The sequence below is a fragment of the Pan troglodytes genome, chromosome 19, assembly GCF_028858775.2.
Source record: "Pan troglodytes isolate AG18354 chromosome 19, NHGRI_mPanTro3-v2.0_pri, whole genome shotgun sequence".
NCBI classification, from domain to species: Eukaryota; Metazoa; Chordata; class Mammalia; order Primates; family Hominidae; genus Pan; species Pan troglodytes.
In genome coordinates, this window is record NC_072417.2 from 30,124,054 (window position 1) to 30,367,846 (window position 243,793).

The 243,793-nt window shown below is 43.0% G+C and overlaps 3 protein-coding genes, 2 long non-coding RNA genes and 1 other non-coding gene across 67 annotated transcripts; 4 read left to right on the top strand and 2 right to left on the bottom strand.

Annotated features, from left to right (window-relative positions):
* Window positions 1-15,634: 15,634 nt before the first annotated feature.
* HNF1B (HNF1 homeobox B) lies at window positions 15,635-74,756 on the top strand. Of its 6 annotated transcripts, none has more exons than XM_003315505.6 (9): window positions 15,635-16,602; window positions 21,510-21,709; window positions 27,390-27,576; window positions 29,296-29,531; window positions 50,486-50,646; window positions 56,115-56,247; window positions 59,980-60,174; window positions 61,965-62,083; window positions 73,795-74,756. In XM_003315505.6, exons 1-9 carry the CDS (start codon window positions 16,259-16,261, stop codon window positions 73,813-73,815), a joined length of 1,596 nt encoding a protein of 531 aa, XP_003315553.1. In that variant the 5' UTR covers window positions 15,635-16,258; the 3' UTR covers window positions 73,816-74,756. The 6 variants fall into 6 exon arrangements, with proteins under 6 accessions (XP_003315553.1, XP_009430611.1, XP_523618.2 ...); XM_523618.8 differs by having other exon boundaries at window positions 15,839-16,602; window positions 27,312-27,576; XM_009432336.4 differs by lacking the exon at window positions 61,965-62,083.
* Window positions 50,574-51,724, bottom strand: LOC112206040 (uncharacterized). The gene is made up of 3 exons (XR_002940182.3): window positions 51,615-51,724; window positions 51,075-51,137; window positions 50,574-50,678 (listed from the first exon to the last, which is right to left on the bottom strand). It is a non-coding gene; the product is annotated as an uncharacterized LOC112206040 (long non-coding RNA).
* Window positions 71,687-150,155, bottom strand: LOC129137519 (uncharacterized). 2 transcript variants are annotated; one of them, XR_008540137.2, is made up of 6 exons: window positions 149,874-150,155; window positions 141,924-142,007; window positions 93,913-94,074; window positions 76,768-77,020; window positions 73,941-74,065; window positions 71,687-71,859 (listed from the first exon to the last, which is right to left on the bottom strand). It is a non-coding gene; the product is annotated as an uncharacterized LOC129137519 (long non-coding RNA). The 2 variants fall into 2 exon arrangements; XR_008540138.2 differs by lacking the exon at window positions 93,913-94,074 and having other exon boundaries at window positions 149,874-150,066.
* Window positions 115,932-145,868, top strand: DDX52 (DExD-box helicase 52). 7 transcript variants are annotated; one of them, XM_063798666.1, is made up of 16 exons: window positions 115,981-116,093; window positions 117,119-117,317; window positions 123,823-123,875; window positions 126,011-126,141; window positions 127,149-127,334; window positions 129,280-129,423; window positions 130,771-130,882; window positions 132,594-132,666; window positions 133,484-133,687; window positions 135,146-135,236; window positions 138,060-138,182; window positions 138,303-138,453; window positions 138,634-138,709; window positions 139,747-139,818; window positions 141,205-141,297; window positions 145,269-145,868. In XM_063798666.1, the coding sequence occupies exons 4-16, from the start codon at window positions 126,049-126,051 to the stop codon at window positions 145,324-145,326; spliced, it is 1,476 nt and encodes a 491-aa protein (XP_063654736.1). In that variant the 5' UTR covers window positions 115,981-116,093; window positions 117,119-117,317; window positions 123,823-123,875; window positions 126,011-126,048; the 3' UTR covers window positions 145,327-145,868. The 7 variants fall into 7 exon arrangements, 5 of the variants coding, with proteins under 5 accessions (XP_001173155.2, XP_009430608.1, XP_063654735.1 ...); XM_001173155.8 differs by lacking the exon at window positions 123,823-123,875 and having other exon boundaries at window positions 115,932-116,093; XM_009432333.5 differs by lacking the exon at window positions 123,823-123,875 and having other exon boundaries at window positions 115,955-116,093; window positions 141,205-141,308.
* MIR378J (microRNA mir-378j) lies at window positions 144,582-144,690 on the top strand. Its single transcript, NR_106660.1, has one exon. It is a non-coding gene; the product is annotated as a microRNA mir-378j (primary transcript).
* On the top strand, window positions 150,137-243,306 carry SYNRG (synergin gamma). Of its 50 annotated transcripts, none has more exons than XM_054669961.2 (24): window positions 150,137-150,348; window positions 159,249-159,289; window positions 163,292-163,410; window positions 173,028-173,158; window positions 174,145-174,250; window positions 174,816-174,927; window positions 180,112-180,414; window positions 181,932-182,165; window positions 183,126-183,203; window positions 187,551-187,747; window positions 188,649-188,897; window positions 190,605-190,738; window positions 196,635-196,753; window positions 196,967-197,029; window positions 204,167-205,111; window positions 215,649-216,242; window positions 217,677-217,840; window positions 218,980-219,033; window positions 219,805-219,901; window positions 222,091-222,239; window positions 228,367-228,435; window positions 237,584-237,694; window positions 238,018-238,053; window positions 239,141-239,752. In XM_054669961.2, the coding sequence occupies exons 1-24, from the start codon at window positions 150,272-150,274 to the stop codon at window positions 239,270-239,272; spliced, it is 4,314 nt and encodes a 1,437-aa protein (XP_054525936.1). In that variant the 5' UTR covers window positions 150,137-150,271; the 3' UTR covers window positions 239,273-239,752. The 50 variants fall into 50 exon arrangements, 48 of the variants coding, with proteins under 48 accessions (XP_054525936.1, XP_063654718.1, XP_063654719.1 ...); XM_063798648.1 differs by having other exon boundaries at window positions 215,784-216,242; XM_063798649.1 differs by having other exon boundaries at window positions 215,787-216,242.
* The last annotated feature ends 487 nt before the right edge of the window (window positions 243,307-243,793 follow it).

The window sequence follows — 243,793 nt, forward strand, 5'->3', positions numbered from 1 at the left end:
TTCTGAGATGGAGGCGTAAGCCACCATGCCTGGCCAGAATTTCCTTCCTACTTAAGGCTTAATAATTTTCCATTGTATGTATACGTATATACATGTATATATAAAATGTATATATGTATGTATATATGTTGTATACATGCTATATATGTATACATATAATGGAAAATTATTGTGTCTATTGAGAGATGAACGAATAAACAAATACCTGTATATATATATATAAAATCTCTTAATAGACAGTTGAAGCTGGGCGCAGTGGCTCATGCCTGTAATCCCAGCACTTTGGGAGGCGGAGGTGAGCAGATCACTTGAGGTCAGGAGTTCAAGACCGCCTGCACAACATGGTGAAACCTTGTCTCTACTAAAAATACAAAAATTAGCCGGGTGTGGTGGTGGGCGCCTGTAATCCCAGCTACTCAGGAGGCTCAGGCAGGAGAATAGCTTGAACCTGGGACGCGGAGGCTGCAGTGAGCCAAGATTGCGCCATTGCACCCCAGCCTGGGTGACAAGAGTGAAACTCCGTCTCAAAAAAAAAAAAAAAAGAAAAGACATTTGAGTTTCTTCCACCTTTTGGCTAGTGTGAATAATTCTGCTATGAACATGGGTGTATAAATATCTCTTCAAGACCCTGCTTTCAATTCTTTGGGGCATATACCCAGAAATAGAATTGCTAGATTATATGGTGATATTTATCAGTTTTGTAATTCAAAAACTAAAAGCCTTTTTAAAAGGTGAATGCTCACATAGATTACAATAATATTCAATAACAAGACAGGGAAGACAGTAATGAAAATGACAGGCATAAGGGTCACTGCAGTTGTCATGGGCTGTGAGCTTCCTGGGGGCAGGGGCCAGCTTCGCGGCTTTATACCCTACCCCACCACCCCATGCCTGACACATGCCTGTCTTCTTTAGGTGCTCAATATGTTTAAACTCAGTCCCATTGCCCTAAAGCAATGACTTCACCAGAGTAGCTAGGCAAGTGATAAATCTTCCCAAAGGAAACCAAAGGCCTGCATGGAGGCAGTGCCCTGGTGACAATGGAGGACAGGTCTTGATCACCTGTTCCCTGACTGTATGACCTTGGGCCCTTAAGTTCTGGGGCCTCAGTCTCCTTGGTTCCATGAAGATCCTGTCCACCTTGCATTGTCACAGAATTATCGTGAAAATTCACCATTTATTCCTTCAACAAATTGCATGCCTCCTGGTGCAGGGCTAGATCAAATTTGAAAGTAAAAAATTTCATTCAAAAAACATTGCTTGTGTTTTTATGTTTGTATTATTTGCATAGCATTTTTTCATTATTTTATTTGTATTCCTTGACTCATTCTACACTGAAGTGCCTTGTCTCATTCCTTTGTTTTTAATGCAAGAGTCTGAAAAGAAAAAGAGCTCAGGGTTCTTTAAGAGCTTGGAACATGACTTTCTTCTGATGGCCCCATAAACCAGATTATCTCCCATGCTCTACAGGCGAGAACTCCTGGATCAGGAACTTCTGGGAAACTGTGCATTCCTCTGCTCTCTGAAAAACCTGTCAGCTCTTCTACTCCATAATGGTCATCTCCAGCTGCAAGGAGAAGTTAATGAGGTGTGCAGGACAGTGATGGGAAAAGGTCAGCCTCCACATCACTCCTGACACCACTGCCAAGTGAGGGCCACGAAGGGGAACTGGCCATCGGGTAAGAGAGCTGGACCAGAAAGCAATCTCCATTGCATTAGCTGGTGGTTCTGAATGTGTGGAAAGAGGCCAAGGTCCAGCCTATGGACTGTGACGGAACATTCTTACAACACTGAGAGGTCTGAGCAAAGGCCGGGCAGACAGCACAGGCACTGCCTCTGTCCAGTGGCATCTTGGGGGTATTTTTTCCTTACTTTTTGCCTTTCTCTCTCCCTCTCCCTCCCTCTCTCCTGCTCTCTCTCTCTCCCTCCCTTTCTTCCTTTCTCTCTCCCTTTCTCTCTCTCTCCCTTTCTTACCTTCCTTCTTTTCTTTTCTTTCTTCATTTCTTTCTTTTTCTTTCTCTCCTTCCCTTTTATCTTGCTTTCTTTTTTAAAAAAAGAAAGCTTATTTCTTTTATTTCTTTTCTTCATTATCCCCCTTTTCTTTTCTTCCTTTCTGCCTTTCTCTCTCCTCCTGTACCTCCAATCAATCTCCCTTATTCTTTTCCAAATCGTAAAAAAGTCCTGAGAGGTGTCTGTCTAGTGACCTCTAGGCAAGTTTCTTCTTATCCAAAAATAAAATAGTATTTAGTACTTTTCTACCTTAGAACAGGGGTCCCCAAGAGGGGGAAGCACAAACTGATATATTGAGGGTACAGGATGAAAATCATGGGTCTTATTTTTTTTTATTTTTGAGTCGGAGTTTCCTTCCTTGTTGCCCAGGCTGGAGTGCAATGGTGCGGTCTCAGCTCACTGAAACCTCCGCCTCCTGGGTTCAAGCAATTCTCCTGCCTCAGCCACCCAAGTAGCTGGGACTACAGGTGCCTGCCACCACACCCAGCTATTATTTATTCATTTTTTGGTATTGTTAGCAGAGATGTGGTTTCACCATTTTGGCCAGGCTGGTCTCAAACTCCTGACCTCAGGTGATCCGCCCGCCTCAGCCTCCCAAGTACTGGGATTACAGGCGTGAACCACCATGCCCAGCCTTATTTTTATATTTATGTTAACTCCATACTTTTTATTCTTGTGTTAGTCTTATAATGAGCATAAAATATTAGTATGGTAGCACATGTAGTAAGTTAATTAATTAATTCATACAAATAGTGGAAATGAGGTGTTCAAACTTTTTTTAATTGAGAGGAGTAACTTGGGAAAAATATTTTCACACAAATGCTTTAAAGAAAAGCCCTTTAAAAACTTAGCAACACTTCATTCAACTCATTCCTACTTATAGTCAGTGTCTTTGCAGCTCAGAAGGGATTTCTGGGCATGCATAGGGCCTGTATGGTAGGGTGGGTGGAGCACACCAACATCCCAAGAAGTCCGAGTTGATTTCCAGCCACACGTCACTTTTGAACCTCCTTCCCCAGGAAGATCCCTCACTTACAACAGAGAACCGCACACTGCCTTTTCACTGTCCCCTGCCCTTTCATTGTTCTCAATCATACATCCTCTTGTCATACACCACGGATTGACTTGCTGCCTGTGCCTGGCTCTTGCTGGCAGGCGAGCTCTGGGAGGACAGGGGCTTTGTCTGTTTCATTCACGGCTGCATCACCAGTACCCAGAATAGGGCCTGACGCAGACACATACTTGTTGAACAAACAAACCAACTGCTGCAAAGGTCTGAGTTACAAACCCAAACGAGGCTTGAGAACTCTCTGTTACAAACATAATTTTCTAATTCTGGTGGAATTAAAATTCTACTGAATTTTCTCTCTTCTCTTCTTGATCATTAGTTTTCTGAAGGCTAATTTCACAGCAATTATGATGCTTAATTACATGGAGTTACAACACTTTCTGGCCAGGCACAGTGGCTCACGCCTGTAATCCCAACACTTTGGGAGGCCAAGGCGGGCGGATCACGAGGTCAGGAGTTCGAGACCAGCCTGGCCAACATGGTGAAACCCTGTCTCTACTAAAAATGCAAATATTAGCTAGGCGTGGTGGCACTCACGTGTAGTCCCAGCTACTTGGGAGGCTGAGGCAGAAGAATCACTTGAACCTGGGAGGCGGAGGTTTCAGTGAGCCAAGATCATGCCACTGCACTCCAGCCTGGGCAACAGAGGGAGACTCTATCTAAAACAAAACAAAACAAAACAAAACAAAAAAACTTTCTAACTCCCTGGCCACACTGAACTTCCTTGAGAATAGAAATTGTATCTTTAGGCTGGGAGCAGTGGCTCACGCCTGTAATCCCAACACTTTGGGAGGCCGAGGCAGGTGGATCACCTGAGGTCGGGAGTTTGAGACCAGCCTGACTAACATGGAGAAACCCCGTCTCTACTAAAAATACAAAATTAGCCAGGCGTGATGGCACATGCCTGTAATCCCAGCTACTCAGGAGGCTGAGGCAGGAGAATCGCTTGAACCCGGGAGGCAGAGGTTGCGGTGAGCCAAGACCACGCCATTGCACTCCAGTGTGGGCAACAAGAGCAAAACTCCGTCTCAAAAGAAAAGAAAAGAAAAGAAAAGAAAAGAAATTGTATAGTAAATTCTGAATGGGTGTTTGTTGAATGAATAAATGAATGTAATCTGGGCCTTGGACATGCAGAAAGGTAGACACAGAACAGAGCAAAAGACGTTGTTGCTTACAGAGCACCTGCTGCATACAGTGCACTGTTCTAAGCACAACTGAGCAACACAGAAGACTTAGACAGTTTATTTCCTGGTGAGGCATGGTGGCTCACGCCTGTAATTCCAGCGCTTTGGGAGGCTGAGGCAGGTGGATCACTTGAGGTCAGGAGTGCAAGACCAGCCTGGCCAATATGGTGAAACCCTGTCTCTACTAAAAACACAAAAATTAGCCAGGTATGGTAGCACATGCCTGTAATCTCAGCTACTCAGGAGGCTGAAGCAGAAGAATTACTTGAACCCAGGAGGTGGAGGTTGCTGTGAGCCAAGATCGTGCCACTGCACTCCTGCCTGGGCAACAAGAGCAAGACTCCCTCTCAGAAAAAAAAAAAAGTGTATTTCCTGTGCTTTAGGGATTTACAATCCACTTAGGAAAGATACAACAATCATGTAACGCCTCAAGAACGGCTGTAAATGGTTTTAGACTTCCAACAAACACACACACACACAAAACAATAGGTTAAAATATGATAAAGTAAGTTCATCAGCTTGTCTGCCAGTACAGTTAGTGAATTACTATGCCCCATCACCACCTTAGGTCCTGGTGCTAAGGATCTGAGATTGACAAAAATTCAACCCTGTCTTTGAGGAGCTTCTGGTCTAGACATGTAATGAGGTCATTTCCACAACCTGAGCAAAGAGCCAGGACAGAAATCAGCACAGAGGGCGTGGGAACAGAAAGGAAGTATACAAAATCCCATGTTTCTCAACCTCAGCCCCGTGGACATTTTTTTTTTTAATTTTTAAAAATAGAGATGGGGTCTCACTATGTTGCTCAGGCTGGTCTCGACCTCCTGGACTCACGAGATCCTCCCGCCTCAGCCTCCCGAAGTGCTAGGATTATAGGCATGAGCCACCTCGCCCAGCCCCATGGACATTTTAGACCAGATAATTCTTTGTTGTGGGAGGCTGTCCCGTGCACTGTGGTATGTTTAGCGACATCCCTGGCCTCTACCTACTAGATGCCAGTAGCATCCCCCTCAGCCATGACAACTAAAAACGTCTCTAGACATTAGGACCAACTACATAATTTGCGAGGCCCAGTGCAAAAAGAAAGTGTGGGACCCTTCGTTCATAAAGCAGAGGGAAAGTGCCATTGAAGATACTCAGATACAAAGTGTTTTCATTCCCTAGGGATAGGCACACTAGCAGGGTGAGTGCAAACCCTTGTAGGTGTCTGGTGACCCCACCCCATGACTCAGCATATACACACATGCAACCCACCAGCTTCCACGTCCCCGCTCTGACCAGCCACTGGGCCATGCATTTGCCCTTCCGAGGGCATGGAAGTCAAACCAGGTCTCCCTTCCCACAACTCGCTGCCCCAGCCTATGGCAGATGGACATCCCCCAAGGGCATTACAACCATGGCACAAGGACACCCTTGGTCCAGAGGTGGGTAAAAAGCATGCTCCCCATGTAGCCTATTGCCTAATGCTCCATGGCACTGCCAGCCTGGGTCAGGGTTGGCCACTGCCATGCTCCACCCTGAGATGTCGTGCCGCAAAAACACACTATCTCAACCTCTCCATGCCCACATGAAGACCCCCTAAGGACAGAGAGGGCAGCGGTGGTTGCTGAGTGGGAGTAGGAAGAGAGAGGCCTGGCCAGGCCAGGGGCATCAGTGGATGGAGAGCTGGGGCCTGAAACCCATGCCAGAAAGGCAAGGAGGCAGCAGAAGGGGGGACCACATGAACTGAGACTCTAAGCCCCTGGCATACGCTCTATTGTCCCATCAGCTTCATCTACAAAACACAAAGTCAAAGATAAAACTATTAAGAATTTCAAGATGGCAACTACAGTGCATTAAACCCCAAGCACACTCATGAAGCTGGCCCTACCAGACATTACCAAAGCCCCCTAGGAGTTAAAACCATGCCCAAGTGAGAACCACTGAGTAATAACTCAACCTAGGGTCAGGTGGGGCTTCTCAAAGGACTCGAGCTCTCAGCTGATCCCAGAAGGTTAAGGGGTGGGGTAGGGGGGATGATTAGAAGGAACAGCACTAGTCGGGAAAGCTTCCAGTGGCTCATGAATTTTAAACCACATTCTCAGGGAAGTTGCAAAGTCTGGTTTGCCTGGAAGGAGCTCTTCCAGGTGGAGGAAGCGGCAGGTGAACAGGTATAGGAATGGAAATTAGCAAGGAGCTATAGGGGCTAATAGGGAGAATGGTTTGGCATGGGAAGTGTGGGGAGAGGGTGAGTAAGATAGGGGTCTTTTAACCTTACATAGATTATATCTGAACTTTCCTATTGCCCCACTGTGGCTTCTGGTGAGTTGCTGAACTTCTAGGCCTCCTCCTGCATGTGGTGTGGGGCTGTGACTCACTCTTCCTAAGGCCCTGGTGCGTGAAAGCCGAGGGGCACCCATCAGCAACCTTGGAGAGGCTCCTTCCACGGAGGCCCTCATCTCCACCCTGGTTTCTTCCCCTCTGTGCTGCCCCACAACACCTTCACTCACCTCCTGTGGACAAAGGCTCACTGGAGGGTCTCCATCAATGAACCCACTGGGACCGCTTCTCTCTAAGTGTGTCACCTTGGGCAGTCATCATCAAATAAGAGCTATTGGGAGCTTATTGACAGCCTCTCTTCTAATTACTTTATATATGCATTGACCATTTACTCTTTACAACCTCCCTGTTAGGTAAATGCTATCTCCATCCCCATTTTAAAGGTGGGAATGGTGAGCCCCACAGAGGTTTAGTAAATTGCCCATGTACAGTTAGTGAGCTGTGAGTCCAAAATCTGAATCCTGGCAATTTGGCTACAGAGTCTTCATATTGAACCATTTCACTCAGTTTTGTAAAATGGAGATAATAAGAGTAACCTCAGGCCAGGCACGGTGGCTCATGTCTGAAATCCCAGCAGTTTGAGAGGTGGAGGCAGGAAGATCACTGAGGTCAGGAGTTCGAGACCAGCCTGGCCAACATGGTGAAACCTTGTCTCTACTAAAAATACAAAAATTAGCCGGGTATGGTGGCACATGCTTGCAATCCCAGCTACTCGGGAGGCTGAGGCACAAGAATCGCTTGAACCCGGAAGGTGGAGTTCGCAGTGCACCGAGATCATGCTACTACACTCCAGCCTGGGTGACAGAATGAGGTTCCATCTCAAAAACAAAACAAAACAAAACAAACAAACAAACAAACAAAAAACCAGTAACCTCAGATAATTTTAAGGATCAGATGACATTACACTGTAAATCTTCGCACAGTGATATAGGTACACAGTAAGTAGTCACTACTATTGTTATTGTTGTTACAAGCATTCTTTTAAAAAAAAGCAAATGAAATAATGGCTCATATGCCATTGAAAACTTTGAGATGCCTCATTGGCTAAGGAGAGAGGATGAGACCCCCAGGCCTGGCATTCAGTGTTTGCCCATGACCAGCCCTGTCCTTACTTTCCAGTGTCATCGTTAGCAAGATTCCTCCGTGGTCCAGGCAGCCCAGCTTGCCCTCCTCCCCCGTCGCCTCATTACCTGCTTTCATGCTTGGCTCGGCTCTTCTTTCTGCCTGAAATGTTCTCTGGCTTCTCCTTGATGTCAAAATTCTATGTACTCTTCAAGGGCCCTGAGCCCCGACGGAATTTTGTTGGTTCCCCCATTATTATTGACATTTGCTTCTATTCATTAATTGTGCCGGGGGGTTTACATATACTATCTGGCCTGCAAATTTCTACACTGTCCTCCTTTTTACAGATAAAGAAACTGAAGTTCAGAGTGTCAGCTTACCCAAGGTCACATCTGAAAAGCAGCAGAGACAGGTTTCAACCCAGATTGGGCTGACTCCAAGCCCCATGCTGATTCCCTGTGGCACCTGCCTCTCGGCTGGTACAGAAAACCAGGGAAAGCTGTATTTGAATCTCAACCCAATCTGAGCAAGAACAAGCTCTGTGCAACTCCAACAGTTTAAGCATCAGTTAGGAACACTAAAAATAATAATAATAATACCGTCTCATGGGCAGTTACGGGGAGCAAATGAGATGCTTTGTGTAAAGCAATCAGCACAGTGCTATGATGAAGCCTGCTCCACTCTGTCTAGCAATAGAGGTGTGTGTCCGTGTCTGTCCCTCCCTCTGGATAACCAACTCCTTTAGAGCAGGAAGTGAATCTGGTTGCTCCAGCAGTGCCAGACACTGACTGCATGCCCAGCACATAGCGGATGCTCCATAAATGTTTGCTGCATTGACTCAGCAGCCCTGCATGGCTCTTCACCCCCAGGCCTGGAAACAGGGCATAGTCATCAGAGCACAAAAGGATACCTCGGTCATCCCTTAGTGTGAGGCTGAGTGGTAACTCTCATGCCCAAGGCACAGGTCATGGACAGCACTCCCGACCAGACACAGTAGGGTGAGTGGAGGCAGAGTCCACCTCGCTCCTGCTCTGCAACCAGGACCTCTAGAATCAGAGAAGACTCATCGGTGGGGAGAAACAGGATAACATCAAGTGGGCAGGGGCTGTTGACTCACAGATCGAACTCTTTCCTGGAACCTTTACCAGAGAGGAAGGAAAAAGCCTTTGCCTCACTCAAGCATGGCATCAGGAGCAGAAACTGAGGTGTCTTATTGTATATTCCTCTTAGGCCTGGTCCCTCTTCCTGGGCTGTGCTTTGTGCTGATCTTGTCATTATACAAACCCAATGTCGTGGAGAAAACACTGGGTTCTAGATGCGGAAGTCTCAGGTGGTGATTCTGGCACCTTTTGGGGGTCGTTTTTCCTCTGGGCCTCAGTTTCCTCATCTGTGAAATGTGGGTAGTAGTGCCTGCCTTGCCTTCTTTGCAGGACTCTTTTGAAGATCAAATGAAAGAGGAAAGCTCTTTGCACACCATAAAATACTGTATAAATAGCGTAGTTCTTTATGTGCCAGGTATCTCCTTTGACAGGGAAGACTATGATCTCTCTCACCCTGTCCCCTGTCTCCTTTCTCCCTCTCTCTCTCCCTCTCTAAAGCAATCACAAGATTTCTCCGTGTGCTGAGACTTTCCAGGGTGCTTCTGTGTGTGCCCCCACCTGTTTCGGGGCTCGGAAGGTGGCAAAGTGTCACAAACGAGGCACTTAACATGGGATCTGGGGGTCCTCCGTGCGAGTCCGGGGTTCTGCTCCTTAACCGTTTGTGGGTCCTTGGGCCAATCCTTACCCTCTTGGAGCCTCCATTTCCTCATCATTAAAGCAGGGATGGAGGATATTGCCTACTTCATAGGTCTGTGAGGGAGGAAAAAGGAGAGAGTGTAGCTAGGGCACCTCAATAACACTTATTTATTTAAATATTAATCTGAAAACAGGTTCCAGAAAATTCTAGTAAAGATTATTGCTTTTTTTCCCGAAACACCGCAGCCTAGCCATGATCACTTATTCAGTAAACATTTATGGAACACCTGCTGTGTGCCAGGCCCACCATTTACTCCATAAACACTCATGGGGCACCTTCTGTGTGCTGGGCCAACCGCCAATCTCATTTTTCACGGATGTTGTGGTAAAGAAAGAGAAGTAGGTGGCTGCTCTGGAGCGAAGGCTCTCTATGGTAGGTGTAGTATTTATTAGTTTAATATCATACTAGGTTGCCGGTTTTTAATTTAATCTTTTACAAGCTACTGGGAATACCCTATTTCTAAAAAATGACCCAGCAGAAGGATGTGGGTTGTTGAATCAAAATGAGAGAGAAATCTTCTTTACCTTTAGGAGTTTCCCTGGCAATGATCACCTAATAGCAGCATGTCTGGGAAATAAAAGCTCAGAGCCGAAAGGGATTTCTGGAAAGGAAGCTGATAGTGGGGATTGGTGGGATCTGGAATCTTCCTGTATCCATTTGTTATTTCCTCACAGTGCTCCCCAGAGTGCTCCACGCAGAGTAGACACTCGGTAGTGTTTGTTAGTGAACTCAGGCCAGAAACTCTGCATTTCGAAGGAAGGGAGGGAGGACATGAGGGAGCCTCTGAGCCGTGTGCTGTGATCAAGCAAGTACTCCATGTGTTCCCAGCTCGCGCCAACCCCACACAAGGTGTTTTTCTGTGTTCCTTTAATTCTTCCAACAACCTTATAAGGTATGAATTCCATTATTATCACTGTTTACCTTTGGTGATAATATAAGTCTGAAAGAAATTTAGTAACTTGCCCAAAGTTATGGCTACACACTCCCAGAAAGCAGGTGGCCCATCTGACTCCAGAACTGATTCTCCCAGGGTCCTGTGCTCTTGGGAAAGTCATTTATCCTCCCTGAATTTGCCTCCTTATCCCAAAGAGGAAGACGTGAAAGGGGATGATTTTAAGGTCCCTTTTGGATCTGTGGACTTCTAGTGGCCTAAGTGCTTTATCCACGGGTTGACAAACTGACACATGGGCCAAATGCAGCCAGCTACTTGTTTTTGTAAATAAGTTTCATTGGAACACAGCCGCACATATTCATTTATGTATTGTCGATAAGGGCAGAGTTGAGTAGTTGTAACAGAGACCATCTGGCCCACAAAACCTAAAATACTTACTATTTTGCCCTTTATAGAAAAAGTTTGCTGACTCCTGGAATATACTAAGCTATAGACCTTAATGATGATTAACTACAATGATGAATAGGAAAAAATCTGGAGGACCGAACATCAACTGTAAACTGTTGACGGGGGTAAGAATATTATTTACACTGTTTTGGTTTTTTGTTTGTTTTTTTTTTTTTCAGATGGAGTCTTGCTCTGTCGCCCAGGCTGGAGTGCAGTGGCACAATCTCGGCTCACTGCAACCTCTGCCTCCGGGGTTCACACCAGTCTCCTGTCTCAGCCTCCCGAGTTGCTGGGACTACAGGCGCCCGCCACCACACCCGGCTAATTTTGTATTTTTAGTAGAGATGGGGTTTCACTGTGTTAGCCAGGATGGTCTCGATCTCCTGACTTTGTGATCTACCTGCCTCGGCCTCCCAAAGTGCTGGGATTACAGGCATGAGCCACCGCGCCCGGCCCCACACTGTTTACATTTTATACTTGGAGTAATTTATTTAATTTACTTTATACTAATTTATAACTTACATATGGCAACATGCACAGATCCCACATGTATAGCCTGGTGATGGATCCACCATCCCAATCAAAATATAGAACCATTTCTAGCACCCCAGAAACCTCCAGCACCACGGATTTGTTTTTCCACTTTTTAACTTTATATAAATGGAATCACACAGTATATACTCTTTCGTGTCTGGTGAAAGTAGTTATTTATTTATTTAGAGAATGGGGTCTCATTCTGTCACCCAGGCTAAAGTGCAGTGACACGATCATAGTTCAATGGAACCTCAGACTCCTGGGTTCAAGCGATCCTCCCACCTCAGCCTCCTGAGTAGCCAGGACTATAAGCACGCACTACCATGCCTGGCTAATTTTTTTATTTTTTATTTTTGTAGAGACAGGGTCTCACTATTTTGCTTGAACTCCTGGGCTCAAGCTATCCTCCCACCTCGGCCTCCCAAAGCCCTGGGATCACAGGTGTGAGCCACCACACCTGGCAAGTATTTAGTTTTAACAGTATTGTCCAGAGGCAATCACATGTTCATTTACTCAGTAAGCATTTTCTTGAGCATCTACCATGCACCAGCACTTCTCCAGGCACTGAGGAGTAAGACATGAGAAGATGCCTGCCCCTCATAGGGTTTGCTCTCTGTGGTATATTTTTTCATGGCTAGTCAAGGCTTCATGTCCACTACTACATAGAGGTCTGGCCTGAGCTCTTGGCCCATCTGCCCGAAGGCCTGCAAGTAGACACCCTAATAATTTAAGACCTTTTAGGAATTTCAAATTATAAAAAAAAGTTGGAGGACCTAAATGGTTATCCAAACCAATGGCCATTTTTCAAAGGTAGAATCAGAGACCCAGAGAAGGTGCTCACCAAAACTTTTGGGGAGATGAATCACCCAGAAAGAGGTTTTGTAGCCAGAAGAAGAACCTCAGGCTCTTTCCAGACCCTGATGTCTAGAATGTTCTCCAGGTTGCAACACTGCTCTCTAACAAGAAGGCCCCTGACCTCCTGCAGAACAGGTTAGGATGGTATTTATGTTTTACTCTAGAGATGATTTTATTTTGAGGCCTTCTAGATACTCTGTGAACCAATGAGAGAGCCTGGGAGAGTGGAGTGGCAGGGGTGGAAATGACCAGAATCTCTTCTGTAAACAAAGAAGTGCAACCGTGAAAAGTAGGGGAAAGACTGCATGCACAAATCAGAAAAGAAATATCACTTGTGCTGCTAAGTTCCAGGGGAGATGAGTTCACAGAAGCCACATTTGCCAATCTGTGGAATGACCAGCATGGTGCTCAGAACACCTTCATAGAATGATGAGTCAACTGGATTTCAACTTATTTTATACCAGGGATTGCACCTCCTATAAAAAAAAAACAACAACAAACCTTGGGATATGAACTGCAAATTCATCTAATTTGAGCAGATGAAACTGATATGGTCTCTTCAAATTCAGTAGCTCTTAAAAACATGATGGGACTATAAGAGCCTAAAGACATCAGTTGCCTCAGTTTTCAGCATGTTTTCAAGATGTGCCTCTTCTTTCTAAATACGTGAGAGCCCACCATATTCTAGGAACCTGTGGTTACTAACTCACCTAATCTTCACACCGGCACAGTAGAGTGTCATTATCATTTTGCACTGAGGAAACTAAGGATCAGAAAGATTATGTTACATGCCAAAAGTCACACAGCAGGTGAAGCAGATCTTGGGTTCAAGTTTAGTTCTGTTTGACTACTCCAAACCCTGCCCTCTATTCTCTGCTGGGTATCCTCCACCTCTCCCCCACAGAATCCCTCTTTCAACTTCTCATCCCTCAAAACAATGACAGCTAGAGACCCTCCTCTTTCCTCCTAAAACCCTGCTCAAAAGTTCTGAGCCCCAACCTCAACCCTTCCATTAATTTGCTGAGGTGGCTACAAGCAACCTGAGACTCTCCCATATCTTATTTTTCCATCTTTAAAATGGAGTTATGATATCAGTCCATCACGACTTTATTCTGTGTGAAGCATAAACAGATGTTATTTCAATCCTACTCCATCTTCCTCTATTTGGGGGAAGTTTAACTGAAGAGTTTTACAAGATAGCTCACTTAACATTATGACCTGCATTCTGAAAGACTATCTGCTGGTCTACTTTACACATCTCTTTTTAAACTTCCATATGAAGGGATTGGTGAATCTGTTTGAAGATCTATAGTACAGAACAATTACTTGATAAGTGCTTATATTGCACAAAGTGGCATATTACAAGGTAGGACTAGGAAGGAGCATTACAGGAAGTTGCTAGATATGAATAGCCAGATTACCTGGAAAACATACCTGGACACTCATAGGAAGTTTGTCCTATCCTCTGTGTGAAATTGCCTGCACATTCACATAGTTAGCTGGGGTGTGGGGAAGAATGGGTTTGCTGACACCTGAATTTTGAGAGAGAATGAGGCTTGGGAATCAGATGGGGCACACAGCAGCTGGAACTGCCAATCAAAGTTTTGTTGTTACAACAGAAGTGATTGCTGTTTTGTAAATGGGTTTTCCCAGCTTAACGCAGGAACTGATCTTCATTACACTTGATGCTTCTATCCTGATAGCGAGTGAGAGACAGAAAAAGAGATTGTTCTTCAGGGACATTTACTCTGAACACTTCATTATCCTTCTTGAGGCAAGCTGGGTAGGCAGAGAATGTTCTTCCATTGGGCAGAATTATAAGAAGCAAAGATTTGCACCTATTACAACAAACTAGAGGGAAAGAAGGTGAAATGAAAAGCCAACATTTTCATGAAGTTATAACTCCCTGTGGCACCCTGAGGAGTAATGGGTGTCTGGAGGCTGAAGGATGGAGAGGTTCCTGAATTTGGGATTTGCTTGTCTCCGGGAAAGAGGGACTGAGATCAGTGTAAACTTTCCTCAGGCTACACGCACACAACCATCCCGCTTCCTTCTGGCTCTCAGCACAAGTGGCCCAGGCACCTGTAGCAGACCCTGTATTTAAGAGGCATCCTAGCTCCTTAACAGCCTGACTTGATAAATTACACCATCAGCCCTTGCACACCTAGGAGATTAGATCCTGCCCCTAGGCAGATGACAGCTGCTAGACTCTTCCTCCTCCTGCTGAAATTCCTCTCTATCCCTAACCTAACCTTACTTCCTCCTAGATATCTTTCAAGGGTGGGAGAGGAAGGAAAATGTGCTTAGAAACTCCTTTGCAATTTTTCTGCTCATTCTGAAACCCTAGTCCCCCAATCCCTCCAACCCCAGCACTGTATCACCAATTCTGAATACCCTAAGTTTCCAGAGTAACTCAGTTTTACTACTGGGAACTGGCTTCCCGTCTTCTCAGACCAGAAAGTGTTGAACTTTATTATTAGACCAAGAGGTTGCACAAGTGGCCTCAGTCAATATACACAACCCCCAAAAAAAGGTTATCAGTGGTATCCTCTTTTTGCAGATGAGGAAACTGAGGCTCCCAGAAGGGAAGCGTTATGCTCCTCCCCAGAAGCTTTAGGTCTGTGTGTGGTGGAAGCAAAGAAGCCCCTTTCCCTGTTCTTCTACAGGTCAGGTCCTAGCTTGCAGGTTTGGGCGCGCTTCCGCCGCCCTCCCTTCCTGCCCGTCACCAGGGGAGAAGCAGATGAAACTCCAATAGTGCTGCAAGGCCTATGGCTTCCTACCTGGCCCAGGCCAGAGTGGGAAAAAAAACTTCTTTCCCTCAGTAGCTCTGTCGACACCTTCTGTACTAGGAGTGCAAGACTTCTGCCACTGCTGCAGTGACCTCGTCTACAGAGCTCGTCCCCGGCCCAGGGAACCACAGATGTTCTGGAACTACGAATAAACCAGAAATGAGTGGGCCAGGGGGACCCTCGGCTGCAAGTGTCCACCCAGCTGCAGGTCAAGCTTTGCTTTCACTGCCTCACCATCCTAGTGCCTCACCATTCTGCCTCACCATCCTCCCCCAAGGCGGAGGCGCCTTGACATCGGGGTTTAAACAGGAGAGTGAGGAGCCCCAGGGGTCCAGCTCCCCAGTGGCGTGGCCAGGCTGGGCGCCGGTGCAGCCCAGCTGCTGGGGGAGCTTCACTTTGGCTACTCCCTCTACCCATAAAGTAGTCTCTTTCCAAGAGTTCTCCCGGACTCCTTCACCCTCGCCTACGCTCTCTGGCGGGCAGTTCTGCAAACCCAAACCGCCAGACCAGGCCAGGGAGGTTCTGGAGCCTGGAGGTAGTAACCGAGGTAGAAATAAATGGAGTCCCTCCAGGGCGCGCTCACCTCACCTAACGCTGCCTCACCTCCCCCGTGGCCTCGGCGCCCCTTCCTAAGTGGTCAGTTTCTCTTCCGCCCTGCGGGCTCTCCTGGCCCACCACCTGCGTCGGCCGGGACGCATCCAGGGTCTCTACTCTTCGCTTCCTCCTGCGTCCCCTTCTTCCACGAGCACCCCAGCTTCCTCTGGCTCTCACCTGAACCCCGAAGCGTAGTGTCTTCTCTCTGGACTAAAGCGGAACTGAGAACCGGTGGAAAAGCCCCGCGCCTAGGCTGCAAGGCACTGGCTTAACAAGTCCAAAGGTTAGGTGAAGTTTGGCTGCTAAGCAGAACCAGTAAAAGAAGGTCTCTAGCCCCCCAGCGTGAGTACAATGGACCCTGGCAAAGCCCCGCTCCCGGCCCAGGTCTTCTGCTCTCCAGGTCTGCCCCTCCGGCTCTCCCTCTCTCCGGGTTTCCCCCTCCCCACCATCATTTGCATCCAGCCGAAAGCTGGGCCCTTCCCACTAATTTGCATATCTTATATGGCCTAATGGTGGCGATCATGGCAAGTTAGAAGTTTTCTGACTCCTTTCGGAGGAGCCTCCGGGACCCCGGGGAGTAACAGGTGTCTGGAGGCTGAAGGGTGGAGGGGTTCCTGGATTTGGGGTTTGCTTGTGAAACTCCCCTCCACCCTCCTCTCTCGCACCCACCCACCCCCTCACCCCCTTCTTTTTCCGTCCTTGGAAAATGGTGTCCAAGCTCACGTCGCTCCAGCAAGAACTCCTGAGCGCCCTGCTGAGCTCCGGGGTCACCAAGGAGGTGCTGGTTCAGGCCTTGGAGGAGTTGCTGCCATCCCCGAACTTCGGGGTGAAGCTGGAGACGCTGCCCCTGTCCCCTGGCAGCGGGGCCGAGCCCGACACCAAGCCGGTCTTCCATACTCTCACCAACGGCCACGCCAAGGGCCGCTTGTCCGGCGACGAGGGCTCCGAGGACGGCGACGACTATGACACACCTCCCATCCTCAAGGAGCTGCAGGCGCTCAACACCGAGGAGGCGGCGGAGCAGCGGGCGGAGGTGGACCGGATGCTCAGGTAGGCGCAGAGCGAGGTGGAGAGGACCCACCCGAACCCCTGGAGCCCCGGCCCCGGGCCTGAGTGACACTGCGCCCGACCACACTCGCCAAGCCCGTTTCCCACCAGAGAAGTCCCCCGGGGGGCGCTCTGCTTCTCTCCCAACACCCGGACCCTTCCCAATCCCTTAGCGGGACGACCCTGCGGCCCACCGGGCTTCTTCTCCCCAGGCCCAGGCCAGCGTCCGAGACCCAAGGGCTTTTCCCCGCGGGGCTGGGGCTGGGGCTGGGCCGGGGAGAACTGGAGCTGTGGAGCCCTTTGCCGGGAGGTTTGCCCACGCGACTGAAGGTGCGAGTGGGTGCAGTGAAACCGCTGCGACTTCCCGGGAGCAGAGCCTCGCGCCGCTGCAAGCCCCAGGCCGCGCATTTTTCCTGCGCGCTGCCTCGGGTCTGGAAAGCCGCATGTCGGCCTCGGACACATTGACCTGCATGATGACCTGCAGTTCTTTGCCGAAGGACAGGCGGCATCCGGGGCCGGGATCTGGGAGGCGAGTTCCCTGGTGGGCACTCTTGTTAGCCGCGCCCATGCAAGGCCCGGAATTATCCGGGATCCCCAACGCGGGTTTAGATTTGCAAAGGGCATGTTCCATGTAGGGTCCGGGTGGACCCGCGCGGGGCCAAAGAAACCAAGCGCGGTGGTGTGGGGGCGAACGCGTCTCAGACCTCAGTTCGCAGAGGATCTGGTCTCAGTCTGAGAAAGGAGGGCGTTTCCAGACCTCGCTGCCCACCCCCGGCCTCTCCCCGGGAGGTCAGGCCGGCTGGCAGTGTATCCCCAGGGCCGGGATCGTTTGTGGGTCCTCCCCGACCGCCCTAGACTTTGACAGCTGGTTACTAATTATCTAAGGAGCCGAGCGGTTCCCTGAGACAGCACGTCGCTCCCGGGCCACTCCGCTTTAGGACAGAGCCCATCGCGTGGCTTCGGACACTGAAGCGCCGCGATTTCGGGGCTGAGCCTTGGCCGCACGTCCGCAGCGGCGGTTTGGGGTGGGATATGACCTTGCATTTGAATTTGTGCTCCGAGGGCCTGGCGGTTTGCCCTCTAGCCAAAACAATCAGGGGAACTTGTAGATTTTTTTTTTCCCCAAACACACTTTGGTATAATTCATAGGTTTGAGGTTCTTCCCTCGTCGCTCTCCCGCCCGGAGGTGATTTCTCCCCTACCGGGAGAGAACTCCTGCAAGAGAGTTCCGCGAGGCGGAAGGTGTGAGTCGCGGAGGCTAAGAGGGGTCGAGAGAGTGGCCCCTAGGAGCGGCTGGGGCGCCAGGGCTGCCGGGGAGGTCGCTCGGGACCTGGCGGATGAACCAGGCTCCCACCGCCGGCCACCGGGGGCCACAGGGCCTAGGCCCTCCCGCCTGGCCGCAGGCGCCCGCTTCCTAGCGCGGCGCTGGAAGGACCTGGGGCGCCCCTCCGCACCCAGCCCCGCGCCGGGCTGGCCGCAGCTGAGACGTAACATAAACTGCAGCACGTGGAGTTGGGGTGTTATTAATTTATTTCTATAAATCATCAACAGAAAGATACACAAAGAGCCGTGATTAGGTTGAAAAGAGAGGCGGGTTATTCATTGGCGAAGTTGTAAACGCGGCTTAGACGGGGGAAGGAGATCAAAACGCGGGCGCGGGGCTGCTCGCCGCTCCCAGCCAGGAGCCCCGTGCGGCCCCGCGGCCTCACCGCTCCGGCGCGGGACGCGGGCTCTCTGAGCGCCCGAGCCGCCCGCGGAGCCCCCGGGTCGCCGACACCTGCAGGCCCGGTCGGCGGAGAGCCAGGCCCGGCCCAGGGTCCTTAGACCCCAGCCCCCCTCTTCCCTCCCCAAAGCTCCAGGCCCCAGCAGGGCAGGGAGAGGGACTGGGGGAGCCGGAGACCCTCGCCGAGTTGGAGACGCGGGACAGACCTGGAGGCTTTTTTCTCCCGTCCCGAGCGGGGGCTGCCTTTCCTCCCCAGCTCCCGGGAGCGCCGGACTTGATTAAAGTAATTTTTCAAGAAATCGCTAGCGGTTCCTAGGTCACTGCACAGGGGGCTCCCAAGCCTCGGGCACACGCACTCCTTTCTTTTGCCCGCCGTGTTCCCTTAAGACGAAAAGCAAAGAGAAAGAGAAGTCGCGTTTTGGAGTTCCTGGAGTTCTAGTAAACCTCCTGGAAGAGAAGGGCAGGGGAGGAAGGTCGGGACTGCGCGCTTCCCGGTCCCCGGCTCCCGGCTCCCGGCCGGAGCTGGCCTTTCTCGCGGCCTCGAGGCAGGTGCGGCCGGGGGCGTCTAGAAAGTGGGCTGCATTCTAAGAAGCCGAAGTTGGGCTCCTTAACGAAGGCGCTGCGGACTGCGCTGGAGTCCAGGCTTCTCTGCTCGTGGGCAGCAAAGTCATTGTTTGAGAAGGAGCGTGCGGGACGGACCCTGCGGGCGCCGCGGCCGGCGTTTGACACCTGCGCTTGGGACACAATGGCCGCAGGCCCTCTTCGGGACCGGTGCCTTTCTCCGTGTTAGGGAACCCCTGAACCTGAGCTGTGTTTTCAAACAAACAAACAAACAAAAACCAGCTCTCCTGGCTCTTCCCGGTGAACACACGTGAATTTTGGGGTCAAAGAGCTGTGAAGGTATAACTGCGCCATCTTACTCCTCACTCTTTTAAGTCGGACTTAAAAGGTTTTGCCATTATTTATAAGGTTCTTGGGGGCTTTTTTTAAACGCTCCCCAATTGTTGGGCTAATTCACTGTTTCCACAGAATCATTCTCACTTAGAACAGTACCCTATTTTTCTAGGTTTCTTAGGCATACAAAATGAACACAGGTAAAGGCATTTAAACAAAAGAAAAATAGCCGAAGAATTTGCTAAAGCAATATTCACTTTTAAAATGCAATTTTTCCCCTAAGGTTCGAGGCGTCTTGTTCGTAGCCGTTGAAAGTATTTTTCCATCCTAAAAATATCTGTGGAAATATTGACCAGAAATAAACTTTTAAATGATCTGTGATGTTTACAAGGATATGTCTAAAACGTTTATTACATTATTTTCCTCTTAATGTGAATTCTCCACGTTTGAAACTGTAACTCGTTTTCTCATTTTTTGTTCTTGTTGTTACTTCCTCATATTGTGTACTTGGAAAGTACCTTTGTAAATACTCGAGAAATTCGTTCTTATATATAATTAATATAAAAAGTTTGCATTTCTCAAAAACATCTCTATCAAAGCCTGTGTTCTCACGAGTTTAATATCAAAGTCTTGATAAAATAATCACAACTACCCAAATGCTTATAAAATATGTTCGATTACTGGATTTTTATTCATTAAACAAAATTAATTTTATTTGACATATTAAAGGCGCCATTTAGAAATAAAATTGCTTATTATGTTGCAATGCTGTATCTATTTCAGCCTCTACACCGTTTTCTTTTTTGTTTCACCTGAAACTAGTTTTCCCTTCCGTTTTTTTTCTTGTTCTATCAAGCTAATATATATATCAACATACAGTAATGGGGTGCTGGTTTTTGTAAGTTACATATGTACCTGCATTAAATAAATAGTAAACATGTATATATTGCTTCTTTAGTACTTTTGTTCTGTGCTGCACACTATTTTAATTTCTAGTTTTAAATTATATCTCTCTTTTCAAAGCATCTGTTCAATAAGCAAGAAAAGATATTGGCAAAGTTGAAACCATTCTAGACAAATAAAATTCAAAGGTGCTAAAACTAGCAGTTTACACACCTGTGTTTATGAGAAATGAAAAGTATAACCATGTTCTTATCCAGCATTTAAAATTTATGAGAAACATAATACAGGAAAACAAGCATCTAAAATTGTTAATGTCCGAAATTGAAGTTATTTGTCCCCATTAGCCCAGTAGATTTTGTCTGGAAGGTGGGGCTGTGGATTTTTTTTTTTTTAAACTACTTGCCTCACCTCAGTGGTGTGATCCTCCCGTCTCAAGGAGATATAACATTGTATTTTGGAAAACTTTTCTAAAACTCTGAAAATTATTTACTATTTGGCTAAGACATCCTCCTTGCTTCTTAGAAGGTGAACACATACATTTCACCCCTGTTTTATAAGAAATGGAGATACCCATTCAAAAGGAAAATAATGTAGGAGAGGTTGAAGCTAAAATTGGGCAAATTCAGAAACTGATGCTATCCCTACTTCATTGTAGGATCAGTGAGTCCAGCCCCAAGCTAAAGGCATCCCCACTTTCCAGTGGGCCTCCTGCCTTTTAAATCTCCCACATTGCAGGAAAATGAAGGAAAGCAAAATAAAATGGCCAGGCGCGGTGGCTCACGTCTGTAATCCCAGCACTTTGGGAGGCCGAGGCAGATGGATCACCTAAGGTCAGGAGTGTGAGACCAGCCTGGCCAACATGGTGAAACCCCATCTCTACTAAAAATAAAAAATTTAGCTGGGTGTGGTGCTGGGCATCTATAATCCCAGTTACTCTGGAGGCTGAGGCAGGAGAATCGCTTGAACCCAGGAGGTGGAGGTTGCAGTGAGCCAAGATGCCGTTGCACTCCAGCCTGGGTGACAAGAGCAAAACTCCACATCAAAAAATAAAAAAATTAATTAATTAATTAATTACTTACTTAAATAAAACAAGAGCTTTTATTTTTGCTTAATAAGAGAGAGTGGTGGTGGTGCTTTTTTATTCCTGAAGATGGGAAGTCCTCTTTTGCCCACTAACCTCGGAAGAAAGGGATGAGGTGTACCGTACAGGGGCAGTCACCTTCTCCTCTGTTTAGCTTCCATTTTGGCCTCATGTCTATCCCAAAGTTGTAGCTTAGATGGGGGGAAAATTCAGAATTTTGCATAGACCATAGGTAGCACTCCCTAGAAAAAGAATGTTGCTCCCCAGATGTCTCCCACTAGTACCCTAACCATCTGCTCGTCTGTCTAGTGAGGACCCTTGGAGGGCTGCTAAAATGATCAAGGGCTACATGCAGCAACACAACATCCCCCAGAGGGAGGTGGTCGATGTCACCGGCCTGAACCAATCGCATCTCTCCCAGCATCTCAACAAGGGCACCCCTATGAAGACCCAGAAGCGTGCCGCCCTGTACACTTGGTACGTCAGAAAGCAACGAGAGATCCTCCGACGTAAGTGTTTTCATCCTGCCTCTGCCTCAACCTGAAGTGACCTTTGCCCTCTCACCCCATGGGCTGCCTCAGTTTCCCTTTCATCGACAAGGCCTTGTGAGCACTTGGCAGATATGAGGAAGGTGGCAAGTAGATTTGGCCTTGGTGGTTGCTGTACAATGGATTGGCTTCTGTCATGTTCTTCAGTCACAGCCCCCTTGCTACCCAGCCAGTTGCTCTGAGGAGCCTGTCAGTGTATGCAGCATACCTTAAACTTTTTGGCCCCTCCTTCCACCTCCTTCTCTTTGAAACCAAGTAGGTGACAGAGTGAAATATCTTCCCTGAGAGAAAACCCAGCATCTCCCCTTGATACGTGACCATCAGTCAATTTCCAAAGAAGACATTTCGTTGCAGTCAATAATATTGATTACTATTACCGTTAATTTCCTCCTCTCTGGAAAAAGTATCAACAATAGAATGCATTTGTATAGAGAGATATATTCAGAACTTCACCCTGTTCTTGGAGGATAGTGGGAGGGATTGAATCCTGAGGCAATTTAAGGTGTTTACCCACATTTACCAACATTGGTAGAGTGTGGGGACCTCAGCTGGTGGCCCTGCTCATGAAGAAGCTATTTCTGGCTAAGGCAGGGCACAGGAAAAGCATCTGCATTTGGAACTCTGACCCGTCAATTCTTGTCATTCCCATTCCCATCCCGAAGTTTTTTTTCTGTCCCAAGATTTCTCCCACCCAATAATTCTAAAAGGTTTTTGTTTTGAAGTACGTCTAGAGAAGTTTGAACTGCCTATGAATAACAAGAGTAGGAATGACATACTGTCTGTATTTTAGGAAAGTATTCTTTGACATTACACTTTCATTACTTTGATCCAATCCTTTTCCTGGAAAATTTGTATCGGTTTTCACTCTCCCCACACACTATCTTCTGGCTTTATCTAGGCTTCTCTGTCTTTATCAAGATGTTAATTTCCACCACTATCTGGGTTGGGTTTTTTCCCTGTTGCTTTTTAAAATGACTCTTGTCTTCTGTTACACACTGCTCTGAAGTGATTGTTTCAGTATTTATTGTCTCAATGTCCCTGGGCTGGTGAAAGGAATGGTTTTAGGTGTTCATTTCATATTGTGGTGTTTGTGCTTTTGTTGGGAGCGTTACATGAATAGATTGGAAGAAGCAACATGAGAGCTGTTTGCTGCTTAGAGCGAGAGACCTTTCCAAGAAAGGGTTGGCCCCCCATACTTGGTGACTAGCTCTTTAAGAATTTGTGTTCCTGACATGAAGCAACTCTCTGTAGTTCCTGGAAAGCCTAAAAAAATTCTCAGGAGCCATTGTCTCCAAAGACCCAACAACCCTTGGGCCCTGCCCAATTTAAGCTTTATGCAGCATCTCCAGTCTGTGCTGCCTCTCTGTATTCAATGAGAATTTCTTCAGAAAGGAGAAGGAGGCAGGAAAGGCAGACTGGAAACTTCTCAAAAGACAGAGGTCCAGAAAGTTTCTCAAGATACTGAGGATGGGACGTTTTACAAATACAACAGCCTCTTCAAGAGATTGTTGTTATTGTTATTTTTGTTTTATTTATTTATTTATTTAACTTTTTGAGACGGGGTCTCGCTCTGCCACCCAGACTGGAGTGCAGTGGCGTGATCTCGGCTCACTGCAAGCTCCGCCTCCCGGGTTCACGCCATTCTCCTGCTTCAGCCTCCCAAGTAGCTGGGACTGCAGATGCCCGCCACCACACCTGGCTAATTTTTTTTTTGGGGGGTATTTTTAGTAGAGACGGGGTTTCACTATATTGGCCAGGCTGGTCTTGATCTCCTGACCTCGTGATTCGCCCGCCTCAGCCTCCCAAAGTGCTGGGATTACAGGCGTGAGCCACCGCACCCAGTTGTTATTTTTGTTTTAAAGTCACACGAGACATAAAAGCTTAAGAAACATTCCTTCCTTCTGTAACTATTATACAGGCACCTACTATGTGCCAAACACTATGCTAAGCTATGGAATACATAGGTTCTTTTTTCCAGGGACTTACCTGCCATCCAGTGAAGAAGTAGAGATGTTTGAGTAAATAATGACATTCACTTTCTAAGAGCTGTTATAAAGATATACACAAGGGGCAGCAGAGGAATTGCTAAATTGCCCGGAGACATCATGGGAGGCTTCCTAGAAGAGGTGACATTCAAATCATGTCTTGAAGGATGAATGTAAGACATGCAAGCATGATATAAGAATTAGGAAGTAAGAGAAATAAAAGAGGGACACAAGTGAATGGTGGGGTGGGGAGAAGGAGGAAGAGAGGGGAGAGAATAAAAAATGATGCATGATTACAAATTTCCTGGAAAAACTAAAAATAACAAATGGTAATATTCATGGGCCCCTCTACACACACACAACCTCCTTGTCCAAGCAGCCCCCAAGCCTATAAAGAGGCTACTGAAGCCAACTTCTCCAAGATAATTTTCATGGGCAATGAACATTTTCTTCCCCAACCCCAATTAATCTGAAGGGAAGTAGAGAAGAGTTGTTGGTGGCTAGAGGGAGCAAATGTGGGAGTCTAGTTCTTCAAAAATTGGGAGAGGCTAGAGCCAAGCCCCTGATGTCAGTGGAACCCGAATGGTTCTGAGCACCTACAGGCAAACCCACCTGGCTGATTTGAGGACACACTGAGTTCTGAACACTGATCAGCCTGCTACCTCCTCAGAGGGCAGGTGAGAGACTGAGGCAGCCCCCACACTGGGGAGCAGCTGCGAGAGTGTCTCACACCCACCAGACACAAAGCTTCAGGAATCGGTTTTGTCACCTCCACACAAGTCAGATATGAAGCGTTTGCGGGGTACGTGGCTTGGGTTTTGTTTTTAGTGAGAAGTGATGCCCAGGCTGGTAGTTAGGAGCCTGCAAGCCTGCAGGCTGGGCTCATGTCCAGGCTCCTGCCCCAAGTCCACATGACTTTGGGCAAGTCACTTCACCAGTCTGAACCTCAGTTTCTTCATCTGTAAAATGGAGGTGGCCATACTTCTCACATGGAGCGGTCGTAAGAATTAGATGAAGGAATATATTTAGAGGACTTGGCACAATACCTCACCATAGAAAAGGTTCAATAAATGTGAACCGTTATTGTGTCTGTTCACATTAAATGAAAAAATCTCACATTGCTCCCAGGCCCTTGGGATGATCCACACTGGCTTTCGCCATTGGTGACTCCACTGGTGCCACACAGGGCCCACAGGGAGGAGGGAAGACACTGTGACAGACCTCAGTGAGCAGGGGACATCTCCTTCTCCCCCTTGGATTTCCCCTCAAGTAACTGCATTTAGAGAGCTGCTGTGAAGCCAAATACCATAGAGGGGCTAAAGCACTTTGAAAAGTATAATCAGGTGGGGCATGGTGGCTCACGCCTGTAACCCCAATGCTTTGGGAGGCTGAGGTGGCGGGAAGACTGCTTGAGGCCAGGAGTCTGAGACCAGCTTGGGCAACATAGCGAGACCCCGTCTCTACAAAAATAATTTTTTTTAATTAGTCAGATGTGGTGGCCTGCACATCCATAGTCCCAGCTACTTGGTAGGCTAAGGCGAGAGGATGGCTTGAGCCCAGGAGGTCAAGGCTGCAGTGAGCTATGATCGTACTACTGCATTCCAGCCTGGGTCACAGAGCAAGACCTTGTTTGAAAAAAAGAAAAAGTATAACCCCCAAAGGAATTTGGGCCAACATCACTGTCATCCTGACTAGGGGTAGATATTCTAAAAGACTAGTTAGTGTTCCTAAGCTTTCAGTCAGTCTCATTCCACAGCTGGGGAGACTAAATGATGAGGGAATTAAGCTGGGGCCCCACATGATCCCACTAGCAGTGACTTCCTGCTAGTACATTTGACAGGGACTCTCTCAGGTCTATAGTGGCATTGTTGGGCACCACTGAAAACAGAGCCCTAAGGTGGCCTAAGAATCCTCCAAGGTGAATGGGCCGAAATCAAAGGCCCCAGTGACACCATCAGTTCACAGTTAAACAAAGCCCAACACCACCTGCAGTTGGGATCGCAAGTCCTGGCTGGCTAGGGGCCCTAACCATTCCTCCTGATGGAGCAAAATGGAAATGAGCCTAAGATAGGTGGTAAGTTCCCTGCTGCTGGAGGCATATAGCCTGGAGGGCCACTTGGTGTGGGGTTGTAGAGGGGATTCAAACGTTAAGTAGTAGCCTGACTTGAACCTTGAGGATTTTGGATCCAGTTGTCCAAAGGAACAAGAAGGATAGCATGTAAATGATGGCACATCATTTACATCACAAAGGGAGGTGGTAGCCTTCCACTTTCTGTGACCTGTGGGAGTAATTACAGGAACTGAGAAAGAAAGTCATCAAGGTCGGGCACGGTGGCTCACACCTGTAATCCCTGCACTTTGGGAGGCCGAGGCAGGTGGATCACCTGAGGTCGGGAGTTTGAGGCCAGCCTGCCCAACATGATGAAACCCCATCTCTACTAAAAATACAAAAAATTAGCTGGGCATGGTGCCGCACACCTATAATCCCAGCTACTCAGGAGGCTGAGGCAGGAGAATTGTTTGAACCCGAGAGGTGGAGATTGTAGTGAGCCGAGATCACACCACTGTACTCCAGCCTGGGCAACAAGAGGCAAACTCTGTCTCAAAAAAAAAAAAGATATTAAGATCCAGAACATAGGAACCCAGAGCTAGGAGATGAATGTGTTATGTGTCTTTGCTCAGCAGAGTGCTTAGCCTCCATGTTTATTCATCTTTAAAATGGAATTAATCACTCCTGATGAGCCCTGCTTCATGCAGATGTGAAGACGAGGACAGCAAAGCTTTCTTCTTCGGTAATGTAGACATCAAATCTCATTAAACCATGTGGGCTAAGGCATCACCTCTGGGCCGAGCTGCTGGTTCTCATTCATTCCACAAAAATCTCCTGAGGGTCACAGTATGCCTGGACTCAAGGAATTGGACAGACAGGGAGCATCATTTCCAGCTAATTAAACACTACTCCCAGACAGGTCCTGTGTTTGTAGTCTTTGAAATTATTTGAGATCTAAAGCACATTTTCTTTTTCCAATACCAAGCTCCAGTTATATTTATTTCAAAGCATGTTTCAAAAGGTTTGGGGTTTTTCTAAAAACCTGACTTTATAATGTAGATGCCTAGGATATAGGAAGAGGGAGGAGAGGTGGGGAGTGCTATCTACAGCCTCTGAGTATTTTGTGCAAGTGTAAATTGTACCTTTGAGCAGTTCTCCCCTGGATGTGAGACTTGATTGAGCTTACCCACTTGACATCAAATACAAGAGTTCAGGATGCAGAGTGTTGCTTCATGTCTGAAGGCCAGTGAGCCAAAGGGGGAAAAAAATAATTTTCTTAAAACTACGGCTGGCTATGTTTGAGCTCCTTCAAAGAAAGGAAAAGGGTGGCTTTGCTGGAGCAACTGAGGTGGGCAGTAAGGGCCTGTGCTGAGGGCTCCCCATCTCCAGCTCCACATGCAGTGAGAGAAGGTTGCAAAGCTTAGTTAGACGAGGGGAATAAAGGTGTCTTCGTCCGTTGTCTGTCTGTCTGTCTGTCTGCTGAGTGACGGCTACAGACCCTATCAAATCTACTCCTTTCTCTTTTCAGAATTCAACCAGACAGTCCAGAGTTCTGGAAATATGACAGACAAAAGCAGTCAGGATCAGCTGCTGTTTCTCTTTCCAGAGTTCAGTCAACAGAGCCAGGGGCCTGGGCAGTCCGATGATGCCTGCTCTGAGCCCACCAACAAGAAGATGCGCCGCAACCGGTTCAAATGGGGGCCCGCGTCCCAGCAAATCTTGTACCAGGCCTACGATCGGCAAAAGAACCCCAGCAAGGAAGAGAGAGAGGCCTTAGTGGAGGAATGCAACAGGTAACACCACCAGAAGCTCACCTGGGCAGGTGGGCAAGTACACAGACCCAGGAACCCTCCCCTCGGTCCTGGGATATTGAGACACTAGTTATACAGATAAGTGTGGCTAAATCAGAGCTTCTCAAAGTATGTTCCACAGAACCCCAATATCAATTCATTAATCAGTAAGTCTGAGAATCAGCATATGGATACTTCCCCTTAGAGAGTCACAACATATATTAAAGGTTCCGAGAAGCCCTGCAGTCAAGAAACCCACTTAGCTTTGTTGAATTGGTTGTTAACTATGGAATCTTCGGTAGAGTACAAACAACCCCATGAATTATTCTTCCAGGGAAGATACTCTGGAGAATGCTAATTTAAAATATGATACTTGGGAAGCGAAATTGTGTGTTTGACCTCCCTGCAGGCCAGGGTAAAACTTTCCCTTAGCCACAGACTCTAGATCTGGCCTCTACCAATTGTCAGACATGCAGTGGTCCAAAAGGAAACTTGGCAGGAGAGTAAGAATTGGTCAGATCTGTTCAGTCCACTCTGCCCCCGCTGACTCAACAGAGTTCTTTTTACTTGTTAACTACCAGCCAGGCACGGTGGCTCACACTTATAATCCCAGCACTTTGGGAGGCCGAGGCGGGAGGATTGCTTGAGCCCAGGAGTTTGAGACCAGCCTGGGCAACATGGCGAAACCCTATCTCTATTTAAAAAAAAAACAAAAAAACAACTCTGTGTTATTTTATGTATTTATTTTTAAGATGTGGTCTTGCTATGTTGCCCAGCAGATCTTGAACTGGGCTTAAGCGATCCTCCTGCCTTGGCCTCCTAAATAGCTGAGATTACAGGCTCTAGCCACAGGGCCCAGCTATTTTTTTTTTTAAATGACTGGAAAGCCTTGGGAAATCTTTTTACTTCATTCCTGCCCTGTTCTCCCTGACTCCAGTATTGACTTTCTAAAACTTCAGCTCTTTGGTCTGGCCAAGGCCTGTGTGCGCTTTCTCTGTCTCTGGGCTGGGCTGGCCTTGGCTGTGGGAAGAATGCAGCCAGGGAGGTCAGGCTGGGAAGCAGGGAGGCCTGTATTGCCACTGAGTCCTCAGGCTGTGCTCCGTACCCCGACTAATGAGATGCCTTGCAGCACCCAGTAGTGTCTAAGAATCTCTCGCACCTGGTTTTGAGGTTTCACCAGCCCTGATAAAGCTAGAGACTGGCCATCTCAGCGCACCCTGCTTTGTACCCCACCCAGCCTGCCTTTTGGAGGGGATAAAGCATCTTGCTTCCTGGCACTCTTTCAGGGAGTTCAAGCCCCAAAAGACCAGAAATCCTCTCGAAGTGCTTTGAAGCCACTCAAGACAGAGCCAGCGAAGGGCTTTGCCTTTTGTGTGGTGGGAAGAATGGCTAAATAAGGAAGCCCCATCTGGACCTTCCCCTGGACTGCCTGTCCCCGGCTTGCTCTCTTCTCCTCGAGAGCCACACCAGAGCCTACGCCCCTGACTCCCAGGGCGGCATAGCCTGCTCTGTCCCTGCATTCAGGCCCACTTCAGCCATCTTCATCAGATCACTCCATGGATTGGCCTTTTCTCTGCATAGGCCTCTCCTCCCCAGCCTTCCATTCTGCCCACGGCCCCTTCATACTCCCAACCAAGACTGCTGTGATTGTGTGTTTTTGGCCAAGCACCAACAAGTCCCCCCGCCCCCCTCACTCACCATCTCCCCTCCATCCATTCCCAGGGCAGAATGTTTGCAGCGAGGGGTGTCCCCCTCCAAAGCCCACGGCCTGGGCTCCAACTTGGTCACTGAGGTCCGTGTCTACAACTGGTTTGCAAACCGCAGGAAGGAGGAGGCATTCCGGCAAAAGCTGGCCATGGATGCCTATAGCTCCAACCAGACTCACAGCCTGAACCCTCTGCTCTCCCACGGCTCCCCCCACCACCAGCCCAGCTCCTCTCCTCCAAACAAGCTGTCAGGTAAGCAAAGGTTGGGCCTCACTGCCTCGGCAACCCAACCATCCTGGTTCTTCCCACGGATCTTATCTGGTTTAAGGGTTTTCAGAGGAGCAAACGCTTTTGAGATGATCCTAGGGCCGCTCTCTCATTGCCAGAATATACTCCCCTGGAAATAATGTGTGGCTCTGATCAGTTTCCTCCAACTCCTGGTTCAGCCATTGCCCTGTGAGGGCTCACTCGGCTTCCAGGGAGCCCTTTACCCTATTTGTCTCCTTCCCTCTTCTTCTCCCTGTGTGGCTGCTGACTCAGCGGTCATTCTACACTGAGGAGGCTGCCTTATGGGTGGGCCAGATCCAAACCGCAGGCAAACGGGTCGTGATGGCGCGGCAACTCTCACTGTGTTGCAGGATGGCACTCCGGCCACCTCCTCCATCCCTGGCCATATCCTGCCCCTCGCTCGGTCCGGCTGCCTCAGGAGAAGCTCAGTGGCCTTTGGGGACGGCCACTCTGTTGGTGGCCTCTGCTTGTTGGCTTCCGTGTGTCATCAGGGTTGGTGGGGGTCAGTCACTTGAAATCTTTGCAGCAATGAGTTGGGCAAAACTGACCGAGTACCTGCTCCATCATGCTTGATTGAGTGCTCCTGTGTGCTGGGCCCTGGCCTGGATTAGAATGCCTCTGCTGTGGGCTTTGGGTTTGTCAGGATGGAATCCTACAGCCTCCTTGGGGGAAAGCACACCTACATGCTGAGCGCTGTGTTAGGCACAGGCTGGGATGGAGCACTTCTTCTGGTCCTTCATTCTTCTGGCAAAGCTGGCTTCCTAGAATGGATGTGCTCACTGGGGTCTGTGTGGTGCCCATGAGGACAAAGTGTAGCAGCCTCCTGCCTGCTCCAAGAAAAGGGCTTGCGAAAGGAAAGCCAAACACTGTTTCTAACTCAGGGGTGATTCTGAAACCTGTTGATCCCCTCACCTGTCGGTTGCCCTTCTGATGAGAAAGGCCTGAGGGCTGGGGGCTGACCCAAGTGTTGAGGGGACCAAAGCCACCAAGACAGGCTCAGAGCCATCAGCTGGGTGGTGTACAAGCATTTGTTCCATGCCTGCTGTGCCCTCCCATAGCACTGCCTCTTCTAGGGCCTCTGGGAGCCTGACAGTGCCCAGCATGAAGCTGGGGCCAGTGCTGGGGGTTTCTGTAGGTCCCACTCCCACAGAGGAGAGAGGCTCAGCCACACAGGAAGAAAGTCTTGGTTACTTAAGAGGCAGAGAAGCCCCTAGGCAAAGACTGGCCTGATTTCAGAGTAACTTCGCCCCTTTAAGGAAATTCAAAGCAGGGTTCTGAGGGTTGTGGCAAATGGCACATGGCTGGCACTGAGCAGGACCAGAGCGCTTGCCCACCACAGTTATCCACGGAGCTGAAGCTGGGAGCTACAGGGGGCGTGGTTGGGGCAAGGGGCATTACTGGGAAGACAATGGCCATTGTGTTGGGACCTGTGATCTCCACACCAAAGTCAGGGAGCCTGGAAGCCAAACAAAGGCCCAGCAGCCTTCTGACAAGCAAGGGCTGTGCTGAGGTCACCACGGGGTCGTTGGTTTAGGCATCCTGTGTGCTGACAGGAGACCCAGAGAGCTAGGGCTGGAGGGACAGGGAGCAGGTGCTGGAAACCCAGCAGGGAGCTAGGGCTGGAGGGACAGGGAGCAGGGCAGAAAACACAGCCTGTGTACTCCTCTGACTGGAGTCTAGGAAGGGCGTGTCCCATGGGAAGTGGATACTCTGGGGTGCCCCTGAAGTCTGGATCTTTCTAAAAATCTTGTAATGTTAGAATTTGGAGGGAATTTGAAGAAAGGAACTGAGGCCCAGAAAGAGGCAGTGATTTGCCAAAGTGACACAGAGCAATGGTAGCAAAACAAGAACTAGAGCTCAGGCCTGCTGGTTCCCACTCCATACTTTCCCACAGCACTACGATGTGTTGAATGCTTACCAAGTCCTGGGAATATTCTAGTGATGTACGAGCTGCACGTCCTGCCCTCTGGGAGGTTACTGTCTGGTAGGAAGGATATCGGGTCACTGTCGAGTCCCCAGAACCAGCTGCAGATGGAGGTTTTGTTTGGGGGCTTTGTGGATCTTTCTGCGGTGTAATAGATCCTATTACTGTTTCTGGAGCAACAGTTATGGGACACTGAATATTATCAGTGGCTGCCTTTCTTCTGTCTTTTTTTTTTTTTTTTTTTTTTGAGAGACAGGGTCTACCTCTGTCACCCGAGCTAGAGTGCAGTGGTGCAGTCTTGGCTCACTACAGCCTCGAACTCCTGGTCTCAAGCAGTCCTCCTGTCTTAGCCTCCCAAAGTGCTGGGATTACAGTTGTGAGATTGTGCCCAGCCCTTCTGCTTTAATTTTCACTCTGGGCTCCTCAACATGGTCCTTGTCCCAAGCCCAGGGACTGGCTTCTCTTTCTCTGAGTGTAGTTATGTATCTGGGTTCTAACCAGTAAGGTTATAACTGTGGCTAATTCACATAAATTCTCTGAGTCTGAATTTCCTGCCTACAAAATGGAGAAATAGGACCTTCCACACAGGGTGCATGTGAGGATGAAAGGAGTGAATGTATAAAGACACCTTTCCCGATAACCCATACTACCCTCATTATGACTCTTAACATTAGAGAGGGCTAAACAAGGGCAGTGAGAAGACTGGCAGGCAGCAGAAATCATTTTCTTTTTGATCTCACACACCAGGGCATTCCCCCTAAGAGGCAGTGAGATGTGGCCTGGCCCTGGAACTAGAAACAGAGGTGGCTGCTGTGCTAGTGCCTGAGATGCACGATGCTGGGGTCAAAGACTTGTGTCCCCATCTCAGGCTGCCAGGATGGCGTGTGTGCCGTGACAGGGCTCCCGAGTCATGCACTCAGGCAGACAGCAGGCTGGAGCCCAGCATTCAGGGGTGGCTTCTGTCTGTAGAGCCGCATGGCACTCTTCCCACCTCAGTGCCCACAGCCAAGGTAGGGTCACTAACCAAGCCAGAAACGTAACTGTGTGCAGAATACCGAAAAAAAAAAAAAAGGCTGGGTGCGGTGGCTCACGCCTGTAATCCCAGCACTTTGGGAGGCCGAGGCGGGCGGATCACGAGGTCAGGAGATCGAGGCCGTCCTGGCTAACACAGTGAAACCCCGTCTGTACTAAAAATACAAAAAATTAGCCGGGCGCGGTGGCGGGTGCCTGTAGTCCCAGCTACTTGGGAGGCTGAGGCAGGAGAATGGCGTGAACCCAGGAGGCGGAGCTTGCAGGGAGCAGAGATCACGCCACTGCACTCTAGCCTGGGCGACAGAGCAAGACTCCGTCTCAAAAAAAAAAAAAAAAAAACGCTCTGTGGGCTAGGTGTGGTGGCTCACACCTGAAATCCCAGAACTTTGGAAGGCCAAGGCGGGCAGATCACTTGAGGTCAGGAGTTTGAGACCAGCCTGACCAACATGGTGAAACCCCATCTCTACTAAAAACACAAAAATCAGCTGGGCGTGGTGGCAGGCGCCTGTAATCCCAGCGACTCCGGAGGCTGAGGCAGGAGAATCGCTTGAACCCGGGAGGCGGGAGGCGGAGGTTGCAGTGAGCTGAGATGGGCCACTCCACTCCACTCCAAACTCAGCAACAGAGCAAGACTCTGTCTAAAAAAAAAAAAAAAAAAAAAAAATCTCCATGTTGCTGAGGAGAGCCCAAAATCCACCGTCAGCACTAGCAACCCCAAAGACTGAGCTGGGGGGAACAAGGCCCGAATCCCTCCACACCCACTCTCCACGCTCTCCCCTCTCCAAACACCGGCACCTGAGCCAGGAGGGCTGGCAGCACGTTGGAGACGAAGCTTCCCCAGAACCCTCTTCCTAGAGAGGAAGAGCAGCCTTTCTCTAACAGCACCTTCCCTCCCAGCCATGCTTACCAAGCTGTGGCCCACTTGCCCACGATGACCACGGTGTGACCCTAGTCCTGGAATGTCCGGCACAATAGGGGTGGCAGGAGGAGCACTCTGCCTCTGTCAGCGGCTGATTGGTTACAAGATGCCCTACAAACACACTGTCAGCAGAGTCAGCTGTTTCCAGCGTTGCCCCTCCTTGGCTTTACAATCACACACCAGCATGCAGCCAAGGGTTGTCATGGCTTTGTCTCCCTTATGCATGCTTAATTGACAATTAAGTTGGGGCTTTGAACCAGCCTGGCTGCCGCTGCTGGGCCTTCATCTTTCCAGGGAGTGTCACAGGGGCACCCTTTGTTTGCTCTTCTTGGGGGCCTGAAGTTACTGTAGCAGGCTGCAGGCAGCCATTTATCTTCAGCCTGGAAGGCCTTTATCCGCCCCCACCCCCTATTCCAGCTCTTGGCCAGCAGGAGCTGTCCCTGGTTATAGGCCCCATGACAGCCCATTCTGAAGCCATTGAGCAGGTCCGGAGTGATGGCCTCTACCTCCCTTCTGGAGATGAATCAAGAGAAAGGCCCCTAAAAGGTCAGAGGGCAGGGCGGCAGCAAGGAGAAGGACTGGTTGGAGCCTGGTGCTTGTATTGATTGGCTCGAGGAGGAGGAGGAGGAAGTTGGCGCGGGATGGAAACTTGGCTAGCCTTGGCCCAAGCCGTGGTATCTGCTGTGTGATCTGTGGCGACCTTGCTCCCTGCACCCTTTGCTCTAGTCGGCAGCAAGCTCACCTGGCCACTACCTTGAGGAGGAGAGGAGGGGTAAAAGGTCTTCATCAGCCTCCGCTCTCCCACGCATGATGTCCTCACTCTTGTGTCACCTTTGAGAGGGAAGTGGGGACTTATTCTCCTGGAAAGAAAGGGAGGCACAAAGAAAAAGAGAAGAGGCCCTGCCAGGAGGACTTTCAGGGGTCCCGAACCATAGCCCCTTCACCAAAGAGGAGACATTTATTTCTGTGGCTGCTGCTCCTCCCTTTCGCTGAACTCTATTCCTCCCTCTCCAAGCCCAGTGGACTTGACTTCCCTGATGTGGCTTAGAGCTTGAAAAACAGAGAATCCTGCCTCCTGCCTCTCGCTCATCCCCCTTCCCAGCCCCTCCCAGGTTACCTGAGGGAATCTAACCCTGGGTCTCAGACCAGCCAAACTCTGGGCCAGGGTACCTATGTGAATGCTGTTGTTTTCCCTGGCACTGAATTCTGCAGGACACGAGGAAATCTCCAAAGTGTCCAGTGGCAAGGTAGTGACTCAACGAGAGGAATTCTAATGGCCAGTGTTGATGGAGCACTTCCTTGGTCCCAGGCCCAGGGCCAAGTTCCTCCATGCATCATCTTATGTGACCCACACAACAACCCTGCAGAGTAGGAGCCATCTCTAGTGTCATCTTCATTTTACAATCAAGAGAAGTGAACTATTTAGAATGGAAGGCATGTGCCCAAGTTCATATTCTTAGTAAGTGGTGGGGAGAGGTTTTGAGCTGTTGCACACTGTCCATCTCTTTTTGCTTTATGCAGATGCTAAGAACTTTTCAGGCACTAAACCCAACACAGAGAGAGAGAGAGAGAGAGAGAGAGACACACACACACACACACACACAGCCCCCAGCAGTTCCTTTTCCCACATTCCTACTGTTCCCCTCTAAATGACACTGAGGCTTTGGGAGATCATGGCCAAAGAGGTGGGGTAAGGGTGAGAGTCTCCCATTCTGGGTAGTTTACTGCTTCCTCCCCAACCACTGCCCCTGACCAAGGTGGATTCTGTGCCCTGCCCAGGCAAGAAATCAAAGCTCCCTCTTTCATGACCCCATCCCCATCTGTGTGGGGATTTGAACTGCCCTTGCAGTCGGCACTGTCTGGGCTACTAAATGCCTTAACAACTTAATGGGGCTTCTGAGACAGCGCAAGCACCTCAGCTCACCTCTGGGAGCTCCGCCCCCTCCCTGGGCAGCAGACAGCGGGAGGGGTTTATGAGGGTAGTTGTAAAAATATTCATCTCAGCAGCAAAGTTCCTCATGGTAAATAAGGCCCATTGTCCTTAAGTAGCAGATTATTTCAGTTCAGAAGAGAGACAAATCCTGCCTTGAAATGTCTGCTATTCTAGGAAACACATTCATACTGACTTGAGGTTTAGTGGTGGACATGGGTGGCTCCAGCATTCTCCTTCTTAGGGACTTTATCTGAGTGCCATTTTATCTCTTGAATTTGAAGGTCATTTTATCTTGTGGGTACCACCCCATCGGCTGCCACTAGATTGGGGAAGACAATCAGGATATTAATGAGATTAAGAGGCCTAGCCTTCAGGGTGTTCTGCTGTCAGCCTCCCCCTGATAGGGGACCAGCCCTGGTCTGCATACAAAGAAACCAGGCTGCTGTGCTCGTGGGGCTCCAAGCCTCTGCACAAAGGGGCCAGGAGATACTGGAGTCCTATCACCAAAGGGTCATGCCTAATCCGCCTGAAGGATCCTTAGACGATTCAAGGACTCCTTGCCGCCTCCAGTGAGCTCTGAGGAGGAAGGAAGCTGCCTGCAAGCACACAGCCCTGGCCTGCAGCTTATGGGAGAAGTGCTCTTGGAAACTGTTGAAGGTTTGATGAGAAGCGACAGGAACTTGGAGAGAATTAGGTATCACAGGTGCAGAGAGAGGCAGAGATCTGTGCAAGGGCCTTTGAAGCTACCTGCTTAATGGAATGGAACAAGATCTGGCTTTATGCCTCTACCTATTTTTTAGGGGGAAGTATAAACACAAATGAAGAGGAGAGAGAGAAATATACATACATATATATGTATTATATATATATACACACACACACACGCATACATATAGAAGTTATATATATAAAAGGAATGCAGCCCACAAATAAAGTCAGATCAATTAGTCAGTCATGGTTGTTATCCTAGCTATTCACAAATTCTCTAGAACAGGGATTGACAAACTTTTTCTGTAAAGAGCCAGACAGTAAATATTAAGTACTTTAAACTATTCAGTTGTAATTACTCAACTGTGCCTTTGTAGCACCAAAGCAGCCATAGACCATAGACATGGAAGTGAATGAACATCACTGTCTTCCAGTCAAACTTTATTTTATGGGGACTGAAATTTAAATTTCATATAATTTTCACATATCACCCTATAGTCTTTAATTGATTTTTTCTCAACTGTTTAAAAATGTAAAACCCATTCTTAGCTTGTGGGTCATACAAAAACAGGCTGCTTTGGCCAACAGACCAGTTTGCTGACCCTGCTGTAGGACAATAGTTCTCAAATGTGGCCACACTTTAGAATCACCCGAGGGAGTATCTAAAAATCCCAGTATCCAAGCTGCACCCTGGACCTGTCAGAACGGCTGGGGAGTGGGACTACACATCAGTAGTTAAAACTTTCTAAGTGATACCAATGTGTAGCTAAATTTGAGAACCAGTTCTAAGGTTCTCAAATTTAGCTTCTCAAATGTTAAAGTGCATGCCAATTCCCTGGGGTGGGGGGTGTTAGGATACAGATTCTCATTCTGTAGGCCTGGGGTGAGGCCTGGGTTTCTGCATTTTCAACAAGTTCCCAGGTGCTGTTGAAGAGGATGGTCTGGGACACACTTTTGAGTACTGGAGTTGGATTAGCAACTAACTCCCCTTTGCCTCCCAACCTGTGTAATTTGCCTCACCATCACCAGCCTTGACATCTAATATGGGGAAATGCTCTTTTAAATCCAGCCGGCACAGTGACAAAATTACAGGCTATGGAGGCAGACCCAAATTCCAACCTTCACTTTGGCACTTACTGCTGTGTGACCTTGGGCAAGTCTCTGGAATCTCTGTGCTTGCCTCTTGAGGTGTGGAGACATCCACTCATGCAGATGCTGGAAGAATTAAATAAGATAATATATATGTAAAACACTCCAGACATAACAGATTCTCATAAATAGTAGCTGTTACCATTCCTTGCAGAGGCTTGGGGGTTGTTTCTTTGTTTTTTTGTTTTTTTTAGTTTTTTCCCTCTTTCCTTGTCCTTCTTAGAGGTTTCATTCAACCTTGATTTTTAAAGAATTTGAGTATCTCCAACTAGATATTCATCTTGGTGTTTGCAGCAAACTTAGGCTGGCTTGTTGCAGCACATTGGGTATGAGGCAATCTCCTGCTCTTCCTAGGACTTCTCTGTGACATCCACAAGGCAAATTGAGTGCCGTAAGGCATTTAGTACAAATTCAGGAAACAGTGAGGGGAAGCTGGGAAGACCATGGATTGGTGGGGGCAGAGGGGAGGGTCATGACCATGTAGCAGGAGGTCAGGTTCTTGATGTTCATAAAGTCGAGATGACCATGAATTTCCTGTAACTAACAGGGCATTTTTCTTTTTTCTTTTTCTTTTAATTTTTTTTTTTTTTTTTTTGAGACGGAGTCTCGCTATCTCCCAGGCTGGAGTGCAGTGGCGCGATCTCGGCTCACTGCAAGCTCCGCCTCCCGGGTTCATGCCATTCTCCGGCCTCAGCCTACCGAGTAGCTGGGACTACAGGCGTCCACCACCACGCCCGGCTAAGTTTTTGTATTTTTTTTTTTTTAGTAGAGACGGGGTTTCACCGTGTTAGCCAGGATGGTCTCCATCTCCTGACCTCGTGATCTGCCCGCCTCGGCCTCCCAAAGTGCTGGGATTACAGCCGTGAGCCACCGCGCCCGGCCATTTTTCTTTTTGAATTAAAGGAGGTGTGAGTACTCCTCTCATGTGTGTTGCTTGTTAGTAATTAGCCCTGGGAACCTGCCAGGTAGAGGGGTGTGGGATGTTCCTGGTGGAGGCTGCATCTGGGAAGCTTAATGGCCCCCAAACTTCAGGCGAAGGAGCATTTAAGAAGGAGAAGGTGCACACAGCCCCACGGTGAGCAAAGGGAAACCTCAGAGCTCCTAAGGGCTGAATTTCTGGAAACCACTTCCCTCAACCTGTGAGCATGCGTCTGCTTCAGGTACCTTCCTGTTACCCTATGCTCCAACTTCAGCAACCTCCGCAATAGCACACTTGTGTGAGTTCAGCCACTGAGGAATCAACTGGCAAGGGGGGAACTCGATGTTTCCAATGCTTTTGGGAAGTCAAGAGTCAGTTTTCTCAGGACTTGTACTCTGCATGTTCTTCCTAAGTTGGAGAAACACCTTGCAGATGGTCTTTAGCATGTAGACTTTCCCAAGGGAAGCCTACCTGAGCCAAGGTGAGCTGGTTATGGCCAGTCCCTTCTCAGGACCGGATTCAGATGTGTGTGTCTGGGTAACCAAGTATAGCACCCAAATCAGGCTTGGCTTGGGTTGTGGTTCTGTCACTATCCGGCAGTGTGACCTTAAGTTATTAGCTTCTCTGTCCCAATACCTATCCCCTTAGGGGTGCGATGAGGCTTCAATATGATCAGACACACCCAGTGCCAAGCACAGTGCCTGGCAAGGAAGGTTAGCTGCCATTACAGTATTATTGAATTGACTCAGAAACTTCAGGGTGTTGGGAGAACGGAAGAGCTTGGGTTCTCCCTGGGTTCTTGACAAGGGTCTTACCTTGTAGTTTCAATCGGGAAGGATTTCCCTTTCCATGAACCCTGCTTGTCATTTGAAACATCAGAAACAATGAACTAAGTATTGGCAAGATCTGTGGTTCTCAAATCTCTCTCCAGACCACATAAAAATCATCCAGGGAGCTCATTAAAAATAGACATGGCTCCCTCCACCCACGCACACCTTTGGAGTCAGAATTGAGAGATGAGGGGTTCACAGGCATAAGAACTTTCGACAAAAGCCCTAAGAGATTCACCTAGAGTGCCAGCTACTTGTGAGGCTAAGGTAGCAGGGTCACTTGAACCCAGGAGTTTGAGGCTGAAGTGAGCTATGGCAGTTGGGTTGTAGACAACAAGGAACACAGGCTGCTTATTTTTGTCTCCTTCTATAAAACACCTTGAGATAAATTAAGCACTTTGTGCCCATTGGCGCCACTGCAGTACAGGCCGGGTGACAGAGTGAGACCCTGTCTCTAAAAAAAAAAAAGAGAGAGAGAGATTTGGATGCATAGTCAGGGTTGACATTACTAGGCCAGATGGAGCAGGAGAGTTCTGAAGGGGTTGAAGGTAATCCTCATGGCCCCTTGCTGAAATGGGAAAAGAGAAGCAGCCGGGGTGAGGGGCCTTGGACTAGGATTCAGGAGATCAGAGCCACCAATGAGCAAGGGTGACCTTGGGTGAATCATTTAACTTCCTGGGAATTCTGGCAAATGAGGGTGTGGGATGAGGGCCTTTCCACTCTGACAGGCTATTATTTGAAGACTGTGTGTGGCATCCAGTCTTGGGGCCCAGGACTCCGCAGCTTGAAGTGCAGAGGGAGGCTTGCCATTGTGGTATTTTATTGTGAAACTCATCATCGTCTCTCTCTCCTTCTCTCCCTCACTCCCTCGCTCCTTCCCCATTTCAGGAACTGTGTGCTGTTAGAAGCCTTCCACCTTTATTAGGGATCATTAGAGCTTTACAACACCAGCAGATTAGGTGGGGCCAGTCACAATAAACAGATTTATAATGGGTATAAACGAGACACCTATAACTGCTAGAGGTTAACACTTTGAGGGCTTCTGAATAGCAGCTGGCATGCCCATGCCTTCTGGCCCTGTCCACTGCAGGGTGCCTCTTCCTGCTTGGCACCCATTGGACTGGATTGGCAGTGAAGTCTATGTGAGTTCTTGTTCAGCAAGAGTGGAAAACCCTTAAACAACATCTCCTATTTGTGTAACATCAGTTTGCACGATGGGCACAAAAGTGCTTAATTTATCTCAAGGTGTTTTATGGATGGAGACAGAAATGAGCGGCCGTTCTTCTTCATTGTCTGCAACCCTACAGCCAGGGGAACTAGAGGGTTTGCATCCCTACCTGTAAACTTTAATCTCACCGTGAAGAAGAAGGTCCCTGAAGTCTCTGACCACCTTGCTCTGTATGTATGTATTCTGAGTGGCAGAATTGTGGGCTGTACCAACATCTGAGCCTGAGGTAGCTTTCTTCACCATTGTGTCTCCAGCCCATAGCCCTGTGCCTGGCACACGGTAGACACTCCATATATTTGTGAAATAAAGATATCTATTATAGAAGGCTTCCTGTCAAAGCATATGCAGAAACCCCCTGTTTTATAAATTTGGTATTCAGTTTAAGAATTAAACTGAGCTTAGGATTAGTTTTGTTTTATATAGCATATATGTGCTATATAATTATATATATATGTATATATAAAGGCATATTTTCTCTTCTCTAGAAACAATGTCACCCAGCTTCAACCCTATTAACACTGCTTAAGTATACAGTTCACAAATTAATGTCGACATTTAATGTTACCAGAAAGTTTTCAAAGAACGTATCATGAGTTTCTCCCTAATGTTCTACTAGTAAACTAGTCTACTCATTTAATTTAGTTTTACTAGTTACTTTAATGTTCTACTACTTTCATTCGTTTTAAAATCTCTTACCAGGATCCCTAGGGCAAGAAAAGAGCAAGAACGTCTCCTCTTGTGTTTCCATTGAGCAAAATGAGGTCTGGAAAAGGGACTGGACTACTGCAAATCAATTATCTGGACAGACAGAAACAAAACTGCCCTGCTCTGGGCAGCCATCAGGTCTCTGGTGGTGCTCCCTGAGCACTTGACTGGTGCTCCTATCTCAGTGCCCAACACCTGGTGTTGCTTGGGACGAGCCTCCTTGGGCCTGCCGGTGATCGGCAGCTATCTGTCATGATGATGGTGATGATGATGGTGATAATGATACTGATGGAGATGCCCTCTGTGACAGTGATGAAGAGGCTGGGATCTGGCCAGGCAAATCCCTATCACAAGGCAGCTCTGACACTTGCCAGAAATCAAAGGATCTTCTCCCTGGGTATCATCTCCCAGTATGGTCTTTGTTATGAATAGGCTGTGGTGGAAAACCTCTCTTTTCTAAGGCAATTTTATTAGCCCTTCAGTCACAATACAGATGTCTGTTTATAGGACCTTACTTTTGTGTGGACACCCAGTGGCTCAGTCTGCTGATGGCTTTATAGCCTTTCTCCCTTTGCCCAGACCCACTGGGAGCATCACCATTCTCCTTGTCTGCTAGGCCTAGAGGCCTTTGTTGCAGCCATATTATCTCTGCCTGCAAAGGCAGCTGCTCAGAAAATACCAGACCCCAGGAGCCAGACTGCAGAAGGGCACTCTGTGTCCCCACAGCCTTTAGGCCTAACGATGTCCACCATTAACCCTTCTTAGTTTTACTCTAGTTTCTTTGGAGAAAGGGGCATTTAAGTTATTCATGTTGCCACAGTAAATTCCCATTAATTGACTCTTCTCCTTATCCCCATATCAACCCAGTGGCCCCCAAACTCGGTTCTTCAAATGTGAAACTGCCCAAGTCTATCAATACTGTTTCTTCAATTTTGATTATATTTTAATCTCTCTCTCCTCTTCTCTTACTCCTCTTTCTTCCTCCTTAAAAAGAATGCTTGCCTCTCCTTGCCCACGGAAAAACAGGGAGGGGAGGCCAAAGCAGAAGGACTACTTGAGCCCCGGAGTTTGAGACTACCCTGGGCAACATAGACCCCCCCCATCTCTTCAAAATAATAATAACAATAATAATAATAATATTAATAAGTTAGCCAGGCATGGTGGCATGTGCCTGTAGTCTCAACTATTTTTGGGGGCTGAGGTGCGATGATTCCTTGAGCCCAAGAGTTCAAGGCTGCAGTGAGCTGTGATTGTGCCACCACAGTCCAGCCTGGGTGACAGAGCTAGAGCTTGCCTCAAAAAAGAAAAGAAAAACTGGGAGATTTAGAGGATAAATGGACATACTCCAGTCACTTCACCACCACTCAACTCAACAGTCTAAAGGTGAAAGTGATGTGGAGTCATCAGTCAGAGTTTAAGCATAGGTTATTCATTCATCATTTACTCCTTCAATAAATGTTTACTGAATGCTTAGCATGACTCTGCCAAGAAGAAAATGGAGAATACAGACAAGGTCCTGCCCTCATGGGGCTTACATTACAGTGAGGGATGCAGCCAAGGAACAAGTAAACAAACCTGCAAAATCATTTCAAGCTATTAGTGGGTTGTGATGGGGAGGCTCTATATATCTGGAGCCCATTTGGGGCTTAGGAGGAAGAGGGAGAAGGGTCAGCTTTGGAATACCACGGACTTGCTGGGAGACCCCCTAGCAAGGAGCGGTGCAAACAACCTTGTCCTCTCCGAACCTCAGTTTTCCACTCTGTCAAATGGGTGCTTGTGACACATTGAGAAGCAGATGGGTGTAACATACTCTCAGATGTGAGGACTGCCCAAGTTATCAAGTGCCAGGCTGGTTCCTTTTACCTACAGCAGCAATCTTCAGGCTGAAGTATTCGTTGCAAACTGCCTGATGTTTGCCTGCAGAAACTGCCACTCTAGTAAGGATGAGGCATGGTGGCCCAGGTAGACCTTGTGGGGGAGGACACACAGAGTTTCTGTTGGTCTTCTACCTCCCCACATGTGCAATTTTTTCAAGTGCACCATGCATGTTAGCTTCTGTTCTCAGCCAAGGTGCTTTTGATGAAAGATTTTTTTTTCTTTTCTTGGTTACATTTGCTTTGATTTTTTTTTTTTAAAATAAGAAAACCAGTTTGTGGGCTTCCCTTAAGTATCACTCAACTTTTACTCCTTGAGTCAAGAATGTTTACTGTCCCTGCAGGCCTGTCTGTATTTCTCCTCTTATGAATTGAGCTCCTAACTAAGCCATGTTAGGTAGAAAGGGATCCGGAATTGAAACCAGCCCAGCATTGAAATTGCTTTCATCTTGCATCAACTTTTTCTTCCACATTTGCAGATTTTTAATCTTCTAAACTCTTTGCAAACATGAATCTTTATCCTCTCAGAGGAGGAAATATTAATAAGAACTAACAAAAGTCTTGTGCTACAAACAAGGAAACTGAGGCAGCAATGCTAACTCATTCGAAGGCTTTCATTTCTGGAGTTCTCAATTTCAAGCCAGGGAATTGTTCACATTCTTTTCTTCCAAATGGGCCTCTCAGAAGTTCACCAGACGGAATCATTTGTCTCTCTGCCTCTGTCCTTAAGAAAAGTAAAGTGTTTAGAGAGAAGGTAGAGTTATCAGGACACAGTACTGGGTCTATCAAGCCTGGCCCAGTCTCTCCCTGTCATCTCCCCAACATAATGATTTGGCTTCATAGAAAAGATGGCTGTGTCTACTCATAATTTATGAACAATGAACATAGTTATTACCTTTTGGAAGAGCTTTCTCCTTCGCATGCTCTCTCCTGCCTGAGTTTAAATTCCCAGTTTCTAGACCCAACAGGGCTGGGCTGCACTCTGCATGAGGTTAGAAACACAGGGGAAGAATGTGTGTGACAGAGCCCCAGCCAGTTGAGTAATGTTTACTCTGTTGGTGGCTGGGACGCTCACTTACGCTGGCAGAGGTCCACCAGCCGGAGGAACATTCCTGCATTATCAGGGATGGGAGGTTGGCTCTGAAATGTCAAGGGTGAAAGGCATCCCACCAGATTCTGGGTGCAGCTCACAGACTTCAGTGAAAGGAACCCCCAGGCTTCAGTGCCAAAAGCCACATCGTGGGCAAGCTGAGCCCCACATTGCCCAGGAATCCCCACTTTCCTCATTTCTTCTTACTAAAAGAACAATTCTGGTCCTGTTTTCTTGGTTGACATTGCTCTTCTGTTTACCCAGCAGAACGAGTGCATCTCTGACATTATTTTATTCATTCATTATTCTGGCTTCTGAAGAAGGAATATCTGTGTGCCCCTTTCACAGACAAAAATGCCAAGGCTCAAAACTTAACTGACCCAGAATCATCAGAGAGTTATGGCAGAGAGAGAGAGAGAGAGAGAGATTGTTAAAGTTTCTAGAGTCTGGTGCCCAGTTGATCTCTGGAATCATGGAATTGGGGTCTCAGCTGTTCTTTGAAGCTCTTAGAGCTGAATTAAATCGCCAGGGGCTCTATGAGCTGTAGCTCTAAGGCCCTGAAGCACAGGTTTCTGCAAAGTCTCTGGTGAATGGCACCCTGAGCAGCTCCTCTCTGGGGTCCTCCTGTAAGGCAGTCATGTTTGTCTTTGAACACACAGGCACAGTAGGGTCTATATAACCTGACATATGCAGCCTAAAAATCACCAGAGTTTGCTAAGCCATGTGATAAGAGCCACAGGGCTTATGGGAAAAACAGGATTAAAAACACAACACTTGAGGCCGGGCGCAGTGGCTCATGCCTTCAATCCCAGCACTTTGGGAGGCTGAGGCGGGCGGATCACTTGAGGTCAGGAGTTTGAGACCAGCCTGGCCAACACGGTGAAACTCTGTCTCTACCAAAAATACAAAAATTTAGCTGAGCGTGGTGGTGGGCGCCTGTAGTTCCAGCTACTCAGGAGGCTGAGGCAGGAGAATCACTTGAGCCCGGGAGGCGAAGGTTGCCGTGAGCCGAGATTACGCCGCTATACTCCAGACTAGGTGACAGAATGAGACTCTGTCTCTGAAATAAACTTTTTAAAAAAGCACAACACTTGAAAACTTCCTCAGCGACACATTTTTTTTGTTTTGAGATGGAGTCTTGTTCTGGTCACCCAGGCTGGAGTGCAGTGGCACGATCTCAGCTCACCGCAACCTCTGCCTCCCAGGTTCAAGCAATTCTCCTGCCTTAGCTTCCTGAGTAGTGGGGATTACACCACTATGCCTAGCTAATGTGCGTACCACCATACCCAACTAATTTTTGTATTTTTAGTAGAGACAGAGTTTCACCATGTTGGTCAGGCTAGTCTCGAACTCCTGACCTCAAGTGATCCACCTGCCTCGGCCTCCCAAAGTGCTGGGATTACAGGCGTGAGCCACCGTGCCCGGCCAACACATTTTTAAAAGATAAGAATCCAATAAAAAGATTACCAGAGTTTTATACCCGTTAAATAGTTAAGAAATATATCAATGCTATACAATAGTAAATATGGCAAGTTTGCCTAGGGAAGTGGGCATCAGAAGGGCTGCGGGTTGTGAGTTACTGTGAAGCAGTGGAGAAAGGGTTATCTGACATGGGAAGGAAAAGATGTGACTCCATATTGCATGGATGTGTCTTACCAGTGGACCGAGGCGGCTGGTGGATGTTTGAGGTGCGCATATGTACACACAGGGGCATTGTTAGGATTCTCCTATGTGGTTCCATTCAGCTGGATGCAGGCTTCTGAATTCACTAAGTGTTTTCCAAATGTGAAATTGACATTACAGTCAAATTATCCCCAATATGTCAATATAATTGGAACAGATTTACACTTTCACTACAATAAATACACAACTGACTGTATTTTCTACTTCTGCTAGACGTGATGCTCCTTGTCTGGGGCATGGGTGCTCAAAGCTGCTGGGGTTTCATTCCTTCAGTCAATAAATATGCACAGTACCAGGCAGTCTGCTAGGCTATAAGGATGCAACAAGTAAAGACTCATCTCTTTCTTTAAGAGGCAGAGAAAAGTAAACATATCATCAGCGTGCATGCAGGGTGACTGACTCCTGCCATAAGTCTCTGTCTAGTGCATGTAAAATACCAAGGAAGGAGCAGCCATCTCCCAGGATGAATCAAGAAGAGCTTCACAGGGGGGCGACATGTGACACGAGATGCTTTCCAGGCAGAGGAAACAGCAAAGGTGCAGAGGCAGGAGATGGTCAGGCCATTTGAGAAATGCATTAAGATTGTGGTGAGAGATAATGCAAATAAAACAGACGAATCACAAAGGCCCAGTTCTGCCAGTCTCAGGTGTTGGGGCTTTTCTGGAAAGCAGTGAGGAGCCATGAGATGTTTCCAAGCAGAGCAGAGGCATGGTGTGACTTTGTTTTAGAAAGATATCCCAGGCTGCAGCAGTGTGAAAGGACCCTAGAGACGGTGCTGGCACAGGAAGGCAGAGCAAGGATGCTGGCTTCTTGGAACCATGCACCTGTGCCATGCCTTTGGCACTTCTGACCAGTCATATTGGATAGAAACCAAATGATCTGCGTCTGTATCCAGGAATAGCCCAACACCCATGATGCTGATGCCTAGGAACAGAGGAAAGTAGATGATCTACTCACCAGGGCCTCAGGGATGTCTCAACTCCACCTTGGATGGCTTTTGCTGCTGGACACACTTGCTGTGGTTCATAGAGCCAACAATGGGGATGGGGCCAGTGAGTGGCTTGAGCTAGGAAGTAAGTGGAAGGTGAATGGCTACCATCTGCCCCTGTCATTTCTCCTATGGGTCCTCTGTGGCTATTAACCTGGCATCTTTTGTTAATCAATATTAAACCAGAGCCCTTGTCATATGTTCACTTTAAGAACTTGCATTGGTGAAGGAAGAAGGGAAGATGCTGTTCCATTTCTTAATGCTTCCTACCACAGTGCCTGGCACATGGTAGGTGCTCAATAAAGTGGCATGACCTCAGCCTTCCTAAAAATGTCTTTTAAACAAAGACAGTGCCAAAGTAGGAGGAATTGACGTGTTTTCAGCAACTGTTATGTGCCCAGCATGCTCTGGGTATTTGGACATCCATTAACTCATTCCGTTCTCTTCCCAATGACCTGACAGATGGATATTGTTAACAGTAAGGAACTGAAGCTCAGAGAGGTTAAGTAACTTCCCAAGATCACACAGATCTTACAGGGTAGAGCCAAGATTTAAACCCAGGTCACCTGGCTCCAGAGCCTACACACTTTGCACTTATTTTTGTTCTCACTTCAAGTGCTCTTCTGAGTTTTTGAAATATAGGAGGACTGGCCTCTCCTTCCTCTAACAAGAGCACCTATTTTTGGTGTACACCTTGTGATGCGCCCCCACCCCGCCCCCTCATAAGATGGCTGGCTGATTACAGCCACCCTCTCAGGGGCCAGTGATTGCCACATGCTTGGTGAGAGGAGCATCGTGGGAACAGCTGCAGGTGGATCTGGGGCTGATGAGCAGCCTTGTGCCTGGCTCCCATCACACTGCTGTGACAATGGCCCCCTCCCCACAGTGGGCCGTCCTCTGGCTTATAGATGAGGAAGCTAGTGCTCACCCAAGAAATTGATAGCAGAGCTGAGATTAAAACAGGGATCCCCCAGTTTCCAGCCAGGCCTCTATCACTTAACCAGGGGCTTTTAAAGGAACGTTCAAAGGTCTAGGCTCCTCTGTCTTTTGACAGAGCAGCTCCACCGTTATATTTCTTATATAATAAAGTTTTGTTGGGGAGAAAACAAAGTGTAAAAACCACAACAGCCTTGGAATATGCTGCCTGGATTCTAACAAATGGCTCTTGAGTCTCTCCTGACATGCTCCCTTGTAAAGAAGCCTTTTGTTTCCTGCGGAAATCCTTGGTTAATTATTTTTAAATAAATAATTGCGTAGCCTTTGGTAGGGGAGAAGCCTCCTTGTGACCCATATTTGATCATCAGAGGGCTGGCCCTTTTCCGTCAGCCAAATTAAATAGGCTAAATCCAGAGACTGTTTGACTTGAGACTGAATCGATGATGGGGACAGGCTGGGAGGTGAAAACACACCTGACTCCCAGCGTTATCACCACTCTCTCAGGAGCAGAGCCTCTCGGGGAGGTAAATAGCTGGTTAGGGAGTCAGAGAAAGCAGGAGAAAAACAGGGTGAAGTCCAGTTCCTCCAAAAGAACAGAGCAAGAGGGCAGCGGCTAGACCTCTCTCCCAAGTTGCTTCCAGGGCAAAGCATCAGTGGTTCTGCCAGGGTAGGATTCTTTGGAAACTGTTCTCTACGGAAAGATAATTCCATTCAGTGTTTAGAATCTGTCCTAAGCCATCGAGAATTCTAGGATCTTAGGGCAAATATCTTGGGGTCCATTCCTATACCAGCTTCCTCCCCACAGCATCCCCACCCATAGTTGCCATTTATATGGCATTTTGCAAGAAACTGTATAGATGTTACCTCTAATCCAAAAAGAGTCCTGTTGAGGAGGCATTCTCTCCATTTTTCTAGAGGAAACAAAGGCACAGAGAGGGAAAGTAATTTTCCCATGATCACAGATCTATTAAGAGCAGCATCAGAATTTGAACCTGAGTTGGTTTAGCTGCAGAGTCCATAGTCTTCCCACTGCCCCTCCTTGATAGAAAATTCTTCCTGTTATTCATTTGAAATCTGCCTCCCTGTTTTCCATTGAACCTGGCTCTGCCTTCAGAGCTCATAAGGTTCAAATCTCTTTCTTCTTTCATGTAACAACACTTTGAACTGTTGGAAGCATCCTGCTGGGAACTGGGTGGCAGATGTGAAGAAAGAAGGCCCCATTTAATCCAATGGGATGGCATCGATGGCAAACAGGAGACGTGGGGGCTGCAAATAGGTGCACAGGAGAACAGGGGCCTGGGCACCGGCTGTTGACTTGGGGAGCTGAACGCTGTTCCTCCTTTTAACTTCATGATTTCTGTCCTTCCCAAAAAATGTAGTGCCTTAAACCAATACACCAGTGCCAGCGCCATCCCACTGTCACCACCACCCCCACTAGCAGCTCCTTGATTCAAAGAATGGGGAAAACGGCCAATAGAAAGGCTCATAGAGCAAGCGTCAAGCCACTACATACTCAGACAAGTTGCTCTTGAAGGTTAGAACCCAGCTTTAGCATTTGTTTTGTTTATTTCCCCAGCCCTCTTAAGCTCTAGGTCATATCGGCCTTGGGTAAAGTCCTTAGGAAGATCCAAGGAAAACTGGCTTAGGGCTCATCTAGTCTCATCTTGGTAAGCTTCATCTTAGTGAATTAGAGGCAGATTATGACACTGATTATGGCAGTGTGCCTGGCCCCTGGGGGATCTTTGTAGCCTCCTCTGGAAGGTGGGGCTCTAGCTAGGGCAGGGGGTCGGTGGATGAAAGAGCAACAACAGAATCAGTGTACAGGGATGGTTCATCTTGGGAAACTGGGCAAAGGAAGACGTGCAGCTAAAGAGTTGGTCCACTTATCCAGATAATTCCATGCCTAGAGCATTTGGTCTCTGCAGGACAGGGTTCTCCAAACCTTTTTGTCAAATCCAAAGCAAAAACAAGAACACTGTCTTTCTAAGCACTGAGCTTAGGGGTGAGATGCCCCATGTACCCCCAACCTTGTCCTTGACTGTTTCATGGGCACATCAAGCAGAATTTCCATCTGCAAACTGGACCCAGGCGTTCTTTTAGCTTCCTTCAGTTGCCTGATCTCTGTCCAGAACTTTTCTTTCCTGAGAGCAGACCTCCATTTTGGTTCCCGAGCAAGAGGGAGGGTCAGAGCAGCGAGGTTGTAAACATGTTTGGTTCTACCCTTCCCCTGCAGAGCAAACTCCAGTGGTTTACTAAACATCCACATCTGCCTGTGTGTGGTGCTGCCTGCCCCACCTCCCAGCAGACACACCTTTCCCTGTGCCCTGGAAGGCAGCCAAATGGGACCCCCAGCAAAGGAATGTGAGTTCTACAGCCTAGCTCCTAGACGCAGCCTCATCCCTGTCCTGCTCTGCCTGTGTCCGTGCCCCTGACCTCTTGGGCCTGGCCACAAAGGTGGTACACAGAGAGACTGATGCCTAAGCTACGGCTCTTTCAAGGGTCACTGGACAAGGGCTTCTTCTTCGTCACATGGGTCTACTTATACTTTGCAGCACCACGAGAGATGCCAGGGAAACATTTCTAAAAGGCATTTTAAAGAATAAAAAATACTCCAGCCAGTAACAGAAGGCTAGTCTCAACCCCCAAATCCTCAAAGAACTGTGCGGAAGCAATAACAAACAGAATCCATCCAGTCATTCATTTATTCATCAGAAGTTTACCGAGTGGCTATTCAGTGCTAAGGCACTGGGGATACATCAGTGAACAAAACAAACGAGATAAAAATTTCCTGCCCTCATGGCGCTTACATTCTAGAATTAAATAGAGAACATGCCATATTTACCCTGGAGAAAATCAGCCGATATTTCTTGTGGGTGGACAGGGGAGGAGAAAGCAACTTTATTTTCTTATTACCCACCCTTGAAAACAAGAGGTGCCGAGTCATTGTTCCAGGGCCCTGGTGGCACTAATGTTCCCTATTGGGTTTGTGTTGTTTTGCAGGAGTGCGCTACAGCCAGCAGGGAAACAATGAGGTCACTTCCTCCTCAACAATCAGTCACCATGGCAACAGCGCCATGGTGACCAGCCAGTCGGTTTTACAGCAGGTCTCCCCAGCCAGCCTGGACCCAGGCCACAATCTCCTCTCACCTGATGGTAAAATGGTGAGTACACCTGGGCCATTGTCGCTCTGGAGCTGATAAGATAAGAGGCAAAACAAACACAACTTCTCACAAGGCCTGCCTCAAACAATGAACCATTGTAGCCCCATAGGGGAAAATGAGGGCTGTCCAGAGTTGGAAAGGAGAGGTAGTGCTGGTGACCCAGCCTTTGGCGGGTAGAAGAGGTGTTCGGTTTGAACCCAGCCAATAAATCTGACAGAGTTCTGCTCTCTTTTTATTGATTGAATGCCTCATAAAGGAGCAAGCCCGGTGGGACACTGTTTGTTTTGGGGCTTGCCAATGACATTTGTGTTGATAAAATGTTCATTCATCCCTCCCCCCAAGGCCTCCAAAGCCAATTTTTTAACTTAGAGAGCACCTCACTTTGACACAAGCCCCCTCTTCCTCCTTACCATCCCCTTGGTACTCACAAGAAGAGTCATTAGCAAGTCAGGATGTAGTGGATAGGAGGCGATGGGGAGAAGCTTCTTGAACTGGAACAGTGAAAGACATGGGACACATGACAGCGAAGATCACAGCACAAATGGTAGATGGGGTGGGGCGATGCTTAGGGAGGGAGAAACACCAACTTTGAAGTTACAATGGCCCAGGTTCAAATCCCAGCTCCAGCTCTTAATAGCTGTGTAGCCTGAGCAGGTTACTCGACTACTTATGATCTCTTCCTCATCTATAAAATGGGGGCGGTAACAATAGACTTGGTGGGGGCATGAGCGTGATAACATTTGAGAAATACTCTGCAGTGTTTGCCATAGGAAATAGTCAATAAATTGCAGTATTGTTGTTGTTGTCGTGTTAATGTCAATATCATTCTCATTAAATGAAGTTTTCTATATCCGTAACCACAGCCCCACACCCAGATGCAAGTTTAGCACACTTGGTGAAGAATGCACAATTTGAATTTGAATTTTCTACATCAAACTAGATTCTAGGCCAGGTGCAGTGGCTCATACCTGTAATTCCAGCACTTGGGGAGACTGAGGCAGGTGGATCACTTGAGGCCAGAAAGTTTGAGACCAGCCTGGACAACAGGGCGAAACACCATCTCTATCAAAAAAAAAAATACAAAAATTAGCCAGGAATTGTGGCATGCACCTGTAATCCCAGCTACTCGGGAGGCTGAGGCGGGGAGCTCACTTGAGCCTGGGAGGCGGAGGTTGCAGTGAGCTGAGTTCACACCACTGCACTCCAGCCTGGGCAACAGAGTGAGACTCGGGTGTCTCAAAAAATAATAATTAATAATAATAATAAAATAAATAAAACTAGGTTCTAATTAGGATTAGGTTCTGATCCTGTAGCAACACAAGTGCAGGAGAGAGTGGCTTATGGGAGAACAGGAGCATTACGACACTGGCAAGGGTAGAGAATGGAAAGCTCTATTCTTTGGGTCATGCTCTGTTTTTCAGGGGAGGGAGGAGCCGCAGGTTCCTGACTTTCATGCTGAAGGTGGAGCTGCACACATTCCCAGAGTGGGGGCCAGGATGGGTGAGGGCAACAGGGTGCAGAGGCCATTTTAGATCTTGACGTGTGTGCTGTGTAGGCAACACAGAAACGGTGAGTCACAGGTGATCGAGTCCCTGGCTCCCTGGAGGAAAAACAAAGTGTGGTTTCTGAGGGGAGCGCTGACCCGGCCAATTCTGGTTTCAGAGGACCTGAGCTGCTCGCCCTGGTCGTGGTCTCTGCAAACAAAAATGAAAGGGCATCCCTGGGGGAGGCATTTTGCAGCCCCCTTCTCCTACTCCCACCTATCCCTTAAGAAAGATTCTTCTCCATATGAAGAACCACTTGTGTCAGTTACCTGTGAGAGGCACAGACAAGTCTTTCTGACTTCTCAAGAGTGTCCCAAACAAGTCAGGGTTAAGGATTACCCAGGCTTCCATGGAGAAGGGTGCCTTATGGAAGAGGTCTTGACTTCTCAGTGTGGAAGAACCTTCCAGGTCTCAGCTCTTACTGCTTGAAGGTCCTTGGGGTTTCCTACTGAGCTCTGCCACTCCTCCTTCTAAGACGCAAGCTGCCTCACCCAGGCCAGGGCCGCTCTAAATGCAGCCTGTGGACACGCTTTTTGCTTCCTGTTCTGCTCAGCAGTGCTTTAACTGGGCAGTGTGTTACTGGATTGATGATTGACCAAGACTGCACACCTCAATGTTAGCAAACACCTGGAAGCTTGTTTGCAGGGCCTGGCTTTTCTCTTGTCTCCAACACCCTAGTGCATGTGCTGTGTCACTATCATCAGAGGCCCAAATTCAAGAGTCTGTTTTCTTGTTAATATAATAACATGTCCATCACGGATCTTGGTCCCCCAAGGCAAGAGTGGAGTATGGTTAAAAAGGAATGCAGGGAAGGGAACCAGTATGTGCAAGTCTTGGCTCGGTCATTCACCAGCAGTAGTGTGGACAAATTGCTTAACCTCAGTTTCTTCATCTGTAAAATGGGGGATAATGATGCCTACGTCATAGGGTTGGTGTGAAGATTGCTTGTAGCACTGTTGTTCTTTGGGTCAGCCCTGTTCTAGGAATGACAGTCTCTGCATGCTGACTTTCAGTAGGACGTGCCTTGAAATCTTTCCCCAAGGACTGGTTTTGGAAATAAAGCCAATCCATTTGAACTCTCTGTTGTACTGTCTGCCCCTACCCACCCCCATGCCCAAATGTCACGCATTGACAAAAAACTGGCCAGGTTTAGGGTTGTAGTCTGTGCATGTCGAACCTTAAAAAAAAAAAAAGAAAGAAAGAAAGAACAAAGCAAAGCACATACTGGATACTTTCACAGTATCAAGCAGTATGTACTAACGGTGAAAAGCTCAGGCTGTGGCGGTAGATAGCCTGCTTTCAACCCCAATTCTACCACTTGGGCACACTTCTTAACTTCTCTAAATTTCAGTATCCTTCTCTATGAAATAGGGATAATAATACCAACCTTATAGATTATAGGTATATAAAGAACCTAGCATAGTGAAGAGACCATAAATGACAGCATTAATATAATTCAGGCTCTCCAAATTATCATGTAAGGATCACCACTGATATCCTTAGCAGTGCCCTAGCTTCCATCAGTCCAGGAGCCAAATAGAAAGTAATGGTTGTAGCCGGGCACAGTGGCTCACACGTGTAATTCCACTATTTTGGGAGGTGAGGAAAGATAATTGCTTGAGCCCAGGAGTTCAAGACCAGCTTGGGTAACACAGCAAGACCCTGTCTCTACAAAAAATAAAAAAATTAGCTGGGCACGGTGGTGCATGCCTGTTGTCCCAGCTACTCCAGAGGTTGAGGTGACAAGATCGCTTAATTCCGGGAGTTCGAAGCTGCAGTGAGCTGTGATCATGCCACTGCACTCCAGCCTTGGCGATAGAGTAAGACCCTGTGTCAAAAAAAAAAAAAAAAAAAAATTAAAAATAATAGTTGCATTTTAGAATGGGAAGTAACTTGATCAAGGTTGCCCAAACTTAGTAAGTGGATAAGATTTAAGCTCCAGCAAAACTGGATTTTAACTCTGGCTTTTTCTCTTGAGTCAAGTGACATAGAAATAGTCTCAACTCTTCTGAAGATCAGTTTCTTAATCTGTAATACAGGGACTGATAGTAATAATGCCTGCCCTACTTGTGTCATTATCTATTAAGGACAATCAGTGAAAGCACTTTACAAATCCTAAAGTCACACACATTTAAATTATTTTTATCATTGGCCTCCACACTTCTCTTATACCATTAACCAAATGCTGAAATGTCAGAGAAATTACTGTCACTTGGTTGACTTTCTCCAAAGGAACTACATTACCCAGGAGATTCAGTCTGAGGGCAGGCTACGGATTTTTTTTTTTTTTTTTAATGACTGGTATTTTGAAAAACAAGTCCAGCAAACAGGCTGGTTCTCTCTTGTTTGATGTGGTCAGAATTCCTTCTTGGTCATGTGACCCCCTAACTCATTTCTTGATGCTTATTTTAAAAACACAAACAAACCTGTTTGGTTTTTGCTTTCTTTCTTTTTCAAATTAACCTTGGACACTATGGAGTTGACCGGAAGGGCAGGGTGGGAGATAGCATCTTACCTGGGTGCTGGTGGGAGAGCTATCGTCTGAAAAGCTCTGGGAAGTGAAAGATGGAAGAAGGAAAGTTGAGTTACTCAGACATCTGGTGCATCCTAACCCTAAAGCACCTCTCGGGGTTCCTGATGCTCTCAAGCACGCCTGGGTTCAGAATAAGAGGGGCCAGTCCTTTCTTCATAATAACTTTAAAAATTATTTTGAGGCTGGGCACAGTGGCTCACACCTGTAATCCCAGCACTTTGGGAGGCTGAGGTGGGCACATAACCTGAGGTCAGGAGTTCAAGACCAGCCTGGCCAACATAGTGAAATCCCGTCTCTACTAAAAATACAAAAATCAGCCAGGCGTGGTGGTAGGTGCCTGTGGTTCCATCCACTCGGGAGGCTGAGGCAGGAGAATTGCTTGAACCCACAAGGCGGAGGTTGCAGTGAGCAGAGATCACGCCACTGCACTCCAGCCTGGGCAACAGAGCTGGACTCCACCTCAAAAAAAGAAAAAAATTATTTTGAAACTATAAGTAGTAAACTAATGTATCATGGAAAAAGTGTAGATGTGTTTTAAAACTGATCGCACCCTTATAATTACAATTAGAGTTAATGGGAAAACATTGAAACATTTCTGATAACATCAGAAGCAAAATAAGCACATCTATTACAGCTGTTATTGTTTAATACTGTAAGTTCTAAGCAATACAATAGGACATGTAGACATATCAGTACTAGCAAGGAAAAGACCCTGTTACCGTCAGATGCTTGTATTACAATTACATACTTGGAAAAAAATCAATGAGGAAAAGACACTAGTAGGATTCAGTGAAGTGGTCATGTACAAAGTAAATACACCAAAATCAGTAGCTTTCTCATACTAATCTGTCATTAAAATATAATGGTGATTACAATATAGGATCCTTGACCAAAAAAGAAAAAAAATTTTGTAATGTGTACTGGAGATGTGGAAAAAGTAGAGAAACCTTATAATGGCTAATCTCCCCCAACCCTTAGTAATTTCTGAAGCTGGCTAGTAACTCAGACAGTCAACAATAGATGCACCATGAGGGCAGGGATCACTGTCTGTTTTACTTACTGCTCTATCCCCAGCACCTAGAATAGTGTCTGTCCCACAGTAGACACTTAATAATTGTGTTTTTTTCTTTTTTTGTAGAGATGGGATTTCACCATGTTGCCCAGGCTGGTCTTGAACTCCTGAGCTCAGGCAGTCCTCCTGTCTTGGCCTCCCAAAGTGCTGGGATTACAGGGGTGAAGCACCATGCCCAGCCAATAATTGTTATTGAGTGAATGAAGGAATGAATTTGAGAACTAGTCATGCCAAGGAATCGCTAAGTCACATCATGTTGGAAACTGCTCTCTGTGGTCCAAGTCCACCCATGTTTCTCATGTTTTTTTCTCTCCATCAGATCTCAGTCTCAGGAGGAGGTTTGCCCCCAGTCAGCACCTTGACGAATATCCACAGCCTCTCCCACCATAATCCCCAGCAATCTCAAAACCTCATCATGACACCCCTCTCTGGAGTCATGGCAATTGCACAAAGTAAGTTCTATTCTTGGTTGGAAAACTTGGGGGCAGGGAGAAGAAGAATGGGAAGCAAATTAATGTGGTGAAAAATAACTGTAGGTCTCCTTCAAACTCACCCACGACTAGTAGATTTGGTTTAACTTCTTTAGTTTCTCATCTGTCTCCTTAAATCCAATATTTGGATTGTTTAGCCTGAAACAAGAGAAAATTGTGGAATGGATTTGGATCCTGGTCACAGTTTAGCAGCTGTGCATCCTGGGTCAAATCATTGAACCTTCAGGAGATTCAATGTCCTCATCTATAAAATAGGTTGTTAAAGTGATCAACTGACAGTGAATATGAACATGCTTGTAAATCTCTAAAGCATGAATATGTATAACATCGTAGCTTACACTTTGTCTTGAGTTCATTCCTATCACTAAGTAGGTGGTAGATTTTTCAGGAGGTTCTTTCTGTTTGGTGATGATGAAGTAAGAATGACAGATTTCCTTCTAAATGGGGAGTTTTGTGTGGTATATGAAATCTCCTTGGCCAGCAGTGAAAATACACCAAGGGAGTATCCAGAGGGAAACTGCCATTGTATCTGAGAGCTTTGAAAACTTTAAGGAGAAATAGCTTGCTTTGGCACATCACACGCCTGAAGACACGGAGATGGATCAGGTCCCTCCAGCTCCAGGAGGCTCATATTCAATAGCAAGCCTGTGCCCTCCCATACATGGGCCATCTTGAGGCATGAGAAGGCTGAAGGGAACTGTGGTTGTGGATATCTCTTTGAGAGTTTTAATGTTGATGAGTATTCAGCATATTTCCAGCTTCACCATGACAGCTCAGGTGTCGTTGTTTCTCAAAACCATCTTTGTGACCCTTGGATGTATTGCTGGATGTCTTGGGAGAGATCTAAGGGTAACACATTGGTCATCTTTCTTTCAACCTTGTATTGCTCCATTGTCCTCTTACCTTCCTTGTGTCTAGGGCTCATGTTGGCCACCTCTTTGTTTTGTTTCTGCCTTTTTCTTTCTTCCCTCTTCTCTCCCTACATCAGCTTTAGCTAGGGTCGGAACTTGGATTCTCACTTCTGAAGAGAATGACTTACACATCCTTTGAGGTCAGAACAGGGCTAAGCCCATTGGAGGCACACAAATTTATTGAATATGTGTGGCTCTCACTCTATCCTTAGCTGCTTGGAAATTGACACACAGTGCATTGATTTTGGCAGAAGGAAAATGGGAATGGGGAAGCATTTAGAGAACTCACAATATAAATGATCATTTTAAATGTACTGCCTTTTGACTGGGCCCTCTGGTATATGGAATATGGTAATTATACTAATACCAGAGTTTGTAATGAGATAAGATACCTAAAACCAGCTTGTTTGCCATTTAGAAGATTTGATTAAAAGGCCCGTGGGGAAGATATTCCACTTATTTCTGTAACCAAAATAATAAACAAACTGTCCCACTTAACTTCTTTCTTTCCATTCTAAGCTTTCACTGCCATACAGTTATATATATATATACTATCTGAATTAAAATTTTCCCTGGGGCTAGTCTGTATCTTTCCATTTTGTTCTTTCTAATTTCCTCTACTCATATTTCTCTATCATTTCACGATGCTCCTTAATCTCCTATTCAGATGGGCTGCACCAGAGTGCACACTGACCTCAGAAGGATGGCTGTGTGTGTACATATCTGTGTACACTTGGGGTAAACAGAGCATGAGAAATGGTGAGAATCACCAGAAAACTGCTGAGACACAGAGGTACCTACACTATGGAGTGTTAGGATGAGAAATTGGTTGCAGGCATCCTCATTTAACTGACTGATGTGTTGAGTACCATGGGCCCTGCCTCGGAATTGCGGAAGCCCGTGGAGAAGGTGGTAACAAATTATTTGGCAGGGCCAATTCCTTATTCTGTACTCATTCTCACCTCTTCATCCTATTCTCTTTCTCATCTCTTCCCTGGACTGGATAGCATACTTCCCAAGCAAGAACCAGTGCCCAGAAACAGAAACAGATGAAAAGGTCAAGACTTACCCACTGAGGGAGCTGGAATGACATCAGAGGCTCTCAATCCTGGAATTGAGGCACATCAGGATCACAGACTGCATTGAAAATAAGATTCCTGGGCCCCACCTCTGAAGGTTCTGACTCATTAGGTCTTGGGTGGGGCCCAGGAATGTATGTTTGTTAAAGAGCTCCCCCAGATGATTTCTGAAGCACATGCAGGTTTCAGAACTATGCCTTCAAATGTCATCCACTCTAGATAGGATCATTTGCTTTTTTGGGCAGCAGTTTCCCAAAAAGAGCAGCAGCAGTGCTCTCAGAGATTTCTCAAAAACGGCACATTCATGGAGCTTTCTGGGAGACTGAGACCATAAGCAGGAGGTAGGAAAGGGAAACACGGTCATCAGGGTATCTGGTGAGATGCTGGCTTGAGGAGACGCTGAGCCCCCTGGGGAACTGGAGACAGTGCTGTTCTGAGGGTGATCAGAGGGTGGCACCCCCAGCCCCCACCCAGGAGAGCCAGAAGCAGGATTCATCCCCTGTCCTTTCTGCTCAGGGGTGTCTCGCCTTTTAGGTTTCTGATAACAGTATCAGCTAAAGTTCTGAGTAGGCAATTGTTGAGGACTCTGTGTTATCTCCATTGATGACTTCCCACAAACCTGCTTATGAAACCGTCTCCATTTCAGGAAAGCCTCTCTAGGTGTCCCTTCCACATCCACCTAAAACAGACCTTTTTCTGGATTCCTTCTTCATCCCATTCTTCCCCCAACTTCCCAGAAAGCAAGAACACAGGAACACAATCGACCCCAGGAAGCAGGTCCAGGTGTCTTCTCTCCTGATCGTCCTGTCCCCACTCCGATCCTACCTTAGCTGTCTTCCTCCGTGTCGCTCTCAGGCAGGAGACAGAGCATGGGTACCAGGGGATCCAATCCTCAGAGTGCTGGCCCAGGTTCTAAAGAGGCCTCAGGATACACAGTTCCAAGTTACAGAGGCCCTGACATCCCCAGAACAGAAAGATGGGAAGACCCACTATAAATGCCAAGAGTCACCTTTAATGTACTACTTCCTCTTTCTAAAACCTGGTCCTTTTAGTGCCACAAGCCCTATGCTGCCACATAAGATATGCCCGCCTCGCAGACTGGCTGAGTTCCAGTGTTTTCTCCCCTCTCTGTTACAGTCAAGGGAGTTGGCACCTGACCTCTCTGGGGGTCTTTGTACAGTCTACTAAATAAGGGTCTCCCAACTTCATACTCCCGGGACTATGGAAGTTGTTTTTAGTCAAAATTTGGGTCCCTGCACACTCCTGCCCTCTACTGGACAGACCGATCTGGGCAATAACCTGTGCCTCAGTGTGGACATCTTTAACTCTGCCCTGCGGGCACCAGGGCAAGCCTCTCTCACAGCCTGGCATGGATGGAGTGGGCAAGTAGAGCCAGCTTTTCCAAAGCCCTGGTAACCTCAAGAGAGCTAAGTTTGGGAGGTCACAGGATGACTTTGGGAGACTCTCAGGCTTTAATCAGATCTGTTTAATGCCCATCTCCAACCCACAATTCATTGTGGAACTTGAGCAAGTAAATTAACATCTCCAAGTCTCCGTTTCTTTACACTTGCCTCCCATGCAATCTCCTATGTAACAGGCTCAGCCCAGTGACTGGGACATTGAGCAGGGGCTCAAATGATGGCATCCATCCACCTCTCCTTATCCCAGGAGCTGTCTCTGATCTTTTCCTCTTGCTCCCACAGGCCTCAACACCTCCCAAGCACAGAGTGTCCCTGTCATCAACAGTGTGGCCGGCAGCCTGGCAGCCCTGCAGCCCGTCCAGTTCCCCCAGCAGCTGCACAGCCCTCACCAGCAGCCCCTCATGCAGCAGAGCCCAGGCAGCCACATGGCCCAGCAGCCCTTCATGGCAGCTGTGACTCAGCTGCAGAACTCACACAGTAAGGACACGGGCATGTGGAGGGAGGGAGCACTGAGGACCCTCAGTGGCCAACCACTTTCCCTCTCTGGGTCTGAACTTTCTCGGAAGTTTATTGGCTTGGTCACTTTTCCCTGCCTATGATCAACCGACTAAGACAATTTCTCAAGCATAACTCTTGAGTGTTGCTGTACCTTTTCTAGTCCTCTTCTCTACCCCTGAGATTCCCAGGGAAGGGTTTGAAGAGGACAGTGTAGGCCTACAGATGAAGGGGAATTGGAGCCAGACAGCATGTGGAACACACACCGCCAATTTCCCATTCCAACACCTCTGGAAAAGATCGCGTCCATAAACCACCAGCACCTTTTCCCAGTGAACTTCAACTTAGCCTTTGCAATCTAAACTTCCAAGCAGCCATTATCAAATGATCACAATTGGCATCTAATTTGCATCCTGTTTGCCTTCCCTAAAAGAGAAGAATCTTCTAGAGTCCCGTGTCCTCCAATTTATACACCCCAAACATCTCTAATCAAGAACCATGAACACAAGTGAAAAATACCAGTGGCACGCCATCCTGGGCATTAGAGTTTCTTCCTCCCTGCTACCCCTGCATCCCTGCACACAGACTGTTTCTCATATCCAATTTCTATACCTACCCCAAGCCTACCTTTCGACCACTTATTTCCCATCCAATCCCATCCTCTGTTTCTCTGCCTTTCATCCTGAGTCCCAGGCTTCCAATCCTCTGGCCAGGTCTGGCTATAGCCCCTGACACAGGAGTTTGGGGAGGAATCATGGCTTCTCTGCTTCAGAAACCCCAAGGAAGTGTTCAGTATAAAGCACTAGTCTTAGATCAGACAGACCTGGATTTAAATCCTGGCTGTGATACTTACCAGCTATGTAGCCTAATGCAAGTTACTTAGCCACTCTAAGCCCAATCTCTACATCCATAAAATGGAAATCGTATGCATTTAGAGTCATTATGAATATGAAATAAACATAGGGGTAAACTGCGTTTGGTAAGCATAAAAAATTATAAAGATTATTTATAAAGGGACTCTTAGAAGGCAATGATGGTGAAAGAGGTTTGTGTTTCTTCCCTAGCTGCATCGGATAAGCTGTGGGTTTGGGGGAGAACAGCCAAGTCCAGCCTTCTATCTTCAGGGCTCAATCCCCGCTCAGGCCTGTGGAGCTGGTTTCTGAGCACCATCTCACATTCCAATCACATTTTAGTGGCTTCTGAAAATCTGCCACAGCCTGTAGCAGAGTCTGAGACCACATGTGCCCCACTTCCCTTCCTCCCAGAGCCTGGTGATGTGCTCCCCACTTACCCTATCCCTTCACCTGGCCAGGCTTCCTCAGTGGCGAGGCCTGGGTGGGACAGTCAGAGAGTGGTCACCAGCGACCTGTGGACTGCTGAGGCCCAGCAGGCCTGGCCGCCCATGAAGAGAGGGCCCATGGTGCCCTGGACCAGGAAATAACCTGCCTCCCTGCATGAGAAGGGCAAGCTGAGGCAACGGCCAGTGACCTTTGCTCCCGTTCCGTACCGGAGGCCTCCCTGGTAGGCCCTGTGTTCTGAGAGCAGGCTGGTCTCTCCCTCACAGCCAAGCATCCACATGCTTTCGGGAGTTGGTCATGTGACTTGGAATTTACATGAATCTTATGGATAACTAATATGAGAAATCCCCACTATAACCACCAGCCCTTTTATCTACCTGAGGAGATGGGAGCTATGGTGTGGGATGGGGGCTCTGTACCTGTGTCTGTGCCTGGTGTATGCACCTTGATTCTGTCTTCACTCTGTCTCTCCAGTGTACGCACACAAGCAGGAACCCCCCCAGTATTCCCACACCTCCCGGTTTCCATCTGCAATGGTGGTCACAGATACCAGCAGCATCAGTACACTCACCAACATGTCTTCAAGTAAACAGGTAATGCCAGCAGGATTTGTGGGGGTTGGGGTGTGGGCAGGGTGTGACTAAGGCCATGGATGTGCAGAGGTTGTGGCAAGCATGGACTCGGCCAGAAATTAGGTCCTTCTGAGACTCCCTGTTGTTTGCAAAGGGAATCCTTAAGGTCCCAGGGCGAAAAAAAAGGGCCACAGGCTGAAAGGGCTTATTGCTCCCCCAGATTCCCCAGGAAGAGCACTAAACAAGGACAGAAGTTTGATAGGTTGCTGGAGACTGGATGACATAGAGCGCTTAGGCATTTAGATTGAGTGTTCCCTAATAGAATGATCAATGGTCCATGGAAAAGGTATTTCCAAGGAGGGCTCAGGAGGACAGATCCCCTGCTGAGGTTCATGCTTTGCAAGAGGGATCCCTGAGGATCCACAAAGTAGTCAGCGGAGAAAGCGAGTAGGAAGTCAGAGGTCCTGAGGCTGATTCCCCTGGACCCAGAATGCCATAAGCTCTGGGAATGACCCAGTTATGTCAACCCATGGGGACTCCCCAGTAGACAGCCTGGCTTTTCCAGGGGTAAGCATCCACTTGGGGTTTTATCAAGAAATTTAGAATCAACTCCCTGCTGCACTGAAAGTGGGGAATCCAGAGGCTTAGTCACTGTTTCAGTTGATGACTAAGTCCCACCTCTGAATAGAGGTGACGGAATAGTAGACAGGCAGCTGATGGCGAGGCTCATTGCTGCAGCTTGGACAGCTGGACTGCAAGAAGACACCGAGAGTTAGAAAACAGGACAAGATGTCTGAACACAGGTGATGATTCCAGAGTAACACAATGAGACCTTTTAGTAGCTGGGGTCTGTGCAGTGTGGGAACTGTTTGGCCTCTATCGATTACTAGATAAGTAGGTGACAACCTTGAACTTCATGTCAGAAGCTCTCAGAATTTGGTCTTGTTGATGGTCTTTTTTTCATCTGAGCCCTGCAAATCACACTTCATCCACTGCCATGGGCTTCCCAGGAGGTTCCTTCATGGGATCAGGGTTCTCTATCCTTTCCTTTGCCCTGATCTCCTTCCAGCCCTAGAGTGCAGTGGAGCAGGTGGGTTCTATTCCTGGTTCTGCCATTTGCTTGGTGACCTTGACCTCCCTGAGCCTTCATTTCTTCATCTTTAAAGTGAGAGTTGTAACATCTGCTTTTTCTGAGGATTCAGCAAGCTTGCGTAGATTAAGTAACTGGTGTCTTGGGCACTGAAACACACACACGACCAGGGCAGCTGGGCTCTGGAGCTGGGGGTAGAGGGAGAGGTGTGTGGGACCTGCTTTGCCACTCTTCTCTCACCCAGTAGAAGATGAAAGGACAACCCCTCACTACCCTGCCCTTCGACTCCCGTGCGAGTTCCCACTCTTTGTAGTGAGCAGGGAAAACATTTATCTGTGCTCACAAATCTCAATCAGGGGGGCAGCCAGGCGCAGCGGCCCTCCTTGGGAATACCTTCCCCTTTGAAAGGTTTATCAATCCATCTGCTGCTTGGTCAGCCCCAGACAAGACCATGATTAATTATTCCTGTCTTTCCCAAGTTGACTTTGATGGTTGCTTGTTGAAACAAGTCCTCTGAATTCAGGAAATGGTCTCTTAATCAAAATACTTTAAGATGCTCCCTGAGACGCTGCACCAGCCCCCCACTGGCTTCTCCTCTCCATTGGACAGAGTGGCCAGCCAACCTTGAAGCTGCATGAGTGGCCTCCCAGAACTGCTGTGACATTGTCTCCATGTCCCCAGACATTTCAGGAGTCTGGCAATAGACTCATTTCTGCGATGATGAGGATGATTATTACACTCAGTAAGGATGAAAAATACTCACGTGGCACGTTACAGTTTATACTTCTCATGAACATTGTCTCATTGTTTTCTTTTTACTGCAACCTCCTAAGTACAAAGAAATAAACTAAAACCCAGAGATGAAGAGTGACCTGCCCAAGGTCACACAGATGATAAATTCTAGTGCTGGACCTTCAGGCTTTGGTCTTTGACTCCACATACTTGCCTTCCACTACCCATCTTTAAAATTCTACGGTAACTGCTGCCACTCTTGTTGTCTTTGTGGTCAGGAGCAAGAGTTAAAAAATAAGTTCACTTGCCATATTCCACTCAGGAAACGTTCTTCCAACAAGTTGAAAGAGAAGGAGGAATGGGAAAGGCACAGTGAAGTAAAATGAGGGTAAAGGTGCTGCCTCCTGACAGCAGAAGGTACCCAAGGTGAAGACAGTTTGTATAAACTCTGTTCCTAAGGCAGAGGGTCAGAAGTGAGTTCTGAAAGAGACCTGATGGCAATCCTGCTTTTTTGGTTTTGTTTTAAGGTCTTATATTCCAACAGGAATATCAAATTCATTTCTGGCGTGTTCAGATTTATTGCTTATAGCGATGTCTGTTTGCTTTGCTATAAAGAAATATCTGAGGCTGGGTAAAAGAGGTTCAAAGGCTCATGGTTCTGCAGGCTGCACAGGAAGCATGATGCCAGCATCTGCCTCTGCTGAAGGCCTCAGAAGGTTTACAATCATGGCGGAAGGTGCAGACAGGGCAGGTGCATCACGTGGTGAGAGTGTGAGCAGGAGGGAGAAGGGGGAGGCCCTGCCCTGGGCTCTTATTTATTTATTTATTTATTTATTTATTTATTTATATTTTTATGTTTTGAGACAGGGTCCCGTTCTGTCACCCAGGCTGGAGTGCAGTGGCACAATCACAGCTCACTGCAGCTTTAACCTCCTGGGCTCAATCAATCCTCCCGCCTCAGCCTCCAGAGTAGCTGAGACTACAGGCGCACACCACAATGACAGGCTAAATTTTTGCATTTTTTTTGTTTTGCCATGTTGCCCAGGCTGGTCTCAAACTCCTGCGCTCAAGTGAACTGCCTGCCTTGGCCTCCCAAAGTGCTGGGATTACAGGTGTGAGCCACCATGCCTAGCCCTAGACTCTTTTAAACAGCCAGATCTCATGTGAACCAACTCAAGCATGAATTCCTCACCCATCACCAAGGGGATGATGCTAAGCCATTTATGAGCGATCTGTCCCCATGATCCATTACCTCCCACTGAGCCCCACCTCCAACATTGGGAATCACATTTCAACATGAGATTTGGAGGGGACACACATCCAAACCGTATCATTCCACCCCTGGCCTCCCAAATCTCATGTCCTTCTCACATTGAGAAATACAGTCATCCCTTCCCACTAGTCCCTGAAAGTCTTAATTCATTACAGCATTAACTCAAAGTCCAGAGTCTCATCTGAGACTCAAGAGCAAGTCCTTCCACCTATGAGCTTGTAAAATAAAAAAACTATATACTTACTTCCAAAATACAATGGTGGTACAGGCATTGGGTAGACGTTCCCATCCCAAAAGAAATAAATTGGCCAAAAGAAAGGGGTAACACCCCATGCAAGTCTGAAACCCAACAGGGCAGGCATTAAATCTTAAAGCTCCAAAATAATCCTTGATTCCATGTCCCACATCCTGGGCACATTGGTGTGCCAGGTGGGCTCCCAAGGCCTTGGGCAGCTCTGTTCCTGTGGCTTTTCAATGCTGAGGTTGCAAGCTGCTAGTGGCTTTACCATTCTGAGGTCTAGAGGGTGGCAGGCCCATTCCCACAGCTCCATTAGGCAGTATCCTGGTAGGGACTCTGTGTGTGGGGTGGGCGGGGCTCCAATCCCACATTTCCCCTCAGCACTGCCCTAGTGGAGGTTCTCTGTGGGGGCTCTGCCCCTACAGCAAGCTTCTGCCTGGGCACCCAGGCTTTCTGATACAGCCTTTGAAATCTAGGTGGAAGCTGCCAAACCTCCTTCACTCTTGCATTCTGTGCATCTGCAGGCTTAACACCACATGAAACCCACCAAAGCTTACAGACTGCACCCTCTAGAGTGGTGGTCTGAGCTGTAGCTGGGGCCCTTTGAGCCAGGGCTGAAGCTAGAGCAGCAGGTATGCAGGGAGCAGTGTCCCAAGGCTGTGCAGGGCAGCAGGGCCTTTGGTCTGGCCCCCAAAACCATATTTTCTTCCTAGGCCTCTGGGCCTCTAATGGGAGGGGCTGCCTAGAAGATTTCTGAAATACTTCAATGCCTTTTTTCCATTGTCTTGGCTATTAGCATGCAGCCCTCTTTAGTCAAGCTAATCTCTCTAGCAAGTTGTTGCTCTATAGGCCACTTGAATTCCTTCTCTACCACAGGGTTAGGCTGCAAATTTTCCAAACTTTTATGCTCTGCTTCCCTTTTTAAATGTAAATTCCAACATTCCAAATGTAAGTCATTCCTTTGCTTCCATAGCTACTGTGGGTTGTTAGAAGCAGCCAGGCCACATCATGAATGTTTTACTGCTTAGAAATGTCTTCTGTTAGATACCCTAGGCTATCATTCTGAAGTTCAAACTTCCACAGATCCCTAGAATATGGACACAATGCAGCCAAGTTCTCTGCCTGGGCGTAAGGAGGGTGGCCTTTGCTCTAGTTCCCAATCAGTTCCTCATTTCCATCTGAGATCTCATCAGCCTGGCCTTCACTCTCCATATTTCTATCAGGATTTTGGTCACAACCACTTAACAGGTCTCTAAGAAATTCTAAACTTTCCTTCATCTTCCTGTCTTCTTCTGTTCCTCCAAACTCCCAATCTCTGCCTGTTACCCATTGCCAAAGCTGCTTCCACATCTTCAAGTATCTTTTTTTTTTTGCGGGGGGGGAGGGGGACAGAGTTTTGCTCTTGTTGCCCAAGCTGGAGTACAATGGTGTGATCTCAGCTCACTGCAGCCTCCACCTCCCAGGTTCAAGCGATTCTGCCTCAGAGTCCTGAGTAGGTAGGATTACAGGCACAGGCCACCACGCCTGGCTAATTTTTTGTATTTTTAGTAGAAACAGGGATTCACCATGTTGGCCAGGCTGGTCTCGAACTCCTGACCTCAGGTGATCCACCTGCCTCAGCCTCCCAAAGTGCTGGGATTACAGGCGTGAGCCACTGCACCTGGCCATCTTCAAGTATCTTTATAGTAATGCCCCACTCCCAGGACCAGTTTTTTGTGTTAGTCCATTTGCATCACTATAAAGGAATACCTGAGGCTGGGTAACTTAAAAAGAAAATATGTTTAATTGGCTCATGGCTCTGCAGGTTGTGGTGCCAGCATCTGCTTCTGGTGAGGGCCTTAGGAAGCTTACAGTCAGGGCAGAAGGTAAAGGGGGAATAGGCATGTCATATGGTGAGATAAAGAGCAAGAGAGAGAAAGGGGAGACCCCAGACTCTTAAACAACCAGATCTTGTGTGAATTAACTTGAGCGAGAGCTCACTTATCACCAAGGGGATGGCGCTGAGCCATTCATAAGGGATCTGCCCCTATGATCCAATATCTCCCACTAGGCCTTACCTCCAACACTGGGTATCGTATTTCAACATGAGATTTGGAAGGGACACACATCTAAACCATATCACTAGGTATCAAGGACATACGAGTGAGGGGAGAGAAGGATTTCTTGGTCAAATATGTTGGGGGAACTGCTGGATTACACAAAGTTAAATGCGACTGGGCAGGGCTTCTCAGAGCATTTCACTTGCTGATGTGTGCACTGAACCGGGCAATTAGCGTGCACCCTGCTCGGGTCAAAGGGACACATCCTGAGCAGTGCTATTTTAGAGGTATTGTACAGTGGTAGGAAACGCCAGCAGACCTGAGCTACTTTCAGCTTCATCACCCCCTGGTATGTGACCTTGGGCAGTTAATTCCCTGTTGGGAGACTCAGTTTCTTCATCTATAAATGGGGAAAATCCCACCCCCATCTCACAAAATATTCAATGTGCCTAACAGAATGCCTAGTACATAGTCAAGTATTCAAAGTGGTAGCCCCCTCCCTGTTTTCTCTCCCGTCTGTGATCCTTTAGGAGATAGTTGTCTCCCCTTCCAGTGACTCTTTTTTTTTTTTTTTTTTGAGATGGAATCTCACTCTGTCACCCAGGCTGGAGTGCAATGGTGTGGTCTCAGCTCACTGCAACCTCCGCCTACTGGGTACAAGCAATTCTCCCGCCTCAGCCTCCCAAGTAACTGGAACTACAGGCACCTGCCACCACACCTGGCTAATTTTTTGTATTTTTAGTAGAGATGGGGTTTCACTATGTTGGCCAGGCTGCTCTCAAATTCCTGACCTCGTGATCTGCCCGCCTCTGCCTCCCAAAGTGCTGGAATTACAGGTGTGAGCCACTGGACCCGGCCTAGTGACTCTTTCAATATCCAATTCAGTGCTTGGTCTACATGCAGTCAAAGGAAGCTGGGAGAAGAAAATGTCTCAGGATTACTACCATCTCTCAAGCACATCCTACCTCTTGGGCCTGGGCTCCGGATCCCTGTTTCCCATTCTCCTGCTGATACACAGACTCCCTGCTCACCTATTTCCCAGGAAAAAAGCAAATAGTTCAGGGCCTGTCAAAGCACCCATACCCTTTGGGCTTAGCCAAATGCCTGGGCTATATTAGATGTTCAGTAAATAACAAAGAATGAATGAATGAACGAATGAATGAATGAATGCAGAACCCGTGTTTTTTGATGCCTCCATTTTCCAAGCAGCACCCCAGATGCTTTTCTAGCTTACATTTCCTGGAGAACCCTCTTACCCATTCTGCAAGGTCGTTATTTTTATACCTGATTTACAAAGCAGAAAACTGAGGTTCAAAGATGGGTATGGATCTGGTCAAGTTCAAACAGATCATAAATTCCAGAGCTGGACTTCCAGACTGGTTTTCTCACTCCAAACTCATTAAACAACGTTCATCTTCCAATATCCACTTTTAAGCACCCATAAAAACAACCCAAGGTTACGCAGGTATAAGGCTAAAGCCAGGATTTGTACTTGTATCTGTCTGATCCCAGTACTTCCTGTTGTCAAGGCAGACATGCCCCAAGGGCCTTGGGGATTACAGGTCAGGAACCCCAGGCTGGGACTTCTCGCTGCCAAGAATCCTTCTGCATCTACTGCCATCTGTCCCTTCCAGAGCACATACGTCTCCCTCCTTCTCAACTCTTGGGTGCTGGCAAGTTATCTCTGAGTGGGTTTGTGCCTGAGTTCAACAATGCCCCGCTAGTCTGGAAACAAGACCACAGCAACCACTGACCTCAGTTAGAACAAGTGTAGGCAGGTTGTGAGCCAACTCCTGTTTCCACAGTGTTCTCTCCCCGCTGCTTGACTTCCTAGTTTATGGGAGGGTGAAGAGAGGGCCCCCAGAGCAGTAACTAGTCAGGGCACTGACAAGGGGGGAGGTGGGTGGCCTCATCATCTATCCCCTTCGGCTAGTCCTCTCCCAGCTTCTTCACTGGGTGAGGAAGCAGAGTGTTCTGATGGTTGGGAGCATCGACCTGGGAGTTAGGCAGATCTGGGCTCAACATTCTACCACTTTCTACCTGTGTGACCTCAGAGAAATGTCTTAGCCTCTTTGAGCCTCTGTTTGCTCACCTGTAAAATGAAGATAATGATACCTCTTTCATGGGATCACTGAAAGGACTAACTGCACGAAGACTTGTAAAATACTTCACTCAGCGCATGTCCCAAAGGAAACACCCAGCCCATGGAAGCTGGGTCACTCTTGGCTTCCCCTGCTAGCACCCCTGAGCGGCTCTGAGTTTGGGAAAAGGGTTTTACGTGGCAAAGGGCATTTATTTCCCCATGTTGAGGGGGTTGAAAGAAGTGCTCTTACATAGGGGTGAAGAGCACAAGCCTTGCTGTTGTGAGACCCCGGCCAACTTACTTACCACCTCTCCAGGCCACGCTTCCCTCATCTGTAAAACTGGAATTATAATCATGACTTTTAATTAATGGAGCTACAATGAATCTCACATAAGTTCATGGTCATAGAAGTGACTTATCTGTCCTCAGTGTCCCCACTTCCTCACCCTCAATTCTCTCTTGAGATCACTGCAGACTGGCCTTTATCCTCACACCTCACTGTGTCCAGCTCACGATCCCCTCCATGCTGCTGAAACCAATGGTTACTTTTCAACCTCTGTCTTTGACACAGCTGATCTCTCCCTCCTTTTTTCCATGGGAGTTTGGGATACTACCATTCCTGGTTCTTCTACGGCACTGGCCACTTCTCATCTCCTCAGCTGGCAACTCATCTTCCCAATATTTATGTGTTGGAGGGCCCCGGGCCTCATTCTTTGGCCTCTTCTCATCTGTGCTCACTCCTGGGTGATCTCCTCCAGTCCCATGGCTTTAGGTCAAGTGTACACGCCAATGGTTCCTATAATTCTGTCTACAGTCCAGTCTTCCCTACTGAGTGCTCACTCACAAATCCAGTGCTGCTTCGGCAGGGACAGACGCATGTCTAAAATATCTAATAAGCCTCTTGAATTCAACGTGCCTAAAATAGGAACTCTTCATTTTGCCCTATTTCATCCTATCAAAATTGCTTCCCCCATGGGCTTCTCCATTTCCAAAACTGGTACCAGTTGTTCAAGTGAGAGAGCTGAGAGTATCCCTGATTCTTCTCTCCACATCACATCAGTCCATCAATAAGTTCTACTAGGGGACCCTCAGAATACATCCTAAATCTGACCTCTTCTCACACTCCCATCAGGACTGTCCTAGTCCCAGCCCAGGCCCCCTTGTCTCTCCCTGATCTCCTTAGGTGGCCCTTGCCTGTCTCCCACTTCCACCCTTGCCCCACTGGGGTCTGTTCGCCAGAGTGATCTCTTACAAAGAGACATCAAGCATGTCAATCCCCTGTCAAAACTCTCCAATAGCTTTCCATCACAACCAAACTAAAACAGAGACATACAGGACCCTATGTGATTATGCCCCTGCCAGTGTCGCCATTCTCACCTCCTTCCTCCCTCCATCACCCGCTCAGCTTTAGCTGTGCCAGGGCTGAAGAGATCCCATTCCAGGACTCCTGCATTTGTGGTGTCTGCCTGGAGCTCTTTTTTTCTGTGCATTTTTACATGCTTGCCCCTTCACTTCATTCAGCTCAAATGTTACCATTTCAAAGAGGCCTCGCCTGATTCCCATATCTAAGTTAATCTCTTTTTCCTCAAGCTGCCCTAACCTCTATGCTTATTTTTCTATGGAGTGCTCATCTCCACCTAAAGTTGTAGTGTGTGTGTGTGTGTGTGTGTGTGTGTGTGCACACATTTGTTTACTTGTTTATTATTCAAAGCCTTCACTAGGAGGTAAAGTCTGTGAAGAAGTGGGCAGGGTCTTGTTTACAGCTGCATCTCCAGTGTCTAAAAAAGTGCCAAGTACACAGTAGGCACTCAAACGTGTTAAATGAATTCACGATAATCACCTACTTCAAAGGGTCGATGTAAGAATTTGAGGCAGTGATGCTTGTGAAGCCCTTAGTATGGTGCCTGGCACACAGTAGGATGTCGATAAATGTTAGCTCTTACCATTATGTAACAAACCCTCTTAGAATAAAGATGTCCTTCACATTTGCCACAGCTACCACACTTTTCAGACGGAGGGCCCCGCGGTCTCTCAGAGATCTTCTGGGCCAGGCCCCCGTGGGGCTGCGTGTGCTGGGCCTCCAGTTCTAAGGGACCACAGTGCACCCCTTATCAGATGTTTGTGTTTAGACTCTGAAGGAGGCAAATAACTCTAGTTCTTTTGACAACATTTTGGGCTCTGCCACCATTTTATTATGTGAGCAAACATTTGATAGCTGGGAAGCCCATCCCTAATGACAGGCCATAGAATCTCACTGGCGTCTCCTTATCTGCCCTTCTTGTTTGCTCTTCTTTTGAAACCTGCAAGGTCACAAGCCGTTTTCTCTCTCCTCCACCTGAAATCTGAAAATTGGAAAAAGGCTGATAGTGGGAAGTAAAGAGACTTGAGAGTGGGGGTGGGCCAGGGGAGGAAGAGGAGGCAAAGGGTATCAGAGGACCCTGACCAATGTCTCAAGAATGTGGAAGGGTCAGAAGCCTGTCTCCTCACATGCACGCACTGCTCAGCACCCCCCTTTTTTTTTTTTTTTTTTTTTGTGAGACCAAGTCTTGCTCTGTTGCCCAGGCTGGAGTGCAGTAGCATAATATCGGCTCACCACAACCTCCGCCTCCTGGGTTCAAGCGATTCTCTTGCCTCAGCCTCCCAAGTAGCTGGGACTACAGGTGTGCACCACCATTCCCGGCTAATTTTTGTATTTTTAGTAGGGATGGGGTTTCACTATGTTGGCCAGGCTGGTCTCGATCTCCTGACCTTGTGATCCACCTGCCTCGGCCTCTCAAAGTGCTGGGATTACAGGCGTGAGGCACCGCGCCCGGCCTTCAGCCCCACTCTTAAGAGCACTGAGGAGCAGCAGGGGCTTGGGCTGAAGAACCCCACGTTAATAATAACAATTGTGCCAAGGACCACGCTCAAGACTCCACAGGTGTTGACTCATCTAATCACACAACAACTCCCATGTTATAGGTGAAGAAACTGAGGCACAGAGAGAGTAACTTGTCCAAGAGCACAAAGCTTAGTAGAAGGCTCCTCACCTCCAAGCATGATTGAAAGAGCACATGCTGAGTGGCCACCTAGACAGCTAGTTTGAAGCTGTGGCTCCACACTCTCCTAGTTCTTAAACCATGGACAATTCACTGACTCTCTTTTAGCCTTGTTTTCCTAATCTGTCAAATAGACATAATGGTATCCTCATATAGGGTTATGGTTGGAGCACTGATCAATGCGATAACAGTGGCCTTTAGTGGTATTGGTAGGTGTAAGTGTGTGTGTGTGTGTGTGTGTGTGTGTGTGTTTGGGGGTATCTTGAGAGAATAAGCCACTAAGTCAAAGGCAGAACCTTAGATGCCAACAAAAGCAAAAGGGAAGGAGGAGACACAGGGAGACAAAAAGAGACTCCCCAGAAGTGAAAAGGAAAGCAGTGACACTCCATGACAGTTCAAATGAATAAGGCCCAGGCACTGGAGGGTGAGGCTGCCCTGAGTTGGGTGAGGTGGCGTCTCTCGAGGGCTTCTCCAGCCATTCTGGGGTCTCCTGCCCTGGCCCACCCACAAGGATGGCATCAGAGGCCTTCAGCCTTTGGATCCTTTCCCTGGTCCTCTGAGTTTCTTATGCTAAAGTAAGAAACCCGTAGAAAGCACTTTGCAATTTGCAAAGCTCCTTCCTGATGAGTAGTTTGAGTGGTCATTTTCTCGTGTGCTTCCTGGCCTTGCTGCCCTAGGTGAGCAGCACTGGCACACCCTGGGAACTTGTTAGAAATGCAGACTCTTAGGTGCACCCCAGGCCTACAAGTCAGAATTAAACCAGAATCCACATTTTCACAGGCTCTCTGGTACTTGTGGGTCCATTGAAGTTCGAGAAGCATTAGTATAGGAGGCCTCTGCTCTTAGCGGTCTTAGGAAGAGACCCTTGCTTCCACGAGAGGCGAGAGCTCACCATCCAGCTGCCTTTTCAAGTACACTAAGCACTCTATAAATGCCACTGTCACAGAAAGAGGAGCCCAGCCTCAGGATTCAGGTCAGCAAGTTAAGACTATTTCAAGGTCCCCAGCAATTCACTTCTCTCTTCTGAAGTGGCCAGGAAAGCCGGCTCCCGGGTTTTCCTGCAGGAAGTGTGCCTCAGCATGAAAACTGCAGAACTGAGCAGACACGAGGCCCCCAGCCCTCCACCTGCTGCTCTTTGCTGGTTGAGTTGGGCATCATCTCCCTTAGAGAAGCCAAACTAATGGCCCATGTCCCTGCCAAATGACACAGCTGAGCACTCTCTCTCCTCTCTCTCTGCAGTGTCCTCTACAAGCCTGGTGATGCCCACACACCACTTACTTTGTGCGCAGCAACAAGGACCCTGTTTTCCACACCATCACCCTCTGGGCAGCTGTCATGGAAAAGCCCAGTGACCTGACAAGCACCTGCGAGAGGTCCCTGCTTACCTGACGGACGTCCTGCTGGCACCTCAGACAATCCACTCTCAGGAGGCGCAGCCCGAAGCCCAGCTTCCCTTCTATGCAGTATTGCCACAATGCCTCTCCCACGATGTCAAGGACTCCTGTCTGTCCTGGAGGTGGGAGACAAAGAACCACTGAAGAGGAAGCAAGAAAGCCGTACTGTCTATGTTGTGATCCTTCATCGAACAAACTGATGCAAAAACTTGAATCTGTTACTGAAATGAGGAGAGAAGGACATGTGCTATTGAACTGAGCCAAACACACTGTAAATATCCACAGACTCCCTCCCCTGCCCCCATCCCAAATGATCTTGAGATTTCTTTTAAAGAAGTAAATTTGTCCAATGGCTGTAAACTATAAACTACTGTAATTAAGTGCAATTTCCCCTCTGTGTCCTCTCCCCTCTGCCCTGTATATAATACTAAAGTGTCTATTAGTTTTCTTTGTAAAGGTCAGAGTCAAAATTTCAAAAGTGATCTGTCCCCTCTCCCCTCATGGAGAAACATCCTAAGTGGGAAGTGAAGCCCCTTGTCCTCTCCCTCAGGCCTGGACACTTATGGGGACAGCATACCTTGGACTGACTACCAGCTAACTCCAGTCTCCTGACATTAAGACACACCTCTGGATCCCTGGAGGGGCTGAATGTAGTGTGTCAGAGTAACATGCCAGCTTCCTGTGGGCCAGGAGCTCAGCCGTGCACTCCCTAAGAAACCCCAGGGCAGGGAAACTGGCTGTTTGATAGCAGAAGAAAAAGTTGCAGTCTCAGAAAGCCTTCCATTAAAACAATTTATTTTATCACTACCCAGAGTCTCATATTTCTGTCTCTGATACTTTCCCTGCCATGGTTCCACCGAGAACCCCTGGCCCCTGGTCTCCTTGGAATTTTCTGTGTACTCCACTGGGATCCTGTAGTGTGTCATCTGGGGGTGTAGAGAGGCGGGTGGCCTTCTCTTGCCGTCATGCTCCCGGTGTCTGTGTAGGCTTTACTGCTAATTGAGGTAAAGAAGAGTTGAATCCCCCAGTAAGACTCCACAAGTCGCTCGGAGGGAATCTGGCCAGAGCAGGAGCTAGCACCCTTTTCTTCCCTGCAACTCACAGGGGTAAAGCCATAGAGTCAATTCTTGGTGGGTGACGTGTGTGATAGAAACAGACAAAAAGTAGGATGAATGAAAACTCTGCGGGTAAATTGTTTAGCCTCATTTAAAGCATTATTTCCAGCCTTTCTTCCTGCCCTCCTTTTCCTTCCCTTACAGCTCTCAGTCACTAAGTGAATGGGCTCTTGTGGACGTCACCTCTTGCCCAAGATTGTCTCTCTGGTGGGGATGCTAAGGAATACAAATCGTCCAAACAGTAAAAAGCCAAAGGCCCAGAGACCCCACCAGCAGGGACTTTACCACAAATAATTCAGTGCTGACTCCAGAAGAAAGGAAGATGGACCTGTCTTCTTTGCTGTTTCCTTTTTTGCCAAACAGCATAGGCCTACTGCCCTGTGGTTCTTCGCTTTTAGGCAGAGCATGTCCCAATGAAAATGGAAGCAAAGATTGTGCTAACCAGGCCATGAGTGATGGATTTTTTCAGAATCCCATTGTAGTGGGAGATTCAATTCTCAGTGAGCTGGGCAAATTTACTGAGTACCTAGTCTGTGGCCAGAGCAGGAATGGGTGGACAAGGAAATACTGACTTTAATTGATTCCTAGCTCCCCCTAACAATGTAATTTGGATTGAAACAGTGAAGAGAAAAGTTCATGACTGGGTTGAGGAGGGCTGAGGACAAGGCCGAGCACTGCATATGGAGAGAGGCCAAGATCCCCTTTCATTAATTGAGTTGTCCTGTTGGATGGCTCCTGTGAGCTCCGGGAAGAGGAAAGGAACATAGGCCTCAAGCTCCAGCCCCAATTGAAGCCCTATATCTGGACTCGTGTTGTTTCTAGAAAAGCAAGCATCTGCTTCTGATAGATTTTAGATCTTGCATTTAGACCCTGAAAACCCAGAAGGTCATATTTATCTAACAGGTCATCTGGGCAGAGGTGTAGATGGAAGAGAGGGAGGATGGCTGGGTTGGGGACAGTCTAGAGAGTTTTCCTAACGAAATCCTATTTGAACCAAGATATGTAGACAGCTGACCCTGGCAACTGAGAGCCCCAAGGATGGTTAGCTTCACCTTTCTAAATCAAACAGGGACCTCCCTCCACTGGCTATACAAGGGCCAAGGGGAATCACACACTCTGAAGATTCACTGGCAAGCTTCAACCCCCACACCTTCCTCCCACCACCTGATGGACCAACAATCTCCAGGGTGTCTTTTCATACCCTGACCCCAGGCTCAGAGACAGATGGTTCCATTTTTATCAGAGCCAGCTGTCAATTTCTAGGGTGAGCCTGAGGAAGGCAAATTTCATTTTAACATCCATGGATAGGAAATAAAACCAGCACTGAAAACTCGCCTTAAACTGTATTAAACTTTTCCATGCTAACCAGTTATGGGGTATTCCACCAAAGGCAGAGATAATGCAGTGTTAGCTGCTGAATTCAGGTAGATAAGAAAGAATACAATGCAGACAGTCAGGGAATCTGAGCTCTTGGCCCACAGTTGGGGGCAAGTCTTTGAATTACCTTTGGAGCCAAAATTCCTTGATTAGAATCTCCAACTCCACCATTTAACCTCCCTGGCCCTTAGTGTCCTGCTATGTGAAACTGGAATGATAATGGTAGTACCTACTTTATTAGATTGTTTGAGAAGTAAGAGGGTTAATATATGTTAAACACTTAGAACTGTATATACAATGGGTATTGTGTGTTAGTATCATCTCACCCCAGAGTGCCTTCTCCTGTAGTCTTGTGTAGTCTTCTGGGTTTGGTTGACATTTCCAGATAACTTCATCACCAACTTGACATTTGGTTAAAAAAAAAAACAAAAAAACAAACAAAAAACCCTGCCAATAATTGGTAACGTTTTTGTTCATCTGTATGGTATATGGCAAATCTCAGTGGTAAACCAAGGCTGAGTCAGGAAGGAGAGGCCTGAGGAGAAGAGAAAGGCTTCACTGGAGAGAGTCTTTGTCCTCCTTAGGAAAAGAAGAAGATAAAATGTGATGATCTTATATGAGTGGGAGGGCCACAGAGAGCACTGGGAAGATGGAACTAAAACTGGCTTTGTGTTCTAAAAAGTGGGTTGGGGATCATGGAGGAATCCAGTGAGCAAGGAAGAGTGAGGGTCAGGAAGAGGTGGGAGCTAACTTCTGTCCAAGGAAAATCAGGGTCAAGGTGTCCCCTTTGACTTAGGAATTAATTCAAACACGCCATCCAAAGCTGCTCTGGAAAATGAGATATGACATATCCATGCCTTAATGCTTCAAACACATCCCAACAGCATCACACAGGCTGAATATTTATGAGAAATTGCAATCAGCTGAACCAAGTGCCTGTTAGGCCCCTCCTCCCCACCCCCCTCCCTCCTCCTCTTCTCCTGGGTGCAGAGGTCATTCTAGCTGGACAAATACTGGATTGTCTGCCGAGATTTATAACATGACTATTTTACAAATGAATCTTTAGAGTTTGCAGGACTTTGCACGTGCCTGGATGAACATTCCTTTTTCCTGGGTGCATGCCTATAGAGAAAACACTTTCTAAGGGAGAACCTGCAAAGCAAATATGAGGGGGACAACATCAAAAGCAGGAAACACCAAAGCAGGCTTCACACGATCTGCATCTGTACGTTTACGCCAACAGATCACGCAACACAAAAACAAGATGTTTCTTTCCCCCGTCTTTTATTTTTTCACCAGATACACACTGTTATATTCCCCAAAGAAAGATTTCTTTCCTGTGCCATATTGTCTTGACATCATTAATGAACTGATATATTAAATTATCCCCAATTAATTATGAAGGTTGAAGGTAATAAATGGATAAAGCTAATTTTTTAAAAAGACCAAAAAATACCAGTATAAGGAAAACATGTCTGATTTCCTGAGCCATTACAAGATCTTCTGTGTATATCTTTGCTTTTGGAAATACATAATTCAAAATAATATTTCCCCTTCATTTATTCAAGAAATACTTACTGGCACTTGCTGCATGTCAGGTACTATCATTCTAGACACTGGAGATCTGTCAGTAGACCAAATAGATAAAAATCCTTACCTTCATGAACCCTACATTCTAGTCAGGGAGATAACAAATAAATGTGTGAATATATGTATGTGTATGTGTGTGTGTCAGATGATTTTAAAAATCTATGCAAATTGGCCGGGCGCAGTGGCTCATGCCTGTAATCCCAGCACTTTGGGAGGCCGAGGCAGGCGGATCACCTGAGGTCGGGAGTTTGAGACCAGCCTGACCAATATGGGGAAACCCTGTCTCTACTAAAAATACAAAATTAGCCAGGCATGGTGGCACATGCCTGTAATCCCAGCTATTCGGGAGGCTGAGGCAGGAGAAGCGCTTGACCCCGGGAGGCGGAGGTTGTGGTGAGCAGAGATCGTGCCATTGCACTCCAGCCTGGGCAACAAGAGTGAACTCCGTCTCAAAAAAAAAAAAAAAAAAAAACTATGCAAATTATAGCAGGTAAAGGAGATACTAGGGGTAGCCATTTATTTTTATTTATTTATTTTTAAATTTTTTTTGAGACAGAGTCTCACTCTGTGGCCCAGGCTGGAGTACAGTGACACGATATCGGCACACTGCAACCTCCACCTCCCGGGTTCAAGCAATTCTCCTGCCTCAGCCTCCTGAGTAGCTGGAACTACAGGCACACGCTACCATGCCCGGCTAATTTTTGTATTTTTTAGTAGAGACAGGGTTTTGCCATGTTGGCCAGGAACTCCTGACCTCAAGTGATCTGCCTACCTTGGCCTCCCTAAGTGCTGGGATTACAGGCATGAGCCACTGTGCCCAGCCTGGTAGCCATTTTAAACAGTATGGACAAGGAAGAAGAGAGTGGCCACTGAGAACGTGACGTCTGAGAGCCCTAAGGCTGCTGAGTGAGCCATGTGGACATCTAGGAGGAGAGCATTCCAGGCAGAGGTAACAGCAAGTGCAAAGGCCCTGGGGCAGGAAGAGAAACATATAGCAGAGCAGCTAGAGCAGAGAGAGAGGGATAGTTCTGGTTCACAGAGGTAAACAGGTGCAGAGGCACGATGACAAAGGGCCTTGTGACCATTTGTAAGCACTTCGGCCAACTGGTGTAAGAACTTTGGCTTTTACTTTGTGTGAGCTGGGAGCCAGCAGAGAATTTTGAATACAGCAAGGACAAGATACGACTTCTGTTTTAAAAGGATCCCTCTGACTGCTGAGCTTTTGGGGAAGGGAGTGCCAACAGTGACAGCAAAGAGATTATCAGGAAGTTGTTGCCATAATCTAAGCATGGGTGATGAGAGCTGATCTGATTCTGTATTTTGAAGGTACAGGATTTGAAGATACCAGGATTTCCTGATGGTTTAGATGTAGAATGTGAGAAAGAGTGATAAAAAATAATTCCAAGATTTGGGCCCTAAACAAAGTAGGAAATAGAAATTAGTGTTGTTGGCCAGGTGTGGTAGCTCACACCCATAATCCCAGCACTTTGGGAGGCCAAGGCAAGAGGATCTCTTGAACCCTGGAGTTTGTGACCAGCCTGGGCAACATAGCAAGACTTTGTCTCCACTAAAAATTAAGAAAATCCAGGTATGGTGGCATGCACCTGTGGTCCCAGCTACTCAGAAAGCTAAGGCAAGAGGATTGCTTGAGGAGGTCAAGGCTGCAGTGAGCCAAGATTGCACCACGGCACTCCAGCCTGGGCAACAGAGCGAGACCCTGTCTCAAAAAAAAAAAATTAAAAATAAAAATAAACCCTGCTGTTGTAGAAAATGAAAAACAATGTTACACAAACATAGGCTGTATCTTGGTTTTTCTTTAAAGTGGTACCTTAGGAAGCATCTTAGTAGTATGTTATGCTGTAATGTGATATTATCATATCCCTAATATGATGTCAGGCTCTTCAGTAACATGACATTCATTTGGTTGATGTATTAGTCCATTCTCACACTGCTATAAAGACATACCTGAGACTGTATAATGTATAAAGAAAAGAGGTTTAATCAGCTCACGGTTATGTGGGCTATACAGGCTTCTGCTTCTGGGGAGGCCTCAGGAAACTTACTATGATGGTGGAAGTCAAAGCGGAAGCAAGCACGTCTTACATGGCAGGCAGGAGGAGGAGAGAGAAGGGGGACATGCTACACACTTCCTTTTTTTTTTTTTTGAATGGTAGTTTCGTTTTATTTTATTTTATATATATATATTTTTTATTATACTTTAAGTTCTAGAGTACATGTGCACAACATGCAGGTTTGTTACATATGTATACATGTGCCATGCTGGTGTGCTGCACCCATTAACTCATCATTTACATGAGGTATATCTCCTAATGCTATCCCTCCCCCCTCCCCCACCCCACAACAGGCCCTGGTGTGTGATGTTCCCCTTCCTATGTCCAAGTGTTCTCATTATTCAATTCCCACCTATGAGTGAGAACATGCGGTGTTTGGTTTTTTGTCCTTGTGATAGTTTGCTGAGAATGATGGTTTCCAGCTTCATCCATGTCCCTACAAAGGACATGAACTCATCATTTTTTATGACTGCATAGTATTCCTTGGTGTATATGTGCCACATTTTCTTAATCCAGTCTATCATTGTTGGACATTTGGGTTGGTTCCAAGTCTTTGCTATTGTGAATAGTGCCACAATAAACATACATGTGCATGTGTCTTTATAGCAGCATGATTTATAATCCTTTGGGTATATTCCCAGTAATGGGATGGTGGGGTCAAATGGTATTTCTAGTTCTAGATCCCTGAGGAATCACCACACTGACTTCCACAATGGTTGAACTAGTTTACAGTCCCACCAACAGTGTAAAAGTGTTCCTATTTCTCCACACCCTCTCCAGCACCTGTTGTTTCCTGACTTTTTAATGATTGCCATTCTAACTGGTGTGAGATGGTATCTCATTGTGGTTTTGATTTGCATTTCTCTGATGGCCAGTGATGATGAGCATTTTTTCATGTGTCTGTTGGCTGCATAAATGTTTTCTTTTGAGAAGTGTCTGTTCATATCCTTCATCCACTTGTTGATAGGGTTGTTTGTTTTTTTCTTATAAATTTGTTTGAGTTCATTGTAGATTCTGGATATTAGCCCTTTGTCAGATGAGTAGATTGCAAAAATTTTCCCCCTTTCTGTAGGTTGCCCGTTCACTCTGATGGTAGTTTCTTTTGCTGTGCAGAAGCTCTTTAGTTTAATTAGATCCCAATTGTCAATTTTGGCTTTTGTTGCCATTGCTTTTGGTGTTTTAGACATGAAGTCCTTGCCCATGCCTATGTCCTGAATGGTATTGCCTAGGTTTTCTTCTAGGGTTTTTATGGTTTTAGGTCTAACATGTAAGTCTTTAATCCATCTTGAATTAATTTTTGCATAAGGTGTAAGGAAGGGATCCAGTTTCAGCTTTCTACATATGGCTAGCCAGTTTTCCCAGCACCATTTGTTGAATAGGGAATCCTTTCCCCATTTCTTGTTTTTGTCAGGTTTGTCAAAGATCAGATAGTTGTAGATCTGTGGTATTATTTCTGAGGCCTCTGTTCTGTTCCATTGGTCTATATCTCCATTTTGGTACCAGTACCACGCTGTTTTGGTTACTGGGTGCAACACACTTTCAAGTGACCAGATCTCATGAGAACTCTAGCAGGAGACAGCACTGGGGGATGGTGCTAAAACCATTAGAAACCACCCCCATGATCCAATCACCTCCCACCAGGCCCCACCTCCAACATTGGGATTTACGATTTGACAGGAGATTTGGGCGAGGACACAGAGCCAAACCTCATTAGCCAACAAGTGTTTATTGAGTGCTTACTATACGCTACATACTTCTCTAGGCATGGGAAGAAAAGCAGTTTATAAAAGGTCACTTCCCTATGGGGTTTACATTCAACTGGGAGGGAGCCAACAAGAACTAAACGATATACTAAATATACACTAAATAAACAAAAATACGAGTGTTGATACATACTAGAAAGAAGAACAAAGCAGAGAAAGGTGAAAGAGGAGGGTGGGGAAGGAGGTGGATTCATATTTGCATGGGTATCTTTGCTTTCCAAGATAGGATTTCTTTTGGGCACCCTGACCAAAAAGATAACTGAGTGAATATTTCTGAATCACCTGCACTGTCTGCTGAAGACTTTGTTTCCCTACTGCTTCCTCCTCTAGGAGATTCTATCAGTTCCCCCTTGCTGCTGTAACAAATTACCAAAAACGTGGTGGCTTTAAATAACAGAAATTTATTCCCTCACAGTTCTGGAGGCCAGAAGTCCAAAATCAGTATCACTGGACCAAAATCAGGCTGTCAACAGGCTGTCACTCACTCCAGAAGCTCGAAATTTAGGAGAATCTTACCTTGATTCTTCCAGCCACTATTGGCTGTCAGCAGTTCTTGGCTTGTGGCCACATCACTCCTATCTCTGCCTCCGTGGTCACATCGCCTTCTCTTCTGTGTCAAGTCTCCCTCTTCCTCCCTCTTATAAGGATACATGTGATTGTATTCACAGCCCACTGTGTTGCTTAGGATAATCTTCCTTAATTACATCAGCAAAGACCCTTTTTCCTTTTAATGTAACATTTACAGGATGGAGGGATTAGGACCTGACATCTTTGGGGGTCATTATTCAGCCTAATACAGAGACTTTATCACAAACCCACACATTCAAAGCCAGAAAAGAGAACTTAAGGTGACACTTTCTTTTGTACAACTTTTTCCATTATAATTCATCATTATTTTCACAAAATAGGTTGTCTTGTCCAGGAAACATGGATGGTAACAAGAAAGACACTTGTTTCTTAATCAATACAAAATCTACTTTCAGGAACCACACTTTGGAGCACTTGAATCAACAAGTCAATGAAAAACAAGCATGTTGCTCATGTTTGTATCATGGAGACAAAACAATAGTTTGCCACTGTAGTTAGGGTTAACCATTTATCTACTCATTTGTTCATCTAGTAAATATTTACTGCTGCCTTATAGAGTTGTGGTTAAGAGCTCAGAGTAAGGAGTAATTCAAATCTGATTTCAAATCCTGACTCTACCACTTACTAGCTGTGAGATCTTTGGAAGGCAACTTAACCTCTCTGAATGTTTCCTTACCTGAAAATGGGGTTGTCTGGGGATTAAATGAGATAGAAGATGCATAAAGCCCTTTGCCTGGTACATAAGAAAGGGCTCAATAAATGTTCATCATTCGCATCCAATTCAGGAATACAACATGAGATAGCACAATGGGCCCCTTCCCTACTGTCACTGTCTTCCTCCCACCAGAATATAGGTTTTGTGAGAGCAGGGATGTGGTGTTTTGTTCACTGGTTTGTCCCCAGCATCTGGTACCTGACACACATTGGCACTTGGTAAATATTCTTCAAATAAGGGAATGTGTGTATGTGTATCGTGGAGTTTACTAGTTTTATGTTTGGAAAATGACCCCAATACACACCTCCCACCACCACTATCACCATCACTCTCTGGGGCCTCCCAAGATTCAAAGGAAGAAGCAAGTCATTGGTATTACTTCTATTGCTGGGGATAAGGAGAAAGAAGAGATGAAAATGGCAGTCCTGGGTGGTGTTTTATGGCTAGTGTATTACTATGGATCGTTGGAAGTGTGACTTGTTTAGTACTAAACTAAAAGTCAAAGTTAAAACAAGTGAGAGAGCTAAAGAAAAACGGGCCACCTCTCAAACTCATTTCAGCTTTGAGCTGGCACTAAAAAGGGGGGAAAAACCCAACACTTATGCCTAGCCATGGGTCCAATTTCTGTATACCACCTGCAAATACTCCTACTATTCACAGAAAGAAAATCAGATTGCAAACTTCTTAAGGACAAAGACCTTATGTTATGCCTATCAGCCTAACCCAGGTTCTTCATTCCTTTGACTATGTTCTTTGTACATTTTCAATATGCAAAACACGTAAGTGCAGTGGGGAGACACCGCACTTGAGTGTGAGTGCTCATTCAACAAACCTCTTTTGCACACTGACTTTGAGTCAGGCATGGTAGTGGGTGGTGGGGATTCTAAAATGCCCTGAAGGAGTTCCCAGCCTGGCTGGGGAGACAGACAACTTAGGAAGTGATTTCAATTACAGAGTGTAGGTGTTAGAAAGAATATTGATAGGACAATAGAGGAAGTTCTGCTTGGATGGCAATCAGAGAAGTTTCCTTGGTAGATAGGTAAACTGTGTCATGAAGAATGAATGACAGTTCACCAGGTGAATGGGGAGCAGAGGATAGTGGAGGAGGCATTCCAGACCCACAATGCAAAGCGAATGTCCAAATCAATGAGTTCATAGTGTTTCAGTCCAAATCCTCTGTCCTCATTGATTCCTCCAACCCAGCTCTGCATGCCTGAGACCCCTGCCTGAACTTCTCTTGCCCTGGCTCTGTAAATCATGATCTGACAGAGTGAAATGTGTTCTCCAGGCTGCAGGGTGTCAGGTCAAGGTAATGGGTCACTGGTCAGCCCCAGCAGAGTGAACCAGGGCCTGAGAATCAAATATGTAGCCCCCACATCTCAGATGAGCAGAGGTGGGGCATGGGGTAAAGCATGTGATGTTTACGTTCAGAAACTGCAAAGCCACTAGCTTGCAAAGTGTCATTACATCTGCAGGTGGAGGGTAATTTTCCTGTTACTCAAGGTCTCCTAATCGGGCTCTGATTGGTTTGTGGGGAATTGTTTTATGACCCAGAGCCAGGCAGCGATAGATAGGAGATGTGGTTTGGTGGGCAGCAGTTTACAAGGCAGGAAATTGCTTCACTGGGCACAACCATTCATAAGAAACACCTCTGGGAAAAGGAGACCCGGGATCCTGGCAGGTCCACCCCTGGCCATCTGTTTACATCAGCAACGACCCACGTTCCTGGTTACACAATGTGGCAGCGTCATTTTGAGTGGGGGATCTTTGCCCCTTGGAAGAATAAACACATTCCTCACTCTCAATAGAATTAGCAGACCTCACAGACTTTTCAATGACTCTCCTGGAGGCCTTAATGTCATAGGAAGGTGACTCTAAACATGATTAGCTGTACAACCTCATTCATTCCAAATTCAGTTGAGTTTTCCTTTAAGGGCAGTGAAGGCTTAGATGAAGATACTCCAAAGGCGAAGGGTGGAAGTGATAATCCTTTGTCAGGATTGTCAGTTGTCAAAGCCATGCCAAGTTTCTTAGGAACAATCCAATAGGGCCGGGCACGGTGGCTCATGCCTGTAATCCCAGCACTTTGGGAGGCTGAGGCGGGCGGATCATTTGAGGTCAGGAGTTCAAGACCGGCCTGGACAACACGGCAAAACCCTGTCTCTCCTAAAAATACGAAAAAAAAAAAAAATAGCTGGGCGCAGTGGTGTGCTCCTGTAATCCCAGCTACTCAGGAGGCTGAGGCAGGAGAATCCACTTGAACTCAGGAGGCAGAGGTTGCAGTGAGCTGAGATTGCGCCACTGCATTCCAGCCTGGGCGACACAGTGCGACTCTATCTCAAAAAAAAAAGGAAAAATCCATTCACGGGCTTAGGGTCATTGGTCAGTCTGGGGAGGAGGAGGCAGGGCTGTGGGTTGTTCGGACACGTTGCCCACATTTCCACTGTCCCATCAGCTCTGCAATTCCTTAGCTGAGTTCTAGAGTCCAGAGTTTTTAGCACCTAGAGCCATCAAATCCGTGTGCGCCATGGGGAGGAAAGATAAGGGGCAGTGGCAGAGTCTCCAGAACCACAGGGGTCTGTCTGGAGAGTCACTGGAAGCCTCCAGCCCAGCACTGTTCAGTAAAATCAAGAGATGCCAGGCACGGTGGCTCATGCCTGTAATCCTAGCACAAATTAGCCGAGTGTGGTGGCATGCACCTGTAGTCGCAGCTACTTGGGAGGCTGAGGTGGAACGATCCCTTGAACCCAGGAGGCGGAGGTTGCAGTAAGCCAAGAGCCAAGATCATGCCACGGCACTCCACCCTAGGTGACAAAGTGAGACCCTGTCTCAAAAGAGTCATGCCCCAAAGCTTCCTCCTCCCCACCCTATTTGTAAACTCCATCTTACTCCCATCCTGGCCAGGTGAGCTTCACCTCCCTAAGGTCTCAGGTTCTGTATCTTTGAAATGGAGAGAATCATGGCACTTAACTTCACAGCCCTAATTTGAGGACTAAATGAAATAATGAATTTCCTTATTCTTAAGTGTGTTTGCACACTTAAGGTTTGGTGCATTTTCTCTGGGGCAGTCGAGCAGGAGGAGGGACTTGGAGGTGAATTTCATTTTACGTTTGTTTTTACTTTCCATATGAGGAATCATAGACAATCTATTGTTATCCCTGACTTAGTCCAGGACCTACTAACTGTGTTCTTAGGCTATTGGGCAGAACATCCAGGAGCAGTCAGCAGAAGAAAGCCCTGGGCTTGCCCCATTGGAACTTGCTTTGTTTGCTTCCATGGAGACCATTTGTTTAATTTTGTCTCCCACTTGCAAATTCTAAGGGGGCCCAGACCATGCCATTCTTGCTTACCACTATATCTCCAGGACTTCATACAGTGCCTGAAGCATAGTAGGTTCTGTATAAAGACTTGTTGAATAAATAAGAAAATGCATTAATGTGTGAGTGAAAAAAATGAGGGCATCACACCTCTTTAAAAACTTAAAAAACACTAATACGGTGAATCCATAATAAACCTATATGGACTTGGGATCATAGAACTTCTCCATTACCAGATAAAATGTAGTCTTTACTCCGTTTCCTCATGCAGATAAAGCAATTGTGTCAGGGAACACTAAACGGGGCATTGTGCCAAAGCTACCAAGGCAGTTGTGAGAACAATCCCTAGACCAGGACCCTTTAGATAGATAATTAGTTCAAGTATCTGCATTAGCTGTTAGTTGTTTTTGTTTTTGTTTTTGAGACAGAGTCTCATTCTGTCTCCCAGGCTGGAGTGCAGTGGTGCAATCTCGGCTCACTGCAACCTCTGCCTCCTGGGTTCAAGCGATTCTCCTGCCTCAGCCTCCCAAGTAGCTGGGATTACAGGCATGTGCCACAATGCCTCCTTTTTGTATTTTTAGGAGAGACAGGGTTTCACCACGCTGGCCAGGCTGGTCTCGAACTCCTGACCTCAGGTGATCCGCCCGCCTTGACCTCCCAAAGTGCTCGGATTACAAGCGTGAGCCACCGCACCTGGCCGTGTTAGTTGTTGTGAACTCCCCTCAGGATCCCATGCTCACTGCTGCTTCTGCCCTACTCATTCTCTGTGAAGGAGACTACAAAAAGATTGATGGCCATTGCCCCAGACATCTGGGGAATATGGTCACTGGCCACCCGATCTCCAAACCCTGCTGTAGGGACCAGGATAAGCCCAGAGGTGGAGGGATAGTCCTGTGGGGTCTGACTGAAGGAGTGTGTGACCAGGGCAGCATAGGCCAAATCCAGAAGAGTGTTTCCAGGTCACGGGCATGGACCATGCAAGTGTGTTAGAAATCCACTTTGGGGTGGCACCCTGAATGTGGTACATTTGGGCCTGATGTCCCAAAAGGCAAGCTTCTCAAACTAGGGTAATAGGGCTGTGAGCCAGAGGTTGCGAGAAGTCACAGGAAAGATGGCTTATCTTCCTGGAATGTCCATTTTATTCAGATATAAGAAATGTTAACTGCATTTTTCAATAAAAGCAAACAGATGGATTATGGTAGAAAATAGAAAATTTAAATGTACTTTTTTTTTTTTGAGACGGAGTCTTGCTGTGTTGCCCAGGTTAGAGTGCAATGGCGCAATCTTGGCTCACTGCAAGCTCCGCCTCCCGGGTTCACGCCATTCTCCTGCCTCAGCCTCCCGAGTAGCTGGGACTACAGGCTCCCGCCACCACACCCGGCTAATTTTTTGTATTTTTAGTAGAGATGGGGTTTCACCGTGTTAGCCAGGATGGTCTCAATCTCCTGACCTCGTGATCCACCTGCCTTGGCCTCCCAAAGTGCTGGGATTACAGGCGTGAGCCACCATGCGCAGCCTAAACGTACTTTTAAGACAAAACATGGGGCTTCGAAGAAAGTTTCTGTGTGCAGTGATCTAAAACCCCATGCCCCTTGTGAAGTGTGAATTCACTCTCTGCCACTAATGGTACTTCACATGAAAAGCTTCAAAAGCGCTGACTGCAAACAGCCACACAGAAAACACCACCCATGGACCCTGCACCACACTGCCCACACATACACTGCTAGGCCCCCACTCCACACAGTAAAGGTCCCCTCCATGAGACAATGGCATTGGGATGCAACAGCCTCTCATATCATGTGGGCTGACTCTCAGTCCCCAAGAGATCAACTGGTTGTCCTTCTTCCCACAGGTTCTCAGAGATATCAGTCCCTGTCTGAAAGGAGGAGCTACACCCACGATGTTAATTTCTCTATTCCCACTGTCCAGCATGCTTGGCACAGATGAGGCATTCAATTAATGTGTGTTGGGATGAACTGAACTCCAGACAGATGCCTGCACCTCCTCGTTCCTTCCTCCTGAGGGTGGAGGCAGCTGTGGCCTCAAATCCACAGGCAGCCTAAACCAAATGGTATGGGGCAGAGCTAACAAGCACAGCTCCAGCTAGGGCCCAGTGGGGGCCAGTTTCACTTCTTTTCTTCCCAGAGCTAAAGGGCTGAAAAATCCATTCCAAGTGAAGATACTAGAAATTACTTTTATTCCCATTGTTGAGAGGAGGATACAAGTCACAAAGGAAAAGGCTCCACACGCTGTTAGTTGGCAAGTTATCACCTCCACTCTGGAATGTACCAAGACCAATGGTGAGTAGCTATCTGAGTCTCTGGCATCTGTGGTAAGTTCACTCTGGGCAAACTTTCCCAAGACCCTAGGCCTCTGGTTGTCAAAGCAGCTTCCTGGGGTCCCCAGATCCAGCTCTTCCTCTGACCTCTAGGGAAGTGAAGCTTCAGTGGGTCTCCCCGACTCCAGCATAAGCCCCTGAGAGTGGGAATGGTGTCCAATTAATCTTTGTATCCCTACTGCTTAGCAGAGTCGCTGCACATAAGATACCCTGAAGAAATATGTGCTGGTAATGATGACACCATTCACCTAGTCATTTAACAAATATTTATGTTCTGTGCAGTCTTTTGGGCCTAGGAATTCAATGATGAATCAGAAACAGTGTCTTCCCTTAAGGGGCCCATAGCTTAGTGGGGAAGGCTAACAACTGCCAGCTGCAATATGGTGTAAACACAATGACAGAGGCCTGTACAGAATAAAGAGGCAGCACAAGGGCCCTCCAGCCAGTGCAGGTGCTGCCTGCTCTCTAGTTGGTGGACTCAGAAGCTTCAAGTGGGGACTTTTAAAGCCATTGAGGTGGGCTCAGTCTCCTGTAGCTGAAGTCATGGGAGGGTGGGGGAGAGGGAGGGTCATGTTCGAAGGTGGGCTTTCACAGTCACAGGAATGCCCAGCGTGGGCGGGCCAGAGGGTGACCTTCTCATCACCCTGTAGGAAAGTGAGGCCCAGCTAACACCTGTTGGAACAGGTAACTCCCATTTGCCCATTGTCCTGTGTTTGCAGAGGAGGAGCAGGGAACTCCTCAGGGGGTAAGAGGGACTGGGTCACAACCAGGTGAGCCTCCTTTTGGCACCACAAGCATTAGCACAGAGATAGGGCGGCCGCCCTGGGCAGGATTTATAACTCCAGATTTCAAGGTCTTATCATAAACAAGCTCTTTCTGAATTGCAACATGTCAGGGGCAGGGGGAGCAGGCAGACAGAGACAGACTAGAGAGCGGTGTTGGGGGTGGGGGGCGTTAGAATGTGGCTGATAGGGAAATTGTGGGGGAGAGATGGAGCTATTCATGGCTAATACTGTATGGGACATGGAACTGGTTAATAATAATGCTTTGCTTCTTATCCCATTCCCATGGCCCAACCCTGAAAGGTAATAAAACATGATTTGGAACATAGTGAAATCCTGGGGCAAGGCAAGCCCAGAGAGGCGAGCATTGTTTTACGCAGGCTCCTGCTCTCTAGAACTTTCTTCCCCACTCCATGGATTCCTCATCAGTGCATTTTATTGAGTGTGAGTAGGGGGTGGGTGGGGAATGTCTCCGGTCATTACCTAAGGCTTCTGAGCTGTCGCTGGGAAACGGCAAATTGCCCACTCATGCTGCTTTGGTGGGGAGAAGGGGTGAAGCATGGGGCAGGAGTCGGGGAGGCACCTGGCAGAGGCGTGTTTGGGGACCTCAGGGCAAAGTGGAGAGACCTGCTGTGGCCCCTTAAGGCACCAGTGCTGCCTCTGGATGCCTCTTTCTCTCTTCAAGTCTTCCCTTGACTTTCATTCTCACCGGATGCCACCTGAATAAAGACAATGACCAAGGGAAGCAGCCTACTCTCCAACTGGCCCTGGAACACACCCCTGTAAACTACCTTGAAGGGAGGGGACTAGGTGTCCCCTTCACTACAGGCCTGTCACTAGCCCTTCTGGACTTGGGCCTGGTTTTCCTTCTGTTCAGACCAGGTGGGACGGCAGGCTCAGCAGGGGCTGAAAGATGTCCCTCGGAGGACCCCCAGAGCATGCCTCCCTCCTCCTGCTTCTCCCGAGACATCAAACACACCAGGCCCGGGTAGGCAGGTGGAGTTAATAAACACAGCGAGGCTTCAGGAAGGCATGGAGGCCTCTCCTTCAGACTCCCAACTCCAGCCTGAGCAAATCCCCTGTGACTTCAAAGCCAGCAGCTTGTTTGCCTGGCCACAGGGCAGCAACAATGCTTTCCCTTTTGACCTAAGAAAGCATCCTTGGGGCTGGGCGCGGTGGCTCACGCCTGTAATCCCAGCACTTTGGGAAGCTGAGGTGGGCGGATCCCCTGAGATCAGGAGTTTGAGACCAGCCTGGGCAACATGGTGAAACCCCGCCTCCACTAAAAATACAAAAATTAGCTGGGCATGGTGGCACACACCTGTAATCCCAGCCACCTGGGAGGCTGAGGCAGGACAATCACTTGAACCTGGGAGGCGGAGGTTGCAGTGAGCTGAGATCGCACCACTGCACTCCAGCCTGGGCGACAGAGTAAGACTCCATCTCAAAAAAAAGATAAATAAATAAATAAACAAACAAATAAATAAGCATCCTTGGCATCGTTGCTGGAGGACTGCTGGCCAGGGTGGGGAGTAGAGAGGTCACTGACCTAAACCCTGCTTAGGGGCTCTGAGGTAGGCATTCCTGCCAGCCTGCCCTGCTGATCCAAGACCAGGGGGATATGTTGGGCAGGCCTGATAGAAACCGTATCCCCACACTCCTGGAAAGACTGACCCAGCCAGGACTCAGCAGACAGAACAGGCCCACCTCAACCCAGCAGGGCATGGCAGGCCACATCAATGCACCCAGGAATGGAGACCATATCATGCACTTACTGGTCCCCTGACGGCCACCCTTATTTCCAGGGATTCACACCATGAACGTGGCAGTACGTGTGCCTGTCTGTGCCAGGTGTATGTGTATGCATAGAAGTGTGCACATCCCGGCTGGGCACAGTGGCTCATGCCTGTAATCTCAGCACTTTGGGAGGCTGAGGTGGGTGGATCACCTGAGGTCAGGAGTTCAAGACCAGCCTGACCAACATGGCAAAACCCTGTCTCTACTAAAAATAGAAAATTAGCTGGGTGTGGTGATGCATGCCTGTAATCACTTGAGGCCAGGAGTTCAAGACTAGTTTGGCCAACATGGCAAAACACCGTCTCTACTAAAAATACAAAAATTAACTGGGTGTGGTGGTGCACGCCTGTAATCCCAGCCACCTGGGAGGCTGAGGCATGAGAATCGCTTGAACCCGGGAGGCAGAGGTGCAGTGAGCCAAGATTGCGCCACTGCACTCCGGCCTGGGTGACAGAGCAAGGTTCCATCTCAAAAAAAAAAGAAATTGAATTTTAATTCTATAGTAAAAATCCCAATGTACCAGTGTTCTGAAATTTGAGGATGGTATTTTCTCCTGTCCTGGGACAGCAGTCCTAATGACTTTCCCTACCCCTGACCAAGCAGGTGTTTCCTGGTAACCTGCTGCAGCCTCCAAGCTGCAGGTGCTGCCCCATTTGTCTCCAAAACAGAGTAGATTTCTGTCCTGGTTCCTTCCCCACAGACTTTGCTCTGTCTTGGAGAGCTCCAGAGTGCTGCAGGAAAGGGCATAGGGGATGAAAGATTAAAAACAAACAAATATACCTCCATGGCTTCTGGTCTGAATGATTAGGCAATGCAGGACAATTTGTCTTTGCATTCTGCAAGTGCAGGCCTCGCTCTATATACAGAAGGCATGCTTGATCACATTTATAGATGGCCAATTATGAAGTAACCACACAAATTATTAAATTTAGTGAGGATATATATAAGTTCCTGTCTTCAGAAGCATTTTTCTTCTCTTTTTTAACATATAAATAGTATATTTTCAGAAATGCAGTTCAAATAAAAAATACATGGAGGACTTAATTAACCCTAAACTCACCACAAATAAGCAGTGTGTCATAGCTACTAAAGACACAAATCTAGACAGCATCAATAGAAGTAACTGTGTCCAGATGATATGAGGCCCACTTTGTTTGCAATCCAAATACATCTTAAAAACCTAGCCATCATTTTCTTTACTTTTGTTTTCTTTCTTTTTTTTTTTCTTGAGACAGAGACTCACTCTGTCACCCAGGCTGGAGGCAGCAGTGCGATCTTAGCTCACTGCAACCTTCCCCTCCCCGGCTCAAGCAATCCTCCCACCTCAGCCTCCCAAGTAGCTGGGACTAAGGTGCATGCCACCATACCCGGCTACTTTCTGTACTTTTTTTTATAGAGATGGGGTTTCACCATGTTGCCCAGGCTGGTCTCGAACTCTTGGCCTCAAGCAGTCCTCCCATGTTGGCCTCCCAAAGTGCTGAGATTACAGGCATGAGCCACCAAACCCAGCCCCATCTAATTTTTGTATTTTTTGTAGAGACAGGTTTTTGCCATGTTGCCCAGGCTGGTCTTGAACTCCTGAGCTCAAGGGATCCACCTATCCCGACCTCCCAAAGTGCTGGGATTATAGGCGTGAGCCACTGCACCCGGCCTCGGCAACATTTTCAAGAGGGACATTGGCCAACTAGAAAGCACTGAGAGGAGAATGACCAGGATAGTGAGAAGTCTGGAAACTATCTCATTCAGACAATAACTAAACCTCCTAGAGACAGGTAGTCTGAGAAACTAACAAATATGTGAAGAGCTGTCAGGTAAAGGAGAAAACAACTCTCTAGATCAGTGGGCAGATTGTGGATTCACATGAGAATTTATTCAACAGCTTGCTGGTGAGGTGAACCCATCCCTGGCTGTTGGTAAATGTCGGAGGATGATCTGTCAAGGATGCAATACAGGGATAACTACATTACACAGTGGGTTGGATGAGACAAGAAGACATTCAACTCTAAGAGTCAATGAATCTGTTTTTAAAAAAGTATAAATAGGCAGAGTCTTCTGTTTAGGCAAAAACCTTGCCTAAAACTTGCCTAAAACTCCCACTGTTAAAAACTCATTTAAATGGGTAAAAGCATTGTTTGTTCTGAAGTATCTCTTTTAAAATGCATTCTACGGCCAGGCGTGGTAGCTCATACCTATAATCCCAACACTTCGGGAGGCCATGGTGGAAGGATTGCTTGAGCCCAGGAGTTCACAGCTGCAGTGAGCCATGATCTGCACTCCAGCCTGGGCGACAGAGCAAGACTCTGCCTCAAAAAAATAAATAAGTAAATAAATAATAAGACAAAATGCAATATGTTATCTGGGATGGGCAACATATTAGCACAGATAGATTTATCAGGTAACTAGCTGGAAGGAAGTGTGGAATCATGGAAATGGCATTCAACTGGAAATCGGAAGATCTGGGTGTGAATCTCCCACTTATAAACTGTGTGGTCTTTAGCAAGTTACTTACCTCTTTGAGTTTCTTTTGTTTTTTTAATTTTTTGCAGAGACAAGGTCTCCTTATATTGTGCAGGCTGGTCTCAATCTCCTGGCTTCAAACAATCCCTTCTGCCTCAGCCTCTCATAGTGCGGGGTTTACAGACCTGGTTACTTCGAGTTTCTGTTTCTTTATCTATTAAATGAGAATAGAAATATCTATTCTCAAACACCAAAGGTGTATACATTTTGAACACCAAAGATACATACATTTTGCTGGTACAGGTCTGGCAGGCACAGCATAGCTCTAAAGCCAATAGCTCTGGTGATATATGCCTGTTAAGGTGGCATGTCCCTTTAACAGCTATCCGCTTTCACCACCTGCATTCATTTCATTGCATTTTACTGGCTATCCCAGCCAATGCAATAAGGCAAGGAAATAAACAGGCATAAGGATTGGAAAGGAAAAAATAAAATTGTTGCTATTTGTTGACAATATGATTGTTTACATAGAGAATCCAAGATAATGTATAGACAAGCTATCAGAACGACTGAAAGGATTGCTCAAGGTTGCCGGATTCAGAATCAATATACAAAAAGTCAGATGCATTCCTATACACCTGCAAAACTAATTAGAAAATGTAATCTTAAAGGGACCCTGTTACATATCTGCAAAAACTAAAAGGTATTAGCAATAGATCTAATAAAAGAAGTGTTAACCCAAATGAAGAAAATGATAAAACTTTATTGGCAGACATAAAAGAAGCCCTAAATAAATAGAACAATATACCATGTTTGTGAACAGAAATACCCACTATTATAAACACAGTCAATCGTCCCCCAAATTTATCTATAAATTCAACGCAATACCAAAAAAAAAAAAAAAATCCCAACTTGGCTATATTTATATTTATATATAGTATATAAAAAACTTACAAACTAATCTTCAAATATGAACTAGAAAAGAGTCAAGAATGGCTAAGACACTTGGGGGGGTGGGTTGTTTTTGTTTTTATTTTGAAACAGGGTCTATCTCTGTCACCCAGGCTGGAATGCAGTGGTGTGATTCTTGGTTTGCAGACAATTGCCATTTTGCTATGTCCTCACGTGGCCTTTCCTTGCTCGTGGAGACAGAACTCTCTCTCTTCCTCTTCTTAAAAGGGCACTAATCCCACCAAGAGAGTCCTACCCTCATGACTTAATCTAAACCTAATTACTCATTACTCCCCAAAGGCCTCATCTTCAAATACCATCACACTGGGGGCTAGGGATTCAGCATATTAATTTTGGGGAAACACAAACATTCCCTCCACAACAGTCTACCAGGTACCTCAGACAATAAGGATGAAGGTGGAGTGAAAAATATAAAGACTGATGGAAATCTTTTCTTTTTTTCTTTTTCTTTTGAGACAGAGTCTCACTCTGTTGCCCAGGCTGAAGGGCAGTGGTACGATGTCAGCTCACTGCAACCTCAGCCTCTCGGGTTCAAGTGATCCTCCCACCTCAGCCTCCTGAGTAGCTGGCACTACAGGCACGTGCCACCACACCTGGCTAATTTTTGTATTTTTAGTAGAGACGGGGTTTTGCCACGTTGCCCAGGCTGGTCTTGAACTCCTGGCCTCAAGTGATCTGCCTGCCTTGACCTCCCAAAGTGCTGGGATTACAGCTGTGAGCCACCATGCCTGGCCTGATGGAAATCTTTGAAAAACAATTAGGTTCCCAGATTCCCTTCCTTGCTTCATGCAGCCAGACCTTTGAAGAGGGTAAAACAAAGTCTCTGGAAAGCAGAATAACAGAAAAGCTGAGCCCAGGTTACTCTGTCCAATCCATGAATCTCCCTTAAACATTCCTGACAAAGGGTAAGCCAGCCTTATGCTTGAACCCGTGCAGTGACAAAGAACTCCCTCCTTACCAGTAATAATAACAATAACTAACCCTTACTGAGTGCTAACTATGTGCCTGGCCCTTTAAGCCCTTCCCATATATTGACTCTTTGAAAGTTGGCTCATTCCAAATTTGGGCAGCTCTGTCTGTAAAAGGTTCAGACAGGCCTCTAAAGTTTCCCTCCTACCTTCATGGGTCTCTAAACTGAGGAGGAAGGAGGATTTTCATCTTGGGACGGCAGGCCCACAGAGATTATATATGGCAAGAGAAATGTTCATTGTGTTACATGTTTATCATCAAAAGCACAGTCTATACTGGGCTCTAAAGTAATAGCAATAGTCATAGTTATTGTAAAGCATGTACTCACTCTACATGCATTTACCTCTCTTGATTCACATAACAATTGTATTTTTCTACAAACTGATTCTTTGAAAGATTAAGTGTTCTAAGTTTACAGAGCTAGTAACTGGCGTTCTGGCCCAGTCTGTTTGACCCAGAGGCTGAGCTGTTAATCACACCAGTCAACACAAGTTTTCATCTACTATGTTTCTGAGAAATGTGTACTAGAAAAATCTCTGAATTTGGAGAAGATCTGAGCTCTGCTCCCTCCTCTGCTACTTTCCTGTGAGCTTGAGTAAATTGTTTTCTCTTTTCCTTAAGTATAAAACAAGAGAGCTGAACTAGATGATCTCAAAAGCCCAAATTTAACTCTAATCATCTATGTTCCAAGTTAAAGGTGTCTATAATCCTTCTCCATCTGGTAACATTTCTTGGAGCATCCAATTAACATGTGGAGATGATGATGATGATGATGATGATGAATAAATGAATGAATGTATGAATGAATGAAGTGAAATCTTTCACATTTTCTTTTGCAAAAGGCTACCCCTGGTCAGATGTTCCTACAGGAGGAAAGAGAGTGCTCGTCTCCCTTTTCGGTTTTGGTTGCTTTTCACCAGTTGGCCTCAAATCTATGGTGTAAATAAAGCCTGCTTCACCCCCAGGCCTTTCTCTCAAGGCCCAGCTGTAGGCTAGAAGCAGAAAGTGAATATGCAGAGTGGCCAATTAGTTCACTGTGTGCCCTCATGACCTCTGACCCCTGCTGGGCCACCCCATCCATTAGCTGTCCTCTTCCCCCTCCACCCTCTTCTCTCAGTTTGAGTCGTTGTCCTGCCATTCTCTTTCAGCAAAGAAACATGCTCAGGCATTTGGGTAGCAGCCTCCACTTTCTGCTCTTTTGTCTCCTCCCTCTGTTGCCCTTGTTGCTAACCTGGTCACCACTCCTTGACCCTACTGTTCTCGCCCCTCCTGGGGCTGGGGAGGGAAAGTATTCCAAGACAGCGTTTGCAGGGAGGAAGAAGGCAAGCCCTTGCATTTCCTTTTCACTTGGGTTTCATTCCACAAATGAATTTTGATACTACTCCTTATTGCAAGAAATTCCCTGTAATGCTTCCTCGGGGATGATGATTTCTTTCAAAAGCAAGTGTTTTGAAAAGTCCATGTGGGTGAAGGCAGCAGTATGTTCCTTTGAGATGTTGGCTATTCCTTTATGAGGTTGGAAAATATATATACAGTATATAAACATATATATTATAAATTATACATATTCTGTTGATTGAGGAAGGAAAAGCTGTTCAAGATTATGGGTATGTGAGTATATAGTTGTGAAATATAAAGCAATCATCAAAAGAGAAAATCAACCAATTAACTTTATTACACTTGAAAGAAACAATTTCAAGTGTTGACAGCATCTGCTAAGTCTTCAGAATCTCAGCTCGGACAGAAAAGGAGCTGGTGGTGAGTTTGTTAGAAAAAGGCAAGTGCTTGAGAGTCAGACCCACTAGATTTAAATCTAAGTCCTGCCACTTGGCCACTAGGTGACTTCTGCTAATAATAGCAGCTTCTATTGTCTGACTGCATGCTAGATGCCAAGCACTTTACACATATCATCTCCTTTCATCCTCATAATAAGCAGTGAGTGAGAGATGATCAGTCATCATCCTTATTTTATGAATAAAGAAATGAAAGCCAAGAGTAATTAAATTATTGGCTCAGGGCTGTATAAACAGTAAATGGCAGAAAAGGAGGGTGAACAAGGTAACATGGCTCCAAAGTTCTTAAATCCAATGTTATACTTCCTCCAAATTACAAAGTACAGTACTTAAGTTATTTAACCTTTATGAGCTTTGGTTTCCTTGCCTGTAAGATGATCATCTATAAAATACCTACTAGCAATGATTAACAACTGAATGCTTATTATAGTCCAGGCATTTTTTCTAAATGCTGAATTCTTTACTTCATTTAATACTTATGAAGTCCCCCAAAATGGGAACTAGTATCCCCATGCCACAGAGGAGGAAACTGGGGGCTTAGAGAGGTTAAGAAACTAACCCAGATCAGAGGAAAAGGAGTCATTATATGAAAAAGATACTTCCACATGCATGTTTTTAGCAGCACAATTTGCAATTGCAAAAATGTGGAACCAACCCAAATGCTCATCAATCAACGAGTGGATAAAGAAACTGCGGTATACATAGACGATGAAATACTACTCAGTCATAAAAAGGAATGAATTAACAGCATTCGCAGCAACCTGGATGGGACTGGAGACTATAATTCTAAGTGAAGTAACTCAAGAATGGAAAACCAGACATCACATATTCTCACTTATAAGTGAGAGCTAAACTATGAGGATGCAAAGGCATAAGAATGACTTTGAGGACTTAGGGGGAAGGGGTGGGAAGTGGTGAGGGATAAAGACTACAAATCAGGTTCAGTGTACACTGCTTTGGTGATGGGTGCACCAAAATCTCACAAATCACCACTAAACAACTTACTTGTGTAACCAAAAACCACATTCTCCAAAAACCTATGGAAATAAATTTTTTTTAAAAAAAGAAACTAACCCAGATCACACACAACTACTAAGTGGTAGAGCTGGAATTCTAATTTGAGCCCGTGTGGCTGCAGAGCCCATGCTCTTTCCACTTTCCACTCCGTGACAATTGCCTCAAATAGGCCTACTGAGGAAGATGGAGTATATATACAGAGAAGGCTATGGGAACACAGGGATGGAGAAAAATTAATTCCAACTGAGGGTAACAGGGACAGATTTATGAAGAATGTAGAGATTCACTTGATAGACATTCACTTTAATGCCAGAAAGGCTCAGAAATACATCTGTTTAAAAAAGTTAGGCACACCCTAATTGTGTACTAATGTTAATGCCAAAGAAGCTAGGCCTTGCCATAAAAATGCCTCATAAATAGTAAAGCAGGGACTGTATCCTACTCATCTTAGTAGTACTACCATGCACCCTTACACTTTCCCAGTCTAATGGCAACTAGAATAGTGCCTTGCACATAGTAGGCACTTGACAGATATTTCCAAGATGAAGAAGTGAATGATACTTCAGGAAAGACTTGGTTTGGGACCTTGCTAACTTGGGGGATGCTGTAGCCCCCCAAGCTGGAAGACCCTTTTCCCTCTCATCTTTCTCCCTGCAGTTCCTCTGACGAGCCCATAGGCTGAGTGATAGGGGATCCACTGTACCGGAGATGATTTATGGTTCTTTGTTATACAAATCCCTTCACATTCCTCCCCATCCTCTTTTCGCAGCCAATTCATCATGATATTTAAATGAAACTTTGGTTGGTGAACTATGGCTCACCGCCCTGAAGACAATTATTCAAGATGCCATCTCTAAAAAAGTGTTTAAAAAGACCCGCGATCCATCTGGATTGTCTTAGATTTCCCTGCTTTTCCCAAGGACCCAGGGAAAGGCCTTTGCTTTTACCTTAGAGAATCCCAGGTACTCAGCTGGAGCAGTGAAAAGAAAGAAGGCAATGCTCTGTAATTGCTCCATAATTAAAATACTAGAAGCCCCAAGGAAGATATAACCACAGTATTTCAGCCTAGGCTACAGAATAACTTTGCAAAGATGCCTCAGAGATATTTTACTTAATGCTCTGGGAACCCCAGCTTTATTGAGTCAATCTGCTATCAAAATGATGATGGCAAAGTAAAATGAAACTTTCTGATTCTTCATGCCATTAATGCAAGCTGGTGTTACCCTAATCAAATGAAACCCCTTATCATGACTATAGGAGTGAAACAGAAGCAAGCATTTCTTCCATCTGTCATTAAGCTTATTTCAATCATATCACTCATGGGATATGATATATGCTGCCATTATCTTGATTGTGTCAGTACAATCAATAGAACTGAGACAAATTCTTGGGCTAAAAAAATCACATATGTTAATTCTAATACAAGATCGTGCAGAAATGGGTACTTTTATTTATTGATTTTATATAGCATCACTTTATTATGAAAATAATGGCTGTTAGATACTAATTGCATGATATTTTATAATAAAGATGAGTAGCTGGTGCCTTTTAATTTCCTACTATGCGATGCTAAATAAACTCACTGCTTTTCTCTGTGCCTCATTTTTCCTTTATATATAGTAGAAGAATGTTTTGCTTCCCATACTTCTAAAAGACAGAAAACTCAAAATGCAACAGAACACAGTGAGGCATTTTACAAAATAATGTGTATTTTTAAAAGCTGGGCAGCTGGTCATGGTGGCACAGACCTATAATCCCAGCTACTAGAGAGGTTGAGGCAGGAGGATTACTTGACACCAGGAGTTTCGGTCCAGCCTGGGAAACAGCAAAACCGCGGGTCTAAAACATTTTTGTTAATAAAGAAATAAAACCTATTTTCTAAAAAGTTGGGCATCTATCTCAATTTCAGTAATTTTTTTAAAGTAGGGCACACATCTCAATTTCAGTGAACCACATCATAATTTAAATGCATCAAAGCTGCTGGGTGTGGTGGCTCATGCCTGTAATCTCAGCATTTTGGGAGGCTGAAGCAGGAGGACTGCTTGAGGTCAGGAATTCGAGACCAGCCTGGGCAACACAGTCAGACCCCATCTCTATTTTAAAATTAAAAAAAATTTTTTTAAGTATCAAAGAAACTCACATAATATTCTTTTGTAAAAATAATCAAGCCCCTTGTATACTAGTTTAGAACATTCAAAATTTCAAGTAATAAATTTGCTTAAAAGAGAGGTTCAACTAGGCCAGGCATGGTGGCTCATGCCTGTAATCCCAGCACTTTGGAGGCCGAGGCAGGCGGATTGCCTGAGCTCAGGAGTTCGTGACCAGCCTGGGCAACATTGTGAAACCCCATCTCTACTAAAATAGAAAAAATTAGCTGGGCATGGTGGTGTGCGCCTGTAGTCTCAGCTACTTGGGAGGCTGAGGCAGGAGAATTGCTTGAACCCAGGAGGCGGAGGATGCAGTGAACCAAGATTGCGCCACTGCACTGCAGCCTGGGAGACTCAGCAAGACTCTGTCTCAAAAAAAAAAAAAAAAAAAGAGAGAGAGGTTCAACTAAACTTACGAAGTTCCTTGAGTTCACCCTATGTATTTGGTGGTATAAAATATTTTTATTACATATATTATCAGCTGAAACATTTATTATGTACTGTCCTTGCTTCCCACTCCTTGAATGCAAGCAGTTACCTTTGACCTATATGATGTTAACAATTTATTATTCATTCCAAATGAGCCTGTTTCTGTTTAATTGTCTATAAAAGTCTATCCAAAAGCAATTAGATAAAACAAAAAAGACATGAATTTAAATGAAGAGCAAGATTTTTAAGATATTAATTTTTTATACAATTTGTTAATATTCACACTAATAAGTAATATTAAAAATCACAATCTGATTTCTATTTTTCCCAAAGAATTTTTTTTTTTTTGAGGCAAAGTCTTGCTCTGTCAACCAGGCTGGAGTGCAGTGGCACAATCATAGCTCACGGTAGCCTCAAACTCCTGGGCTCAAGTGATCCTCCTACCTCAACCTCCTAAGTAGCTGGGAATATGGGCACATACCACTATCCCCAGCTAATTTTTTAATTTTCTGTAGAGACAAGGTCTTGATATGTTGCCCAGGCTGGTCTTGAACTCCTGGGCTCAAGCAATCCTCCTGCCTCGGCCTCCCAAAGTGCTAGGATTACAGGCGTGAACCACCACATATGACCTTCCCAAGAATTTTGTCCCCAAAACTGAAAAAACAATGCTGTGGTAGAACCACAGTTCCCAAACTGTGTCCCAAGGAACTCCAGCTTGGAACAGCAGCAAGTCCATAGAGCAACACAGAATATTTCAAATGTTCATGGACAACACAGTGATACTCAATGTCTGTTGAAAATCACATGAACTACTAGTATGAGACAGCCATGGTTTCAACATTCAAATAGTACCCTTTTGGTAATGTCAGATCATTGCAAAGCTGAGTTTTCTGTGGTTGCTGGGATGAAAAACAAGTACTATGTGAATATCAACGTGAATCAGGAAATGAGTGTGGCAGTGTCCAATCTGAGCCCAAGGTTTGAGAAGATGTGCAGCATCCAATAAGCTTGTACTGCAACCTTATGTTATAGAGTCTTTTATTTATTTTTATTTATTTATTTATTTATTTTGAGAGAGGGAGTCTCACTCACTCTGTCACCCAGGCTGGAGTGCAGTGGCACGATCTTGGCTCACTGCTACCTCTGCTTCCTGGGTTCAAGCAATGCTCCTGCCTCAGCCTCCCGAGTAGCTGAGATTACAGGCACCCACCACCACGCCCAGCTAATTTTTGTATTTTTAGTAGAGATGGGGTTTCACCATGTTGGGCAGGCTTGTCTCAAACTCCTGACCTCAGGTGATCTGCCCGCCTCAACCTCCCAAAGTGCTAACAGGCGTGAGCCACCACACCTGGCCTACATTATAGATACGATTATTAGACTCATTTTATAGTTGAAAAAACCAAGGTTCCCAAACTTTATTGATTACTGTGCTTTTAGTGTCTGGGTAATTTTTTTTTTTTGCAACTCTCATTAGCAAGTAAGTGTAATTATTTTTAAATGAAATACAATTTTTTTCTTTAAATTTATATGTATGGCCCGGGGCGGTGGATCGCACCTTTAATCCCAGCTTTTTGGGAGGCCGAGGCAGGAGCATCACTAGAGACCAGGAGTTTGAGATCAGCCTGGCCAACACAGCAAAACCCCGTCTCTACTAAAAATTCAAAAATTACCTGGGTATGTTGGTGCACGCCTGTAATCCTAGCTACTTGGGAGGCTGATGCATGAGAATTGATTGAACCTGGGAGGCAGAGGTTGCACTGAGCCGCAATCATGTCACCACATTTCAACCTGGGCAACAGAGTGAGACTCTCTCAAAAAAATAAAAAATGTTTTATATGTATTATTTTTTCAAATGGCTACTAAGTTGTAAAATCATAAATATATATTAAGATATTTGGGCTTAACTTAATAAATGGAATTATTAAGTATTTATTTGAGCCTGAGTTGTGAAAAAATTACTGAGATTCTAGGAGCACAGTTATCAAGAAAGTTTGGGAACCTTGGTTTTTTCAAGTATAAAATGAGTCTAATAATAGTATTTACAACATAGGGTTGCAGTGAGATTGAATGAGTTAATTTACAAAAAGTATTTGGAATAGTATAGGCACCTTGTAGTAGTAGTAATATTACCACTTCATTACCTAGGACAGTTCTCGTCAATGATCTTACACCCACTTCTATGTGATCGATAAAAGAGTTTTGAAGTACATCTGTATCAGTAACATTAAAACTTTATAACTGCCAACATAATCAGAAGTTGTTTTTGTTTTGTTTTGTTTTTTGAGACAGAATCTCCCTCTGTCACCCAGGCTGGAGTGCAGTGGTGCTATCTCGGCTCACTGCAAGCTCCGCCTCCCGGGTTCACGCCATTCTCCTGCCTCAGCCTCCAGAGTAGCTGGGACTACAGGCGCCCACCACCATGCCTGGCTAATTTTTTGTATTTTTAGTAGAGATGGGGTTTCACCGTGTTAGCCAGGATGGTCTCGATCTCCTGACCTTGTGATCCAACCACCTCAGCCTCCCGAAATGCTGGGATTACAGGCGTGAGCCACGGTGCCCAGCCATAATCAGAAGTTTTTATTTAAATTTACTATCTGGGAAGAGAACAGAAATTACTCTATTTCTTTATTTTTTGCTTTCTTAAATTTTTAGGTCTTCTGGGATTAAAATTTTCATTCTATTTTTTTTAAAAACTAGAAACCCAGAATTTCTATTACAGAGTGTAAAAAAAAAACTTCAAAAGTCTTTCGTTTGAAAAAACAATTTTAAAAAATTGTGTTCATGCCAAGGGTGGTGGCTCACACTTGTAATCCCAGCATTTTGGGAGGTCGAGGTGGGAAGACTGCTTGAGGCCAGGAGTTCAAGACCAGCCTGGGCAACATAGCGAGACACCATCTCTACAAAATAAAAATAAAAGTAATTAGCCAGGTGTAGTGGTGGGTGATGACAGTCCAAGCTACTTGGTAGGCTGAGGTAGCAGGATTGCCTGCACCGAAGAGGTCGAGGCTGCAGTGAGCTCTGATTGTAACATTGTACTCCAGCCTGGCAACAGAGCAAGACCCTAGCTCAAAAAATACAATAAAAATTGTGTTTAAAGAAGCATCTAATAAGGTATTTGCCCTCTTCTCACTCCCCACACCCCAACTAAGACCTTCTATAAGCTGTTCTGCTAGGAAGGTGAGCAGAATTTACTTGCTACACATTGATTACAGCCTTTATCTTCCTATAGCTTAGTAATCCTTAAAAGTGTTTTACTTATCTCTTTCTATTTCTTAATTTCAGACTTACAGAAAAGGTATAGAAATTGTACAAAAAAATTCCTGTATATTCTTCACCCAATTTCCTAAATGTTGCTATTTTACCACGTTTGCTTTATCATTTTGGTCATTTCACTAACATAGTATCTGACATATTTCTCCACTCTAAATTTATAATTTTTCCTTTATAATTAATACATATCTTGTGGGGGGGACATACTTTGTGACTATGTAAATATCCCATTTCTCAACCAAACTTTACCTGCTAGTTTTCCTATCCATCGATGATTCAATTATTACCACGATGGTTGCTAGATAGTGATTTCCTAATTCCATTATTCCTTCTACATTTATTAGTTGATATTCTACAATAAGGACTCACTTTTCCTTCTCCCACATTTATTTACTCTTATTTATATGCCCACATATGTTATTCAATGAGTTATAATATATTACTATCATTATTTATTTTTATGCTTAATTCTTCCAGATTTGGCCAGCAGCTATCCCTTCAGGATAACTCTTGGACATTTTGAGATGCCTGATCCTATATTTTTAAAGTACTTTCTAACTTACTAGCTTAATAAAATGTGCAAGGCTCATCTTGTACGTCCCCAGCCCTAGCCTCCCTGGAATTGGCCAAATCCTCAAGGAGCTCTAGTTCCTTTAAATAGTGAACAAAATTAGAAATCATGATTTAAGTGACAGGTGTGCTGATTGCTCTTGGGGTGTCATTGTCTCTGGGATTTCTCAGTGAATAGAGCCAGGGAATATATACATGCATATATATATATATGATTATATGTACACAATAAAAACATTCTCATACGTTTCTTAAAAAACATGAGTTTTATACTCATTCCAAGTCTAATCCAACACTATACGATTCATTCTACTTTTGTCCCGTTCTAATTTGTAACTCTCTTCTCTCTGTGAGGAAAATGAATTCCATTATCTATAATAAATGTACTTATTTGCCCAATTCCAGAATACACAGAAGTAGTTTTAGAACTGCTACCAAAAGACACCCTCCAGTGCAAAAAAAAAAAGTAACTAAAATTTAACATTCATTTGCAGTTCATTTAGTCTTTAGTCTGAGAGTACATAGTAAAAAAAAATATATATATATATTCTACAGTTGCTTGGATTGGGTTAGTCCCCCCACCAACATACCCGCTCTTCAGGGTGATTATATTATTCACTTGAAACTGTTAGGTTGATTTGTTTGTATTCCATTTTAGGATTTCCCTCCCCATTTGTGTGTGTGTGTGTATGTGCGTTTTAGTATATGAACATTAACATGGTTCCAAAAGTAGACCCATACAAAAAGAAATATTCAAGAAAACTGTCAGTCCCCAACCCCTCCACTCAGTCCCCAGCCTCCTCACCCTTTCCTCCTCATTTCCACCCACTTCCTGTAGGTAACCAATCTCATTACTTTCTAATTTATCCTTCCCAGTTTTCTTTTTTGGTCAAAAAAGCAGACACATGTATGTTTTCTCACTCCTTTTTTTTTTTTTTTTACACAAAAAGTAGCATACTATAGATACTGTTTTGTACTCTACCTTTTTCACTAAATAATATATCCTAGAAATCATTCTATATCGGTTCACAGACATCTTCCTCATTTTTTTTTTTTTTTTTTTTTGAGACAGAGTCTTGCTCTGTCGCCCAGGTTGGAGTGCAGTGGTGCAATCTCAGCTATGCAACCTCTGCCTCCTGGGTTCAAGCAATTCTCCTGCCTCAGCCTCCCAAGTAGCTGGGATTACAGGCATGCACCACCATGCCTAGCTAATTTTTGTATTTTTAGTAGAGATGAGGTTTCACCATGTTAACCAGGCTGGTCTCGAACTCCTGACCTCAGGTGATCCACCTGCCTCAGCCTTCCACATTGCTGGGATTACAGGCGTGAGCCACTGCACCTGGCCCCTCATTCTTTTTTATAGATTTATAGTACTCTATTACGTACTTGTACTGTAGTTTATTCAACCACTCTCCTCCACAGGAGACTATTTTTTTCTGAGTCTGCTTGCTAGAGAACCATATGGGAATTTAGATTTTCTCAATTATTTCCCAAATACAAACAATGCTGCAATACATAAACTTGTGCGTATGTATTTTCATATTGCCGTAGGTGTATATTCAGGATAAATTCTTAAAATGATTACTGGGCCAAAAGTAAACACATTTGAAGTTTTTTTGAAACCTATAATGTTTTAATATAGAGATTTAAAGCAGTTTTGTAATAATATTATTTGTCTGTATAGGTGTTTTGTTTTAGATTTTGAGTCACCAGACTTTGTCTTTTACACAGCACAATTATACCTTAACGAATATGTGCTGGTGACTATAAGCAATTGAATAACAAAATTATTCCTAAGTAGTATTAGATTTTGTATTTCTTTATTTATTATTTTTTATTTTTGAGACAGAGTGTTGCTCTGTCACCCAGGCTGGAGTGCAGTGGCACAATCTCAGCTCACTGCAATCCCCACCTCCCGGGGTCAAGCAATTCTCCTGCCTCAGCCTCCCGAGTAGCTGGGATTACAGGCACGCGTCAAAACACCTGGCTAATTTTTGGATTTTTAGTAGAGACAGGGTTTTGTCATCTTGCCCAGGCTGGTCTCAAACTCCTGAGCTCAAAGCGATCCACTCGCCTCAGACTCTCGTCAAGTGCTGGGATTACAGGTGTGAGGTACCGTGCCCGGCCTTATATTTATTTAACTAGTTTAGTTCTGAGAGTAATGCTGTATAAAAATAATGGGGTAGGGGGAAGAGCCCTTAGATATGAGAAATAATAGATACATAAGGATAGATCACATTCTGCCTGTGGGAATGGTTGGGGATATATTTTCACATCTCTAAGAAGGACGTATTTCCTCCCAGCAGAGTTGATGATCTGAAGTTGCTGGAAACATGATAAATAGTGAAGGGAGCGGGTCTGCCTGTGCTACAGGGCCTGGTTAATTACACTGTAAATCATGCAAATACTGACATGTTGAACAAAAAGCTTCTCCAGACATCTTATCCTTCTCACTAAAAGACAGTTCTTTTAAAAAATAGGCAGATTGGTAATTATCTTAAGCTGAGAATATACAAAATGCTGATATTAACCCCTAGAGATGCAGAAAAGTTTTAGGGCTTTGAAGTCGGTAAGGCATTAAAAAATGCTTAACAAATATGATTTACAAATCATACACTCTTGATTAAGCATTTTATTAGTAGGACAACCAACTCCCACTCCCCATAGCCTACAATCAGTACTATAACATTATTCTAGAATTTTATTATTTGTATCTTTCTTTTGGGAGCCTTCCCTTGTATACTGTCTAGGATTCATGAATAATTCTCTACCCCTTAGAAACGTAAATATTTCATTTGGAAATCTTTGTGCGATCTGGGCTTTCACAGATGGAGATCAAAGATAGGAAGTAGTCCTCTACTCCAGTCCTGACCAGTGTCAGCAAATCCTCCCTTGTCCCTTTGTCTCTTCCACAATAAAAGCAAAAGAATATGACCATGGTGTACATATTGATATTTTACCACTTTTATGTTACCATTTATACTGTGACCATTTCATTCACATGGTATCTTCCAGGTTGCTCCACTGTAAATTTTCAATTTTTCTCTTTGTAACTAATCAATACCTTGTGGGACACACTTTGTGACTATGTAAATATCCTGTTTCTCATATGTGGCAAAGAGTTTCATGAAGAGGACACAAATTCACAATAGGGGCCCGCATTAGATCTCCTTAAATATGATATTATTTAAACCACCTCATGCCAAACAGTCTATACCTGAAGAAAACCAAGTTTCATTAATTGCTGCTTTTATCTTGGCATCAATAATATGAGGCAATGCAGCCTTGTTTAAAGAGCGCAAGCTTGGGGATCACACAGATTGGGTTCAAAACCCAGTATGGCCACTTACTACCTATATGATGTGAGAGGCAAGCTACTTAATGTCTCTGAGCCCTAGTTTCTTCTCAGAAAAATGAGAACACTGTAGTATCAACCTCATAGAGCTGTTGTGAGTTCAATGAGCTCATATAATATGAAAAGTACCCTGAACCCAATGTGGCACATAGCAGGCATTCAATAAATGGTATCTATTAATAAATAATAATGGTGAAATTATTTTGGTTACTTTTGAACCCTGATGAAATTTTTTACGGATGGAGACATTCTGGCATACTTGACACCTATTCTATTGATCCAGCCTTACGTCAGAGCTGATTTAAAAACAGAAAAGCAAAGTCCTTGGTAGATTCTCTTCAGGAAATTAAACTGTGGGGTCTATGGGCCCAGAGTTCATGTCAACTCTTCACTTCAATGTGGACTGTCCATTTGGAGGTCAAATAAGATGAGTCCAGAGAGCCCTTTATTCGAAGTCTGGAGTGCCACCGTGAGGTCAGCATTGGTCCTTGCGCTATTTACTTCAATTCTGTCCTAATTAAAAGAATATTTGAGTAGTTACACTTACATTGCATTGTAGCCTAAAAGTACACTCTGTTGACTATTGGTGGCAAAAAAAAAAAAAAAAAAAAACAAAAACAAACAAAAAAAAAACTGTAAGAATTTGGATTTCTTGAGTACTTGATTTGGATTTCTAAAGTACTAGACTACTGGTAAATCTTGAGAATTTGAAGCTGGAAACTCAGCCTCGGGGAAAGCAAGGTTTTTGTCTCACTGTGGGAATGGCTTCCGGATGTTATCCATAGCCAATCACCCTCTCCTCAACTCACTTTTAAATTAAGATCCTGAAGTTACAGTTCAAAAGTTCCTAGCTCCCGTTGCAAAGAAATATAATTCCTACTTTCAAATAACCATTAGAAACTTCATTCAAATGTCCCACAAAAATCTCAAACTCAACGTATTCAGAATTAAACTTACTATGAATATATAGTCCTCACACAAACCTAGCCCTTCAGTATTCCCCCTTTCCGTGAAAAGGCTCACCCCTACTCAGTCACCTAAGTTTGAGACCCAGGAGTTATTTTAAGTTTCTCCCTCTCCTGCTACCCTCCCGCATCCAGTCACTTTACCTCCTTAATGTCCTTTAGATCCGCTCCTTTCTCCTCTTCCTTCCTACAGCCACTGCTTTCTTTCCTCACTAGACTGCTATTTCAATATTGTCCCGGTCTCCCTGACTCCAACTTGCCTCTCTTCTGTGTTGCTGCTAAAGTGATGTTTTAAAATTAAAAGCTGCCAGGCACAGTGGCTCATGCCTGTCATCCCAGCATGTTGGGAGGCCGAGGCAGGTGGATTGCTTGAGCCCAGGAGTTCAAGACCAGCCTAGGCAACATGGCGAAACCCCATCCCTACAAAAAAAATGTAAAAATTAGCTGGGCATGGTGGTGCATGCCTGTAGTCCCAGCTACTAGGGAGGCTGAGGTGGGAGGATCACCTGAGCCTGGGGAGGGCAAGGCTGCAGTGAGCTACGATTGCACCACTGCACTGCAGCCTGGATGACAGGGTGAGACCCTGTCTCTAAATAAATAAATATTAAATTAAAAACTGTTTATATCAGTGGCTTAACATCCTCTAATGGCTCTCAGTGCCTACAAGATCAGGTTCAAAGTCCTCAGTGTATACAAAAGGCCCGTCACAAGCTGGTCCCTATCTACCTGTCCAGCTCCAATTCTTGCTGCAGCATCCACTTCCAGCTTTGTTGAGCCACTAGTAGTTCCCCAAACACAACAGCGTGTTTCATCCCTCTTTACATTTGTTGCGCTGCTCTCCTCTCTACTTAAATACTTTTACCTGTGTTTTCTAGTTGGTCAACACTTTATTTGTTAAGGCTATGCCAGCTTTGTCTTCTCTATAAAGTCTTTTCTAACTTTCCACAAAGCCCACTCCATCCTGCCACCCTTACTCCCTCACTTCCTACACTTATACTGCAGTGCCTAGAGAATTTCCTTGCTCTGTTTGCAAACAGTTCTCTGTCCCTTGCAAACTCAAAGCTACTTGAGACCAAGGACTGTGTCTAGTTCATTTTTGGATCCCTAAGCCCTAGTCCATGCCAGAAACACTGTAAAAACAACCACCACCAAGTTTGTTGAATGATAATCAAGGAGTGGAGAAAAAGTTTTCAAAAACATACTCTTAGGACATAGAGTGATCACTCTATTCACAACAAGTTATCCCAAATAGCTTTTCCACTGCAGTGTTATACAGACTTTGTGTTCTCACTTGCTACAGCTGAGAAACCATGTGTGTCTACCAGTCAGACCGTACTGGTTTTTAGAGAAATTCCAGTTATACAAAACCATGATTCAGTTTCCTCACCACTTTTGTTGACAATGCTTCTAAGTTGTTTTGTTTCGTTTTTTCCCCAGGAGGAAATGGTCCTTTAATGAGTCAGCTGGACATTGTGAGGGTATGAAATGGTCTAAGTCTAACAGTTTCTATTTGTCTTCTTTCATTCATTCATCTAAAATTTATCACAAAGCACCAAGCAAAAAACATAAGGTCCATTCCAAAATTCATTGAGGTTGGCAGTTTCAGGGATCTTTGTCTATTTCATTTCACTTCATTAATTCGACAAGATTACTGACCACTTACTGTGAAACACTCCATGAGAAGCAAACAATATGAAGATAAATGAGATGTAGGAACAGCCCTCAAAAAGCTCAAAGTCTGTGGACATACATGGAAATATCATTTCAATGCTATAGGAAAAGAGCTAAAATAGAGGTACTTATGAAGTGGCATGAGAACTCGAAGAAAGATGGACTACGTCAAGGAGGGGACATTCAGGGTAAGTTTCACTCAGGAGAGGACATGTAAACTGAGTATTGAAGAACATAAGGAGTTATCCATGGAGGAAAGGAACAGAGGACATTCCAAGAAGAAAAAAAAAATAAGTACAAAGGTTCTGAGTTGGAAGCAAAGCTGAAATGAGGTGAGAAAACTAAAGCTTAGAGAGGATACGTAACCACACAGCTGGTTAAGTGATAGGACTGAGAGTTGAACCCAAGCTGAAGCTGTTTATGGGAGGGAGTCATATTTCTTGAGAATGCTGAAGCAGATAAAATGTTGAGAACCACTGCTTAGGGACTGACATACAAGTTATAGTTCAGACTACATTCAGCAGACAATGGGGAATCAAGAGAGGTTTTTAAGCAGAGAAGCAACATAGTCCACATTTGGGCTTCAGAAATATAATTCCAGCAGGTGGATTCTTAATGTTGACTGCAATTAGAATCACTTGAGAAGCTTTCAAAAATTACAGGCTAGGGAACCAGTATAGAACAATTAAACCAGAATTTCTGGGGGTGGGAATCAGTTTTCTTTTGTTTGTTTGTTTTGAGGCAGGGTCTTGCTCTGTTGCCCAGGCTGGAGTCTAGTGGTGTGACCATGGCTCATTGCAACCTCGACCTCCCAGGCTCAATTGATCTTCCCAGCTCAGCCTCCCTAGTAGCTGGGACTACGGGTACACCACCACACTTGGCTAATTTTTTAAAAATTGTTTGGTAGAAATGGGGTCTCCCTATGTTGCCCAGGCTGGTCTTGAATTCCTGGCCTGAAGCAATCCTCCTGCCTTGGCCTCCCAACGTGCTGGGATTATAGGTGTGAGCCACTGCACTTGGTCACTTGTTTCATAAGTTCTTCAGAAGATTCTATTGTGTGGTTAGGGTCAAGAACTATTGCTCTAGAAGGAAGAACTGAAAGATGGGAAAGAACTACTATTGATTAAGAACCTACTATGTGTGAGATTTTGTTCCAAATGCTTTATACAATAACTACAGAAAAAAAAAATATATATATATATATAAGGATTTTACACATTCTGACCCATCTCAACCATTTTGAGCCCTGTGTGGTGAAAAGTTATGCTACTCCTAACCTCAAGGTAGATATTATAATCCTATAATCGCTATTTTACCAACAAGGAAACTGAGGCACAGACCAGTGAAATAACTCATTTAAGATTATCAAATTACTAAATGACACAATTGGACTCAAACATTAAGTATTTCTGATGCCCCAAACCTACACTCCTTCCACTACACACCACTGCCTATGAGCCTAGCTTAATCTTCAGAACCATTCCAAAGTAGCTATCATGATCCTCATTTTACAAACAAAGAAATTAGTCCCAGAAAGATTAATGTGACCAAATCACAAATCACAGCTAATAGGTGAAGAGGCTGGGAGAATTTAAACTCAGTCCTATTTAACTCCAAGTCCATGCTTATGAAGGTAAATAATATAGTACATATTCAACACTCAATATAATTCTTCTTTCCTCTGATCGGAAAGCAGCAAGTTGAGTTATTACTATAACACAGAGTATTATTCCTAGTGGCTTCCTCTTCCTTCTTGGGTCCTAGGTGGCTAAACTTCTATTGAACTATCAATCTCAGGTGCTTTTCTTGTTGGAGTCGGGAGGACAGAACTCTGCCATAACCTTCCATGATATTAACCTGGAAAAAGTTTAACCCTGGCCAAATCTAACACTATACACTTCACACCCTTATTTAAGTGGCTGAATCATGCTAATTTGTCTCCTTTTAAATTAATTGCCCTGAACCTCAAATGGGCATTCATTGCCCAGTATTACCACCGCCTTTCTTCAGCAAGTTCATTTTCCCACTGTTAGAGAATATTATTTCACACCACTTCTCTTCTCAGCCCTCCAACACACCCTGACAAAATTTCATCCCACCCCCATCCCATAATTCTCCCTTCCCTGTTGCAGCAACAATTTATACCTTTCCACTGGGTCATCCCATATAATTTACAAACATCTCCTAGCACTCATATTTAAAAACATCAAAAACCAAAAGCAAAACCCTCCTTTGAATCCACATCTGGCTATAGCTACCACCCCACTTCTCCGCTATCCTGCTCAGCTAAATCTTTGGAAGAGTGGTTTCATCCATCTCCATTTCACCACCTTCACCAATCATCTCTATTCACCAGTGTCCCTGAAACTGACATTATCAGGAGCTCTAGTGACCTCCACGTTGCCAAATGCAGTGATCTTTTCTGTTTTCAGCCTCTCAACAGCCTTTGAAATAGCTGATCACTACCTTCTTAAAACTTCTGTCTGGCTTTGGTGACACCAAATTCCTGGTCTTCCTACCTCACTGCTTGCTTTCTACTTCACTTGCTTCTTCTCAGACTCTTGTTTTACAGGTGTCTCCTCCTCCACCTCATCTCCAAGCATTAGAGTACCATAGGGTCAGTCCTGGGTCCCCTTCTCTTCTCCATTCACACATTTTCTCTAAGTGATCACATTCATGCTCATGCTTTTGGAGATGGGTTTGTTACCACTTACATAGGGATTAGGTTCTAAATCAGCTCATAAAGAAAAAAAAATCTCATAAAGTTGAATTTTTTTTTAAATTCCCTAAGTCATCCACAAAGTATGGTAGTTGTCATTTCATACATATTAATTTTATATATGGCTATGGCCATATTTATGTGCCAAACTGAAGATCAACACACTAATATTGAGTTTTTCCTCTTATGTTGAAATAGATTAATTTTATTTATTTTTGAGACAAGGTCTCACTCTGTCACCCAGGTTGGAGTGCAGTGGTGCCGTTACAAGTCACTGCAGCTTCAACCTCCCAAGCTCAAGCAATCTTCCTGCCTCAGCCTCCCAAGTGGCTGGGACTATAGGTGTGTGCCACTACACCCAGCTAATGTTTTAATTTTTTGTAGAGATGGAGTTCCGCCATGTTGCCCCGGCTGGTTTCAAACTTCTGAGCTGAAGTAATCTGCCCACCTTGGCCTCCCAAAGTGCTAGGATTACAGGTATAAGCCACTGCGCCTGGCTGAAGATAAATTATTTTTATTGAACAACAGATGAAGTACTTGGGAAGTTCCTATTTTTAAAGAGTAGACACACTTGGGACAGGAAGACCCCCCCCCCCACTGTAATAGGGAGTAAGGGACTGAATTCATCTGAGAAACCGCAGATTCACATCCCCCATCACATGCTCACCTCACACCTGCTTTCCTTGATTGTAAAGGACTCACCCATACAATTTCAAGTATGTTTCATTCTCTTTGGTCAAATACATATAACTGAATTTTTATAAGTTAAATGCTTATATGGTGCAACTCCTTTGTATCATTTATATGTTGATGACTTCCAAATTAATTTCTCTAGCCCTAATTTTTGTTCCTGAGCTTCAGATTCAGAACCAACTACCTACTTGGATGTCTCCACTTAAAGTCAACTAGGTAGGCATCTTAACACGTCCAAAACATAACGATTGATTCCATACTCCGTATCTCACTTGTACCAGAAAGCCCTTCTTCTCTCAGGCTTTCTTAGCTCAGTAAATGGCATGCCATCTACTCAGCCAAAAAACTAGGAGTGATCTTTGATTCCTCCCTTTCTCTCACCTCTGCATAAAATCCGTCAGGTACATTTAGCTCTACCTCCAAAATACATGCCAGATCTAATCCATTTATCTCTCTCAGCACAGATACCAACCTAGACAAGCCATGATCATCATTCTACTTTGACTAACCTGTTTCCACTCTTAGCTTTTCTATGGTCCATTCTCCAAATAGCCAGTGTAATCCTTTATGAAACATCCACGCATTCATTCACCAAAGTGCACAGAAACTGGGGATATATAGCGAAGCAAAGTATATCCCTGTGCTCAGGGACTTACATTCCAGAAGAGGGAGAGGCAATAAGCAGTAAATAATTTCGTACAGATGTAATAAATATAAAAAATTAAATGTGATAAACTAAATCATGTTCTTCTCTCCATAAAAATTGTCAAATAGTTTCCCAAGGTGGAAGTCCAAATTCCTTACTATGACCTTGTTACAAGATTCTGTGAGATCTGGCTTCTGTTTGTCCCTCCAACCTTATCTGTACTACTCTATCAGACTGCAACTTGGCTCTAGTCGCACCGGCATTCTTTCTATTCCCTCAAGGTTCCAATTTTTTTCCCTTTAGCCACGTGTTTCCCCTATCTGGAATGCTGTTCCCAGATCTTGGACAGGTTGCTTCCTCTTAGCTCAAGTTATCACTTCAACAGAGTGAATTTCACTAAGTCAGCTCCCTCATCATTTTCTCTATCAATTACACCTTTTTGTTTTATAGCACTTATTACTTTACAGAGATTTTGCTTATTTATTTGTTAACAATATCTGTTGTCCCTACTAAAATGTAAGCTTCGTAAGAAGAGGAATCTTAAGATGTTGTTTACTATAGTATCCCTCAAAGTCTAGAACAGTGCCCAACATAAGAGGATACTGATAAATATTTTTTAAAAGAATTTACACACGCCTGTAGTCCCAGCAGTTTGGGAGACCGAGATGGGAGGATCACTTGAGCCCAGGAGTTCGAGGCTGCGATTGCGCCACTGCGCTCCAGCCTGGGCGACAGAGAGAGACCTTGTTTCAAAAAAAAAAAAAAAGATAAATAATGACGGAGTACACGATAATAAAATAGCCTCGTTTCTCACCCAGCCAGGCTCCGCCTACAGGAGCCAATTATGCTCACGCCCTCTTCCGACGCTGCCCGGGGCCTGGGAAGTAGTCTGCGCAGGCGCCGTAGAACAGTGGAGCTTTCTGGGTAAAGATGGACGTCCACGATCTCTTTCGCCGGCTCGGCGCGGGGGCCAAATTCGACACGAGACGCTTCTCGGCAGACGCAGCTCGATTCCAGGTATTGTGCCCAAGGGACCGAGGGCCGAGTAACTGAGAAGGAGCAGGAGCCCGGGAATGAACCCGCTGCTGGGGGAGGCCGGCGCACATGGACACCCGTGGCCTGGCTCTCCCCACCCTTGGGGTATTTTGCTTCCTTTTGTGTTCGGCTTGCCTGCACGGCTGCTCGGTTCAAGCCTTTTGAATAAGCTCTTTAACTATCCTGTTGTAGACCTAGTTGGGCCTGGCACGGAAACCCTCTTTCCTCCCTCTTATTCAAAGCAAAGTTGGAATCCTCCTTTCAAAAGGAACTTTTTCTCCGAACCTAGAGAAAAGGAATTTCGAAAACAGAAACAACCAAAGATGGAGAAAACAGATTCTCTTACTGTAGTCTCCCCAAGTTTGGCTTGGCATGCGTATAGTTGTACTGGGCGTGATTCTTTTTATTGCTTCAACCCCATGGCTTAAGTAACCAATGAGAAGAGCGATTAAGAAATGGGGGCTCTTACCTAGAGAAGTAGTGAGTGATACATCGGGGGAGGTCAATTGGGGCCCAATTCTGGAAAATCTTGAATGTCTACTTTGTTGTTTGGATGTGTATATGCGTGTGACATGTGTTTCTTCTTTCTCTAACTGGTGAGTATGAACTCTGGAGCCAGATTATCTGGGTCTAAATGCTAAGTCTGCCAGTTACTCATTTTTAGACCTACCTCAAGTTACTTAATTTCCGAATGCCTTGGTTTTCTCATTCGTAATACTGCTATTTACCTTATAGAGTTGTAAATATGAAGCAATTTAATATGTATAAACATGCTTAGAAATCTGCTTGACATTTAGTAAGCATATATGTGTTCATTGCTAATATTAATTTGTTACTATTATGAGGTCAGAGAAGGTCTCTTCAGATTCCATTTGTCCAGACACCTGTTAGCTCGACAGATACTTGGTGAAAGGGTAGAAAAGATGAGGAGTCATTGAACAGTCTTGCTTGAATGAAAGCAATGGTATTCTGTCAGTAGGTTTCATTTTAAATTTTTTGGGTTTTAGATAGGAAAAAGGAAATATGACTTTGATTCTTCGGAGGTGCTTCAGGGACTGGACTTTTTTGGAAACAAGAAGTCTGTCCCAGGTGTGTGTGGAGCATCACAAACACATCAGAAGCCCCAAAATGGAGAGAAAAAAGAAGAGAACCTAACTGAAAGGAAGAGGGAGCAGAGCAAGAAAAAAAGGAAGACGATGACTTCAGGTTAGCGTTTGATTTCTGTCATGTTTTTTCTCTTTAATTTTTTTCAGTTATAAAAATAATACAGGCTTATGGCTACAAGTCAGACAATAAGATCATTTGTCAGCTGACGGCACTCAGGTTGTTTCCACGTATTTGTCATTAGAAATATCGTTACAGCAAAGATAATTTTAAGTAAAGATATTTATACATAAATCCTTTTGTACAGGTACTGTTATTTCTGCAGAATACCATCCGAAAAGTAGCATCATATGGTGAAAGGGTATGTACCCTTTCTCTGAAAAATACTACAAAATGACTTCCCAAGTCCTTGTCAGTGCTGAATATTATTGGTGTTAATTTTTTTGCCAAGCTAATGAATGAAACTTTTTTTTTTTTTGAGACAGAGTCTCACTCTGTCACCAGGCTGGAGTGCAGTGGCGTGATCTCGGCTCACTGCAGCCTCTGCCTCCTGGGTTCAAGCTATTCTCCTGCCTCAGCCTCCCGAGTAGCTGGGACTACAGGTGCGTGTCACCACGCCTAGCTAACTTTTGTATTTTTAGTAGAGATGGGGTTTCACCATGTTGGCCACGATGGCCTGGATCACTTGACCTCGTGATCCGCCCGCCTCGGCCTCCCAAAGTTTTGGGATTACAGGCCTGAACCACCGCGCCCTGCCCGAAACAATTTTATATTTTACTGATAACTGGTGAGGTCGAGTATTTTTTTTTTTTTTTTTGAGGTGAGTCTCGCTCTGTTGCCCAGTCTGTGGTGCAGTGGTGCAATCTCGGCTCACTGCAAGCTCCGCCTCCTGGGTTCACGTCATTCTCCTGCCTCAGCCTCCCAAGTAGCTGGGACTACAGGTGCCTGCCACCACACCTGGCTAATTTTTTGTATTTTTAGTAGAGACCAGGTTTCACCGTGTTAGCCAGGATGGTCTCGATCTCCTGACCTCGTGATCCACCCTCCTCTGCCTCCGCCTCCCAAAGTGCCTCCCAAAGTGCTGGGATTACAGGCGTGAGCCACCACACCTGGCTGGTCAAGCATATTTTTGTATGCTTTACTGGACATTAATATTTCACCTTTTGTGAATTGTTTCTTCTTACTCTTTGCCCATTTTGACAGAGGTTTTTGTTTTTTTGTTGTTTGTTTGTTTGCTTTTGAGACAGAGTCTCACTCTGTTGCCCAGGCTGGAGTGCAATGGCATGTTTTCTGCTCAATGCAACCTCCGCCTCCCAGGTTCAAGCGATTCTTCTGCCTCAGGCTCCTGAGTAGCTGGGACAGGTGTGCCCCACCACGCCTGGCTAATTTTTGTATTTTTTAGTAGAGACGGGGTTTCTCCATGTTGGTCATGCTGGTCTTGAACTCCTGACCTCGTGATCTGCCCGCCTCGACCTCCCAAAGTGCTGGGATTAAAGGTGTGAGCCGCCGCGCCTGGCCTTTTTTTTTTTTTTTTTCTTGTACTGTACTCTAGGGCTGTTTATATTTTTTTAATCTATAATATTAAGTTTCCTAGTCATTTACCTTTTTTTGGTAAACACTTGAGTTATACAATGATGAAAAGTAAAGTTCCTTCCTACTGTTTATCTCCAGTCCCCTGTTTCTCCACACGCAGCTACTGTTAATCAATTTCTTTTGTATTTTTCTGGGGACACTATTCCTATGTATTTATGCCTGACTCAAAAAAAAACAAATACTCCTCATACTTTGTTTATATACTTTGATTACTTTATATACACTCTGTTGGGAACCTCTGCTACTACCTTCCCCTTTTATAAAAACAATGTATCTTGGAGGTTGTTTGGAATCAGTAGGAAGTACATTGCCTTGTTCATTTTAACACAGCATTGTATCCCATTGTGTGTATTGCATAATTGATTTAACAAGTTCCTGTGTGATGGATAATTATAGTTTGTTTTCACATTTTTGCTGTTGTAGTTTTGCAGTGTCATTCTACTTATCTTTGCATGTATATGTGAGTATATCTGTCCCATAAATTCTTAGAAGTGGAATTGTAGAGTTAACAAATAGATGTATCCACCAGAAACACCGCATCAGTAGGAAGTACTTTGCCTTGTTCATTGTAACACAGCATAGTAGCCCATCATACATTGTAGGGATGCCCCATGATCAATTTGACATGTTACTGTGTGGACATTTAGTACATTGTTTGCATGCTTTTGCTGTTAAGTGCTGCAGTAAAAGTCATTCTTCCCTGGCTGCAAGGAAGTTTGATAAAACCTTTACCAATAAGAAAGACACGCCACAAACTTAGGAAAAGGATTCAAATTTTGGGCCACCAGAAATATAGCTATGTACTGTAACCATTGTGGCAACAAATGTATTTAGGCCGTAGATCTATGATAAATGTGTAGGCATGTATCAATTTTTTTTTTTTTTTTTTTGAGACTGAGTCTCACTCTGTGGCTGGGGCTGGAGTGCAGTGGCGCGATCTTGGCTCACTGCAAGCTCCGCCTCCTGGGTTGACGCCATTCTGCTGCCTCAGCCTCCCGAGTAGCTGGGACTACAGGCGCCCGACACCACGCCCAGCTAATTTTGTTTTTGTATTTTTATTAGAGACAGGGTTTCACCATGTTAGCCAGTATGGTCTCGATCTCCTAACCTCGTGATTCACCCACCTTGGGCTCCCAAAGTGCTGGGATTACAGATGTGAGCCACCACACCCGGCCAGGCATGTATCTATTTTTAATTGGAAAATTGAATAGCTTGTGAATTAGTAATGATTTGGGTCATTTAGTACCAACTGTCTCATAAAGGGAACAAAATTTTTTTAAAGTTATTCTACTTTGCGATGCCTTCCAGCAAGGTATGAGACTTTTCTCTTTTTGTAAATTTGTCTCTTCGTGTACATTGTACCCTTATTGTATTACATTGTTCCCTTATCATATTACGTTCATCTGTTTCTTCTTAATTTATTAAACCTCATATATTGAGGAAATTAGCTCTATGTCTGCCATATTATGTTTACAAATATGTTTCCAGATTGTCGTATGTCACTTGTCTTATTTATTTACTTTTGGCCTTCTGCGCATTACGTTTTTTAAAAATTCTAGGCTGGGTGCAGTGGCTCACTTCTGTAATCCCAACACTTTGGGAGGCGGAGGTGGGCTGACCACTTGAGGTCGGGAGTTTGAGACCAGCCTGGCCAACATGGTGAAACTCCGTCTCTACTAAAAATATAAAAAAATTAGCCAGATATGGTGGTGCACGCCTGTAATCCCAGCTATTTGGGAGGCTGAGGCAGGAAAATCGCTTGAACCCAGGAGGTGGAGGTTGCAGTGAGCTGAGATCATGCCTCTGCATTCCAGCCTGGGTGACAGAGCAAGACTCTGTCTCAAAAGAAAAAAAAACAACTTCCATGTTTTCTTATTTGTAGTTTCAATTTGTTATATTAAAATCTTTGACCCTGTGAAATTTTATTTGGTATAAGGAGTGAATAGGGAACTAAGATTTTTTTCAGATGTCTGAATAATTGTCTTAATAACATAATTGTCTTAATACCATATGTTGGTGTTTTATCTTATGTTGACTAATTGTCTTAATACCATATGTTGATAATCCGTGTTTTCTCTATTGGACTTTAACGCAACTTTAATTATATACTTATTTTCCATATATATTCAAGTCTGTCTCTGGACCTCTTCTATTCTGTTTCTGTATTTGTACACCAATACTAGCTTGTTTTAAATACTATGGCCTTATATGTTATAAAATCCAGTAGAGTGGAGAGGCATACCAATATTTTAGGCAACTCAATGTTTTCTCCCTACAGTGATCTACAGAATCATTGCAATCCCAATTAGAATTCTAGCAGAATTTTTTTTGTAGAAATTTCTGCTAAAGCTTTGGCTAACTTTCTTCAAACACTCATAATAAGCAGATACTACTCTTTGGCCTTCCAGAAAGTCAACAAGCGAAGTGCCTTGAGCATCCAAAAAACCTGTTGCTGTTGCCTTTGCTCTTGACTGGTCAACTTTTGCTTTGACTGGACCACTTCCACCTCTTGGTAGCCATTGGTTTAATTGTGCTTTGTCTTTATGATCAAACTGGTAAAACCATGTTTCATCTTCTGTTATAGTTCTTCAAAGAAATGCCTTAGGACCTTGATTCCACTTGTTTAAAATTTCTTCTGAAATCTCTGCTCTTGTCTGCAGCTGATTTGGGAGCAGTGGTTTTGGCACCCATCATATGGAAAATTTGCTCAACTAATTTTTCATTAAGAATTGGTGGGAAGAAGGCTGGGCGTGGTGGCTCATGCTTGTAATCCCAGCACGTTGGGATGCCGAGGTGGGTGGATCACCTGAGGTTAGGAGTTCGAAACCAGCCTGGCCAACATGGTGAAATCCCATCTCTACTAAAAATACAAAATTAGCCGGGCGTGGTGGTGCATGCCTATAATCTCAGCTACCTGGGAGGCTGAGGCAGGAGAATCGCTTGAACCTGGGAGGCGGAGGTTGCAGTGAGCCGAGATCACGCCATTGCACTCCAGCCTGGGCAACAAGAGTGAAACTCCGTCTCAAAAACAAACAACAAAACAAAGAATTGGTAGGGAGGCCAGGAGCAGTGGCTCACCTATAATGCCAGTGCTTTGGGAAGCTGAGGTAGGAGGATCAGTTGAGGCCAGGAATTTTGAGACCAGCTTGGGCAACATAGCAAGACTCCATCTATACAAAAAATAGGGCCAGGAGCAGTGGCTCATGCCTATAATCCCAGTACTTTGGGAGGCTGAGGTGGGTGGATCACCTGAGGTTAGGAGTTCGAAACCAGCCTGGCCAACATGGTGAAACCCCGTCTCTACTAAAAATACAAAATTAGCCGGACGTGGTGGCGCATGCCTGTAATCTCACCTACCTGGGAGGCTAAGGCAGGAGAATCACTTGAACCTGGGAGGCGGAGGTTGCAGTGAGCCGAAGCCGAGATCACACCACTGCACTCCAGCCTGGGTGACACAGTAAGACTCCAAAAAGAAAAAAAAAATTAGCTGCACGTGGTAGCACATGTCTGTAGTCCCAGCTACTTGGGAGGCTGAGACAGGAGGATTGCTTTAGCCCAAGAGTGTGAGGTTACAGTGAGCTGTGATCATGCCTGTATACTCTAGCCTGGCTGACAGAACAAAACCCTATCTTGAAAAAAATATATATGTGGTGTAAGCCAAACCATATATATATATTTGGGATTACAAGCATGAGCTTGTAATTGGTTATATACACTCAGATGTCTGTGGTGCTGGCTATTGTTTCTGCTGTTAATCAACAGTCCTCTTCAATTAGGGCATGAACAAGATGAATTTTTTCCTTATAAATTGATGTGGGTGGTCTGCTGCTACAGACTTCCATCTTCAATATTATCTTGTTCCTTCTTAAAACAAGTTATCCATTTGTAAACAGGTGATTTCTTTGTCCCCATAAACTGTTCATAAAGCATCAGTGATTTCACTATTCTTCTACCCAAGCTTCACTGTAAATTTGGAGTTTGTTCTTGCTTCAGTTTTAAGCAGAATTCATGTTGCTGTTTTCAAACTGCTGTCTTATCCTTCTTAGTGTCTCAGACTAGATCCAGTTCACCTGTATTGTAACAAGTTGGTATGAGTTTATTTTGGTGCAAAAAATTTTGAAATTTTTGCATAGTTTCTTCATAATACGGATTTTCCATGAACTTTTTGAAGACCACCTTATATATAGATCAGTGAAACAGAACAGCTAGTCCACAAACCCATGCATATATGGTCAATTAGTTCTCAACAGAGGTAATAAGGTAATTCAGCGGGGAAAAGAAAGTCTTTTCGACAAACGGGCTGGATCCATGGGGAAAAAAGTGAACATCAAACCTAACTTTATATTGTAAGCAAAAATTAACTTCAAATGACTCAGACTGAAGTTTTAAAACTATAAAAGTTCCAGAAGAAAACACAGGAAAAAAATCTTTGTGGCCTTGAGATATGTCAAGGTTCCTTAGCACAACAACAACAAAAATTCTTTAAAAAGAAAAAATTGATACATTGGACTTATCGAAACTAAAAATTTTCATTCTTCAAAAGATAACATTGAGAAAATGAAAAGGCAAGCCACAGATGGGAAAATATTTGCAAAATGTATATCAAAGGACTTGTATCTACTCACTAAAGTAGATAATACACATGGTGATAAGCACATAAAAGATATTCAACATCAGTAGCCATCAGGCAAATTAAAACCACAATACAATACTACTACATACCCATTAGAATGGCTAAAAATAAAAAAGAGTGACCATACCAAGTATGGGCAAGGATGTACAGAAACAAGCTCTCACAGTGTTGATGGTAAAATGGTACAACCACTTTGGAAAATAGTTTGGGACTTTTTTTTTTAAGTTAAACATACATTTACCATATTACCCAGCTATTCCACTTGCAATATTTACCTAAGAGACAGGAAAATATACATCTTCAGGAAGACTTGTACACAAATTTTCATAGCAACATTGCTTATAGCCAAAAGCTGGAAATGACCCAAATGTCCCTCAACAGGTGAACGATGAACTATACATCCATACAATGGAATACTACCTAGTAATAAAACGGTAAGTTGTTGATACATGCTGCAACATAGGTGAATTTCAAAACAACTATCTTGAGTGAAAGAAGCCAGACAAAAATTAGTACATATGACATGATTCCGTTTATATAAAATTCCAGAAAAGGCAAACTAATCTATAGTGGCAGAAATTAGATTGGTGGTTGCCTATGCATGGAGTGATGGATTATAAGGTGTCATGAGGAAATTTGGAGAAGTGATAGAAATAACCTTGAATGTGGTGATAGTTTTTTGGGTGTGTAGATATGTCAAAACTCAGCAAATTAGATACTTTAAATATATGCAGATTATTGTATATATTTATGCCTCAGTGAAGTTGAAAAAATTAAGAAATTAGAACTAGTCTTTGCTAGTTTTAGAACTAATTTAGAAATTAGAACTAGTCTTTGCTTTGTAGAACTAGTCTTTGCTTGTTAAACTTAAAACGCTTTTAGGTTAGGCCAGGCGTGGTGGCTCACACCTGTAATCCCAAAACTTTGGGAGGCTGAGGCGGGCGGATCACGAGGTCAGGAGTTTGAGACCAGCCTGGCCAACGTGGTGAAACCCTGTCTCTACTAAAAATAAAAAAATTAGCTGGACATGGTGGCATGCCTCTGTAGTCCCAGCTACTCGGGAGGCTGAGAATCACTTGGGAGACAGAGGTTGCAGTGAGCCAAGATCATGCCACTGCACTCCAGCCTGGGTGACAGAGCAAGACTCCATCTCAAAAAAAAAAAAAATTTAGGTTAGTCTTACATATTTATTCTCCCATACAAACTGTTAAGTCAGCTGGTCTAGTCAACAAAACAATTCTGCCATTACTTTTAATTGGCTAGTGTTCTTCATAGATTGAGGGAGAATGGCTATCTTTATAATACTGAGTAGTTCAAAGTATTGTGTTATGTTCATTGCTATTTATTTATTTAGAGACAGAGTCTTGCTCTGTTGCCAAGGCTGGAGTGCAGTGGCACAATCTCGGCTCACTGCAACCTCCACCTCCTGGCTTCAGGTGATTCTCCTGCCTCAGCCTCCTGAGTAACTAGGATTACAGGCACCTGCCATCATGCCTGGCTAATTTTTGTATTTTTGTAGGGACAGGGTTTCATCATGTTGTCCAGGCTGGTCTTAAACTCCTGACCTCAGGTGATCCACCCGCCTTGGCCTCCCAAAGTGCTGGGATTACAGGCATGAGCCACCGCACCTGGCCGTTCATTGCTATTTTAAGTGAGATCTTTCATTATATTTATTTTTTAGTTGTTGGTTGTTTACATATAGAGAACGTGGCTGCCTTATTGAAATTTCTCATTTGGCTGGGCACGGTGGCTCACGCCTATAATCCCAGCACTGTGAGAGGCCGAGGCGGGTGGATCACTTGAGGTCAGGTGTTTGAGACCAGCCTGGCCAAGATGGTGAAACCTCATCTCTACTAAAAATACAAAACAAAATTAGCCAGGCATGGTGGCGGATGCCTGTAATCCCAGCTACTTGGGAGGCTGAGGCAGAGAATTTCTTGAACCAGGGAGGCAGCAGTTGCAGTGAGCCGAGATCGCGCCACTGCACTCCAGCCTGGGTGACAGAGCAAGACTCTGTCTCAAACAAAAAAAAAAAAAAAAAGAAAAGAAAGAAATTTATCATTGTTTAAGTTGCTTTTCAATTAATCCCCTGTTGTTTTCAAGTATACTAAGTACACTGCTGAAACAGCCAACAAAGGGAAGATAGTAAGCTTCAGAACTCTGATCATACCAACACAGAACTTGCCTTTTCATTTCCATTTTTATACATCCTATTACTTTCTCTTATCTAGTTGGATCAGCTGTACTTTTTCCTTTTTTAGTGTGAAGGTATGGCTCTCTTGCTACACATACACCCAAGATTAAAACCTTTTTTCTTTTTTTTTTTTTTTTTGAGACAAGGTTTTTCTCTGTTACCCAGGCTGGAATGCAGTGGCATGATCACAGCTGTCTGCAGCCTCAACCTCCCAGGCTCAAATGATCCTCCCCACTCAGCCTCCTGAGTAGCTGGGACTACAGGCTTACACCACCACCCACCCTTGACTAATTTTTAATTTTTTTTTGAAGAGACGGGTCCTCACTATGTTGCCTAGACTGTTAAAATCGTTTACTTTTTAAAAATATATTTTAGAAATTGCTTCCCAAGAAGAAGGTGCTACTATACAGTGGATGTCATCTGTAGAAGCAAAGATTGAAGACAAAAAAGTTCAGAGAGAAAGTAAACTAACTTCCGGAAAGTTGGAGAATCTCAGAAAAGAAAAGGTTAGAAAAATATTTTGGGGCCAAAAGTATATATATTTTCTGACCTAGTGACTTATTCGCTGGATTTGGGTTATTCTGTTGTTAACGTGAATATAATTTTGTTAAGATAGAAGGTTAATTACATTCATTTAGATTTTACTTTAATGAAAACTTAAAGCAAAGTAGGCATTTGTGCTGTGGGTGAACATTTTAAAGTTTAAATTGCTGATACAAATATAAAATTCTTGACCTGCTCAAATTTCAAGATTGATAGTATGTTTAGAATTAAATTTTTAAAATTTCATAACTGCTTTTGATAAACAAAATTTGGCTCCCTTTCTTCTCTGTTGAGCTCACCGGTTTAGAAGGATTTCCTCTGACACAGATTAGAGGGTTAGAATTCTTAAGAAAGATATTTTATGACTTGGGAATAAGAGGAGTAGGATATGGAAGAAACAACAAATATACCTGGAAGAAACAACAAATATACCTTTTTTGTGTCTGCTGTACACCTGCCGTATTCCTGATGGAGAGGTGTATTCAGCTCACTTCAGGGATTACTATGGCAATGCTTCAGTAACCCAGAAACCAGAATTTGGCTGTCTCTGGTCCAGAGAATGGGGAAACAAACCAAATCAACACGACTAGACTCCACTTTTTGGCACTCAGTTTTAATAAGCAGAGTTTTAGGGTAAATCATCAAAAAGCAATGATACTTGTATGCTAACCACCATATTAAAATAGTAGATGGGTTCAATGCCTGCCTTCTAAGAAGTTTATTTAAGGTTAGAAGTTATGACTATGACAATAACACATTAATATGAAGAAAGCATTGACATTTTATGAAGGTTTTCTATGAAAGGGCATGAAATGTACCTAATATTTGTGATGTTTTGATTCTTGGATTTAACCAAAAAGTTTCATATGCTGCTAAAGGTTATCCCAGAAACTGTTAATGTTGCTTTATAACATCTGAGAATGTATTTATTTGGCCATATCCATGGTGCCCTCTTTACTTCACTTTTCAGATAAACTTCTTGCGAAATAAACACAAAATTCACGTCCAAGGAACCGATCTTCCTGACCCAATTGCTACATTTCAGCAACTTGACCAGGAATATAAAATCAATTCTCGACTACTTCAGAACGTTCTAGATGCAGGTTTCCAAATGCCTACGCCAATCCAAATGCAAGCCATCCCAGTTATGTTGCATGTGAGTATGAAGATCTAGAATGCCTGTAACATTCCTTCCTCTGTGTGTTTGCCCATTCTCTTCCCTCTCTTCTTGAACTCTTTCTTTCCACCTTATCTCCCCTGTTAAAATCCTTCACTTCCTTTTAAGGTTCATCAAATGCCAGTGCCTCCATAAAAGTTGTCTTGATCACTCCATCTAGATGTGATCTTCTTCCTTTTCTAGTACCCTTTCCCCCACACTGCAGTTCTTCCATGGTATTTGGTGTGTTCTTTTCCTTGCAACATTTATTTTACATTTTAAACTACATTGTATTCGCACCAATCATATTTATCTTTTTCATTTTACTAGTGTGTAACCCCTTGGAGAATGGGGATTATGTTCTATTCATTCATTCATTCATTCATTCATTCATTATTTAGTTTATAATGCCCAGGAACTACTCCAGAAATACAAATGCTTTCTAAAGTTCTTGTACATAAACTGACTTATTTTTCCGAATACTTTTTATTATTAAAGTATACTTTACATACAATAAAATGCATAGATTTTTAAGTGCCCAGTTTAGTGAGTTTCAGCAATGCATGCCCTGTGTAACCACTATTCCAGTGAAGATAGAGAACATATTTATTACCCCAGACAATTTTCTTGTGCCCTTGCCATTCAGTCCTCACCCTGCCCCTGCTCAGAGGCAACTGCTATTCTGATTTCTACTGCTGTATATTCCTTTTGCCTCTTCTAGAGTTTTATATGATTGGAATCACACATTAATCTTTTATTTCTGGTTTCTTTCACTTTGCGTAATGCTTTGAGATTCTTCTATATTACATAGAGCAATAGTTTGTTACCAAGTAGTATTATGTTGTATGAATATACCACAATTTGTTATCCAGTCACTTGTTGATAGAGGTATGGATTAACTTAGGTTTTTGGATGTTAAGTTTTTCTGAGGTTTGTTTCTTTAGCAATAAGAGTTGGGTTTTTTCCCCATGTAACCGAGATGGCCTTCAGTTCTGGTTTCCAAAGGATATAAGATACCTTTTCATCTCTATACTAGTCCTTTTCGTTTTCTTTGAGAGATGAAATGAGAATACATTCATACATTTAAATGATGCTGTTGACTTATGTTATAGTAAATTTGCTTTTAATTTTTGTTTAAGATTGTTTCTGTCATGGCTTTAGCTTAAAGCTTAAAAAATCACAGTGGGCCGGGTGCGGTGGCTCACGCCTCTAATCCCAGCACTTTGGGAGACCGAGGCGGGCGGATCACGAGGTCGGGAGTTCAAGACCAGCCTGGCCAATATGGTGAAACCCTGTCTCTACTAAAAATACAAAAACTAGCTGGGCATGGTGGCGTGTGCCTGTAATCCCAGCTACTCGGGAGGCCAAGGCAGAAGAACCACTTGAACCCGGGAGGCGGAGGTTGCAGTGAGCCGAGATCTCGCCACTGCACTCCAGCCTGGGTGACAGAGTGAGACTCCGTGTCAAAAAAAAAAAAATCACAGTGAGTTTTTGAAAATTGTCTCCTGTAAATTACTGTGCCCTCAGGTCATTGCCATTTTTTATTTCTTCAGCCATTTTGTTGTTCAATAAAACCTTCCGTAGTGATTGAACAACACAGATACCAGGACAAAAAGTTGGTTTTATAATTTTATTTTGACAATAGTTTAGTGGAAAAGAAAAATTGAAATAATGGATATAACTTAGGTTATGGATTATCTTTGGGTTTTAGTTACCCGTATTCTTTACACTCATTCAAAGGGAATTTAAGGGCAATGCTCAGAAACTTTGTTGGGGTGATGGTGGCATGGATGGATGATGTTAGGAAAGCAGATATGACTTGAAAGATTAGATTCATTATGTAAAATTGTATTTGTTTTTTTCTATGGCTGGTAGCATTATTTGACCAGGCTCTGAAAAATTTATGTACTTTCTTTGTAGTATTTAATATACCCTATGTTTTTAGGGTCGGGAACTTCTGGCTTCTGCTCCAACTGGATCTGGAAAAACATTAGCTTTTAGCATTCCTATTTTAATGCAGCTGAAACAACCCGCAAATAAAGGCTTCAGAGCCCTGATTATATCACCAACACGAGAACTTGCCAGCCAGGTATGACTTGTAGCTTTTGAAGAGTATGCGATTGGTTTTTACTTCAGTGATCTTTCTTATTTGAAGGTAATAAAAAGATCTTAAAAAGCAAGGCCCACGTCTTCTGTCATGGTCAAGTATCCTCTACACAGCACAGTGCTCCGGATCTTACTGCATGTGGGCAAGTCTTTTAAGTCTTTCTGTAAGTTTCTAAAACACAGTGATTTTAATATTTACACTTCTTTGGTAAATGCTTTAAGGTCTTTGAAGTTGAAAGGCTAATTAAATATAGCCCTTCTTGGACATTTATTTTTCTCATCTAAAAAAAATGAATACTCATCTTAGTTTTGGTTTTTATTTATTTATTTGTTTGTTTTTTAGCCACAGATTCTTACTCTGTTACCCAGGCTGGCATGCAGTGGTGTGATCATGGCTTACTGCAACCTCGAACTCCTGGCCTCAAGAGATCTCCCTCTTCAGCCTCTTGAGTAACTGCGACTACAGGCACATGCCACTGCGCCTGGTTAATTTTTTTCTTTTTGTAGAAACAAGGTCTCCCTATGTTACCCAGGCTGGTCTTGAACTCCTGGGTTCAAGTGATCCTCCCACCTTGGCCTGCCAAAGTACAGGGCTTACAGGCATGAGTCATTATGCCTGACTCATCTCAGTTTGTTTTTTTTAGAAGGGAAAACTATACAGTGATCTGTTCTACCCTCCCAATGTGCTTAATATGAAACACATATCAAGTATGAAATAGTCTTGTAATAGTACTATATATATGTGTGTGTGTGTGTGTGTGTATATATATATTTTTTTTTTCTTGGGACAGTCACGCTCTGTGGACCAGGCTGGAGTGCAGTGGCGCCATCTCGGCTCACTGCAACCTCTGCCTCCCAGGTTCAAGTGATTCTCCTGCCTCAGCCTCCCAAGTAACTGAGATTACAGGTGCGCACCATCACACCTGGCTAATTGTTTTTGTGTTTTTAGTAGAGATGGGGTTTCGCCACGTTGGCCAGGCTGGTCTGGAACTCCTGGCCTCAAGTGATCCACCCACCTTGGCCTCCCAAAGCTCTGGGATTACAGGTGTGAGCCCCCACACCCGGCCAGTAGTACTGTATTCTGAAAACAATACGAAATAGGTTAGTTTTATCTCTGGGAACTAGTTTATTCCACCTGAAGAAATTATTGAATCTTATTAGGCATTGAAGTTTCAAAATGCTGAGATTTCAGGTTAATCTACAGATTGTTATGAGTTTAATTTCAGATATTCATGGTTGGTAATAGATTTATTTCATTAATCATGTAAAAGAGAGTATACATCTTGTCCAAGTATGTTAGCAGCTAATGTTTTTATCTTTTTTTTTTTAGATTCACAGAGAGTTAATAAAAATTTCTGAGGGAACAGGATTCAGGATACACATGATCCACAAAGCAGCAGTGGCAGCCAAGAAATTTGGACCTAAATCATCTAAAAAGTTTGGTAAGGAATTCATACATGGGATGTAGAGCATGTAAGGAATCTGGAAATTATAAATATCCTAATTGCTATGTAAGTGTTGTTAAAGTATAGTCATGTATGTATAAAATTTGAATTTTAGAAGAACTAAAGTGATCGCCTTCTCACTCTACTGAGAAGTTATACATAAATATATACCGGTAGTTCTCAAATAGAGACAATCTTGCCCCCCACCTTTCACCACAGGGACATTTGGCAATAATCTGGAGACATTTGTAGTTGTCACAACTGGGGAGAAGTGCTACTAGCCTGTAGTTACTAGCCTATAGCCAAGGATGCTGTTAAACATTCTGCAGTGCACAATACAGTCCCCTGCAACGAACACTTAGCTGGCCCAAAGTGGTAACAGTGCTGAGGCTAAAAAATTCTGATTTATACCATTGATTTTTAATCTGCCATGGAAATACTCTGGCAGACAAGAATGGCATGCATAGCTGGGTGCAGTGGCTCACACCTGTAATCTTCTCCATACCTATAGCTATGGAGAAGCTGAGGTGGGAGGATTGCTTGAGGCCAGGAGTTTGGGACCAGCCTTGGCAACATAGCGAGACTCCATCTCTAAAAGAAATTTTTTAAATAAAAAAAAATTAGCCAGGCATGGTGGTGCATGCCTGTAGTCCTAGCTACTTGGGAGTCTGAGGTGGGAAGATCACTTGAGCGCAGGAGTTCAAGGCTGCCATGAGCTATGATTGCACCACTGTACTCCAGCCTGAGCAACAGAGTGAGACTCCATCTTAAAAAAAACAAAAAGAACGGCTTACATCCTCACCCTTATATCAGCCAGAGAATCTGCTTTCATTTATTTTTTTTCTTTTTGTTTTTTGACATTGTCCACTTGGAGATAAGCTTTCATCTGTTTTGTTTTGTTTTGTTTTGTTTAAATCTTGGGCCTCTGCATAAAATTCCATGTAAAAAAAATGATTTTCCTGGGGGAAAAAAAGGTTTGAAAATTAAATTGTTCTTTCCTCTTAGAAATTGAGAAGAGGCTGGGTATTGTGGCTCATGCCTGTAATCCGGCATTTTGGGAGGCTGAGGCAGGGAGATTGTTTGAGCCCAGGAATTCGAGACCAGCCTGGACAGCATAGGGAGACCCTGTTTCTACAAAAATAAAAGTAAAAAAAAAATTTACCATCTCTACTAAAAATACAAAAAATTAGCCGGGCGTGGTGGCGGGCACCTGTAGTCCCAGCTAGTGGTAGTCCCAGCTACTCGGGAGTGAGAATGGCGTGAACCCGGGAGGCAGAGCTTGCAGTGAGCCGAGGTTGTGCCACTGCACTCCAGCCTGGGCGACAGAGCCAGACTGTCTCAAAAAAATAATAGTAATAAATAAAAATTAGCCAGGTGCAGTGGCATGTGCCTGTAGTCCCAGCTACTCAGAATGCTGATGCCAGGAGATCTCTTGAGCCCAAGAGTTTGAAGTTGCATGCAGTGAGCTATGATCACACATTGTACTCCATCCAGGCTGGGTGACAGAGCAAGACCCTGTCTCAAAAAAAAAGAAAAAGAGAAAGCTGCTCAGATATAATAAAAGGAAAGTAGGGATATAATAGTTTTGTGTTGTTGGCTGTGACTACTTCCCACTTCAGGTTATTAACTGAAGTTGAGGAGGCTTAATTCCTAGTTCAAGAGGGATAAATCCTGTTTTTGCAATTTCTACCATTTGTTTTTCCTATAGATATTCTTGTGACTACTCCAAATCGACTAATCTATTTATTAAAGCAAGATCCCCCCGGAATCGACCTAGCAAGGTATAGATGATATTTTCATGTCTTTCGTGTGTATTTTTAATTTAGTTAATTATATTTTGTCCTCCATTGCTTGTATTTTTTGTCTTTGGAGCTTGCTGTTTGCCACCTTCAGTCAGTGTTGGCACTGAGAATAATGGTTTTTAAAAAAAATTCATAGAAAAGAAAAGTATCTTGTCTGGAAGAAAGTTACACATTTTGATAAGCAGTTAGTACAGAATTCCCCTAGACCTTTTTGCGTCTTTCAGCAATGGTGATGGGGTTAATGAAGTTTATGAAAAGCTCTGTTGTCGTTAATGGAACCTCGTATCTTTGAGGCTATTGGAATAGGTACATTAAGCTATGTTTATCTTCCTTTTACCTTTTTCCTGCTGTGTTAGTCCGTTTTCATGCTGCTCTAAACAGCTACCTGAGACTGGGTAATTTATAAAGAACGGAAGGTTTAATTGACCCACAAGTCAGGGCATGACTGGGGAGGCCTTAGGAAACTTACGGTCATGGCAGAAGGGGAAGCAAGACATATCTTACATGGTGGCAGATGGGGAAGAGAGAGAGAGAGTGCCCCCATGAGCCGGTCACCTCCCACCAGGTCCCTCCCTCAACACGTGAGGATTACAATTCGAGATGAGATTTGGGTGGGGATACACAGCCAAACCATAACACCTGCTTGTGTTTCTTTTTTTTTTTTTTGGTATGATAAAGTGGATCTGAGAAGCAGCATTATAGTTTGACTTCCTCATGTGTCCACTGTCCCCACAGTTTAGTGAAGTGTCTTGGATCTTTCAGTTCAGTATCCACAAGTTGTTTTGTTATTTCTTAGTGTTGAGTGGCTTGTAGTAGACGAATCAGATAAACTATTTGAAGATGGCAAAACTGGGTTCAGAGACCAGCTGGCTTCCATTTTCCTGGCCTGCACATCCCACAAGGTCCGAAGAGCTATGTTCAGTGCAACTTTTGCATATGATGTTGAACAGTGGTGCAAACTCAACCTGGACAATGTCATCAGTGTGTCCATTGGAGCAAGGTATTTAATTGTTTCTCAACATTATCACACTGATTTTTTTTTTTTTTAATACAAGTCTTTTTTAAAGACTGAAGGAGATAGGTTTCTTGGCCTGAGACTAGCAAGGGAGAGAGTTTTACTGATTGAAATGTGTTCTTTTAAGCCAAGATTGTTTAAGGATTTTCTATTTTAGAGTAATCTAAAAGAAGGTTTTTACATTGTCATATTAACATTCCTGTCATCATGCTTTTAGGTGTTTTTTTCCATCCACAGAGTATTACATGAGCTCTGTGGCCACCTAGAAGATTTAGTTTCTTTGATGGCTTAAATAAGTGGACCACAGAGGAAGAACCTGATGTCACTGAGCCACTTGATATATATTTCCTTTTAAAAAATATTTTGGGGAGCATTTTATGCTAAATAAATGCTCAGTGACAGAAAAAAGTTTAAAGAAATTATGATATTGCTACCTGATGGATTATTATGTAACCCCTGAAATGATGTAGGAAGACTGTAGCTGTATGAAAAAGTGTTTGTAGTACCATATTAAGTGAAAAAGTAGCCAATGGAACAGTAAAGAATACCCTATTTTAAACCTAAAATTCCTGTTTATAAGAAGAAAGCAAGGTTGGTACGGTGCCTCACACCTGTAATCACAGCACTTTGGGAGGCAGAGGCAGGTAGATCGCCTGAGGTCAGGAGTTCGAGACCAGCCTGACCAACATGGTGAAACCCCATCTCTTCCAAAAATACAAAAATTGGTGTGTGCCTGTAATCCCAGCTACTTGGGAGGCTGAGGCAGGAGTATTGCTTGAGCTTGGGAGGTGGAGGTTGCAGTGGGCCAAGATCGCCCCACTGCACTCCAGCCTGGGTGACAGAGTGAGATTCCATCTTGAAAAACAAAAAAAACAGGAAAGCAGAATGAATTCACCATAAACATAATTTCAATGGGAAATTAAACATATTTAAATATAATGTATATTTAAATATATTTAGATAAACATAATTAAATGGGAAAAATATTTATGATACAACACAGTACATTGTAACATCTTACAGAGTATTAATAAAGTCTTAATATATCTCACCCCTAACTGTTGGTCTATAAATAAATCTTTGCTAATCATTATGAAAAATGTTTAACCATGTGTAATAACAACCTTAAAAATATTTTTATTATTTTACTCAATAATTTTACAGTTAGAAATTTTTTATAACTAATCAAATACCTGAAAATTTATGACTGAAACATAAGTTTTAATGGGTGGCATTTCAAGATATTTTTAAAATTAGAAGAAAGCATTTAAAAATAACAATTTTGTCTTCAAGTTAAAGTATAAATAATTCAGTACTTATTAATATTGACAGTGGAAAAATTGATTTTGTTGGAGTTGTGTGTAAATTTTTTCATTTATTTAGAGTTCAGGGGAAAAAGCAAAAATTAACTCTTACAAACTACAAGGTATATTTTCTTCCCAGGAATTCTGCAGTAGAAACTGTAGAACAAGAGCTTCTCTTTGTTGGATCTGAGACCGGAAAACTTCTGGCCATGAGAGAACTTGTTAAAAAGGTATATTTGTATTACCTTCTTGAATTTTGGTAAAGTTTGCCAAGTCTTATATTACTGGTGGGAGGCTATTACAGTGGTAGCACTGTATCATCATCATCTTGCCTCGTATTCAGTAATCCATTGGTAAATTGATAAGAAAGTACATTGTGCTAACTATATGATCATCCTGCATCGTATTTAGTAATCTAGGAGTAAATGGTTAAGAAGCATGTTGTCCCAGCTCTTATCCCAAGGGACAGAAGCTTGCCTCTCAGAATATGGTAAGTTGTCTTTTTTCAGCTCAGATTAGGCTAGGAAATGATCTATCTGATGCCCTGAGAATCTCATTTTTCCACATTTGCCTGCTCCATCCCTCCTCTGGTTTCTTATAGAAGAACTGGGGTGTTGTAGGACACTGAGTGGGGTTTTCTGTTTTTATCCTTTCAGTAAGAACTGAGTAGAAGCCATAGTTAAAAAGTACTGAGGTGTCAGCACTGGACAATACAAGAAATCTCCTAAGCCCTGCCCCTGGAATTTAGTCTTGTTTAGAGGGATAAAATAAATACACTTGTGTAAGATAGTCTCTGATAAAGTGTCATAAAGGGCTAAAGAGTACTTTTTTAAGCATCCATATAGTCATAATGGGGCCACCAGGGTGAGCCAAATTGGTTGAGCCTTATAGAAGAAATGCTACTAAACTGATCCTTGAAGGATTTTCAGGATAAAACGTGGAGGGGAAGAGCATTGACGGCTGGGGGAGCAGCTTGAGTAAACCCTTAAGAGGTGGAAGTGAACACCATGTGTTTGAAGACTAATGAAGCAGTTACCTGTCTAAGGCAAACAGTTTATGGTATGGAATTAAAGAAAACCAGGTGGGACAGGAAAGCTGGGGTTAGGATATTTTTGAAGAATGTGACTACATAATTTTGTTTTTGTTTTTGAGATGGAGTCTCGCTCTTTCACCCAGGCTGGCGTGCGGTGGCGTCATCTTGGCTCACTGCAAGCTCTGCCTCCTGGGTTCACGCCATTCTCCTACCTCAGTCTCCCGAGTACCTGGGACTACAGGTGCCTGCCACCACGCCCGGCTAATTGTGACTACATAATTTTTAAGGAAAATTAGTTAAACAGTAATATGTAAGGTGAATTGTAATGGGAAAGATGGAAAGTAAGGAAACCAATCAGGCTTTTCAACTGGGGTGGGCAGAGATGAGGAAGAAATAAGGGCAGCAGCCTTAGTGGTGGGACGTTAAGTATAGTTGGAGGCTAAAAGGGAAAAGTTTGCAAGTACCTGGTGACTATAGAATGGTTTGCTTTAGTGGTTAAGACCATGGACTCAGGAGCCAGGCTACTTGGGTAGTTCTAGCTCCACCACTATAGCTTTGCACAACTTAACCTCTCTTCCACATTTTCCTTGTCTGTAAAATGGGATAATAATATCTACCTCATAGAGCTGTTTTACTATTAATTCATTAGTACAAGCATAGTACTTATTATATAATAGTGCTTGGCCCATAGTAAATGCTAAATGTATTTTATTAATATTCTTAAGAGAATCATTTGGTACTAGGAAATTTAAGGTTTTCCAGGATATTCCTTGGAGATTATACACCAGAGATTTTTAGCCATGTATGAGCTTTGGGAGGTCTGCAAACCCTCTAAAATTATACGTAAGATTTTTGTGTGAATGAGTAGTTACTTATTAGAAAGTTTCTTAGCTTTCATTAGATTCCAAAAGAGATGTTTAAGCCATCATAAAAAGGCTAAGAAACTCGGCCAGGCGTGGTGGCTCACCACTGTAATCCCAGCACTTTGGGAGGCCGAAGCGGGCGGATCATCAGGTCAGCAGTTCGAGACCAGCCTGACCAACATGGTGAAACCCCATCTCTACTAAAAATACGAAAAAATTAGCCAGGCGTGGTGGTGCGCGCCTATAATCCCAGCTACTCAGGAGGCTGAGGCAGGAGAATCGCTTGAACCTGGGAGGCAGAGGTTGCAGTGAGCCAAGATTGCACCACTGTATTCCAGCCTGGGCAACAGAGCAAGACTCCGTCTCAAAAAAAAAAAAAGAAAAAAAAAGGCTAAGAAACTCTAATATGAACAGTTAAAAAGATAGAAAGCTGGTTTGAGAGAGAGTAAGGGTTTGATAGTGTAAATGTAAAAATAATTTGCTTAGATTCACAGACATCAGATGTAGTAAAAAAAAAAATGTTTACTTAGAGATAGTAGTAGAGATTCAACTCAGTAAAATAAAGATTATATTGAAAGAACTGAGAACCAAGGACTAAGCTTGGGGAGAGCAACAGAATTAGGATAAATAATGAGTTAATGAGGGATGAAGTACCACCTGTGGGGTTCAGTGTACACCATTGGGGTGATGGGTACACTAAAAGCCCAGATTTCCCCAGTATGCAATATATCTGTGTAACACAAATGCACCTGTACCCCTAAATCCATAAGAATAAAACAATTTCACCCCAAAAAACCCAATGAATTAAAAAGATAATTATTTCATTTTAAGCAGAATAAAAAAAGGTTTTGAGGGACAGAAGTCAAGAGATGATTATTTCAAAGTTTAGGCATCTGTTACCATAGGGGGGTGTAGGGGGATTGATTAGACAACATTATTGGAATTAGCAAGATGGAGAATATAGTTCAAGTTGAGTGGAAATAACCAATTGGAGAGAATGGTGACGAAGATGGAGGCAGAATTAGATCACTAGCCCAAGAAATTTGGCCAAGAAAGTACACTAAATTGAATTGGGTTCTTAAAAGCCACAAATTATGAAATAATGACCAATTGTATTCTTGATTGAGTTATGTATGCCAATTTTTGTCTTCTTTTAGGGTTTCAATCCACCTGTTCTTGTTTTTGTTCAGTCCATTGAAAGGGCTAAAGAACTTTTTCATGAGCTCATATATGAAGGTATTAATGTGGATGTTATTCATGCAGAGAGAACACAACAACAGGTAAAGTCAAATATGTACTTTGAAACTCAGAAGAACTACTTGATTTTAAACTATTGACATTAAATTTATGAAGTACCTGTTTTCATTCTAAAACAATTTAATATATATTCTGTTAACCAGAGAGATAACACAGTCCACAGTTTCAGAGCAGGAAAAATCTGGGTTCTGATTTGTACAGCCTTGCTAGCAAGAGGGATTGATTTTAAAGGTGTGAACTTGGTGATCAACTATGACTTTCCAACCAGCTCAGTGGAATATATCCACAGGATAGGTGAGTTGTCTTTTTTTCCTTACCCTCTGTCACCCACTGATCTGTCTTAGGACCCCTGCTATTCCCTGCACATATGCTCACTTCTTAGTGCTGTGAAAATCCAGTGACTTTTATAAATGAATTTTGAGAGCCTACTTCCCCCCAAAATGTGTTGTTTTTTAATGGTCTAATTTTTCTTAGGTCGAACTGGAAGAGCAGGGAATAAGGGAAAAGCAATTACATTTTTCACTGAGGATGATAAGCCATTATTAAGAAGGTAAATTAGAAAAAATAACCTAGTGTTATTGGCAAAATTGCTTCATTATTATTATATGTATATTCAATTAAGAGATAATTACAAAATGGCTGTGTCCAAAATTCTACTGATAATGGTGTTAGTTGACCAAATTTTAGCCATGGGAAAGGAAAAATGATCAAAAGGCCTTGTTTTTGCCCTTCCGTTATTAGAATTTGGAAATACATACTCAAAATGGAATGTTCATTGTAAGTTTCAGACTCATAGGACTCTTTCAATGGTTGATGTTAGATTTTAATGTAGAAGATGAGTTTCCTGCATTTTGACTGCCTATAGTAATTTTTGGTTGATGATGATTAACACTTCACATTTCTAGCTAATCTAGTTTTGGCCAAAGGAGGTTTGTACTTAGATCTGTTTATCAGTTTTGGTAAATATTTTGATTGTGCTTTCTGAGCTTTGGCTCTGCCACCTGTCAGCCTTTATATCGCTTTAAGCAGATTCAAATGTGCGTGTGTAGAGAGGTATATTCCAACAACCTAGATCCACCATAGGCCTCAGCAACTCCAAGCATGTGAATCCCATAACCCAAATATTAGTGTAACTATGCACCTCAGTTTTCCGTCTGTGAAATGAGGATAGTGATAGTATTTACAACACAGGCTTGTTGTGAAGAGTGAAGAAGTTACTATACACAAAAAACTTGGCAACGGTGCCAACCCCATAGTAGGCACTTTCACTTAATGAATTTAAGCTTGACTCTGGCTTCAGTCAGTGCTTCCTCCAAGATTGAGTTTACCAGCTTTATAGGGCTTGATAAATGTTGAAATAGCTGCTATCTATACTTATTCATCAGTGCATTAATTTCAGCCCAGTGGATAGTTCTCTCTGTAATCCAATGTGCTTAATTACATCAGGTAATAATTGATAATATATCAGAACACTTTGTGGATTACTTTGTGTAGTTTTAGTTCCCTGTAAGGTTGTGCAGAGGGTTTACATTCATAAACATCAATTTAGCAAAGATACAAGTTTATGTTTATGGGTTTCTTTTTCAGCGTTGCTAATGTTATACAGCAGGCTGGGTGTCCTGTACCAGAATACATAAAAGGTTTTCAGAAACTACTAAGGTACAATCTTGAATTTACCTGTATCTTTGTCTGTCTCTTTGTATATACATTCTTTTTTCTTTTTTTCTTGCTCTGTTGCCCAGACTGCAGTGCAGTGACATGATCACAGCTCACTGTAGTCTTGATCTCCTAGGCTCAAGTGATCCTCCTGCCTCAGTCCCCTAAGTAGCTGGGACTACAGGCATGTACTACCATGCCTGGCTATAATATTTTTTAGATTTTTGGGGAGTAGAAATGGGTTCTTGCTGTGTTAACCAGGCTAGTCTTGAACTCCTGGCCTCAAGTGATCTTGCTATCTTATATCTTTGCCTCCCGAAGTACTAGGATTACAGGCATGTGTCACTGTGCCCAGTCCAAAAGTGCTTGTGAATATTACATGTTATTTCCTTGCCAGTTTTTTATCCTTTATTTGTTTATTTTTTTCCTTGAGATGAAGTCTCAGCTCATTGCAACCTCTGCCTCCCAGGTTTAAGCAGTTCTCCTGCATCAGCCTCTCAAGTGGTTGGAATTACAGGTGTGCGCCACCACGCCCAGCTAATCTTTGTATTTTTAGTAGAGATGGGGTTTCACCATGTTGGCCAGGCTGGTCTCAAACTCCTGACCTCTAGTGATCTGCCCACCTCAGCCTCCCAAAGTGCTGGGATTATAGGCATGAGCTACTGCACCTAGGCTCATCCTTGAAATGTGAAGTATTCAGATTCTTTTAAAAGTATTCAGTATAAGTAAAATATGCTGAGAATTATTTTAGTTCATAAAGCTGGTAAAAAACTTAATTGATCAAAATCAAACTCTGATGCTTGTTGACACAGGATATAAGGTTGGCACAGGACATATTTTAATCACAGTCAGTAGCTTTCTAAAAGGTTGATTGAATTTATCATCCCTTTGAGTTAGCTCTGTAAATCCTATTAGGCGATCTCGTTTATTAAAGTAGTTACAGCCCCACCTTAAACCAGTAAATGGTTTTGAAAAATGAATTTTGTGGCCGAGCGCGGTAGCTCATGCCTGTAATCCCAGCACTTTGGGAGGCCGAGGCGGGCGGATGACCTGAGGTCGGGAGTTTGAGACCAGCCTGACCAACATGGAGAAACCCCATCTCTACTTAAAATACAAAAAAAAATTTAGCCGGGCGTGGTGGTGTATGTCTGTAATCACAGCTATTTGGGAGGCTGAGGCAGGAGAATCGCCTGAACCCAGGAGGCAGAGGTTGCGGTGAGCCGAGATTGTGCCATTGCACTCCAGCCTGGGCAACAAGAGCAAAACTCCGTCTCAAAGGAAAAAAAAAAAAATGAATTTTGTGATCAAGGATCAAAACTAATTTTAGCTTTAACTCTTCTAATTGAAGTTGCACTTAATTTGTTTCCTTTTTTACTTTGTAACTTTCAGCAAACAAAAGAAAAAGATGATTAAGAAACCATTGGAAAGGGAGAGCATTAGTACAACTCCAAAATGTTTCTTAGAAAAAGCTAAGGATAAACAGTAAGTATGTGGTAAGAAAAATGGCTGTTTGACACCATCATAAAGTTATAGTAGGCATAATTTTTCTTTAGGTAAATTTTTAGAAGTAGAATTGATACTACAGTCTGTTATAAAACGTGATAAAAATAATATATTTTAGGTTGCCTATAATTGGGGAATTTCTTTGTTTGTTTTTTTGAGACAGTGTTTTGCACTGTCGCCCAGGCTGGAGTGCAATGGCGTGATCTCAGCTCACTGCAACCTCTGCCTCCCAGGTTCAAGCCATTCTGCTGCCTCATCATCCCAAATAGCTGGGATTACAGGCTCCCGCCACCACACCCAGCTATTTTTTTTTTTGTATTTTTATTAGACACAGAGTTTCACCATGTTGGCCAGGCTGAGCTCAGGTGATCCACCTGCCTTAGCCTTCCAAAGTGCTGGGATTACAGGCGTGAGCCACCGTGCCCAGCCAGGAATTTGTTTTAATATTGGAATTTTTCTGTACCAATATGTTGGTGATCTGTTTTTTCCCGTCTTGGAAAATATTATTTCAATTCTCTATAAATTCGAATTATACTGCCCACCTTCTCTACACAGCCCACATTAGGACATGCTACTAAGGCCAATAGTTAGGACCATTGACTTACATGGATCTAGTCTTCTTTGAAGCTCCATATTCTGGGCAGGATTTCAATATGATCTCAGGCTTACGCAGATGCAGATTGTAACACCTGTAAAAAGTATTACACTTAGGTAAATTTGTGCTAGCTTAGCTGAGTTTTATGAGAATATTAAAGTATAGTTTTTTAGCATTCATTCAGGCTACCTTATTTTGCCCAGTAATACTAGGAAGCTTTATATTTTGAAAAGGATAGGCCAAGATATTTTGAACAGTTATACTCTTTCCACTATTTAAGGAAAATGGCACTCTTCACATTCTACCAGAACCAGGTTATTATATACTCTAATAGAATTGTTCAAGTCTATAATTTATTCTTTTTTTCTCCCCTGAGAGTGCTATCAATGGCCTAGGATATTACCATTGTGAAATATGCTAATGCTTATATCCAGTTACCTCACATCTGTTCTATAGAAGTCATTAGAAAAAAACTCTTTCCATCAACCAGTAGGCATTTACCAAGTTGTTCTGCAAGGTACTTGGTGGTGGTAGTGTATACAAATGAATATAAAATGAGATCCTTTCCTGAAGTTAGGTAAAGAAGATTCGTGTACATGACAGAAAATTAGAGACTGGCTTTTAAATAAAATAGGAGTTAAGAGAAAGATGATTGTGAATTGGTGTGGTTACAGAAGTTTCAACAAAGTAGAACTATCTTTAAGGATAGGTAAAATTTAGGCATGGAGAAGGGAACAAGATGAATAGAGGCATGAAAATTAGAGTGTGCTTTGTAAATAAGTGAACAAGAGTTTTCACATGTTGGTATTGACTATGAGGAATAAAAGTCGGTTCAAATATACAGTGTATATATAGTGTCTCAAAATTTTATCATACTTTTAATAACTTAGGAAGGATAAGCGCTACAAACTGAAAAAAGTATATTTGAATAATCAATCCTTTTAATTCCATTTATACTTATTCAGTTTTGGGAATGCTTCACAATCACATTTACTTTTTTTTTTTTTTTTTTTTTTTTTTTTTTTTTTTTTTTTTTTTTGAGATGGAGTCTTGCTCTGCCACCCTGTCGCCCAAGCTGGAGTGCAGTGTTGCAATCTCGGCTCACTGCAACCTCCACCTCCCAGGTTCAAGTGATTCTCGTGCCTCAGCCTCCTGGGTAGCTGGGATTACAGGCACCCGCCACCATGCCCGGCTAATTTTTCTGTATTTTTACTAGAGACGGGGTTTCACCGTGTTGGCCAAGATGGTCTTGAACTCTCGAACTCCTGGCCTCATGTGATCTCCCACCTCGGCCTCCCAAAGTGCTGGGATTACAAGTGTGAGCCACTGCACCTGGCCAACATTTTTAATTTTTAATTTTCTGTCGCAACAGTTTCTGGGTGACACTTAGACCAGTGGATTGGTAGCGAACCTTGTTATGCTTGGCCACTTTGGTCACCTAATCTGTCTTAATAGACTTGTTGGTGGGAGAGGAGTGGGTCACATCAGAACTGTTGTGTATGTGTTACTCTTTGGATGGTCTTAAAGCCAAGATAACAAATGCAGTCCTTTCAGGCACTGAGCAACAACTGATGAAAGTTTTTACAAAGATCAAAAATCAACTAGAACATAAGATGGTGGCTATGTTGAATTTTAATAAGATACATCAGTATTTTAAATAATTATACTTTAAATGCTGATTTGTTTTTGTTTTGAGATGGAATCTCTGTCGCTAGGCGGGAGTGCAGTGGCACGATCTCGGCTCACTGCAGCCTTCACCTCCTGGGTTCAAGTGATTCTCCTGCCTCAGCCTCTTGAGTAGCTGGGATTACAGGCACACACCACCATGCCCAGCTAATTTTTGTATTTTTAGTAGAGACGGGGTTTCACCATGTTGGCCAGGGTGGTCTTGATCTCCTGACCTTGTGATCCGCCCGCCTCGGCCTCCCAAAGTGCTGGGGTTAAGGCATGACCCACCGCGCCCAGTCTAAATGCTGATTTTTATAAGTTTATAGCATTTATACTTCTGGGGTTTTTTGTTTGTTTTTTGAGACAGGGTCTCAATCTGTCACCCAGACTGGAGTGCAGTGGCACAATCAGGGCTCACTGCAGCCTCGACCTCCTGGGCTCAAGCAGTCCTCCTATCTCAGCCCCCTGAGAAGCTAGGACTACAGGCTTATGCCACCGTGCCTGGCTAATATTGTTTTATTTTTAGTAGAGATGGGGTTTTGCCATGTTGCCCAGGCTGGTCTCAAACTCCTGGACTCAAGCGATCTGCCTACCTCTGCCTCCCAACATGGTGGGATTACAGGCATGAGCCACTGCACCTGCCTTCTTCTGAGGTTATTAAAACTTAATTTGTACTAAGACTTCGAAGACACTTGATATAAATCTTGTCATATCAGCCCCCTGCTTAAGGTGCTTTGGTTGTGTCTCCATTTTCTTCATATGTAAAGGCCATACTACTTAACATAGCATACAAGCAAGACCCATGATGATCCAACTCTGGCTTACCTCTATGCTGTAGATGTTTCCTTAATGATCCCACCCATGCCTATAGGCTCAGCTCATATTTCTGTGCTGATAGCTCTTAAGGTCGTTATCTTCAGCCCCAACTTCCCCATTGAGCTACAAACCTGAATCCTTGTTGCCTAGTGGACCTCACTTCAGGCACCACAAACTCAGCCCCATGCAGTGAGTGGGGGAGGAACTGGATTTGGAGCCAGAAGAACTGGTTCTAATACCTACTTCCCTGTGTAGAGTTGGGATTTGGGATTATATGAGTTAATATACACCAAAGAACTTTGTATTACTGTAATAATAGTTTGCAAACATTGATTATTTTCTCAAAACTTTTTTCCTTTATCTGTTACCACTTAGTTAATGACATTCAACCTTCACTAGGCTATAGGATCAGACTGATAGGATTCGTGTCTAACATGGATTTACCAGTGAGTGATGACTGGCAAGTCAACCACTCTGTGCCTCATTTTCCTCATCTGTAAACGGAGGATAATAATACAATACTCCTCATAAGTTGTTAGGAAAATTACCCGAGTTAATACATGTAAAGCACTTAATAACCGTTTCTAGCATGTAGTAAGCACTGAATCAGTGTGAACTCATTAGGTGAGGATCCGAATCTATGTGTCATACCATGTAGTAATGTAGTTTACTGTGATGGTTCTGCCTCACTTAGGTGATTGTGATTTTCTAAAGGGCAGAGACCATGTCTAATGCATCTTTGTGTTCCTACTGCCTCATTATTTGATACACAGTAGGTTTCAGTAAATGTTTATTAAACTGGTGGTAGGGTTATGGAAAGTAAATATATGTAGAATTTTTTATTCAATTTTTCTTACTTTGCTCTTTACAGGAAAAAGGTCACTGGTCAGAACAGCAAGAAGAAAGTAGCTCTTGAAGACAAAAGTTAAAAACAGACTTTAAAAATACTGTCCCAGAAATGTAATTTTATGATCCCAGCATGAATGTTATTTTCATGGAATACTTGAAGTCTTACAGTCACCTGTACCAAACATTTGAAATCAACTACAAGTACATGAGACTGGTGATAAATGATCCTAAACTATCAAGTCAGTTTCAATTTGTAGGTGCCTTTTTTTTTTCCTGTAGAGATGAGGGTCTCGCCATGTTGTCCAGGCTGGTCTTGAACTCCTGACCTCACACAATCCTCCTGCCTTAGCCTCCTGAGTAACTGAGATTACAGGCACAAGCTGCTGCACCCAGCTCTGTAGGTGACTTTTAAATGATTATACAATGGAAATAACATTCATTGACATTTCTGTGGTTTGAATCCAGAGAGATACTTCTTATAGAAAAACAAATGTTGATGCTAAAAATAACACCAAAATGTGGTGAACTCTTAAGGACTTTTCCCTTCAAGTGTGAAGGAAGGTGTGATGAATGCTGTGGAGAGGCATCTGGAACAAATTCAAAATAAAGCCTTGACATTAAATACCCCTTCCACTGCTCACTTTGTGGATGGTAGCATGGGCTGTCTACCAAGAAGAAACCTGCTGCTCTCTTAATTTTAATATTTCCTAATTTGTTGATGGCCTTTTGTGTTGTGAACCACAACAAAGAGAGGCCTCTTCTGTGGCTGGTTATTCCAGTTCCCTGGGATTTTAAATTCTTTGGTCTATTAAGTATCCTTGTATTGGATACTTAATACCTTAGTGCTGCCATAATGTTGTACAAGATCATGATCAGCTTCTCCCTTTCTTCATTTTCTGTGATTTAACCATGTTCTTTCCTGTCTCTTTCCATTTAAGATATTTTATTTGAATACTGATAAACATTTTATCCTGATAAGAATGTTCTTGTTACTTGATACACCTCTGTCTTCATTCTCTTACAGCTTATCTTTCCTTAGGTTGGGGCCTCATTTAGTAAGTAGATCTCTACTTAAGCTAAAGGATTATGATCATATGGTGTTGGAGACTATTAACTATTAGATTTTTCTCAAATATGAGTTTTGTACAATGGAATGAAAAATTGACTTCATATACGTAAGACTGGTGCCTAAGAATGACTTGAATGTTATCAGTACTACCACAGAACTATAATATACATTCCCTTTTCTCAGCAGCATTTGAATTCAACTTATTTATTTCCTCTATTCGTAGCTTTTTGTTCTAGAGTCAGAACAGGTGGACTTTGCTTTGAATATTTTAGATGGGACAAAAATTGTTCATCTTCGGAATTTATTTAAAGAAAGACCTACTGGTACAGGGTGTAAAAATACTTACAAGAATATGATTTTTTTGTTTGTTCATGCAAACAGATCCTTTACCCAATATATATTCTGGAGGTAGGTATACTGGTGCAACCCATTTGCCAGCTGTGTGACTTTGAGTAAGTTCTTAATTTCTCAGAGTTTCAGTGTTCTCATCTATGAAATTATGTCTCAAATTGTAAGTACCTAGCACTGTACCTGACACATAGTAAACTCACAATAAATATTTCTTTAACAAACATAGATTTTGTTAGGAATACAGGCTTGATAACACAGTCCTTACCCTTACAACGTAATGTTAGAGATAAAGGAGCAAATAGAGTCACGCATCACTTAATGACAGAGATATGTTCTGAGAAATGCATCGTTAGGTGATATTGTCATTGTGTAAACATCATGTTGTTTAATTCCACAAACCTAGATGGTATAGCCTACCAGTACACCTAGGCTATATGGTATAGTCTATTGCTCCTAGGCTACAAACCCGTATAGCATGTTACTGTCCTGCATGCTATAGACAGTTGGAACATGTAGACTTGTATAAACACTGCACACTTCACCTATACTAAATTTATTGAAAATATTTTTCTTGGCCAGGCGTAGTGGCTCACGCCTGTAATCCTAACACTTCGGGAGGCCTAGGCGGGCAGGTTGTCTGAGCTCAGGAGTTTAGAGACCAGCCCGGGCAACATGGCAAAACCCCATCTCTACTAAAAAAATACCAAAAAAAGTTAGCTGGGTGTGGTGGCATAGTCCCAGCTACTCAGGAGTCTGAGGCAGGAGAATAGCTTGAACCTGTGAGGCGGAGGTTGCAATAAGCCGAGATCACGCTACTGCACTCCAGCCTGGGCGACAGGGCAAGACTGTCTTGAAAATACACACACACACACACACACACACACACACATTATATATATTATGTATTATATATATTAGATATATATTTTTTCTTCAATAAATTAACCTTAGCTTACTGTAACTTTTACTTTATGAGGTTTTTTTTTTGTTTTTTGTTTTTTGTTTTTGAGAAACAGGATCTGTTACCTAATTTGGAGTTTAGTGGCACAATCATGGCCCACTGCAGCCTTGACCTCTTAGACTCAAGTGATCCTCAAACCTCAGCCTCCCGAGTAGCTGGTACTATAGGTGCGGGCCACCAACACTCAGCTAATTTTTAAATTTTGTAGAGACGAGGTCTTGCTTGTTGTCCAGTTGGGTTTTTTAGAATTTTTTTTTTTTTTTTTGGAGATGGAGTCTTGCTCTGTTGCCCAGGCTGGAGTGCAGTGGCATGATCTCGGCTCACTGCAACCTCTGACTCCTGGGGTCAAGTGATTCTCCTGCCTCAGCCTCCTGAGTTGCTGGGACTACAGGCATGCGCCACCACACCCAGCTAATTTTTGTATTTTTAGTGACAGGGTTTCACCACGTTGGCCAGGTTGGTCTCAAACTCCTGATCTTGGGTGAGCCACTATATCCGGCCTTTATAAACTTTTTGACTCTTGTCATAACACTTAGCCTAAAATGCAAATGTACAGCTGTAGAAAAATACTTTATGTCTTTATATCCTTATTCTAGAAGCTTTTTTTCTATTAATTTTTTTTGTTTTGTTTTACTATTTACTTTTAAAACTTTTTTGTTAAAAACCATGGCACAAACACACACATTATGCTAGGCATACAAAAGGTCAGGATCATCAGTCTCACTGTCTTCCACCCCCCACTTCTCATCCCACCATTGTATCTGCTGTCTGTGGCTGACCAAAACATCATCATGTAGCACATGACTAGTGTGGCAAGTGCTCTGTTAGATGTAAGGCCATGATGCTAAAGCATCACAAGAGGGCATCTAACCCAGATTGGGGATGTCATGGAAGGCCGACATCCTGAGTTGAATCCTGCAAATGTAAAAACCAATAGGCAAGAGGAACAAAAAGGATTCCAGGACAAACTGAGGTCACATCTATGATCCTTGACTTTATTGTGTCTGTTTAAAGTATCTACAGTAACCTGTATCAACTTAGTTTGTCAGTGTATTAATACTAAATTTAGCTCCTTCAAAGCAGTTGGAACTATGTGCTACATAAATTTCAGCTTCACACAAGGAAGGGAAGGAGTGAAATTAGTGAATAGGCAGTTACAGCAAAAGAAAAAACATAAAAATTGACTAGCTGGCTCTGGTGAAATGAGCAAGGACTTTGGAGTCAAACTGGCCTGGATTTGAATCCTGATCCTCATTGCTTGTAGCTGTATGATCTGGACAAATGACAGTAACTGTTTCTAACCTTGATTTTCTCATCTGTAAGATGCCAATTGTAACTCCTAAGGATACTGAGGATTTTTTAAAATGCGCGTACAGTTCCTGACCAGTGGTTTGTGCCTAATAACTTATTACAAATTATTACCCAGTAAAAACTTTGAGACGAGTGAAAACGTAAAGCTAATTAATCCATTACTTGTTAGCAAGCAAACTACGTGCTTGAGAAAATTACTCAACTTTCATGTTTTACTTCCAGACAGTAGTTTGATTAAAAGAAAAAAAAAAAATCACAGTCCAGGCATGTGGCTCACACCCTGGCACTTGGAGGCCGAGGTGGGAGCATAGCTTGAGCCTAGCAGTTTGAAACTAGCCTGGGCAACATAGATCCTATCTCTACAAAAAAAAAAAAAAAAAAAATTGGCCCGGTGTGGTGTTGCATGCCTGTGGTCCCAGCTACTCAGGAGGCTGAGGCGAGAGGATCGCTTGAGCCCGGGAGGCTGAGGCTGCTGTGAGCCATGATCATGCCACTGCACTCCAGCCTGGACGACAGAGCAAGACCCTGTCTCAAAAAAAAAAAAAAAAAAAAAAAAAAAAAATCAGTAAAAAATATGCCGAAATAGCTTCAGAGTAATTATGAACTGCCTTCCAAAAACCACTTTTTGCACTTGCCTGCAAGAATAGGAAAAACAAAAGGACTGTAAGGTGGCAGGATGGCAGAACCAAACAAGAGTAGTACACCTTGGAGTTTTTTTGAAATATGGGTTGGGTTTTTGGGCTCTTGGTTGATTTAAAATAAAATTTAAATGCCTTCAGCGTCTGTGATAGGTGCCAACATGAAGCTACCGAGTTCCAGAGAAAGAGGGGAGAGCTGATCACTCATCAGTGCTGCGAGACTACCAAAGGGCCCTTCAGGACCTATCTGTTCTTTGTGTGTAAAGAATAACAATAAAAGGACACCAGTGTACCCACCGTATAGTTTAAAAATCAGGACTCGGCCTACTCTTTCCACTAACCGCGATCATGGTTTTCAAACGGAGGACCAACGGCGCTTTGCCACTGGGCCGCCAGCTGGGCCCTGCAGAGGGCCTACCAGACAATGAATCAGCTCCCTTGGAGAGGCGCCCGCGACCGCCCCACCAGCCCGAGAGCTAGAATTGAATCTGGGGGACCCCTGCGGCGCCGGATCACGTGCCGTGGGCGCGCCACGCCTCCCCGAGGGCCGGGGGAGTCACGTGGGCGCGCGGCCCCGCCCCATCGCCCGGTCCGCGGCGAGGTGGGGCCTGGTGTTTGACCCGGAAGTGGCTGTCTTCAGCTGACAGCTGCTGTTAAGGTGGCGGCGGCGAAGGCAGCGGCAGGTCGGGAGCAAGATGGCGCTGCGGCCAGGAGCTGGTTCTGGTGGCGGCGGGGCCGCGGGAGCTGGCGCGGGGTCCGCCGGGGGAGGCGGGTAGGTGTGAAGAGCCGGGCGGGAGCCCGCTGGCCTCCGCGGGGGCGGCGAGGGGCGCTTGGCAGTTATGGCAGTTTTCTCCAGCTCTGATCCTTTTCCTTGGAACTGGGCTGCGGGAGGAGGGTCATCCCCCAGGGACCCAGGCCGAAAGAGGCGTGTGGAGCCCGGGTGCTGGACGCTTGTGTTCCGGGATCAGTTGGGGGCGCCGGCCGCCTGGGGTCGAGCGGGGAGCGAGCGCGCGCCCAGTGTGGGAGGGGAGAGAAGAGGGTCCTCTTGGGGTGGGGGTGGGGGGGCGGGGCAAATCAGGAACCGCGACTCCGCTCCTAGTCCTAGCTGCCTCTGAAGCGACCAGGGTCTTCCCTTTCCCTGGGCTTTCTAGACTTAACCAGATATGTTGGAGGGAGGGCTTTAAAAATCTGTTCACAAAGCTGGAGGACTGTTTCCAAGGGGAGTGTGTGTGTGGACGATTTGTCTCTTCCCCTTTTAGAGTGTCCTGTCCTCTTTATTTCCTTAACCCGCGACAAACAGCAGGAACATCTAAAGACCTCTGAATTAGTAATGGTCTTGAGATAGAGTTCTTGTCTTGTACACTAACTCTTAAGACTTGTCTGTCTTCTTTTTAAAAAGGCATTTAAAAACAAAGAAAGTGCACTGTTAAACAGCAGTTGCGCATTTATTAGAACAAAGCTTCCATACTCAGCCCTTAAACAAATCTGCCCTCTGCCACATTTCAGCCAAGAACTGCCGTGGTTCTTATACCCAGAATGGTAAGGGAGATGTACATTTTACAAGCTGACAGATTCGTTATCATTTAAGGAAATATTTTATTCTAGGAAGTTTTCACTCCACTTCTATAATGACCTAGTCTGATTTTGTTTTACTAACCAACACATAACAGCACACACATTTGGAGGTAAAAGTAGCTTTGCATCTTCAGTATCCTAAATTATCTTTGGAAAACGAAGTGTTAGGTTTTTTTTTTATATGCAGTGTTTCCATTTCGGAGTCATGAACACTACAAAAGTGTAAGGTCCTTAAAGTTATCACCTCTTGCAGGTGCTTGTCAGGAAACGAGCAGTGGCTGTTCAATAAACCACCTGTGTGTAACCCCATTTTTCATTTCCTCTGCACATCTTTAACTTTAGATTTTTAAACTTTTTGCTTTCTCTTTTGTTCTCTTCGTTGTTTCATTAGAGGGTTTTTAAAAAAATAAATACTTCGTATAAGCCAGTTTCTGGCTGGAGAAGAAACATGTAATAATTTCCCTTCTATTTGTTTTTTTTTCTTTTGTCTTGTTTGGTTTTTTCTGTGTGTTTTTTTGTTTGTTTGTTTGTTTTTTTTGAGAGGAAGTCTTGCTCTCTTGCCCAGGCCAGAGTGCAGCGGCGTGATCTCGACCCACTGCAACCTCTGCCTCCTGGGTTCAAGCGATTCTCTTGCCTCAGCCTCGGAGCAGCTGGGATTACAGGTGCGCGCCACCATGCCCGGCTAATTTTGTTGATTGATCGATTGAGACAGAGTCTCGTTCTGTCACCCAGGCTAGAGTGCAGTGGCACGATGTCGGCTCACTGCAACCTCGACCTCCCGGGTTCAAGCGATTCTTCTGCCTCAGCCTCCCAAGTAGCTGGGATTACAGGCGTGCGCCACCACGCCCAGCTAATTTCTGTATTTTTAGTAGAGACGGGGTTTCACCATGTTAGCCAGGCTGGTCTCAAACTCCTGGCCTCAAGTGATCCGCCCACCTTGGCCTCCCAAAGTTCTAGAATTACAGGCGTGAGTCACCACGCCCGGCATCCTCTATTTATTTCCTATATGTGATTACAGTTTCTAAAATGTCCCTGGATGGTATTAATTTGATCAAGTATATGATTAATCATGGCACCAAGTTCTGGGAAAATGTAAACTTAGAAGAATTGATATCTAGGCCCAAATTTTTATTTACTTAAAAAATGTTTTTGGATGGGGAGGACCTCAGATTCAGAAATTCAAGTGCATTATTCCCTTTAGTTTGCAGTATTTGAGTATCATTGGTCCATGGACACAAATTTTTTAAATATGGGTTGAATTTTGATAGAAATTAGAATGATTTTAAAATTTCCCCCCTTTGTAAATGTAGCAACATCTGCATTCTAAAACTGTAAACGATATACAGGAGAGAAAGAAGTGGTTAAAATGATTCTTACCTTGAAAAATGTATGGTACATATGTTACATATATTGGCAACTTTCTGAGGCTGAGAAGCTGTATCCTCAATAGAAAAAGGAATATTATTTTTTTTAGAGAGTAATGGTGTAAAGGCTGAAGTTATTTTATTTCATTTTTAATTTTCTTTTTGCCACCCACCCTCCCTGAAATTATTTTATAAGGAAACTTAACATTATGGCAACCTAAGTATATTTGAAGAAAAAAAACAGGCAACTTCTCTACACCTTTAATGGAGAAAATCCATGAACTATAACTGACTGTATTGTTTAGATACTTCTCTCTATTCTAAGAGGCTAAGCAAAACACAACAACGTTTTCCAAATTTAATATTACCCTACTTTTGATTGGTGTCCTGGATGAGCTACTTTAGAATAAATGGTAGAGTTGTATAAAGGGCAAAATTTGCCCAAGAGATGAGAAGTATAAATTTTTTTTTTTTTAATCAAGGCAGAAAAAACAAAGAGTTGAAAGATCTGGATTAGTCTGTAGTCATTGAATGCTTACATGGGTAAGGTACTGTTCTTGATGCTGTAACGAATTAAAAAGACATCAAAACATGGTCCCCATCCTTGGAGAATGTACAAAATAACTGTGGTACAAAGTAAAGGAGAACAAAGAGGTCACGTTCTTCTGGGATGTTATCATTTGTGAACTTGTCTATTTTTTCCTGATCTTTTACAAGCTTTTAGAGGGCTTCCTCATCTTTTCTTCTTTCACTGCTTCTAGCACATTTTTGCACATAAAAAACATTCTGTAAATATTTGTGGATTTCAGCTATATCAAAGGCAAAGAAGTGGTATTTCAGTTGGCCCACAGAGTTAGAGGAAGAGGAAGCAGTCAAGAGATCGTCATAGAGATGGGAAGGCCTAGTGAACACCAAGGAAACGATGTACCTGCAGTGCCAGATGACTGTGGCTCTGAGTGGCAGAGAAGACTTTTGTGAGATAAAACTGCAAAGTAGAGTTGTGCCCAAACTAGAGAGGGCCTTGAGTTTAAACTAAGGAAATTCAGTTTCAGGGAAATCATTCCATAGTTTTAACTTCAGGGGTGCATCTTGCTAAAGGACCATTTAATTATTGCGTAATGGTCCATCATTTAGAAAGATGTCTCTCACTTGTGCTGCATCAGATGAATTAGAAACCAGAGTCTGGAGGTGGGGAGATCCATTAGGAAGTCTTTATGTAGGAGTTTAGGCCTAAGAAGTGAAGCCTAGTGTCAAATCTAGGTTAGTAGCAAAGGTAACTGAAAAGGAGGGACGGATGAGATAGGTAAGTGACAGAGCTCTGCTTTCATACCGAGATGTCAGTAATATAAGAATTAGTGGTTTTACCTTTGAAATTAAATTGTTGGTCACCTTCCTGCCCAGTTTTTTTTCAAGCTTTTACTGTCTTATTAATGCCTTAACTGCTTATCTAACCAATCTTTAAGCATGTTGATATTAGTTGTCTAAACATTTCAGAGAAAAATACGAATTTTTCATAGGTCACTAAGCAGTTCGAGTTGCTAAATTCTTACTAGAGAAAGTCATGTTTGACAGTATTTTGTTTTTATTTCGTTTTCAAAGTAACCTTTATACATCTGTTTATGTATTCATGTCTATGTGATTGTCTTAGCTGAGACTTTAGCAGCCTTGATTCTACGTCCTCATTTGACAGAGGGGAAACCAGACGGGGTGAAGGAGATTGCACAGAGCTTCACAGTTACTTTATGGCAAAGCTGGAAGAAAGAAAATATAACACGAGTTTCCAATTCTTTTGAGCCGCTAGGCCATATGACTAATTTAAATGTTTAAGCCTGATTTTTAAAAATCTTGACAGCTTGATTACTTAAATGTATTCATTGCTCCTGAATGTATCAATTTTAGCATATGAGTAATGTCTTTAAAAACTGAATACAGGCATACCTCATTGCAGTTAGCAGATACAGTGTTTTTTTTATAAATTGAAGGTTTGTGGCAACTCTGCATTGAGCAAGTTTATCCGCGCAATTTTTCCACAGCCTGTGTTCACTTCATGTCTCTGTCACATTTTGGTAATTCTCACAATATTTCAAACTCTTTCATTATTATTATTTGTTATGGTGATCTGTGATCAGTGATCTTTGATGTTACTAGTGTAATTGTTTTGGAGCACCACAAACCCAGCTCGTATAAGACAGCAAACGTAATTGATAAATGTTTTGTGCAGTCTGACTGCTCTACCTACCAGCTGTTCCCCTGTCTTCCTCTCCAAGGGCCTCCATATTCCCTGAGACATAACAGTATTGAAATTAGGCTGATTAACCCTACAGTGGCCTCTAAGTGTTCAAGTGAAAGGAAGAGTCGCACATCTCTCCCTTTAAATCCGAAGCTAGAAATGATAAAGCTTAGTCATTAAGTGTTGAAAGCTGAGGTAGGTCAAAAGCGAGGCCTCTTACACCAGTTAACTAAGTTGTGAATGCAGAGGAAAAGTTCTTGAAGGAAATTAAAAGTCCTATTCCAGGAAACACAAATGTTAAGAAAGTAAAACAGCTTTATTGCTGTTATTGAGAAAGGGTGAGTGGTCTGGATAGAAGATTAAACCACCCTTAACATTCCCTTAAGCCAAAGCCTAATTTGAAGCAAGATCCTTAGTCTCTTCAATTCTGTAAAGGCTGAAGGCTGAGAAATAGGTGAGGAAGCTGCAGAAGAAAAGTTGGAAGCTAACAGGTCAGTTTATGAGGTTTAAGCAAAGAAGCTATCTCCATAACAAAAAAGTACAAGGTGAAGCAGCAAGTGCTGATGTAGAAGCTTTAGCAAGTTATTCAGAAGAGCTAAGATCATTGATGAAGGTGGCTATGCTAAACAATAGATTTTCTTTCTTTTTTTTTTTTTTATAGACAGAGTCTCACTCTGTCACCCAGGCTGGAGTGCAGTGGCGTGATCTCGCCTCAATGTAACCTCCGCCTCCCGGGTTCAAGTGATTCTTCTGCCTCAGCCTCCCCAGTAGCTGAGATTACAGGCACGCACCACCACGCCAGGCTAATTTTATATTTTTAGTAGAAATAGGGTTTCACCGTGTTGGCCAGGCTGGTCACATACTCCTGACCTCAGGTAATCCACCCACCTCGGCCTCCCAAAGTGCTGGGATTACAGGCATGAGCCACCATACCTGGCCAGATTTTCAATGCAGGTGAAGATGCCATCTAAGACTTTCCTAGCTAGAGAGGAGAAGTCAATGTCTGGCACCAAAGGACAGGCTGACTGTCTTGTTAGGGCCTAATGCAGCAGGTAACTTTAAATTAAACCAATACTCACTGACCACTATGAAAATGTCAGGGCTTTTCAAAAGTATGCTAAATCTACTCTGCCTATAGTCCATAAATTGAACCACAAAGCCTGGGTGACAGCACATCTGTTTACAGCATGGTTTACTGAGTATTTTAAGCCCATTGTTGAGACCTACTTCTCAGAAAAAAGTTTCTTTTGAAAACGTTACTGCTTCTTGACAATGTGCCTGGTCACCCAAGAGCTCTGATGGCAATGCATGAGAAGATTAATGTTCTCATGTCTGCTAAAGCAGCATCCATTCTCCATGAATCAAGGAGTAATTTCTTCTTTCATCTCTTATTATTTGAGAAATTCATTGTAAGGCTATATCTAAGGCTATAACGCCCATAGATAGTGATTCTTTTGATGGAACTGGACACAGTAAATTCAAAACTTTCTGGAAAAGAATCACCATTATAATTTTTATGTTATTTATTGTTGTTGTTGTTGTTGTTGTTATTATTATTATTTTGGAGAGATGAGGTCTCACTATGTTGCCCAGGCTGGTCTCAAACTCATGGGCTCAAGCAATCCTCCCACTTTGGCCCCCCGAAGTGCTGGGATTATAGGTGTGAGCCACCAGACCCAGCCATTCACTAGATTCTCTAAAGAGTATCTAGAAACCTCCTTTTCAGATCCTTGACTCCCGGATTAAGAGCCTTTCTCACTCAGAAGTCTTCCTTGATTTGTCCCTTTTTCTTTCCAGGCTCAGAGAAAGAAGTCCCACTTCCTTTTCAAAGCAGATCCCTTTTGCTACTTTGTTTTGTTTTGTTTTGAGACAAAACAGTCTCGTTCTGTCATTCCGTCTGCTCAGGCGGGAGTGCAGTGGGGCAATCTCAGCTCACTGCAACCTCCGCCTCCTGGGTTCAAGCAATGCTCATGTCTCAGCCTACTGGATAGCTGGGATTACAGGCACATGCCACCACGCCTGGCTAATTTTTGTATTTTTAGTAAAGATGGGGTTTTGTCATGTTGACCAGGCTGGTCTTGAACTCCTGGCCTCAAGTGATCCGCCTGCCTTGGCCTCCCAAAGTGCTGGGATTACAGGCATGCACCACCTCATCTGGCCCCCTTTTGCTCCTTCGCGTGTTAATCCCATTTCCTTAAAAACCTTATAAATCACTAGGTATGTATTTTGTCTCTTAAATTTTTTCTCCCTAGGGTCTCTTCCCCTTTCTTTGTTGAAACTAACTCACTTAACAATCACCATTTTTGAAAGCAGTGATTTATTTTTTAATCTTCATTCTCACCGCTATTCTACAGCATTAGACACTGGTAACTACTTCCTTGTTGAAATGTGGTCCTTCTTCAGTTATAACTCTCAGTTATAAGCACTCCCTTGGTTTTCAATGACCATTTCCTACTCAGTTTTCACTGCAAGAATTCTCCAAGTTTGTCCTTAGTTGTTTTGTTACTGGATATATGCCCTTGGCTATTTCATCTACAACCAGAGCTTTTTTTTTTTTTTTTTTTTTTGAAACGGAGTTTCACTCTTGTTGCCCAGGCTGAAGTGCAATGGCGCGATCTTGGCTCACTGCAACCTCCGCCTCCTGGGTTCAAGTGATTCTCCTGCCTCACAGCCTCCTGAGTAGCTGGGATTACAGGCATGCACCACCACGCCCAGCTAATTTTGTATTTTTAGTAGAGATGGGGTTTCTCCATGTTGGTCAGGCTGGTCGGGAACTCCCAACCTCAGGTGATCCACCTACCTCTGCCTCCCAAAGTGCTGGGATTACAGACGTGAGCCACTGCACCTGGCCAGAGCTTAACTTTTTAACCTTTATTTATTTATTTATTTATTTGAGACGGAATCTCACTCTGTCGCCCAGGCTTAACCTTTATTCAAAAGAGCCTAGGCCAAGTGCCGTAGCTCATGTCTGTAACCCCAGCACTTTGGGAGGCCAAGGCAGGCAGATCATGAGGCCAGGAGTTCAAGACCAGCCTGGCCATCATGGTGAAACCCTGTCTCTACTGAAAATACAATAATTAGCCAGGTTTGGTAGTGCTCGCCTGTAGTCCCAGCTACATAGGAGGCTGAGACAGTAGAATCACTTGAGCCTGGCAGGCGGAGGTTGCAGTGAGCTGAGATCATGCCATCACACTCCAACCTGGACGACAAGAGCAAACTCTGTCTCAAAAAAATAAAATAAAAATAAAGTTGTCAGCTTAAAAAAACCTTAGAAGAGAGCTTTCTTATGCTCTAAAATGAGGACTTATTGTTTAATGGGTACAGAGTTTCTGTTTGGGATGATGGAAAGGTTCTGGAAATGGATAGTGGTAATGGTTGACAATATTGTGAATGTCCTTAATTATGCCATGGAATTATACACTTAAAAATGGTTAAAATGATAGAATTTTATGTTATGTATATGTTACCAGAATAACAATAAAACCTCTGACAACTTCATATAATATTCAAAATAAAATGAAACATTTTAAAGGCCCTTGACCAGGCGCGGTGGCTCACACCTGTAATCCCAGCACTTTGGGAGGCCGAGGCGGGTGGATCACCTGAGGTCAGGAGTTTGAGACCAGCCTGGCCAACATGGTGAAACCCTGCCTCTACTAAAAATACAAAAAATTAGCCAGTCGTGGTGGCGGGTGCCTGTAATCCCAGCTACTCAGGAGGCTGAGGCAGGAGAATTGCTTGAACACAGGAGGTGGAGGCTGCAGTGAGCCAAGATCGCGCCATTGCACTCAAGCCTGGGCAACAAGAGCGAAACTCCATCTCACAAAAATAAATAAATAAATAAAAATAAAAATAAAGGCCCTGTACAATCTGCTTGCTTTTAAATCATATAGTTAACATTTAACCTACATTCATTTCTCCAAACATCCCTGCATCTCTGCCTCAGAGCTTTTGCTCAAAATATATAGTGTGCTTCTATTTTCCTTCAAGATTCAGCTCCAGAGCTACTTCCATAAAACTTCTCAAGATATAGCCCATTAAAATTCATCTTTTTCTTCTCATCTCTATTAATAATTTGGACCTCGCTTATAGCAGTTAGCACATTTACCCTGTGGTATAGTTATTTGCCTGCATATGTGTATTTTTGATTATAAGATTCCATCATTTCATGTAGTTGACACTCAATAGATGTTGACTGAATTGAATCTAAACTCTCTCATTTTATAGTTGGGGAAACTGGAATCCAGAGAGGACACAAAGTGACAGAGCCAGGACTAATTTCAGGGTCTTCTGTCTTTTGTTTCAACAAGTTTCCGTCTGCAGTAGCATGCTGACATGCATCCTATGGATGCTCAGTGTACTGATGTTGGGCAATTCAGTATTGTGGTGCAGAACAAACACCAGGTCCCATCTACAAGTCTTTTATCCATATAAAAAAGTACACGTGTTATTTGAAATCTTTGTACATATGAAGATTATAATGTATTTTTATTCTGTTTTCAGCTTCATGTTTCCTGTTGCAGGTGGGATAAGACCCCCTCAAGGTATGTGAGAGCTTAAGTTTTGAACTTTTGTTTTTCACTCTTGTGTTTCTGAATCTGGGAATTAAATAAGTAAATAGAAAATAAGTTCTGTTGCTGCTAAATAGAGTAAAATTTTCTGCACTCTTAAACCTATATGTCCTATATGACAGCTACTCTTAAATTTTCTCAAAAATTATATAATTTTGGGAGTAATAAGGTTCACTCCTCGTTTCTCCCAAACTTACATAGACATTATGTTCATAGATTGTTTAACCTCAGAGGTGAAAGACTTTTAGGACAAGAACGTTAAAGAACAGGTGATAAAAATGAAACGAGCTGTAATTCACTTAATGATGTCTTTCTCCTTCTATCTAGTCTTCTGCTAGATTGTTAGTGCCATGTCTGTCTAATGCTCATCTAGCATTATCTGTAGCACCCAGCATGTTGATTTAGCATAATAGGTTATCTGTAGATGTTTGTTGAATGAATAAACAAACATCTTTAGTTGTTTTACACTGCTATTTTTTATCTATATGATAGTATCTTATTATAATCATGTTTTATAAATATATAATTTTGAAATTAAAAGAGATCACATAGTCTGATTCAGCTTAAGTATTTAAGTCTCAGGATTTTGTTTGGTTTTTTATTTTTATTTTTGAGATGGAGTCTCTTGCTCTGTCGCCCAGGCTGGAGTACAAGTGGCACAGTCATAGCTTACTGTAGCCTCAGCCACCTAGGCTCAAGCATTCCTCCCACCTCAGCTTCCCAGGTAGCTGGGACCACAGGTGCATACCACCACGCCTGGCTAATTTTTAAATATTCTGTAGAGACAGGGTCTCCTTATGTTGCCCAGGCTGGTATCAAATTCCTCGGCTTAAGCGATTCTCCTGCCTTGGCCTCCCAAAGCACTGGGATTACAGGCATGAGCCACCACATCCAGCCAAGTCTCAGTTCTATTCCTAGAAATTTCTCTAAGTATACCTTTTCTCTCTTGGTCTCAGACTAGGACCCACCAATATCAATTCTAGCTTTATCTTCAAGGAAATAGTAGTGAAGGAATATAATTTTGACCCATGCTGCCATGCAACTGGGACACAACAGTGAAGAGGGAATAGATCTGCCTTCATCTGGCTTCTTTCCGCTCATTTCTTTCACTCTGACAGTCTTCCCTCTCCCCTCACACCAAGCTGCTTCTGAAAACTGGCTCTTCTTAAAAAGCCAGCGTTGATTGGTTGTCATAGATTTGCTAGAGAAACAGAGACTCCTAGGTCAGCAGTAGAGATAAAAGATAAAGAGCAGCTCAGTAGCAGGTGGTCAGTGCCTCATCCTGACTTTGTCTTCATTTATAATCAGTGATGGCGGTTGGGTTTCAGGTAAGTTTTTCCAAGGCTCATTTGTATTCTTTTCATCGTGTTCACATTTATGCATTATTTAAGCTATCTGTAATTAGATGTGTCCCAGATTGAGATCAAATGGTTTGAGATCTTTTGTTCTTTAGGAAGGTATTACAGAGTTATGTGTCCATTATCATGTTTGTTATTTTGCATTTCTATACACTTTCAAGTAAAAATATGCATATGGAGCGAAGGAACTGGACAAGAAGAGATCCCAAAGTGTTGCCTGATATTTTTTCTTAGGGAATTTGGAATTCGTTTGGAGATTTTTTTTTAACAGTTGTTAGAATGGACTTTTTGATCATTTGAAGGCTTTAAATTATGCATGGATCATTTCTGAAAACATATGTAAGAAACCGACAGCAAGGTCATGGCCACAAGATCATGAGTACTTGAACCGGAGACAGAGGAGAGAAAGAGACCTATTTTTTACTGTGTACACTTTTGTGCCTTGAAATATTATGCCAGATATCTGAGTTACCCATTCAGAAATAAAATAAAATCAATTAAAATGAATAAAACTTTAAGTCCAAAGAAATAAGACGGAAAACATCTTACTGTGGCTGTTTTCAATCTGTGTATTCTAATTCTCCCTGACACCTCGTGATCTTTGTACTTGGTGTTCTTTGGTCTGGAATATTTTTCCCAAACATCTGCATGGCTTGGTTCTTTATTTACCTGAGGTTCTTGTTGAAATACTACCCTGTTGGTAAAACTTTTTCTGATTGCCCTATGTAAAATAGCAACCACTCCATTCCCCCTTGCCCTGCTTTATTTTTTGCCCTAGCTCTTATCACCACCTGACATGTACTTATTTTTTTTTTTATCTATCTCTCCTAATTACAGTGTAAGTTCCATGAGAGTGAAGACCTGGTTTTGTTCATGGCTATGTCCCTAGAACAGTGCCTAATACGGAGTAGGCTTCAAATACTTGAATAAGTGAATGGCCTACCTCTAATAACTGTTAGCCACAAATGTGGATGTCCATGCTTCTGAAATTAGGCTATGTTATAAATAACCTGGGAGGTACACAAAAACCATAAGATAAACATGGTATAATTTCCTAGATCTTTAATTTTTCAAACTGACAGTTTGATATAAAGTTCCTTATGGTAGAACCAACATGGATGTAGTTTGAATGCAAAATTAGAATGAAATTTGTGCTCAGACTATGTAGGGATTTTGTTTTATTCACTTCTTGTGTACCAAGCACATAGAACTATGCCTAGCATATGGTAGGCATTTAGTATTTATTAAAATCCCAAAGGGATGTATATTCATTCACCTCTGCTCTTGGAAAAGTTTGGGAAACACTAGCCTAAATCATACATTCGTGATAGTTTTCTGCCATTGCACATGCTGATGGCTATTTTGTGGTAACTGTTATATTACCTATTCATGTAAGAAAAAGGAAGAAGAATAACATTTCTTTGAGCATAGTAAGTATTAAACAGTTTTACAAATGAGAAACCAAGGCATAGAAAGAAGCAGATTCCCCAAGGTTCCAAAGTAGTATGTGTCATTTCTAGTTGGCTCCCAGAGTTCATGCTCCTAACTGTTATTTTGTTAGTTATCTGCTGCTGTGTAACAAATTATCCCAAACTTTAAAAGGTAAACATTTTATTATTTCATAGTGTGTCTCTCGGTCAGGAATCTAGGAGTAGCTCTGCTGGGTGGTTCAGGCTCAAGACCTCTTATGAGATTGCAGTGAAGATGTCAGCCAGGCTTGCAGTCATCTGAAAGTTTCATGGAGATGCTGCCGAGGTGGCTCACTGAGATAGACGGCAAATTCGTCTCAGTACCTTACCACATGGATTCTCCATAGGTCTTATTGAGTATTTCATGACGTGGCAGTGGCTTGCTCCAGAACAAGTGATCCAAAAGAACCAGGAGGAAACTACAGTGTCTTTTAAGAACTAGCCTTCGGGCCAGGCACAGTGGCTCACACCTGTAATCCCAGCACTTTGGGAGGCTGAGGCGGGTGTTGAGGTCAGGAGTTCAAGACCACCCTGGCCAAGATGGCGAAACCCCATCTCTACTAAAAAGTACAAAAATTAGCTGGGCGTGGTGGCAGGCACCTGTAGTCCCAGCTACTTGGGAGGCTTGAACCCAGGAGGTGGAAGTTGCAGTGAGCTGAGATCATGCCACTGCATTCCAGCCTGGGTGACAGAGTGAGACTCTGTCTCAAAAGAAAAAAAAAATAACTAGCCTTCGAAGTTACATGCTGTCATTTCCACAGTATCCTGTTGGTTATACTGATGAGCCCCATTCAGTATGGAATGGAACAACACACGGGTATGAATACCAGGAGACAGAGGTCATTGGAGGCCATCTTGAAGGCTGAGTACCCCAATTAGGCCGTACTGTTTTTTAATATGCATACAAATTCCACAGAAGAGATGTTATCTTCATTTTACAGATGAAGTTTTGTAACTTGTTCAAGATCACACAGCTAAGTAAATGATGGAGTTGGAATTCATATTCACATCTGTCTCACTCAGGACCCTGTGCTTTTTCCATTACACTCTGCTTCCTGCCAAGTAACAAGTCCTTTAGGTACTTATGGTTTTAAGAAAATAAACTTTAAAACACATTGACTTTAATAATGTCTTTATATTTTCAGCAGGCCTGATGCCGATGCAGCAACAAGGATTTCCTATGGTCTCTGTCATGCAGCCTAATATGCAAGGCATTATGGGAATGAATTACAGCTCTCAGATGTCCCAAGGACCTATTGCTATGCAGGTACTTGCTTCTTTAGTTGGTTTCTTACAAAGTTATTGTTTGTTGTTACGTTTATATATCAAGAGCTACAGGCTAAGAGCTTAATGTTACAATTAGAAATAAGCATAAATAAATGGCTTCCTTCAAACTAAAATGAGGATGTGTTCACCCTCCAACAATGAGGGAAAAGGCTAGGTGCAGTGGCTCATGCCTGTAATCCCAGCACTTTGGGAGGCCAAGGCGGGCAGATCACTTGAGGTCAGGAGTTCGAGACCAGCCTGGCCAACATGGTGAATCCCTGTTTCTACTAAAAATACAAAAATTACCTGGGCGTGGTGGCATGTGCCTGTAGTCCCAGCTACTCGGGAGGCTGAGGCAGGACAATCCCTTAAACCCGAGAGGCGGAGGTTGCAGTGAGCCAAGATCATGCCACTGTACTCCAGCCTGGGCAACAAAGTGAGACTCCCGTCTCAAAAAAAAAAAAAAGGCCAGAGGAAAAAAAGGTTTTTGCTTTTGTACTATTAACAGCTATCTTGAAGGCCATATACTGTATTTCTTTTTTACCTAATACTTTACTTATTTTTGCTTTTTTCAACTTACGTTTTAGATTCAGGGGGCACGTTTGTAGGTTTGTTACACTAATATGTTGTGTGATGCTGAGGGTTGGGGTATGATGGAACCCATCACCCAGGTAGTGAGCATAGTACCAACAGGTAGTTTTTCAACCCTTCCCCCACTCTTTCTCCCGTCTTGTAGTCTCCAGTGTCTGTCGAGCCTATCTTTATGTCCATGTGCACCCAGTGTTTAGCTCCCACTTGTAAGTGAGAACATGCAGTATTTGGTTTTTTGTTTCTGCGTTAGTTTACTTATTTACCTAATACTTTAACATTTTCTATTTCTGTGTGTTTTGTTATACAGTATATACTTTTATACAGTAACACATGTATATAACTTATAAGTAAGTGATATTAGGAGTTCATGACCAGAATTTTAAGTTGAAACCATTGTTGTTTTGAAGTCGATTATGCAAATAAAGCTTCTGTTTTGTGTTTAAAGGGTCAGGAAAACTTCCAGTGTCATTTTTTATCCGTCTCTAGAAGGAAGGGAATACATTGAAATTTTGCAGGTTTTTAATTCATGTTAAGCTAGCTTTCACTAGGCTGTGCTGCAGAAACAGTCCCCAGATCTCAGTGACTTAGAAAAGTTTATTCCTCACTCGTGATACATATCCTTATGGGTTAGTGCTGACTCTGCTCCATGTTTTCTTTATCCTAAGACCCTCAGCCAGGATATCCGAGGCTCTTGGCATAGGAAAAAGAGATGGCCACACCCTGTGATGTCTTTTAAAGCTAACACTTGGAGGTAGCATTTATTAGTCACTTCTGCTCACCAAAGTAATGTGGCCTTAACATCAATAGGGGAGGAATATACCAGGACGAATGTAAACCACATAGGGATGTGTAGTCCTCTTAGAATAAAGGTAGCAAATGGCTGGGAGCAGTGGCTCACACCTGTAATCCCAGCACTTTGGGAGGCTGAGGTGGGCAGATCATGAGTTCAGGAGATCGAGACCAGCCTGACCAACATGGTGAAACCTCGTCTCTACTAAAAATACAAAAATTAGCCAGGCGTGGTGGTGCATGCCTGTAATCCCAACTACTCAGGAGGCTGAGCAGGAGAATCGCTTGAACCCAGGAGGCAGAGGTTGCAGTGAGCTGAGATTGCGCCACTGCACTCCCGCCTGGGCGACAGAGTGAGATTCCATCTCAAAAAAAAAAAAAAAAAAAAAAAGAATAAAGGCAGCAAATAACTAAAAACAATCTACCATAGAATACAATGTGTTTTAAATTAAGACTTTCTAAGCTTAATACTGAATCTTAATAACAATTGATACAAATTTTAAATCATTAATTTTTATGTTAATATTAAATATTAATTAAAATAATTAATATTATTGTAATTAATATAATTAAAATAATATTCATAAACATTATTTTATGGCTTACACAATTATCTGAAAAAATGTTTTTAGAGTTTGAAACAACCAAAAACAGTAAGAGTCTCTAATATGCAGAACAATAAGAAAAAAGTAAACTATGAGAGTTGTTAGTACCTTAATAATGTCCCTGAATATCAGAAGCTTGTGTATTAATGATTCTAAGACAAAGCAGCCAAAGTCTTTTTCTTTAACCTTTAATCTTGCTGACAGGCATTATACTGTTTGGAAGCTGCTCACCATTTTTTTTTTTTTTTTTGAGACGGAGTTTTGCTCTTGTTGCCCAGGCTGGAGTGCAATGGCACGATCTCGGCTCACTGCAACCTCCGCCTCCCAGGTTCAAGCGATTCTCCTGCCTCAGCCTCCCAAGTAGCTGGTATTACAGGCATGTGCCACCACGCCCGGCTAATTTTGTATTTTTAGTAGAGATGGGGTTTCGCCACGTTGACCAGGCTGGTTTCAAACCCCTGACCTCAGGTGATCTGCCTGCCTCGGCCTCCCGAAGTGCTGGGATTATAGGCATGAGCCACCACACCTGTCCGCCGCTCACCATTTTTTAAGGAGAAAAACATCCAGATTTTATTTCCCCCCACTCCGAAACTCAATAGCCCTAACCAACCAGGGACATACATGAAGCAAACCCATTGTTCCTTTAGTTATCTCTTAAGTCTTTGGAGATAAAAGTGATGATTCAGATAAAAGTCAACATAAAAAAATTTAGTCTTTTTTTTTTGAGACAGAGTCTGGCTTTGTTGCCCAGGCTGGAGTGCAGTAGTACAATCTCGGCTCACTGCAACTTCTGTCTCCTGGGTTCAAGCGATTCTCCTGCCTCAGCTTCCCAAGCAGCTGGGATTACAGGTGCATGCCACCACATCTGGCTCATTTTTGTATTTTTAGTAGAGACAGCATTTCATAGTGTTGGCCAGGCTGGTCTTGAACTCTTGACCTCAAGTGATCCACCCGCTTTGGCCTCTCAAAGGGCTGGGATTACGGGTGTGAGCCATCGCGCCGGCCAGAAATTTAGTCTTGATTATTATTATATTATTATTGATTATTATAATCTCTCCCTTCCCCAAAACACATAAAAAGAAAACACTCCTCATGATGTACAATACATTTTAAAATTATTATTCTGAAGCATTTTTAACATCTAGGCAAGTTTAGAGCACATGATGGACATGTGTAAACCTGTTGCAAACTGTTGTGTTATTGTAAGAAATAATAGAAATCCTTTGCCCAGTTCCCCTATTGGTAAAACTTGTAGAAATATAGTAACACAACCAGCATATGGACATTGGCACAGCTGAGATACAGAACATTTCCATCTCCCCAAGGATCTCCTCACATTGTCCTTTTGTAGCTGTATTCACTTCCTTCCTGCCCCACCTTACTCCTTTTGCATTCACTAGTGTGTTCCCCATTTCTATAATTTTGTGTTTTCAAAAATGTTATATAAATTGAATCATTAACCTTTTGGGTTTGGCGTTTGTCGCTTAGAATAATCCCTTCAGATTCATCCAAATTGTTGCATGTATCAGTAGTTCATTTTTTTATAATCGATGAGTAATAGTCCATGGTGTGGATGTATGACAGTTTGTTTAACCTTTTGCTCACTGAAGGACATCAGAGTTGTTTACAATTTTTGGCTTTTACAAATAAAGGTTTTTGCGTGAACATATGTCCTCATTTCTTGGGATAAACGCCCAAGAGTGCAATTACTGGGTTGCATGGTATTGCATTTTCAGTTTTTTAAGATGCTGCCAAACTTTTTTCCAGAGTAGCTGTACTATTTTACATTCCCACCGGCAATGTATCAGAGGTTCAATTATACTGCATCCTTACCTGCATTTAGTGTCATTATTTTTTGTTTAGCCATTCTCACAGGTACGTTGTAATATCTCATGGTTTTAATTTGCATGGTTTTAATGTGCAGATGATGTTGAGCATCTTTTCATTTGTTTATTTACCATCATTACATTTTCTTCAGAGAAATGCCTTTTCATAGCTTCTGACCATTTTCTAATTGCATTTTTTGGTATTACTATTGAATTTTGAGAGTTCTTTATATCTTTTAGGTACTAGTCCTTTGTCAGATATGTGGTTTACAAGTATTTTCTTCTTGTCTTTAGCTTGTCTTTTCACCCTCTTAACGGGGTCTTTTACAGAGCAAAAGTTCAATTTCGATGAAATTTAATTTACCAGTTTTTCCTATTATGGATCATGCATTGGTATAACTCTAAGAGTTCATTGCCTTGCCCTAGATTCTGAAGATTTTCTCCTATTTTTTTCTAAAAGTTTTATAGTTTTAATTTAAGTCCATGATCCATTTTAAGTTAATTTTTGTGTAAGATCTAAGACTTAGATTGAGGTTGTTTTTTATCTCTCTCTTTTTACCTATGCAAGTGTGATTGCCCCAGCAACATTTGTGGAAAAAGCTATTCTGCTTCCATTGAAATGCTTTCACATTTTTGTCAAAAATCAGTTGGGCATGCTTGTATGGATCTTTCTCTAGGTTCTCTGTTCTGTTCTATTGTTTTACGTATATGCCTGTTCGTTCACCAATAACACAGTCTTCATGACAGTAGCTATACGATAAGGTTGATTCCTCCTACATTCTTCTTCTTTTCAAAATTTAACTATTCTGGTTCCTCTGTCTTTCCATATTAATTTTGGGATAGTCTTGTCTATCTTTGGAAAAACTCTTGCTGGAGTTTTGATAGGCATTGTGTTAAACCTCTGTATGAATTTAGGGAGAATTGATGTCTTCCAACATATCAATATGGGATGTCTTTTCATTTGTTTAGATCTTTGGTTTCTTCTATCAGAAGACTATGTAAACTATCATTTACATAGTTTTCAGCATAAAAGTCACATCCATGTTTGGTTAGGTTTACATCTAAATATTTTGATTTTTTGAGTAATTATAATGGCGTTTTTTAAATGTCAGTGTTCACATATTCATTGCTAGTATATAGAAATACAATTGATTGTATATGTTTGTTTTATATCCTTCAACCTTACTGAACTCATTTTATTAGCTCTGGGAATTTTTTTGTGGATTCCATGGGATTTTTTATATGGGTAGTCATGTCCTACCTTTATCAAATTTTAACATGCCACGTTTGTTTTACATGTTTTTAAAGAATTGAAAAATACTTTCCTTCCTCTCCTTCCTCAGAAGTTGTTATCACTATCATGAATTCAGTGTTTATAGTTCTTGTATGTATTTTTATACTACTCTGTCACCCAGGCTTGGAGTGCAGTGGCGCGATCTCGACTCACTGCAGACTCCGCCTCCTGGGTTCAAGCAATTCTCCTGCCTCAGCATCCCTAGTACCAGGGATTACAGGTGCCCGCCACCTTGCCTAGCTAATTTTTGTATTTTAGTAGAGATGGGGTTTCACCATGTCGGCCAGGCTGGTCTCGAACTCCTGACCTCAAGCAATCCACCCACCTCCGCCTCCCAAAGTGCTGGGATTACAGGCATGAGCCACTGCGCCTGGCCATATTTTTATACTTTTATTATTTTATATATTTGTATACTCATGAGCAATATATCATATTTCCTGGGTTTTAAATTTTATGTAAGTATGTACCTTTCAAATTCTTGACTTTTTAATTTAATATTGTTTTCCCCCAAGATTTATCCCTGTTGTAAAATTATGCCAAGTTCATTCATGGTAGCTGCTGTGTGGTATTTCATAGAGTGAATATATCTTGTTCTATTGACAGACATTTAAATTGCTTCTAATGTTTTGCTGTTTTGATCTAATTGATTTCTGAGTGTTCATTATATATTCTAGATTCTAATCCTTTGTAGTTACATGTGTTGCCAGTATCTTCTGCTAGTCGTTGGCATCTCTTTTAATTTTGTTTATAGTGTCATGTTGTGTCGAAATTAAGACAGATGGATAAATCATTTCTTTTTTTTTTCTGACTTATCTAAGACATTCTTCCCTACCTGTATCTTCTTATTTAAAAAAAGTTGTTTCTTTTCTTTTCTTTTTTTTTTTTTTTTTTTGAGACAGAGTCTCGCCCTGTCGCCCAGGCTGGAATGTGGCGCAATCTCAGCTCACTGCAGCTGCCGCCTCCCGGGCTCAAGTAATTCACCTGCCTTAGCCTCCAGAGAAGCTGGGACTACAGGCATGCCCCATCATGCCTGGCTAATTTTTGTATTTTTAGTAGAGATGGGATTTTACCATGTTGTCCAGGCTGATCTGGAACTCCTGGCCTCAAGTGATCTGCCTGCCTCAGCCTCCCAAAGTGCTGGGATTACATGTGTGAGCCAATGCGCCTGGCCTGTCTTTTCAAATTAAGTCTCTAACCTACCTAGAATTGTTCTTTAGAATCAGTGTGTGGTAGAAGGATGTAATTTTATTATGTTCCATTGTAGTCAGTTGTTCCCAAATCATTTATAAATAGCCTTTTTTTTTTTTTCCTTTTTGAGTCAGAGTCTTGCTGTCGCCCAGGCTGGAGTGTGGTGACGCGATCTTGGCTCACTGCATGCTCCGCCTCCCGGGTTCACGCCATTCTCCTGCCTCAGCCTCCCGAATAGATGGGACTACAGGCGCCCGCCACCACGCCCGGCTAATTTTTTGTATTTTAGTAGAGATGGGATTTCATCGTGTTAGCCAGGATGGTCTTGATCTCCTGACCTCGTGATCCGCCCGCCTCGGCCTCCCAAAGTGCTGGAATTACAGGCGTGAGCCACCGCGCCCGGCCCTAAATAGCCCATTTTTAATTTATTGATTTCTATGATTATTCCTGTAATATCACATTTCTTTATATGCTTTGGATTAATTTCTGAGCTCATGTATTTGTCCCATTGCTGTATCTGTCTTTCCTTGCATCAGTAAATATCTTATGCCTTAATTATCTAGCCTGAAATAAGCATTGATACCTGGTAGTATGGATCATCCTTCTTCTTTTACAGAATTATAGCTGATTCGTGGTCCTTGCCCTTCAGTATAATTTTAAGATCAACTTGTCAAAACACTGTTGGGGCTCTGACTGAAATGGACACTTTTACTCTTTTAGTCTTAACTGTCATACTATACTTCTCAACTTATTGAAATCTTAAGTGCCATCAGTAGTTTATCAAATGTATCTCAGATTTCTGAGTTCTTTCTTTTGTTATGTCATCCATTCAGTATATAATTAAAGACTAGTATCTCTTAACCTTTTAGTTTATTTAGGTTTCAAAAGTCTGTTAAAAGTTAGACAGTCCCTCCTTTCCAGGTGTTGGGGAAACACAAAATGCCATTTAGTAAATTTGAATGTTCCTCAAGAAAGGAGTTTGTAAGTAAGAAGGCAATATGCATAACACCTTTCTTTCTTTCATTCTTTATTATTTTTGTAGAATACTTTGTCTTATTTTTAATCTCTATGATTTGGGTAGTTTCTTTTGTATTTTATATACTTTGGGTGAAATGAGTAAAAAAAAAAAAAAAGAAAAATTTAATTCTAGGACTGTGATACTAATTTTTAGCAGGAAGAGATCAATACTATGATTTAAAATAAGTATACACAGCTATCTCCACCCAAGATTTAGAATAGAGAATGTTAGCAATAAACCAATATTGTGTGTAACTCCAGTTGTACAGTGCTAGAAACCCTCCAAAGGCATTCCAAGCTGGCTGGGTGTGGTGGCTCATGCCTGTAATCCCAGCACTTTGGGAGGCCAAGGTGGGTGGATCGCTTGAGGTCAGGAATTCGAGACCAGCCTAGCCAACCTGGTGAAACCCCATCTCTACTGAAAATACAAAAATTAGTTGGGCGTGGTGGCACATGCCTATAGTCTCAGCTACTTGGGAGGCTGAGGTGGGAGAATCACTTTAGCCTGGGAGGTGGAGGTTGCAGTGAGCTGAGACTGCACTACTGCATCCCAACTTTGGTGACAGAGTGAGACCCTGTCTCAAAAAAAAAAAGAATTTAAAGTGAATCCTCAATGTTTTTCTCTCCAGCATGGTTCAGTGGTTTTTGTATAAGCATGGAGAAGTCGATTAGTTGATTCTAATCAGGGGTGAAGTTTCCCAGGAGACCATGTTAAGGAATTGACAATTAAGGGAATTAAGGATATTTACAAGGGCATTTAATATGGAACCCTAGAATCTAAGTTGAGCAAGAAGGGAAGTGAGGATATAATGAAGATGATTAATCATGAGAAAAGTGGCAAAATTAACAGGTGGAACCTACAAAATAAGCTCACGGAAAAAAAAATAAATTAACAGGTGGGAGATATTAATGAGATAGGAGAATTACTGGTCTAGATGAGCTAGAAGGATAGGAGGTGGTGGTCAAGTGTCGGGATGCCTAACATCCAGATTTTGGACATGACACAGTCTTTGGTGCAGATAGATCACGGGTATTACCATGGAATAGGAAGCTGGAATTGTATGTTGGGCATGATTGTGATGAGGAGGCTAAAGACCTGGAAGACCACACAGTGTTAGGTGAGTTACCCAGGTGGGTGATTGTTGACGTTACCAAGAGCAGTTTGGGGGTAGAATGGAAGACAGCAGTGTCTGAAGTGTTCAACTGAAGAGTGAGGAAGTTGAGGGTCAGTAGATGACATGAACAAGATCGGATAGTAGATGATGAAGTCTGTTAGTGAGAAATTAAAATGTATTCAGGTTTTTGAAGGTAGAGAGAAGAGAAAAGGTTTAGAAGAAGCAAGGAGGAATATTCCCCACTTACAGGAAATATAGAAGAGAAGTAGCAGTCTCCAAATGAGAGTGTTTCACAGACAGACTTTAGTTAGGGACAGAAGGGGAACTTTTCAGGGAGAAGGTTGAGTAGTAGAAGAGTTTTCACTCATTAAAAATTAGCCATTTAATTATTGTCATTGTCATCATTCTTAATATTAGATTTTGAGCCAGGTGCCATCGAGGGCACACGCTTATAGCCCTAGCTACTCTGGGGCTGAGGCGGGAGGATCTCTTGAGCCCAAGAGTTGGAGGCTGCAGTGAGTTGTGATTGCGCCTTTGCTCTCCAGCCTGGGTGACACAACGAGACCCTGTCTCTAAAAACATAATATTATTAAATTTTGTGATTAGCTATTGTGTTATTCTTATTTCTGGACACTTTAACAAACTTTATAATATTGTATTATGTAATTTTTTATTGAATATGTGTCATTTTCTATAAAAGTTTGACTATTAGGCCTTTGATAACATCAAAATATTCATTATCCTCTCATATATATTGGAAAATCAGATTTAATTTCATTTGTGTTATGTTTACCATATGCCAGGCTCTTACCTATTATTGCAAATATGAAAATATATAAGATATAATGCCTCTTCTCAAAGAGGATTAGTGAGCTCACAAGAATATAACTTGTGGGCATATAGTTCCATAACACACCAATCAGACTATTAGCAGTGGTCACCTCTGGGACAGTGAAGGGAATGGAGGGGTTAGATATTAAGGGGAGCCTTCCATTTTTAGCATCTTTTAATATAATATATTTCTTTGTATATTTGCATCTTTTATTTATTTGCATCTTTGCATCTTTTAATCCAATATATTTCTATTTTTTACAAATAAAAGTATTAAGATAGAATTTATGGAAGTCACATTTTTGTGTGTGATAATTAAAGGGATAAATTGTGTTTTTTAAGCCTTTGTCTATTTCTTCTAGGCAGGAATACCAATGGGACCAATGCCAGCAGCGGGAATGCCTTACCTAGGACAAGCACCCTTCCTGGGCATGCGTCCTCCAGGCCCACAATACACTCCAGACATGCAGAAGCAGTTTGCCGAAGAGCAGCAGTAAGAGATCACCAGAATTAAAGGATAACAAAGATACATTATAGCATCTATCTTAAGAATTGTCTAATGATCTCTAGTGCAGATTTGAAACTAAAACAGTCAAAAGTTGTCTTTAAAACTCTTAAGGGCTGGCCCAGTGGTTCATGCCTATAATCCCAGCACTTTGGAAGGCTGGGGCGGGCAGATTGCTTGAGCCCAGGAGTTCGAGACCAGCCTGAGCAACATGGTAAAACCCTGTCTCTACAAAAAATACAAAATATTAGCCAGGCTTGGTGGCTCATGCCTGTAGTCCCAGCTGCTCAGGAGGCTGAGGTGGGAGGATCACCTGGGCCCTGAGGTTGAGGCTGCAGTCAGCCGTGATCATGCCACGGTACTCCAGCTTCGGTAACAGAGTGAGACCCTGTTTAAAAACAAAAACAAAAAAGCCTCTTTAAACTACCATTATTATAAGTTTAGAGTCAAAAAGGACCTTAGAGATCCTGTAATTCAACCCTTTTGTTTTATATCTAGTGAAAGTGAAGTCCAGGAAAATGAAACAACTTGTCAGTCCAGGTTACACAGTTACCAGCAAAGCCTGGACCCAAAGGCAGGCTTCCTGATTCCCAAATCATTACTCTTTCTGCTGTATGACACTGCCTTCCCAAGCAGGTTCTTTTTTAATATGCAGAGCAAAGTGTGTTCTTATGTTTGTCTGCCTGTTTTTTGAGAATACTTTTGTATGCAAAAGCTTGTTTCCTCCTCTTGCAAATTAGATGAGAAATAAATTCATATACATAATTTAGGTAAATCATTCTTTAGACTCGTCAAATATTTTGGAATTAATATAGTGAGGAAACAGGATTGTCGTAAGAAAACTAGATATTTAGCAATGAAATTTACACTTCTGGAAGTGCAACATGATATTGCTGAAACTGTTAGAAATCTGAATATAAAACTCAGTGTATAATCCCGGGAGCTGGTTCTTTATTAGATCATTTTTCCTTCAGGAAACGATTTGAACAGCAGCAAAAACTCTTAGAAGAAGAAAGAAAAAGACGCCAGTTTGAAGAGCAGAAGCAAAAGCTCAGACTTTTGAGCAGTGTGAAACCCAAGGTAGTATTTCAATACTTCTCTTCATCCAGAACATACACACCCTGAATGTGCCTCTTCCCACTCATTGAGTGGATTTCGTCACTGGGGCACCAGCCCAAGCTGAGGCTGTGATTGATTCTTCTCATTTTGGTTTATCTAATTACTAATGTGAAAGATTTTTCATTTTCTGTAAAGATACACTGCTGTCAATGAGAATAGGCTATCAGCCATTATCTTTTCGGCTCTTTTTTAGTATCATGGCAATGTTTATAATCTTTTTCTTAGGAAGCAGTAATCCTGAATTTAGTGATATTTCATATTTCTCTTAGAGCCTTCACAGGACACTTAATATCAAACAGGTCTATCCTAAAGTATTTATACATTGGCCTTGTAATGTTTTTATTTTCTGTGGAGTGTCATTGTTTAATCATTTACCAATGTCTTGCTGACTTGGATAATTCATTATCAGAAGTATGTGGTAAAAATATTGGAAATAGATGAATATCTGTGCTTTTCTTAATTTGGGAGGGTTTAGGATACAGTGAGGGATAAGTAAAGAAATACGCATATATTTGTTGTCTCTTAGACAGGAGAGAAGAGTAGAGATGATGCTTTGGAAGCCATAAAAGGAAATTTAGATGGGTTTTCCAGAGATGCAAAAATGCACCCTACTCCAGCATCGCACCCCAAGAAACCAGGTAGTTTTAAGAGGCATTATATTTTTCTTTTCTGGGAAGGTGATTTATGTAGTCCCTGTTTCTTTACCTCGCCATTATATAATGTAGAACTCTTCCTTCAAGCTAAGTACAGATTGGGATGTTCTCAAATATACAGTGGCTTAAGAGCTCTGGTCTGGATAACAACTGTCTTGGGAGGAAAAAACCTCTTTGTCTTCTAATTAAATATCAGTATGACAATTTCACCTGTAAGTTTTCTGTATATAAATATGTTAACATTAGTAAAATCTATTCACTCAGAGCAAATGTAATAAAGGAGTTTACCATTTAATTCTCATTGTTTTATAGTAATTTTTATGAACTAGCTCTGATTTCATTACTTAATGTGATTAAACTTACAAATTCTTAAAATGCCTCATTTAAAAAAATCATGAGTGTAATAATGCTCTTCTTGAAATTTTAGTTTCCCTAATGCATTTCTTTGTAATTTTTATCATCATTTATTGTCAGGTAAGCAAAAAGAAACATCCCTGTTTTAGAGCAGGGTAAAGGGATTGGAGGTTGGGGTTTGGTTGTTCTTTTGAACATTTAGCAGTTGAAATGAGTCTTATATTTGCATAATTGTTACCACATTATTTTTAAAAATTCAACATTTCAAGCCAGGTGCCATGGCTCATGCCTGTAATCCCAGCACTTTGGGAGGCCGAGGCGGGTGGGATCACTTGAGGTCAGGAGTTCAAGACCAGCCTGGCCAACATGGTGAAACCCTGTCTCTACTAAAAATACAAAAATAAGCTGGGCATGGTGGTGCATGCCTGTATTCCCAGCTACTCGGGAAGCTGAGGCAGGAGAATCACTTGAACCCGGGAGGCGGAGGTTACAGTGAGCCGAGATCATGCCACTGCCCGCTCCAGCTTAGGCATCAGAGCAAGACTCCATCTCAAAAAACAAAAAAAAACAAATTCAACGTTTTGACATTTTATCAGCTGATTCCAAGAAAACATACCTAATAGGTGAACAGTTTTCATAAATCATTTAGCCAGCCAAGAAAGTACTATCTTCTGCTGGAAAATGTTGCGTTGATAAATTTTATCTTGAACCCTTGTATTATAGTACCTTTCATGGGTGATATCAAGAGGGAATAATCACTGGCATAGTAACCAGTTCTTGATTTTTCCGGGACAACTTTGACTCCGTTCTGTTAATTTCACTTAAGATTCCCATTCCAAAAGTATGCCCCAAAATAAAATATACAAGATTGAAAAGAAAACAGATATTAGCAATCAGGCCGAGATTAGAAAGGAAAAACATATCTAAAAATGAAAATTATAAGGTGAATAAGCTAGTCAAGAAGTAATTTAGGAATATATATTAGAAGTTAATACTAAAACTAGACCTAGGCTGGAGGTTAGGAAAAGTAGAGAAAGGCAGTCAGGAGTTCAAGACCAGCGTGGCCAACATGGTGAAACCCCATCTCTACTAAAAATACAAAAAATTAGCCAGGCATGGTGGCACGTCCCTATAATCTCAGTCACTTGGTAGGCTGAGGCAAGAGAATAGCTTGAACCTGGGAGATAGAGGCTGCAGTGGGTCAAGACTGCGCCACTGCACTCCAGCCTGGACGACAGAGTGAGACTCCATCTCAAAAAAAAAAACCAAAAACCTAGTCCTAAAGTATTTATAGAAAGAGTTTCCAGCCATTCTATCACCAAAGGCACCTTTTAAATTTCTCTTTATAGATTGTTTATCTTAAAATACTGAATATACAAACTATATTGATCATATAACTTTTTTTTTGAGACAGGGTCTCATTCTATTGCCCTAGTGCGGTGACATGATCACAGTTCACTGCAGCCATGACCCCCCAGGCTCAGACAATCCTACCACTTCAACCTCACGAGTAACCGGGACTACAGATGCGCACCACCACGCCTAGCTAATTTTTGTATTTTTTGTAGAGACGGGATTTCACCATGTTGCCCTGGCTAGTCTCAAACTCCTGGGCTCAAGCAGTCCACCTGCTTTAGCCTTCCAAAGTGCTAGGATTACAGGTGTGAGCAACTGTGCCTGGCCCATCATTTAACTTTTATACTTCTTTTTAATCATATACCTAGCTGCTAGAGTTGGTATGGGCCAAAATAAATTCCACGTAGAAGTCACACATTCCAGCCAAATGCAAAGAAACATTGGTTTGGTCTTTACAGTATATCCCAAGGAAATAGGGTCCATTTAAAAAATATTTTAAGTAGCTGGGAACCCAAATTGAGAACCTAAATCCAGCCTTGGTAATTGTTGGGAGACTTGGAATACAATGTGGGAGGGCTTTTTCTTTTTTAAACAAACTTGATTAAGGCAATAATTTTGCATATTTTGCATCTTTCTTAGAACTTTCAGTGCATCCAGGTTTTATTGCATTGATCCTAAAGAGAGGAAAGAAGTATGCAGGGTCTCCATTTTTCAGACAAGAGCCATTTCTTAAAAAAAAGACTACTCCTGAGCTTCAAGTCAGTGACAAAAAAAAAAGACCGCTTATTGTGACAATAGACTTTAGTCATATTAAAGCAATTCAAAGTAATTTAAAATGTGGGGAGGCCAGGTGCGGTTGCTCAAGCCTATAATCCCAGCACTTTGGGAGGCCGAGGTGGGTGGATCACCTGAGGTCGGGAGTTCAAGACCAGCCTGACCAACATGGCAAAACCCTGTCTCTACTAAAAATACAAAATTAGCCAGGTGTGGTGGCGCATGCCTGTAATCCCAGCCATTCAGGAGGCTGAGGCAGGAGAATCTCTTGAACCCAGGAGGCAGAGGTTGCTGTGAGCGGAGATCATGCCATTGTACTCCAGCCTGGGTGACAGAGCCAGACTCTGTCTCAAAAAAAAAAAAAAAAGAAAAAAAAATGTGGGGCCAGGAGTGGTGGTGCACACCTGTAATCCCAGCTACTCAGGAGGCTGAGGCAGAAGAATTGCTTGAACCTGGGAGGCAGAGGTTGCAGTGAGCTGAGATTGTGCCACTGCACTCCAGCCTGGGCGACAGAGCTAGACTCCATCTCAAAAAAACAAAAACAAAAACAAAACAAGGTGAGGCATGGTGGCTCACGCCTATAATCCCAACACTTTGGGAGACCAAGGCAAGCAGATCACCTGAAGTCAGGAGTTCGAGACCAGCCTGGCCAACATGGTGAAATCCCATCTCTACTAAAAATACAAAAATTAGCCGGGCGTGGTGATGGGCACCTGTAGTCCCAGCTACTTGCGAGGCTGAGGCACGAGAATCACTTGAACCTGGGAGGCAGAGGTTGCGGTGAGCTGAGATTGTGCCACTGTACTCTAGCCTGGATGACAGAGGGAGACCCAGTATCATCATCATCATAATAATAGTAATAATAATAATAAATGTGAAGAAGCAACAATAAAATAGTATTGTTAATGAGCTTCATGTTAAATGTAGCCCCAGTAGAGCAGGTTTATTACATAAGTGAATTTTACATTTAACAATAAAAAGCCACAGTGACATTTATATCCTTTAGTGCCAAAGATCTTTTAAAGGTAGTTGTAGTCTTCAGGCAGGGTTTACTTTCTTAAATTGACTATAGTTGTTTGATTCAGCTCTTCGTGATATCCTAATATTGATGCTTTTCACAAGAAAATATCACCTTAATAATGTGTTTAATGTTCTTGTCTTGGCCAGGCATGGTGGCTCATGCCTGTAATCCCAGTGCTTTGGGAGGCCAAGGTGGGCGGATCACCTGAGGTCAGGAGTTCAAGACCAGCCTGGCCGATATGGGGAAACCCCCGTCTCTACTAAAAATACAAAAATTGGGCTGGGCGTGGGGACTCACACCTGTAATCCCAGCACTTTGGGAGGCCAAGGCAGGTAGATCATGAGGTCAGGAGTTCAAGACCAGCCTGGCCAAAATGGTGAAACCCTGTCTCTACTAAAAATACAAAAGTTAGCTGGGTGTGGTGGCACGCACCTGTAGCCCCAGCTACTTGGGAGTTTGAGGCAGAAGAATCACTTGAACCCAGGAGGTGGAGGTTGCAGTGAGCCGAGATCGCGCCACTGCACTCAAGTCTGGGCGACAGAGCAACAGTCTGGGCGACAGAGCAAGACTCCATCTCACACACATACACACACACACACACACACACACACACACACACACACGAAATACAAAGATTAACTGGGCATGGCGGTGCGTACCTGTAGTCCCAGCTACTTGAGAGTCTGAGGCAGAAAAATCTCTTGAACCGGGGGAACAAAGCAGAGGTTTCAGTGAGCTGAGCTCATGCCATTGCACTCTAGCCTGGGCATCACAGCAAGATTCCATCTCAAAAAAAAAAAAAGTTCTTTTGTAATTTTTATTTCTCCTATGGTAACTTTACTGAAATATGATCTATGCAAGTGTGTGGATCGGGCATGATATTTCAAAAATTACAGCTTTGTATTGTGCATTATTTCTTACTGAATTTCTTAATAAATAATGAAATTTAGTCATCATGGTATATATCTGTCCAAAATGTATTCAGCACTATATTGGTAGGTTTTCTTATATCTGATGTATATTGGTTTGAGATAATATTATCTAGATAAACAGATCATTTCAACTGCAAAAATAATCATCACTTTGACGTAAATCATTAATGGTCTCAGGGGAAAAATTATTAATCTAATAAAAGAAAGACAGTCAAGGCCAGGAGCTCGAGACCAGCTTGGGCAACATAGTGAGACACCATCTCTATGAAAAAAAAAAAAGAAAGGAAGAATTAGCTGGGTATGCTGGCATGTGCCTATATTCCTAGCTACTCAGGAGGCTGAGGCTGAAGGATTGCTTGATCCCACGAGTTTCAGGCTGCTGTGATCATGAGCTATGAGCATGCCACAGCACTGTAGCCTAGGTGACAGAGCAAGATCCTGTCTCTAAAATAAATGAATAGATACATGTATTTTTAGTTTTACCTTTTTTGAACCAAATACAAAATAGCTACTAAAACTCCCCTTTAAAAAGACATAAAATTGTGTATGAATAGACATCAAAGTGTTTTACATGCATCATGCAATTCCATTTGACTATTGTTACTTGTTATTTCTTGTTCACCTCCACTATTTATGTTTCAATATATTCTTTGGAATTGTACTACATCTTAATTCCTTTTTCTCTGTTGGTTTCCATTTTTGTGTGTTTCATTGCCATTTTCCATTTTGCAGATTGCCCCACATCATCTCATTCTACTAAAACTGTCTCCCCATCACCTGCCTTTCTTGATGAAGAAGAATTCAGTGACTTTATGCAGGGGCCTGTTGAAGTTCCCCCATGTGGGCCTTCTTCCACGTCCCAGCCCTTTCAGTCTTTCCACCCCTCCACCCCACTTGGCCAGTTGCATACACAGAAGGCTGGGACACAGCCTCTCCCTCCAAGTCAGAGTCCAGTGCCTTTTGCCTTACATGGCGTCCCTGGGCAAATTCCTTACTTCTCTACTGCTTCAGCCTCACACAGTGTACCAGAAGCAGGTAACTCTTAGCATTATTAATGAAAATATTCTTAAGATATCCTGGGATAACTTATTTCTGTTATATAAGTAGAATAATCCAGTGATGTTGGCAAATAAACATGCACATAAATGTATGACTGCTGTTGAAATTCAACAAAACAAGTGTCTAGATTTTTAAGTTCTGGGGTCTTGACATTCCAGAAAGGTGATTTAAAACTTTTGCTCCTCAACTAGGAGCACTTTAAACTGCCTTATAACTTTAAAAGAAATCTTCTGATTTTTCCAGAAGATTGTTGTTTGGGAGATTCACCGATATCATTTTCTTAAGAATAAGGAGCTAGGAAAGGCTTCTTTAGAAAGTACTCTTTCAGCTTCAGTGACAGGGCACTTGGGGGCAGAAGCCCAGGTTGTTCATTTACTGTCAATTTGTCCTTGGTGTGCCTTAGATTTTGTCATCTATAAAATGAATAGAGACAGCTACACATCCTGGCTTGAGACAGGGTGCTGGGAGGGATCTTGGCAGACATGTACTTAGTCCAGACTGTCTCATTTGATGGACATGGAAACAGACCAAGAGATGATGATGATGTTACTGGCCAGAGGCCTCCCTAGGAGTTAGTGGAAGTGTTATCTTATGTAGGTTGTCAGATTTCAAAGGTAGTGCTCCTTCCTTCCACTACACTCTTCCACCTACTGTCTCATAGAATTCTTTAGAATCACAGTAGATAATTATGTTTACATTCTCTAAAATCTCTGAAGTCTCTCAAGTCCTATACAAATGTGCAGTGATTGAATTATTTCAACGTTTACCTTTTTTTTTTTTGAGACAGAGTCTTGCACTGTCATCCAGGCTGGAGTGCAGTGGCGTGATTTCAGCTCACTGCAACCTCCGCCTCCTGGGTTCAAGTGATTCTCCTGCCTCAGCCTCCCGAGTAGCTGAAATTACAGGTGCCCGCCACAACGCCTGGCTAATTTTTTGTATTTTTAGTAGAGATGGGGTTTCATTATGTGGGTCAGGCTGGTCTTGAACTCCTGACCTCATGGTCTGCCTGCCTTGGCCTCCCAAAGTGCTGGGATTACAGGCTTGAGCCATGGTGCCTGGCCACAATGTTTACATTATACGTGGCAGGGCCTCCCTTTAGAATATGGGGGTGAGCTGGGCACCGTGGCTCACTTCTGTAATCCCAGCACTTTGGGAGGCTGAGGTGGGTAGATCACCTCAGGTCAGGAGTTCGAGACCAGCCTGTCTAACATGGCGAAACCCCGTCTCTACTAAAAATACAAAACTTAGCCAGGCTTGGTGGCGGGCGCCTATAATCTCAGCTACTAAGGAGGCTGAGGCAGGGGAATCGCTTGAACCTGGGAGGCAGAGGTTGCAGTGAGCTGAGATCATGCCAGTACACTACAGCCTGGGCGACAGAGTGAGATTCCATCTCAAAAAAAAAAAAAAAAAAGAATATGGGGGTGGAGATGGATGGTTAAAAAGATTAGACATACACAGTTATATACAAATAATCCTTCATGCTCTTTGTTTAGGCCCTTCCTTGGAGGAGAAGTTCCTAGTATCTTGTGATATAAGTACATCTGGGCAGGAACAAATTAAATTAAATACTTCTGAAGTTGGCCACAAAGCCCTAGGCCCAGGTTCCAGTAAGAAGTATCCCAGTTTAATGGCCAGTAACGGGGTTGCTGTAGATGGATGTGTAAGTGGTACCACCACTGCAGAGGCAGAAAATACTTCAGATCAAAACCTGTCAATTGAAGAGAGTGGTGAGCTCGTGAAACATTCAGCAAAAAACTTGTTTAACCAAACGTTGCTCAAATGCTAACACCTTAAGCATTAATCTTCAAATGAATGCTGCTTGATTTTGCTAATCGAAATTTTGCTTGTAATATATTTAATGCATTCCTTTCTCCAATTAACCCCTAAGATTTTGCTCTGAATTCTTTCAACACACTGTTACTCCTTTTTAAAAATGATTTTGATAACTGGTTTTCTTAATTGGAATCATTTCTGATTTAAAATTTTCTTTCCTTTTATTTTATAAAAACTCTCTTTTCCCCCCCCTTATACTTTCTGTTCTTCCATAAAGGTTGAAAAGTTAAAATGTAACTGGAAAAGTCACCAATGAGAATATAGTTTTGGTTTCTCTAAAATAAATCATATGCACCACTGCCTAAAAGATCTAAATTGTATAAATTCAACCCTCAGAAATGAATTAGAATGTGGGCAGCCTAGGAGGCAAACTTTTGGGAGGATATTTTATTGGACAGAAAGCCCCCAAAAGTCCTATATATTTAAGACAGCAGTATCATATGTAGGTTAAAAACAATGAAACTTTGCAAAGAAGCATTAGTAAAAACTGCAAGTAAAGCTTGGACAATTAAATATTTTTAGATACATAATTTTAAACTATCATCTATCATGTTTTTTTCCTTAATTTGTAATACATGTTAAATGGTGCAAGGCTTATATGATTTAGAGTATTGATTTGATACATTTTAGTTTTTGTATAATTTACTCTTTAGAACATAGTTAACGTACAAGAGTTGCTTAAAAACCAAATGTTTTATTCTGAATCGGAGGCAGGGGGGACCAAGTATTTTAATTGTATTGGTGACTTTTTTTAGTGTCTCCAGCCAGTGCTCTTTATAAAAAACCATGACTCAGTGTGATTTCGCCATCTTCTCCATGGACCACTATATACATTAATGTTTCTTACCTTCTAGGTGTGGGAGTATTTCCCTCACAGGATCCTGCTCAGCCCAGAATGCCTCCTTGGATTTACAATGAGAGTTTGGTTCCAGGTAAAAAAGCTTCTTTACCCAGGATTCCCATCTGGATATTTTGGTTTAAATATTGTAAATGTAGTTGTAAATATTTACTGTTGTACTTACAAAATATGCAGGAGGAGTTGTCACTTTTCTTTTTTTCTGAAAGAGTACAGAAATTAAATAAATGTCGTGTTTCATAAGACTGCCTCATATATGGAATAACTATATAAATAGAGGAGAATAGTTTTGTTTTAATGTTTTATCAACCATCATACTTTTATTTCTAAAAGCTCTGTTAGATTTATTATGCTTTAATGGACATTATCAAATATTTACTTCAGCAATTAATAACTTATCAAGAATTTTACTAAAATATTTAATGTAATTTTCTGAATTCTTAGTTTATATTTTTAAAAATATTCTTTCTATGACTTGTCATGTAATACTATATGAAATAAAAGACCATGTGGGATCTTTTTTTTCACATTGGAAGATGTGAAGGATAGTGTTTACTCTTTTTTTTTTTTTTTTTTTTTTGAGACAAGGTCTTACTGTCACCCAGGCTGGAGTTCAGTGGCAGGATCTTGGCTCACTGCAGCCTTGACCTCCCCAGGCTCAGGCAATCCTCCCACCTCAGCCTCTCAAGTAGCTGGGACTACAGGCGCATGCCACTACACCCAGCTAATTTTTGTATTTTTTTGTAGAGATGGGGTCTCGTCATGTTGCTCAGGCTGGTCTCAAACTCCTGGGCTCAAGTGATCTGCCTGCCTTGGTCTCCCAAAGTGCTGGGATTACAGGTGTGAGCCACTGCACCTGACCTACTTTTTCTTTACATGTATTTTTACTGCTGAGCCAAGAAGAAAAAAAAAAGAAAAGAAAATCCTTAAAGTGCATTTTCTTCTTTAAACAAAAAAAAAATTATTTTTAATTTTTATAGCTACATAATTGTATATTTTTATGGAGTACATGAGATACTTTGATACAGACATACAATGTGTAATAATCACATCAGGGTAGATAAGGTATCCATTACCTCAAGCATGTATTACTTCTTTGTGTTATGAACATTCCAATTATACTCTGTAAGTTATTTTAAGTGTACAATAAATTATTGTTGACTGTAGCTACCTTGTAGTGCTATCAAATACTAGATCTTATTCCTCCTATCCAACTATATTTTTATGCCCACTAACCATCCCCATTATTCCCCCCACCACTACCCTTCTCAGCCTCTGGAAACCATCATTCTATTCTCTGTCTCCATGAGTTCAGTTGTTTTAATTTTTAGCTTCCACAAATGAATGAGAATATATGAAATTTGTCTTTCTATGCCTGGCTTATTTCACTTAATATAGTGTCCTCCAGTTCCAACCATGTTGTTGGAAATGACAGGATCTCAATTTTTTTTATGGCTGAATTGTGCTCCATTGTGTATATGTACCACATTTTCTTTATCCATTCGTCTGTCAATGGACACTTAGGTTGCTTTTGAATCTTGGCTTATAAATTAGTACAGCCACTATGGAGAAACCTTTATACTGTTCTCCATAGTGGCTATACTAATTTACATTCCTACCAACAGTGTACTTGGGTTCCCTTTTCTCCACATCCTCACCAGCATTCGTTATTGCCTGTCTTTTGGATAAAAGCCATTTTAAGTGGGGTGAGATGATATCTCATTGTAGTTTTGATTGACATTTCTCTGATGATCAGTGATGTTGAGCCTCTTTTCATAAACTTGTTTGCCGTTTGCATGTCTTCTTTTGAGAAATGCCTGTTCAGTTGTCTTGCCCATTTTAAAATCAGATTATTAGCTTTTTTTCTATTGAGTTGTTTGAGCTTCTTATATATTTTGGTTATTAATCCCTTGTGAGATGGATAGTTTGCAGATATTTTCTCCCGTTCTGTGGGTTGTCCATTTTGTTGATTGTTTCCTTTGCAGTGCAAAAGCTTTTTAACTTGATGTGATCCCATTTGTCCATTTTTGCTTTGATTGCCTTTACTTTTGGGTTATTACTCAAGACATCTTTGCCCAGACGAATGTCCTGGAGAGTTTCCCCAAGTTTTCTTTTAGTAGTTTCATAGTTTCTGGTCTTAGATTTAAATCTTTAATTCATTTCTATTTGATTTTTTTATTTGGTGTGGGATGGGGTCTAGTTTTATTCTTCTGCATATGGAGATCCAGTTTTTCCAGCACCGTTTATTGAAGAGACCCTCCCCAATGTATGTTCTTGGCACCTTTCTGAAAAATGAGTTCACTGTGGATGTGTGGATTTATTTCTGGGTTCTCTATTCTGTTCCATTGGTCTCTGTGTCTGTTTTTGTGTTATTACTATGCTGTTTTGGTTACTATAGCTTTGTAGTATAATTTGAAGTCAGGTAATATACAGTAATGTACTGTAATTCCTCCAGTTTTGTTCTTTTTGCTCAGAATGGCTTTGGCTATTCTGGGTCCTTTGTGGTACCATATAAATTTTAGGATTATGTTTTCTGTTTCTGTGAAGAATGTAATTGGTATTGATAGGGATTGCATTGAATCTGTACTACCCATTGCTTTGGGTACTATGGACATTTTAACAACATTGATTCTTCCAAAACATGAACATGGAATATTTCTCTATTTTTTTTATGTCCCTTTCAATTTATTGCATTAATGTTTTATAGTTTTCATTCAAATGCATTTTCTGATACTACTCATAATGACAAAAGGCTGCTACCAAAATAGTATGTACAATTCAACTGTACTTTAAAATAATGGCTTTTCTTCCAAATGCCTGTAGACAGTTTGCATCTTTTCTTCTCTGTCCTCAAGTCAAACAAACGAAATCTAGATCTTGGTATATTTTGGAGTTTTATCCATTTTCTGCCAGTTTGTATTACTTTACTTTCTCCCTCTTCCTTCCAAACATACATGCACGTATACTTTCTAGTCAAAATATGGTGTTTTTTGTTTGTTTGTTTGTTTTTGAGACGGAACCAGTCTGTCACCCAGGCTGGAGTGCAGTGGCGCAATCTCGGCTCACTGCCACCTCTGCCTCCTGGGTTCAAGCAGTTCTCCTGCCTCAGCCTCCTGAGTAGCTGGGGCTACAGGCGTGCACCACCACGCCTGGCTAATTTTTTTCATTTTTAGTAGAGACAGGATTTCACCATATTGGCTAGGCTGGTCTCGAACTCCTGACCTTGTGACCCACCCACCTCAGCATCCCAAAGCACTGGGATTACAGGCGTGAGCCACCACATCTGGCCAAAAATATGTGTTCTTATGGAGAGCCCACTAACCTGTAATCCATACTTATAATCCCAGATGTAAAATTTTTGTTTTAAACAGTTTCTCTGTCCCCCTTAGCCCTACTAACTTTCATTTCCCTAACTAAGCTTGCTACATTTAGTAAATAACCATACAGGATGCCCAGTTAAATTTGAATTTCAGGTAAACAGCAAATAATTTTTTAGTATAAGTATGTCCCATGCAATATTGGCATTCTTTATTTTAGCCCTGTATCTAACAACATTTCCCACTTGGTCCTTTGGAAAACCCATGTTATTGTCAAAAACTCACCAACTGTACCCCCCTTTTTAAGACACTTGTTCTGCTTCCTCACCTTAACAGAAACTGGGTCTTTCCTTAAAGGCTGTATTTCCGTAGCACCTTCTCCAATGGTGTTTTCTCTCACAGCCTCTAATTTACTGGAGAAGAGTGATGTTGGTATAATTCTTACTTCCCGTTGCTCTTTTCAAACTGTTCCTACCATCATTACTCTACAGCTTCTCTTGTAAAGTCCAAAGCATGCTGTCTTGTTACAATCTTCTACTGAATTATAAGACTTTGTCTTACCTCTAGCCCTAAATTTTATCTTTAGTACCAAACTTCAGACTCTTAATTGTCTGCTGGACATTTCCACTTGAATATCTCAAAAATTTTTTTCTTTTTTTTTTTGAAACGGAGTCTCACTGTTGCCCAGGCTGGAGTGCAGAGTGCAGAGTCGCGATCTTGGCTCACTGCAACCTTTGTCTCGGGGTTCAAGTGATTCTCCTGCCTCAGCCTCCTGAGTAGCTGGGCTTACAGGCACATGCCACCACGTGTGGCTAACTTTTGTATTTTTAGTAGAGATGGGGTTTCACTATGTTGCCCAGGCTGGTCTTGAACTCCTGACCTCAGATGATCTGCTGGCCTTGGCCTCCCAAGTGCTGAGATTACAGACGTGAGCCACCACGCCCAGCTGCACTTGAATATGTTTAAAGCAATTTAAACCCTGACATGGCTTCGGTTCTATTAAAGCAGTTTTATTGAAGATTATTCTTGTATACCAACAATGGCACCCCAAAAAATAAATCACTTGGAATGTGTTTCCATTTGTAATCTGGTCTTTCCTTTAATAGATGCCTATAAGAAAATCTTAGAAACCACAATGACTCCAACTGGAATAGATACTGCCAAACTGTATCCCATTCTGATGTCATCTGGGCTTCCCAGGGAAACTCTTGGACAGATATGGGCCTTAGCTAATCGAACTACACCTGGCAAACTTACAAAAGAAGAACTTTATACCGTTCTAGCCATGATAGCGGTAACACAGGTAAACAATGTTTCTTAAGTTAGATCAAATGACTTTATTAATATAAATTGCAAGGATATGAAATCTTTTTTACTACATTGTGTAACTCCTTGTACATTAAAATTTAGATCATTTTCAGGATATAGTCCTTCAAAAATGTAGAGTTTATAAGATGTGCATAATAGCAAGTTATTCCTTTGTTTAAAGACTTTTTGTTTTGGTTTGTTTTTGAGACTGAGTCTCATTCTGTTGCCCAGGCTGGAGTGCAGTGGCGCGATCTCAGCTCACTGCAGCTTCCGCCTCCCGGGTTCAAGTGATTCTCGTGCCTCAGCCTCCCAAGTAGCTGGGATTACAGGCACCCACCACCATGCCCGGCTACTTTTTGTATTTTTAGTAGAGATGGGGTTTTACCATGTTGGCCAGGCTGGTCTCGAACTCCTGACCTCAAGTGATCCACCTGTCTCGGCCTCCCAAAGTGCTGGGATTACAGGCATGAGCCACCACGCCTGGCCTAAAGACTTTTAATATTAACATTCTCTGAACTTGAAAGTTAGTCAGTAATAGGTGAAATTACTCTGTGTTTTGAAATTCTTCTCTAAAATTTCATAGATACAGATAAAGTATTCTCAGTCTGGTATAAATTTTTCTTTTATTGCAAAGTCATTTTAAATGATTTGATCATATAGAATTAACCAAACTTGTCAGAAAGTGAAAATGTCAGAACTGATATGTGTTGGCCATTTCTTTCTTATTAGGTTTGCATTGACCTTGTAACTTTTTTTCTTAAATCAAATTCATGAGTTTTGAGAGTTGGAGTGGAAACATGCAAAGGCTACAGATTTTTTTACCTTTCGGTCTCTGCCAGATTTCGACCGTATGTGGTTTACAATCCTCTAATCCATTTTCTTTCTATCATTTGTAGAGGGGCGTTCCTGCAATGAGTCCTGATGCTTTAAACCAGTTCCCAGCAGCTCCTATTCCAACTTTAAGTGGCTTTTCTATGACTCTGCCTACGCCGGTGAGTCAGCCAACTGTGATACCTTCAGGCCCTGCGGGCTCCATGCCCCTCAGCCTTGGACAGCCAGTCATGGGCATTAACCTTGTTGGACCAGTGGGTGGAGCTGCAGCCCAGGCTTCTAGTGGTTTCATACCAACCTACCCTGCAAATCAGGTAAATGGCGAAGCTGTGCATATTTCAGATAATCACTGAAAGTGAATCTGGGCACCATTTTTTCCAGGGATACATAGAGTAGGTTACTGGATTATGGTGAGCACATTTAAATGCTTAGGTTGTATCTTTCAGGAAAACTGCTAAACCTGAAATTAAAATACTTTAGTTTTTCACTTCTCAGATTAGCAAAAATGTTTTAAATATATAATATTTAATGTCATTGAAAAAGTAGGGTAAAAGTGACTAATACACTCTAGGCTTATTGGTGCAGCCTTGTTGAAAGGCAAACTTGGCAATAGCAATCAAAATTCTACATGTTGAGCTGGGCATGGTAGTGTGTACCTGTAGTCCCAGCTACCCTGGAGGCTGAGGCAGGAGGATCACTTGATCCCAGGAGTTCAAGTCTGCAGTGAGCTATGATTATGATCACACCATTGCACTCCTGCTTGGCAACAGAAGGAGACTGAGTTTAAAAAAAAAAAAAAAAAAGCCTCAGCATGTCTATATCTTCTATCCTAGTAGTCACATTATTAGAAATCTATCCCAAGAATAGTAACTTGAATTAGCAAAGATATACAAGAATTTTTGTTGTAACATTGTTTGTTAGAGTAAAAAGTAGAAATAGCTAAATATCCAACAGGAGGAGAAAGGTTAAATAAATTTCAATTCATTCACACAGTGGTAATCATTAAACTGAATGAGATAGATCTACATTTACTGCATGGAAATGTGTCTTTGTTATATAGTTAAAGTATAGAGCAATATAGTGTAATCTCATTTGTCTTTAAAACAAATGAGCTGTTAATAGTACTTCTGGAGTGTGGGATTAGGAGTCAGTGTCCACTCTTTGTACATGTATGTGATTGGTTATGATGAGCTTGTGTCACTTAATTTGCAAACATGCATGATATAGCTGTATGTCTTTTTTTTTTTTTTTGTAGCATTTTGACCTTTCCTTTTTAATTTTTTTTTTTTTCGAGACAGAGTCTTGCTGTGTTGCCCAGGCTGGAGTGCAGTGGCACGGTCGTGGCTCACTGCAACCTCTGCCTCCCAGGTTCAAGCCATTCTCCTGCCTCAGCCTGCCAAGTAGCTGGGATTACAGGTGCCCGCCACCACACCCGGCTAGATATATCTTTTAAAGATGGTAGGCGCTCAGTAACCCAATGAATATCATTCAGCTATTTTACAAATGTATAGATTAGCTTTTTTTTTTTTTTTTTTTCAGCCAGAGTCTTGGTCTGTCGCCCAGACTGCAGTGCAGTGGCACGATCTCGGCTCACTGCAACTTCCGCCTCCTGGGTTCAAGTGATTCTCTGGCCTCAGCCACCCACGTAGCTGGGACTACAGGCACATGCCACCATGCGCAGCTAATTTTTGTATTTTTAGTGGAGATGGCGTTTCGCCATGTTAGCCAGACTGGTCTCGAACTTCTGACCTCAGGAGATCTGTCCGCCTCGATCTCCCAAAGTGCTGGGATTATAGGCGTGAGCCACTGCTCCCAGCCTAAATTAGCTATTTAAACCAGTCTTTTACCATTTGTACCAGAGAGTATTTAAAAATACAAAACAGGATTCCTGCCGTAAGCACTTGAGTTAATGTATCTAAACTGAGAAATTTTAAAGGCAGTCTTTGAGATTGACTTTTGATTTGTTGTGTATTTATTTTGTCAGTCAGTGCTATTTATTTAAATAACCTTTATAAACCTAGGTAGTAAAGCCAGAAGAAGACGACTTCCAGGATTTTCAAGATGCTTCTAAGTCAGGATCCCTTGATGACTCGTTCAGTGATTTCCAAGAGTTGCCTGCTTCTTCAAAAACAAGTAACTCCCAGCATGGAAACAGGTAGAAAAGAGCTTCATATGTTTAACATTGCATTTAACCATTAAGAAAGAGGCATCCATAATAGGAAGGCTAGGTGTGAGAAATTTAAAAATTAAGACTCCTTACTCTACTACTTTCTGTGTTTATTCCCTCTGTATTAATACTTTTACTTTTCAAACTTCTCTCCCCTTTGTCCACCTTAAACTTCAGCTCCTACTGTTTCCTGTAAGTACACACCTGCCTGCCAATATTCTTTTTTACCTGTGCCAAACCTTTATTATAGCTAAGAGCACCTGTGCAGTGATGACTTCGTGTTCCTGTATTACAGCAAGGTCTTCAACTGTTAAAAAGTTTTTTAGGCAGGAGCACATAATTGCACATTTTTGTAATGTTATATATTGTTGCTTTTCCACAGAATCATAATTCAGAACTCTAATCATATTCATTCACATTTCTTGTATATTTGACATTAGTGTCTTTTAAGCCTTCAGATTTCTGTTGTTTGCATAGACAGCTGCATAAATATTTCTCTAAGGTTTTACACGCCACCTTAACCTTCAGGTACAGTAACTGATTCAGTATGTTGTCAGCATTTTTAATTTTTTTTTGAGATGGAGTCTTGCTCTGTCGCCCAGGCTGGAGGGCAGTGGTGTGATCTCGGCTCACTGCAACCTCCACCTCCCAAGTTTTCCTGCCTCAGTCTCCTTAGTAGCTGGGATTACAGGTGTCCACCACCATGCCCAGCTAATTTTTTGTATTTTTAGTAGAGATGGGGTTTCACCATTTCACCATGTTGGCCAGGCTGGTCTCAAACTCCTGACCTCAAGTGAGTCTCTCTACTTGACCTCCTAAAGTGCTAGGATTACAGGCGTGAGCCACCATGCCCAGACAGCATATTAAAAAAAGTATTTAGATATTTCTGCAAAGTGGAACACATCAGACACCAGAGTAAGCGATATGAATTCCTTTGGTTTTATTTTTCGAATTTGTTATTGTCAGAATACATATTCCATGTCTCCTCTGTTCCTGTTTATGCAGTTTCGCTCATCTCTTCCCCTTTAGCCAATTGATTATCTCTTAGTCAGCACTTTGCTGCATACACACTGTAACAAGAACTAAGGGATAGGCATTATAGAGAATTACAAATTAGGAAAAGAGATTATTCTCCTGATTTTAAAAATATATTAAATGCATGTACATAACATATAGAAGAAACATATAAGGAATGTGACCATAGAGTGCTGGTATTTCCAGGACTGCTGCACCAACACAAGTTAAACCTTCTAGATGCATAAATTGTATTTCTACTCCAGATCTCTTCCTTCGAACAAAATTTATATGTACTACTGCTATCTAAGCATCCCTATCTGAATGACTCAAGGCATCTCAAATTCACTGCATGAAATTACCTTTATTGTTTTCCTACTCAAAGCCAAATAAAAATGTGTTAAATCGTTATTCCCTTCCTTGGTGAATGATGTCACCATATTCAGTCACCAAATTAAAAGCATGCTATTTACTTTGGCTCTGTCATCTCTCCTTTACCACCATTAACTCTGTCAGCTCTGTGTGACAGTGTGTGATCTTAACTCCTGCCCACTCTCAACTCTTGATATTCCCCATGACTTACACTCCAGCCTTGCCAGCATGACTCCAAACTGACCATGTTCTTCCAAGTTTTATCCATTCTGTTTGCTTCAGTCTGAAATACCCTTACCTGATCTCCCTATAGTTATAGTTCCATTTCAGAAATCAGCTAAATATAGGAAGTTTTTCCTAACCAATTCCCACCTCCTTTGCTACTGCTGTAGTACCTGATGAATATCTGTGCCCTAATTGTAATTGCTGGTTTACCTGACTGTTTCCCTTTCTAGGCTGTAAGCATCTGAAGACAATTATTCATGTTTATATATGTAGTGCTTGGCCCCATCATATGTAATTAATAAAGATCTGTTGGATGACTATATTATAGTATGTGGGTTATAAACCTAATTTATCAAATGGGTGGTTTATTTCTCTGAGCAAAACTGTTTGTAGATGAAATTAAAATTTGGGGGTAGAAAGTTTTAAGATGGTAGCCAGACCTGAGATATATGGGATATTAGCAATTTTGTGTGGCATTATCTCCATGTAATAGTTTACTTTCATATATGATACTTTGCAGCTATTCCTCTTACATACAGCTCTGACTTGACTACTTCCATACTTTCCTTGAATGAAACTTTTTTTTTTTTTTTTTTAAGACGGAGTCTTGCTCTGTCTCCAGGCTAAAGTGCAGTTGTGCGATCTCGGCTCACTGCAACTTCTGCCTCCCAGGTTCAAGTGATTCTCCTGCCTCAGCCTCCCTAGTAGCTGGGACTACAGGCACGCGCCACTACACCCAGCTAATTTTTGTATTTTTAGTAGAGACGGGGTTTTACCATATTGTCCAGGCTGGTCTTGAACTCCTGACCTCAGGTGATCTGCCTGCCTCGGCCTTCCGAAGTGCCTGAATTACAGGCGTGAGCCACCATGCCCAGCTGAATGAAACTATTTTGGTTTTATCTAGAATTCATACTCATTATTCATTTATTCATCCAGCAAACATTTATTTAGCATTTGCTATATGCCAGACACTGGGATAGGCATGAGAAATACAGAAGCAAAAACCACAGTTCCTGCTCTAAAGACACTTAGTTTTATCTGGTATTTAAATTATCTGATAACGTTCTCTTAGGATTAGTCCTTAAATGTACATATAAAATGTATTCCCTAGTTTATGATAATCTGTACTCCATATTGTTTTAAAAAGAGATTTGTTAAATCATGGTGTGAATAGCTAAGCCTAGGAAAGACCATTTTGGACAGAAAATGGGCATTACTTGTTAGAGAAGATGAAAAGGCAAGTAAGGTTTTAGGAGTAGACCGGGATGGAGAACATTGTTAGTCTGTGAGAAAATAACATTAGTTAAGGACGGCACCAGTTGTGGGATGGCTTATGACTTATGACATACTCTATTTTAAAGCATTTTAGGAGTAAGAAGTGGCACAATGAAAGTGATTATTGCTACTGTGTATAGAATAAATTCAGTTGCCATGGTAATCCTGCTGTGAGATGATGAGAATTACTCAGGGTTTAGAGTTATAGACACTGAACAGTTTATATCTGAGAAATTGGTTAGACTCGGTGTTAAACTAGATAGTCAAAGGAGAGATGGCAGTTGAGCCCGCACATAAGACCTGAAGGGCCTCTGGAAGGCAGCAACATCATCCAGTCATTCATTCAGAAAATACTATGTGCCAGGCACTCGGGAGCCTAATCAACAAAGCAGATATGGGACATTGATCATAGAAAAGTTAACAAGGGGGCCAGGGTTGGCCAGGCACAGTGGCTCACACCTGTAATCCCAGCACTTTGGGAGGCCGAGGCAGACATCATCTGAGGTCAGGAGTTTGAGACCAGTCTGGCCAACATGGTGAAACCCCGTCTCTACAAAAAAAAATACAAAAATTACCCAGGCCTGGTGGTGTGTGCCTGTAATCCCAGCTACTTGGGAGGCTGAGGCAGGAGAATTGCTGAACTTGGCAGGTGGAGTTTGCAGTGAGCCGAGATCGCGCCACTGCACTCCAGCCTGGGCGACAGAGCGAGACTCCGTCTCAAAAAAAAAAAAAAAAAAAAGCTGGCGGGGAAGGCTGGGTGCAGTGGGTCTTGCCTGTAAACCTAGCACTTTGGGAGGCCAAGGCGGGCAGATCACTTGAGCCCAGGATTTCACTTGATCCTGGACAACCTATGGAAACGCCATCTCTACATAAAATGCAAAAATTAGCTGTGCATGGTGGTGCATGCCTGTAGTACCAGCTGTCCCAGCTACTTGGGATGCTGAGGCAGGAGAATCACTTGAACCTAGGAGGTCGAAACTGCAGTGTGCTATGATCATGCCGCTGCACTCCAGCCTGGGCAACAGAGCAAGACACTGTCTCAAAAAAATAAATAAATAAAAGTTCACAAAGGGCTAACATATAGGACTTTGGGGTTGGTTAGTTTATTCTGCTGAGATCAAAATATTTCTTTTTAAATGTATATATTTAGCAGGGTAAGCAACTAAATAAAGCTATCTACCACAGTCATATGGAGTGATTGTAAAACACTAATAGATTCACTAGAGAAAATGTAAAATACTTTTTTGTGGCCGAATTTTTTAAGTCTTACCTTTTAGTAGAATACAGGTTCTTAAGTGTAAAATCATATATGCCTTTCTCACTTGAGTATTTTCATTAGTGTGAAAGTGTAGAAATACCGTCTTCATGTTTGGAACGGTTGATGACTACTATGTAACTGGCATAAACACTTTCATGGTGATTACAGTGGTATTTTAAAATAATAACTTCAGAGAAAGAACTGGAATGAAATATTCATTTGCAGTATGCATAAAATTACAGTCTTGAGTCATAACTTTTTTTGAATGGAATTTTGTTGACTTTAATCAGCAAGCAGTAGTTCATTACCCTAAAGATTCTGTTGTTGTTTTTTTTCCAATTCTGTGAATATAATTTTAAAATTAATAATCAATTAAGTGTAACATTTAGTAGAAAGATTTTTACCATTGAGCCTTAAAAGACCGTAGCTAAAGCTGGAGGGTCATGAAGAATAAAGAAATCATTCAACTTTGGGTTTTTTTTTTTCCCTAAGATGTTAATTTCCCTTATTCCCATGTAACATTCTGTACAGTGAACTGTACTTTAATTACTTATGGAACTTTTAAAAAGTCCACTTACAATGTATAGATGATGACTTATTTCATTTGTCAAGATCAGTTATGTAGCAGCTGTTTGGTGGTGATGTGAAATCATAATATTTGATGGCATTAAGCCCTAAAGGACTGTGTACCCCATTAGCATGCAGCTACCACAGCCTAGTTTTTACCTTGCTTGTAAGCCACTGATAAGGAGGTTTAAATGACTGTGGAAAGATTTTTGCTCCAGGGCGAAGAACTCAATAGAAATCCATTTATATAACTTGTGCATGGTATTGAATGACACAAACTAGTGGTGGAATGTAGTCATTCATATGTAAAGGTGGTTCTTCCAGGGAGCTGCCTGGGTCTGATAAGAGAAGAAGAAGAAGAAGAAGAAAAAGAAGTAATGCTTTTATAGTATATGTTTAAGCCTTCTAAGAATTACCTACACAGATGCTACTCATTACGCTATTTTTCCATCCAGCACGAAATATGTCCACAGGCAAAAGTATCTTTATCTAATTTTGAAGTGATTGTTGTTTTGTTACAAAGATAGCTTCTAGAACCGCCGATGTGATCTTTGTAAAAATGCAAATTGTATTAACTCTATGGCAGCTTATCAGATGTATGCACTTCTGCCAGTAGGCAATGCAGTACAATCAGAAGAAAAACAATTTACATTTTGGCTTGAACAGCATTTCATAAATAGATTTTTATCTTAACTGTTCTACCTCTGCACTCTGAACCCATTGAAGTTAATAATTTATATTAAGGTTAACATGATTTATTTTAAAATATTGAATATACATATGTGGAACAGTTCACTTTTGCAGTTTTATGGACCTTAAGTTAAAATTGCAGGAAGTCATCATTCTTTAATAATCTACTTCCAACGCCATTCCAGTTGTTATTACGGCTTAAAGAGATGCTTAGACAGTCAGCATGGATCTGACCCCTCTTCATTTAATCAAGAAAAAGATGATTGTTTGGGTAATGTTTTTTGTTTTGTTTTGTTTTTTGAAAAAGGACATGGTTTTTTTTTTTTATTTGTGGTATATATGTATACTATATAGTTTCTAACTTTTAAAGCAGAGAGCCATGAGTTTTAATGAAATACCTGTTTGCCATTTTAATTCTAACTTCCTTTTAGATGATAAAGGAAGGATTCAATGTCATCAAAATATGTTTATTTTTTCCTTCAGTGCCCCTTCTTTGTTGATGCCACTTCCTGGAACTAAAGCATTGCCTTCAATGGACAAATATGCTGTGTTTAAAGGAATTGCAGCTGACAAGTCCTCTGAAAATACTGTTCCACCTGGAGGTAAAAAGTTGGTAAATTCATAAACTTGTGAATGCTGAATTGCATACTATTTAAATTGTATGAATCTTTAAGTGGTGCTCTTCTGTGCTAAATCTGTAAAATGCCTGTATACCACATGTTAATAGTGTTTGGTTAAACCAATCTGCCTCACTGCCTGGAGCTGTGATTTCAAGATTCCTAACCTTAACTGAGCTTCTGTCCTTTCTGTCATAGATCCTGGTGATAAATATAGTGCTTTCAGAGAACTTGAACAGACAGCAGAGAATAAACCTTTAGGTAAGTTTTTGAGTCCTCAAAAGGATAAATTATTTCCATTTTTAATAAAAAAGGGGTTTTCGATGGTTCTTTCAGTGGCATTCCCTTTATTTTAGTGTGTGTGTGTCTGTGTGTTTAGGAGAAAAAAACTGAATGGATAAAACAATATGGTATAGTAGTGATGTTTATAATAGATACTCAAACTATAAGTATTCTAATTCAAAAAACCTTAATAATAGCAACCGTGTTTAGGCTGGGTGCAGTGGCTCACGCCTGTAATCCCAGCAGTTTGGAAGGCCGAGGAGGGTGGATCACCTGAGGTCAGGAGTTTGAGACCAGCCTGGCCAACACGGCAAAACCCCGTCTTTACTAAAAATATGAAAATTAGCCGGGTGTGATGGTGCGCACCTGTAGTCCCCGGGTACTCGGGAGGCTGAGGCAAGAGAATCGCTTGAACCCAGGAGGCAGAGGTTGCAGTGAGCCGAGATTGTGCCACTGCACTCCAGTCTGGGCGACAGAGCAAGACTCCATCTCAAAAAAAAAAAAAAAAGCTATTGTTTTTAAAAAATATCATGATAGGGTCGGGCACAGTAGCTCACACCTGTATTCCCAGCACTTTGGGAGGCCGATGTGGGCGGATCACCTGAGGTCAGGAGTTCCAGACCAGCCTGGCCAACATGGTAAAACCCCATCGCTGCTAAAAATACAAAAAAGTTAGCCAGGCATGGTAGCACATGCCTGTAGTCCCAGCTGCTCAGGAGGTTGAGGCACAAGAATCGCTTGAACTCAGGGAGGCAGAGGTTGCAGTGAACCAAGATCATGCCACTGCACTCCAGCCTGGGCAACACAGCAAGATTCCATCTCAAAAAAAATAAATGATAGGTGCTGAATGGGGGATTATCTAGTAGAAGGGGGATAAGATTACTTCTTATGGTTCTGGAGATTACAAGGAGGTAAATGTGCTTCAGCTATTGAGAATTATTTATTTTCTAAAATTTAGGGCATACCAGGCACAGTGGCTCATGCCTGTAATTCCAGCACTTTGGGAGGCCAGAGTGGGAGGATGGCTTGAGCCCAGGAGTTTGAGACCAGCCTGGGCAACATAGTGAGACCTTGTCTCTACAAAAAATGAAAATAAATAAATAAAAAATAAGCCAGATATGGTGGTGCACACCTGTGGCCCCAGCTATTCCAGAGGCTGAGGTGGGAGGATTGCTTGAGCCTGGGAGGTCGAGGCTGCAATGAGCCATGATTGTGCCACTGTACCCCAGCCTGGTCACAGTAAAAATAAAATAAAATTCAGGGCAAATTCCAAATCAGTGTAGTTTCCTCTGAAGATAGGACATTCCCTTTCACGGGAAGCTTGCATGACAAGTTAAATTCCCTTGTCAAATGAGAGCCATGGTTACTCTGATTTATTACACTGCTCAACAATGTACTGCTAACACTCAAACTACACTGCTTGAAGTATTAGCAGTACAGCAATCTGCGGACTGTAAAGGCAGCAACTAGTCTTTTTTTTTTGAAACAGAGTTTTATTCTTGTCAACCAGGCTAGAGTGCAATGGCATGATCTTGGCTCACTGCAGCCTCCACCTCTTGGGTTCAAGCGATTCTTCTTTCTCAGACTCTCAAGTAGCTCGGGTTACAGGTACCTGCCACCATGCCTGACTAATTTTCATATTTTTAGTAGAAACGGAGTTTCACCATGTTGGCCAGGCTGGTCTGAAACTCCTGACCTCAGGTGATCTGCCCGCCTCGGCCTCCCACAGTGCTGGGATTACAGGCGTGAGCCACCACACTTGGCCAGTCTTTTTCTTTTCAAGATTTTTTTTTCTATTGTTGTTGTGGTACTTGGTACCATTATTATTTGTTTTTTTTAGCCTTTCACTCATGATCTAGAAAGAAAATATTCTAGAATAACATTATTAAAAATGACTTGATTAAGGCATAGTCACTGGTACATATCATAAAGCAGGTACAAGATACATTCACAGAGTTGTATTACAGTACTGTCTTACATCTATAATACTAGAGCGTACAATTAAAAAGGCATTATATAAGATTTGATTCTACTCTTCCAGCAGAGAGCCCAAAGGATGGTAGGACACAGCTCTCATACAGAAATATACCTTCTTAGCTAGGATTTTCCTTCATTAGTAGCATGGTTATAGGTACTCACTTTTCTTCATGAACATCAGCTAAAAGTAATTTAAAAACAAACCAATGAAACATTGGATTCCTACAAAGATGACCAAGTGGGAGTAAGCAGGACTCAACCAAACTCGTATTTTACCAAATCCTTCATGTTAGAATGGTGAGAGCTCTGTGAAGGAAAGGGAATGGCAAGTAGCAGTTCAAAGCTCGGGCCACAACCAAGACACAAGATCATTTCAAACAGAAGCAGTAACCAAACAATGCTCACTTAGTATGTTCAAGGATACAGACGTCAAGACGCCAGTATTCAATCATCTGCGCACTAATCCAGTAAGAATGAGTGATCAGTTACTATACTTTGCTTGTGTTAAACTCAATCACCACTTTACAAGATTTTCAAGATTGGCTATAATTTAATGAGAAAGATGAAGAGAGAGGGATTTATGTGCCCATGTGGTTACCATCTCTGATAGTAAGACTTAGAGTACAAGGGAATATAAAATGATCATTTGGGAGTCATATATGTAAAAACTGAAAGTTATGTTTGTGGTTAAATCCTACTGTAAACATGATGGGTAGGGTTTAGATAACCCATAGGTCAAATTATGTTCTGCAAAGCTTAACTATGCATGCTATGAAATGTGTATACTCTAATGAGAATTTCCTTCTGGGAACAATACCACATTCTATCTTTACATTTTGAATGCTCAAACTTGGGACATCCTTCAGCAATCTTTTATTTCTACCCTTCTGCTAGGGGTGGGGGAGAGAAGGTAGGTAGGTATGGTAGAAACTGTATTGCTTAATCATCTTTAAAGAAGGAAAGCCCACCTCATATAAGAATATTCAGCCCCTTATAACTGTTAGGTTCTAGAAGTATTTTCTTGTGTTTTATCCAAGCTTTTAGAATGTAATAGCCATTTCTTCCTCAGTGCCTGTATCAGATACACAGTGGGAGTAACAGAGATAAACCTGAGGGGATCTTTTGACTTGTTAGGTTTTTATTTACACCTAGCAATGCTTTCATCAACACTTGGGCCAAGACAAGTTTGGAGTAAAGAGCACATGGTTTAACATGAGGATTCTTGTGTAATATGGTATTAATGACCATAATGTGTATTCCCGTAATAGACAATAGGAAAAGACAGTGGTGTCACCAAAATGTAAGCAGTACCTTAGTCCTGCCTTTTCAATACTTTTTTTTTTTTTTTGAGAGAGAGTGTATTGCTCTGTCATCCAGCCTGGAGTGCAGTGGCGCAGTCATAGCTCACAGCAGCTTCCAACTCCTGGACTCAAGCAGCCTCAGCCTCCGTCCCAAGTGGCTGGTACTATAGATGTGCCTCACCACAGTGGGGTCTTGTTGTGTTGCCCAGGCTAGTCTTGAACTCCTGGCCTCAAGCAATCTTTCCAGCTCAGCCTCCCAAAATGCTGGGATTACAAGTATGAGCCACCATGGCCAGCCACATTTCAGTACTTTTTAAACAAAGTTCCAGATTGTTGTTATTTTCATTTACTTGCTTTCATTCCTATCTTAACTTTAATTCTAAGGTTTTCCAAGTAGAGTTGCCAACTTTGTTCATTTTAGGAGAATAGATTTTATTTTCCTAAATGGTGTGATATATTTTTTATACTCAAAAAATACATTGGCTTGACTTCGTCAAAGTACGTTAGTATCTTAGAATTTATGAAGAATCTTATAGTATTGTGTTGTTCAGAGCTGTGGGTTTCTTAGGTTACTGAATGACAGAGTTTAATAATATTTCCTTTTTTCCATCTCCAGAGTTTAAGCCATAAATTAAAGTAAATGAGGAAATGTTCTGTATAAAGAAATGACACATTTTTATTGAAATTTTAGCAAAAAAGTGGTCTCTTTTGAGATTTTTTGGAGTCTAAAAAGTGACGGAGAGGGAAACTTACAAGTATGTAGACATTAACCAAAAATCTAACCATGAAATAATATGCTTAATATGCCTTCTGATAGACAAGCTTCCATTGACTGTGACTAATTTATTTGCCAACAAATTCCCTTTGTAAACTCACCCGCTTTTATTTCCTTTTAGCCCTTTCACCCAGCTTACATTTCCAATGGAAAAGTTTACAATTCATCAGTAAGTGTAGTTTGCTGTGGTGATTAAAACAAACAAACAAACAAAGCAATACTTGTCAATTTCACAGATATTTCAAAGCAACACATTAAAAATTTAGGCTGTGATAAAAATGGCCGCTTATCACCTCTACATTTTCAGAAATAATACAAGTATAATCAGTGATACTACTAATCTAAATTTCTAGGGTGATTTTTAAAAGTTTTACATCTTCTGTCAGTTTGTGAAATTGACTTGAGTTTTACTAGTGGTATGTCTTACAAATATAAATTACAGGAAATCTGAATGCTGTTCCTCTCTTATTAGATGAATTCCTTGGTGTTGATGAATTATGCTGGTGAATTGGTTAACTATCTCAGGTTAGGAGGAAAAATCAGCTTGTATTGTTTTTGGTGCTTTTTTTTTTTCATCTGCTATATCCAAGTATATATCTTGTTACAAGCACAGTATATTTTATTTTTTAAATTTATTTTTATTTTTATTTTATTTATTTATTTATTTTGATACGGAGTTTTGCTCTTGTTGCCCAGGCTGGAGTGCAATGGCGCAATCTCGGCTCACTGCAACCTCTGTCTCCAGGGTTCAAGTGATTCTCCTGCCTCAGCCTCCCAAGTAGCTAGGATTACAGGCACGTGCCACCACACCCAGATAATTTTTTGTATTTTTAGTAGAGATGGGGTTTCACTATGTTGGCCAGGCTGGTCTCAAACTCCAGACCTCAGGTGACCCACCCGCCTTGGCCTCCCAAAGTGCAGGGATTACAGTTGTGAGCCACCGTGCCTGGCCCAAGCACAGTATATTTTAAGCCTGCATTATTTTATATGCCAATTTAAGAATTGGATTTTGGTTCTCAATACATTTTTATTATTGATATGCTCTTATATGTCATTTTTAGGGGAAAATGTAATTTTTAAAAATGGGTGAGGAAATTAAAGCTTATATTTTAATTTACTTAATTTTAATCTCCAGAAATGGCAGTCATTTTTTAAAATAATAAATGATGTTGGTTGGTATAGCTATATTTATTTGTTTTTTTATTTTTATTTTTGAGACAGAATCTCTCTCTGTCCCCCAGGCTGGAGTGCAGCGGTGGGATCTTGGCTCACTGCAACCTCCGCCTCCCAGGTTCAAACAATTCTTGTGCCTCAGCCTCCCGAGTAGCTGGGATTACAGGCATGTGCCTCCATGCCCAACTAATTTTTCTGTATTTTAAGTAGAGATGGGGTTTCTCCATGTTGGCCAGGCTTGTCTTGAACTCCTCCTGGCCTCAAGTGATACACCCTCCTAGGTCTTCCAAAGTGCTGGGATTACAGGTGTGAGCCACTGTGTTCGGCCTTGGCATAACTATATTTACATTTGGTTTATCTCTGGTTTTTACTACCTGGTATAGCCTAGTGGATTTTATGGTAGACCTTCAGATGCTGTTAAAAAACTGAGATCATCTGTATCCTGATGCTGTACCTGAGTGATGATAACATTACTATGATAATAAAGAATATAGAAACCTTTTAAGAATCACAGGCCTTGGGCCGGGTGCTGTAGCTCATGCCTGTAATCCCAGCACTTTGGGAGGCCGAGGCAGGTGGATCACCCGAGGTCAGGAGTTCAAAACCAGCCTACACGACGTGGTGAAACCCCGTCTCTACTAAAAATACAAAAATTAGCCGGGCTTGGTGGCAGGTGCCTGTAATCCCAGCTACTTGGGAGGCTGAGGCAGGAGAATCGCTTGAACCCGGGAGGTGGAGGTTGCAGTGAGCTGAGATCGCACCATTGTACTCCAGCCTGGGCGACAATAATGAAACTCTGTCTCAAAAAAAAAAAAAAGAATCATAGGCCTAAATTTTTATCAATGTCTTAACTGAGTCTGTTTAATTATTTATGAGAAGTACATAAGTACCCACTCTATTTAACCAGAATATAAAAATAAACAATTCTGAGACACATGTTTCTCAGGATCTCTTGAGAGCTGTGTCATGGGCAAAAGAAATTTTATTTAAAAAATAAATAAATAAATAAACAATTCCGTCAGTTACCCCATCCTCAGAGTAGCATAATGTAAACTAAAGTCTAAGTCATACCCTCCAAAACTTTATATAATAGAGTTGGTATTTATTCAAGTCCTTTTGAATTTTAATAAATAAAAATAAGTGCTCATTGATACAGTGAGACAGCTGATTTCTAGAAAAGCTCAAGTGCTCAAGGACTTTTTTTCTGTGAGATTCAGCTTATTAGAGACTGTGGGGAGGAGCTGCTTTACCATGTGCCTCACCTAGAATGCTTTGCAAATAAATAGATACCTTTTCAAAAATTTTCATCAAAGTTCCCTTCAAATTAATGCCTTCATTTACTTGAGCAAGACCACATAGTATCTAATGTTATTCTTAAAGTGCCTGGCTGAACCAAGTGTTGTACATCCTGAATATTAGATGTAGGATTTTTCATAATACTTTATTGGTACCTCTGTTTTTTTAATGGGTAACATGTTTATCTTTAAAGGGCCACTGTTTTAATATGCCTCTCTTCAAGAACCTCTAGCCCTATTTCTTATTGTATTGTCTGCTTGGCTGGCTAGCTGTGGGAACAAAAAGTCTTGAGAGGAGTACTTTTAGCCAGTTGTAGGATCTAGAGCTAAGAGAGATCCCACACTAAAAGCATGAGCAAATGAAAATGGTACCGTCAGGTACTTTCAGTTCGATTTCTATTTATTTCAGTATCACTAGACTTCAGTGTGGAAATAAATGTGTAGTTCGATAGGGTTTAAAGTATGTAAACATTATTAAGTAATGTCAAGTCAGTGGAGAAAAGTCAGTAAAATTATGCTTGCAGTTTAATATACTGTGTATTATATGGTTTTCAGTTCAGCATTCCCATTTGTTTGGTGGTATTTTTTCTTTCAGGAGAAAGCTTTGCAGAATTCAGATCTGCAGGAACTGATGATGGTTTCACCGATTTTAAAACAGCCGATAGTGTATCACCACTAGAGCCACCAACAAAAGACAAAACTTTTCCACCATCCTTCCCCTCAGGAACTATACAACAGAAACAACAAACACAAGTGAAAAACCCTCTGAACTTAGCAGACCTAGATATGTTTTCCTCAGTTAATTGCAGCAGCGAGAAACCATTGTCTTTTTCAGCTGCGTTTAGCACATCAAAATCAGTTTCTACACCACAGTCAACAGGTTCTGCTGCTACTACGACAGCATTGGCAGCAACAAAAACTTCTAGTTTGGCTGATGATTTTGGAGAATTCAGCCTTTTTGGGGAATATTCTGGTCTAGCACCTGTTGGGGAGCAGGATGACTTTGCAGATTTTATGGCTTTCAGTAATAGCTCTATTTCATCTGAGCAAAAGCCGGATGACAAATATGATGCCCTTAAAGAGGAAGCCAGTCCTGTTCCTCTAACCAGCAATGTGGGCAGCACAGTGAAGGGTGGACAAAACTCGACTGCTGCGTCTACCAAGTACGATGTCTTCAGACAACTTTCTCTGGAAGGGTCTGGACTAGGTGTTGAAGACCTAAAAGATAACACTCCTTCAGGAAAAAGTGATGATGATTTTGCTGACTTCCACTCCAGTAAATTTTCTTCCATAAACTCGGACAAATCCCTGGGAGAGAAAGCAGTGGCTTTCAGACACACCAAAGAAGACTCTGCATCAGTGAAGTCCTTAGATCTCCCTTCCATTGGTGGCAGCAGTGTTGGCAAGGAGGACTCTGAAGATGCACTCTCTGTTCAGTTTGACATGAAATTGGCTGATGTGGGAGGAGATCTTAAGCATGTCATGTCTGATAGCTCTTTGGATTTACCAACAGTTAGTGGCCAGCATCCTCCTGCTGCAGGTGAGGAATTGGTGAGATTGCTCTGGTGATGGTGTTGTAGATTTCAAAGATGATTCTGCGGGTGTTGATTTACATGAGTAAGGCTCTGGCCCTTTAGCTTTATGAATCTCTAATAATCAACCTCTTTATTGCCAGTCTCCTTAAAGCAGTGTTAAATTTGATTCTGTGGATACTTGATATGGATACTATGGCTACTGTGGAACTTAGATTGGGTAGCTAAGATATTTTTATTTTTGAAATCTAGCACCAGCTTGGTGTTAGAGGCACATAAAAAGTCACTGCTAAGTGAACCTCACATTGCCAGAAATTTGATAAAAGACTTTTGCAGTGCCGGCAGTGTTCCTTCATTTCTGTGAGTAAAATCAGTGTTTCCCTCTCCTTTTTTCTTCTCTTGGGTATACACAGCAACTGCCAGTATAGTATTCTGTTTGATTTACAGAAATTAACTCTTGTTAGGTCAAGAAAGTAAAAATTTCTAACCACTTGTAGTGCAGTTTGCCACATCCTTTTAAGAGAAGAAGAGGGAAAGAGTTTATATATGAATGTTCTGTATGTCAGGGCCTGGCAAAGAGGAGGGTGTGTGTTGTCAGTGGAATCCAGGAGCTGTTTTCAGTGTTAACTCTATTACTGGAAATATTAAGTTGTAACAAATCTGTAGATGCTAGGATAGGGTAACTGCTAACTTTCTGATAAAATGTTTGAAAACATCTTATTAGGGAGCCCTCTTTAAATTCTGTGTAGATTTACATGTGGCAATTTACTCTCTAGTTCAACTTCTGTCATAAAAACTAGACTCCCAAGTGTCCTGGTTTTTCTTTTGTTTTGTTTTTTGATATGTATATAGAAAGATAAACCTATTTTGTGGCCTTTTAATAATGAGAAATATCTCAGTATCACTGTATTATTCTAGAAAATGTATTATGCATATGAAGGATTTGGTTTTGTCTAACTAGGGGGGACACGTGAGACACTTCCAAGTTTACAGATTCAGGCAGAAATTGTAAAGTCCTATAGCTTTTGCATATGTCAAATTGGCAAGTCGGAAAACAAAATTGCATCCATCCTTTGGTTATGGAAATGTTGTAGGTATTGCTAAACAGGCTGCTGAATCAGGAGCAAGTTAGCAGAGACATTGCATGTTTCATGTTGCTACTTGCTAAGGTATTTTTCAAATGCAGTGGGCAGTCTGAAGAGCTCCTGTGCCCTTGACTGTCTACTTTCTGTCTTTTTTTTTTTTTTGTACTTTTCCTCAGAAAGTTTCTTATTTTTTTGCTGCTGTTTGTTTGATAGAGTGATTGTGGGTTTTTGTTTTTTTTTTTTTATGCGCTGCTTGAACCACAGCAGTTGGTTGCAAAGTGCTCTGTTTTCTGAACGATATTGGATTTTTATTTAAAAATCTCATAACATGTATACTGGCCTTTTGGACTCTGAAGTTATTAATTAGAAACTATTGTTCTGAAAGTGAATCTATATTCTTTCACAGTGCCAAGCTAGATGTCTTTATGAAATGAGTCTAATCCGGGTTTGGGGTGTCTTTTTTTTTCCCCCATTTTATTTGGAGGTTGGTTTTTTTGACCTAGCTTGTTCTTACTGACCTGTTAAAATAATCTTCTGTGCTCATGTTCTTTTATGTATGTTTGGAACATCCTCAGCTTGGAGCCTGTAATGTTCAAGCTAACTCTCTTCAGTTGGAGGATATTCTTAAAAGCAGATTGTTTCCTCCCATTGATCTGTAAACCTCCTGTCAGAAAGGAGCAGTATCCCTTTAGAGCGGTTGTTAAAAGGGGTTGATGTCTGACCAATGCGCTATATTGCTGTTGTGCAAAATTGCTGCATCAATGTATTGTAGAGGGTAAATGGCAAGGACTTATTCAAAGTAACGTAGTTTTATTTTATCCTCATGTTCACCACAGTATCTCTTGCTCTCTTAGTTTGAGGGTTAAAGGTACTTCTTGTTGGAGAAATAAGAAGTGAGCTGATGAAGAGAGAATAAAACCTGGTAGATTGCTATCTGCGGACCTTAATCCTGTTTAGAAGCCCTAACTTAACTCTGAAGGGGATACTGTCTCTTTTAACTCTTGCTATAATCATTTGTATGGAAGGTAGATAATACTGATAACATTGCCTGATTTCTCTGCGTATTATTACATTTAACCCTTTGAGCCCTTGCTGCATATAATTTCAACTAGGCTGTTTTTTCCCCCTGACTAAATTTAATCTGCGGCACTGAAGCATCTTGACGTGCAGTCATTAAAATCATATGGTTTTATTGGCAGCAAGAGCTGACCCTCATCTGTGACATTTTCAAAGGGTTAGCAAGACTTCTGTAGCTACCTACCTACCTATCTGTAAAGTAGCTCTTCTTTGACATTGAAAATCTTTGTATTTTAATTAGCACCTTTTTTTTTTGGCTGCTTTTCTGATGTCTTTTTTTCAATTTAGACATTTTCTATGTGAATGTGCCTTCAAATTTGCTTTAGTATATTCCTCTGCAAATACTGATCTGCATGCTTATTCTGATGACTTCTTTTCCAGCTCTTCTGTATCACTCTCTTTTGTGATCTGTAAGTCTTGTGTTAATAAATAATTCTTTGGCATATTTTGAAAGTGTGGGGATGTGTGTAATTTGTACTTTTTCAGGGTTAGACCAAAGAAATACCTGGCTGATACCAAGTTTAAAGCAATAGTGTCCTAAGACTAGAGGGTTTTCCCCTTTTGTTTTGTTTCGTCAAACACTTGTCTCCTGAGAAAGTATTGGTACATTTTAGCCTTTGTTTCTTATAATTCCATTAATGTAAGTTTTTAACATGGCATTGGATTGAAATAGAACTTTAAACTTAAATAAGAGTAAACCTTACACTACTTTACATGATAGGGAGAAAGAACATTTATTGCAGTTTCTTCTCTTGAAGAAACTGATCATATTTTATTGTAGAGAATCTGTCTCTACTAGGCATTACATTGAAGAGAAGAGAAGGGGAAGGTGGGGGAAAAGACCTAAGAGTTGAGTGTTGTGGAAAGAGTTAACTATAACTATCTAGTTATCTAATAACTAGTTATTAGATATATATCATCAAATAATATTGAAATGGACTTCTGAGCACAGTAAATGTAAGCTGTATTTAAATTGATAATCTGCATAATGGAAAGTGTTCTGTATTAATAGCAGGAAGTCTTGAGGATAGAATTTGATTTGAGTTTGAAATTGGGTACTCAGCCGGGCACGGTGGCTCACACCTGTAGTACCAGCACTTTGGGAGGCCAAGGTGGGTGGATTGCTTGAGGCTAGTAGTTCATGACCAGCCTAGGCAACATGGCAAAACCCCATCTTTACCAAAAAATACAAAAATTAGCCGGGCACGGTGGTGGGCTCCTGTAGTCCCAGCTACTCAGGAGGCTAAAGTGTGAGGATCAGTTGATCCTGGGAGGTAGAGGCTGCAGTGAGCTGTGATCACATCACTGCACTCCAGCCTGGGTGACAGAGCAAGACCTAGTCTCAAAGAAAGAAAAATTGGGTACTCCATCCTCTAATTGCAGAGCATGTTAGGTTTGCAGTATGTGTTCTGTATGATGAAGCAACCCTCAGCCTTTTTTTTTCACTCATAGTACATAAAGCAAATTCTTAAAACATGTTACTTTAGGGGGTGTGTCTAACAAAGTAAGGTTTGAACCATTCTTATTTTTAAGAAAACATTTTCTAGAAGGACCAGTGAAATGTGGCAACAAGCGTAGGCCAAACATGGAAAATATTTTCTCCATTTTAGAGTATGGTAACAGTAAAAAAAACCTTGAGAATATTACTGTTTTTCAGGTTAGAAACCCCAAAGCAATAAAATCCCTGGGAAAAGGGGATATTTCCATGGTTTACATTTTGTATTCTTATGTTTTGAGGCTTTAATTCTTTGTTCTTTTTTAGAATTTGAGGAAGGAAGGAAATTAAATCACTGAAGATGAGGACTTTTTTTTTTTTTTTTTTTTGAGACCAAGTTTCTTGTTGCCCAGGCTGGAGTGCAGTGGCACAATCTCAGCTCACTGTAACCTCTGCCTCCCAGGTTCAAGTGATTCTCCTGCCTCGGCCTCCTGAGTAGCTGAGATTACAGGCACATGCCAACACACCCAGCTAATTTTGTATTTTTAATAGAGATGGGGGTTTCTCCATGTTGGTCAGGCTGGTCTCGAACTCCTGACCTCAGGTAATCCGCCCGCCTTGGCCTCCCAAAGTGCTGGGATTACAGGTATGAGCCACCACGCCCGTTTTTTTGTGTGGTTTTTTTTGTTTTTTTTTTTTTTTAAGACAGAGTTTCCCTCTTGTCACCCAGGCTGGAGTGGAATGGCACGATCTTGGATCTCGGCTCACTGCAACCTCTGCCTCTGAGGTTCAAGTGACTCTCCTGCCTCAGCCTCTCAAGTAACTGGGATTCCAGGTGCCTGCCACCACGCCCAGCTAATTTTTGTATTTTTAGTAGAAATGGGTTTTCACCATGTTGGCCAGGCTGGTGTCAAACTCCTGACCTCAGGTGATCCACCTGCCTCGGCCTCCCAAAGTAGTGTGATTACAGGTGTGAGCCACCGCACCCGGCCTAGAAGAAGATGAGGATTTTGAATAGGACTCCTAAGAGATCACTTGTAGTGTCTTAAATATGCCATTTAAGAAAGAAAAGTTGCATATAGAGGTTTAGGTTAACTCTGAGAAAAGCCAGGCCTGCCATTCAAAATACAGCACTTTCCAGAGCATACTGCTTTAAAAAGTTGAATAATAGTTGGTTTCAAAAACCTTGTGTAAATGCATTATATTTTATTTATGATATGTGCTTCCTAACAAATTTGAAAGAAAGAGATCTTAGTGTAGCTTCCATCTAGTGATAATGCCAGCTGCCCTTTATTTTGGATTTTCCCATGCTATTTATAAAATCAATCTCTTGATGGCTTTGACTGAGGAATTTCTTTGTCAGTGGAATTCTGTAATGCTAGATTGGTCCATGTAGGACTGCTTTATTTTAACTCTTTTCTGCATTTATCTGAGCAGGCTGCAGAAAATGACTGAATGTAACTGTGTGTAAAGCATACATTCACAAATTGAGTAATGAATATTTCCAAAGTAACATTACTTTTTAGGGAGGTAGTTTTAATATAATGTAATGACTTAAACTTCTTTTGCGAAAAAGACTTGAAGAATTCTATGCTATAGGTTTAAACAAACAAAATACTGTTTTGTTTACCCTGATGCCAAGTAACATATGGTTAGTGCTTCACTTCGTGTATCAGTGCGTGAGAAAGTATACCTATGTATCTGTTGTTCTATAGTCACTCTGTTGTTCACATCAGAATCCCTGCTGATTTTTAGAAGTAGCAAATGACGGCCAGGCACAGTGGCTCACGCCTGTAATCCCAGCACTTTGGGAGGCGAAGGCAGGCGGATCACCTGAGGTCAGGAGTTGGAGACCAGCCTGGCCAACATGGTGAAACCCCATCTCTACTAAAAATACAAAAATTAGCCAGGTGTGGTGGCTCGTGCCTGTAATCCCAGCTACTCAGGGGGCTGAGGCACGAGAATTGCTTGAACCTGTGAGGTGGAGGTTGCAGTGAGCTGAGATTGTGCCACTCACACTGCAGCCTAGGCGACAGAGCGAGACTCCGTCTCCAAAAAAAAAAAAAAAAAAAGCAGCAAATGAACATGAAGGGAACACTGGCAATATCAAAAAACCTGTGCTAAATCCTAAAATAATGCAAAGAACCAAAAGGCCTCAATTGCACTTCCTGTCTTCTGTGTTCATTTGGTGTCTTTTTGATGAGATTTTTACTGATGACCAGGGGCAGTCCCACTGTGTATCCTGACACCATTCCTTGGCCTTCTGTCCTCCTCTAACTTAAAATATCCACAGGATTTCCAGTTTTCTTTTTTGAACTTAAAACACTAACACAGAAACCCAAAGGTGCTTCTAGATAGTGTGGATATAATTTATACCATGAAGTTGTGTGAGTCAGTACAAATGAAGAACAGGAAATTTTCATACAGACTAGAAAACACTGGAAGGCAATTAAACAGCAGCATTTTTCAGCCTGTCACTTATACTGTGATCACTTTCATTCCTGTTTTCTTCAGTGTTTGAGACTTATAGGACACAGACCAGGTTTTTTAGTTAATAGAGAATATGAGTATGACTGATCTCATAGGTAGATCAAAGATAGAATAGGGACTAAGGGAGATTAGGGCCCAGGGTAGAGAGAAACTGAAATGTACAAGTATTTTACGGTTTGCTTTAGTAAATGAAGTTTAGATTACATCAGTACTGTAAATTAAAATATATTTCTTAGTCCAATGAACATTTTTATTGCTATATAAAATGAGAATAGTGGAATTTGTACATATATCTCCTTTCTTCTTTCTCCAAACTCCTTCAAAAGCCAGTAACTCTTCCTCACCTGGGCATATACTTACAGCTTTAGCAAATGTCCCTGGGAATGAGCTTGGCCATCTGTGTCCTGTAGTAGCAGCCAACATTCTTTGTTCCAAAAAAATACCGTTTTCATGTACAACATCCATTCAAAAGAGATTTGAATAGAGGTTATGGAAGAGACTGATAGGGTTACTTGCCAGCATAAGCAAGAAATATGTGTTTTGATTTGAGATCCATGATGGAAAACAGATCGTATACATTTATTTCTTTGGCCTTTGTAATAGGACATCCCTGATTGCAAACAGATGTATGCATTAAAACAACAATTTGGCATATTATCTGTGTGCAAATGCAGTCAGCCTAGCACAGCCTAGGAGTTTCGCAGCAGAACTGGAAATACAGTAGTGATTTTCTGTTCATTTTATTGCATTCATTCTCCATTTTCTTTTTCCTTTTTCTCTTGCAATTTTCAGAATTCGGCTATCAAATTGAAAGTCCATCTATACTAGCTTCAGTGATTACAAACTAAAATGTGGGTTATTCCACATCATTTTTTCTATCACTTATGTTGTAGGTCTTACATAATCTTTAATATTTTTAAGACCATTATACAATAATACCTATAACTGGACTGCTTAGAAATGTAGAACTATTAACAGGGGAAATGAAGAATTTTCTTACTTTAAGCTACCTTCAATGAACTGATGTACCACATTTTTCTTAGTTAATGGTTTACGTATATTTGCTATGCCAGAACATACTGCCCTGTAATTATATTGTTTATAAATTCTAAGTTTAGGGGCACGGTGTTCTGTCTCACATTCCTTATGTACCATCAGTACTGGTGTTCAAATGAATTACACTTTACGAAATTACTTTTTCACACTATAATAGCCAACAAATAAGCAAAAGTAAATTTAAAGCTCAATTTTGAGGCTTGATTTTAGTGACTCTTGTATATTTGCTCTTCATTTTAAGTATAAAATATTTCTTTCATTTGCTTTCCTAGTCTTTCATTTAGTCTTTTCTGGGAGTTGCTCCAAAAGGCAAGATGTTACAGGCGTATCATTTTTAATAAAAATAAGATTTCCTGAAATTTTTAAAATGCTTAAAAATGCCTCAGCTTAGGCAATCCCTTATTCCCTGTAATGCCTTTTACCTGATTATATTAGTCATTTTAGTTTTTTAAAAGACATTTTCTTGTTGCATAATTGCACAGAAAGATCTTTTTATTACCATAGTAATATCTTGATTGCAGTGTTTGAACTGGAGCTATCTTTTCATTAAATTTATCATTTGCTTCTAGGAAAATTGTCTCCTTTTTTTGAGACAGAGTCTCAAACTGTCGCCAGGCTGGAGTGCAGTGGTGCCATCTTGGCTTACTGCAATCTCCGATTCCCTGATTCAAGCGATTCTCCTGCCTCACCCTCCCAAGTAGCTGGAATTACAGGCACATGCCACCACGCCCAGCTAATTATTATTATTATTATTTTTTTTTTTTTTTGAGATGGAGTTTCGCTCTTGTTGCCCAGGCTGGAGTGCAATGGTGCAATCTCAGCTCACTGCAACCTCTGCTTGCCGGGTTCAAGTGATTCTCCTACCTCAGCCTCCTGAGTAGCCGGAATTACAGGCATGCACCACCATGCCCAGCTAATTTTGTATTTTTAATAGAGACAGGGTTTCTCCATGTTGGTCAGGCTGGTCTCGAACTCCTAAACTCTGGTGATCCACCTGCCCCAGCCTCCCAAAGTGCTGGGATTACAGGTGTGAGCCACCATGCCCGGCCTGCTAACCTTTTAATAGGAAAGATTCTGGAAGCAGTTCCTAATATAGTTTCCCAAAATGCTTTCGTAGGGCCTAGTAATAAAAATATCTGTATTATGAAACATTTTTCTGAATGTATCTCTTCAAGAATAGTCCTGTATTTAACTGTATCACCCCCGACTGAATTTCACCTCATTTGAGTCTGGACACCTTCTCGTCCCTTTAAATCGTGGGGAAAAAAATGAAAACAAAAAATCACTACAGCAAAAACCAAGAAAGCTTTGGGCTAAAGGCTTTTCCATTCATTCTAAACTATAAATTTTTCACCTGAGGCCAGGCACAATGGCTCACGCCTGTAATTCCAGCACTTTGGGAGGCCGAGACGGGCGGATCACCTGAGGTCAGGAGTTCAAGACCAGCCTGGCCAACATGGTGAAACCCCGTCTCTACTCAAAATACAAAAACTAGCCAGGCGTGGTGGCGGCTGCCTGTAATCCCAACTAATCGAGAGGCTGAGACCGGAGAATCGCTTGAACCCAGGAGGCGGAGGTTGTAGTGAGCCGAGATCGCGCCATTGCACTCCAGGCTGGGTGACAAGAGTGAAACTCCATCTCAAAAAATCAATTAAAAAAAAAAAAACTTTTCACCTGAGTCGTTTTTTCCTTCTGTTTTATAAACCACATTTGAAGGGTACCATTGCACCACGGAATTTTTAAATATGCCATCATTCTGTGAAAGCTGTTTGCTTTTTGCAGGTTGGTTTTTTGTACAACTAGTGTTTTTTGTTTTTATTATTAACTTAGTACCCCTTTCCTAACAGCTCAAAGAAAGAGAGATTGGGATTATACCATTAGAAGAGCTATGGAAATGTCAGGAGCCTCTTACCCCTCATAAATTATGCAGTATTGCTGTGAATGAAAGAGAAGAATGACTCCATGTCGGTTCACTTATTGACTTAGTTCTGAAAATCTAGGTCATAAAACTTTTGAGCACTTTCCTTATAAATCACATATGTGGTTGTCAGAGGGAGAGTCTCGTATTTGGCCTTCTTGCCTCATGTACAGTGACTACAATGAAACAAAATGCATATCAACCCACTTCTCCACACCAGCCAAATTCAGTCTCGGCTGGTTTTGCTTTCTGAAAATGAGCAAGAAAATTTTCTCCTAGTAACACCACTAAAATGCTGAGTTGACTTTTCATTTTTGCTTTGAAATTCCACTGTAGGCCCTAAAGCAGCAATTAACTGTCAAGTTGAGGCTGGTGGCACCTATGCTGAGCAGACACTAGCTATTATGTATTGCTCACCAGGCACCAACCTGGCCTTTTACACACATGATCATGGTTGATGGTCATAACACAGTCCTTCCAAGTACATGGTCTTCTCCTCATTTTACTGATAAGCAAACTGAGGTTCAGAAATGTTCAATCATTTGCCTAGTGTCATACAAATAGTAGGTAGCAGGGTTGAACTCAGGTCTTTCCAAATCAAAAACCTACATTCTTTATGCTGTTTTATGCTACCTCTTAAATTACTTAACTATATATTAAGAATGCTTTGTAAAATCAGTCGTCTGCCCCAGCAGTTCTTTCTTTTTCTTCTTTCCTTTTTTTTTTTTTTAAATGGGGAGTAGATACATAGTTGAAGGAAAAAGTGGAGTCCAACAGGACCCAGATCTTTTTATTGTATTTTTTTAAGGGCTAAAGTAGATCAGATTGATTTTCTTTCCTCATACTTCATCACAGCAATATGACGTCCAATTTGACCAAAATAACAACTAGGTAAGTAATTGCTTGATTAAAATCTCATGTTTGGCATTGCCTGAGACAGAAATCCTAATAATTGATAATATTATGACAGAAACCCTAATAATTGATTAAAAGTTAGACGACATTATTTTCATTTTAGTTTTGAGAAACTGTCAACTTTTAATTATTTTGCCATGTGCATTTCACATGACCATGTTTTAAAGGCACATTTTCCAACAAAGTCAAGATGAAGGGAGACATGTTTTAGGCAAGGAATATCAGTACATTTTTAAGTTGATAAGGGAACAATTTATTAAATGACCCTAATCTTATATCAAACAGTGTATACTTTGGTAGATGAACCTCCTATCTTTTTTTAGTAATTTTTATAGCCAAAGAAAATGGTTCTTGGTAACTAAATGTAAATGCCAACTCAAGGCTAATGTGGGTTTTTTTAAGATCAGATTTTACAGCCCAACTCTTAATTTTAGTACAAACTCTAAATTTAGCTAATTTCAACATAGTATAAAACTAATCAAATATGCTAGGCATTTTGCTTCTACAGAGTTTAGGGCATTTTGCCTAAATTGCTTGCCTCTAATTGTGGGGTCTTATTTCCCTTTCAGATATAGAGGACTTAAAATATGCTGCTTTTGGAAGCTACAGTAGCAATTTTGCAGTGAGCACACTTACAAGCTATGACTGGTCAGACAGGGATGATGCAACTCAGGGCAGAAAACTCTCTCCATTTGTCCTCTCAGCAGGAAGTGGATCCCCCTCAGCCACCTCAATTCTTCAAAAGAAAGAGACTTCATTTGGCAGTTCTGAAAACATCACCATGACATCTCTCTCCAAAGTAACGACCTTTGTAAGTGAAGATGCTCTTCCAGAGACCACCTTCCCAGCTTTTGTCAGTTTTAAAGACACGATTCCTCAGACCAGTGAGCAAAAGGAATATGAAAACAGAGACTATAAAGATTTCACAAAACAGGACCTGCCTACGGCTGAACGGAGCCAGGAGGCCACGTGTCCCAGCCCAGCGTCCAGTGGTGCCTCTCAAGAAACCCCCAACGAATGTTCAGATGACTTTGGAGAGTTTCAAAGTGAAAAGCCCAAAATCAGCAAATTTGACTTCTTAGTAGCCACTTCACAAAGCAAAATGAAATCCAGTGAAGAAATGATCAAAAGTGAGCTGGCAACCTTTGACCTTTCTGTTCAAGGTGAGTAGCTTCCAAGGTAGATTTTACTATTGTGGTTTTTTTCCACTGAGATCTTAGATGTTCTTAAGAATAAAATGTTGCTCTCTGGTTTAGCAGGAAATAGATTTTTCTAATCTTTGAAATCAGGGTCAATTACAGATAGCTATAATAAAGATTTCCCTGAGACGGGAGTCAAAATCAGCATCCCTCAGATAACTGCTTTATGGGCTAAAAACAAGCACAGCATGCAGGTATTGCTCATTAGCTTGTTTGGTTAGAGGTGTGCTGTGTTAAAAGAGCCAGATAAATGGATTCGAGCCACTTGTAGGCACATTAGCTCCGCTCATGTTCCCTGAGCACAGATAATGTCTTTTAATCCAAAGGTTGCAATGTGGGGGCCGGGGATCTGCATCCAGCCTGCATATCACATTGACCCACACAAAAGATTTTTAAGTACGAAGTAATTGCCAGTATTTAAAAGACATGAGATTTCCCAATCTGGATTTCCAACTTTTCTTGAGAAGTCATAATATCTGGCATTAGTAGGTCTACACTCCCATATGTTGGCAGCTGGAGCCGAAGAGCACCGCTCCCTGTAGGTGGGTCATTCTCTCTCTCCTACCATAATCCCCACCGCTTCCTGTCTCAGCGGACCTACTTAAGTTATTCACTTTACTTGCCTGGTCTCTGAAGGCATTTGAGTTTGCCTCTTCTGCTTTAATCTCATCCTGACAGGAGGGGTCGTTGATTTCAACTGGATTGAGAGACTGTGAAGGAACTCGGTTACAAATCCATAACAAATGACTGGAAAAGCCACACAACTCTTACATACTGATATTTAGAAAGGTGCTTTTGTTCTCCAGACTCCAGTGATTCTGCACTGGGCATTATGGAAGACTTGTGATAGATCAGAGAAGAGTCATGTTGAAAACGAAACGCAGGGAAACCACGCAAGAGAGAACAGTAGAAAGGATTTAACATGTAGCTTCCCAGAAAGAATGAATGAGGAATGTGTTTGTAAATGCCTCATGACATAAGCATCTGAAGAAGAGGGTCGTGGGCTGGGCGCGGTGGCTCACACCTGTAATCTCAACGCTTTGGGAGGGGAGGCAGGCAGATAACTTGAGATCAGGAGTTCGAGACCAGCCTGGCCAACACAATGAAACCGTGTATCTACTAAAAATACAAAAATTAGCCAGGCATGATGGTGTGCACCTGCAGTCCCAGCTACTCAGGAGGCTGAGGCAGGAGAATTGCTTGAACCCAGGAGGCGGAGGTTGCACTGAGCCGAGATCACACCACCGTACTCCAGTCCGAGCGACAGAGCAAGAATTTGTCTCAAAAAAAAAAAAAAAAAAAAAAAAAAAAGAAGAGGGTTGTGGTAGCGAGGAAGAGCCTCTGCCTGAACTAAGGTGAGTAGCCAAAACCTTTGACTGTATTATCCCCTTCTCCCAGGATCACACAAGAGGAGTTTGAGCCTTGGTGATAAAGAAATAAGCCGTTCTTCTCCTTCTCCAGCTTTGGAGCAGCCTTTCAGAGACCGTTCCAATACTCTGAATGAGAAGCCCGCCCTGCCCGTCATCCGAGACAAGTACAAAGACCTGACGGGAGAGGTGGAGGTGAGAGGAGAGCTTTCTACAGGGGGTGGGTAACAGACCAGCAAGCACACAGGGCCCCAAGAAAGAATGCTGTCAGCTTTCACGTGGGGAAAATGAGGGGCAGAAAGACACAAAGCACCAGACATAAACTATGTAATTAAAGTGAGGCAAGGGTAACATTAGCCCTGGGTGAAAACATTTCCCAGGTGTGGCACCCACTGAAACTAGTCAGTGACCCTAAAACCAAAACTATTCATGGGACTTCACAAGGATGGCAGTGTTTGTGTAATTCTTCTTGAGCACTTAGACTTTATTGTCTTCATGAAACCTCAAAATAGAGGAGACAGGGAAAATATTCTGAATTTTTTATTTCTGTCTGCTGCATCTTAGTGCCACGCTATGTTCCTCCTATGGTCAACACACTTAACTTCCCACCTTTCCCTACTCCTTGTTACATGTGCACATGGGCCACGTCCTCACACACAGCCACACAGCGTTATAACTGGGGAGTGGAAAGCCAGTGGCTTAATAGCAGTTTCTGTACCAGATAGCTACATGCTGAGTGCCTTCGAAGAAAGGCTTACACTGTTACTGATGGAACAAATGAGGCAACACTCACAGGGGGAAGCTGCTGGAAAGCATGGCCCTTAGACTCACAGGTCCTGTGCTCAGAAGTTACATTTATTAGTAATTTAACATAGTTATTAGTGAGTTCAAAAAGATAAACTGCGGCTGGGCATGGTGGCTCATGCCTGTAATCTCAGCACTTTGGAAGGCCAAGTCGGGCAGATCACTCGAGCTCAGGAGTTCGAGACCAGCCTGAGCAACATGGTGAAACCCCACCTCTACCAAAAATACAAAAATTAGCCTCATGTGGTGGTGCGTGCCTGTAGTCCCAGCTGCTCTGGAGACTGAGGTGGGAGGATTGCTTCCGTCCAGTGCAGTGAGCAGAAATCATGCCACTGCACTTCAGCCTGGGCAACAGAGCAAGACCCTATCTCAAAACAAAAACAAAAACAAAAACAAAAAAAAATAAACTGCTTGAACTAGAGTGATCGTAATAAAAAGGAAAGTCCTCCAAGCACTTTGAATTGACAGAGTCATCAATAGAAGATTCCAGGTTTGTGTGTTTAACCCAGTTCTTTTTAACAAATTCACAGGAAAATGAGAGATATGCATATGAATGGCAGAGATGCCTGGGGAGTGCCCTGAATGTGAGTATGTCACTTATGCGTTCACACATATGTGAGTGCTCTTTTGTGCCTTTTTGCCTTCTTGGTTCATTTGAATTGACAGAGGCAAACTTCAGGAGAGCCTTACTTGGATGTCCCTGGGCAAAGGGTAACTCTGTGGAAGTCATGCATCTTAGGTGAGGCTTCTTTCACACTTACAATAGCAGACCGGCTCATGTGTCAGTCATCCCCTCATCTGTCATTGTGTTTAAGAAATAACAAAGTGATTTCATTAACTCTGACCAAATCAAAATAATATTTAAGCTAAAGAACCTGTCTTGGCTGGGTGCGGTGGCTCAACACCTATAATCCCAGCACTTTGGGAGGCCAAGGCGGGCAGATCACGAGGTCAGGAGTTTGAGACCAGCCTGACCAACATGGTGAAACCCTGTCTCTACTAAAAATGCAAAAATTAGCCAGGCGTGGTGGCACGTGCCTGTAATCTCAGCTACTCAGGAAACTGAGGCAGGAGAATCACTTGAACCCGGGAGTCGGGGGTTCAGTGAGCCGAGATCTTGCCACTGCACTCCAACCTGTGCTACAGAGCGAGACTCCGTCTCAAAACAAAACAAAACAAAACAAAAGGAAAAAAACATATTTTCTCTTCCAGAGAAATGGAGGATTGTTTCTTCAAGGATAAAATGAGATTTTTTGACACCTCCTGGCTTTTCGGTTGGGTTTTCTACTAATAGTAAATTGATTTGCAATGACTTTTCTCAGTTATGTAAGGTGATGTGATTTCATTTCTTGTAGGTCATTAAGAAGGCAAATGATACCTTAAATGGAATCAGTAGTAGTTCTGTTTGCACAGAAGTAATTCAGTCAGCTCAAGGCATGGAATATTTATTAGGTATGTTCTTTCATATTTTACTATTGAAAATGATGGCACTTTGCATTATTTTCAGTTTTCCCTTTAATTATTTTAAGCTAGATCTCTCAAGTTACATATGACTTCAGTAAGAAGCATCTGTATTTGTGGGTAAGACACTCAAGCTACAGGCAGTAAACTATTGGACTTAATTAAAAAGTCTCTATGGCTAAGTTTCCTCATCCTTGTTATATACGTAATAGCAAAAATGTAAAATTATATCTGTGTTACTGGTTTATCAAAGAATCTGAACTACCGATGCACTAAAGTAAAATCATCTTGTCTCCCATCAATTCCTTACCCTACTCTATATTCTTTCTCTCGACCGCTTAATGACACCACAGAGTCCTTAACCTCCTGGCCATCTGCAGCAATTTGATGTGTCAGTCCAACAGGAAAGTGTAGTCTCTGTCCACTTCGGTGTTCCTCCCTTCCCCAAGCTCAGGCTTGGCCCGTGGCCAGAGCCACACATGCTGGACCCTAATCTTTTTCAAATCTTTACTCAAATGTCAGCTTCTGAGTGAAATCTTTCCTAGCCTCCATCTCTCCAAAGAGTATCGTCTCTCCCTACCCCAGTACTTCCCATCCCATTCTCTGCTGGATTTTCTCCTTAGCCCTATTACCTTTAATTTCTTACATATGTTACTTATTATTCTTTTCTTTTTTAAGACAGGTTCACACTCTGTCACCCAGGTTGGAGTGTAGTGATGTAATCATGACTCACTGCAGTGTCCACCTCCCAGGCGCAAGCAATCCTCCCACCTCAGCCTCCCAAGTAGCTGGAACCAAAGGTGTGCACCACCACACACCCAGCTAATTTTTGTAGTTTTTGTAGAGACAGGTTTCCGCCATGTTGCCCAGGCTGGTCTCAAACTCCTGAGCTCAAGCGACCCACCCACCTTGGCCTCCCGAAGTGCTGGGATCACAGGCGTGAGCCACTGTGCCTAGCTACTTGTTGTTGTTTTTACTCTCTGTCTCCCTTCACTAGAATGAACCTCCAAGAAGGCAAGGATTTTGGTCTGTTTTGTTCACTGGTGTGTCCCCAACACCTAATCTAGTGTCTTGCACATAGTTGGCACTCAAAAATATTTGCTGGATGAGTGGAGAGTGAAGGGATGTAGCCTCTGCCTTACTCCTGCCACCTCACTCGGGGTCTTCTTTTCCTGCTCAAACAGGCACAGTTCTGCATAAGCAGATGTCCACCAGGAAATGGGGCACCTGTCTTTTCTCCTAGTATCCTTGTATCTATGGAAGATTCTCTTAGAAGCCCCCTCACTTGGCTTAGGGTGGGCAGTAATTTCTGCCCCTCTCTTGGGAAAGGAAGAAGAAAAGCCGTAGTGCTGACACAGGGCTGCTGAGGCCCCGCTCTGAAGATCCTCTGGAATTCCTCCAGTGTTCACTTAGAGAGATCGGGGTCACGTCTTTTGTGACTGTTACATTGCAGGGGTTAGGGATGTGTCTGGTGGCTGTCCTTAGAATGTGGAGGTACTTAGCACCTCTCATCCTTGCTTCAAGAGTTCAACCACAATTTAGAGACCATAGGAAAAGAACTGTTCTGCATCCTGTTATGTGTTTAAAGATAAGTGAAGTCAAAGTGTTTGTAAGACCTTCAGATTCAGAGGGGTGAGATGTTTCTTCATTACTTTGTGATGCTATTAACATTTAGATTCTTTTAAATTTTTACTATCCCCATTTTCAGCTAGTTTATTGGGATTTCCCAGATTCAAACAGATGGACTCATAAATAAACCTCCCAAAAAACAAAAGCTAATAACTTGCATAGTGCCTGCCATTCTCCAAGCACTGTTGTAAGCCTTTTACCATATTACCCTATTTAATCCTCTCAACCATCCTTGGAGGAGCTACTGTTACCATCCCAACTTCACAGATGAGGAAACTGAGGTACAGAGAGATTATGTGACTTGCCTAAGGTCATGTAGCCAGTAAGAGGCATAGCTGGGGTTTGAACCCAAGCAGTGCAGCTTCTATGCTCTTACCAGTAAGCTATACAGCAGCATTGAGAAGTGGATTGGTCCCAAAGAATAGTAAGTACACCTCTGTCCAGATACACCCATTGTTTCTAACAGATATCAGCAAGCAATAATGCTCCCCTGTCTGGTTCCTCTGTGTCTCCACTGCTAACACTCTCTCTCTGCTCTCTCATCCCGTCAGGTGTTGTTGAAGTGTACAGGGTAACCAAGCGTGTGGAGCTGGGGATAAAAGCCACTGCAGTGTGCAGTGAGAAACTCCAGCAGTTGCTGAAGGACATCGATAAAGTATGGAATAACCTAATCGGCTTCATGTCACTCGCCACACTCACAGTAAGCCCATGAGGCAACTCAGCAGTTGCTTTCCTTTCCAGAAACCTAAGTTGTAAAGCAGAGTGTATATTCCTATGATGGTACTTATTGGAGGCTGGAGGTGCCAACTGGAGCATGTTATATTAAAGGAGGGAGATCACAGGTGTGTGGTCAGTTGAACAGTACCAGGTGGGCTTCTGATCTCTCTAAGGCCCAGTGAACCTAAGGAAAAAACCAGTATAGGAAAACATTCACTCTGGCTACACCTTTCTTAATTCACATAATACACGGAAGTTTTGCAAAGCAGTGGTTTGAGATACTCCCTTTGCACTTCTAGTTATTTATGTCCTCATATGTGTCCTTTCAAAAAGCTATATGATACCTCATGTTGCCATCCTGTAGTTTGTTTAGCCCTTCTTTTTTTAGGTTCTTGGGTCATTTTCATTTTTCCCTGTTATGAGTAGTTCTCTGAATAGACAAATCACTGTTCCTTTGTGGGGATGTATTTCCTCCAAGTGAACTAGGAGGTCAGTGTGTGTGTCTGCACAGGTGCATGCATGCGTATGTAGCTGTTGTTACATTTATTAGAAGGCTTTCCAAACAGCTTATATTGGTTGCAATGCTACCAGAAATATGTAAGTACATGGATACATTTCTCTACATTATGTCCTATCAATCTTAATTTAACAAGCATGCAATTATTCCCTAAGGTATTTTTTACATTTTTTTTTTAATTTCATGAGAGGCTTTGCAGTGTTCCAAATGACAATTTACTATTTCTGTTGCCTTTGTGTATAAACGGATTGGACTCTTCTGACCATTTGACCATTTATTCCTTGGAATATGGTTATTGACCTTATATATTTCATATTTGTAATAGATTTATATACATATATATAAGCTTGTAAACGTTTATCAGCTTTTTTCCTCCTCTATTACTGTCCCTTTTTTACATTTCATTGGGCAAAACTATTTTATTTTTATATATTCATACCTATTCAATTTGTCTCTGATGATATCCTTTATTTCACAATAGTCAGAAGTTTATCTTCCTTCCACAGCTGGAATAAATATGCTATTCCAATTTTTTTTTTAACATGGAACTCTGTGACCCATCTGAATGGGATTGCAGCTGTGTGGGAGGAAGCAGTTCTAATTTTCTGAACTGATAGCCAGGTGGATACCCAGCTACCCCAACTACATGTCTTCAGCAGCACATCCTCTCACCATTGTCATGTTGCTTCTGGTTTGTAATATTAAAGTCTTTAAGAGTTTAAGTAATTTCCAAAACTTTTTCTTGTTCCCTTGAATCACTTCTCATTTTCTAACCTAAAATTGTATGTAGATAATTAAAAAAAAAAAAATACTGTTCTGGCAAGTGAAATAAGAAATGGAGTATTAATATTTGAAAAAAGAGATAAAATTATGTTTACTTGGTGATAATGAAATTCTTTTAAAAATCTAAATTCAAGCAGCCAGGTGCAGTGGCTCACCCCTGTCATGCCAGCACTTTGGGGAGGCTGAGGTGGGCGGATCACCTGAGCCCAGGAGTTTGAGACCAGCCTGAGCAACATGGCAAAACTCCGTCTCTACCAAAAATACAAAAATTAACCAGTCTCATAACCCGGTCTATAGATAGATAGATAGATAAAAAAATATTTTTTAATCTAAATTCAGGAGTTTAAATGTATTGCATTTGGCAAAAATTCATAACAATCCTACATATTATTAGTAGTTAGAAAATATGATGAAATTAGGCTGGGCATGGTGGCTCATGCCTGAATCCCAGCACTTTGGGAGGCCGAGGCGGGCAGATCAGTTGAGGCCAGGAGTTCGAGACCAGCCTGGCCAAAATGGTGAAACCCCATCTCTACTAAAACTACAAAAAAAAAAAAAAAAAATTAGCTGGCCATGGTAGCGGGTGCCTGTAATCCCCACTACTCAGGAGGCTGAGGCAGGAGAATTGCTTGCACCCGGGAAATGGAGGTTGTAGTAAGCCAAGATCGTGCCACTGCATTCCAGCCTAGGTGACAGAGCAAGACTCTGTCTCAAAAAAAAAAAAAAAGAAAAGAAAAGAAAAGAAAATGAAGTTTAGAAACCTTATTTTTTTTGTTAGAAAATATAACGAAGGCCTTTAGTGGCTGATGCCTGTAATCCCAGCACTTTGGGAGGCCGAGGTGGGTGGATCACCTGAGGTCGGGAGTTCGAAACCAGCCTGACCAACCCCGTCTGTACGAAAAATACAAAATTAGCTGGGTGTGGTGGTGCATGCCTGTAATCCCAGCTACTTGGGAGGCTGTGGCAGGAGAATTGCTTGAACCCAGGACTCGGAGGTTGCAGTGAGCCGAGATCACACCACTGCCCTCCAGCCTGGGCAACAGGAGTGAATCTCTGTCTCAAAAAAAAAAAAAAAAGAAAGAAAAGAAAGAAAATATAATGAAATTAGAAATCTTTTTTAAAAAAATTATTAACTAATTCAAGCCCTTATCACTTTTGAACTTCTGACCTCATAGCTAGGGTTACTGGTTCCATTTTTTTTTTAATCTCCTAGCAATCTATTCTGCACACCTCTACCAGACTGTTTTTTTTTTTCTTTTTTTTTCCAGACAGAGTCTCACTCTGTCACCCAGGCTGGAGGGAAGTGGTGTGATCTCGGCTCACTGCAACCTCCACCTCCTGGGTTCAAGCGATTCTCACGCCTCAGCCTACTGAGTAGCTGGGATTACAGGCATGCGCCACCACGCCCAGCTAATTTTTATATTTTTGGTAGAGATGGGGTCTCGCCATTTTGGCCAGGCTGGTCTCAAACTCCTGGCCTCAAGTGATCCACCCACCTTGGCCTCCCAAAAGTGTTGGGATTATAGGCATGAACCACTGTGCCTGGCCTTGATACGAATATCAGAAAGAAATTTCTTCTGTGGGTTCTCATAAAGAGGAAACTAATATAATCAACATTGCCTTCCAAAAAAAAGAGAAATCCTTTCAGTAAATAAAGCAGCAGTTTTCATTGGGTAGTTTCTTATTACATTTCTCAATATAGGCCAAATGGCATAACTCCAAAGTATGAGTGGAAGTCATTTTAAGTGTGGAAAAAATAGATTAAATTGTAAACTAGGAGGTGTAGTAGTGCATACAGATGGCAGGCTCATGTCTTTGCTCTGTAAAGGAAGCATACAAATCAACGAGAAATATACCAACATCCCAGTAATGTATGAGCAAAAACGTGAAGTGATTCATAAAAGGGGAGGTACAATTAATCAGTAAACATAAATTCAAATTAAAACAAGGTTTCATTTTTTACCTACTTTTTTTTTTTTTTTTTTTTTTTGAGACAGATCTCACTCTGTCACTCAGGCTGGAGTGCAATGGTGCAATCTCGGCTCACTGCAACCTCCGCCTCCCAGATTCAAGCAATTCTCATGCCTCAGCCTCCCAAGTAGTTGGGATTACAGGCGCGTGCCACCACGCCCAGCTAGTTTTTGTATTTTTAGTAGAGACGGGGTTTCACCCTGTTGGCCAGGCTGGTCTCGAACTCCTGGCCTCAAGTAATTCACCCACCTCTGCCTCCCAAGGTGCTAGAGGCATTACAGGTATGAGCCACCATGCCCGGCCTGCCTACTAATTAAGCCCAATTTTTGTATGGTCTGTTTGTTTGAATACTAATAGTGTTGATGTGGTAAAATGTGGACTATATACTGCAGGGTGGAATCACCTATGGAAAGAGAAGTTTGGCACCATGCTTTCTCCCTGACTGTGAACTTCTTGAAGACAGAGATCAAGACTGCGTTTTGCATCTTTTCTTTATCTGAGCACAGTGCCAGGCACTATGTAAACATTCAGTAAACACTCAGTAAAAGTCGAATGAATTAAAGGACTTAATATGCATTCAGAGTAGCTGACTCAGTAATTGCAAATCTGAGAAAATGTCCTGAGGCAGCGATTCTAAATATGAATTCACAGAAAGAAGCAAGTTAAGTGCACAAAGTTGTTCTTTGTAAACGTGAAAAATTAGAGACAACCTGAAAGTCCAAATCTAGAGGATTGGTTAAGTAAATTGTGGTGAATCTTTACCCCAGGATCTTACGCAGCCATTTTGTAAAGGAGCACGAAGTTTGAATGACACAGAACTGTTACTACAGGGCTTGAAGGAAATCTGCCAAAATGATATTAGGGATGTGTCTGGGTGATGAGACACTGGATTTTTTTTTTTTTTCTTTTTTAGACAGGGTCTCCCTCTGTCACCCATGCTGGAGCACAATGACGTGATCACAGTTCACAGCAGCCTTGACCTCATGGGCTCTAGCAATTCTCCCACCTCAGCCTCCTGAGTAGCTGGGACCACAGGTGCACACCACCAAGCCCAGCCAATGTTTTTGTATTTTTTGTAAAGACAGGGTTTTGCCATGTTGCTCAGGCTGGTCTCAAACTCCATGGGCTCAAGGAATCCATTCACCTCGGCCTCCCAAAGTACTGGGATTACAGGCATGAGCCACTGTGTCCAGCCAAAACACTGGATTTTTAAATATTCTTTTAGTTTTTTCATTTTTTCAACTTTCTTTCGATAGCATTTGTTGCATATATAATGGAAAAACAAGTGTTTTTACTCTGGTAGGAGAAATGTGTCATTACCCTCCATTCACTTGCACAAACCCTCCCTGTAGATAGCCCTTGTTACCCTTGCCCACTTCTCCTTTCCGTTGTAGTGATAGATTATCAAGTTCTCAAAACTGAATTTTATTTATTTACCTGTTTATTTATTGTTTAGAGACAGGGTCTCACACTGTCACCCAGGCTGGAGTGCAGTGGCACAATCACGGCTCACTACAGCCTTGAACTCCCAGGCTCAAGTGATCCTTCCGTCTCAACCTCCCACAGCTGGGACTACAGGCATGCACCACCATGCCTGGCTTGGTAGGAATAGGGCCTCACTATGTTGCCCAGGCTGGTCTCAAACTCTTGACCTCAAGCAGTCTTCTTACCTCAACCTCCCAAAGGGCTGGGATTACAGGTGTGAGCCACCATGCCCAGACTACTTTAGGGACTTTAATTGCAGTAAATCTGCATGGCAACCTGACATCTTTACCCTGCCGTCATCCTTTCCTGAAGCAGAGGAGAATCTGGTAGCCTAAGCTACCAGACATTTTTTGTCCTGACAGTCCACCTGACTAAGGAGGACTATAGTACCACACATCACTGCCCCTAAAAGGCAGCTGAATCAGAATATTGCCAACAGAAGCTGGGGAGAAGGAATGGGGGTAGTTTACTACTTATCCTCTATTTCTCTATTTACATTCAGAGAGGCAGAATTCTTGGGGTCTGAATGAGAGTCTTCCAGTTCTGTCCTTAATGGATTGGTTAACTGTTATGATGACTAATCCAAGGAACTTGGGAGAAAAAGCACGTGTTTACTGCAGTCCTCCAATTTTCTTTGAGCTTCTGGAATTCTGTTCATTATCCTCTGGATCAGAGAAATGCATTAAACTCTGCATTTACTTCCTGAGCTCCAGCTACTAATGAAATTGACTGGCTAGTGATATGTGCCGAGGGTGCCTGTGAAGCTGTGGGGTAGAGAAGGATGTGTCACCATTTGTGAACCTGGAGATCAGTATGTGTCTGTGTCTTTCCTAATTCACCCACCTGCTGCTTCCTGACCTTGTCCTAATATGGAGCAGATTAAGCCTGAATATCATCATAGGAGTAGATACTTCTGTTCTCCCCGTTTACAGATGAAGAAACTGAAGCACAGAGATACTGGTGAGGCCTGGGTTTATTCTGAAAGTCAGAAGTCAACTTTCTCAACCTCTATTCTTTGTGGCCTCCTTCAGAGGGACGGGTTGGGTGGGTAAAACCAGACAGGTACTAAAGTTTTTGTCGGGGGGAGTGGGTTGATTTTGGCATCAAGGTTAATGAGTTCAAACACCAGGAGTCTTTTCTGGCAGCAACTTGTTATAAACAGTCGAGTTCTTTTCTGTGCATTGCCCTTGTATATATATATACCAGGACTGTAGAGTAACTTAAAAGCCTCCTTCTTTACATTTAGATTTTAAGGTTCTTTGTTTGGGTAGCAATCAGTTCTTACTGCAGTTAACACTTGAAAACTAGATTTCTATACAACCCCCAAATCAGCCACCCATCTCTTCTCTCCTAGTGCTGCTGGGAAAAGATGACTGTGATTACAAAGCATCTCTCTCCTTACCATGAGCTCTTAGAAGAAAAGGTATCACAGAGACCAGGCGTACTTGCCAAGCTTGTGAATTTGGGGGAAAGGATAAGTGGGGAGATTCCTGGGTTGCTGCTGTGCGTTTACTTCTTGAGGTAGCTCCTCTCACCAGGTGAAGTGCAAGCCAGTTTCATGTTTGTACCTTTTCCCAAGCTCCTGTGGCTACAAGCTTGCTACAGCTGCACCTTCTAGACTCTGAACACCCCTCCACACCTTTTCTTTTCTTTTCTTTTCTTTGTAAAATATATATATATGTACACTAAAATGCGAAAATCTTGGTTGTCCCACTCAATGAGTTTTGAAAAATGCATACCCTCATATAACCCATGCCTCTATCAAGATACAGACTACTCCATCATTCCAGAAGTTTTCTTATGCACCTTCCCAATCATCACCCTACTCAGATATAATCCCTGGTGTGATTGTTTTTTTATACCAAGGATCAGTTTTATCCAGACCTTTTTAAAGAGACCTTGGAATTTGATTTTGTTATTTTGAAGAAAGCCTATTGGGTTTGGGGCCCATCTAACCTGGAGCGTTGCCCTGTTCACATACGGTGGCGCTTACTCCTTTAGTGTAAACAAATGTGAGGTCAATGGAGAAAAGGGCTGGGCATTTATGCCCTTCCCTCAGACTCCCATTCTAAGCATACTTTTCTAGCATCAGTGTCTAGATGCTAAAGAGTGGTTTTACCTAACTTTTGTTTTTCAAGACACCAGGTAAGGTTATAGAGATGAATTAATCTTCCAACTTGACAACACAGGAATGTATTGTAAATTGAACCTGAACACCAGAGTATTCATTTCTCTAATTACCCATGTGCTTTCTGTTATAATTGCTTTTTTCACTAGGTTAGCCGTGACAGAACAACAATCATTCTTTGCCCAGATTATACCATGTCATTGTACCCTTGATAACTGCTAGGTGTGTCCTCTGTCTGTGAAACTTGAGTTGCCCACTACATGAGGAATAGCACACATTCCACAGAAATAGTGTAAGGTGTTACTTGTCATGAAGAAGCCTTTACTCTAGCAGAACTGATAAGAATAGCTGCATAAATGTAAATGACATAAACCAACATCTATGTAGTTCAAATCATTTGTAACAAAACCATACAAACTTCCAGGACTCTGGATTAGATGCTCAAAGTGGAGAAATCATTATTAGAAAGAGGCATGATTGAGGTTTTATGGGAAGCTTTTAATGCTTAACACTATTGCTTCATTTCAGGTAAAGGACTTCCTAAATGAACTATATTGCCACAGTGAGGCCCTTTGATTCCATACTACTACTATTACTATTACTATTATTACCACTACTACTACTACTGGTTACCATTTATTAATATTTTGCACCTAGGGCCTGCCGATCCTTGTGCTATATGCTTTACATTCATTCTAATTTAATCCTGGTAACCGCATGTAATCACATGATGAGTCCTTAGAAGGGGAAGGTAGGAGGGGAAGAGTGGGAGAAAGTGATGTGACAACAGAAGCAGACAGAAGAAGAGAGTGGCAGATGCTACCTGCTGGCTTTGAGATAGGACCACGAGCCAAGAAGTGCAGAGGCCGTCTCTAGAAGCTAGATTATATTCTAGACGTATAATTTTCAGTTTTACAGGTGAAGAAATTAGGGCTTTGAGAAGATGAAACTTGACTGAAACTGACAAGTCTGTGATTTGAATCTGTATCATTTCAGAATCCATTCTTCTTCCTACTCTATGTTACTTCCAGCTTTTAAGTTACTGAAAATGACTTATTTCTTCCCATGAAGACTCTGTGAGGCTGTTCCTATCGGAAGACAGCTGCATCACTTTCTCCAGTGAAAGTCCCAGAATGTAGTGCAGCATCACAGTAGTCATGCTTGGGCTAAGGAAGGCAGGGTGCACAGTCTTAAACTCCAAATTGTGGCTCCTTGATGTTTATTTAAGCTGGAAATGACACAGTCATTCCCCTGTCCATGGGGGGGAATTGGTTCCAGGACATCCCCCATTTCTGGATATAAAAATCTGCAGACGTTCAAGTTCCTGATGAGAAATGGCATAGGATTTGCATATAACCTATTCACATCCTCCTGTGTATTTTAAAGAATCTCTAGATTACTTATAACACCTAATACAATGTAAATGCTGTGTAAATAGTTATTATATGTATTGGATTTTTTTATTTGTATCATTTTTGTTTTTTTCTATTTTTTCCTCCGAATATTTTTGATCTGAGGTTGGTTGAACCCACAGATGTGGAACCCATGGATACCGAGGGCTGACTGTACTGGCAAAGCTTTATGTTCTCTTTCTCTTTGATACTCTTTATCCATGGACTAAGACTCCCTCTTGTGGTAGAAGCATGTCTCCTCCAGGCACAGACTGAAGACCTGCTTCTTTCTCAAGAGGTGAAACTCACCTGGTTTAGTGAGATGTGATGCACTCTGAGATTGGCTCCCAAGTGACTTGTCATCTAAGGTTTTATCTTGTGAAGTGGGTTGAAGTTCAGTAGGTTTGGAACAAACAGAGAATTCTGTCCTGGAAAATTAATCGATTTTTGCCATATAAAATCTAAGAGAAGAGAAAAGGTTGTTATTCGCCTGAATTTTAGTCAATTGGCAATCACAGAGGCTCTCTGATTCCACTATTCACCTCAGTGAAACATGAATTCTTTACTACTTCCTTTCAATGTGAAATTGACCAGTGAATTTCAGAGTCCTTATTTCCTATTGCTGTGACATATCAGGAGAACAGTTTATTTTCAATGGTGATAGCATTTTTGTCGTCTTGCCAGTCTGCACAATGTTTTAGAGACAGGATCTTTACTATGTCTCTGCATGGCTGTCCTCAGTTGACAGAAGGCAGCTGTGGTAGACAGAATGATGGCCCCCTCAAAGCTACCCATGTCCCAGGAACTTGTCAATATGTTACCTTTGCAAATGGGATTAAGTTAAAGGCCTTTCTTTGGGGAAGGTATCCTGGATTATCCAGGTGACCCCAATGTCATCACATGGATCCTTAGAAGGGGAAGGTAGGAGGGGAAGAGTGAGAAAAAGTGATGTGACAACAGAAGCAGAGAGAAGAAGAGAGTGGCAGATGCTACCTGCTGGCTTTGAAGATGGGACCACAAGTCAGGGAATGTAGAGGCCATCCCTAGAAGCTAGAAAAGGCAAGGAAACAGATTTTCCCCTAGAACTCCCAGAAGGAATGCAGTCCTGCTCACCCATTTTAGACTTCTGAAATCCACAACTGTAAGAGGATACATTTATGTTGTTTTAAGCCATTAAGTTTGTGCTTTGTTACAGCAGCAATAGGAAAGATTATACAAGACATTGTAACCAAGCAAATACCAAAACTTTATAATTGCCTATGGAACCTGTGTCTAGATCACCCTTTGTATCAGTCAAATTAGACTAGGTTATGCTTCAGTAACAAATAGTTTCTTCTATCTTAGCAAAAGCAAAGCTTTATTTCTTGCTCAGGCTATGTGTCCATCTCAAGTTGGTGGGGTGCTCTGTGCCATGTCCTTACCCAGGGACCCAGGTTGACAGAGCCTTCACCATGTGGAACATAGCTGGTCACCGTGGGAGTGTCAAGGAAACATGAGAAATAGCACATTGGTCTTAAAGGCTTCCTCCCAGAGGTGACACTCTTTTTTTTTTTTTTGAGATGGCATCTTCCTCTGTTGCCTAGGCTGGAGTGCAGTGGTGCAATCTCAGCTCACTGCAGCCTCCATCTCTTGGGTTCAAGCTATTCTCCTACCTCAGCCTCCCAAATAGCTGGGATTACAGGTGCCCGCCACCACGTCCGGCTAGTTGTTTTGTTTTGTTTTTGAGACGGGGTCTCGCTCTGTCGCCCAGGCTGGAGTGCAATGGCGCGATCTTGGCTCACTTCAACCTCCACCTCCCGGGTTCAAGCAATTCTCCTGCCTCAGCCTCCTGAATAGCTGGGATTACAGGCAAGCGCCACCACACCTGGCTAATTTTTGTATTTTTAGTAGAGACGGGGTTTCACCATGTTGGCCAGGCTGGTCTCCAAAGCCTGACCTCGTGATCCGCCCGCCTTGGCCTCCCAAAGTGCTGAGATTACAGGTGTGAGCCACCGCTCCCGGCATTTTTTTGTATTTTTAGTAGAGACGGGGCTTTGCCATGTTGGCCAGGCTGGTCTTGAACTCCTGACCTCAGGTGATCCACCCACCTCGGCCTCCCAAAGTGCTGGGGTTACAGGTGTGAGCCACCATACTCCCAGCTTACGTGTGACTTTTGCTTAGTTATTGACTGTGGCAAGTTACAGGCCAATGCCTGATTGAAAAAGGGGCAGGGAAGGCCCATCCTACCATTCCATAAAAAGGAGAAAGATTATTGGTGAAGAACACTAATTACTACCAAACTCTTCTTCCTTAATAAGGATCTTCCTGGACACCATTGTAGCAGTTTATTGTAGGCTAAAGATTCAGGATTATATATCTCAGTCTGACATTGGGACTTATCAGTGTCAGTAGGCCATATATAATATGTATATATTTTTTAAAATCTTAACTAAATGCATGAAATACTTGCCAAATAAGGAGATGATCAATTTAAGGTGACTTGTAGAGGGCATACCTTCTTATATGATGACAGCCAAACTGTTATCTTATATGATTGGTGCCAAACTGTTACTATTACACTACAATAAACACCCTGTTTATACATGTGTACTTAAGAAGGTTAATTTTGTCAGCTGAAAGAGTAATTTGATCACAGGGTCATTTATGCAGAGCCTTATGGTTTTCATTGGCGATTACAGTATGATCTTTTCATTTGCTTTCCTTATGCCTTTGGTAAACAGATATTAAGGGGCTTCTATTAATTTGATTGATTTCAGGATTCAGAGTTTTCCCAGATTCTAATTATTTCTCAAATAGCCCTGATTCAGTAACATGAGGACTATCTGTAATGTGGATTACAGAGGTGATACTATGTTTTAACCTCTTTTAAAAGCTTGCTAAGAGTTCGTCAAAGTGAATAATTGTGATCATCATATAGACTACTTTTCACTTCCAGAGCATGTTTTATGTCCATCTGAGATATATAGAAATGGGAGAGAGGTGTAGGGCAAGTGAAATAGTTACCATTTTACAGATGACTGACTGCCGAACACACAAGTGTTAGCACCAGCGTCTTCCACATTTGACCATAGTGACCACGGTTGCACTACAAAAGAAAAGAGAGAAAAGAAAAAATATCCTATGACTTGGCTAAGGCCATGTAAGTTTACTTTGATCACCTACACCAGAGTCCTTTTGCACACAGTTGAAACATACACCTCACCTTTTCTTCTTTGAAAACCGTGTGTGCTTCCTTCCCCTGCTGTGATCTCAGTGGATCTAGCTCAGATGTGTTTAAGACAGATTTGTGGAGCTAGTTCATGGTTTATTATTTCAAATTAGAAAGGAACAGGGAACATCATACATAATCTACACATTTTTATAAGGAGAAATCTTTTTTTTTTCCTGGTGAGGAAAGATACGGATCATGTAATTTTGCTTTGTTGCTCAAAAACGACGTGGAAACTCCTCAGTGGTTCAGACTGGAAGAACTATGGGAAATGTAGCTGTTAATTTGGCAGGAATTTGCCATCATCCTGGGTCACCTCAGTATCCATGAAGACAAACCAACTACCATGCCAGGCTCCCGGATGCTTGACTGCCTGGCCCACAGAGCCCTCGCTTCCCCTGCACTTCAGCCACCCACTGGCATCACCACGATGGGCCGTGTTAGCAAACATTGTGCAGCGCCTGTGCAGTCTCGAACCCCGACATCAAACTTCCTGAGTCCAGATTGGCGACCCTCCCGTTGTCTCACTCTTCACTGGCACTGCTCTTGTTTTTGGTTCTCAAGACAGGATGTTGTCTCTTTTACTGTGTTCCTATCAGCCCTCTTCTGTCTTCACTTCTTTTCTCACCTCCTAACTCTCCACAGTGCATGGGGCATCCCTCCTCACTCCCTTCAGTCATACTCATTAGACCAAACCCAACTGGAATCAGTGCAGCCATCCACCTTGACCCACTGTGTGCTGGTGGAGACAATCACACCTCCAGAGTTTGCTGCTTGGAGCTCGCAAGGCTACTGCTTTTTCAGACACAGCTGATGATCTCACCTCCTGCATTAGAGTGAGGATGAGCCCTCTGAGAGGAACTCCTCAACTTCTAGGCTCCCACCTGAGATTCCATTCTGTCGCACTAGTGTGTTAGATCCAGTTCTTACTGGCTTGCAAGAGTGGATTGTTAAATGTTCAGGAATTTTATGAGCCAGTTGTTAAACACCGTTATTACTAAAAATTAAATGAAGACTGGGTACAGTGGCTCATGCCTCTAATCCCAACACTTTGGGAGGCCGAGGTGGGAGGATCACTTGAGGCCAGAAGTTCTAGACCAGCCTGGGCAACATAGCGAGACCTCATCTCTACTAAAAATAAAAAGTAGCCAGGTGTAGTGGCACACACCTGTAGTCCCAGCTACTCAGGAGGCTGAGGCAAAAGGATTGCTTGATCCCAAGAGTTTGAGGCTGCAGTGAGCCATGATCACACATGTCCCTGCACTCCACCCTGGGTGACAGAGTGAGATTCTATCTCAAAAGCAAGACAAAACACAAATGATATAAACTTGCAGTTACATATATTATATTAAAAATAGTGGTAATAAATACTTAAAACATTCTAGTTCTTAAATTTTACTCTTGTCTAGCTTTCAGAGTTATTTATGTCTATCACAGGGTAACCAACTGTCCCTGTTTGGTCAGGACTGAGGGATGTCCTCAGTGCTAAAAAGTGATGGAGAAAATGTTATTAGTGCAGATTAAACTTAAAAGTGTGTGGCCAGGCACGGTGGCTCACACCTGTAATCCCAGCACTTTGGGAGGCCAAGGTGGACAGATCACGAGGTCAGGAGTTCAAGACCAGCCTGGCCAATATGGTGAAACCCCGTCTCTACTAAAAATACAAAAATTAGCCAGGTGTGGTGGTGCACGCCTATAGTCCCAGCTACTTGGGAGGCTGAGGCAGAAGAATCCCTTGAACCCAGGAGGCGGAGCTTGCAGTGAGCCGAGATTGCGCCACTGCACTCCAGCCTTGGCTACAGAGCAAGACTCCACCTCAAAAAAAAAAAAAAAAAAGTGTTAGCTGGGCATGGTGGTGCACACCTGTAGTCCCAGCTACTCAGGAGGCTGAGGCGGGAGGATTGCTTGAGCCCAGGAGGCGGAGGCTGCAGTGAGCCAAGATGACACCACCACACTCCAGCCTGGGCAACAGAGTGAGAGCCTGTCTCAAAATAAATAAAAATAAAAGTGTGCTGCGGGGCCGGGCACAGTGGCTCATGCCTGTAAACCCACCACTTTGGGAGGACCACTTGAGCCCAGGAGTTCAGGATCAGCCTGGGCAACATAGGGAGATAATCATCTTTACAAAAAAATCAAAAAATTAGCTGGGCGTGGTGGCATGCACATGTGGCCCCAGCTATTTGAGAGGCTGAGGATCTCTTGAGCCCAGGAAGTCAAGGCTGCAGTGAGCTGTGATCACGCCACTGTACTCCAGCCTGAGCGACAGAGTGACTGGACAGCTTTCCAAGATTGAGACCTACCCTTTTAACCATTGTGTGTGTGTGTGTGTGTGTGTGTGTGTGTGTGTGTAGTGAATTAGATAATGCATATAAAGAGCTTAGTATAGTGCTTGGCAAAGTAAGGGCGTATTAGCTGTTGTTCTATTTATGGTCTTTAGCTGGTGACTTTCAGATCTCTCCACAAGCAGGAGGCCTGTATGTGTATCCAACCACCTGATTATATAGCATGTGGCCTTCGCTGTCCCACAGGCAGCTCCAGCTCAGCTTGGACCAAACTGAACTCTTCTCCTCAGCTTCCATCCTCAAACCTGGTCCTTCTCTCACGTGTCTTATTATGGTGAATCCTCTCAGCTGCCCGGGTCCCCCAACCTCTCCCATCCAGCAGGTCACCCAGGCCTGCTCATTCTCCTGCCTCGGCAGCTCTTTCACGTGCCCATTTCTCTCCATTCCCCACCGCCGCTGGCTTCATTCTGACCATCGGTATCTGTCTCCAGGACTGCTACAGCAGACTTCTGGCTGAGGCCTGTGCCCTGAGGATTGCCACCCCCAATTCATTGCCTATACTGTAGCGAGAGGGATCTGTCAGTAATACGAACCTGGGCCTGTCGTGATCCAGTTGGAAGCCTTAGTGGCTTCTAGGATGCTCCTTATCTTCCTTGGAGTCCTCGTGCTGCGGCTTCATCTCCTCTTTTCCTGGGCTCTGCCCCCACCCTCTAGATTCCTTCCCATACCCCATTTTTAGCTCAGTGGCCTTTGCCTGTGCTGCTTGTTCTGCATAGAATATCCTTCCCTCCCCTACCTCACCCAACCCTCCTGTCCCCCTCACCTAGCAGCTCCCATCTACACTCAGCCAAGGTGATTCTAAGTTCTAGGAAGCAGGCCAGGCACGGTGGCTTATGCCTGTAATCCCACCACTTTGGGAGGCTGAGGCGGGTGGATCACCTGCAATCAGGAGTTCAAGACCAGCCTGACCAACATGGTGAAGCCCTGTCTCTACTAAAAATACAAAATTAACCAGATGTGGTGGCGCGCCTGTAATCCCAGCTACTCAGAAGGCTGAGGCAGGAGAATCGCTTGAACCTGGGAGGCAGAGGTTGCCGTGAGCTGAGATCACACCATTGCACTCCAGCCTGGGCGACAGAGTGAGACTCTGTCTCAAAAAAAAAAAAAAAAGAAAAGAAAAGAAAAAGTTCTAGGAAGCAGTCTCTGGCTTCAGGCCCCATCCTCCTCGAGCTGGGCTAAGTGCCGCTCCCTTGTGCCCTGGCACTCAGGACTTCCCCCAAGTAAGCACACCCAGCACTCACGGCACTGCACGGGCTCCCCTGGCGCCCACCTGAGACTGAGTTCTCAGAGGTCAGAGGGCGTGTTGTACTGGTGCCGGCCTTCCTAGCACCTGGAACCATGGCAGGTTCCCAGTGGATGTGTGGGAAGTTAAATCCTTGTAGTGGTGGTGTTAGAGTACTTAACTTGCCGCTAGGCCTGCTGGGGGTGAGTGATGAGGGAGTGAAGTGAACAGCGTGTGGACTTGCTGGACTTCTTACCCATTTGTCTTGTCATCCTCACAGCCAGATGAAAACTCGCTGGATTTTTCCTCCTGTATGTTACGGCCTGGGATTAAAAATGCTCAGGAGCTTGCCTGTGGAGTGTGCCTCTTGAATGTGGACTCGAGGAGCCGGGTAAGTCACGCGGCCTCCTTGCAGACAGCAAAGGGCTTCCCTAACATGACTCTGGACAACCTCATCTGGCCCACTTTACTGCAGAGTTTGTGACCAGAGGTGGGGATTTTCTCAAGTCCTAAAAGCTGATGGTAGGAGCAGACACATTCCCTCGAGAGGGCGGCGGGGGAGCTGTGGAGGGAATGGACGCGGCTCTCATGCCTGCAGCACCCTGTGCGTAGTGGGGAGGTCAGGGGAAAAGGGTGAACCTGTAAAGATGTGTTTGGAGGCAAGAGGCCCTGTTCTGGGAATGTTGTTGACCTGTGGTTTCAACGTTATTTCAGAAAGAAGAGAAGCCTGCAGAAGAACATCCTAAAAAAGTATGAACCAGTTACACCTTATCTTAGCGTCTCCATTTTAATTTTGAGTGTGGAGGGCAAATCGGATGATTCTATCCATTGCCATCCTGAACTGTTCCAATCATGAATCCTTCACTGAGTCAGTTTTGTTCCCATAATGTTTGATGGAGTCTCCTAATGTGTCTGTGTGGGTCCACTTCTGTCTTATTTGCATGCTTGTTTCACATAATTGGCTTCTGGTGTTGCAGTTATTTTTCTCTGTGATGAATGGGGTGACAGAATGAGCAACTTCTGGAAGCCTGGAAGTTGTAGTGACACACAGATGGAGATCAAAGAGCTTCAGGATGTAGCCATTTAGCCATTTTAACAGACAAGCAGCAAATTGGGTTTTAGAGTTTTGTTTATTTGCAGTGCATATTAGAAAACTAACCCCAGGAAGTGGTTGAGGTTTGGACTCTACTTTTCCATGGCTGACTGTAGCTTACTGATAAGCCTGTTCATCTGGAAATAATTCTTATGTGTTTAATGCCCATTCATTTCGAGGCATTTTTTTTTAACTCTATACCTGTTTGGACTTTTTGATAATGTAGATTCATTAGGCATTAGGGTCAATGCCATTAGACCCTAAGAGTTGTTATCTGTCGTTCTCTAACTCTCTCGTTTTCTAACTCTCTTGTAATTTTTTGTCATGATAGGCTTGTGGTCAGCTACAGGAGTGTAAAGGATTGCATGCTGTAGTCAGATGCCAGCCTTAGGTGGAGGGCTTCCTTCAGCACAGTGAGGGATGAAAGCTATCCACAGCCCTTGGCTACTTCAGTTCCCCTTATCATGATTCCCCCCCTCCACCCCATAACCTCTGTCTGCCTTTTCCATGGAAGATTTGGCCACCTTTTGCTGAAACTAGGTTTAGTGGTAACAATTTTATACCTTTAATTAGCAGTAAAAAACCTTCTCTCTTGAATTCCTGTAGCTATCCGCTCAGCTTTTGTGTGTGTGCCATTTTGGCCTCAGCCTCTGTGACCTGGAGAGATGTACATGTTGGTTGCTGAAAAGCTCTGAGATGCAGAAAAAGCCTGACTTGCCCCACATCTCTGTTTATTTCTGGCAGGCATTCAACTCAGAAACAGACAGTTTCAAGCTGGCCTATGGAGGGCACCAGTATCACGCCAGCTGTGCCAACTTCTGGATCAACTGTGTCGAACCAAAGCCTCCTGGCCTCGTCCTGCCTGACCTGCTCTGAACAACTCCTCCGTGAAGCATTGACTTTTTTTTTTTCTGTGACACCCCACGGGGTGACAGGGACCAATAAATAGAATGCGAGCACTGCACAGTTCGCTTCCCTGAATCGATATGAAGAACACCGCAAGGGACGGGGCCCCCATCATCCCCACGGCCAGTCTGCAGGACTTCAGGTAAAATTGTCCCACCCAAACTGCACGTGGCACCAGAAGCTTGCTCACTTATCTCTACTTAAGATTTTCTGAAATATGGACCACGGCTTTCTTGATCTAAGGAAGAACTTGCTGCTGCAGTATTGAAACTGTGAAGAACTGACATTTGAAGAAAAATAGATTACCGTTGCGGGACTAGAATGGGCGACTGCTTGGAGCCAGTGCTTGTTTTTATCTAGGACACTTACTGTCCTGTGAAGTAGAATGCATTTATCTGCATTTAGTTTGTTAATGTCTGAAATGAATAAAAAGAGGAAATTGCGATTAAACTGATGTTCTGCTTTTTATGGAGAAGATTCTGCCCGTCTCCCCTGGACAGTAGCAGGCAGGTGAGGGCAGATTTTACCCACTTGGTTGTCACAACTGAACCAGTTCTTTACTCCTTTCCTTCACTTCTGTCCACTCTCAAGACTTTTTCCCAAAACATGCCTGGGCACTCTGCAGCCGTGAAGAATGCTCATTTTGACAGAGGCCCAAATCCTGTGTATTAGGATGATATCCTTCCCCCCGGGAGCCTTCGCTGCAAACCTGTTCTGCTGCATGCAAAGACTGTGACCATGGAGTTTTCTCAGACAAGATTTGGAAAGGCAGTGGAATGAAATCTCTTTGCAGTGGCCTCTCTCCAAATTTCCAAAGATGACTGCATAGGGACCAACACTGCCTGACTTTGCAGTATCTGTGAGAAAAACCTGAAAATTAATTCAGGGTGAAAATGTGGAGCTCTCAGCCTAGTGTAAAGTATCAAGATGTATATTTATGGGATAGATACATGACTTAGAAGAAGTAGAAGAAAATTGTCCAGAAACAGTACTGAATTTTGGATAGAAAAGGCTCATGCTTCCTGGAGTAGGGAATTGTCTTTGCCATTTAATGTGAATGCATAAAATTAGGGGAAAAAACCCAAGTGGCTAAGAGCTGTGTTATTCCTGGGAAGAACTACCAATCTAGGGCGCACGTCTCTCTGAATTGTTGATTATGCGCTTTATGAAGAGATTTTTCAATCTCGTGTGCTTTACTTTGTGTGGTTTAGGCCCTCTGACCTAGACTTTTATTTTTAAACTGAAAAAGTTGGTCTTGTCTATATAATTGCTGCTTTTACATAATTTATTTTCCCTTCTCAGGACAAATTCTATCTTGCTCCATCTTACAGCTTTTCCATGTTCTCCAAGAAAGGTGTGGAACATTTTCATTAAACAGCTGTTGCTGAGGCTTCTGCTTGACCTTCTGCGTGCCCGAATGCACAGAGAGGCACCGAGGAGAGAAAGGCTTTTCTCACTCGCTCCCGATGATACCGACTCTGGCCATTCCTGACTGAGGCAGCTCACTCTGAATGGGCACCTTTGGAGCTTTTGCCCACCACAAGGCTAGTGGGGTGTTTCTAACAACACAAGTGGGACAGCTTTTGGCAGGCTTTTCCTGAGGCCTCGGCGCTTCCATCCTGGACAGCACCACTTCCACATGGAGCTGGAATGCAAGCAGGCTGCTAATTGGCCTTAAAAATTCTTTTTTTTTTTTTTGAGATGGAGTTTCACTCTTGTTGCCCAGGCTTGAGTGCAATGGCACAATCTCAGCTCAGTGCAACCTCCGCCTCCCGGGTTCAAGCAATTCTCCTGCCTCAGCCTCGCGAGTAGCTGGGATTACAGGCGTGCACCACCACGCCCAGCTAATTTTGTATTTTTAGTAGAGGCAAGGTTTCTCCATGTTGGCCAGGCTTGAACTCCGGACCTCAGGCGATCCGCCCGCCTCAGCTTCTCAAAGTACCGGGATTACAGGCGTGAGCCACTGCGCCTGGCCTAAATTTCATAACAGAACCATGACAGTAGAATCTACCTTTGCAATAAGAATGTTTCCCAGGAGTTAGAGACCAGCCCTGGGCATGATGGTAAGACCCCAGCTAATTATACAAAAAATAATTAGCCGGGCAGGTGGAATGCATCTGTGGACATTTGTGATCCCAGCTACTAGGTAAGCTGAGGCGGGAGATCACATGAGTCCAGGAGTTTGAGGCTGCACGTGACAGCGTAGGTGATGACAGAGCGAGACACTGTCTCTTAAAAAAAAAAAATAGTTTCCCAGTTCGAATTTGTATTGCTGAAACATTTTTTTGAAATGCTGTATAGATGCCTGTCATGTCACAGTGGCCCAGTATCAACATTTTAAAAAGCTCACTTGGTAGCTGGGCTGGTTTCTATTCCTGAGAAATTCCAGAATGCCTCAGATAAAATTCCTTAGTATAATCCCCATTTTCCTTACCAAGGACGGTAGGCTTAGTCACTCCTTGGGAGGTGCCACAGGAAAATTCAGCAGATGTCAACAGAAAAAAAGCCTTTGCTATGAAAAGTATTCACTACCTTTCATATCTCTTGAATACTTGAAATGTTTAATTAGATGCCACCAATAGGGATCCAAGGAGTGTGGGACATGGTTGCGCTGCTTTTCTTTATAAACGTTTATTAAAATGGCTCAACGCTGCATTCAGCTTCACCTCAGCTCTTCTTGTCAGCCAGGAGCCCCGTGTCCTTGGAAACCGTAGCCAAGGTTACTTATTTCCATACTGTGCATTGTGTCAGCCCGCTTCACCCCACTGCTTGAATGGCCATTAATAAGCAGTTTCCTTTTTTTGGTGGGATGTTTTGCCTTTAAAATTTTTATGGCTTAGTGTGTAATTTAATTTTTGTCTGGACATGCTTGAGATAGAAGAGGTACTGGATATATGAGGATATTTTCCATGCTTTATTTTTCCTGTGGCTACTAGTTAGCATTCCATAGGGGTTGTGAATTTTTAATTATTTGAATATTTTGTGTACATATACATATTTGAAGGGTTTTGGGGGGGTCTTATTTGTTTAAAGGTGTCTTCTGTTTGCCTATTTCAAGTGTACTTCAGCTTTGCAAAGATTATAGGCTGTATGTTACAGAAATAGGAAATGCTGGCCCTGTACTGGGGACCACTACAAAAATTCCCTTTAGCCGGGCGTGGTGGTTCATGCCTGTAATCCCCAGCACTTTGGGAGGCCGAGCCGGGTGGATCACCCGAGGTCAGGAGTTCAAGACCAGCCTGGCCAACATGGCGAGACCCTGTCTCTACTAAAAATACAAAAATTAGCTGGGCATGGTGGCAGGTGCCTGTAATCCCAGCTACTCGGGAGGCTGAGGCAGGAGAATTGCTTGAACCAGAGAGGCGGAGGTTGCAGTGAGCCGAGATCGCGCCACTGCACTCCAGCCTGGGCAACAAGAGCGAAACTCTGTCTCAAAAAAAAAAAAATTCCCTTTAACACCTTCGAGGTCAAATGCCTGCCTTTGTGAACAGTTAATAAACTGACATTTTCAGACATTTGCCATTCAGAAGGGAGCATTGTAGCCTGCTGTAGACCATTCCAGCAAATGTCAGAATGCAGGGCAAGATGTGTGTCGACTATGTTTTTTATGTTTAAGTAAGTTACTTACTTATTTCTTCAGGTAAGTGTGTACCAAATAACAATACTGAAAAGCCCGCCCCTTGCCAGGCCGAGGAAATAAAGCTTAAGTGAAACAGCTCTTGGGGGAAAAATGCCACTTTACAAATACTTTTCTAACAAAATAGCATTATAATGAAGTTTTTACTTAATTCCATTATTTATATGTTGACGTGAATGTAAGTGGTTAACAAGTATTCATGTGGGACATCTCATTACTTTGTAGCTGTGGCTTTATTAACCAGTGAATGCTGTGGCCCTCAGCGAAATGCGTTGTCTTCTGCGTGATGTGGAATTCGCGCCTGTATTTTAAAAGATGGTGTGGTTTCTCCCTTGTTTGTATTTTAATAAACAACTGCTCTAATTGATGTGTTTAGACATTATAAAGCTTTACCTTTAAAATATTTTCAGGGTCTGTTCTGAAATCACCCCTTGTTAAACTTCCCTAACCAAAATACAAGTGTAGAAGAATGTCAGGCTACTAAGCCTTTTCTTGGTCTTGTCTTTGTTGGGTTGATTTCACATAGATGCAAGTCACTAGGATGAACAGGGGCCCATGCGCTTAAGATTACAAAGGTGTTCAGCTTCCCACGTGCGAGGAACTCTTAGTTACAGCCCCGTAGTGCTGCTTGCCAGGAATTCTACAGGTAATTTTCATTAATTACCAAGAACATCTGTCACCAGGTGTCTTCTCGCCCTAGGACAATGGTTATTTGGGTGCTCTTATTCAGAAACTCCCAGACTCAAAGCTGAGCCTCCTACTAAAGCAGCCAGAGCCTCCCTGGATTTTTTTTTTTTTTTTTTTTTTTTTTGATCTTATAGCATTTGTTGTTTCCTCTGATTTCCCATAGAAAC

Bases quoted from the DNA above. Each gene is read 5' to 3' on its own strand.
- HNF1B (XM_523618.8), top strand. From the start codon at position 16,259: ATGGTGTCCAAGCTCACGTCGCTCCAGCAAGAACTCCTGAGCGCCCTG. The intron at 29,532-50,485 runs GTAAGCAAAGGT...GTTGTTTTGCAG, and splicing joins TCCTCCAAACAAGCTGTCAG to GAGTGCGCTACAGCCAGCAG. The intron at 60,175-61,964 runs GTAAGGACACGG...CTGTCTCTCCAG, and splicing joins TCAGCTGCAGAACTCACACA to TGTACGCACACAAGCAGGAA.
- DDX52 (XM_001173155.8), top strand. From the start codon at position 116,007: ATGGACGTCCACGATCTCTTTCGCCGGCTCGGCGCGGGGGCCAAATTC. The intron at 116,094-117,118 runs GTATTGTGCCCA...TTTGGGTTTTAG, and splicing joins CAGACGCAGCTCGATTCCAG to ATAGGAAAAAGGAAATATGA. The intron at 133,688-135,145 runs GTATTTAATTGT...TTTTCTTCCCAG, and splicing joins AGTGTGTCCATTGGAGCAAG to GAATTCTGCAGTAGAAACTG.
- SYNRG (XM_016931926.4), top strand. From the start codon at position 150,272: ATGGCGCTGCGGCCAGGAGCTGGTTCTGGTGGCGGCGGGGCCGCGGGA. The intron at 190,739-196,634 runs GTAGAAAAGAGC...TTTTTCCTTCAG, and splicing joins AACTCCCAGCATGGAAACAG to TGCCCCTTCTTTGTTGATGC. The intron at 205,112-215,648 runs GTGAGGAATTGG...TTTCCCTTTCAG, and splicing joins CCAGCATCCTCCTGCTGCAG to ATATAGAGGACTTAAAATAT.